At 45.9% G+C, this 285468-nt stretch overlaps 4 protein-coding genes, 2 long non-coding RNA genes, 1 other non-coding gene and 1 pseudogene across 23 annotated transcripts; 4 read left to right on the forward strand and 4 right to left on the reverse strand.

Moving 5' to 3' along the window:
* Positions 1 to 12140: 12140 nt before the first annotated feature.
* On the reverse strand, positions 12141 to 14146 carry LOC146397898 (uncharacterized). The gene is made up of 2 exons (XR_014825213.1): positions 13890 to 14146; positions 12141 to 13282 (listed from the first exon to the last, which is right to left on the reverse strand). It is a non-coding gene; the product is annotated as an uncharacterized LOC146397898 (long non-coding RNA).
* Positions 14147 to 39491: 25345 nt separating this feature from the next.
* Positions 39492 to 46534, reverse strand: HMGN1 (high mobility group nucleosome binding domain 1). 4 transcript variants are annotated; one of them, XR_014825210.1, is made up of 7 exons: positions 46379 to 46534; positions 46029 to 46061; positions 45914 to 45943; positions 45781 to 45831; positions 42472 to 42961; positions 41504 to 41787; positions 39492 to 41302 (listed from the first exon to the last, which is right to left on the reverse strand). XR_014825210.1 is itself a non-coding variant. In XM_021070990.2 (6 exons), exons 1-6 carry the CDS (start codon positions 46391 to 46393, stop codon positions 40295 to 40297), a joined length of 306 nt encoding a protein of 101 aa, XP_020926649.1. In that variant the 5' UTR covers positions 46394 to 46534; the 3' UTR covers positions 39492 to 40294. The 4 variants fall into 4 exon arrangements, 1 of the variants encoding a protein (XP_020926649.1); XR_014825211.1 differs by lacking the exon at positions 41504 to 41787 and having other exon boundaries at positions 39492 to 41307; XR_014825209.1 differs by having other exon boundaries at positions 39492 to 41787.
* A 337-nt stretch (positions 46535 to 46871) lies between these two features.
* LOC146397899 (uncharacterized) lies at positions 46872 to 52175 on the forward strand. The gene is made up of 3 exons (XR_014825212.1): positions 46872 to 47061; positions 48312 to 48531; positions 49091 to 52175. It is a non-coding gene; the product is annotated as an uncharacterized LOC146397899 (long non-coding RNA).
* Positions 49220 to 49353, forward strand: LOC146397900 (small nucleolar RNA SNORA70). The gene has a single exon (XR_014825388.1). It is a non-coding gene; the product is annotated as a small nucleolar RNA SNORA70 (small nucleolar RNA).
* A 13715-nt stretch (positions 52176 to 65890) lies between the features above and the next one.
* GET1 (guided entry of tail-anchored proteins factor 1) lies at positions 65891 to 81589 on the forward strand. Of its 3 annotated transcripts, none has more exons than XM_084986895.1 (5): positions 65891 to 67764; positions 73712 to 76085; positions 77378 to 77445; positions 79323 to 79437; positions 80657 to 81589. In XM_084986895.1, the coding sequence occupies exons 2-5, from the start codon at positions 75854 to 75856 to the stop codon at positions 80728 to 80730; spliced, it is 489 nt and encodes a 162-aa protein (XP_084843021.1). In that variant the 5' UTR covers positions 65891 to 67764; positions 73712 to 75853; the 3' UTR covers positions 80731 to 81589.
* Positions 81590 to 91935: 10346 nt separating this feature from the next.
* On the reverse strand, positions 91936 to 146800 carry LCA5L (lebercilin LCA5 like). Of its 8 annotated transcripts, none has more exons than XM_084992151.1 (10): positions 146730 to 146800; positions 133242 to 133354; positions 118883 to 119193; positions 118482 to 118628; positions 112636 to 113150; positions 108816 to 108953; positions 97133 to 97217; positions 96129 to 96235; positions 95843 to 95960; positions 91936 to 92679 (listed from the first exon to the last, which is right to left on the reverse strand). In XM_084992151.1, the coding sequence occupies exons 3-10, from the start codon at positions 119181 to 119183 to the stop codon at positions 91958 to 91960; spliced, it is 2133 nt and encodes a 710-aa protein (XP_084848277.1). In that variant the 5' UTR covers positions 119184 to 119193; positions 133242 to 133354; positions 146730 to 146800; the 3' UTR covers positions 91936 to 91957. The 8 variants fall into 8 exon arrangements, with proteins under 8 accessions (XP_084848277.1, XP_005670410.3, XP_084848278.1 ...); XM_005670353.3 differs by having other exon boundaries at positions 133199 to 133354; XM_084992152.1 differs by having other exon boundaries at positions 146273 to 146800.
* Positions 146801 to 146939: 139 nt separating this feature from the next.
* On the forward strand, positions 146940 to 210531 carry SH3BGR (SH3 domain binding glutamate rich protein). 5 transcript variants are annotated; one of them, XM_084986921.1, is made up of 8 exons: positions 146940 to 147114; positions 159345 to 159530; positions 172985 to 173065; positions 188829 to 188903; positions 189835 to 189927; positions 201540 to 201569; positions 206272 to 206412; positions 210139 to 210531. In XM_084986921.1, the coding sequence occupies exons 2-7, from the start codon at positions 159444 to 159446 to the stop codon at positions 206377 to 206379; spliced, it is 474 nt and encodes a 157-aa protein (XP_084843047.1). In that variant the 5' UTR covers positions 146940 to 147114; positions 159345 to 159443; the 3' UTR covers positions 206380 to 206412; positions 210139 to 210531.
* Positions 196823 to 197257, reverse strand: LOC100626086 (large ribosomal subunit protein uL24 pseudogene; annotated as a pseudogene).
* Positions 210532 to 285468: the final 74937 nt, after the last annotated feature.

A 285468-nucleotide genomic window follows, 5' to 3' on the forward strand; every position in this document is an offset into this window, starting at 1 on the left:
TGCCACCCAGATGAGAACGCCGGGCCGAGAAGCTTTCCGCCGGGAGGGGAGGAGGAGTGAGGAACGCCGCGGGATGGGGAGGCCAGGGGTCCGCGGACGCTGACTCTCTGGCTCGGAGGGCAGAGCCGGGTTGCCGCATGCGGGGGAAGGAGAGCCGTGGGACAGAGCCGCAGTCCTGCCGGAGCCCGCAGCCCCCGAGAAAGGGTCAAAGAAAACGCAGTGCATCGCAGAGGATGTAAACCTGGCTAGGAGGGAGCAGCCCAGGGCCGGCGACGACCTAGCCGGGCGAGGAGGGTGGGAGGAAGCGGGCAGTGCAGACACGCAGCGGCCACCTCTCTTGGGGGACGCCCGCGGGGAGCCGTGGGCAAGTGGGATTCTCTTGGGAAACAGTCGTAGGACTTGAGGTTGGAGCAGTGGACCAGGGTCCCCCAAAATTCCCTTAATGCCCGTGGCGGGCTTCTAATCTAACCACATTCCTTCGGCCAACGTACCCGGTTTGCCCTATTCTGAGCCCTAAAGCACAGCAGGGAGCAAAACCGGGCCCTCATGGAGCAGACGTTGTAATTCCAGTTCCTAGGCAGTCTAATAACCTCCAGAGCTTCAAGAGATGAAACATTTGGGTTCAGATCAGACTCTGGGTTGGGACTAACCCTGGGCCTTTACCCGCTGAAAGTGTGACTTTGAGCACGTCACAACCTCTGAGCTTCTATTTTCCTCACCTGTAAGCTGTAGATAGTATGTGTGCCCACTTCATAGGGGGACCATAATGGGTTAATAAGTGTTCTTAGGGTACATAAGCGCCATATACCTGCCAGTTTTTAATTATTTACACCACATAGCCAAAGTTTTTCTGTATATTTATGAAGGAACAATTCAAACATGTTGGAACAAGTGCCTCAGTCGTCTGTTCTTGTATCTGTTGATTCAGCAAACACCATCAAGTGATGGGGATAAAGGATGAAGGCATAGGCTGCAGCTTTGCCATCCAAGACTTCATTGTCTTTTAGGAGGTGTAAGCAAAGAAGGACAAGGTTTAGGGCAGAAACAGAAGGGAGATTCCACCTGCCTGTGGGGAGGGGAGATGTTAGAATTTCTGAGTATTCGATGTGTGGAAAGGGATTCCAGGCACATGAATAACAAAGGGCCAAGACATGAACAACATTCCAAGTTGAAGGAACTCAAGTTTAATAAGTCCAAGTTAAAATTGGGGGAGGGGGAGTTAAAATTGGGAGCAAGTAAAGGGTTCTAAGCCAGAAAGGCTTCTTTTTCCATTTCAGGATAGATTTGGAAGGGTTAAGACCAAGAGGCAGGAAAACCACTTAGTAGACCCCTAAAATAGGAAACAGGTGAAGGTGTATTAGGGCCATCATTTATAAGGATGGAGAGGAGACGGGTCCAGAAACGTGTAGGAGGTTAAATCATTAAGATGAGGTTGAAGGAGAGGAAGAGTGCCCAAAATCTCAAGTTCGGGCTTAGTACGTCACGGTTGTGTCACCTAGTGAGATAGGCCATGCAGACTGTAGCTAGATTGCTAAGATGGATAACTGCTTGGAACGACTTGATTACTTGAAGGTACAGCCCGTATATTCCTGTGGGACAGTTTGATCTGATAATACAAGATTACCAGAGTTAGCAAATAGCAAAGACCTAAAGAGAGAATTTGACCTTTCAAAGATTGACCCAGGAATTGCGTATTTCATTTTGTAGCAATATCATAAAAGCAATACCATTTTGTAGCCCCAAGTGCTGGTAACCATTGCAAGAGGTCAGAAAAGATGATGGGAGTTTTCCTTTGCACAAGCCCTAGTTCCTTCACGATTTACTCAGTCGTCCAGGACAAACACGTTCTGAGATTTGGAATAGAGACACAAGGATCTCTGACAAGAGGCAGAGTGCCATCCCCCTTCAGCTCTCAAGTGGCGGAGACCTAGATTTGACTCCCACTCAGGCCAGTGAAGAGGAAGAAAGGGGGAAATACTGTCCAGCAGCAGCTCCCAAGTTGGGACCTGCCCAAAGGGGTCTCCCAACAAGGCAAGAACCCTGCCCTCACACAGCTGAATCCGAGCCATTCCAGATGCACACACTAAAGTGTTGCTTGGGGCCATTGGAAAGAACCACCGTGGCGCCCTAAATTATCAAAAAGTTTCTTAGTAAGCAAGGTTGGAAATCTTAAGGGCTGGTAACCAGCTGTAATGCTGTCACCCACCTCCGCTAAAAGAGAACTTTAGCGTTTTTGTTCTTGGCAAGCAGCCCCTCTCCTGGATAAATGTCACCGACTGTCCCGACAGTCAGGTGCTATCAGCACGCTCACTTCACAGCTGGAAACCTGAGGCCCAGATTGAGAAGGGCCCAAGGGCACAGGGCCAGGCTTCCAGCCCACTTGGGACAGTACGACCTGAGGCTGAGCCCGCACCCTGCAAACTTCTGAGGCCCTCCCTCATTTTATGGAGGAGGAAATCAGGGCCCGGAAACCAGGGGATTCGACACGATCACACAAACAGCATGTGAGAAGGTCAAACTTTGAAAATGAATTTCCCGTCGTGGCTCAGCAGAAACAAATCTGCCTAGTAAACATGGGGACGCAGATTCAACCCCTGGCCTCCCTCAGTGGGTTAAGGATCTGGCGTTGCCATGAGCTGTGGTGTAGGTCACAGACGTGGCTTGGATCCCGAACAGCTGTAGCTCTGATTCGACCCCTAGGCTGGGAACTTCCATGTGCCACGGGTGCAGCCCTAAAAAGGATAAAAAAAAGAAAAAGAAAATGCATGATTTGCATAATCTTTTCCTACCACCAGCAAGCCTGAACTATTTATTTATTCTCTTTAAGGGTGAGGAAACTGAGGCTTAGAAAGTTAAAAATTTGACTACTGATGAAACATCTTTAAAAAAGAATTCAGGAGTTCCCATTGTGGTGCAGCGGAAACAAATTCTTGACTAGGAACCATGAGGTTGCGGGTTCAATCCCTGGCCTCACTCAGTGGGTTAAGGATCCAGCATTGCTGTGCCTCTGGCATAGGCCATCGGCTACAGCTCCAATTCAGCCTCTCTCCTGGGGACCTCCATATGCCACAGGTGCGGCCTTAAAAACACAAAAAGACCAAAAAAAAAAAAATAAGAAGAATTCAGTGGAACCTTTCAAGTCACTATTTAGGAGTCGCTAGGCATTAAGTGTGAAGAGTATATCTGGAAAATGGTGAGGAAACCAACCTGTTCCCAACAATTCTCATAGGAGAGAGATCCAAGACGAGGATTAAAGATTAGGGTTAGTTTTGAAAGAGTGAAAAATGAAGTCAGTGGTTAGCAGTGGAGATGATGCAAAGAAAATTATATACATCATTCAAATTCCGCTTTTTTTTTTTTGGCGGGGGGCGGGGTGGAAGCAAGGTGTAGAGCGGCTTGACGTGGGACATTTCCCACGCCAGGGACTGAACCTGGGCCACCGTGGTCCTAAGCGCTGGGCCACCACGGCATTCCCACATCATTCCGATTCTAATACCGATACAATAATGCAAACATCCATTGTGAACTGAATTTAGTTTCAGCTGCAGGCACTCTTGATGCAGGCACAGTGTCAGTCTTGTCCTGAGCGACTTAGGAAAGTAGTCGGTGTTGGACCTACGGAAAACAGGAGAAACTATGAAAAATCTGCATCAGTACGTGGAAGTGAATTCACGTGCGCCCAAAACCCTGCATCATTTCATTCAACAAAAATTGCCTTTCTCAGAGTTCCCGCTGTGGAGCAGTGGGCTAAGGATCTGGCTGCAGCAGCTCAGGTCACTGCCGAGGTTCGGGTTGGATCCCAGGCCTGGCGCAGTGGGTTGAAGGACCCGGTGTTGCCCCAGCTGCGGAGTGGGTCAAAGCTGTGGCTCAGATTCAGTCCCTGGCACGGAACTTCTTTATGCTGCGGGTTTGGCCATGAAGGGTTTTTAAAAAATTGAATTTCTCTAGAGCGGCCACTGTGTGGTAAACCCTGGGCTTCTATGAGATAAGTGCCCTCGAAATAGAAGACCTATCATCTTGATAGCTTTCCAGAGGACTTTGAAGGTACCTAACGTTTTGATCAGCACCTAGTCACTAGCAGACCTTGCATCTAATTCCCAAGGCCCCTCCTCCACCTCCTGGCAGTGTCCTCTTTCCCTCGGTGTCCTCACCCCTCTAAGGCTCACCCAGCCAGCTGTCCCCTTAATGCAACGTGGCCCTGCCTCCCTCAGCAAATTGTTTCCACATTTATCGCTTCCTCTCCCTCGACGTTGGCGTCTGTCCCTGCGTGTTCCCACATTGCAGACACTGGCCCATGTCTGTCTCCAAGACTTACCAGTTCTTCCTTTGAAATGTTTCTCAGGGCGTTGCAGAAAACACAGTGAGGTTGGACATGACCTTGGGGACGTGGGAGCCAGAATCAGGAGGTACCTATGTTTGAACACCACTTACTAGTTGAGCAACCTCTCTGTGGCTCAGTGTTTGGTTTTGGTTTTTTTATCATCTTTAAAATGAGGATAAGAACTAATAGATAACACATGTCGAACGCTTCGCTGTGCCAGGCACTCTGCTAAGGCAATGACGAGCGCTGAGTATTCTTTCACGCTCATGCGGTAGCTGACACGTCCAGAGTGATGCCTGTAAAGCACTTTGAACAAAGCTAGCTCCCAAAGTGATGCGATCTCCTAAAAATGGTTACTTTTCTCTTCATTCCCTCATCTCTGAAGAGCCTCCTTGACTCCATACCCAGGAAGTCCTGCCGTTACTTTTCTCTTTTTTTTTTTTTTTTTTTTTTTTTTTGTCTTTTTGCCTTTTTCCAGGGCCACTTGCACAGCATATGGAGGCTCCCAGGCTAGGGGTCAAATTGGAGCTGCAGCCCCGGCCTCCGCCAGAGCCACAGCAACGCGGGATCCGAGCCGCGTCTGCAACCTACACCACAGCTCACGGCATCGCCGGATCCTTAACCCACTGAGCAAGGCCAGGGATTGAACCTGCAACCTCATGGTTCCTAGTCAGGTTCGCTAACCACTGCGCCACCACGGGAACTCCCTGCCATTACTTTTCAGTGTCCCGAAGCACAACTTTGCCTGTTGTCTATTCAAGCCCTTTCGTTTCCCCGTCACCTAAACGTCCTGCTTGTTTCTACAGCCCATGGGATATTCTGTCCCCCACCCGCCTCCTCCCACTGCACCAACTGGAAAGGGCTCTCTTGCCCTCTGGCCCCCACTAGGAGGCCCCAGCAGGAGAGGGAAGGGGTGGATGTCTATTTTCCCAGCCACCTTCCTGGGTTGGTGGTGGCTGGGGTTCCTCTGCTGAAGGCCACAGTTCTCGAGGGACAGCCTCTCTCCCCACAGCGACCCTCTCTGGGTCTGGATGGCCCACCTCCCCTGGCCCTTCAGGTCTTGGCTTGTCTTCCACTAAGGTGGGGGCCATTGGAGGGGGGCCCAGGGAGCCTCACTGTCCCTTGTTGATCTTCGTCAACCACCCACACCCTTGTAAATAACAGCAATAATAATGATCCTCGACTATCCCAAAGGATTACGCCTTCTGTTTTCTTCCAGAAGTCCCATGGCCACAAAAACTCTGTAGTGACTCCAACCCTAGCTCTTATCCCCTGTGGCAATCCAGCACGTCCCCTCTCTGGGCCTCTCTCTCCTCTGCCCCCATATTTCTTCCAGGTCTGTGTACATCTGCCCTCCAGCTTGGAAAGTGACCCACCTCCATCCCTAAACTCCTTCCTTCACAAAATCTTTCCTAAGTCATTTTGGGCCAGATTAATTTCTTTTCAAATTCTTAGAATCAGAAATTCCCGGGAGTTCCCATCATGGCATAGTGGAAATGAATCCAACGAGGAACCATGAGGTTGCAGGTTCAATCCCTGCCCTTGCTCAGTGGGTTAAAGATCCGGCGTTGCCGTGAGCTGTGGTGTAGGTTGCAGAGGTGGCTCGGATCCCGTGTTGCTGTGGCTCTGGGGTAGGCTGGTGGCTACAGTTCCGATTCGACCCCTAGCCTGGGAACCTTCATATGCCGGGCAAGCGGTCCTGGAAAAGGCAAAAAGACAAAAAAAAAAAAAAAAAAAAAAAAAAAAAAAAGACCTGGCACTGCCGCAGATGCAGCTTGGGTTTGATTCCTGGCCGGGAGCTTCCACATGCTGTGGGTATAGCCAAAAAAGGGGAAAAAAGAGTCTTAGCATCACCTACTTTTTTATTTGTTTTGGCCAATCCTAAGGCATGCACAAGAACCTGGCTAAGGATCGAACCCACGCCACAGCAGTGAGAACACCAAATCCTTAACCCCTACGCCACCAGGGAACCGTCTGTCTTGTCTATCGCACGTGCAGTCCATTGCAAGCCCTGAGGAGCGCATCTTCAGAGTCTGTCTCCAGTCAAAGCACTTCTCGCCCGGAAGAGCAGAGTAGCCTTCTAACTGTCTTCCTCCTGTATTCATCCTGTTATCGCCCATTCTCAGCAGCAGCTGAAGGATCCTTCAAACCTGTCAGGCCCACCCTCCTCTCCAAAAGCTCCGATGGCTCCCATCTGACCCAGAGGAGAAGCCCAAGTCCCACGAGGTCCCGAGGCCCTGGCCCCGCCCCTGGTCCTTCTCTGACCTCTTGCCCCACTCTTCTCCCCTCCTCCCACTCTGCTCTGGCCACACCAGCTGCTTTAAAGTGCCAGGCACGCTGCTGCCCCAGGACCTTTGCACTTGCCGTTCCTTCTCCCAGGAACCCTCTTCCCCAGGGAACAGCAGGGCTCAGTCCCTCCCTTCCTTTGCGTCTTGCCTCAAATGTTTCATTTTCAGTGAGACCTTCCCTGACGCCCGGAAATAAAAGTAAACATTACCCTTGCTCTGCACCCCCAATTCCCTTTTCCCCTTCGTGCTTTTTTTGGCTTCTCAGTACTTTTGACCTTCTAACCTACCATGCAATGTGCTCATGTCTTTTGTTTATTGCCTGTCCCATCCCACTCTACGAAGGCAGCCAGAGAGTTATGTGTTTTCCTCTCTAAACTCTCCCTAGAGCTACGGTGAAGCATGACGCATGGGAAGGACACAGCAAATGTTTGTGGATGTTTAATGAAAAATCTCCTCGATGAGATAGTTCCGCTCATATGAGAGAGTTCTGCTTTCATCATTCACTTATAAATCTTTTGAATGGTACAGTGGTTAGACCCAGGGACAGCCCACGAGAACACATACCTGGGGACTGACCCCTCAGCCCGCCCCCCGCACAAGTGACAGTGCTGCCCCAAAGTCAAGGCCAGCAGATGTAGAGCTGGGAGGGACTTGTCCCTGTCCACAGCCTCCCGCCACAGTGACCCCACGGGGGAAGGGCCTCCCAGCTTCTCCCAAAGGCAAGAGGAAAGTAGAGTTTTGAAAGAAGAAGTTGTCTTTTTAGGGCCATACCCGCGGCATAGGGAGGTTCCCAGGCTAGGGGTCCCATCGGAGCTACAGGTGCCCGCCTACACCACAGCCACAGCAACACAGAATCCGAGCAGCATCTGCAACCTACACACAGCTCACAGCAAGGCCAGATCCTTAACCCACTGGCGAAGCCAGGGATTGAACCTGTAACCTCATGGTTCCCAGCTGGATTCGTTTCCGCTGCACCACGACGGGAACTCCTGGGAGACGATGTTGAATGGAGAAGCACTTTCAGGGCAGGGATGGGGGCTGCTCTAGGGAGAAGACCGGAGAGCTCGGGACAAGATGTTCTGTCCTGTCCTTCCCACGGGCGCGGTGTGGCCTCCGCCTCCCACCCAGCCACACAGGGCCCTGTGCCCTTGGAGCCCAGCAGGCCTCTCCCCGACTAACTGCCAGCAGCCTCCAGCCTGAGCTGCAGCAGAAGGAGGCACACGCCTGGGTCCCCAGCCTCTCTCTCGAGCAGGTGCAGCCTGCTGGGCTCTCCTCTGGCTTCTCTCATCCGGAGCTGCTGGGAGGAAAGGGAACCACCCCCGGGCCCAAGAGGCAGTCTGTAAAGCAGAAAGGACAAAGGGTGATGAGAAAAGCTAGGTGGGAGGCTGGGGACGAAGCGCTCCAAAGTCCCTGAGTCACCTCGCTGGGGAAGTCTCCCCGCTTGAAACCGCAGGCAGTGGTGAAGGGTAAGCTGCACCTGCAGCAAGACGTCCCATTTTCTGTGACAATGGCCGCGATAACTCCCCTGTTTACAACCTGGAGAAAGCCTCCTGGTCCCTCCTGTTCACTTCGGGGCAAGTCTGGCCTAGAAAAGGGTAGAAAAACCCACCGTTTAACATAAAGTCTTTTTTTTTTTTTCTTTTTTTTTTTTTTCTTTTTTGGCAACACCTACAGCATGCAGAAGTTCCAAGACAAGGGGTGGAACCCGAGCTGCCACAACGACCCAAGCCTCTGCCTTGACAATGCTGGATCCTTAACCTGCTGAACCACAAGAATGCTCCCTTTTTTCTTCTTTTTTGGTTGCGGCATTCAGTGGCTTGATGTGGGACCTCAATTCCCAGACCAGGAATTAAACCAGGGCTACAATGGTGAAAGTGCTGAATCCTGACCATTTGACCACCAGGGAACTCCTTAACACAAAATCATCTTAATTAAAAAAAAAAAAAAAAAAAGCCACCATGATTTTGTGTTCCTGTTGTGGCTCAGCATTAACGAACCCAACTAACATCCATGAGGATGTGGGTTCAATCCCTGGCCTTGCTCAGTGAGTTAAGGATCTGGATTTGCCCTGAGCTGTGGCACAGGTCACAGATGTGGCTGGGATCCTGCATTGCCGTGACTATGGTGTAGGCTGGCAGCTGCAGCTCTGATTCGACCCTTAGCCTGGGAACTTCCATATGCCTCATGCGTAGCCCTGAAAAAAAAAAGCCAAAAAACCCCCCAGAATCTTAAATCTTGTCTTTTACCAGCCACTTCCCCCCTCAAGAAAAGTGCATGCATGGAGGACCTTGCCATGAGGCGAACTTTATCAACCCTGAGCCCATCCCCTGGGGATCCAGGCTAGATGGCATAAGGAATTATTTGTTCAGGCCAAGCAGTCTCGGGAGGCTAAGACAGAGAAGCCCAGAAGTGCCCGGGCAGGGGAGAGGGGGTTCTCGACAGTTAGAATGGGCACCCTGGGCTCAGGCCAATCCTTGTCAAGGCGAGGACTCGTGGATGTGGTTCCTGCGCCCAGCAGATCTTTCCGGCTCCATGAGAGGGAAAGACTTGATCAACCTCCTCCCCACAGGCCCCAGCCTGACCTCGGAAGAACTGGGCTTTGTGTGGGGTTAGACAGGGGTTGGTTTGGTTCCCAGGCCTTTAAGAGAGCAGAGACCAGCATACTGATCACTCAGTGCATTTGTGCTACTCGCACAGGAGACAACAAAACAAAATCAATGCGATCATAGGCAGTACAAGAATTTTCACCAAGTGGCGTTCCCGACTAGCATCCATGAGGATGCAGGTTCAATCCCTGGCCTCAATCAGTGGGCCAAGGATCCAGCGTTGCCATGAGCTGTGGTGTAGGTCGAAGATGTGGCTCGGATTCTACGAAGATGTGGCTCGGATTTTTTCTAACACCTGCAGCTCCGATTCGACAACGTCCAAATGCCGTGGGTGTGGCCCTAAAAAAAAACAAAAAAAAAAATGATCACCAAGTATATTCATATCCGTTTTCCATAACATATTCATATTCATATTCATATCTGTTTTCCATAACAACAATTAAAAGATGCAATTTCCAACAACAAACGTATTAGACATGATTTGCAAAAATAGGACCTCATGAAGCTTACACATTCCACAAAATTTCATTACAAAATCTTTGTAGAGAGCAGAATATGACAAGATTGCTCTTTGCAGTAAATAACTCAAAAGCTCAGTTTCATGGTGACATGATCTACCATAAAATATACATGTACTTTGAACCGGATCTTGGTCCCACATGGCTCATGCTTTCTAATTGGTAACTTTGGAATTACTAGGCTATAAGTTCTTCAGCTTTCTCTTTTTTCTTTATAAAAAAATGTGATGACCAGCCCAGTACTCATTTTCTGTTTTTTGGGTTTTTTTTAGGGCCATACCTGTGGCATATGGAAGTTACCAGGCTAGGAGCCGAATCAGAGCTGCAGCTGCTGGCCACAGCCACAGCCACAGCAACTTGGGGTCCGAAGTGAGTCTGCGACCTACATAACAGCTCACTACAACACGGGATCCTTAACCCACGAAGCAGGGTCAGGGATCGAACCCGAGTCCTCAAGGATACTAGCAGGGTCCATTATCACTGAGCCACAACAGGAATTCCTCCAGCGCAGTACTTTGAATTCTCAACAATTTTAGAACTTCTCAAGGATTCTAATTGCATGGTGTCTCATTAACATAGCGATGGATTGCCTTATAGGTATAAAGTTTCCCCAGCAGCAAAGAACACAGATCTAAACTTTAACGGTTACAGAAAGCAGGAGACACAACCTGCCTGCTTGCTCCCAGCCAAGCGTAGCTTTCTACTCGCCCACAAGGACCCACAGCAGCAAAGATTCCATTAGGTAGAAGCAGCTCTGCTTTTTTTTTTTTTTAACCATTGTCCTGTTTTGTTTTGTTTTGTTTGAACCTCCGGACCCTCTTTTCCACCTGACACTTCTTGCGGTTTTAATGTCCCGCCACCAAGGACAAAACACCCCAATATTTTCCTGAGTGCACCTGATGCACTTAATGTTTTTACCCAGGGGACCTTATGCCACCGCCTAAAATAAATAGACCGTTAAAATGGCATCATTTAAAAAAATCAACTAAGGCATGCATGAAGTAGATACATGCATCGCTCGGCTTCATTCCAGTGCTGAACTTTACCCCGTTGCCTGTTCCCGGGGCCGCATAGGGTGTGGGGAGGAGGGGGGCGGGGGGCAGAATCACAGGGAGGTCAGGGACAGGGCTAAGGGGCAGGCTCGGGGTGGGAGAGATGCAGAGGGACAGGACTGTGGTTCCCGCAGTACCTGGGAAAGCTGAGTGTATGCATGCTCTGTGACCCCGAAGTCCCACTGCGCAGATTACACAGAGATCCGAGTTTGTCAGAAAGCAGGTGCAAACAATGCTCACGGCAGAATGACTCTTAGCCCCAACCAGAAACATCCAAATGGCCATCAGTGGTTAGAATGGACAAAGAAACTGAATTTTAGGAGTTCCTGTCGTGGCACAGTGGAAGTGAAACCAACTAGGAACCATGAGGTTGCAGGTTCGACCCCTGGCCTCGCTCAGTGGGTTAAGGATCTGGCGTGGCCGTGAGCTGTGGGGTAGGTGGCAGACACGGCTAGGATCTGGGGTTGCTGTGGCTGTGGTATAGGCCGGCGGCAACAGCTCCAATTCGACCCCTAGCCTGGGAACCCCCATATGCCGAGGGTGCAGCCCTAAAAACCAAAACAAACAACAACAAGAACAAATAAACAAACAAAAAGAAACTGAATTTTATAGTATGGGTAAACTATATAGACATGAGTGGAAGTTCCCATGAGGCGCAGTAGGTTAAGGATCCAGTGTTGTCACAGGTGTGGCTCTGGTTACTGCCGTGGCCTGGGTTCAATCCCTGGCTGGGGAAATTCCACAAACCGGCAGCTTGGCCAAAAAAAAAAAAAAAACAAAACAAAACCCTATACAGATGTGAAAATGAATATTCAACATAAATGACTCATAAACATAAGGACTGGAACAAAAGAAATCAGACACAAGGGTGTTTGTACTGCATAATTCCATCAATGTGAAGTTCAAAACCAGGCAAAACCAGCCTGTGGCATCAGAAGTTAGGACAGTGCTTACTTTGGGGTGAGGATGGTCATGGGAGGGACACTTCTGGATTTCTTTTTTTTCTTTTTAGGGCCTCACCTGCCGCATATGGAGGTTCCCAGGCTAGGGGTCTAATCAGAGCTACAGTTGCCGGCCTACACCACAACCACAGGAACACCAGATCCGAGCTGTGTCTGGGGCCTACACTGCAGCTTGTGGCAACACTGAATCCTTAACCCACTGAGCAAGGCCAGGGATCAAACCTGCATCCTCATGGATACTAGTCAGGTTCTTAACCCACTGAGCCACAATGGGAACTCCAGAGTCTGGAATTTTTGAATGATGAATTAAATAGTTTCGTGTAACTTGGCAAATGATTAATTATATTACTGGAGTTGACCTGCTGCTGCGGAAACAAGTGATCACAAACTCAATAGCTTAACACAGGTTTATTATTTCCCAGTCATGTAGGTCAGAAGTCAAAAATGAGATTCAGTGGGTCCAAACCCAGGGTGGCTGTGCTCTCTCTGGAGGCCCTGGGAGAATGTGTTTCCTTGCCTTTTCCAGCTTCTGGGGTCACCCGCATTCCTTGGCCTTCAAATCCTGCTTCCGACTTCAAAGCCCATCTTTATCTTCTGCTTCCCTCCTCTTGGACTCTGCCTCTTGCTTTCTTTTTTTCTTTTTTTTTTTTTTTTTTTTTTTTTGTCTTTTTGCCTTTTCTTGGGCCGCCCCACAGCATATGGAGGTTCCCAGGCTAGGGGTTGAATCGGAGCTGTAGCCACCGGCCTGTGCCACAGCAATGCAGGATTCAAGCCGTGTCTGCAACCTACACCACAGCTCACGGCAACGCCAGATCGTTAACCCACTGAGCAAGGCCAGGGATGGAACCTGCAACCTCATGGTTCCTAGTCGGATTCGTTAACCACTGAGCCACGATGGGAACTCCCCTTTCTTTCTTTTTTTATAGGGCTGCACTTGTGACGTATGGAAGTTTCCAGGCTAGGGGTCAAATCGAAGCTGCAGCTGCAGCTGCAGGCCACAGCCACAGCAACACCAGATCCAAGACCCATCTGCAACCTACACTACAGCTCACAGCGACACCGGATCCCAGACCCATTGAACAGGGCCAGTGATCGAACCCACATCCTCATGGATACTAGTCGGATTCGTTTCCACAGTGGCACAACGAGAACTCCCTTTCGCTTTCTTTTTGTAAGGACCCTTATGATTGCATTGGTCCACCTGGATAATCCGAGACAGGCTCCCCATCTCAATATCCTTAACTAATCACAACTGCAAAATCCCTTTCACCATGTAACCTGATATATTCACGAATTCTGGGGATTAGAATATGGACATTTTAGGGGAGCCATTAATCTGACTACCCCAGGCACCATGGAATCTTGTTTCCTTGTTTATTTTCTTCTACTGTAAACTTTATCAAAGTGTAACATATATTTAGAAAAGTGGGGGAGTTCCCTGGTGGCCTAGTGGTTAGGGCTTGGTGCTTTCACTGCTGTGGCCTGGGTTCAATCCATGGTCTGGAAACTGAGATCTCACATCAAGCTGATGCCTCCTGTGGAAAAAAGAAGGAAGGAAGGAAAGAAAATAAGAAAGAAGGAAAGAAAGAAAGGAAGAAAGAAAAAGAAAGGAAGAAAGAAAGAAATGAAAGTGGGTAAGCCATACGCATACAGCTAAATGAATTTTTCACCAACTGAATTATACATCCCAGATTAAGAAACAGGAGTTCCCGTTGAGGCTCAGTGGAAATAAATCTGATAGCATTCATGAGGATGCAGGTCCAATCCCTGGCCTCACTCAGTGGGTTAAGGATCCAGCGTTGCCATGAGCTGTGGTGTAGGTTGCAGACACAGCTCGGATCTGGCATGGCTGTGGCTGTGGTGTAGGCTGGCGGCTACAGCTCCAATTGGACCCCTGGCCTGGGAACCTCCACATGCTGCAGGTGCGGTCCTAAAAAAAAAAAAAAAAAAAAAAAAAAATTCAGGGTTGGACCACACCACTGGAAATACGAAAAGGGTACAGACTTCTGCCAGTGTGGAAACTGGTTAAATGTTCTCTGTAAAACTATCATCTTCCTTTCTGACATAGGAGCCTGAGGTCCACAGAGCACCAAGTCTGGAACAAAGATGGACGTAAAGGGGGTAGAATGAAGAGAGACAAACCTGCAGAGGCAGAAGGGACTCCGTGCAGTTCACTGCCAGACTCCAACTTTCGGGATGGAGTGACCTGCGAGAGACGGTAGCATCCTTTGTCCAAGAGCAAAGTCACACCTGGAGAACCTGGGGAGAGAAAAGAGCAGCTCCACAGAGGCTGGGCCACCAGGTAACCCCTGTACAAGAATTCCAACACCTGGATGCCCAGCAACACCTGGATGCCTGCGGAGTGTACAACACCTTAGGACTCTGACTTCACTTCTCCCTGCCAGTCAGATGCAAAATGTCTTTTGTAGCCCCGCCCCACAACTAAAACGCACAGAGCGGAGAATCCTGGGAAATGCAGTCCAGCTCACCCCATAAGCCCCTTCCGAAGGCAACATGGCTCTCCTCTTGGTAGCTGGCATCTCCTGGGGAAAATTCCTTCACCTCATCTGAAAAAGGTAAACCGTAATAATTTTGCAGGGATTCTCATAAGAATTAAGTGAAACAATACCATCCCTAGCATATAAGACCCTTAGATTTTTGTGAAATGAGTTCACTAACTATTACTAACTTAGATGCTCAAAGCATCTAACTTATGAAATGAGTTCACTATTACTAACTTAGATGCTCAAAGCATGCACATTTTGGCCAACGGGTCACTCATAAAGATAAGCTGCTCTTTGAAATGGTAAAAGAGAGTTATTACATGCAAACTGAAGATGCGTGACGACATCATAAATCTTTTATCCATTTCTGTAGGACAAAAGGCCTGAAGCCGTAAAAATGGTTGTGGGGTCGGAGGCCATGGCTTTGACTCTGGGCTCTATGTCATACCCTATGTCGTGTGAGGAAGTTAGGTGACTAACCAAGCTGTGAGCAAAAGAGGACAGTGAGCATTCTTACCTCACGGAGGCATTGCATTAACTTAGAAAAGGAGGGTACCAGCTTAATACAGCACCTGCCTCGTGGCAAGTGTAAAATAAACTCTTTTGGGAGTTCCCGTCGTGGCTCAGTGGTTAGCAAATCCGACTAGGAACCGTGAGGTTGCAGGTTCGATCCCTGCCCTTGCTCAGTGGGTTAAGGATCTGGCGTTGCCATGAGCTGTGGTGTGGGTCACAGGTGCGGTTCGGATCCCTCGTTGCTGTGGCTGTGGTGTAGGCTGGTGGCTACAGCTCTGGTTTGACCCCTAGCCTGGGAACCTCCATATGCCGCGGGAGCGGCCCAAGAAATGGCAAAAAGACAAAAATTTAAAAATAAATAAATAAATAAATAAATAAACTATTTTCTTCCCCTGAGAAATGAAAAACTATTTTTATAGGGTTGAATGCAATATGATGTGAAAGCATTATTTGATCTTAGTATTTTGCTGATTTTTAAAATTTTTTTAAATCAAAGTATAATTTTTTTTTTTTTGGTCTTTTTTGGGCTGCACCCATGGCATATGGAGGTTTCCAGGCTAGGGGTCAAATCAGAGCTGTAGCTGCCATCCTACACCACAGCCACAGTAATGCCAGATCTGAGCCACATCTGCTCACGGCAACGCTGGATCCTCAACCCACCAAGCGAGGCCAGGGATCAAACCCACATCCTCTTCAATACTAGTTGGATTTGTTTCTGCTGCACCACAAAGTGGCATTCCACAACATAGTGATTTGATATTTTAATTTAATTTCATTTAATTTTATCTTATTTATTTTATTTTATTTTTTGGCCTTAACCAGTGGCATGTGGAAGTTCTGGGGCCAGGGATTGAACCCGAATCACAGCTGTAGCCCGAGTGCACAGATGTAGCCTGAGCTGCAGTAGTGACAGTGCTAGATCCTTAAACTGCTGTGTTTCTAGGGAACTACGATTTGATTTTTTAATTTTTTTTTTTTTTTTTTTGGGCTTTTTAGGGACACACCTGCAGCATATGGAGGTTCCCAGGCTAGGAGTCTAATTTGAGCTGCAGTCGCCGGCCTACGCCAGAGCCACAGCAACATGAGATCCAAGCCACATCTGTGACCCACACCACAGCTCATGGCAACGCCGGATCCTTAACCCACTGAGCAAGGCCAGGGATCGAACCCGCAACCTCATGGTTCCTAGTCAGATTCGTTTCCACTGAGCCATGACAGGAACTCCTGATTTGATTTTTTTATACATCGCAAAATGTTCACCATGATAAGTCTAGTTACTATCTGTCACCATACAAAGATATTATGATATTACTGAACATTACTGACTACATTCCCTATGTTGTACATTTATTTTGTTGTTTGTTTGTTTGTTGTCTTTTTAGGGCCAAACCCACGGCCTGCGGAAGTTCCAGGCTAGGGGTCGAATTGGAATTACAGCGGCTGGCTTACGACACAGCCATAGCGATGCGGGATCCAAGCTGCATCTGCAACCTACATCGTAGCTCATGGCAATGCTGGCTCCTTAACCCACTGAGCAAGGCCAGGGATCGAACTCGCGTCCTCATGGGTCCTAGCTGGTTCATTACCATGGAGCGACCATGGAGCAATGGGAACTCCATGTACATTTCTTTTGTAACTTGAAGCTTGTAACCCCTAATCTCTTCACCTATTTCACTCAGCCTTTCCCAGCTCCCAGCCCTCTCCCCTCTGGCACCAACATGTTTCTTCCCTGTATCTGTGAGTCTGTTTCTATTTTGCGCCTTCGTTTTTTTTTGGTCTTTTCTAGGGCCGCACCTGAGGCATGTGGAGGTTCCCAGGCTAGGAGTCTAATTGGAGCTGCAGCCACTGGCTGGACCACAGCCACAGCAACCCGGGATCCGACCCGCGTCTGTGACCTACACCACAGCTCACGGCAACGCCGGATCCTTAACCCACTGAGCAAGGCCAGGAATCGAACCTGCAACCTCATGGTTCTTAGTCAGATTTGTTTCCACTGCACCACAATGGGAACTCCTAAAACCTTTGTCTTTTTTTGCACAAGTCCTTTATTGGACTCTATTCACACAGGCTCCATTCTACCTTCTGCTCCTTCACAAGTGAGTACATACTTGGAATTAGATCTTTTCTCTGCTCTCAAGACCAAGCATGCATCTCACCCTCTCTATACAGTTTTCTATCATTACCCCATCTTTTGGGGGTTTTGTTTGATTGTTTGTTTGCTCGTGGCTGCACCCGTGGTATGCGAAAATTCCCAGGTCAGGGACTGAACCTGAGCCACAGCAGTGACAATGCCCAATCCATAACCCACTAGGCCACCAGGGAACTCCTACCTATCTTTTAGATTCCTTTTGCTCCTCCCTTCCAGAAGAGGGATACTTTCTGTCCCAACTCCAAACTTTTAGGTTAACAGTAAATGTATCTTCTTTTTTTTTTTTTTTGTCTTTTTGCTATTTCTTGGGCGGCTCCCGCGGCATATGGAGGTTCCCAGGCTAGGGGTCCAATCGGAGCTGTAGCCGCCGGCCTACACCAGATCCACAGCAACGCAGGATCCGAGCCGCGCCTGCAACCTACACCACAGCTCACTGCAACGCCGGATCGTTAACCCACTGAGCAAGGGCAGGGACCGAACCTGCAACCTCATGGTTCCTAGTCGGATTCGTTAACCACTGCGCCACGACGGGAACTCCTAAATGTATCTTCTGAATAGTTGTACTGCAAAATTCAAATATGATTAGCATGGGGAGAACATTTTCTCCTGGCCAGTAGGCAAGGCATACCATGCCAACATCAACTCTGCCTTTTCAACGTCTGATTCAAAGCGCAAATATTTCTCCATGGCTACCCTGTAATCTAAATTTAGATGCCTCAGTAAGAGTATCCACATTTAAAAAATATTTATTTCAAGATTCCAAATAAATCCAACGCACAAGGTAACAGTGTATTATTAACCAAGTGATGCTTTTCTTTTATTATTGTTTTGCATATCCCCCTTTTCAAAAATTTGTTTTTTGCCCCAAGCCCCCAAGGCACATGGAGCTCCTGGGTCAGGGATCAGACCTGAGCCACAGTTGCGGCACCACCAGATCCTTAACCCACAGTGTGCCTGCCTGGGGATTGAACCTACGTCCCAGCACTCTAAGGAGGCCATTGATCCCCTTGCATCACAACTACCCCCCTCTCAAATTTTCATCTTGGAAGTTCTCTTTGTGGCTCAGTGGTTAATGAACCCGACTAGGATCCATGAGGCTGCGGGTTTGATCCCTGGCCTCGCTCAGTGGGATAAGGATCGGGCGTTGCCATGAGCTGTGGTGTAGGTTGCAGATTTGGATCTGATCCCGTGTGGCTGTGGCTGTGGCTGTTGTTGTGGCTGTTGCATAGGTCAGCAGCCGTAGCTCCCATTCTCCCCCTAGCCTGGGAACTTCCACATGCCTTGGGTGCCATCCTAAAAAGCAAAAAAAAAAAAAAAAACAAAAAAACTATCTTGGCATACTCAAGCTCTATAGAAAAGTTGAAAGAATGGTACCAAAAAACCTTATATATCCTTCATGCAGTTCATCAGTTGTTAACTTTTTGCCACATTTGTGTGTATTTGTTTATTTATCTGACCCACTGGAAACAAGTTACACGCATCATGACTTTTCACCTCAAACAATGTAATATGTACCTACTATGAATAAGAACATTGTCCTGCATGATCGCAGAACCATGACGACACCTAAGAAAATGAATAGAAATCTTTCAAGCTTATCTACTATGCAGGGTATATTCAAATTTTCCAACCGTCTAAAATTGTCTTGTATAACAATTTTTTATCCAGGATCCAGTCAAGGTTTATGTATTTTACTTGGTTTTATTTCTTTGTTCTTTAGAATTGTTCCTTCCCGGAGTTCCTGTCCTGGCGCAGTGATTAACGAATCTGACTAGGAACCAAGAGGTTGTGGGTTCGATCCCTGGCCTCACTCAGTGGGTTAAGGATCCGGCGTTGCCATGAGCTGTGGTGTAGGTTGCAGACGCGGCTCAGGTCCTGCGTTGCTGTGGCTCTGGCGTAGGCCGGTGGCTACAGCTCCGATTCAACCCCTAGCCTGGGAACCTCCATATGCCACGGGAGCGGCCCAAGAAATGGCAAAAAGACAAAAAAAAAGAAAGAAAGCTAAAAAAAAAAAAAAAAGAATTGTTCCTTCCCCACCTCTCTCCTTCACTTTATTTGTTTGTTTCTCCCCATCTTTTTTTTTTCTCCTTTTTTAGGGCCACACCCACGGCATATGGAGGTTCCCAGGCTAGGGGTCCAATGAGAGCTAGAGCAGCCGGCCTGCACCACAGCCACAGCAACGCAGGAACCGAGTTGCCTCTGCGACCTACACAACAGCTCATGGCAACACCGGATCCTTAACCCGCTGAGCGAGGCCAGGGATTGAACCTGTGTTGTCATGAACACTAGTCAGATGAGTTTCCACTGAGCCACAGCAGGAACACCCCTATTTTTTTTTTCAGAAATTGACTTTCCTAAGAGTCAAGGCCATTTGTCTTGCCAACTGTTTTATATTCTGAATTTGTCCTGTTATTCCCTGTGATTAGATAAACGTTTTGGACAAGAATCTCTCATACGTAATACCATGTAGTTTTCTTTTACTTTACTTTTCTTTTTTTTTGTTTGTTTTTTAGGGCCACGCCTGTGGCATATGGAGGTTCCCAGGCTAGGAGTCAAATCGGAGCTACAACTGCCAGGCTACCCCACAGCCGCATCAACGCCAGATCCAAGCTACATCTGTGATCTTTGCTGCAGCTTGCTGCAACGCCAAATCCTTAACCCCCTGAGCACAGCCAGGGATTGAACCCGTGTCCTCACAGACGCAACATCGCATCCTTAACCTGCTGAGCAACAACGGGAACTTGATACCATGTAGGTTTCATTGTTCCATATTAGAAGTTTATAATATCAGATTTTTGTTTTTTTTAGGGCCAAACCCGTGGCATATGGAAGTTCCCAGGCTGTGGGTTTTTTTGTAGTTGCAGCTGCTGGCCTACGTCACAGCCACAGCCACACCAGATCTGAGCCTCATCTGTGACCTACATACACCACAGCTCACAGCAATGCTGCCGGATCCTTAACCCACTGGGCAAGGCCAGGGATGGAACCTGTGTCCTCATGGAGGCTCCTTAGATTCTTTTCTGCTGAGCCACGACAGGTGCTCTCACAATATCAGTTGGGACAATGTGAGGCAATGCCAAGTTTGATTACTTGGTTTTTTCACAGAAACTAAATCTTGAAATGATTAATTTGCTTGAGATTAAATGGGACTTAATGATTGAATTGATTGGCTTCTCTCTAACAATATTTTGAAAATCTTTGTTTTTGTAGCTCCACTGTGTTTCTCACTTCCTAATCTGTCTCACTACTCCACAGGGTGATATAGTAAACACTTGACAAAATCTGGGATGCCTGCTTATATCGACCGAGTTCGTGCCCCCACTGCTCAATATTCCTGTGCTGAAACCTAACCCCAACTGTGATGGTTTTAGGAAGTGGGGCCTTAGTAGTTGATTAGGTCATGAGGGCGGACCCCTCACAAATGGGGTTAGTGTCCTTACAAGAGAGATCCCAGAGGGCTCCATTGCCCCTTCTGTCACCTGAGAGGACATCGAAAAGACAGCTGTCTAAGAAGCAGGAAACATGCTCTCACTAGACCGGCATTTTGATCTGGACTTTCCACTGCCAGAACTGTGAGAAGCAAGCATTTGCTGTGTAAGCCATCTTGGCATTTTTTAAATATTTTATTTTATTTTTTGTCTTTGGTCCTTTTAGGGCCTAACCTGCGGCATATGGAGGTTCCCAGGCTAGGGGTCTAATTGAAGCTGTTGCTACCAGCCTACACCAGAGCCACAGCAACGCCAGATCCAAGTGGAGTCTGCGACCTACACCACAGCTCACTGCAATGCCGGATCCTTAACCCACTGAGGGAGGCCAGGGATCGAACCCGCAACCACATACTCTAGTCGGATTCATTTCCGCTGCGCCATGACGGGAACTCCTTGGCATTTTTTTAAATAGCAGCCCAAATGGATTAAGGCAACCACTTCTTCCCGACTTAGCCCAAATGTTTCTTAATCAAAATTCCATGGGGATTGAGTTCCTATCGTGGTGCATTGGAAGCGAATCTGACTAGGAACCCTGAGGTTAAAAGTTCGATCCCTGCCTTTGCTCAATGGGTTAAGGATCTGGCATTGCTGTGGCTGTGGTATAGGCCAGCAGCTGTAGCTCCAGTTCGACCCCTGGCCTGGGAACCTCCATATGCTGTGGTGCACCCCTAAAAAAATAAATAAAAACAAAAATCCCATGGGGAGTGCCCATAGTGGCTCAGCAGTAATGAACCCAAACAGTATCCATGAGCATGGGGGTTTGATCCCCGGCGTCACTCACTGGGTTAAGGATCCAGCGTTGGCCGAGAGCTGTGACATACGCTGGCAGCTGCAGCTCTGATTCGAACCCTACCCTGGGAACTTCCATATGCTGCGGGTGCGGCCCTAATAAGATCCCACAAAAAAAAAAAAAAAAAAAAAACTTCATGAAGGAATGGGGAAAACATTTACAAATCATATATCTGATGAATATGTAGAGAACTCCTAAAACTTAACAACAAAAACCACCAGATTCAAAAATGGGCAAAGGACTTGAATAGACATTTCTCCAAAGAAGATGTTCAGATAGTCAATAAGCACATGAAAAATATGTTCGTGTGGGGAGTTCCCGTCGTGGCGCAGTGGTTAACGAATCCGACTGGGAACCATGAGGTTGCGGGTTCAATCCCTAGCCTTGCTCAGTGGGTTAAGGATCCGGCGTTGCCGTGAGCTGTGGTGTAGGTTGCAGACGCGGCTCAGATCCTGTGCGTTGCTGTGGCTCTGGCGTAGGCTGGCAGCTACAGCTCCGATTCAACCCCTAGCCTGGGAACCTCCATATGCCGCAGGAGCGGCCCAAAGAAATAGCAAAAAAGACAAAAACAAACAAACAAACAAACAAAAAACTACGAGATATTACCTCACACACACTAGGGTGGCTACTATCAAAAGACAAACAAGGGTTACCAAGGATTTCAAGCAACTGGAACCACGGTGCTCTGTTGTGAAATGGTAGAGCCACCCTGGAAAATAATATGGCAGCTCCTCCAAAAATTACAAATAGAGCTATCACATGATCCAGCAATTCCACTTCTGAGTAAATGCTCAAAAGAATTGAAGTCAGAGATGCGACTAGATATTTTAATACGTATTTTCATGGCAGAATTATTCATAAGAGTCAAAAGAGAAAAGCAACTAAACTGTCCATCAACAGATGAATGGATTTAAAAAAGTGATACATACAAACAGTGGAATATTATTCAGCCTTAAAAAGGAAGGATATTCTGGAGTTCCCATCGTGGCTCAGTGGTTAATGAACCCGCCTAGTATCCATAAGGATGCGGGTTCCATCCCTGGCCTCCATCAGTGGATTAAGGATCCAGTGTTGCCATGAATTGTGGTGTCGGTTGCAGACACGGCTCGGATCCTGTGTTTCTGTGGCTGTGGTGTAGGCCGGCGGCCACAGCTCCGATTCAACCAGTAGCCTGGGAACCTCCATATGCCTTGGGTGAGGCCCTAAAAAGACAAAAGACAAAAAAATAAAAGGAATAAAAGGAAGGATATTCTTACATCTGCTAAAACAGGGATGAAACTTAAGGACATTGTGATAAATGAAAGAAGACAGATACAAAAAGACCAATACAGCACGAGTCCACTGCACGAGGTAACGAACAGTCAAAATCATAGAGACAGAGAGTTGAATGGTGGTTGCCAGGGGCTGGGGTGAGGGGGAAAGAGAAGCTATTATTTAATGGGGACAGCAGTTTTCCAAGATGAAAAGAGCTTAATAGATGCATTGTGCTGGTGGTTGCACATCATACATGTATTTAATACCACTGAACTGTAATCTTTTGTTTTGTTTTGTTTTTAGGGCCGCACCTGCAGGATATGGAGGTTCCCAGGCTAGGGGTCGAATCCGAGCTGCAGCTGCCAGCCTACACCACAGCCACAGCAACTCAGGATCCAAGCAGTGTCTGCGACCTACACCACAGCTCAGGGCAACGCTGGATCCTTAGCCCACTGAGCGAGGCCAGGGCTCAAACCTGTATCCTCATGGATGCTAGGCAGATTCGTTTCTGCTGAGCCACGCACGACAGAACTCCTGAGCTGTAATCTTTAAAATAGTTAACGTGGTAAAATTTATGTTACGTAACGTATTGCACCACAATTTTTTAAAAAACCAGTAGGATTTTTTGCAGAGATTGACAAATTGATTCTAAGATGTATATGTAAAAGCAAAGGAAATAAAATAACTAAAACATTTTGTTCTAGTATACAAGGGTGACCCAGGCTGATGGGTTAACAAGTACTTACTAGCAACAGTGAATCACACTCTCTCTGAACTCATCTTACTATACAATTAGAACAGTACCTTTCCTGTAACCTTAGAATATAACATAAATCAAAAGAGGTAACATACAGGAAAATTCCTTATGTAACTTTAAACATAAAAAAATTTTTAATGCTTTTTTTTCTGTTTTAAAAAAAATTTTTGGAAAATGAAAGAAACAAAATTGGGAGTGCAGTCTTTAGGGCATGAGCCTGCTGTAGCCTCCGTTGCCTGGCAAAGCAGTAAAGCTATTTTTTTTCTTCTTCACCACGCCCTCCCTCCCCCCCCCCCCGCCCCCGCCCCTGGCCATAATAAAGAAAGAAGCAAAGTTGGAGGATTTCTATGCCCTAATCTCAACACGTTAAATAGTAAATTGTAGAAATTGAGCTAGTGTTGCATTGGCAAAAGGAGAGACACCTAGGTTAATGAAACAGAATAGAGAGCCCAGAAACAGATTCTTACAAATGCATCCCATTGATTTTTCTTCTTCTTCTCCCTCTTCTTCTTCTTCTTTTTTTTTTTTTTAAGCTGCACCCAAGGCATGCGGAATTTCCCGAGGCAAGGGCAGAACCCGCGCCTCAGCAATGACTACCCTGGAGCCTCAGCCCGTAGAGCCACAAGAGAACGCCAACATGATTTTTTAAAACTAGCAATGAATTGGAAATTTCAGGAAATCAAATAACCTGGAGATGAGTCCAAGTGTTTTTTCCCGCCTCTGGGCTCTACCAAATAGCTTACTGCCTAACATTACGTTATACCGTTTACTTCAGTCCCCTGTGACATTTGTTTCCTTATGTTTTAGCAGACCTGTCCCTTCCCCATAACAATATAAGCTACAAGCGCTTAAATGTGATTTATGTAAAAGAATTTGTGTACTGCAGCGGTAAGTTACCAAGCCCAGTATTAAAATGACCTTGCTAGGAGTTCCCGTTGTGGCGCAGTGGTTAACGAATCTGACTAGGAACCATGAGGTTGCGGGTTCAATCCCTAGCCTTGCTCAGTGGGTTAAGGATCTGGCGTTGCTGTGAGCTGTGGTGTAGGTTGCAGACGCGGCTCCGAACCCACATTGCTGTGGCTCTGGTGTAGGCTGGCAGCTACAGCTCCGATTAGACCCCTAGCCTGGGAACCTCCATATGCCGCGGGTGTGGCCCAAGAAATGGCAAAAAGACAAAAAAATAAATAAATAAAAATAAAAAGATAAAAAAAATAAAATGACCCTGCTTGAACACACCATCCAAGTAGAGAATTAGAACCTGATCAACACTGTTGAAGTTACCCTCCCAATTTTATTCCCCACTTGGTCCCCAGAGGCTCCCACTGGGCTGAACTCTATGGTTTTTGCTTTTGGTTTGGTTTTGTCTTTTTAGGGCTGCACCCGAGGCACATGGAAGTTCCCAGGCGAGGGGTCAAATCAGAGCTGTAGCTGTTGGCGTACATCACAGCCACAACAGCTGGGGATCTGAGTCATGTCTGCGACCTACACCCCAGCTCATGGCAACGCTAAATCACTTAACCCACTGAGCGAGGCCAGGGATCGAACCTGTGTCCTCATGGATGCTAGTCAGGTTCATTTCCGCCAAGCCACGACAGAAACCCCCTGAACCATATGTTTATTGAACACTTGCTTTTTTTTTTTTTTTGTCATTTTAAGGCCACATCCCCGGCATTTGGAAATTCCCAGGCTAGGGGTCTAATGGGAGCCACAGCTGCCGGCCTACACCACAGCCACAGCAATGCCAGATTCAAGCCACTTCTGCGAACTACACCACAGCTCATGGCAACGCCGGATCCTTAACCCACTGAGCAAGGCTAGGGATCGAACCTGAAACCTCATGGTTCCTAAGTCGGATTCGTTTCAACTGCATCTCAACAGGAACTCCTTTGCTTTTTATTTATAGTTCTACTAGGTAGGTAGGATTCCTTCAATAACATAGTGTTTAGTTTCCTTGGTTCTGAGCTTTGTAAAAATGAGATCAGGAGTTCCCATCATGGCTCAGCGGAAACGAATCTGACTAGCATCCATGAGGACGCAGGTTTGATCCCTGGCCTCGCTCAGTGGGTTGAGGATCTGGTGTTGCCATGAGTTGTGGCATAGGTCGCAGACTCAGCTTGGATCTGGTGTGGCTGTGCCTGTGGGGTAGGCCGGCAGCTATAACTTTGCCAATTAGACCCCTAGCCTGGGAAACTCCATATGCCATGGAAAAAAAAGAAAAAAGAAAGACAAAATGAGATCATACCATATGTGGTTGTATCAGCTGAGATCCCTCCAAAAAACAAGCGTCCACTCTTATGATTCAAATGAAAAGATTGTATTGAAGGAATTGCAAGCTATGCTTGAGTTGAGGGAAACAAGAAAGGACAATGGGGTTCCCAGAGACACACAGCAGTGAAAAGCCATTGTCCCCTAGGTCCCATGGAGCGAGGGGGAAGGTCCACCCGATCCAGTGAGAGCCAGGCCAAGGGACGAGGAACCGGGCTGTCGAGGGTCCCACGGCCACTATCAGAATTCCGCCCAGAGGAGTTCCTGCCGTGGCTCAGCGGAAAGGAATCCAACTTGTATCCATGAAGATGCAGGTTCGATCCCTGGCCTCGCTCAGGACATTGAAAGATCTGGCGTTGCCGTGAGCTGTGGTGTAAGTCTCAGACGTGGCTCGGATCCCCAGTTCTTGTGGCTGTGGTGCAGGCTGGCAGCTACGGCTCTGATTCGACCCCTCGCCTGAGAACCTCCATGTGCCACAGGTGCAGCCCTAAAAAGACAAACAAAACAAAACAAAACAAAAAATTCTGCCCAAAGAAACACTCTGGCTTCTCCCTTCTACTGTCCTGCTGGAGGAATCCAAACTCGGCTGCAAAAAAAAAAAAAGCCCCAGTGTGGGAGTTCCCTGGTGGTGTCGTGGTTAGCACTCTGCACTTTCGCTGCTAGAGCCCAGGTTCAACCCCTGATCTGGGGACAGAAATCCCTCATCAAGCTGCCGCGTGCCCACGGGCATCACATTCAGCGTCTAAGGACAAAGAACAGAGCAAAGAAGGATGGCGGGTGGGTAGATGGAAGAAAATAGATAGAAACCTGTGTTTTATCAAGATTTTTTTCATGCCACTCCATCTACTATCGTTTCTTAGATTCCTCCTTGTTGTACGTGGCTGGCTGGGGTTCCTTTATTTTTTTTTTAATTTTTAAAGCTATTTTATTAAAAATTTGTGTTTCTTTCCTTTTTTGGCTGCCCTTCGGCATATGGAGTTCCTGGGCCAGAGTTCAGATCCCAGCTGTATTTGTAGCCTAAGCCGCAGCTTCATCAACGCTGGATCCTTAACCGACTGCCAGGCTGGGATCACACTTGCTTCCCAACGCTCCCAAGATGCTGATGATCCTGTTGCACCACACAGGGAACTCCTACATTATTTTTTCAAAACAATTTTTATTAGGAGTTCCTGTCATGGCTCAGCAGAAACGAATCTGACTAGTATCCATGAGGATGCAGGTTTGACTCCTGGCCTCGCTCACTCAGTAGGTTAAGAATTTGGAGTTGCCATGAGCTGTGGTGTAGGTCAAAGACACAGCTCACATCTTGTGTTGCTGTGGCTGCAGCTCTGATTCGACCCCTAGCCTGGGAACCTCCATATGGCATGGGTGTAGCCCTAAAAAGACAGAAATTTTTTTTTTTTTTTTGTCTTTTTGCTATTTTTTGGGCTGCTCCCACGGCATATGGAGTTTCCCAGGCTAGGGGTCTAATCGGAGCTGTAGCCACCGGCCTACGCCAGAGCCACAGCAACGCGGGATCCGAGCCGCGTCTGCAACCTACACCACAGCTCACGGCAACGCCGAATCGTTAACCCACTGAGCAAGGGCAGGGTTCGAACCCGCAACCGAATGGTTCCTAGTCGGATTCGTTAACCACTGCGCCACAACGGGAACTCCAGAAAAATTTTTTTATTGAAGTATAGTTGATTTAGGAGTTCCTGTCATGGCTGAGTGGTTAACACATCCGGCTAGGAGCCATGAGGTTTCGGGTTCGATCCCTGGCCTTACTCAGTGGGTAGGAACTGGTGTTGCCATGAGCGGCGGTGTGGATCGCAGACGCGGCTCAGATCTGGTGTTGCTGTGGCTGTGGTGTAGGCCAGCAGCTACAGCTCCGATTGGACCCCTAGCCTAGGAACCTCCATATGCCGAGGGTATGGTCCTAGAAAAGACAAAAAACAAACAAACAAAAGTATAGTTGATTTACAATGTTGTGCCTCGTTCATTTTTTTGTTGTCTTTTTGCCATTTCTAAGGCCGCACCGGCAGCATATGGAGGTTCCCAGGCTAGGGGTCTAATAGGAGCTGTAGCCACTGGCCTACACCACAGCCACAGCAACGCCAGCTCTGAGCCGCGTCTGCAACCTACACCACAGCTCGCACCAACGCCGGATCCTTAACCCACTGAGTGAGGCCAGGGATCAAACCAGCGACCTCGTGGTTCCTAGTTGGATTTGTAACCACTACGCCACGACAGGAAGTCCCCCTTTTTATTTTATTTTATTTTATTTTATTTTATTTATTTTATTTTATTTTATTTTATTTTATTTTAATTTTATTCTGTACCTGGGGCATATGGAAGTTCCTGGGCCAGGGGTTGAATCAGAGCTGCAGCTTCAGCCTACACCTCAGTCAGGTAACACTGGATCTGAGCCACCAGATCTCCCACCAATTTGTGGGAGAAATCTTGGCTTAAAAATTACGTCAGCTAGGAGTTCCTGACATGGCGCAGCGGAAACGAATCCGACTAGGAAGCATGAGATTGCGGGTTTGATCCCTAGCCTTGCCCAGTGGATTAAGGATCTAGCGTTGCCATGAGCTGTAGTGTAGGTCGCAGATGAGGCTCAGATCTGGTATTGCTGTGGCTGTGGTGTAGGCTGGGGATTAGACCCTTAACCTGGAAACTTCCTTATGTCACAGGCGCGGCCCTAAAAAGAAAAAAAAAACTGTAATATTAAAAAAAAAAAAACAAAAAAAAACCAAAACTCTTTGAATAGGTTTTTTTGGTTTTTTTTTTTGTCTTTTTGTTGTTGTTGCTATTTCCTGGGCCGCTCCCGCGGCATATGGAGGTTCCCAGGCTAGGGGTTGACTCGGAGCTGTAGCCACCGGCCTACGCCAGAGCCACAGCAACGCGGGATCCGAGCCGCGTCTGCAACCTACACCACAGCTCACGGCAACGCCGGATCGTTAACCCACGGAGCAAGGGCAGGGACCAAACCCGCAACCTCCTGGTTCCTAGTCGGATTCGTTAACCACTGCGCCACGACGGGAACTCCTGAATAGGTTTTTATTTCAGAGCAGTTTTAGGTTCACCGCAAAACTGAGTGGAAGTTATGTAGGTCTCCCATCTATCTTTGCCCCCTCATGAATCAACATCCCCCACCAGATGGTATGTTTGTTACAGCAGGTGGCTCTCCCTGAAGCATCATCACCACCCAAGGACCACTGTGTGCCTAGCATATATTAGGGTTCACCTGAGGTGCTGTACAATCCAGGGGTTTAGACGAACACATAAGGCCGTGCATCCATCAGCCCGTGTCATACAGAGCAGGTTCAGGCCCCAAAGATCTTCTGTGCTTCAACTCTTCGTCCCTTCCCCCCCATTCAGAGCACGTGCTTTTATTTTCATGGTTTTTTTTTTCTCCTAAGGAGACCCCCAGACATTATAGGTGCGCTGAATGCGAGGGTCTCAGACCTATGAAGCAGGATTTGAAGACTTTATTTGTTTATTTTGTCTTTTTAGGGCCGCACCCACAGCCTATGGAAGTTCCCAAGTTAGGGGTCGAATCAGAGCTGTAGCTGCCAGCCTACACCACAGCCACAGCAACACCAGATCTAAGCCATGTCTGTGACCTACAGCACAGCTTAGGGCAATGCTGGATCCTTTAGCCCACTGAGCAAGGCCAAGGATGGAACCTGTGTCCTCATGGATACTAGTCAGGTTACTTTCAGCTGAGCCACAATGGGAACTCCTTGGAAATAGCTTATAGGGACTGCTGAATCTCTTAGTCAATTTTTAAAACTTTTGAATGATTTTTTTTTTTTTTTTTTGCTTTTACTTGTTAAGGGCTGTACCCAGTCACGTGGGATCCAAGCTGCATCTTGGACCTAAACCACAACTCATGGCAACACCAGATCCTTAACCCACTGATGGAGGCCAGGGATCGAACCTGCATCCTCATGGATCCTAGTCAGATTCATTTCCACTGTGCCACAATGGGAGCTCCCTAAAATGATTTTATAGATATGTAAAATTCTTACTGGTCAGCTTGGGAGAGAAGTGACCTATATTACATACTTTTAAAATACCTGCCCAAACATGTTTTCAGCTCTTCGAGGCTCTGGAAAACAACACTAATTATGTAAATATACATACACACATATATACACATATGTATATGTAATATATAGAATGGAAGTTATTTATTTATTTATTTGCCTTTTTCTAGGGCTGCACCCGCGGCATATGGAGGTTCCCAGGCTAGGGGTCGAATTGGAGCTGTAGCCACCGGCCTACACCACAGCCACAGTGACATAGGATCCAAGCCATGTCTGTGACCTACACCACAGCTCACGGCAATGCCAGATCCTTAACCCAATGAGCAAGGCCAGGGATTGAACCCACAACCTCATGGTTCCTAGTCAGATTCATTAACCACTGAGCCACGACGGGAACTTCAGAATGGAGATTTTATATAGATGTGTAATTTAAGCCATGTCTCTCCCAAGCCTTTTTGAGTACAAATCTCTCATTTACTTCACTCAGTAAGCATTTATTGAGCATCTATTATGTTCTGGTGCTGGTCTAAGCTTGGAGGATGAGCTGTGTAGAAAACAGTCCGGCTTCCCACCTTGGAAGTCAGGAGCCTGTGTTCTTACTGTCCTGAGCTCAGGATGCTCTGAGCTGCACCTGATCCACACCAGGAACTGAACATGTGTGTCTCGGTGGTGTTCCTTTGAGCGTGATAACCTTTCCTGGTTTCCTGGTGAAAACAATTTTCCTAGTAATAAGAGCCATGGTTTTACCTTTCTAAAAATTTACCATCTCCAGTATAGTCCATAACTGTAGAAACTCAGGAACTCAAAATTGTGTCATGTTTATCCGAGAGAAATAAAAACATCTGCACAAAATACCCTTTGTATCAGAATGGTCCCTGCAGCTTTATTCATAATAGTCAAGAAATGGAAACAGCGCAGCTGTCCATCAGCAGGAAAATGGGTGACCAAATTGCGGTGTATTCATACATTGGATTTCTACTCAGTGACACAAAGGAAAGAACAACTGCATAGGAAGTAACATGGGTGCATCTCAACAACATTCCTGAGTGAAAGAAGCCTGTTGCGAGAGTGCCTAGCACATGGTACCACTCATATGCGGTTCTCAACTAGGTACCACTCATCTCGGGTGGGTGAGGTATGGGTGGGGAGGGGAGAAAGGATGGGCTGGGAAGGGTCATGCCCTTCTGGGGTGATGCTCATTTTCTCTCTCTTAATGGGATTTCGGTCACCCAGGTGTGTCTCCTCAACAGCACACGGGAGACGCGTACGTTTCAGCAGATGCAAATTTAACCTCAAAAGAAAAAAAAATAGAATCGTAAACAAATATTGAACTCGAATGAATGATGAAATGTTAGGGGGAGGTGCTCTGATGTCTGCAACGTACCTTGAACGAAAACGGGAAAAAAAAAAACCATGACGGGCTGTTGGATGATGGGTGGAAAACAGAAAGATACGGAATAGAGCCAGTAGAGTGAAAACCCTTAACTGTAGAATCTCAGTGTACATGGGTCCTCTCTCTACAATTTTCAAATATCCTCTATTCTGAAACTTTTCATAATAAAATGTTGGGACAAAATCTCTACCACAAGTCGGGGAAATTCATAATTTTATTGGGAGGTTAATTGTTTAGCCAAATAAAACTGAGTTCAAATTCTAGCCGGGCAGTTTTCTCGCCAGTTTCTTAATATGTCTGCAGTAATTTTCTCATATAGTATGTGAATATCATTCCTCTTCCGTAGGTTTTGGTGAGAATCAAATTAGTTGTAATAGTGGAGTTCCCGTCGTGCCACAGTGGAAACGAATCCGACTAGGAACCATGAGGTTGCGGGTTCAATCCCTGACCTTGCTCAGTGGGCTAAGGATCCGGTGTTGCCATGAGCTGCAGTGTGGGTTGCAGATGCGGCTCAGATCTTGCGTTGCTGTGGCTCTGGCGTAGGCTGGCAGCTGCAGCTCTGATTCATCCCCTAGCCTGGGAACCTCCATATGCCACAGGTGCAGCCCTAAGAAGACAAAAGACAAAAAAAAAAAAAAAACCCCAAAACCAAATTGGGTAATAGTCTTCAAGTTCATTAAAGACAGAGCAGGTAAATAATGAACGGGCAGTTTTAATTATTCTTGGTGAGTATTATGTGAAAGTTCAGAGAAGACAGCCCTGGATGTAGACTAGGAAAAATATATGGACGCTTCTCAGGAGGTGTGATTTAAAGTTTTTTTCTTTTTCTTTTTGGGGCCACATCCACGGCACATGGAAGTTTCCCGGCTAGGGGGTGAGTTGGAGCTACAGCTGCCAGCCTACGCCACAGGCAGCGCAACACACCAGATCCAAGCCGCATCTGTGACCTACACTGACTGCAGCAACGCCCCATCCTTAACCCAATGAGTGAGACCAGCAATCAAACCCGAAACCTCATGGAGACTATGTCGGATTCTTAACCCGCCGAGCCGCAATGGGAACTCCATTAACTACATAGCAAACAATGATGTTTTTAATTTAGGATGGGTTTATTAGGATGGAACTCTCCATAAGTCAGGAAAGACTCAAGTGTCCATCCACAAAGGATTATTTTTTAAAAATGTGTTACATACATAAAATGGAGTATTATTCAGCCTCAAAAGGAAGGAAATTCTGACACAGGCCACAGCATGGATGAACTTGGAAGATACACGGAGTGAAATAAACCAATTACAAAACGACAAATACTGTCTGATTCCACTTAGGTGAAGTCTGACACACCAGTCAAATTCAGAGAGGCAGGAAGTCGAATAGGGGTGGCCAGGGGCTGAGGGGAGCAGAGAATGGGGAATTAGTGTTTAGTGGGGACAGAGTTTTAGTTGGGGAAGATGAAGTTGTTCTGGAGATGGATGGTGCTGGTGGTTGCACAGTATGAATGTACTAACCACACCTAAAAAAATGCTTGAAACAGGAGTCCTTTTGTGGCGCAGCAGGTTAAGGGTCTGGCATTGTCACCACAGTGGCTTGGGTCACTGCTGCGGTGGGGGTTCCTGGCCCGGGAATTTCCACATGCCCAGAACGCATCAAAAAAAAAAAAAAAAAAAAAAGACTGAAATAGTAAATGTTATGTATATTTTGCCACGGTTTAAAAAATAGCTATTTTTAAAATGTATATTTCTTCTGTGAATTGTCTTTCCTTGTCCTTTGTTCTTAATTCTACTGAATTTTTCTTTTTCTTGTCTTTCTTTTTTTGCTTTTTAGGACCCCATCAGCGGCACATGGAATTTCCCAACCAGAGCTGCAGCTGGCAGCCTACATCACAGCGCACGGCAACACCGGACCCTTAACCTACTGACCCAGGCCAGGGACCCAACCCGAGCCCTCATGGATGCTAGTTGGGTTCGTTACGGCTGAGCCACCACAGCAGCTCCGAAGACGTATTCTCTTGATTCCGGTGGGATTCTGATTGGAACGGCATTGCATTTCTGGAAAGGACTGACATTAAACATTGCCTCTTCTTAGGAATACCCTGATCCTCATTCCATCAGACCTTTCATGTTCTTCAATCAAGTCTTTTCTTTGTAGATAAAAATGCTCATTTTTGATGCTGGCCATAGACCCATTTTGAGTGAAGTTCAGAAAAGCAGGGTGCTCCCTTGCCAAATATCTGTGGGTTCTGTTCTCCCCCCTCGCCCCGTTTTAGGACCACACGTGCGGCATATGGAGGTTCCCAGGCTAGGGCTGCCAGCCTACACCACAGCCACAGCAATGCAGGATTCAAGCCGTGTCTGTGACCTACACCACATCTCACAGCAACAGCGGATCCTTAAGCCACTGAGCGAGGCCAGGGATCGAACGTGCCTTCTCATAGATACTAGTCAGATTCGTTTCCCCTGAGCCACAACAGGAACTCCCTGGGCTCTGTTTATCTCAAGATGTAAATAACCAGAGTTTCTGTTGCGGATCAGCGGTAACAAACCCGACTAGTATCCATCAGGACTCCAGTTCCAGCCCTGGCCTTGCTCAGCGGGTTAAAGGATCTGCCGTTGCCCTGAGCTGTGGTATAGGGTGAAGATGCAGCTCCCATCTGGTGTGGCTGTGGCTGTGGCTGTGGTGTAGGCCAGCAGCTGTAGCTCTGATTCGACCCCTAGCCTGGGAACCTCCATATGCCTCAGGTGTGACCATAAAAGACAAAAAATTAAATAGAAAATTAAAAAATCTCTTTATTCATATTAGCTCAATATTAATATAATATTAGGTTCACCTTGGAGTCAAAGATAAATGAAATAATTGGCGAAATTTGAGAATAATTAAAAAGTGAGAAACCATGCTACAACAGCTACGACCATCTTGAAATACATTTCTTGTGAAAACCCAAATCTGCTCTGGCGGCGGTTATAATCTTGCACATTTTAATCCTCAGCCACATCCTTATACAGACACAGCCAAGCATGCAAGACTCAGCTTTTTCTCTCTGTGAATCATGCTTAACAGATTAGCGTATTTAAAGTTTTGCATACATAACCTGAATATGTCATTAATTTTCATACATTTTCAACTTGCATTTTCTGAGTAACAAAATGCTTCCAGAGATTAAATGTAAATATTGACATCCTTTACAGTTATGAATTAAACCTAAAATGTAACAGTAATCCTTACAGTGAACCCTGGAAGGAAACACCGCAGGACTTCGCCAAAGCCATATGCTGGTGAGACGTCACAGCCAGATCTCCTGAGCACGAGCCCTCCTTTATAATGCTCAACTTGGAGGTGGTCAAATCAAATGTATTTTCGTGGGATGGACTGGGATTTGGGAGCTAGTGGATGCAAACTCTTCTGTTGAAAATGGATAAGCCATGAGGTCCTGCTGTACAGCACAGGGAACCCTATCCAGTCTCTTGGGATAGACCATGATGGAAGATAAGATGAGAAAAAGAATGTATATGTATGTATACTGGGTCACGTTGCTGTACAGCAGAAATGGACAGAACACTGTAAATCAACTACAAGGAAAAAACCTTCGAATGATCAAATATATCTTCTAGGGTTTTCCTCAACAACACGTGTCTTTGTCAAGGGGGATAAATCCACCAGGAAATTCATTACCCTCAGCTCGGAACATCACTAAGGAATAGCATCATTTTATCGGGCGCTGAGTGCAGGCACTTGCTTTAGCTCCTTGGACCCCTGAGAAAGGCATTATTGTCATTCCATTTAAGTCCTCTCACCCATCTTTCACCCCTTCCACCACTGTGGGGTCACCTTCAGCTGCAACCACGAAGGCGGTGACGCTGCTGTAACCATCGTGAACTCAGACTTGAATCTGTGCCAGGTTGCGACTCTCTCTGGCCTCCCTGCGCTGTGGCTTTCCTGCTTCCTGGTAACTTTCCCATCTCATCATTTTACATTTCCAGTCCTCAGAGAACTTCAAAACATCTACTGACTTTAAAAAAAAATCAACATGGAAGCATCTGGAAGGCAATGTGTTGATTCTAAAAGTGGAATTAGCCACACTGGAATTTTTTTTTTTTTTTAAACAGCGGCTTCTCATCTGATTTGATCTGCATGTAACCCCGACAAAATGTCTAACATTTCAAAGATAAATTATGGAGTTCCTGTCATGGCTCAGTGGTTAGCAAACCCGACTGGCATCCATGAGGACACGGGTTGGATCCCTGGCCTTGCTCAGTGGGTTAAGGATACGGTGTTGCTGTGGCTGTGGTGTAGGGTGGCAGCTGCAGCTCTGATTTGATCCCTAGCCTGGGAACCTGCCTGTGCTGCGGGTGCAGCCCTATAAAGACAAAAGAAAAAGACAAAAACAGCAACAGCAAAATGATAAATTAACAATTTTTACTACCAAGGTAAATATTTGCTTCTCATGCATTCTGTTCACTTTTAATTTCCTATTTACAGATATTATTTTAAAAACATCCATCCTAATTTCCTTCAAAATAAGAAGGATGGGCTGGACTGGCAATGGCTGGATGGCTCTGGGGACTGCTGACAGGAATGCGGTGGTTTGGGATCCTGTACTGCTTCTGAGTATGGGGTAAAATGTCCCTGACTTAAAAAATAGAAAAGGAGTTCCCGTCGTGGCAGTGGTTAATGAATCCGACTGGGAACCATGAGGTTGCGGGTTCGGTCCCTGCCCTTGCTCAGTGGGTTAACGATCCGGCGTTGCCGTGAGCTGTGGTGTAGGTTGCAGACGCAGCTCGAATCCTGCGTTGCTGTGGCTCTGGCGTAGGCCAGTGGCTACAGCTCCGATTTGACCCCTAGCCTGGGAACCTCCATATGCCGCGGGAGCGGCCCAAAGAAATAGAAAAAAGACAAAAAAAAAAAAAATAAAAAAAACTGTAATGCCCAAGTGATGGCACTGCTGTACAATGAGCTATTTAAGCAAACACTGAAACATCTTTACCAATAAAGAAAAACCCAAATATATATGAAAAAAATTCAACATGTTTAAAATAATTCATTTTAGCTTTGGGGATTAATTTTACTTTTTTTAAGAAAACAATTCTAAACATTCATGACCTGAAAAACCAGTTTGTTACTGAGCTGCTGCCCATCATCTACTTATGACTCCGTCATCAGAGTTCCCGTCGTGGCTCAGCAGTAACGAACACGACTAGTATCCCAAGGGGTTTTTAGGTGCGGCCCTAAAACAAACAAACAAAATCCTAGGGGAAAGTTCATGTTTGAGAAAGACGTGGTGCAGTAGGTCAAGAATCCAACCGCAGTGGCTTGAGTCTCCGCAGAGATGTGGGTTTGATCCCTGCCTGGCACAGTGTGTTAAAGGATCTGGCATTGCTACAGCCCTGGCACAGGTCACAGCTGCAGCTGGGATTCAGGCCCTGGTCTGGGGAGCTTCCATATGCTATGGGTACAGCGATTAAGGAAAAAAAAGTATAAAATGACACCAATTTCGTAAATTCATGTGAGCTCAGAAAAGGATCTGAGAAAAATCCAACTTTAAAGTTGCCTAGGAGTAAATTATAACTTCGGGTATTTTTAGCTTGTCTGTCTGAGGGCTTTTCCCCAGTGAGCATGGACTGGTCCTGTCTACACGCACACACTTCTCTTCCCTGTGCCCACCTAATCTCTCAACTCCTGTCCCCGTGCCCACAAACACTTTTCTCACACTTCCCAAACACCCCACGGCAAACTCTTTTCTGAGCTCTGTTTATGCCGCTCTGTATCAGACAGCAGGCTCTGTGCCGAAAGCCCTAAGATTAATTCATATTTCAAAGGTCAAATTCAACCTCTGATAAGCCAAGGAAATGCAAGGTTCTTCCTAGCTGCTTGTTCTAGTTAACAAATGAGACTGGTTTGTTAGCATCATTGCTGAAGTTGTACCTGCCTTGTCCTTCTAGGACATCTGAACTGATGTCCACTCGACCATTCTGAGCACTCGTTCTCATTGTTCAGAACTAGTTGTTGAGTGGGCAAGAGATTAACTTTTTCTAAATACTGATCCTAGAAAAGATACCCCAACATGGTTTTTTTTTTGAAAAGCAGTCGTTCTTTTGACAGCTGAAAAGAATACCCACTTGAGGGTTCAATTTTATTATTTTTTTTTGTTGAGCCGCACCCGAGGCATATGGAGGTTCCCAGGCTAGGGGTCTAATTGGAGCTGTAGCTGCCAGCCTACGCCACAGCCACAGCAACTTGTGTTCCGAGCCGCATCTGCCACCTACACCATAGGTCACAGCAACGTCGGATCTTCAACCCACTGAGTGAGGACAGGGATCGAACCCGCAACCTCATGGTTCCTAGTCGGATTCGTTAACCACTGAGCCACAACAGAACTCCGAGGGTTCATTTTAGAAGTTAAGCTTAAGGTGAGGAACTAGAAGCACTTCATTCCACTTCTCCAGACAGAAAATTTAGATGTCATCCTACAAGGAGTCAGACACTCTGTTGTGCTATTTCTAAAAAAATTTTTTTTATAAATCTCTTTATTACTAGAAAAGAGTTCAGAGCAAGGAGTTCCCACCATGGCTCAGTGGAAACAAATCTGACTAGTATCCATGAGGATGCATGTTCGATCCCTGGCGTCGCTCAGTGGGTTAAGTGATTTAGCATTGCCATGAGCTGGGGTGGTGGCAGGCAGCTACAGCTCCAATTCGACCCCCCTCGCCTGGGAACTTCCATATGCCAAGGGTACCGCCCTAAAAAGACCAAAAAAAAAAAAAAAAAAAAAAAAAAAAAAAAAATCAGAGTAAGCAGCTCTTCGTGAGTATAAACATTTATCACATTCCAGGGGTGGGATGCCTGGATAGTACAAAAGAACACTGCCAGGTGGATTATAGGGGTAAAATTCCATTTTTTGGTTTTTTTTTTTTTTTCATAGCTATACTTGTGGCATATGGAAGTTTCTGGGCTAGGAGCTGAATGGGAGCTACAGCTGCTGACCTACACCACAACCACAGAAGCAATGCTGGATCCAAGCCACACCTGCGACCTATGCCACGACTTGGGGCAACTTGCTCTGGCCACTGAGCTAGGCCAGAGATGGAACTCACATGCTCACAGAGACTACGTTGGGTTCTTAACCTGCTGAGCCACAGTGGGAACTCCTGAATATCCCTTCACTACTACTAATGGTTGCTAGACATTCTGATACCCAAAAACTGCACAAGGTATCCATACACAGGGCAAAAGTCAGTGTTTCAGCTCCATGTTAATTTACACATCCAAACTCCGACCTGTTCCACTGGAACTCAGAAACTGAAGGCCAATCAACCTTTATCACTGTTTCAGGCCCTCCAGTGTCACAACCACCGCTCATCTCCCAAGGGTTGTCAGCCCTCCTTAGGGCGTCACTTCAGCCCAAGCCAATATCCTCTGCATCTTCTGTAGCCTCACTTTTTACACCACACCTCTCCACTCCCTATGAACTCTGCTAACGGGTTATTCCAGGAGCATACAGCCCTTACAGAACTCACTGACTCCCTTAGAATCCTTTATTTACTTATTTCGGTCTTTTGTCTTTTTTAGGGCCGCACTCACGGCATATGGAGGTTCCCAGGCTAGGGGTCCAGTTGGAGCTATAGCTGCCGGCCTACACCACAGCCACACTTGACCCGAGCCATGTCTGCAACCTACACCACAGCTCACAGCAACGCCAGATCCTTGACCCAATGAGTGAGGCCAAGGATCGAACCCACAACCTCATGGTTCCTAGTCAGATTCATTTCCACTGCGCCATGAAGGGAACTCCCTGCAGGACTCATTTTTAAAGTTTATTTGCCTCCTACTAATTAAGTCTACAGGTGAAATAATATTCAGTGTATAAAAGTTCTAAACTTTGTTCCAAGGTTTCCCCCTCTGCAGTGGTAACCCTGGCAAGGTACCACCTCTGGCCCCACTTGTGCATTTGCCAAAGCAGTGCAGCAGATGTCTGCCACCTCTAAAGACATTTCAGAGAGCAAGCTGGAAGTACAATCCAAATGAAAGCAAATCCCCAAAACATGCAAATACAAACCTACCAGACCTTGTTCAATATATTCGGTATTCATAAGCTTACTTTATATGAAGAGTAGATAATTATGTGTTTCTTTTGCTTCAGAGGACATTGCATGGAGTTCCCATTCCCATTAAACCAATATTATCACACAAGTATCTTCAAAATATACCCTGAAAGTGTTACAGAAAAATGAAACATTTCACTCTTCCAAAATTTCGTCTTTTTGCCTTTTCTAAGGCCACACCTGCAGCATGTGGAGGTTCCCAGGCTAGGGGTCTAATCGGAGCTGTAGCCGCTGGCCTACACCAGAGCCACAGCAATGTGGGATCCGAGCCGCGTCTGCGACCTACACCACAGCTCACGGCAACGCCGGATCCTTAACCCACTGAGCAAGGGCAGGGACCGAACCCGCAACCTCATGGCTCCTAGTCGGATTCGTTAACCACTGCGCCACGACGGGAACTCCTCTTCCAAAATTTTAATAAAAACCTCGGCAAGAACAAATGCAGAAATTATTTAACAATATAAAATTTAAACCAGAACTGGATATAAGTGCCTCAAGAAGTTCTTTCGTAACTGAGATTTTATTGGTTGTTTTGAGGATCAGTACACAGATATTTCAACTTGTACACAATTCTTAACATACGTACCAAAAATCTAAAAAAATCATATAGTTGTGATTCTTTTCTCAACAGTTATTCCAGTGACTTTACAGCTTAAAATTTGGAGGCAAATTTTCCTTAACAGGATATCAAGTGCCAATATCTTCGAATGATGATATGCTGTTATATCATAAGTCCCACTAATTCACAATTTTAATATCATATATACTACGTACTCAAATGTTCAGTCTTTCACAGCACATGAACAAAATTACTAGGAAAACTGGACTACCACGACCAAAGGTGTTACAGAGTGCACACAATTCTGACAAGGAGAGCCAAGGTCAAGGTTGGTCTGCTTTAGAAACAGTTCTACCAAAAACAACATGGGAAGAGAAGTAATTTCGAGTGTTCAAGACGTTAAATGCACAACTGACTCCAAATCACCATTTAGTACGCTTTGTATTACAGGATATAAAAGCTCCCCATCTATGGAATGTTAAGCTGACACCCAAGACATTCAAAGCCTCCCACATTCAATATCCCACTATTTTCTGGTTGTACCAAAAAATAAACAACCAGCAAATGATTTCACCTCTTAAAAAAAAGCATTTACACTTAAAAAATGGGATGAGGTGGGATTCCCTCCTTCTTAAAAATGTTTCTAGAGCTACTAAAAAACTTGCATTTACAAAATAGTTGATAAAAATATTCCTCTGGATTGTACAAGAAGGGACACAGGGACCACTGCAGGACTGGGCGTGTGCTGTTAATCAGACTTGGCTTCTTTCTCTCCTGCTTCATCGGAGGCCGGGCTCTGCAAATCAAGGGATAAAAAGTGATTAAACCCGGACCCCGTGTCACTGCCGTGTCAGAGATACTTAGCATTTAACACAATCTAAGTTTTACTTATTTTAGCTATGGTCTTAAAAATACATTAAATGTTCATTATTTGTAGCTGCTGTATCTGTGAATTCACCTAACTCACTAAAATTTACTTGTAACCCCAAAATCAACATTCAGGCACGTCCATGGTCACGTGCAGATGGAAAAAAGCAAAAAAAAATCTCAGTCGCCCAACACTCACACTCCCAGCTGAAGTTGTTCTGCCTCTTGTTAGAGCTGTAACACTATTAACGAGTGTCTCTCTCAGTTTATTCAACGCCACACATCTCGCATCTGTTCATGCTTTTGGTCAACCACGCTGACTAGACAGGTGCCGTGCTGTCTAGCACTGACTGCTATGTGCAAGGAGGCTGTGATGGACTGCAGGGAGGAAACACACGCTGCACACCTTCACCGAGGCACGAGTCAGAGCGCCCTTTCTGTTGGCCCCGAGTTCAATGTCACTTATAAAAGAAGGTTACGATTTGATCAGTCCTAACTGATGAGAACATTTCAACAATCTACTCCTATCATTTCCACCACGAAAACTGTCCAGTATTCAGAGTAACCTTACAGATGTAACATAGCTTGATTAAAAAGTATCAGAAGGCCACCACTCCCCCATAACTGGACTAATGTCATCTTAATATCACAATGTTGATGTGTGGTTAGAACTAGGAATTAAAAGTAAACAGTGAGGAGTTGCCGTCGTGGAGCAGTGGTTAACGAATCCGACTAGGAACCAGGAGGTCTCGGGTTCGATCCCTGTCCTTTCTCAGTGGGTTAACGATCTGGCGTTGACGTGAGCTGTGGTGTAGGTTGCAGACTCGGCTCAACTCCTGTGTTGCTGTGGCTCTGGCGTAGGCTGGTGGCTACAGCTCCAATTCGACCCCTAGCCTGGGAACCTCCATATGCCATGGGAACGGCTCAAGAAAAGACAAAAAGACCAAAAAAAAAAATTAAAAAAAATAAATAGTGACTAAATCATAGGAACAGTCAATAAGTTTAAAATCTGATCCATAAATAACAGAGTTTAAAAATTAAAAACCTAAATTATCAACATTTTCTGGTTAGCCAATGTTAAAAAAAGGGCCTAGCTTAAAAAGTGATTTATCAAAACCTTGCAACCCACTTAATTTTTAAGATAAAACCTCTCACAGATTAAAAGGATAAAGATTGGAGTTCCCGTCGTGGCGCAGTGGTTAACGAATCCGACTAGAAACCATGAGGTTGCGGGTTCGGTCCCTGCCCTTGCTCAGTGGGTTAACGATCCGGCGTTGCCGTGAGCTGTGGTGTAGGTTGCAGACGTGGCTCGGATCCTGCGTTGCTGTGGCTCTGGCATAGGCCGGTGGCTGCAGCTCCGATTAGACCCCTAGCCTGGGAACCTCCATATGCCGCGGGAGCGGCCCAAGAAATAGCAACAACAACAACAAAAGACAAAAAGGCAAAAAAAAAAAAAAAAAAAAAAAAAAAAAAGGATAAAGATTGAAGACACCAATCTTTCTAACTGCTTAATATTAAGTTACTACTTAATCTTAGAAAAATGGTTATTTTCAAGAAATATAAATGTTCTTCATTAGAAATGAAAGTGGGGAATGTTCCCTTGTGGCACAGCAGGTTAGAGACCTGGTGCAGCTGCAGCACAGGTTTGACCCCTGGTCTAAGAACTTCCACAGGCAGCAGGTGTGGACAGAATGAGAAAAAAAAAATGAAAGTGAGGGAAAAAAAATATGGCAAGTGAAGGCAATGGAGAAAATAAAAAAATTTTTTACCATAAAATAAAAACCAAAAAAAACTAACGGTTCTACAGATAGCAATTTGAGAAGAGTTTTATATTTGTTTAAACATGAGGTCATGTGAAAAAAAATGCGTTATGCAGCACAGTGGAAACCAATCCGACTGGTACCCTTGAGGATGCGGGTTTGATCCCTGGCCTTGTTTAGTGGGTTAGGGATCCGGTGTTGCTGTGAGCTGTGGTGTAGGTTGCAGGTGCAGCTCGGATCCTGCGTGGCTGTGGCTGTGGTGTAGGCCTGCAGCTGTAGCTCTGATTTGACCCCTAGCCTGGGAACCTCTGTATGCCTCCAGTGCAGCCCTAAAAACCACAAGATAAAATAAAATAAAATAAATAAAATAAAACCACCAGCAATTAAATCAACGAACCCTATACTATATACAATACAGATGGTGGATCTGAGTGTCAAATTCCGAGTACATCACGATTTCTTGGTCAAAGTCATCGACGTGTATTTTCAAACGTGACCTAATTCGCAAAAATCATCTATTCATTCACTTGGAGTCTCTCTACAAAGCTTTGTTAATGTCATGGTAAAGATGTCTTATCCGCTACATGAAAACATACAATCTGCCATTTACTCTTCAGTCGAAATTCACACACACACACACACACACACACACTCCTGACCTCCTCGCTTTTAGTTTCTCCGTTTTCCGCAGGCAGATCTTCTTTCATCTCTTGCTTGGTCACTTCGGCCTGTTTTCCCTTTGCTCCCCTTTTCCCTTTAGTTTGTACTTTTTTGTCTGAAGCTTTATCCTGTGATGGAATGAGAGCATATTTTAAGTCTCCCTGCGACTGCTGTGCCGGGGCAGCCCGAGTTGGGTGACACACCTCTTCAACGACACACCCTCGGGCCCACCCAGCCGCCAGGACAACGCTAGGGGGAACTTCGGCAGTACCTGCACACCGGCCTCAGCCTGACACCTAAAGCTGAGTGACGCGACCTCCGCCACCTTCTCAACCAGCCCCTGATCTCGCCAGCGCCGCAGGACAGAACGGAGCTGAAGCCGCTGCTGCCGCCCCGCCCGCCCCCACGCCGCTTTCAAGCACCAACAATCATCAAACTGTCAACGAACCACTGTCCCGAAGGACGGTCCCCCTCACAGTAAGACCATCTGCCTGAAAGCAGCAACATGTTGGGAGGTCAGGCTGACGGTCCCGCCACAGGTAAGCCCTGGATCTCACATAATGAAGAGCCCAGAGTATCATTTGAGAGTGTATCGCTTTTGTTTAGGTGTTTGAAGAACACGAAAAGCACAGGTGTTAGTACAATGGTGAAAGTCCAAAATTAAGCCACTTTATAAAACAATATTTTTGGATGCCACCCACTGATAGCGAAGGAGAAAATGTAACAAACATCTCATATTCATTTCTGTAAACAGAACGGAGACAAGTGCCAAGCCAAGTAAGCAACGTCCCTGGAAAGTTGTGTGTTACCTGAGGGGAAACACCAGTGCGATACTCTCTGTAGCAGAAGTGGCAAATCACACAGAAGGACGGCAGGACACTGACTAGCAACGCAGTGTCTTAGGGATAAATAATCTCATAAACAGCACCGTCAAGTGTCATAATCCCTTTGTATTTAAAAAATGGTTCTTTTGGAGTTCCCATCGTGGCTCACAGGAAATGAATCCAACTAGGAACCACGAGGTTGCAGGTTCGATCCCTGGCCTTGCTCAGTGGGTTAAGGATCCAGCGTTGCTGTGAGCTGTGGTGTAGGTCACAGACAAGGCTTGGATCTGATATGGTTGTGGCTGCAGCGTAGGCCAGCAGCTGTACTCTGATTTGACCCTTAGCCTGGGAACCTCCACATGCCTCGAGTGTGGCCGTAAAAAGCACCCCCCCCAAAACTAATGGTTCTTTTATAAGTGATTTCAGATTTCTCATTGATTTCATAACCACTGTAACAGTAATATAAAAAAGTAAAAACAGAACATGCAATAGCCTGGACTGAAAACCACTTCTAACTGTTAATAGCTGGAGAATGAGATGAAACAAAACAAGGTGTCTGTAGAAAGGTAATCAACACATCAAAAGACTTACGCCCCGTCTAAGGTCTGCAAACCCATCAATTACGCAAAGCCACACTACAGAAACTCGAGGGGAAAATGCTCCTCCCTGTTCCCATCATTTTTCCTTTGAGAAAAGTGAACTGACAATTTTATTCCTCAAGGAACATCAAGGTGAAAACTTACCTGTTTGCCTCTGACTGAGAGGAAGATGCTGATTACCTCTGTGGTCCCCAAACCAAACGGAGGTAAAATTTGAACAAAGTTTTCACTTAAAATTTTAAGGGGAGATCAAAATATAGACAGAGATAAATAAGGAGAAAAAAAACCAAAAAACCCCCACTATGCAACAAGAGCCACTATTTTTTCTTGGCTTCATAAAGTTTCTCGGGTACTCTTATTTTTTGTACAAATGTATTCCCTACTTTTTGGTGTGAGAAAGCTGATGTACTACACACATACCTTCTTTGAACCCTTAAAGTCACAAAACAGAGCTTTCTACTGGAAAAATGACTTTCACCACTGACCTCTATACAATGATTAAAGAAAAAAAATGTGGGGGGGGGGACGGATGGCCACGGGACAGGGGGCAGGACACCCTTTGATTAAGCAGTGCTGAGCTTCCACCCACAAGTTTAGGAACCGGGTGATGGCAAGAAAGACTTATAAGGGGAGAGTTTTCTACTAGCAAACTCTCAGGAAAGTTTTGAGTAAATAGAAATTAATCACACCAGTGAATTTCCCCTGAATAACAAGGAGAGCTTCCCAGAGCTCCAAAAACAAAGTTACAAATGACATAAACACATTTTGCTTTCCCAAGTTATTTTCAAACCAACACATACCCAAGAACAACTTCGGCCCCCAAGCCCGCAACGTGAATAAAGCAATGGTGAATCTCTTCCAAGCAATGGTCATGCTGTTTACCGTTAACTCGGTCTGATACAATAAAATAATTCAGGGAACTCCTAAGCATACAACTGCAGGTTAAACTCTGAGACTCCTCTTAGCCATGTTTTCAAGGAACACAACTCTTGCTCTCTCTCTCCATGTAAAATAGGACCCCCTACCTTGCCTTGCAAACCTTACACGCAGACACATACACATTCCCTTCTGCTGGCCTCAGGCCTAGCTTTGCTGTTATGGTCGCAAGAGGAAGTACAGGCGTGCAACGAACAGAGAAGCGCTAGCCATAAGGAGCACAACACAAAGAATGGATTTCCCTGGAAAGCCAAAGTTAGTCTCCCAGTATTTGCGGCCGTCTTAAGTTTCCCAAATTCTGCAGCAGCATTACTGTGATACATTCTATCTCCATTAACCGGGATAATCACTACATCCACCATATCTTACCCAGGCCGGAAAAATGTTCTTTACTCATATTATAAAAACCTTAAATCACAGTGCTAAACGTGGTCAAATCCCGACTTTCCAGGAGATTATGACGTCAAACTGTAGACAATTTTGATACTCAAAGTCAAGGTCTTGGCCGCCGCCGGCAACGTGCGTTAAGGTAGCACCGCGGCATTTCGAAGACACCACGGTCTCTTAGGGTTGAAGTTGGAAACCTACCTTTCCTGCCGCCTTTTTTGGCTTCGCTTCCACTTTTGCAGGAGCAGGTTTCTGAAAGGCAAAGGTAGCACTGAGTTTCTTCCCGCGCTAGGATCCCACGGAAAAGGAAGGTTAGGGGGCTCACTTTACTTACAGCTGACAACCTCGCCGATCTCCTCTTGGGCTTCGGGAAAGAAAAGCAGAATGAGTAAGACGCACGGGACGCGGGGCGAACCGAACCCACCCCGGGACAGGCGGGGGGCTCTTACCTCCTCCTTTGCCGCCCCCTCGGCGGAGCTGACCTGCGGGAGGAAGCAGACAGCGAGTGGGCGCAGCCCGCAAACAAAAGTGCCCGCGCGCCCTGCGCCCGCGAGAACAATACCCGGCCGCGTGACGTCAGCGGCTTCCCGCCGCCGCGTTCGAATCTCCCACCCGGCTCCGCGGGCCGCCGAACGTTCCGGAACCGCGCGCCCCATGCCGGTGCGCGCCCGCCCTCCGCCGGCCCGCGGCGCCTCCCGGGCCCAGCGCCGCCGAGGGCGCGGCGGGGCCTGGGCCTGCCTGGCTGGGCGCCGCGGCCGGGCGGCGGAGGGGGCGTGTGCGGGCCGCGGCCGCCGCTCACCTTCCTCTTGGGCATCGTGGCGAGGGCGCGGGCGCGTGCCGGGTGCCTGCGGTCCGCGGCGCGCCGAGAGCCTTCGCGAATCTGGGCTGCCTGGCCGCTGCCGCTCCTCCCGCCGCCGGAGCTGCTGGGACCCGCGGCGGGGGCGGTGGGAGAACCGGATGGAACCGGATTGGGAGCCCGCCCCCTCCTCCCCCCGCATCCCCCGGCCGCAGGCTCCCCCTCCCCTCCAGCCGGGCCGCCCCCCGCCCCCACCCACGCCCATTGGCTGCGGGGCCCACCGTGCCGCGGCCAGCGCCCGGAATAGGTGAGGCCGGCCGTCACTCGACCACTGCGCCCCGCCCCCGCTCTCGGCGCCCCCACCCCGCCCGCCGTCTCGCGGGGCCCCAGACCCAGGCGAGGGGGCGGGGCCCCACGGGCCGCCCTCGCCTCACGGTAGTTTGTTTGAAGCCGAGCCGCAAAGTGCGGTCTGAGCGCCGATTGGCTGAGGCCCGCCACGTGGTCTCCGGGTGAGCCCGCCCACAACCCCCCTGGCTACCTGGGCGCCAGCCAGAGCCAAGAAAGCCCGGGGATCAAGTCCCTTTCCTGTAGGGTGAATTGGGTTGGAAGGGTTTTAGTTAGTCTCACAGACTGGGAAGGAAGAGATAACACGTTCAAATATGAACCAACTTCTTCCACCTCAGTTGGTAAGAAAGGCTAATAGGTCTTCAGCCTCGCTGGCCTGCAGGAGGCGGATTCTAGTGCGCAGGCGCGGAAGGGGAGGTCGTGGGAAGGAAAGTCGGCGCGGGGCTGCACTGCGCAGGCGCGGGTTTTTGCGACGTCCCTGGAGTCGCGGCCCTGCTACCCTGCTGGGTTGCTCGTGGTCAGCTGTTTCTGTGCAGTTTCTTTTAGGTTATCCGTTCCCTTAGGGGCTGGGGGTGCTGGCGGTTCGTCTCAGGAGGCTAGTGGGCTCCTGAGTCCCGGAGGCTGCCGGCCCCAGGACTCGAAACCGCTCTCTGGGCCGGCCGGTCCCTCCTGCACAGAAGTGAAGTGCGGAGTAGGGCCATCCAGCTCGTGCCCGTTTTAACCAGTTGCTCACCTAAGCATCTTTCTGAGATAGAAAAAGAGCTTCTGGCTGGGGATCTGAGCTGGAAACCTCGGAACCAGTGAGATCACAAGTAACCAAAAGAAAATTATGTTTAAAAGGGCAGATTGATTACTGTAAAAAAAGCTCTTAATCGGAAAATTGTCAGCTGGAATTAATTCTTGGGGAGGAAGAAACACTGGAGTACTTTTGAGTCAGAAAGATTGGAAACAGACCAAATGTCCATCATTTGAGACGCCCGGATAAGCTATGACGCTTTCGCCTAGTGGAATAATGAGCCACTGCGGAAAAGAATGAGGCCGCTCTTTACCCAAGAAGTGGATTTTGAAAGTCCCTAGTCAGTCTCTTAACTCCTGATCAATAACTAATGCCTTCCCTTCTCACCGAAGAAAGTCTAAAGTTCTTAAGGGTGGTTTATAAAGATCTCTGCACTCTGGCCCGCTTCAAACGACTTTCACCACTGCTTACCCCGTGTCACCTCCCAGCCTCAAATAGGCTGGGCAGCTCCTGCTTCAGGCCTAATCACCTGCTGTCCCTCTGCTCCATGCTCTGCCTCAGACCAGTGCTCTCCTCCTCTGGGTCCATGCACAAATGTCACCCTCTTGTTGAGGCCTTTCCTGACCTTTCAATTTACAATTGCAACTCCCCATTTCCAGTTCTCGCCTTATTTTCTCGGTAGCAGCTATTGAATATAAAGTTATACATTCATTGTGTATCTCAGGAAGATGACCAAGAACATGAGGCTAGTGGTTGCCTCTGGAGAAAACTATTGGGGGGAAGCAGAGTAAGATGAAAAAGTTATCCTTTTTCTTTTTTTCCTCTCCTATTTGCATTAAAAATGAATAACATCAGGAGTTCCCGTCGTGGTGCAGCGGAGACGAATCTGACAAGGATCCATGAGGTTACGGGTTGGATCCCTGGCCTCGCTCAGTGGGTTGAGGATCCAGCGTTGACGTGAGCTGTGGTGTATGTCACAGACGCGGCTCGGATTTGGTGTTGCTGTGGCTCTGGCATAGGCTGGCAGCAACAGCTCCGATTGGACCCTTAGCCCGGGAACCTCCATATGCTGCAGGTGCGGCCCTAAAAAGACAAAAGACAAAAAAAATAACATCAGAGAGTCTGCAAGTTTGTGGCGCAAACGTGTACTGAGCACCTGTCCCATGCCAGTCGGTGATGGTCCTTGACTGCAGATAGGACACTTACCCAAGGACTCCAGGTGGTAGTTTAGTAGAGAGAGAAACTACGCAAATTGGCCTGACCTGGTAAAAGCAGAGGGGAAGCCTCAGGCAGGGGGACAGCACATCCCAAGACATGCAGACTTGGCAGAACCCTGCAGGGCCCTCAGAGTGCCAGGGATGGGCATGTGGACAGTGGGCAGTGAAGATTAGAGAAAAGAGGCAGAAAAATAAGGCAGCCTGCAGAAAGCATCTGATGCTGGGCTAAGGACTTTGGCCATTAGCCAAGGAGTGGGAGGCATTGCAAGGTCCTCATTCAAGAAATGATGAGCTGAAATCCGAAATGACCCCTTGAAGATCCTTTTCCTGTAAGAATCAGGGATGCGCTAGGCCAGAGGTAACAAACTGGTGACCTGCAGATATTTGCTTTGCTTGAGATTTTTTTTTTTTTTACAGTTGCCAGCACAAGCCAGTTGGAGCAACCAGAACGCAGCAGGAAAACCGGTAGTATGTTTTAATGCTAAACAGACACTCTGTGACTCAGTAATTCCGCTCCTAGAAACATACCCAACAAAAATACATCTGTTGCAGCCAGTGAAGCTGGCTGTGCCCTTTTCCCCGTGGGGGCCCCGTGTGGATGGCTGCAAACAGCAGCCTCCTTCGTAGCATGTGTACCCTGTTGCCTCTGTGGGTTGCCCTAGGGGATCTTGGAGAAAGTCCTTTCTAGTGGACGTTCCTGTCTGGCATGCTGTCCCCAGTCCGGGTTCCAGATGGGTATGCCGGTGCCTTTGAAAAGCCCCGGGGCCCAGTGGCCAGGGAACACTCGGGCCCAGTCATCATGGCCATCTGCACCCAGCAGCAGAACAAGGAGCATGTGACCGAGGCCCAGCGCAGAGCCAGGTTCAAGTTCCCTGGCTGCCAGAAGATCTGTACCTCCAAGAAGTGGCGATTATGTAATGTGGATGAATTTGAAAACACAGTGGCAGAAAAGCAGCGCATCCCCGGTGGCTGTGGGGTCAAATACATCCCTGATTGTGGCCCTCTGGACAAATGACAGGCCCTCACTCATGAGAGCCTTGGCACTGTCCCCTCTTGACTCAGGCACAACAATAAATCCTACTTTCCTGTCAAAAAAAAGAGCTCACCCCTGTTCACCAGAAGACGTGAAGTAGAATATTCACAGCTGAACTATTTAACAGGCCCAGATGGGCAGCAACTGAAATGCCCACCATCAGGAGAATGGGTAAATGGAACGCTATCAGCAGTGAGAAATAGCTGTTGGGAGTTCCCGTCACGGCTCAGTGGAAAAGAACCTGACCAGGCTCCGTGAGGATGCATGTCTGATCCCTGGCCTCACTCAGTGGATTAAGGATCCGGCGTTGCCGTGAGCTGTGGTGTAGGTCGAAGGCATGGCTTGGATCCCGTGTTGCTGTGGCTCTGGCGTAGGCCGGCAGCTGCAGCCCCGATTTGACCCCTAGCCTGGGAACCCCCATATGCCGTGGGTGCAGGCCTATAAGAAGACAAAAAGAGAAAAAAGAAAGACCTGTCTGAAATTCCACATAAGATGTGCCCTCACCAGCACAATGTTGCAAGAAAGATGTCAGTACCCAATGCTGTGTGATCTCATTTGTACATTCCATTTTTTATTTTTATTTTATTTATTTATTTTTTTGTCTTTTTGCCTTTCCTAGGGCCGCACCCACGGCATATGGAGGGTCCCAGGCTAGGGGTCTAATCGGAGCTGTAGCCGCCGGCCTACACCACAGCCACAGCAATGCGGGATCCAAGTCATGTCTGCCACCTACACCACAACTCAGGGCAATGCCGGACCCTTAACCCACTGAGCAAGGCAGGGAATCGAGCCCACAACCTCATGGTTCCTAGTCGGATTAGATGACCACTGAACCACAACGGGAACTCCTCATTTGATCTCTCTAGAGAGCAGGTGAATGGAAGCTAGTGTGTCAGATGTCAGTATGGTAGTGGGCGATGGGGGGGGCTCGTGATTGGAAGAGAGCAGTAGCGGACTTTAGGGAGCTGGCCGTCTTCTATTTCAGTTTTTTTCCTATTAAAACAATTATATTGGGGGAGTTCCTGTTCTTTTTAAACTGCTGTTCTTCTCAGTAGTTTAAGAGCCCGACTAGAATCCATGAAGATGCGGGTTCAATCCCTGGCTTCCCTCAGTGGGTTAAGGATCAGGTGTTGCCACAAGCTGCGGTGTTGGTCACAGATGCGGCTTGGATGCAGCGTTGCCATGGCTGCGCTGTAGGCCGGCAGCTGCTGTCCAACTTGACCCCTTGCTTGGGACTTAAATAAGCTGCATGTGTGGCCCTGAAAAAAAACAAAAAAAGTTATATTGAAGTATAGTTGATTTGCAATATTGTGCACGTTTCAAGTACAGCAAAGTGAATCTGTCATACATATATCCATTCTTTTTTCAGATTCGTTTACTATACAGGTTATTACAGAGTACTGACTAGATTTCCCTGTGCTACAGGGTAGGTCTTTGTTATTTATTTTATATATAGTAGTGTGTATATGTTAATCCTAACCTCCTAATTTAGTCACCGCCCCCATGTTTCCCCTTTGGTAACCATAAGTTTTATTTATTTATTTATTTGTCTTTTTGCCTTTTCTAGGGCTGCTACCTCGGCATATGGAGATTGCCAGACTAGGGGTTGAATCGGAGCTGTAGCCACCGGCCTACGCCAGAGCCACAGCAATGCAGGTTCCGAGCCGAGTCTGCAACCTACACGACAGCTCACAGCAACGCCAGATCCTTAACCCACTGAGCAAGGCCAGGGATCAAACCTGCAACCTCATGGTTCCTAGTCGGATTTGTTAACCACTGAGCCACGACGGGAACTCCTAACCATAAGTTTTAATCTCTTTCTTTTCTTTCTTGATATCTTTTTTTTTAATTTTTTTTTTTTTTTTTTTTTGCTTTTTAGGGCCACACTCACAGGAGGGTGGAGGTTCCCAGGCTAGGGGTCAAATCAGAGCTGTAGGCATTGGCCTACACCACGGCCACAGCAACTCCAGATCTGAGCTGCATCTGCGACCTGCACCATAGCTCACGGCAACACCGGATCCTTAACCCACTGATCGAGGCCAGGGATCGAACCCACATCCTTACAGATACTAGTCAGATTCATTTCTGTTGAACCACGATGGTAACTCCAAGTTGCACTTATTTTTGCAAGAAATGTTTATGTTGATGTAAATTCCAAAACTACAGGAGTTGCCTGGTAGTGCAGAGGCTTGAGGACTCGGCATTGTCACTGGCTTGGGTTCCGTCCCTGGCCTGGGAACTTCTGCATGCTGAGATTTTTAAAAATGCATGGATTTAAAAAAAAATGTTTTGGCAAGCCCCAGTACTGACTTAAATTATTTCTACTATAAAATTCACTTACACTTTTGAAAACTTAAAATAAGGTTAAAATGTTTAATGCTTAGAGGTTTTCAACGATGGTAAAGTTGAAATTAACTATAAAAGTTAAAATATCTACAGAAGCAATAAAATTTAAACCAACATTACAATGAAGAATGAGTTTTTTTGTTTTATTTTTTCTTGGTTTTTTTTTTTTTTTTTTTTTTTTTTTTTTGTCTTTTTGCCTTTTCTAGGGCCGCTCCCGTGGCATGTGGAGGTTCCCAGGCTAGGGGTCCAATCGGAGCTGTAGCCACCAGCCTACGCCAGAGCCACAGCAACGCGGGATCTGAGCCATATCTGCAATCTATACCACAGCTCATGGCAACGCCAGATCCTTAACCCACTGAGCAAGGCCAGGGATCGAACCCGCAACCTCATGGTTCCTAGTCGGATTGATTAACCACTGAGCCACGACAGGAACTCCAGGAATGAGTTTTGCTAAAAGCAAATTGCTGCGTGCATGTGGTGTATGGTGCATATGATCTCTGTAGAGATTGTTCTGGTGCTTTATGGGTGCAGTTAACAAGCCATTATTCATTTGGCCCTTGGCGGTGTGACAGGTTCCTTGTGATATAGATCCATTATTAATTAAAAATCATCTCTGTGCTTTTATGATTACCTGTAAGACCGTGGAAAGCTGGCCCCACGTGGTATCAAACTTAAATACACACCATCATAGGCACAAAAAATAGGCAGGGCATGTTCCAAAGTGGGAATCTTGGCGCTCCCCTGTGGTGCAAGGGAATTGGCGGCATATCGCGAGCCCTGGGATGCAGGTTCAATCCCTGGAAGGGCACAGTGGTTAAGGCTCTGGGGTTTCTGCAAGCCGTGGCATAGGCTGCAGATGTGGCTCAGATCCCGGTGCTGTCGTGGCTGTGGTGTAGACCTCAGCTGCAGCTCTGATTGGACCGCTGGCCCAGGAACTTCCATGTGCCTCAGGTGCAGCTGTAAAAAGAAGAAAAATAAAAGGTAACCAGATGCCTTGACAAGGTGACAGAGTCTTGAGGGAAAAGGGTCATAACATAGAACATGCTAGAAGCACGCTGAATGGGGCTGCTGTAGATGGGCTAGTCGGAGGGGGCCGCAGGGAAGGGAAGGGTGAGTTGACCTTCGCCTTTCGGGAGATCTGGGGAGAAGCCCCTGGACAGAGGGCACAGCTCCTACCAACACTGGTGTACTGGAGGGAGGGAGGTCCGTTGTTAGAGAGGAATGCAGTGGCCAGGATTTTGAGGGCACTGCTAAGCGGCTGGCATGGGACTGATGTCATCGATGGGAACTCCCAGCGGAGGTCTGGCTGGGACGTTGGGATGTGAGGCCTGATCGCCGGTAGGGGGCGCAGGAGAGCGGGGGAGGCGTTTTCGAGCTGTCGAGGCAGCAACCGACTAGGGTGTTGGCTGTGGGGGTGGAGGTCAGTGGCGGGATGATGCATCAGGTGCAGAGGCGGTGGTATATAGTTTGATGGGGAGAACTGACAGGAGGCCTCAGTGAACTGGATGCGAAGGAGAGAAGAGAGACTTTTTGGCTGGGAGTAGCAGAAACCCCATCGATGTAAATATTAAGCAAATGGCTTCTCTCCCAGCACCGAATGTTCCCGACTGGACGTGTTCGGCCGCGTCCTGTGTTATCACAGTCTCCGGTTCTTCCCTGCCTGTTTTTGTTCCTCCTTCTGAGTTGGTGTCATCCTCAGTCTGGAAGTGCAGTTCCAGATGTCACATCAGATTTCCAGCGTCCGGGAAAGGAAAAGTCTCTTCCCAGAAGCCCTCGCTGGACTGCGTGTATTATTGGTCAGACTTGGGTCACGGGCAAGGGAGGGGTGGGACCCCCTTGGACCAAATCAAGCGCAGCCCTGGAGTTGGGGGGAGGGCCAGGATCGGAGGGAGTGGGGGGCCTGAACAAAATCGTGGCTCTGAGGAAAGACAAAGAGGGGGCCGGGCTGGCTGTGTGGATGGGGGACATAGGGGTGTGAGGGGAAGCAGGTGGGTGTGGTATTGACACGCTGAGTTTCAAGGGCTTGGGGAAGGTCCAGTGTCCCGCAGGCTGTTGAAGCTGCAGGTCTGGCATTCGCAGAAGGATGTAGCTGAGAGAAGAGCTGTGCTGTGAGGGCTGGAACCACGGGATGGGGACCCTCAGACAGGAATTGGAAAGTGCCTCCCACGCTGACAACCGAGGATGTCACCGGTTGTACAGATGGAGCAGTTTCAGTGAGCAGAAGGGAGGAAAGCAGACGCAGGCTATCAATTAGGAGGGAAGGCGAGAGTGGAAAAAACAGCTCCTGACCCCACTGTGCTGTGCTGTCCTGTGTCCTGAGAAGCCCAGTCTCTGGGCCAGTTTGTCCACGTGGTGAAGATGGAAATAAACCAGGGCGGGTGTGAGGCAAGCCTGTGAGCAAGAGAAGGCACGAGGGAAGGTGATGGTCAGAATACTTGAGTGCCCGCTGTTCACCACGTTGCTGGATTTCCAAGCTGCTCTGGAAGGATGAGATGCTGGAGATACAGGCAAGGGCAGAGATACAGGCCCTGGGAACAGGAGCCCTCGAGGACCACGCTGCTGAAAGAGCTGGCAGGAAAGGCCCGAACACAAAGAGCCCAAGGGTGACCACCAGGCAGAGACCTAGCCGTGCAGTGTATGTTTCTGGCTTGCCTGCAGACTTTGTGCATACGTGACACTAGAAATACTTGTTACTAGGTAAGATCATCTGGATTATTTTGGAACGAGCTTTCCTTTCTAGTAGTCCTATGGTACTGACGGTTATTTTATTTTTATTTATTTATTTACTTATTTATTTATTTATTTATTTATTTATTTATTTATTTATTTATTTATTTATTGTGTTTTTGCCTTTTCTAGGGCTGCTTCTCACGGCATATGGAGATTCCCAGGCTAGGGGTCCAGTCGGAGCTGTAGCCACCGGCCTACACCACAGCCACAGCAACATGGGATCCGAGCCACGTCTGCGACCTACACCACAGCTCACGGCAACGCTGCATCCTTAACCCGCTGAGCGAGGCCAGGGATCGAACCCGCAATCTCATGGTTCCTAGTCGGATTTGTTAACCACTGAGCCACGATGGGAACTCCCTGACTGTTATTTTAGAAGAACACAAAGCCAGCTGGAAATTGGTCACATTAATCTTTCCTACTCCCCAGTGAAGTCTGGCTTTCCAAATATGGAAAGGAAGTGTCTTAATCTCTTCCAGCTGCTATAACAAAAATGCCATAGACTGGTGGCTTTTAAACAACAGAAATTTATTTCTCAGCATTCTGGAGGTTTTTTAAAGCCCAAGATCAAGGTGCTGGCAGAGTCACTGTCAGGTGAGAACCTGCTTCTTAGTTCATAGAGAGTGTCTTCCAGCTGTGTCCTCAGGTGGTAGAAGGAGGAAGACAGCTCCCTGGGTTTTTTTTGTTTTTTTGTTTTTTGCTTTTTAAGACCACACTCATGATATATGGAGGTTCCCAGGCTGGGAGTCGAATCAGAGCTACAGCTGGCGGCCTACACCACAGCCACAGCAACATAGGATCTGAGCTGTGTCTCCGACCTATACCACAGCTCAAGGCAACACCAGATCCTTAACTCGCTGAGCGAGGCCAGGTATCGAACTGCATCCTTGTGGACACTAGTCAGATTTTTTAACCACTGAGCTATGACTGGAACTCCTCGCTGGGGTCTTCTTCACAAGAGCACTCATTCCAATCACGAGGGCCCCACGCCTGATGGCCTGATGACCTAATCACCTCTCAAGAGGCCTCACCTCCTAACACCATCACCCTGAGGACTGGGTTTCAACTTTTGGATTTTTGAGGTGCACAAATATCCCACCTACAGCAGGAACACTCCGTGCATCTCTTCCAGGTTGCTTGGCTCCTGTGGCTTCGAATAGGCAGCCACTTTGTCATGTTGAGGCTTGAGCAGAAAACCCTCTACTCCCTTGTGAAGGAGCACATGTTCCACCTGACTCTTGAAATCACATGGAAGTGTTCAGTTTTACTCAGCTTGTTGTGAACTGTAAAAGCAGAGGCAATGGTGTAGATGTGTTCAGCTGACACGGTTTGAGGGTTGCCCCAGTCATAAACCTACATGAGGAAGCTGTCTCAGGTTTGGTGAGATGTTGCCTCATATCTGTGATTTGGAGGGTTGGCCAGAATAACCATTAACAGAAAAAAATGGGTTAAGGATCCTGTGTTTCCACTGCTGTAGCTCAGGTTCCACCCCTGGCCCTGGGAACTTCTGCATGCTGCAGGTGCAGCCTAACTAAATAAATAAATAAAAGGGGAGGGGGAAGAAACAAATGGGTTTTTTTGTTTGTTTGTCTTTTTAGGGCCACACCCATGGCATTATAGAGGTTCCCAGGCTAGAAGTCGAATCAGAGCTGCAGCTGCTGGCCTATACCACAGCCATAGCAACTCGGGATCTGAGCCACATCTGCAGCCTACACCTCAGCTCATGGCCACACTGGATCCTTAACCCACTGAGCGAGGCCAGGGGTTGAACCCACATCCTCATGGGTACCCGTCGGATTCGTTTCCACTGCGCCACAATGGGAACTCCTCAAATGTTTTCTTTCTTTTTTTTTCTTTTTTCCTTGGGCCACTCCCTCGGCATATGGAGGTTCCCAGGCTAGGGGTCTAATCGGAGCTGTAGCCACTGGCCTACTCCAGAGTCACAGCAACGCTGGATCCAAGCTGCGTCTGCAACCTACACCACAGCTCATGGCAACGCCGGATCGTTAACCCACTGAGCAAGGGCAGGGACCGAACCCGCAACCTCATGGTTCCTAGTTGGATTCGTTAACCACTGCGCCACGACGGGAACTCCTCAAATGTTTTCTTAATGCTACTTTAAAATTTTCAAATAGAAAAAGGTTTCTTTCTGAATCCTTTCTTAGATTGTAACTGATGCTTTGTATTGTATGAAGGGTCCCTTTGGTGTAATTTTCATTGAGGAAAAAATGGGAAGAGAGAGACCATAATGTGACATTTCATTATAGTTAAGTGACACAGAATACAGTTCTCATCTGAATAGCTTCTCAGCTTCCTTTCCATTCAGAAAAATCAGATCCAGTATAGCTGGAAAAAAAAAAAAGATGTCTTAGATATTGCCTCCTGCTCTTTGAGCCTAACTATAATCCAGTTTTATTTTGTGACTTATGATCTTTATGGTCACATCATTTGGCATCATCTTCCTGTCGCCTGTATTGACCATGTGCGCATGTCACACAATGCTCTTTGCTCCTTTCAGTGGCACTCGGCTATGTGATCAGCTCAGCCTATCACTCTGTGTATGAAATACCGTAAATTTAGGTTTGATCTAAACAGAGATTTGCTATCACCAAAAGGTACCTATCCTGTCAGCTGGGCCAGCAAAGTTATTGTTGCCATTAACAGTCCTAAGTGGAGTGAGTCATCTCAGACTTACAGGCTCGTCGAGGTTGCTTGTGTGCTTGTCTTGTAAACCCTCAAAGTCTTGGTGAAACTTGATGTGGGACATTCCACCTCGCACCTCGGAGCCAACCTAAGGGAAAAGAGAATTATCACTATTTTTTTTTTTCTTAATGCCTGCATCCATGGCAAATGGAAGTTCCCAGGCTAGGGACTGAATCCCAGCTGCAGCTTAGCCCTATGCTGCACCTGTGACAAAACCAGATCTTTAACCCACTGTGCCAGGCTGGGGATTGAACCTCCACATCTGCAGTAACCTGAGCCACTGTAGTCCTGTTCTTTTTTTTTTTAATTTTTTTATTTTTTATCTTTTGTCTTTTTGTTGTTGTTGTTGTTGTTGCTATTTCTTGGGCCGCTCCTGCGGCATATGGAGGTTCCCAGGCTAGGGGTTGAATCGGAGCTGTAGCCACCGGCCTACGCCAGAGCTACAGCAACGCGGGATCCGAGCCGGGTCTGCGGCCTACACCACAGCTCACGGCAACGCCGGATCGTTAACCCACTGAGCAAGGGCAGGGACCAAACCCGCAACCTCATGGTTCCTAGTCGGATTCGTTAACCACTGCGCCACGACGGGAACTCCCCTTTTTCTTTTTCTTTTCTTTCTTTCTTTCTTTCTTTTTTTTTTTTTTTTTTGTCTTTTTGTCTTTTGAATGCGGCACCCACGGCGTATGGAGGTTCCCAGGCTAGGGGTCTAATTGGAGCTGTTGCTGCCAGCCTACACCAAAGCCACAGCAACACCAGATCCATGCTGCATCTGTGACCTACACCACAGTTCACGGCAATGCCGGATCCTTAGCCCACTGAGCGAGGCCAGGGATGGAACCTGCAACTTCGTGGTTCCTAGTTGGACTTGTTTCCACTGCGCCATGATGGGAACTCGGACTGGGGACTTTTGTTTCATCATTATATTATACCCTGCAGTTAGTAAAGTGTCCGACACACAGAAGCCTTTAATAACTTTAACATTTAAAAATTTTTTGAATTGTAGTTTAAAAAATTGCATAAAACTCACTTTAAGTGTAAAATTCAATGACTCAGTGAATCTATGCAGTTGTGCAATTATCACTATAATCCCATTTTGTTTTCTTGGCTTTTTTCCCCTTTTTTGGCTGCACCACAGCATATGGAGTTATCAGGCCAGGGATCAGATCTAATCTGCATCCCAGTGCTTCAGAGATGCCTCTGATCCCTTTATGCCACAGCAGGAACTCCCACAATCCAGTTTTACAACCTGTAAACCACCTGGAAAAAAAAAAACCCTCCTGTCCATTTTCAGCCAGTCTTTTTTATCTATTTATTTATTTTTTTTTGTCTTTTGTCTTTTTAGGGCCGTGCTTGCGGCATATGGAGTTTCCCAGATTAGGGGTCCAATCGGAGCTGTTGCTGCTCGTCTACACCAGAGCCACAGCAACACCAGATTGGAGCCATGTCTTCGACCTACACCACAGCTCATGGCAATGCCGGATCCTTAACCCACTGAGCAAGGCCAGGGATCGAACTTGCAACCTCATGGTTCCTAGTCAGATTTGTTTCCACTGCAGCAAGACGGGAACTCCTCAGCCAGTCTTGAACACATCCTCAGCTCCAGGGAGATCAACTTTCTGATACTATAGTTTAAAATCATCTGTTCCTTAAGAGAATGAAAAGCTAAGCCACAGATTGGGGAAAAATATTTGCAAAGGATATAGCAGATAAATGACTTCTATCCAGAATGAACTCAAAACTTTAAACCAAGAAAATAACCCAGTAAAAAAAGAGGACAAAAAATTTGAACAGATATTTCATCAAGGAAGATACAGGAATGACAAATAAGCACATGAAAACCTGCTCAATATCAGTAGTTATTAGGGAAATGCAAATATAGCCCAAAAAACTATTATGTGGTACAACTATACACCTATTAGAATGACTACAATTGAAAAGATTTACCATGCCAGCAGTGGAATACTACTCAGCCATAAAAAAGAACAAAATAATGCCATTTGCAGCAATGTGGATGCAACTAGAGATTCTCATCCGAAGTGAAGTCAGAAAGAGAAAGACAAATACCGTGTGATATCACCTATATGTGGAATCTGAACTATGGCACAGATGAATCTATCTGTAGAACAGAAACAGACTCTCAGACAGAGAGAGCAGACTTGTGATTGCTGGGAGGGGAGAGGACGTGGGATGGATGGGGAGTTTGGGGTTAATAGATGCAAACTATTGCATTTAGAATGGCTAAGCAAAGAGGCCCCACTGCATAGCACAGGGAACTATATCCAATCTCTTGGAATAGACCATGAAAGATGATAGTATGAGAAAAAAAAAAAAAGTGACTGGGTCACTTTGCTGTACTGCAGAAACTGACAAAACATTGTATATCAACTATTATAAAATTTTTTACAAAAAGGAAAACAAATTAGGAGTTAAAAAATAAGTGTTTCTTCTGTAAAGAAGTAATTATAAGTGAATAAATAATAGTGACACAGTGATTAAAAAAAAAAGTCTGACCATGCCAAGTATTGGTGAGGATGTAGGGGAACTGGACTTAAATTCTTCTGAACTGTCAATGTAATAAAAGACAAAGCGAGGCTATGGAAATGTTCCAGCTTGCAGGAAGCCAAGGAGACATGGTAATGAAATGCAATGCCTAACCTTGGACTAGATCTTGTACTGGTGGGAAAATGTTAACAGAGGACATTATTTGGTCAACAGACAAAACTGGAACACAAATGGCAGAGTAGAGAAAAGTGTTGGATCAATGTTAACTTCACTGAAATTAATAAATGGTACTGTGATTATGTAAAAGAATATTTTTCCTGCAGTTCCCTTCATGGCACAGCGGAAACGAATCTGACTGGGAACCATGTGGTTGCGCGTTTGATCCCTGGCCTCGCTCAGTGGGTTAAGGGTCTGGTGTTGCCGTGAGCTGTGGTGTTGGTTGCAGATGTGGCTCAGATCTGATGTGGCTGTGGCTGTGGCTGTGGCCGGCAGCTGCAGCTCTGATTAGACCCCTAGCCTGGGAACCTCCATAAGGTGTGGGTGCAGCCCTAAAAAGCAATGACACTAACGAAAAGAATATTCCTCATGATATATTGAAAGAGATAAAGCAAATGGGCTAGAATGTTAAAGTAGGTGAATATAAATAAAGGGTATTGGGTATTCTTGACACCATTTTTATTTTTTGTAACCTTTCTCAGTTTGAAATTATTTTACTTTTATTTTTATTTTTTAAGGCCACACCTTCCATTGTGGCATATGGAAGCTCCCAGGTGAGGGGTTGAATCAGAGCTGCAGCTGCCAGCCTACACCACAGCCACAGCAATGCCAGATCCAAACCATGTCTGCAAGCTACATCACAGATCACAGCAAGGCCGGATCCTTAACCCACTGAGTGACCCCAGGGATAGAACCTGCATCCTCATGGACACTATGTCGAGTTCTTAACCTGCTGAGCCACAACAGGAACTCCTAAAATATTTTTTCAAAAAGAAAATCTAACAATAGCTTTATTTAGAAACAGATTTCTGGACATAGGAAAAGCCTGTGAAAATTTGAGGTCTGAATGAAATGTATTGCACTAATAACAGTGAGAAGATTGGACAATGGAGTTCTCATCCTACAATGGAGTTCCCGTCATGGCTCAGTGGCAACGAATCTGACTAGCATCCATGAGGATGCAGGTTCAGTCCCTGGCCTCACTCAGTGGGTTAAGGATCCAGGGTTGCCATGAGCTATGATATGGGTCTCAGACACAACTTGGGTCCCACGTTGCTGTGGCTGTGGTGTAGACCAGTGGCTACAGCTCCGATTGGACCCCTAGCCTGGGAACCTCCATATGCCTTGGGTGTGGCCCTAAAAATACAAAACAAAACAAAACAAAAACAATGAGAAGATTGATTTTTAACCTACCAAATTTTTCGAAAATTGAGGTGAAATTCACATGACATGCAACGAACCAAGTTAAAGCATACAGTCCAGTGGCATTTTGTACGTTCACAATGTTCTTGATCACCATCTAGCAACATTAACTTCCCTGCCTTTAAAGATAATTCCACATTTGCATTAAAAATTGTGTGTAAATGCTTTTCTTTTTTTTAAAAAAAAGTTAAACAAGTTTAACAAGCAAAACAGAAAAACAGCTCATATTACAATCTGTTGTATTTTTCTTTCGGATTGGTTACACACACACACACACACACACACACACACACACACACACTCACACAAGAATGCTTGCCCTGGAGCTCCCTTGTGGCACAGTGGGTTAAAGATCCAGTGTTATCACTGTAGCGGCTGAGGTTGCTGTTGTGGAGAGAATTCGATCCCTAGTCCAGGAACTTGCTTGTGCCAAGGGTCCACCACCCCCACCCCTGCAAAAAAAAAGAGTGCTTGAGGTGCTTGAGTATTCATCTATCCTGAACTGCAATTTTCCAAGAGAGAATTGGATCATTAGCTGTTTTGGATTCTAACCTAAAAACAGGCTGCCAACGTATAGGCAAGACCAGGTCTCTGACAGCCACTAAACAATACGACGGCTATAAAATTTGTGCAAGCAATGTGACTGTCTTCACGTAGCTCGTGCCAGTCAGTTACGCTAACAAACACTGCAAATTTTACTAGATTTACTGTGACTATTGACGAATTTCTAGTTCCCGGTGGAAAGACTGTTCATCTGCTCTTTGATTCGACATCCTGTGTGATTATCGTTCTCATTTTCATTTCGCAAAACCAAGTGGTCAAAGCCAAGAAAAGAAAAATTCATCTCCCACTAAACTGTTTCTTCTCTTGGTCCCCTCTGTTTTCCCTGTTTGGGGAACAGTTGGGGCAATCGAATCTCGTTTTCTTTCTTTTAGGGCTGCACTTGTAGCATCAGGAAGTTCCCAGGCTCGGGGTCGAATCAGAGCTACAGCTGCTGGCCTGCACCACAGCCACAACAACACAGGATCCGAGCTGCAGCTGCGACCTACACCACAGCTCGTGGCAACGCCGGATCCTTAACCCACTGAGCAAGGCCAGGAATGGAACCCAGGTCCTCATGGATACCAGTTGGGTTCACTACCACTGAGCCACAATGGAATTCTGGGGCAATCTCGCTTTCACCTTGCATTTCAGTATCGCCTTCTGGGTGTGTGTCCAGAGAAGACTCTGCCTCCTGTGGGTGACCCACTCAGTTCTGCACTTGTCTCTGACCCCTGCTGACATTCCTTTGAGTCTCTGCAGAGATTTGGTCTCTATCAGAGAACTCATTTCTCCAGCCTCAGTTGGGATTGATTTACATTTAGCACAAGAGCCACTGATATACAGATTGCTAAACCCATTCTCTGAAGTCCTATGAAGAGGAATTTTTATGTTATGTCAGAGGTTTGCCTGTTCTGAACAAGAAATTAGATGACATACCCCCAATGGTGTTTTTATTTTCTTCCAGTCTTTCTCTGGACTAGAATCCAGTTGTAACACTATTGAATATTTATTTTCTATGGGATAGATTTTTTTTTTGACCACGCCTATGGCATGCACAGATTTCCAGGCCAGGGATGGAACCCGTGCCACAGCAGTGACAACACTGGGTCCTTAACTGCTAGCCCACCAGGGAACGCTGCTTTTTTTTTTTTTTTTTTTTTTTTTTTTTCCTCTTCTTAGCCTTGACAATCCAGCATGATGCTTGGATGGTGTTGGAAGCAGCTTCGTCTTGCTAGATTTTTTTTTTTTTCTGCTGATGTACTTCACTCAAGTCTTGAGTTAAAGATTGGGGTACTCTCTCTGCCTCTAAAAAGTCAGAGTTATACCTCTTCTCCTAACAGACCGTTAAAGTTTGTATAAAGATTTACTTTCCCTTTGTGGATTTATATCCCTCAGAATAAACACTGCCGCCCTGTTGGTGAATTTGTGAACAGCTTTGGTTATTGAAGGTGGACCATAACCTTATTGGTTCCAGTCTTTAGACTGTCTTTCTCACCATAATATTAATTCTATCACTATTTTTTCCAAACACACCCTACTCTACTCTAAGTGGCTGTCCTTCCTTGCACCTGAATTCACTATTACCTGATCAGTGTGCCTGACCCACTCGCATTAGCCATGTGGGAGTTCTGGGAACTGCTTACTCATCCACCCCCTATTCCATTTTTAATCTTGCTGATTCTGGGAGACATTCTTCTATCGAAATCTAGCCTTTGGAATGTCGTACCTATTGCCATTGAGACTCCCCAAGGTTTGGTTTCTTGGTTGCCTAGCCCCAGGACGATCTGGTTTTGATGCCTATTTTCAGTATTATCTCTGCTGGCATCTGACAGTGGAACGACTGTATTTTGACCTGAATTTCAAATCCAGTTATTTTCATGATTTATGATGACTTCCAGATGAAATCAATATTTCAGTTGGGTTTGTTCAACTCACATTAAAATCTCCCTTTGAATTTCTTTAGAGACTTCTCTGTCCCTGGTACGCACACCACGTTCCTAGATGAGGCATGTACCTTGACTCTTCTCACAGCTATTGTAGTGCTTTTGATTATTTATTCAGTGGTGCCTGGTTGCTTAATGTCTTTCTCTGATATTGCAACATCCAGTTCATGAATAAACAGGCACCTTTTTTTTTTTTTTTTCAGGACCGCACTCGCGGCATATGGAGGTTCCCAGGGTAGGGGTCAAATCGGAGCTACAGCTGCTGACCTACCCCACAGCCACAGCAGTGCAGAATCTAAGCCGAGTCTGTAACCTACACCCCAGCTCATGGCAATGCCAGATCTTTAACCCACTGAGCGAGGTCAGGGATCGAACCCACAACCTCATGGTTCCTAGTCAGATTCGTTTCCGCTGTGCCACAAGGGGAATTCCCAGATATATATTGATTCATACTGAGATGTTCTGATTTTGACACTTTCCTTCCATGTATTAATAGACAAATTCAGCTGCCAATTGTTAGTGCCCTTTTTGAGAGCTGCCCAAAGGGTGCAATAGGAGAGAGCTGAGTGTTCTGAGTTGCCTTTGCAGGCCCCTTGCTGCTGGTCATCTCCCCCACTGCTGCGCAGTCAAGGCGAATACCCAGGGTTTTTGTCAAATTTTTGCCTCACTAGGAATCCATGCTCCTTCTCCTGGGGGATGTGTACTGTGGTGGGGTGAGGCAGGGGTGGGGAGCTGGCTGTACTTTCCCCCCAGGCCTGAAGGCAGAGTCGGGGTGGGGGAGTGGAGTCAGGAGGGTCTGCCATCGCTTTTCACCAGGTGGTTTTACTTTCAAGTCTTCTAAACCTCTAGCAAGCACAGGAGCCAGGAGTTTGGCTACAGCTTTGGTTAGCCCAGCGGGACGAAGGAGGCTATGGAAGAGGAGCAGGCTCCAAGACTGTCTTCTGTTTCAGTCGGTTCCACATCACCTACTGGCCAAGAAACCTTTCCATGGAAATGATTCAGTCTACTGTCATTGAGTAGTTTTGCTTCACGTGTTTTCTTTAATCAGAAATTTGGGAGTTCTCCTGGTGGCACAGTGGAAGTGAATCTGACTAGGAACTATGAAGTTGCAGGTTCGATCCCTGGCCTCACTCAACGGGTTAAGGATCTGGCATTGCTGTGAGCTGTGGTGTAGGTCACAGACGTGGCTGGGATCCCACATTGCTGTGGCTGTGGGGTAGGCCGGCAGCTGTAGATCTGATTGGACTCCCAGCCTGGGAACCTCCATATGCTGCTGGTGCAACCCTAAAAAGCAAAAAAAAAAAAAAAAAAAAAAAAAAAATCGTAGACTCCCAGGTCCTCAATTCATTTTGATTGGGATTTAGTTCTCAGACGCCAGCCATGGTAGAAGAGAGAGCCAACCACCTTTTGCTTTATCTACTACACATAAGCGTGAATTGTGATTCTTTTACTGTAAAGTAAAAGTTACTTTATTTCAGGCTAAATGTAAACGGTGCCTTTAAAATTAATACTTATTTTTCAGGTATGCAGTTTTGTAATTGCTTTGTTAGTGTTGGGTTTGGAAATGTAAACATTAACAACTCACTAATAACCGCTTACAAAACCTTTTTCTTTTCGTGGTTACTTGCCTCTATAATTACAGTAGTTTTCTATTTATGAAAAGATTTGTTTAAAAATAAATTTATTTAGGAATAAAGATGATGCAATTTAAAGAAAGTATTAATTACATAATAACACAGCTGGTGTGCAGATATAACAAAACTAGAAAGACGTTGGCGTCGCAACCGCGAGAATTTGGAAAACAGGTTCCACGGGGTTGGGGGGAGAGAGGGTGAGAGCAGCTACGGAAGCCGGGAAGGCCAAGGCCAAGGCGAAGGCGGACGCGAACCAGGACCCGGAGGAAGAGGCGGCCCCGCCCCCTCGAGTGCGGCGCAGTGCGCAGGTGCGGCGTCGCGCCTGGGGGCGCGTGGGGCTCACTGCGCAGGCGCGGCGGTCGGCGTGGTCCCCATGGAGCCGCAGTAGCGGGGCTGGCGCCGCCGCGAGCGAAGGACATGAGCGCGGCGGAGGCCGACCGCTGGGCGTGGCTGCTGGTGCTCAGCTTCGTGTTTGGGTGCAATGTACTCAGGATCCTCCTCCCGTCCTTCTCCTCCTTCGTAAGTGGCCTGGCCCTCCAGGGGCCGGTGGGGTCGCCGCCCAAGCCCTCGGCGAGCCCGGTGTAGACACAGGGGTCTCGAGCTGGCCGCCGGAGGGCTGGTTTCGGCCTGCAGAGGCTTCTTGGGCGGGCGGTTCTGTTTTGAGATATTTTCGAGTTGGCTGCTCTCCTCTGAAAGCTGTAAAGCTTTCCCCCCAGATCCGGATTTCTGGATTCTTGGGGCGGAAAAGAAGACACACCTGGCAGATCTTGGTCAGTTTTCACGTGGCGGCGGTCCTCAGTGCCTTTCTGCCAGCCGCGCGCATTTCCGTTATCCCCCGGGCCCTGGAGGCATCCGGCAGCCTTGGCTGCTGGGGGCCCAGTGCCTGCAAGCAGGGCGTCTAGGGCTTTCGGGAAGTCTCGCCTTCTCGCGTGCAGGGCCAGCTGTGCCAGGTCCTGGGGGATGGACCTCAGGGTGCAGGAGCCCCGCATTCTTGGGGCGGGTAGGGTGGGAGACGGTGTAGACAGAGAATCTCAGTGTTCTGTGATGTTTTGTGTACCCAGAGGAATGGCAGGCACGTGGGAGCGCTCTCTCTGCGGGGCGTTTCGCGCATCGCGAGTACGTTACCTCGTGTGTAGGTGCCACAGCTGCTGTGATTGTCACCCCGTCCTGCTGTATGTTCCAGAGGAGGAGTCTGACTCCGTCTAGTTTTTTTCTTTTCTTTTTTTTTTTTTTTTTAAATGAGAGTTGCAACGTTTATTTTAGGTGCTCTCGTGGATTTTTCTTTTCTTTTCTTTTTTGCCACACAGGCAGTATGTGGGAATTCCTGGGTCAGGGATCGAACCGAAGCCACACAGCAGCCACCGGAGCCACAGGTGAGAACGCAGGCACCTCAATCCGCCAGTCCATCAGAGAACTCCCTGAATCTGTTTAATTGTGTTAAGTCTTGCAGCTAGTGACTGCTGGAGGGGGCGGATTTCATCCCTGATTTGTGATTCTCCTAGGTCTGCTCCTCTGCCTTTTGGAAAAAGAATGGGGGGGGCGTTTGGTGGCACATTTGATGGAGGTGTAGGGGTGTGTGTGTGTGTGTGTGTGTAGGTGGGGAGCTGTCCTCTGGGGAAGGGCACAATCTTTATGCCCACAATGGGAGCGGGGACAGTCTGAGGAGACTTCAAAGATGGGGTGCACACATTATAGCCATGTCCTGGGAGCTGTTCTCCCTGCTTTTCTCTTCTGATATAAATTGGTGGTGGTGGAGGGCTATTGGTGGTGGTGGAGTTTCTTTTTTGTTTTACTCTACTGGTGTCTGTTGAGTGCCTTTTTTTTTTGTTTTTGTTTTTGTTTTTTTTTCTTCTTTATTTCTCATTCTCTCCATACTTGCGTCATATGGAAGTTCCGGCCTAGGGGTGGAATTGGAGCTACAGCTGCTGGCCTACACCACAGCTACAGCAACGCCAGATCTGAGCTTTGTTGGCGACCTACACCACAGCTCACTGCAACTCCAGATCCCCAACCCACCGAGCGAGGCCAGGGTTCGAACTCTCCTCCTCATGGATGCTAGTCGGACTCGTTTCTGTTGTGCCAGGGAATCTCCTGTGTGCCTGTTTTGGGTAAAACTATTTTAGGTTTACCTTACCACCCAAGTTGTCCTGAAGCATAGGGAACACTCTCTTAATCCCATCCCCCCTTCAGAATCTTCTCTCATGCTTCCTGTTTTTAAGATGATGTCCCAGGTACCTAGCATTGCATAAGAGACCCTTGAAGAGCAGGCCCCTGCCCACTTTCTTCTTTTTTGGCTGCCCTGAGGGGTATGGGGGTCCCAGGCCAGGGATCAGATCCAAGCTTCAGTTGCCGCCTAAACCACAGCCCCGACAACTCCAGATCCTTAACCCACTGTGCTGGTCCAGGGATCGAACCTGTGTCCCACCACTCTCAAGACCCTTGGATCCCTACAGCAGGGACCCTTTTTTCTTTTTCTTTTCACAGCTACACCCGCGGCATATGAAGGTTCCCAGGTTAGGCATTGAATCAGAGCTGTAGCCACTAGCCTACACCACAGGCACAGTAACGCCAGATCCAAGCCGAGTCTGCCCCCTACCCCTCAGCTCATGGCAATGCGGGAGCCTTAACCCACTGAGCAAGGCCATGCATCCTCATTGATGCTAGTCAGATTCGTTTCATTTCCACTGAGCCATGATGGGAACTCCTTTTCTTCCCCTTTTTAAAAATTGTAAAATATTTGCACCGTGCAATTTACCGTCTTAACTGCTTTCGGGTCTGTGGTTCAGTGGCATTCAGTACATGCACATTGGTGTGCCGCTGTCACCACCACCATCTCCAGAACTATTTCATCTTCCCAAACTGAAACCCTGCCCCCAGTAAACACTAAGACCCCATGCCCCTGACAACCACCATCTTACTTTCTGTCTGTGAATCTGACTACTCTAGGCACCGCAGATAAGTGAAATCATACACGATTTGTCCTTTTATGTCTGGAGTTTTTCACTCAGCATATTGTCTTTAAGTTTCTCCCCCCCGCCCTCCCCCGAGTTCCCGTTGTGGCTCAGTGGTTAACGAATCCAACTAGGAACCACAAGATTGCGGGTTCGATCCCTGGCCTTGCTCAGTGGGTTAAGGATCCGGCGTTGCCGGGGGCTGTGTAGGTCACAGATGCAGGTCGGATCCTGCGTTGCTGTGGTGTAGGCCGGTGGCTACAGCTCCGATTTGATTCCACCCCTAGCCTGGCTGGGAACCTCCATATGCCGCGGGAGCGGCCCAAGAAAATGGCAAAAGGACAAAAAAAAAAAAAAAAAAAAAAAAGGTTCTTCCCTGTTGTAGCCTGTGTTAGAATTTCCTTCCTTTTTAAGGCTGAATGATGTTCTATTGTATGCATATACCACATTTTGTTCATTCTTTTTTGTTGGGGCTGCACCAGTGGCAGGGGGATGTCCCCAGGCCAGGGATTGGACTCCAGCCACAGCAGTGACAGTGCTGAATCCTTAACTGCTAGGCCACCAGGGAATTCCTGTTCGGTCATCTTTTGATGGACATTTGGGTTGTTTCCACTTTTTGACTATTGTGAATAATGCTACCAGACCATTGGTGCACAAGTGTTTATTCAAATCTCTGCTTTCACTTCTTTTGAGCGAATACCCAGAAGTGGAATTGCTGGATCACATGGTAATTCTAGTCTTCACTTTTTTGAGAAACCGCCATAGTGTTTTCCACAGTGGCTGCATCATTGTATATTCTCAATAGCGATGCACAAGAGGCCCAGATTTTTTGCATATTCTCTACTTGTTATTTTTAGTTTCTTTTCGGTAATAACTATCCTGATGGATGCAAAGTCGCTTCTCTTTGTGGTTTTAATTTGCATTTTCCTGATAATTAGTGATTTTGAACATCATTTCATGTGCTTATTGGTCATCTCTCTATCTTTGAAAAATATCTATTCAGGTCAGTGATGTGGTTTGTTTGTTTGTTTGTTTGTTTGTTTTGGTAATGAGCCTTCCTTCAGAAGCCGTCCTTAGGGGGAAGGGCGCCCTCTGGAGGCCCAAGTTGAGAGTGCGGGGCTGTGTTTTGTGGTCTAGCTGGGTTCGTTATACAGTCTGGATATTTACTCCTTGTCCGACATGAGATTTGCAAATTTTTTTTCCCATTCTGTAAGTGGCCTGCCTACCTTTTTTTGCAGTACCTCCTCACTTTTCCCCTGTGTACCCCCATCATTTCACCTCAGTTGCTCAAAGAGGCTGTGTTGGTTTTGTGTTCCTCTATGAATTGTTCCTAGTTTCTCATAAACTGAGGGGGAAGGAGGAGTGTGTTTGGCATATGGCAGCGGCTGTAAATAAGACCTGTCATCACTTCCAGTCCTTCACTAACCAAACCTGTGCCCTGCAGCTGGCACACTTTTTTTTTTTTTTTAAGGGCCAAGCCTATAGCATATGGAAGTTCCCAAGCTAGGGGTCGAGTCAGAGCTGCAGCTGCCATCCTACACCGTAGCAACACCAGATCTGAGCCGCACCTGTGACCTACACTGCAGCTCACAGAAATGCCAGATCCTTAACCTACGGAGTGAGGCCAGGGCCAGGGATTGAACCCCCACCGTCATGGACCCTGGTCGGGTTCATTTCTGCTGAGCCACAGCGGGAACTCCAGCTACATGTGCATGAGGCTTGTGCCTTACCAGGGTGCCTGTTTGTTATTTACGTGAAAAAGCACTGGCTTTGTCCTTTGCCCTCTGTCACTTGTCCTTTGCTGCATTCCCCCAGGCAGTGTAACCTCTCACCTCAAGCCAGTTAGCCCTTTTTTTTTTCATCTTTTTTTTGCTATTTCTTGGGCCGCTCCTGCGGCATGTGGAGGTTTCCCAGGCTAGGGGTCGAATCGGAGCTGTAGCCACCGGCCTACGCCAGAACCACAGCAATGCGGGATCCGAGCCGCGTCTGCAACCTACACCACAGCTCATGGCAACGCCGGATCGTTAACCCACTGAGCAAGGGCAGGAATCGAACCCGCAACCTCATGGTTCCTAGTCGGATTCGTTAACCACTGCGCCACAAACGGGAGCTCCCAGAAACTGATTCTTTTAGAGTGAGATCCAGGACTTTTCTTCAACCAAAGGTGGAGAAGGCGGGGCGAAGACCATGAAGCTGGCGGGGTCGGGGGGGGGGGGGGGGCACTGCGCCTGCGCCCCAGGACTGGCGTGGCAGAAGGGTCCTAGCGAGCCGCAGGCATTGCGCAGGCGTGCAGGAATTGATGCCTCGGAGGGTCGGGGCGAGCCACGTGCTCTGCGCAGGCGCCGCAGGCCCAAAGCGCCGGAGGGCGGCCTGAGGGTCCGGGTGGGCGCCAGCGGCCCCTCCCTCACGGGCCGTGGCTTTACAGACCTTGCACGTGGGCACAGCTCCCAACCTGGGCTTGGTTCGTGGGGCTCAGCGCTGCTGCTAGGTATGACAACCTCAAAGTTACCCTTAATTTTCTGCTCTGAAAAGTGACCAGTTCCCTTTCCCTCTGGGGACCTGAGCCACTGAGGGGAGGAGTGGACACTGCAGGCAGCACCTGCCACGTCGGGTCTTCCTGAGACCCTCCCCGTTTCCAGGGGGCTTGGTCGCGTAGTGAGTTCTTGCTATGGACCAGGCATGAGGGTGGGTCCCAGGTGTTAAGGAGGTGACAGGGTGGGCGATGGGCGTTGAGTGGCAGTTGTGGTCTTCCCCGTGCCGGGGACCAGTGTCGCGAGGTTGGGCCATGACTTGGTGGCTCTGACCGAGTGGCATGTGGGGCTGTTCTGGGGCTGCAGCCTCGCAGGGGCCTTGGCCCCTTCCCAAGTTGAGGAGTTAGGGGCAAACCTGAGTGCCTCATCCCAGTGGTGCCTGCTGCCTTCCACCTGTAAAGGTCATAGGGCAGGATTTCCAGATGGGTCTGGTCCAGCGAGTTGCCAGACTGAGAGTTTGAACCTCCGGAGTGTCACCCGCAGCCCTGGCATCTTGTTGTCAAGGAGAGTGTTGAACGTAGGATCAGAGGGTAACTGAGGAGGACACTGTGGGCTCCTGCAGGCAGACAGCCAGCGTTTAGGAACAAGAGGGACGAAAGGATTGGTCCTGCCCTTGTTTGCTGAACAGATTCTCCCTCTCCCAATGCCCTTGTCCTCCTGATAAGATTTTTTTAAATAAGATTAGTTATTTTATTTTATTTTTGCTTTTTTAGGGCCACACTCATGGCATATGGAGGTTCCCAGGCTAGGGGTTGAATAGGAGCTACAACTGCCAGCGTACGCCAGAGCCACAGCCATGCAGGATCCGAGCTGTGTCTGCAGCCTACACCACAGCTCATGGCAACGCCAGATCCTTAGCCACTGAGCGAAGCCACGGATCGAACCTGCAACTTCATGGTTCCTAGTTGGATTCATTTCTGCTGCACCACGATGGGAACTCTGATAAGAATCTTTAAAAACTTATTTTCTGCTGTAGAATTCTTTGTGGACCCATCTCCAGGCCCTTGAAAAGCCACCTCTCACACAGCTTATCTGTTTCTGTCAAGTGGGAGATTTAATAGGCTTTTGAGTACAACCTTCAGAGGTTTATTTTTGTTTTAAAAGTTAATATTAAGAACATTGTACTTAAATTCAAATATCATTTAATCTTAAAATTCAGTTCTTAATTCTAATATGTTTTAACAGTCATTTATAAGGAGGCCTCAGATTAATGTTGGTACCTATTTGCAAACTTGAACACTTCCAAATTTTTCTCTTTGTACTTCCAGATGTAATTTGTTGTTGTTGTTGTTGTTGTTGTTGTTGTTGCTATTTCTTGGGCCGCTCCCCCGGCATATGGAGGTTCCCAGGCCAGGGGTTGAATCGGAGCTGTAGCCACCGGCCTACGCCAGAGCCACAGCAACGCGGGATCCGAGCCGCGTCTGCAACCTACACCACAGCTCACGGCAACACCGGATTGTTAACCCACTGAGCAAGGGCAGGGACCGAACCCGCAACCTCATGGTTCCTAGTCGGATTCGTTAACCACTGCACCACGACAGGAACTCCCAGATGTAATTTTTTTTTAAAAGCAGTGTAGCTGCCTTATTTTAACCACACATCTCTTCATTTCCCCTCAAGTTTATTCTTCCACCCTCACTGTTCACTCCAGAGTAACCATTTTTGGTCTTTATAGCTTTTGTTTTCCGTACAGACTACCTTGAAGATACTGTGGTTCTGGCCCAGAACGCTGCAGTAGGGTGAATATCGCAGTAAAGGCAGTCACATGCGCTTTTTTTGGTTCCCAGTGTGTGTAAAAGTTATGTGTGCACTGTGCTCTAGTCTGTTAAGTGTGAGTAGCATTATGTTTAAGAAAAAGTGTACATACTTTCGGAAGTTCCCTTTGTGGCTCAGTGGTAATGAGCCCGACCAGGATCCATGAGGATGCAGGTTTGATCCCTGGCCTCGCTCAGTGGGTTAAGGATCTCATGTTGCTGTGAGCTGTGGTATAGGTTGTGGACCTGGCTCAGATGCTGAGTTGCTGTGGTGTAGGCTGGCAGCTGCAGCTCTGATTCGACCCCTAGCCTGGGAACTTCTTTATCTCGCAGGTGCGGCCCACAAAAGCGAAAAAAAAAAGTACATACTTTAATTAAAAAATAATTTATTGCTGAAAAATGGTAACCATCATTTGAGTCTCCAGTATGTCTTTCAGTTACTTCAGTCAGTAGTAGCGTCATAGATAACTAATCACAGTTCACCGTATCAATTATAATAATGAAGTTTGAAGTCTTATGAGAATTACCAAAATGTAATAAAGACATGAAATGAGCAGGTACTGTTGGAAAAATGGTGCCAATAAACTTGGTTGATGGTGGGGTTACCACAAGTCCTCCTTTTGTTTAAAAAAAAAAAAAGAAAAGAAAATATCTCGAGAGGCATAGCTTGTATTCTCTATAATGTGAGGTATGTAATGTGTTTGCCCCTTTCATTTCTTTTTAAATCCTAGGTTTAAAAGTCAGGTTTATTGGGAGTTCACATCGTGGCGCAGCAGAAATGAATCTGACTGGGAACCATGAGGTTGTGGGTTTGATCCCTTGCCTTGCTCAGTGGGTTAAGGATCCGGCGTTGCCGTGAGCTGTGGTGTAGGTTGCAGATGCGGCTCGGATCCCACGTTGCTGTGGCTGTGGCATAGGCCGGTGGCTACAGCTCCGATTCGACCCCTAGCCTGGGAACGTCCGTATGCCTTGGGAGCAGCCCTAAAAAGACAAAGAGTCAGGTTTATTGATGTGTAATTTGCGTTCAGCAAAATTCACTTCTTGTAGGTGGGCAGTTTGATGAGTTTTGTTGGCACACTGAATCCGAGGGTAACCGCCAAAAGCAATCGGAGTACATGCTTTTTCTCTCACCTCTAAAAGCCTTTCCCCACCTGGCGCCTGTTTGATTTACAAAGTTTAAGCAGCATCTATGAACTCCTTGCCTTTTAAGATGATTCTGTGAGTTTTAGATTACTGTTTTCTTCTGTAGGCTGGATCTGGTTAGAGTGGGTGGCCTTTAGTGAGAGAGGGTATAGCAGTTAGTCCAGGGTGGAGGGAACAAGACCCCTCTGGGTTTGAAGAGCCCCTTCTCCAGGCTTGAGGCCCCCTGGAGGCTGTGCGGTGCAGGAAACAAGCTGTGCTCCTGTGCAGGCGCCCTCTGGAGACCGGAGGGCCTCAGTGAGCAAGCGCCGGAAAGGGGCCTTGGCAGGTGTCCTGGGAAGCTGTGCTGGGCCTCCCTGCCAGACCCGCAGAGGGGGCAAGGCTCCCCAGTTGAACCCGAAGAGTTGCCCTCCTGTGCGCCAGGTAGAGCGAACCACGGGCTAGAGGGGCAGACTCGTTTATTATGCACTTGGCCCTGTGCCACTACACTTAAATATCCTCTTCCATCATTTCTATTAACGTATTTTTAAATTTTTGAACACAAACGTGCAGAAAAGTTATGCCTACAATACAAAGAACTGGTTTTGTTTCCTGAACCATTTTAAAGGAAGTCGTCACCCGGACCCCTCCCCTCCATCCCTTGGAAACGGAGGCCTCATCTGCAGCACAGCGGGCAGGCCAGTCCTTCCCCTTCAGGCTTTCCTCTTGGCTCCACCGTGCCCTTGCCAGCAGGGCCGTGTCAGCACCAGGCATGGCACATCGCCGATGCCGCCTCAGTCTAGAAGGAGCCTCGGTCTTTGCTTGACGTGCATGGCTGTCATTTCCTAACGTCGCAAAGCACTGATTTTGCAGGTTGGCCTTCTGTGGACATCTTTGTCCCATGTTTGCTGAGGATGTCACAGAAAGGTGGCTGTGTTCTCTCTGCATCTCATCAGGTACCATGGGCGTCGATTCGGGGATGTGCTGTCATCACTCAGGGCCAGTCCCTGAGGAATTCTTCGTCCCCTCTGAGGGCACTGGTGTACCTCCCCGGTCCCCTTGCTCTCCCCGGGCCCACACCTGTTCCAGTGGGTTGTGGAGTGCCACCTGGTGGCCACTGCCATCTGGAGCCTGGGCTCCTGGCGGTGTCTCAGCAGGTGTGTGTGTTGTGGGGGTCGCATTCCCATGCAGGTCCCTCTACCATCCTGGCAGCTAGGAAGGCCTGGGGGAGGATGCCTGGGCCGGCCTCAGCCCGTGCTGGGGACCGAATTCCTGGCTGTTGAGGTGGCTCTTTACAGACATTTATTATTTCCTGTCTGTGTGTCTAAGGAGAACTCTGAGCTCACAGCTCCAGTGCTAATCCAGCACCACAGGACTCAGTCTAGTTCCCTCCCCACCCGTATTTCTCACTCTCTTTTCTGAGTGGGAAAACTGGCTCCCACTATCCTTAGTATGTGCACTGGACTTGCTCACGCCTTTGTAACTGACCCGTCCCTCCCCAGTGTGGATGCCCACCTGCTGCCCGGCCAGGGCTCTGACCCTGAGTTTGGCAGATGTCCCCCTCACCCTGCGCGACCCTGGCCCTGATGCCAGGGAACGCCCTCCTCAGCACCCCCACCGCATCCCCGATACCGGCAGCTGCCTTGCTCCGCCCGTCTCATTTGGGACTGAAATCTTCGGGAAGGAAGGAGACTGCTCGGTCTTTGTCACCTGAATGCAGCTCTGGGGATGGAATCAGTTTTTGCTTTATAATCACAATTTTACAGTTAAAGCGAAGGATGCATACTGTTATCCTATAGCAAACGACGGCCGTATCTGCAGACGGAAAAATGTAGTTGAATAGAGACGCGCTCTGGAGAGAGTTTTTGTTTTTGGGGTGGTTTTCGGACCAGGACCAGGACAGGCAGCAGAGCCTGGCTGTGGAGGGCAAGGGCAGCTTGCCCAGCTGCAAGAGGCGCCAGCGGATGGGCTCATGGGGGAGGCGGGGGCGTCGGCGAACGCTGCGTGGAAGGCACTCACCCAGCTGTGTCCTCGGCAGATGTCCCGGGTGCTGCAGAAGGATGCAGAGCAGGAGTCCCAGATGCGCGCAGAGATCCAGGATATGAAGCAGGAGCTCTCCACCGTCAACATGATGGACGAGTTCGCCAGATACGCCAGGCTGGAGCGCAAGATCAACAAGATGACGGATAAGCTCAAAACTCACGGTACTGGGCGCAGTGCGGGTGAAACGCTTCGCGAGAGCGGGTGAACAGGGAGGTCTGTATGTGAAGATGCATAGCGTGTGTGCCTCCATCCTTTGATGTTCCGAAAGTTGGGAGAGTCAGACGTTGTCTAGAAGAAATGTTGGTGGAGTTAAGAAATCATCCAGAAGAAACCCAATAATGATTCTTATTTTCTCCTTAGAGCTGATGAGCCTTTGCTTTCTAAGCACAGAAACATCTAATGATCCTCTTAGGTTATCTTCATTCTCTGAAGGTTGACCTTTTCAAATTCAGCACTTCTTTGAGGGAAGCCTAGAAAAATCTCCTAGTGGACTTACAGGGGCTTTTGTGGACACTCAAAAAAAATGCCCAGCAGTGCCGCTACCCAAGCTTAGGCTTCAGGTGGAGCCAAGGTCTCACTCGGCTTTATGTTCCCCCAGTTTTTAAAGGCCCCTTATGATGAGCAGGAGGACAGCCTGTGCGCTGGGAGTGTGCGTGGCTATAAAACACGCAGAGGGACCTGCCCGGGCCCCAGGCAAAGTAGACTCCCACTTAGGGATTAGGGCGCTGTGTGGACCTGAAACCCAGGAAGAAAATGTAGTCCTATTGCGTAGTGCATTGTGAAAAGAAGCTCTCATTGGCATGAATAATTGTAAGCGCTTTTTGTTGTTCTTGTTTTGGTTGTACTCATGGCATGTGAAGTTTATGGGGCAAGGATGGAACCCGGGCCACAGCAGTGACAGCACTGGATCCTTAACCTACAGAGCCATCATGGAACTCCAGTTTTAAGATTTTTTAAAACTAAAGCTTCGGAGTTCCCATCGTGGCACAGTGGTTAACGAATCCGACTAGGAACCGTGAGGTTGTGGGTTCGATCCCTGCCCTTGCTCAGTGGGTTAAGGATATGGCGTTGCCATGAGCTGTGGTGTAGGTTGCAGACACGGCTTGGATCCTGCATTGCTGTGGCTCTGGTGTAGGCTGGCAGCTACAGCTCTGATTCGACCCCTAGCCTGGGAACCTCCATATGCCGCAGGAGGGGCCCAAGAAATGGCAAAAAGACAAAAAAAAAATTAAAAAAAAAAACAACTAAAGCTTCAAATCTCTGTAAGATTCTGTTTTCAATAACGGCAAAGCAGGGGACTTCTAAGACATTCTATTTTATGTTTTCTAAGTACATTTGAGCACATGTTATGTATGTGGCAAATATTTTGTGAGAGGAAATAACATTTCCATGTAGTTGAATATTTTCATTTTCTTGGACTGATAGAAGCATTTTATCCCATTTTTCCTTTCAGTGAAAGCACGGACAGCGCAGCTGGCCAAGATAAAGTGGGTGATAAGTGTGGCTTTCTACATTTTGCAAGTGAGTGTCTTGTCGTGTCACCTGGGGTCATTGAAGTTGATCATGAACTGTCCTCCAGAATCGCGTGGCCCCAGAAACCAGGCCTGGGGATTCAGAATTCTCTGCTCAGCTGCTGTGCTGTGTGGTCCTGCTGGCATGTGACTCTGGACACTTTGTGAATTTATTAATTAGACTAAAAAAGCCTTTCTTCCTCTTAGTTTCTTTTAGTCTTTCTGTTCTCGAGTTGTTAAATATTGGGATTTTTTTTGTTTTGTTTCTTTTTTTTTTTTTTTGAGGTCTGCACCCATGGCATGTAGAGGTTCCCAGGCATCAGATTGCATCAGAGCTGTAGCCACCGGCCTACACCACAGCCACAGCAACATAGGATCCAAGCCATGTCTGTGACCTACACCACAGCTCATGGCAACGCCATATCCTTAACCCACTGAGCAAGGCCAGGGATCGAACCCGTATCCTCATGGATAGTAGTCGGGTTCATTAACCATTGAGCCATGATGAGAACCTGTTTCTTTCTTTTTAAAATCTGTAATACTTTTTTTTTCTTTCCAATTTTGGCCACCCTGAGGCATATAGAGTTCCTGGGCTAGAGATCAGATCCAAGCCCACAGTTTTGACCTAAACTGTAGCTTCGGCAATGCTGGATCCTTAACCCACTAGGTGGGGCCAGGGATTGAACTTGCATCCTAGTACTCCCAAGATACCACCAATCCTGCTGCGCCAGAGTAGGAACTCCTCTTTCTTTCTTTTTTGGCTGCCCTGCAGCATATGGGGTTCCCAGGACAGGGATCAGATCCATGCCGAAGTTGGGACCTATGTCATAGCTGCGGCAGCACTGGATCCTTTAGTTTGAGGATGGAACATGTGTCCTGGCACTGCAGAGATGCCACTGATACCTTTGCGCCACAGTGGAAACTCCTGGGTTTTTTTTGTTTGTTTGTTTGTTTTTAAGCAAATGACCTTCTTGGAGTTCTTTGTCAGTGCCTTTGTTTTAGTGCAGTGTCCCGAGCCTGGGGTGATGGAGTGAGGTCTTATTTAGACACTGTGTTTTCTCAGGTGGCCAGTGGCTGTGGCCGTTGCTTGTCACACGGTGTGCAGATGTGTAGATGAGTGTCAGTTCTCCAGGCAAGGGGCATGTCCTCTCGCTGAAGTCCAGTACCGCCGATGCCCAGCTTTCTTATCTGGGGGATTTTACATTTGCTGCGGAATGCTTACCGCATCGTCCTGCTGCCGCTTCGCCCAGAGGTTGTGGCTGTGCTGTGCGTGCGCTTCGGGGCTGCTTCCAGTGACCGCTGAGCTTCAGCTCTCCGTGCGCCCTCTCCTGGGCGAAGGGTTTGAGCCCAGCCCCCCGAAGCCCCCACGTTCGGGGGACTTGATGAGTGTGTTGATCCCAAGGCCCGGCCACTTTGACACGAGATGGGTTGCACAGGGACAGGGCTTAAGCGAGCCGCCCGCTCTCAGCTCTGCCCGCTTGAGCGGCTCGTTCACGGCCCCGAAGGGGACAGCAGAGCCCTGAAGGAATGCGCTGGGGCAGGAGGAGGGGGAGGACGGTGCTTCTCCTGCCATTTCACCTCCCAGAGGGCTCAGCCCTGGACTCGGGCGCTGACACCTAGGGGTGGAGGAGAACGACCTCGTTTTCAAGGGTCTTAGAGGCCTACGATCCTCTTTGTGGCGACCGAGGTGTGTCCGGCACGAGCCGTCTGCTGCGCGGAGACCCCCTCCGCGCGCGGAGACCCCGCTGCGTGGAGCCGCTCCTTTGCCGCAGGGCGCGCGCCGGTGCCTGTGCGCTGCCTGTGCGCGCGGGGCGGACAGGCCGTCAGGCCGCCCACTCGGCGGCTCTGCTGGCGGCAGGCGCCGCTCACCCGCCGTGTCCCTTGCAGGCGGCGCTGATGGTCTCGCTCATCTGGAAGTATTACTCTGTGCCGGTGGCGGTGGTGCCCAGGAAGTGGATAACGCCGCTCGACCGCCTGGTGGCATTTCCGACTAGAGTAGCAGGTGAGAGGGTTCTGGAAAGCCCGGAGGAAGCGCGCGGGTGGGCTGGTGGGGAGCTGGGCGGTGGGCGGTCCCGTCCGCGGACAGCACCTGCTCTGTGTGTCTCGCCCCGCACGAGGCCTGCGGAGAAGTTAGGGCGACTGAAACGCGAAGGTGGCAGAGCCGGGGTCTGAACTCCCGCCTCTGACTCCCACTTTCTGGGGCTCCTTTCAGGTCACATCACAGCGTTTCCTGCTGTCGGCTGTTCTTTCGTTTTCGAAAGATCATTTCTTTTGAATGTTAAAATTAGCTCATGTCCTCAGAGAAGGATGAGAAGTGTAAGAACAGTTGGGAAAACAAACTCTCATTAGCTGCAGATAATCCCTCTTAACAGTGTAGTGTAACTTTTTCCGTCCATTTTTTCTGTTTTTTTTTTCATGTCATTAAGATCATCTACACATAGCCTTTTTTATCCCTTTTACTTGATAATATGGAAGGCTTTTCCCATATCAGTGAATTTCTTCAGACTAGGAGACTGACGCACTGCCTTCTGTGCCAAGAGGGCTGCTTAGCGTATTTCTTCATGGAGGACCTTTGCCGCGCTGTTCTTCACTGGATGTCATGATTTGCCCATCTCCCTGTTACAGGGTATTTATTGAGGCCCTGGTTTTTGCTGTAGCGAGTGATGCTGCGGTAGCATCCTCGTCAGTCAGGCTTCGGTTGTGATTTGTGACAAGGCAGGAGGTGTCTTACGCATGACCGGCTCAGGGATTCCCAGTTGAGCCCACCTCCCTCCACCCCAGACCCAACCAGGAGGGCACCGCTGGTGCTTCTCGGGGGCCCTCAGCCCAGAAGCAAGAGGCCACCCTTCCAGGCATCTGGGGGCCTGCCTTCCTGTCTCTGAGCCATCACTGGGGCAGGTCAGGTGTGGGTAAACCCTGCTGCGTGTTTATAATGCTTTCGAGAAGAGGGAAAAAGGAATTGTCTGCCAGGGTGGTCTTATCATCTAGGCAGGAAAGCGAAGTTGAAAGCAGGGTCCGTTGCTCTCAGTGATTCCTGCTTAGTGAAGACGGCGGCTCTGTGAGTCAGTAGAAAGTCTGATCAGTTCGAACCCAGGCAATGGCGTTTAGTCTTCGCCCACCCCGCTCGAAAAGATGGAAGGGCTCTCCTTTCCTAGAAGGCAAAGCAGGAAACGTGGGCGCGGTGCTTGGTGTGCTCTTACATTGAATTTCTTTATTTTTAGGTGGTGTTGGAATTACCTGTTGGATTTTAGTCTGTAACAAAGTTGTGGCCATTGTGCTTCACCCTTTCAGCTGAAGGAAGATGAATGCAGCTACAGCACTTTAAAAAAGGAATTGTCACGTAGGAGGTTGAAAATGTGATTTATGCTGTTTTATGGTGTATTGTGTGTGTTTTTTTTTTAAAGAAACACAGGAAACAGGTTAGTTTTTATTGTTGAATGTGTTTATTTTTGGACTTTATGTGGAGATTCTTACAAGAGGCACAATTTTATACAATTTGTCATGAGCCATAAAGGTCAGTCTCACACCTACGTCCCGGCCAGCATGGCACCAGATTCGTAATAAGAACTGTGTGATGTTATGTGGTGTCCACGTGTTGTTACTTGTGATTTGTATTCTTGTCGTATTTTAAAGGTCGCGTTGCCAAGGGGAAAGTCGAGATTTTCTTTTTTCTTTTTCTGGCCTTGTCCACTGGATGCTTAAGCTGCTGAGCTACCAGGAAACTCCCCTCACAATTTGCTAATGATTTAAGGACTTTAAAGACTTTATGCTATTTTTAACCCAGACTAGAAGGTAACTTGATGTTAAGACCACTACTAGAATTGGAAAATTTGCTTTGTAATCTCATGCAGTACTCTTGAGAGGTAACACTAATTGACGTGCTGATGCTTTTTTCTTCCTCTGTTTAAAGTGTCATTTGTTGGGTTAAGACTCTGGGTGTATTATCTACTTATTTGAAGCTGGTAATTTTTCATCACTGTGTTTTATAAATGTATTCATGAGCCCACAATGCATTGTTTTGTGTTTGAGCTGTGTGTTTTATATTTAAAGTATTTCAAATGAAGGACATTTTTAAAGCCTTTAATATTTGTGTTCTGTAGAATGGAACAAAGTTAAAAAAACAAAGGAAACCTTATTAAATTAATTGGAGCAGATACATGTTTGGCTTATACTGTATAATTCTGCTGAATATTTTTATTTTATTTTTTTATTTTTATTTTTTTTGTCATTTTGCCATTTCTTGGGCCGCTCCCGCGGCGTATGGGAGGTTCCCAGGCTAGGGGTCTAATCAGAGCTGTAGCTGCCAGCCTACGCCAGAGCCACAGCAACGCAGGATTTGAGCCGCACCTGCGACCTACACCACAACTCACGGCAACGCCGGATCCTTAACCCACTGAGCAAGGGCAGGGATCGAACCCGCAACCTCATGGTTCCTCGTCGGATTCGTTAACTGCTGCACCACGACGGGAACTCCCCTGAATATTTTTGAAAACACTTTTTTTCTAATTCAAATTTTTAAAAGTACTCATGTGACTTCCTTATGGCCGCTTATTTTCTATGACCCGTCTGTGGCAGAAGGCTTTAACTGTTCAGTACAACAGTGTAAAGCTAAAATAAGCATTATAAGTCCTTTTTTTTTCCCTTTTTTTCTTCCCTGGCCACACCCATGGGATGCACAAGTTCCTGGGCCAGGGATTGAACCTCTGCCACAGCAGTGACTCGAGCCACAGCAGTGACAACGCCAGATCCTTAACCACTGGGCCATCACAGAACTCCATCTAGCATGAGTTTTTAAAAGATCGTTTTTGGGAGTTCCCTTTGTGGCTCAGCAGATTAAGAACCTGATATAGTCTCTGTGAGGATGCAGGATTGATCCCTGGCCTTGATCAGTGGGTTAAGGATCCGGCGTTGCTGCAACCTGTGGTGTAGGTTGCAGATGTGGCTTGGGTCTGGTGTTGCTGTGGCTGTGGCAGGTCAGCAGCTGCAGCTCCAGTTCGACTTCTGGCTCTGGGACTTCCACGTGCCTCAGATGCGGCCATAAAAAGAAAAAAGATCATTTTTGTATCTTTGTGTTCCTCAGTGGTGTGACAAGTAAAAGTTTGTTATTATTTCTGCTAATTGTGCTGTGCAGAGACAAAGTGATGCTGTGGTCCTTTAGTTTATCACCACCGAGTGGGTTTCAGCCTCTGCCGTCACTCGGCCCCAGGCTGACTTAGCTTCGGGAAAGGAGGCAGAATAAGGAATGAGCCGTGTTTAGCAGATACCGACGTCCAGCAGCCAGTCACCACACAGTGGACATTTTACCCACAGAGGATGAGTGGCCGACCTGCAGAGGAGTGCTCAGCAGCTCGAGGAAGCTGCACCGTCCTGGGCTCCTTTGAGGCTACACATCTAACGCCGACTTTGCATGAATTGCCAGCATAAGTGGCAGGTCACACAGTGCATGATTGGGGGGTCAAGTCCACATGCCCAGGGACGTCCTGGCCTCTAATGGGTGTGAAGTCTCCCTGACAAGACCCTAATTTATCTCCTAAGATACATTCTTTCCGTTACTACTGCAAAGATTTTGACAGATTGCACTGAGGCTCGAGGAAAAGATTTACAACTCACAGCTGTCCCGTCTTTCCACATACATCAATGATAGTGAAGATTAAAAGGGAAATTTAAATGTCTGTCATGTTTCACATCTTTGTGGTTTTTGAAAAATGCCTGTGGCACTGCATTCAGAAGACACAGCAAGGGGTGTGACGAAGGTACATCTTCTGACCGTCTACTGTCGTGTCACCCAGTTTTCCAGAGTTTTCCGCTGTTACCAGTTTCTTGTGATTCTTCCAGTTTTATTCCATGCATTTATGAATATTGATATATGTGCTTCTAAAATAACTTTCAGGAGTTCCCATCGTGGTGCAGCAGAAATGAATCCTTCCAGGAACCATGAGGTTGCAGATTCAATCCCTGGCTTCGCTCTTTGGATTAAGAATCTAGTGTTACTGTGAGCTTTAGTGTAGGTTGCAGATGTGGCTCGGATCTGGCGTTGCTGTGGTTGTGGCGTAGGCCGGCAGCTGTGGCTCTAAAAACACACACACAAAAAAACTTAAAAATTATAGGGAGTTCCCACTGTGGCACAGTGGGTTAATGATCCAGCTTGTTTCTGTGGCATTGCCAGTTTGATTCCTGGCCTGGGAACTTCCATATACCTTGGGTTAAGGAAGAAATAACTTATGACCTCACATCAAAAAAAAAAATTAGGAAAGTAACACCTAAAAATACCCCCACAAAAACCGTTTGCTTATTTTTCTCTTAATCCTGTTTGGAAAGTGAGAGAAGAGCGAGGAGGCAGTCTCCCGTGATTCCGCAGAACTGGGACTGTGGGTATTAACATTTGTGCTTTTCTCTCTTTTCCAAAATGACGGCTAGCTCTGGGTTTTGTATTTCTATGAAAAAATACTAAATATAGTTTATAGTATGAAAGTAGACATCTCTTTGATTTCAGGTACATCTAATGTTCTCTTCGTGCCCATTTTGTTTGCTTTATATTTATGGTAAATCAAGCGGGGGAATCTTACATACAAATCCACAGTCATTTTTGTGTGGGGTTAATATAGTTCTTCTGTTGCCTGTGCAAGTGGGTGGAATGCCAGCTCAACTAGTTTATTCTTCCCTAACCTGGCCAGACCTTGGCCTCATGTGGTTTTTCTCACATATATATAGTTCTCTACAGGGACTGTGTGTGTGTGCGTGTGTGTGTGTGTGTGTGTACCTGCCTGCTCACCCTCCTGTCCAATCTATATTTTATTGGACCTTTAGGATGGTTTATAAAGCGTTCTTTTCTTTTTTTTTTTGTCTTTTTAGGGCCGCACCTGTGGCATATGGAGGTTCCCAGTCGAGGGGTCTAATTGGAGCTGTATCTGCTGGCCTACACCACAGCCACAGCAATGCGGGATCCGAGCGGCGTCTGCAACTTAAACCACGGCTCACGGCAACGCCGGATCCTTAACACACTGAGCAAGGCCAGGGGTTGAACCCGCAACCTCATGATTCCTGTTCTGATTTGTTTCCGATGTGTCACGACGGGAACTCCTGTAAAGTGTTCTTTTTTTAGGGCTGCACCTGCGGCATATGGAAGTTCCCAGGCTAGGGGTCGAATTGGAGCTCCAGCTGCTGGCTTATACCACAGCCACAGCAATGTTGATCCAAGCCGCTTCTGGGACCTACACCACAGCTCATAGCTATGCCAGATCGTTAACCCACTGAGCGAGGTCAGGGATTGAACCTGAAACCTCACGGATCTTTAGTTGGGTTCATTACCTCTGAACCATGATGGGAACTCCTGTAAAGCCTTCTGACCACTTCAGATGATGGCAATTTCTTTGTTCTTCCTCTTCTCATCTGAACATCTTCAGTCATATCAATACGACTGATCTGTCAACTAAACATGCTGCAAGTGCCTTTAGGCCCAGGACCTTACTTCACTTAGTATGAGAGTCTATGTTCCAACCATGTTGCTGCAGATGGCATTATTTTGTTCTTTTTTATGGCTGAGTAGTATTCCATTGTGTATATAAACAACATCTTTTTTTTTTTTTTTTTTTGTCTTTTTCCTGTTTCTTGGGCCACTCCCGTGGCATATGGAGGTTCCCATGCTAGGGGTCGAATCGGAGCTGCAGCTACCAGCCTGCGCCACAGCCACAGCAACGCTGGATCTGAGCTGCGTCTGCAACCTACACCACAGCTCATGGCAACGCCAGATCCTAACCCACTGAGCAAGGCCAGGGATGGAACCTGAAACCTCATGGTTCCCAGTCGGATGCGTTAACCACTGCGCCACGACGGGAACTCCATACCACATCTTCTTAATCCAGTCCTTTGTCAGTGGACATTTAGGTTGATTCCATGTCTTGGCTATTGTGAATAGTGCTGCACTGAATATAGGGGTGCATGTGTCTTTTTCAAAGAAAGTTTTGTCCGGATATATGCCCAAGAGTGGGATTGCTGGGTCAGATGGTAGTTCTATATATTTAGTTTTCTAAGGAACCTCTGTACTGTTTTCTGTAGTGGTTGTACCAATTTACATTCCCACCAACAGGGTAGGAGGGTTCCCTTTTCTCTGCACCCTCTCCAGCATTTATTATTTGTGGACTTGTTAATGATGGCCATTCTGACTGGTGTGAGGTGGTACCTCATAGCAGTTTTGATTTACATTTCTCTAATAATTAGTGATGTTGAGCATTTTTTCATGTGCCACTTGGCCATCTGTATACCTTCGTTGGAGAAATGTCTATTCAGTTCTTCTGCCCCTTTTTCAATTGGGTTGTTGGTTTTTTTTTTTTTTTTTTGCTGTTGAGTTGCATAAGTTGTTTGTATATTTTAGAGATTAAGCCCTTGTCAGTTGCATCATTTGAGATTATTTTCTCCCATTCCATAGGTTGTCTTTTTTTTTTTTTTTTTTTTTTTTTAACGGTTTCTTTTGCTGTTCAAAAGCTTGGGAGTTTGATTAGGTCCCACTGGTTTATTTTTGCTTTGGTTTCTGTTGCCTTGGGAGACTGACCTAAGAATACATTTGTGCAGTTGACGTCAGAGAATGTTTTGCCTGTGTTCTCTTCCAGGAGTGTGATGGGGTCTTGTCTTACGTTCAAGTTGAAGCCATTTTGAGTTTATTTTTGTGCATGGTGTGAAGGAGTTAGGGTGCCTTTCTCTTATGCGTCTTTGCTGACAGAGCCTTTTGGGATGTTGCCAGATTCACAGGTCCTTGGGTGGGTGGTTTGCCATGTGGCTCCCAGGTGGACTGTTCATTTTCTCTCTGGGTTCACTATTCTTGTTTTAGTGGGTCAGCTTTTCTGCCTGCATATTTGACATGTAAAGTGTATGCATCCCCCTTTCAGAGTCAAGAGTACTGGCTCTGGTCCTTAGGTTCAACCCAAAATGAATGTTGTGTCGCTTTTGCAGATATTTTTGTTGTTACTTGTGCTTTTGGTATCATATCTAAACATATCCATATGCTGCAAGTGTGTCCCTGAAAAGCAAAAAAAAAAAGTGAAGAGTGTGGACTTAACTGCCTTTTTCTTCATCTGATTTTGGTATCAGGGTCCTGCAAGCCTCCTAAGAATGAGTAGGAAGGGAGTTCCCGCTGCGATGCAGCAGAAGCGAATCCGACGAGGAACCATGAGGATGCAGGTTTCTATCCCTGACCTCGCTCAGGGTCAGGGTCTGGCATTGCCGTGAACTGTGGTGTAGGTCACAGACGTGGTTCAGATCTGTGTTGCTGTGGCTGTGGTGTAGGCTAGCAGCTGTAGCACTAATTTGACCCCTAGCCTGGAAATTTCCGTATGTGGCAGGTTCAGCCCTAAAGAGACAAAAAAAAAGAATGGGTAGGAGAGTGTCCCTCTCTTTTCCTATAGTCTGGACCAGATTGCTTAAGATCTAAATTTTTTTTTTTTTTTTTTTTTTTGTCTTTTGTCTTTATAGGGCCGAACCCGTGGCATATGGAGGTTCCCAGGCTAGGGGTCTAGTCAGAGCTGTAGCTGCCGGCCTACGCCAGAGCCACAGCAACACCAGATCTGAGCCGCATCTGTGACCTACATCACAGCTCACGGCAACACCGGATCCTTAACCCACTGAGCGAGGCCAGGGATCGAACCCGCGACCTCATGGTTCCTAGTCGGATTCGTTTCTGCTGTGCCACAACGGGAACTCCTAAATTATTTTTTTGCAAATATGATGAACTTGCTGGTAAAAATTGTCTAGGTTTTCTTTTATTTTTATTGGGAGGTTTTAAACCACTGATTTCAATTTATTTCGTGATTATAGTGTTTTTTCAGTTATATATCTTGAGTCAGACTAGGCATATTTGTACAGGGATTTCCCTGGTTATTCTTAACTTTCAAAGATACAGGGATCACGTTTTGTAAATACTGCACAGGTGATGGAAAGTAACAGATTTGACGTTGCTGGGTGGGGTCTTGTGTATGTGTCTCTTAGGTCAGGTTATCAGTCGTGTTACCACATCTTTATCTTTACTGCTGCTCCTGTACGTGCTGAGATGTGCATTACTGAGAAGGACACCTGAGAGCCTCCAACTGTGGTGTAAACCTGGAGTTTTGTCAGCTTTTGCTTTACGTTTTTAAGTTATTATTAGATGTTGGTGTGTTTAGAACGCATATGGCTTGCTGGTGAATTAAACTCTATTGTCTGTGTTATCTCTAGTAATAATTTTTGCCTTCAGGGTCTGGCTTTTTTTTTATACACCAACTTTCATTTGGATAGTCTTTGCCTGGCACATCATTTCTCACCCTTTAACCGTCTGTATCTCAGTGGCTTAGGTACATGTATAAAGAACACATGGCTGTATTTTATTTTATTTATTTATTTTTAAATTTTTTATTTTCTGCTTCTTTTTTCTTTCTTTTTTTTTTTTTCGGTCGTTTTGTCCTTTTAGGGCCACATCCTCGGCATATGGAGGTTCCCAGGTTAGGGGTTGAATTGGAGCTGTAGCCACTGGCCTACACCAGAGCCACAGCAACACCAGATCTGAGCCACGTCTGTGACCTACACCACAGCTCATGGCAACGCTGGATCCTGAACACGGAGTGAGGCCAGAGATCGAACCCGCAACCTCATGGTTCCTAGTCGGATTTGTTAACCACTGCACCACGACGGGAGCTCCTGATTTATTCTTTTGATTGCAGTCGCAGCATGCAGAATTTCCTGAGCCAGAGATTGAACCTGAGCCCCAGCAGTGACAAGAAGCCACAGCAGTGACAATGCTGAATCCTTAGCCAGGGAACTCCACATGGCTGTATTTTAAAAATTCAATCTATGTTGCCTTTTAATTGGAAATATAGCCCATTTACACTTATTGAAATTATTGATATCTTTAGATTTATGTCATGTTATTTTGTGCTGTTATTTTTGTTTTTATTCCTTCCAGTTTTGTTTGTTCTATTTTGTTTTCTCCTTTCTTGGTGTTTTAGGAGAACCTACAGTTCTTTCCTTCACCTGTGTCTCTCCTCTGTGTCTCCTTTACTACACAAACACAGCATTTCACTTGTGACACTGGGTTTTATTCTAAAACAAGTAGTTCTCTGGGACACCAGCTGGCAGTCCAGCAATTTAACCAAATTCTGACCCTGTCTACCCGGAGATCTGTCACATCCCACAGGTGAAGGGCCCTGCCTGTTTCTTGTCTTCCTCCGCCCCGAATTCCCCTCCTGGTGCACCCCTGGGGGCAGCTGCAGTGGCTGATGGCCACAGCACCCCTTGTTTCCTGAAATGGCAGGTGACTTTCTTGGTGCACAGTATAGTAATACTGTATGTGGGAGTCTTTGCAGATCTGACTGATACCTGTTCTTCCCGTTGGTTTGCATTCTTTCTTTCTTTTTAAAATGCCATACTCATGGCATGTGAAAGTTCCCAGGCTAGGGGTAGGATTGGAGCTGCAGCTGCCCGCCGACACCACAGCCACAGCCAGGCGGGATCTGACTCTCGTCTGTGACCTACACCACCGCTCACGGCAACGCCGGATCCTTAACCCACTGAGTGAGGCCAGGGATCGAACCCCCGTCCTCATGGATCCTCGTCGAGTTCTTAACCCGCTGCCGCAGTGGGAACCCCTCTTGTGTCTTTTTCTTACCTCTCTGGTGGAATCAGCAGTGACAGCACTGGGTGGCTAAACTCGGCTACCAGAGAACTCCACCGAGGGAATTTGTTGAGGCCTGGGTGAAAGGTAGCTTCCTCCAGGGAGGATTTGCGTTTCTGCTGCCCTGGGAGTACTGCAGCCTACATCTCTTAAAACTTGAGCTTTCGATTCTGGAGACCAGGTAACCCAGTCTCTGGCTCACAGGAGGCGGGCTGATGACGGCTGTGAACTGGAGACGGGCACTGCCCGCTGCCTCTACACGGACCAAATCATGAGCCACCACAGCTGCCGATCCTCGACACCCCTGAAAGGGGCTCAGGGGACCAGGAGGGAGGCCCTCTGTGCTCTGGAAAAACTGGCAGAACAGGTCTTCAGACAGATGCTTTCAGGAGATTTTATGAGCCCACTTCTGGCATCTCCTCGCATCTAGAGAAGCGCTAACATCCTTCCTGGTGACGTCTGCTCCTCGGGACTGGCAGTGACCTTCACGAGAGAAGCAGCAAACTTCCATAAAAATGTGTGCGTGTCTGCATGGACCTCCCCTTCCACCAGAGCCACAGACACACGGACACTCCCCGCTGCCTCCTGGGAGTGATTTTGCAGAGCTCTCCGAAAGGCCGCCTCCTGGGCTCTAGTCCTCATGTTGCCCCCAGTAAAACTTAACTCGCCGCCTCGAAGTTGTGCATGATTTTTAAGTGGATGTGGCTGTCGAGCTTCAGAGTGTAAGACAAGTTTGGTGGCTCGCTGAGGCTGGCATGCTAGTTTGTGGCAGGGACCTCCTCTTAGGTCCCTACCTGGGCTGAGTTAGTCCTCTGGGTTTTGTCCTGGAGGCTTTTTAGATGCTCAGCAAATGCTTGTTAGACAAACACTTTCAGAGCTTGCAGCTTGCTTACTTGCCTGAGGGCTCTAGTTACCAGCTGAACAACTGATTAAAAAAAACGTATTTGTGGAGTTCCTGTTGTGGCTCAGTGGTTCATGAATCTGACTAGGAACCATGAGGTTGCGGGTTCAATCCCTGGCCTTGCTCAGTGGGTTAAGGATCCGGCGTTGCCATGAGCTGTGGTGTAGGTTGCAGATGTGGGTTGCAGACACGGCTTGGATCTGGCGTTGCTGTGGCTCTGGCGTAGGCCAGTGGATATAGCTCCTATTAGACCCCTAGCCTGGGAATCTCCATGTGCTGCGGGAGTGGCCCTAGAAAAGACAAAAGAGACAAACAAATATGTATAGTTAATACAGCATTTTTAACTTTTTTACAACAGGAGTGCCAGTGTACCTGTCAGACTATAGGAAATGGATCTCTTGTTTTTTATTTTAAAACCTTTTTTCCTCATGATTATAAGCTTATGTTCATTGTAGAAAATCATAGTAAAAAAAAAAATCAAGAATAAATCTGCAAATTGGCCACAATCTCATTCCCCAGAGATAATAGCTTTTTAATTATCCTGTGACTGCCTATGCATATTTTTAAGCAATTAAGACAGCTAGAAAGTGAAGGGTTTCTATTGTAGTTAAGTAATTAACTATTACTTAGTAGTATAATAGTATTATCCTATTTAAAAGAAGTACTTTTAAATAGCCCTGATACAGTGTCATCGTTTGTACTTTTGCGGTGGGTAGGCATAAGAAAAGATCCCTTGAGAAACCCTCCATCTGCTATAAAGTGGGAGTAGGCATTGTAATCTCATAACCTTATGCTGTGCATTTCTAAGAGTCTTCTTTTCGTTAACTCTCCAGGATTTAGAGTGAGGCAGTTGTGTCATTTCACGTGCATTTGTGTAGCTGCCCCTGAAGCCTCTGAGGATTCTCACTCCGCTCCCGCCCCCCTTTCTTTCCTTCCTTCTCTTATTTTGACCACTAGGCTTTTCACAAAGAGCAAAGCTTTAGTATTTATCTTTGGATTTAAATACAATTCTTTTCCCACATAACTTTCACTCCCTTTTGAAAGTTTATTGTACTGGTCTCAGTTTTCAAGGGTGTTGATATTGATGAGATCAAATGCATGTTTTATGGCAAGACTTTAAACATAAAATTTTTCTCTTGCCAGTTTCTCCCTCCCCCTCAGTGTGAGTTGTGCACCAACCAGATGCCCTCAGGAGATAACATTCCTTCTTAGCCTCATAAGGGGTCGTGATGACCCATGACCCACTGCTCGCTTTGTACACGTAGACCTGGATTACGTAAACTCAATAGTACATCATTTGATGTATAGCTCTTTGCCTCAAAAACATATATAACTGCACTTTTGGAGTTCCTCTCCTGGCTCAGCAGTAACAAGGATGCTGCTTCGATCAGTGGGTTAAGGATCCGGTGTTGCTGTGAGCTGTGGTGTGGGTCACAGACGCGGCTCGGATCCTGCATTGCTGTGGCTCTGGCGTAGGCCGGCGGCTACAGCTCTCATTGGACCCCTAGCCTGGGAACCTCCATATGCCGTGAGTGCCACCCTAGAAAAGACAGAAAAAAATAAATAAATAAAATAGAGACTTCTTGTAGTGTTCCCTTTCAGAGCTGCTTCCATGTTTTTACGTTACCATGTAATTTGATTCTGATAAGGTTCTTAACGTATAGAGAAGTGCATGTCTTGGGTTGAGTACTTTAACTTAATAGCTATGGAATCCCATAGAATATTGAAGTTGTATAATCTTCCAAATTATAATGGACATATTTCAGTTGGAGGGAAAAAAAAAGATGTAGTTTTGTATTTGAAATGTCATTGACTAATAATATACAATGGAATTTAAAATTAGATTAGCAATAAAACAAAACCTTAATTATCCAGGTCATTTAAGTACTGAAAACACACACTCAACTCACTCACTCACATTTAAACAAGATTAAGGGACATAAAGGCAGAATATCAGACCAGAATGGATTAGGATATTGATTATATTTAAATAATTATTTTCCTCTTTCCTTCTGTAGGTGAAGATGACTTAATAGAATTTACCACAGTAACTTTAGAATCTCCAAAAGCATTGCTGGCGGAGACCTGACTAGGGGCTAGATGATGGGTCTTCTTACTCTGCAAAGTCTCCTCAGACCCTTTCATAGCAGCAGTACTTGTTCGGCTATTTTTAAAGACATAGCCTGATCCAAAGAGTTCTGCCATTAGATTGCTTTTCTTCTCTGTGAAAGTTGTGTCTGTTGCTTTTCTGGAAGATTTACCAAAAGAGGGTTCATAGGCTGTAGCAGGATGCTCCAGCCTCAGCTCTTCTGTGTGAGTACAGTGCTTGCTTGTGCTGTGAGTGTACCTCGTGGTGCCTGCATTGGCTGGCCCACCAGATGCAGGAAGCCCGTGATGCAAGTTTTCAGTTGCTTTCGTGAATGAATAATGCTTTCTTTGTCTGAAGGGTATTTTGATACTTGGAGGAGCATTTTTATCTGGCGTTTCGTCCATGTCACTTATTTCTGGACTTTTAAACTTTTCTTTTACTGTATCATCTTCCTGACCACCTTCCCCTTCAGGATGGACTACTTGAATTCTTTCTGGTGGTAGTTCCCGTTCTTCTTTCATTAAAATGATCTTCTCTGGGTCTTCTGTTCTCTCTCTCTGTCGTCCAGTATTCTCCAGAGGTGGCTGTATTTCTACATGTCCCTCTTCCTTGGATAAATCTATAGAAAAATCGTCAGCTTAGTGATCTTTAAAAGTAAGGGATTTCTATTTGAAGATGGCATGTTGAGCACACTTTTTTTGTGTGTGTGTCTTTTGCCTTTTCTAGGGCCGCTCCCGCGGCATATGGAGGTTCCCAGGCTAGGGGTCGAATCAGAGCTACAGCTGCCAGCCTACATCACAGCCACAGCAACGCAGGATCTGAGCCACGTCTACAACCTACACCATGGCTCACAGCAATGCCGGATCCTTAACCCACTGAGCAAGGCCAGGGATTGAACCCTCAACCTCATGGTTCCTAGTCAAATTTGTTAACTACTGCACCACGACAGGAACTCCTTGAGCACACTTCTTGACACCTCCTAACAAGCACATTAAAATGACAAAAAGGGAGTTCCCATCATGGTGCAGCGGAAACAAATCCAACTAGGAACCATAAGGTTACGGGTTCGATCCCTGGCCTCACTCAGTGGGTTGAGGATCTGGTGTTGCCGTGAGCTGTGATGTAGGTTGCAGACATGACTTGGATCTGGTGTTGCTGTGGCTGTGGTGTAGGCTGGCAGCTACAGCTCTGATGAGATCCCTAGCCTGGGAACCTCCATATGCCAAGAGTGTGGCCCTAAAAGGACAAAAGACCAAAAAAAATGACAGGAAAGAAAGTAAATCCATTCAACCTCCAGAATATAGGGAAGGATGCTAGTAAGCTTGAAGCGTCATACTTTCCTAGAACATACTGAATAAATGAGAATCATGAAACCAAAAGAAAAATAATAAAATTTGCCACCGTGTCATTAATAGATGTAGTTAGATGTAATGCCAGTTAAAGCAATGAGAATATTTTTCACCCATCCAACTGGCAAATAATTACCAGAGTTGGAGAAACTGGAACTTTTGTTCCCCATTGGTGGATGTGTAAAATTAGCACACTTTTTTTTTTTTTTTTTTTTTTTTTTGGTCTTTTTAAGGCTGTGTCTTCGGCATATGGAAGCTCCCAGGCTAGGGGTCGAATCAGAGCCACAGCTGCCGGCCTACAGCACAGCCACCACAATGCAGGATCCATGCTGCGTCTGCGACCTACACCACAGTTCATGGCAACACCGGATCCTTAAGCCACTGAGGTGAGCCCAGGGGTTGAAACCGCATCCTCGTGGCTACTAGTCGGGTTCTTAACCCGCTGAGCCACGGTGGACCTCCCAGCACACCTTATTTTGAAGGGCAATTCAGTTGTATCTGTCAGAATTTTAAGTGAACCTGCTCTTATATACAACTTCATTTCTCAAACCAGACCCTACAAAAACACACAAAGATGCCTCTAAGGATGTTTACTGTGCCCTGTTTTGGTCAGAGCGAGACATCCTGGATGTCTGTCGAAGGAGTGCTGGTTAAAAATGACATAGAACCCGGCAGTCTCTGGAATCTAGGCAGTTACTGTGAAGAATGAGGTGGGTAAGCGAACTGGCGGCAAGAGAGACAGCAGAACACTGGTCAGCGGGGAAGCCGTCGAAGATGCCCTTCCCGCTCCCTCCCAGGCCCGCAGGAAGCCCGGCGCAGCCCTGGCCGCAGAGGACAGGCCTGTCGCAGGTACAGACCCTCGCAGGACCTCTGAACCCGCTCAGCAAGGCTGTCATTTGCAAATCTGGGGGCCCGTCCCAGGGAGGGAGTGGACAACGTTGGGTGTACGGAGTTGGAAAATGATCTCAGCGTGAATACATCCTGAAATAAAATTATTCACTTACACTCCAGAAAAAGGAAAAATGCATACTAGCAAGGAGAAGACGTTTTGAGAATTAGTGGTGAGCCCAGAAGCCAGCAAAATGTAGAATTCTAAAGACTGTCAGCACGAGGCCCTGTGGTACCTGATGCGAATGTGAGCATTTGCTAACGTGGGCGGGAGGGCTTATTCCCCCCCCACCCCCCCAGCTGCTGCCTGGCCTCCTTTTCTGGGCTCCCATCACCCTCAGAGAAAAAGGTTGGGTCCTTATTGCGGCCGCAGAGCCCCCACCCCCCAACATCCCACCTCCTCCAAGCTGGGGCCTCTGTTCCCTGCCTGGAGTGTTCTTTGAGGGGGGGGGTCCCCTCAGATCACTTCTTCCCTCCTTGCAAGTCCTACTGAGGCGCATGGATGCAGCCTAATCTCAGCCCCCCGCCCCCATCTCTGCATCTTCTTTCTTTCTTTTTTTTTTTTTTTTTTTTTTTTTTTTTTTTTTTTTTAATTTTTCGTCCTCAGTGGCCTATGGAAGTTCCTGGGCTCCCTGGAATGAATCCAGCAGGTGCGACCTACGCCACAGCTACACCCACTGCACCGAGCAGAGGATCAAACCAGCACCTCCACAGACAAGCTGGATCCTTAACCCCCTGCGCTGCAGCGGGAACTCCCCACCTGGATCTCCTGTACAGTGCTCCTGCTCCCTCACCCCATGACACACCCTGCAGATCCTCTGAGAGGGGGACATGCACATGGGTGGCAAGGCATTTCATCTTCACTGTTACTCCTCAGTGCCTGGAACAGCACCTGACACAGCCTGGAAGAGCACCAGACACAGCCTATGGACTAAAATATAGGTGAAAAATGTAAATAGACCAGTGACCAGAGAAAGAGCTGCCCCAGACAGGGTGGACTTCCGGCTGGGTTCTGCCTGACCTCGGGGTTATTTCAACCTTATTCTAAGGTGCTTGGCCCCACAGCGAAGGTGTGGCCCCTCAGGGCCTGTCCTGAAGTCCTCTCCCTGCTGCCTGTGGCCGGGGGGTGGGGGGGGACCTGGGGAAGTGTCTCGACTGCTCTTGCCGGGAGCCCTGGGCAGTGCCACCCTTTGCTCAGATGGGGTTGGGTTTGCCACTCGGGTTTTCCAACTGAACGTGTGGTCGAAAGGCACACAGGACGCGGAGCTGTGCGGAAAAGCAACGGGACAGCAGCCTACAGCTGAAGATGGCAGAGGCTTCTGGTGGGCGACGGGCGAGGCTTAGGGGTGTCAAGGGCCCACAGGGTGACCTGGGGACCCCCACCGATGTTCGGCTTCTCACCTAGTAGTGGCTGCACAGCTCTTCATTTTATGACAGTTATTTAAATCGTCCGGATCTGGTTGAAGTCCACTTTGTGTACAAACACACCCACACGCGCGCGGTCATTCACAACTTTAAAGGAGCCTTGACAATTGTTAAAATTACCTGCATATTTTTGCTTGGAATCCTCTTGGTTTGGAAGTTTACTGATACCTTGAGGAATTGCCTGGATCATTTCCACTGACCTTTCTTGATGACCAACGCTGCCTGCTGTCTTTTTACCCTGTAATTTAGAAAAACCGCAAAACCACATTTGGGGGGTTACGGATAATTTTAGACTGTGTCTTCTGTTCAGTGAATACCAACACTTTGTGTATAGAACAAGTGACGCTAGCCTGTGTTTGTAAAGGTAGGTTTAATGAGACACTGCACGAATTCAAATTGGCCGTACCTTAGTCATCCAAGACGGAACATCTTCCGATTTTTGGCTTCCCTGGTGTCTCACACTTGGGAATGAAAAACTCTTCCTGTCTGCTTGGACCGACTTTGTTGAAGAAACTGCAGAACAGGTACATTATGTGGAAGACACATATTTTACATGTGGAAGCAATACTGATTTTAAAGGTAACAACTGAAGTTCGTAACATAATAATTAAGTATCCTAGATATACTCTGAAGATCCTCCGCAAATGTATTACATAGGCCGGTCTCACTTTTTCCCCTACCGTTTCGTCTGATTTGGTTATGGGTCTCACAGTGGTAAAGTACCAGGCAGCAGGCATTAGGTGAGGCTGGTGTTGCTCTGGGGGACACAGCTGTCCCTGCTTGCAGAAGGGGTTCAAAACCATAGACACGCAACTGCGAGGGGTGAGCTGCGGGCATCTCCTGGGGCAGAGCTCTTGGTTGTCAAAGGTGGGATTGCCCTTGCCCAAGTGCAGGGCCGCCAAACCTAGTGGTCACTTTCCTTGAAGTGTTAGCCCATTTAAGTGACCCCAAGTTTGGTTTCATCATCTCTGCTGGCTGTTCTTCTGGCTTATAAACCAGAAGCAAACAATGGAAGGCCAGGCAACCTGAGGATGTTGTCCTGACAGGTAAACATGTAGTCACCTCTTAAGAGGTGAGTGTTCTGAGCAGTCTTTTAGGGCCACACCCTCAGCATATGGAAGTTCCCAGGCTAGGAGTCTAATTGGAGCTGCAGCCACCAGCCTACGCCACAGCCGCAGCAACGTGGGATCCGAGCCGCATCTATAAACTACACCACAGCTCACAGCAACGCTGGATCCTTAACCTACTGAGCGAGGCCAGGGATTGAACCCACAACCTCATGGTTCCTAGTCGGATTCGTTTCCCCTGCGCCAGGATGGGAACTCCTGCAGTCAGGTTCTTAACCCACTGCACCATGGCAGGAACCCCCCACAATAGATTTTGAGCAAAAATAATGAAAACCTACCATACCTTTTGGATAATCTTCTTTGTCATGTAAGTTTTTAAATATCCGATTAGTATAGATGTTTTTAATGTCAAGCTCTCGATCCTTCTCCTAAAGAGAACCACAATACCAATGTTTTTATAAATGTTTGCTCTTATCAACCTCGATTCCTGGTAAAACTCAATTGAAAGTGAGCTCAGTGTCCTTTGAATGAAATCTGTAGTTTCTGGCAGAAGCAGAAACGGGCCACATCATGCTATAGCCTTCCTGACATCAAAAGGAAGTAGCTTCTTCACAGCGGCTAATCATTGTGATGCACACAATATTTTTGAAGAGTTTGCAAGCCAGCTTCTTTTGCGGCGTCTTTTTCTGGCTGCTGGGCCTGTGCCGTGAGGTTCATTGTTCTGCACGGTCTAATTACAGTGGCTGCTGGCCTTGTTGTGACTTTGCATCGAGAAGAATTTAACAAGGCCGTCCTCAGCCGTGCCACCCGGATTCCAGGAGCGCAGTAGCTGATGCGAGTGGCGACCACAGGGTTAGACAGTGAGACAGAATGTTCATCTCCCCCAGAAAGTTCCGTTTGCACGGAAAGTGCAGGGGGAGAGCAGAGCCCAAAACAAAGACCTCATTCTTTGGCTTTACGTCTCAACACTGACTTTTTAAAGTCTTGGCAAAAACAAAAAATTTGAAATCTTGGTTAGTTGAGAAAAAAGTTTTTTTTAAAAATTTTTTGCTTTTAGTATAATTGATGTATATAGTATTCTGTGTTACAGGTGTACACTAGAGTGATTCATGAGTTCTAAAGGTAATACTTCATATTCAGTGACAAAATACTGTTGTAAAATGTAGCTTATTCTACATATAATAGCTCATACCTCTGTCCCCTCTCCCTCTCCTGCCCCTCCCCCCCCTCCTCTCCCCACTGGGAAGCACTGGATTGTTCGCTGTATCTGTGAGTCTGCTTCCTTTTTGTTACATTCACTAGTTTGTTGTATTTAAAAAATTTATTTATTTATGGCTATGTCCTTGGCAGCCAAAAATTCCCAAGCCAGGGGTTGAACTCATGCCACAGCAGTAACCCGAGCCACAGAAGTGACAATGCCAGGTCCTTACCCTGCTAAGCTGCCAGGGAACTCCCTATATATTTTGGATTCCACATATGAGGGCTATCATACATATCTTTCTCTGTCTGACTTAGTTCCCTTAGCATAACGCCCTCCAGGTCCACCCTTGTTGCTGCCGATGGCAAAATCTCATTCTGAGAACTTTTTTTTTTGTCTTTTGAGGGCTGCACCCGAGGCATATGGAGGTTCCCAGGCTAGGAGTCCAATTGGAGCTACAGCTGCCAGCCTCCACCCCAGCCACAGCAACTGGGGATCCAAGCCACATCTGTGACTTACACCACAGCTCACGGCGACGCCGGATCCTTAACCCACTGGGTGTGGTGAAGGATCAAACCCGCAACCTCATGGTTCCTAGTCGAATTCGTTAACCACTGAGCCACGACACGGGAACGCCAGTATATTCTGGATGTTATGTTTAAGAAGAATATTGTGTAGGAGTTCCCGTTCTGGCTCAATGGTAATGAACTTGGCTAGTACCTGTGAGGACGTGGGTTTGATCCCTGGCCTCACTCAGCGGGTTAAGGATCCCTCCCACATTGCTGTGAGCTGTGGCGTGGGTCGCAGATGGGGCTGGGATCCAGCGTTCCTGTGGCTGTGGTGTAGGCCTCAACTGCAGCTCCGATTTGACTCCTAGCCTGGGAACTTCCATATGCTGCGGATGAAGCCCTAAAAAGGAAAAAAAAGAAGAAGAAGAAGAATATTGTGGAGAACATTTTAGAAAGATTTTTTCACCCACACTGGTTAGGACAAGAAAGATTTTGATGTTTAGAGGGGTAGGTTTTGATGGTCTGGACAACTCAGTTATATCTTTTGATTTGGTTTAAATAAACCTCAGAGAGGCAGTATGGACTTGAGCTCCGGGGAGCAGGAAGGAGGCAGATCAGGACGTCCTGACTGAGAGGGGGCTGGTGGGGGGCTGACTGGGGTCAAAAGGATGTCAGGTGGAGAACAGTCCTCCTCCAGGCCTGGGCCAAAGGTTCAGGTCTGGGTATGCACCACAGAGCTGGACCGCAAATCGAAGACGGCAGGTTCAGGACACAATCCAGGACACGTGCGTGATTGAATTCAAGCATATAACCAAGAGAGACAACGAGAAGGAAAACCTACAGCTAGGAAAGCTCCTGGAACGCTTGTGGAGCACTTGGAACGGACTATTCGCAAGCTCCCTGGTGTCAAGTCAGAGTTAAGTGGGAAGGAGGGTCATGGTGGAACCGTACTAAGGTCAGGATAGATGGCTTCCAGAAACTAGATAGGAAAAAATGCCTTAATGGACACCCTCCCTTTGGTAGGGGTAGGCTGGGGTTGCAGGACCCCATCTGGGGCCGTGCAAGGTTGACAGTCATCTCCTTAGCTGGCCCCTGCAGGAGAAATGCAGGGGGGCCTAGACTTGGTGTTGGGTGACTTTGAAAATGAGTTTGAAGGTACAGAAGAAATAGAGATTTGGACGTTGGGGACCAGACCCTTCCCAGCTCAAATAGTACTGATTTACGGTAATGTAATAGAATAGTTTTTCCTAAAATTGCTAGAGCACTATTTCTGGTCCCATACGCTCTTGGGACTCCCCATCAAGAGGTGGAGTCTACTGCTGCTCCTCTTGACAAAGGGAGTGAGGCGGAAGTGACCAGTTCTCCCTCTGTCTCTGTCTTTGTCTCTCTCTCTCTCTCCCTCGGCTCTTCTCCTTGGAACCCAGCCGTCATGTTGTGAGGAAGCCCACACCACATGCAGTGGCTGCACGCAAGGTGGCTCCAGCCAACACGACAGCTAGGATTTTGGCTGTCAGTTGGCACCAACTACAGACATAGAGGTGAGACTTCAGATACTTCCAGCCCCCAGACTTTGAACCACCTCAGCTGAGCAAGCCCTTCCCAAACTGTCGATTCCAGGCAAGAACTAAAGTCCTTTTTCAAGCCACTAAGTTGTGAAGTAATGTGTTATGCAGTCTTAGTAACTGGAACAGTCAAGATTTTAAAATATCCTTAAAGTTTCTACTCTTTGCCTTGGGTCAGTGCTGGGGGTGACCACGAAGCATAAAAGGCAATCTCATTTTTCCAGATCAAACAGTGGTGGGAGGCAGGACTCTGTCCTGAATGCAAGAAGAAACTACAGGTGACAGGCAGTGGGCTCAGTGACTGAGTTCTGGGAAATGACCACAAAACAATGGGTCGCTGAAAATAGCATACTCTCTGTGTGTCTATTTTTCTATCATGGATTTTTTATCTTTTTTTTTTTTTTTCTGGCTCTTTGTTTTTGGGAGATTTCCTCACTATTCCTGGATTTTCTTTATCTTCTAGCTCTTCTATTGCATCTTGCATGTTGACAATCACCATTTAATTTTCAATTATTGTTTTCTAACTCTCCCCCCCGCCCATTTCCACAACATTCTTATTATCTGGATGCAGTATCTTCTCTCCTGGAATATAAACTAAACCTGTAGGGTTAGCAGTCTTGCCTGTAATTTTTGTGCTTTTTTCACGCTGCTGGTTCTCAGATTTGGTTGCTTGAACATACTTTAGAATGAGGGGCTGGATTACTTTATTGACCCGCTGATTTGTGCGCAAATTCATTTCTTTGGTAGCTTCTGTCCTGAAAGGGAAGGCAGGCCGGCTCTAGGCAAACTGGGATTTGCTGACTGGCCGGCTTCGCTCTGAGGTGAGTCTCCCAAATCCAGAATTTACTCCTTAAAGGGCTTTACCCTGGGATACCAGCGGGTACACCTGTTGCCCCATTTCTTCGCAAGCAAGTCAGCGACGTCTTGGAGGAGGAACCACAGACGGTTTGCCAGGCGGACGGGCTGGCTTCGCTGATGAGACGCGTTCCTTGGGGGCGGGGCGGGCAGGTGAGCCCAATCCCGGTGCTTCTCACTTCCGTCCCTGCGGACCCACCAGTCCCGGTGCTTCTCACTTCCGTCTCTGCGGACCCACAAGTCCCGGTGCTTTTCACTTCCGTCTCTGCGGACCCACCAATCCCTGTGCTTCTCACGTCCGTCCCTGCGGACCCACCAATCCCTGTGCTTCTCACTTCCGCCCTCCACACCTTCCGCCTTCCGGACGAACACCTCTCCCAGCACCTCTGGCTGAGTCCTCGGGGACGCGCTTGCACCTGCTTGGTCTTCAGTAAACGGACCTCAGTCTCTACCGTTTGCGGCTGACTCGCCTCCAGCTCTCTTTGCTGTTGTGTGTCTATTTTCTTTCGAGGTCCTTTACCGATGACTTCCTGGGGGGTTCCCAAGGGAGGGAAGTTAGACACCGTCTGCCATTGCCTGCAGTGAGTCCAGAGTACAGTGTCTTTCTCCGCCCAGACCAGAATCCCTATTCATCCGCTGGTGGATGTGGTTTAAGGTGCCCGCATCTCACAGCTGCAGTAAATCTGCTGACGTCTGGTGCCAGCCCCGGGGGCTCTGACTTCCTGGGTGTGGGCGTGGCCGGGGCAAGGGCGTTTTCAGAGCTCCCTTCGCAGGAGGAGTGCGCTGCCAAGAAGACGAGGATCGCTGCTTCAGTCAGCCGTGAGGATGGCTGTCCCCAGGCTCTGCTCCTGCTGGTCACCCGCCCCCGGGTCTCAGCAGGGGATTTCCCTCCCCATTCCTTTCACATCCGTGGAATTTTTTCCTGTGCTGTGATTTAGATTGTGACTCTGTCTAGTTACTCCATCCATCCAAGAAAACTTTAAACCTTTTATCTTCCAGAGATTCTTTGGCAGTTCTGGTACAATTATAGTATCTTTGGGGGGAAGGGGGTAGAGGATTATTTAAAAAATATATTTTCTGTCATTTCCATAGGGTTTTGGCAGGAAAGGATGAAAAATATATTTAGCTCATCTTCTTGAGTTATTGCAACTTTTTAAAATGCGTAAAATATGTAGTTTTTATTTTTTACTTTGAAAAACTTTTATTATAAAAACGTTAAAGTAAGTTCCATTGTGGCTCAGTGGTAAGGAGCCCAACTAGTATCCATGAGGATGCAGGTTCCATCCCTGGCCTCGCTCAGCGGATTAAGGATCCTGCACAGGCAGCTGTAGCTCCCATTCACCCCCAGCCTGGGCAAGTACTTCCATATGCTGCAAAGGCGGCCCTAAAAAGCAAAACCCAAAACATTAAAAATACATAGAAGTAGGAGTTCCCACTATGGTGCAGCAGAAACGAATCCGACTAGGAGCCATGAGGTTGTGGGTTCGATCCCTGGCCTTGCTCTGTGGGTTAAGGATCCGGCATTGCGGTGAGCTGTGTGTAGGTCGCAGAAGCGCCTCGGATCTGGCGTTGCTGTGGCTGTGGCACAGGCCGGTGGCTACAGCTCCAATTCGACCCCTAGCCTGGGAACCTCCATATGCCTCAGGTGTGGCCCTAAAAAAAAGAAAAAAAAAATGCAGGGAAGTAGAGGGAATAGTACAGAGAAGGCCCATGAATTAATGAACTTGCTTCACTAATGAACAACTGATGCTCTGTATGCTTCCCTCCGTACACCCTACCCCCATCTGGACCCACTCCCCGGCCATGGAATATTTCAAGGCAAACCCTAGATGTTATATAATTTAATTATAGTAAATATTTCAGTATGTATAAGACAAGGGCATCTCTTATTTTGTTTTTGTTTTTTTTTTGGCTGCACCCATGGCATGTGGAAGTTTCTGGGGCAGGGAATGAACCTGTGCCACAGCAGCCACCTGAGCCACTGCAGTGACAACGCTGGACACTTAACCTGCTGACTTGCTGTGCCACGAGAGGAACTCCAGGGCATCCCTTTTAAAACCTCACCACAGTGTCAACATTCCATTTACCAAATAAAGAAATAAATAATCCCTTGACATGATTAAATATCCATTTTTTTTTCACATTTCCCCAACTGTCCTACGATTTTAAAAAATTTATTTGAATCAGGATTCAAACCAGGTTCAAAGCATTGAGACTGATTAATATGCCTCTTAGTCTTTTTTTTTTTTTTTGGCTTTTTAGAGCTGCGCCTGTGGCATATGAAGGTTCCCAGGCCTGGGGTCTAATCGGAGCTGTAGCCATCAGCCTATGCCAGGGCCACAGCAGCGCCAGATCTGAGCCGCGTCTGTGACCTACACCACGGCTCACAGCAACGCCAGATCCTTAACCCAGTGAGCGAGGCCAGGGATTGAACCCGAAACCTCATGGTTCTTAGTCGGATTGGTTTCCACTGCGCCACGACGGGAACTCCTCTTAGTCTTTTTGTTAAATACAACTTTATTGCTAGAATTCATACACCACACAATTCATCCTCCCAAAGGGTACGACCCAGTGGGCTTGGGGCTTTTTCTTTTTTATTGTGGTAAAAATACATATACCAAAACATTTGCCCTTTTAACCAGTTTCAGTGCACAGTTCAGCTGTATTAAACACATTCATATTGTTGTGCACCTGTCACCACCGTCCTACCCCCATGGCTCTCTTCGTCGTGTAAAACTGCAACTTTGCCCCGTTACACAGTAACTCCCCATTCTGCCCTCCCCTCCCCTGGGGAGGGCAGCCACCGCCATACTCTCTATTTTGATGATTTCTGACTACTCCAAGTATCTCACATCGGAGGAATAATACAGTATTTGTCTTTTGGTGATTGGCTTATTTCACTGAGCATAATGTCCTGAAGGTCCATCCATGGTGTAGCATGTGACCGAATTTCCTTCCTTTCTAAAAATTTTTACTATTATTTTTACTATTATTATTATTTTGTCTTTTGTCTTTCTAGGGTTGCACCTGTGGCATATGGAGGTCCCCAGCCTAGGGGCCTAATCAGAGCTGTAGCTGCCGGCCTACACCACAGCTACAGCAACGCCAGATCTGAGCCACATCTTCGACCTACACCACAGCTCACGGCAATGCCAGATCCCCAACCCACTGAGCGAGACCAGGGATCGAACCCGCAACCTCATGGTTCCTAGTCGGATTTGTTTCTGCTGTGGGAACTCCCATTTTATTATTTTTTAAATACAATATAGTTGGCTTACAATGTTGTGCCATCCTTCCTTTTTTTTTTTTTTTTTTTTGCTTTTTAGGGCCGCACTTGAGGCATCGGGAACTCCCGCCATCCTTCCTTTTTAAGGCGGGTTCTGTTGCACTTGCTGATGGACACGTTCACGTTGGGCGCTTGTGAATAATGCTGCAGTGAATATGGGGGTGCAATAGCTCTTTGACGCCTTGCTTTCTCTTTGGGGTGTACCCGGAAGTGGAACTGCTGGGTCAGAGGCAGTTTTAGTTTTTTGAGGACCTGCCATACTGTTTCCCACCCTGGCCGCAGCGTCTTACATTCCCACCAACGGTGCGTGAGGATTCCACTTTCTCCACATCCTCGCCAACACTTGTGCTTTTTTGTTTTTGTTTTTCCTTGACGGCTGTACTCTCGGCAAACGGAAGTTCCCAGGTAAGGGGCTGAATCAGAGCTGCAGCCGCTGGTCTACACCACAGCCACAGCAACGCCAGATCCAAGCTGCATTTGAGATCTACACCACAGCTCACGGCAACGTCGGATCCTTAATGCACTGATCGGGGCCAGGGATTGAACCCAAATCCTTACAGACACTAGGTCAGGTTCTTAACCTGACGAGCCACCAGGGGAACTCCACTCCTGTTTTTTTTTTTTTTTTTTTAAGGATGTTTATTTTTTTCCTTTAGGGCTGGTTTACAGTACTCCTGGGTGTTTTTGGGTAGTAGCTATATCTTCATGGTGGCTTTGATTTTTATTCCCCACTTGATCGTCGCTTCCTGTGCTTATTGGCCATGTGCATATCTTCTTTGGAGAAATGTTTCCTGAGGTCCTTCGTCCGCTTTTGAATGGGGTTGTTTTTCAGCTGCGGAGTTCTTCCTCATAGTCTCCTTGAACCATACAAGTTCCCATCCTCATCTCTTTTGTTTGTTTCACCTTCACTTTATTTGTTGTGGCAACGGGGTCGTTGCTGCTGTAGAGTTCGCCACAGTCTGATGTCGCTGAGGACATCCCTGAGGTGTTGCTTGTCAGGCCCCCCTGCCCCCATGTGTATTTTGAATTGGCCTAAATGTTTGGTCTGATCTAGGTCTGGTTTGGGGCAGCAGCCCTCCTTGGTGGAGGTGTGCAGGCCGGTCGGGTGTCACGAGGCGTCAGGTGGCTTCCCTTTTGTGATGATCGTCGCTCGAACCCACGAATCCATCAGGGGATCCAAAATCGTGAGAGCCGCACCCTATCATCGCCTCGTCCTTATTGACAGGAATGCCTTTACCAAGGGCGTCTTCCCTTCTCACAAACTATTCTGTTACACTGAGCATAGGAAAGATAAACGGAACTGTTTCTGTTCCTTTGTTTACTAGTTTTGGTTGGCTGGTTGGTTTTTTTGGCCGTGTGTGCAGTATGCGGAAGTTCCGGGGCCAGGGAGTGAACGCTCACCAAAGCAGCGGCTGGAGCCACGGCAGTGACCACACTGGATCTTTAACCCATTGAGCTATCAGGGAACTCCCAGTTTTTGAAATAGTGTGCTGATTCCCCAGCATCCTCTACAGGCGACTGACTCCTCACTGAGTTGTTTTGTTTTTTAGGTATTCTTATGCACTTTCTGATGTCTGTATATTTGCTAAGTTTTGAGTTACAAACTTTTATTGCTAACTTTTATTGATCCTCAAATTGCCCCAGCTTTGGCCAGTAAGAACCACTTTTGTTTCCTGAGTCTCTGATATTCATTCTTTATAGTTTGCTTGCTTTTCTTCTTTTCTTTCTTTCTTTCTTTTTTGTCTTTTAGGGCCATACCCACAGCATATAGAGGTTTCCAGGCTAGGGGTCGAGTTGGAGCTGGAGCTGCCTGCCTCCGCCACAGCCACAGCAATGCAGGATCTGAGCCGCATCTGTGACCTATACCACAGGTCATGGCAACGCCGCATCCTTGACTCATTGGGTAAGGCCAAGGATCGAATTCGAGTCCTCACAGATACTAGTCAGGTTTGTTAACCACTGAGCCATGACGTGAACTCTTGCCTTTCCTTGTCTTTCTATGACAGTATATTCCAGGTTCATGTAGTATATTTCATGCTCAAGACTTAGAATTTTTTTTTTTTTTTGGTCTTTTTGCCATTTCTTTGGGCCGCTCCCGCGGCATATGGAGGTTCCCAGGCTAGGGGTCGAATCCGAGCTGTAGCTGCCAGCCTATGCCAGAGCCACAGCAACACGGGATCTGAGCCGCATCTGCAACCTATACCACAGCTCATGGCAACGCTGGATCGTCAACCCACTGAGCAAGGGCAGGGACCGAACCCGCAACCTCATGGTTCCTAGTTGGATTCGTTAACCACTGCGCCATGGCGGGAACTCCAAGACTTAGAATTTTTTAAGGTGCTTTGGTTCGTTTCAGTGGGTTATGGATTTTGAGGGCCATATATGGCACTAGGGATATTCATTGCTAGTGAGGCGGTCAGGAAATGTGTATTTATTTTAAAAGATAAAAGAATCATAAATTCGTACTTTCACTTCGATTCGAAATCAGGACTCCAGGATTTTTATTTAACCTTACCTTATTATTATTATTTTTCTTCTTTTTTGCCTATCCTGAGGCAGTTGGAGTTCCTGGGCCAGGGAACAGATCTGAGCAGCAACACAGGATCCTTAACCCACTATGCAGAGCTAGGGATCAAACTTTTGTCCCAGCATTCCAGAGACACTGCTGATCCCATTGCACCACAGTAGGAACTCCTAACCTTATCTTACTTCTGGAATGTTCTTCCATCCTCCAGATCCCAGTTCTCAATAGTTCATCATGGGCTTTATCCCATAAGATACATACAATAGTCTCAAAATAACCACACAAATACCACCAGCAAGAGTGTTATTTCACTTGGCATATGTGGTGAAATCAATGTGTATTAAGCTGCCTGGAGTGGCATCTCTCTGTGAAGTGCCAACACCCGAAGTACAGAGTGGGCATATATTTTTTTTTTTTTTCTATTTTACTCTGGAGTTTTAGAGAAGGCTTTTCATTTTTTTTTTTTTTTCTTTTTAGAGCTGCACCTGCAGCATATGGAAGTTCCCAGGCTAGGGGCTGAATTGGAGCTGTGGCGGCCAGCCTACGCCTCGGCTCATGGCAATACCAGAGCCTTAACCCACCGAGCGAGGCCAAGGATTGAAATCACATCTTCATGGATGCTAATGAGATTCATTTCTACTGAGCCGCAGTGGGAACTCCCTGATGCACAACTTTTAAAGCTTCTCCTCCATTTATAGTTATCGTAAGATATGGGCTATATTCTCAGTGGTGTACAACATATCCTTACAGCTTATTTTATACCTAATAGTTTGAATCTCTTATTTCCCCACCCCTGTATTTCGTGCTCCTCGCCCCATTGGTAACCACTAGGTTGTCTTCTGTGAGGCTGCTTCTTTTTTGTCACATTCACTGCTTTGCTGTATTTTTCAGATTCCACATATAAGTGATATTACACAGTATCTGACTTATTTCATTTAGCATATAATACCCTCCAAGTGAGGGCACACTTTAAGACAGTTTCGTAAGTACTTCTGCAGGGGCGACTTTAAAACGAATTTATGTATATGTATAAAGTAGATGATCCACAAAGATTTGCTATAAACACAGCGAACAATATTCAACCTCTTGCAATAATTATAATGGAAAATAGCCTGAAAAAATATAACTGAGTCACTTTGCTGTACACCTGAAACTAATACAATACTCTAAATCAACTATACTTCATTAAAAAAAATTTGAAAAGGAAATTTCTGTTGTGACTCAGCGGTAACAAGTCCAACCATGAGGTTGAGGGTTCGGTCCCTGCCCTTGCTCATTGGGTTAAAGGATCCGGCATTGCCATGAGCTGTGGTGTAGGTCGCAGACACAGCTCAGATCCTGAGTCGCTGTGGCTGCGGTGTAGGCTGGCAGCTGTAGCTCTGATTGGGCTCCTAGCCTGGGAACTTCCATATGCCACAGGTGGAGCCCTAAAAAGAAAAAAAAAAAAAAAAGAATTTGTGGGCTACTGAAATTACTCTAAATATTTTTTAAAAGTTAGTTTTTTAATTAAAAACTTATTTTGGGTTGCAGTAAAGTGTTAACAGAATACAATAATATTACTTCATGCGATGAGGTAAAAAAATCACAAGAAGTCTTGTGAACGAATAGACTAGAGTTTTAATTTTTCTGTTTATAGTACCTATTCACCAGGCTATTAACTCATTCTAATAATTTCAGATCCTCTATCTGTTCATATGGTGGTAGGGAGAAAATGTGAGAAAGATACTCTTTTTTCTTTTTTTTCTTTTTGGGTCTGCACCTGTGGCATATAGAAGGTCTCAGGCTAGGGCTCCAATAGAAGCTGCAGCTTCAGGCCGACACCACAGCCACAGCAGCACAGGATCTGAGCGGCATCTGCAACCTGCGCTGAAGCTTGTGGCAATGCTGGATCCTTAACCCACTGAGCGAGGCCAGGGATCGAACCTGTGTCCTCACAGACACTATGTTGGGTTCTTAACTGGCTGAGCCACAATGGGAACTCCAAAAAAGATAGCCTTGAAGGTAAGTAAAGATTGATTAGGCATAAAGAGCTCTGATATTTTGGGAAGCAGAATTTGACAGATTTTGTAACATTTTGCTTTAAAAGACATACCTTAAGTTTTTGTAGAAGGTGCTTTACTTCTGTTTGCAGAGTCTTTGTAGCTGCTTGAGCTTCTAAAGTCTTCTGGTTCTCAGAGGCCAACTGCCGAGTAAAGGCTTTATTTTTCAGTTTCAGTTGTTTCTCCAAGCTCTGAAAATAATATATATTTCAACTCTTTGTAACTGATGTAGTATTATAAAAAAAATTCAACTGTAATGGAATTAATTACATTTATGAAAAGTGCAAAATTTTAATACCATTTTAGTGGATGGCTTGTCTACAGGTCACATAATAGAACTAAATATTACTGCACATACACAAAAAGCCAAAAAAAATCCCAGATCCCAACTCTAGAGAATAAGCATAATGTTTCCAGCCTACTGCTTTTCATATTCTGGAATTTTTTTTTCCCTCTTCTTGTCTTTTTAGGGCCGAATCTGCGGCATATGGAGGTTTCCAGGCTAGGGGTTGAATCAGAGCTGCAGCTGCTGACTTATACCACAGCCACAGCAATGCCAGATCTGAGCTGCGTTTGCAAACTACGCCACAGCTCATGGCAACACCAGATCCTTAACCCACTGAGCAAAGCCAGGGATTGAACTAGAGTCCCCATGGATAGTAATCAGATTTGTTTGCGCTGAGCCACGACGGGCACTCCACACTCTGGAATTTGATACAGATTTTTTTTTAACAGATTCTGAAAATCAATAAATATAATCAATGTTATATTTTAAAAACTAAACCTAAGCAGTTCTGGTGAAACGAAGTATTCTGCTAACTTGGCATGGTATACTTTTAAAAGTCAGCGTTCTCATTTTGGCTCAGCAGGTTAAGAACCTGACATGGTGTCCGTGAGGATGTGGATTCGATCCCTGGCCTCACTCAGTGGGTTAAGGATCTGGTGTTGCTGTGGCTGTGGTGTAGGCTGGCAGCTGCAGCTCCCATTCAACCCCTAGCCCAGGAACTTCCATACGCCGCAGGTGAGGCCCTAAAAATGTTAAGCAGCATCAGTGCAGACCACGGTGGACTGTGATTCTTGGGTAACTGGTCGGAAAGTGATGGCAGGGGCTCAGAGGTGCACATCCACGTGGATGGATTATAAGACAGTGAAACGAGGGATTCAGCACAGTAAGCAGTCCCAAATACAGAGGACTCACTGTTGCATATTCACCTTCTCTCTGAAATGGGAACTTTTTTTATTGAGACCTGTTCGATGCGGACTTTGACAGGAGCTTGGCCAAAAGCCTTTTCTTTCCTTTTCTTCCCATAAAGTGTGGTTTCCCCCACTGCAATATTAATACTTTCTCATTAAGGAAAAGTGGGGAATATGGTAAGCTCATAGGATGGAAATATGCTAAAAGTCCCCCTTCCTAAAAAACTAATATTAAAAGGAATACCTGGAGTTCCTGTCGTGGCTCAGTGGTTAACGAAGCCAACTAGGAACCATGAGGTTGCGGGTTCGATCCCTGGCCTTGCTCAGTGGGTTAAGGATCCGGCATTGCTGTGAGCTGTGGTGTAGGTCACAGACGCGGCTCGGATCCAGTATTGCTGTGGCTGTGGTGTAGGCTGGCAGCTGTAGCTCCGATTAGACCCCTAGCCTGGGAACCTCCACATGCTTTGGGTTCGGCCCTAGAGAAGACAAAACAAAACAAAACAACACCCCATGAACTACTTAAACATGTATATGTAGAATTATGTAGATGAGATGCAAATACACTTTCACAGGACAGACATGTGCTAAAATGGGTCCATTTTCTCCTGAAAGACCAAGCAAGAGAATTTGGTGCACTCTTCACAGGAAGGAGAAACCGGGTTGCTCATTGTTGTCTGCAGCTCACCTTGCCATTTTACACAAGAAAATTCTCCTTGAAAACAGAGGAGGATTTTACCAAGGAAGAAATAACTGAGATAAAAAAAGTGGATGAAATGAACTTGATATTTTCTTTTCATTTCAAATTCATAGAGGACACCACTTGCCTCTCACCATTAAGGAATTAAAGAGTAAATTAATTCCATTTCTGTTTCTGTCCACAGAGACCAAAAACCATCTCATATAAAATAGAATTCTCAGTCTAGAAATCTTCCCCTGTAACCTAATCCCCAAAGCTTTGACACCCATGAGCCCTTGAAGGTATCAACCTATTCTTCAGTTTTTTTAAATTCCTTTCCCCTGTCTGTTCCCAGGACTATGATCTGGGAAAAATTTCTATTTCCAAAACACCAGGAATTCCCATCGTGGCTCAGCGGAAACAAATCTGACTAGTCTCCATGAGGACACAGGTTTGATCCCTGGCCTTGCTCAGTAGGTTAAGGATCTGGTGTTGCCGTGAGCTGTGGTGTAGGTACAGATGTGGCTCGGATCCAGCATGGCTGTGGCTGTGGCGTAGGCTGGCGGCTACAGCTCCAAGATTCCTCCCCTAGTCTGGGAACCTCCATATGTGCGGGTGCGGCCCTGAAAAGACAAAAACAAATAAACAAAACACCCAAAATGCCTCTGTGGTAATGACTGGACAGACAGGCAAGGGAGGGGACAGGAGAGGGGCTGTGGAGCTGCACCTTGCAGTTCAGGGAAGCGGCCTTTTCATAGCATTTTGGAGCAGAGTTTGGTGGGTTCTCAGAGCTTCCCACAGCCTCAGCACAGACAACCCCCTTCAGCAGGTGAACGTACACCTCTTGACCCCATAGCTGCACTGGCTTAGAAAAGTCATTTCCAGATAAATGGGCCCAGCTGTAACTGGGCAAGACAGTATGGGGCCTTCCTGGCACAGACCCCCACTCCCCGACCCCCAACTCCATGCCCTCTGCCTGCCTCTGGTCTGTAGAAAAGCTTCCGCTTCCTAGGCCTTCCTTGAATTTCAAAGAGGACATTGAATCTGAGACATGAGACAGTGGAGCCAGAAAGGAAAACAGCCAGGCAAGACAAAATAATACTAGTTTAGCCATTACGCAAAGTCAAGGACCTTGAGTTCCTCCTCCAAGGCTGTCTGTGGGACTCTGAGCCGTGTCCGCTGAGCTGTTGGGCAGATGCTGAAGCCCCACCAGGTGGGAGACGTGCAGGGCCTGCTGCCCACACACCTGTAGGCCGGACAGGTTGCCGCCAGAAAGCTGATGCTGCTGACGCCCCATGACCTCACCAACAACCAATCAGAAAAACGTCCACGAGCTGATTACGCGCCCTGCAACGCCCCTCCCTCCCTTGGTCTTTAAAAACCTTTCCTTGAAGGCCGTGGGGGACTTCGGGCTTCTGGAGCGCCAACTACCGGGCTCCCTGCTCGGCACCTGCAAAACGCTCTCCTTCCCTTCACCGTGACCCCTGTCAGGACTGGCTTTCCTGGGCGAGGACAAGTGGACCCCAGGTTGGTTGGGGAACAGCCACAGCAGGGCTCTAGCTGACCCCACAAGAACACGCTGCTTCTGTGTCTCTCCGCACACCGCCCTCCGCATCAGGCCTCACGGCTCCTGCGCTCCGCCCTTTACTTCACAGCCAGCGATGCTGCGTTTCCTCTCCCTATCAATTTTGGAAACATAGGGAGTTCCCGTCAAGGCTCAGCGGAAACGACTCCAACTAGGAACCATGAGGACGCAGGTTCGATCCCTGGCCTTGCTTGGTGGGTTAAGGATCTAGTGTTGCTGCGAGCTGTGCGAGTTGTGGTGTAGGCCGCAGACGCAGCTTGGATCCTGTGTTGCTGTGGCTGTGGTGTAGGCTGGCAGCTGTAGTTCCCATTTGACCCTTGGGAACCAACATATGCTGTGGGTGGGGCCCTAAAAAAACAAAAAATTAAAAAAAATTAATTTTGGAAACTTAACATTTCTAGGCCTCTGAAATACAGACCTGTATTTTTTTGTCATTTGCCTCCATTTTTGCTGTGACAACAGACAATCTTTGAGTAAGTTCTCCCCTCTCTGCAAGATTTTTGTCTTCAGAAAGCTTCTGCAGGAACTGCAAGGCATCTTTAGTCTTCAGCAGCTCAATGTCTGTTTCTCGAAGTTTCCTAGACACAGTTCTTTCCTTTCCCTGGGATTTTCTAAGGAGCTGCTTTAAATTTTTTACTTCGTTCTGATGTTTAATCATAATTTGAGGTAGGTTATTTTGTGAATGCTCATATTTTCCTATAGCTTTCAAGTGCTTAAGCTGAAGTTGTTTCAGAAATTGGTTTTCTAGGACGGTGGCTTCCAGCTTGCGATGTATATCAGCTAATTCATTTTTCAGCTCCTTAATTTTATGCAGCCTCGCTGAGAGCAGGCGGTGAGCCATGGTGCCTCTTCTGAGGGCAGCCACACTGAGTTGAGAATTTGAAAAGGGTCCATTCCAGTGGTGCTTTTTTTCAGCTGAGATTTCCTTCTGGCCTGTGTGAGCAGATAACCCAGGTTGTCACTTGTGATGTGTACATAGATATGTAAACACGTAAACAACGCCCGTATGTGTAATACCTGTGCCAGCCCTCCCACCCTCTGTGCACGTACACGTGCACACGTGCAAGCTAGAGGCGGAAGGAACTAAGGTTTATTGAAGAGCCACGTGTGAGGTGAGGTCCTTTATATGTGGGTGTCTCATTTAATACAGCCCTTTTAAGGGCAGGATCCGCCTCTTTCACAGCTGGAGATTTTAAGTCATTTGTCTAAGGTCATATAACCAGAGTGACATAGGATGAACTGAAAATCAGGTCTTCTCTGACTTAAAACCTGTACATCTTTCTATTATAAAAATTATATTAAAAACCGTAATAATAGGAGTTCCCATCATGGCGCAGTGGTTAACAAATCCGACTAGGAGCCATGAGGTTGCAGGTTTGATCCCTGGCCTCGCTCAGTGGGTTAAGGATCCAGCGTTGCCATGAGCTGTGGTGTAGGTCACAGATGCAGCTTGGATCCCGAGTTGCTATGGCTCTGGCATAGGACGGTGGCTACAGCTCGGATTAGACCCCTAGCCTGGGAACCTCCATATGCTGAGGGAAATGGCCCTAGAAAAGGCAAAAAGACAAAACAAAAAACAAAAAACAAACTGTAATAATAGATAACATTTACTAAGAGTTTGCCATACGTTAAGCATTGAACAAAATGCTTTGTGTAGATTATCAGATGCAGTCCTTTCATCACAGTGTTATGAGGCATTTAGAGCATAAAATTAGAGCCCAATTATATATATAAGATCTCATATGTTTATTTATTTATTGGCTGGGCCTGCAGCATATGGAAGTTCCTGGGCCAGGGATGGAACTCACACCTGCTGCAGGTGCCCTGAGCTGCTGCAGTGACAGTGCCAGGTCCTTAACCAGCTGTGCCACAAGAAAACTCCAAGAGCTCTTATATTTAAAAAAACCAAAAAACCCTTGAAAAGCCATTACACTGCTTAGAGGATTCATAGGAGTATTTCATCTTTCAATAAATTCAGCACAGCCAATTTTTCCTCTGTTACTTGTGGCTGGGCCCTAAATTAACTAATTTATGTTCTAAACTAGATAGTTTTGTTCAGGAGTCAAAATAGACTCCTGAACAAAAAGCATCTAAAAAATATTACACCAAGCTTTTATAACTGAATTTGGGTATGTCAAATTATGGGTAACTTCATTGTATTATTATCCCATTTTAAAGATGAACCAACTGATGCTTAGTGATGTCACTTGTCAGTGGGCTCAGAGCTAGTAAGTGGTGAGACGGAGCCCAGGTCTGTGTGCCCTGCCACTGCCGCACATGTGTGTGCACCTGTATGGTATGTATGTATGTGCATCTGTGCATGTAAATATATGTGTGTGTATGTGTTTATGTATTAGTATACCTATATTCTGAGAAAGAGAGATTGAAACTGGATTCTAGAGTCTAAAAAAATATGGACCCTAGTCGGGTTCATTAACCGCTGAGCCACGATGGGAATTCATGAGGTTGTGGGTTCAATCCCTGGCCTCGCTCAGTGGGTTAAGGCTCTGGCATTGCCATGAGCTGTGGTGTGGGTCAGCAGCTGTAGCTCTGATCAGACCCCTAGCCTGGGAACCTCCATATGCTGTGGGTGCGGCCCTCAAAAGACAAAAAGAAAAAAAAAAATATATATATATGGTCCTCGTCCTGGAGCGAGAAAGGCACTTAATGGCCAATGTCATGGAGTCCTAACCCCAAGCTTTTGGCGCAAGTGTGGGCACATCATCTGAGACGTGGGCTAGTGTGTTGGGTCTAGGGGGTGGGACAGGCAGTTCTGCCTGTGATGGAAACAGCTGGCCAGAGGCCGCTTTCTGGGGATGAAGCAAGTGCATTTTGAGTTTGACCATGACCAGTGTAGACCTGACCATGTTCACGGTATCTGTCAAATCATAACGGATGAGCTGCTTTACAGCAAAGGTTTGAATGTTCCCACTGGGAACAGTTTAGGAGGCGCTATGGTTACATATTTGAGGGTCTCGGAGTGGGCTTTTGAGCACACGGCAAAGGGGAAAGCAGAGGTCAGGCTCTAGGCCGCCGCCGAGAAGGCCAGTGACGAGGTCTGTGGTTGTGTCAAGGCCAGACCTTGAGTACCCTGGGCCCTGGCTGGGAGAGCCCTCGACCCAGGAAGTACGGATCAGGCTGGATGAAAACAGGGTGGGTGGGGGCCGTCATGCTCTACAGCATGTCCAGCATGACTGAACTTGACCCCCAACTTGTAATGTCTTCCAGCTCTTGGGTGGTGTGACCCTGGAGGAGAGAGGCTGCCCTGAGACTGGAGGAGGGAGGGGTGTGGGTCACGTGGTCACGGGGGCCTATGTCCCCATCTCATGCTGTACTCAAGTGATGGGGGGGGGGAGATTCAGCATGAATGGATACCTGGGGACTGAACCCCTTGTCCATGGAGCACTGGCCAAGGCCCCGGTGGAGACGGCAAGACTGTTTCAAAAACAGGAGGTGTTAAGTTTTTGCAAAGATCACATGCCTTAGCTCTGCCACCTCCCCCCACTAAAAACTACAGGGCAAAAGCTGCCCCCAGCAAGCAAAGGCAGTGAAATCACTTTTTTGGGAAACCAATTTTTTTTTTTTTGGTCCTTTTTGTCTTTTCTAGGGCCGCACCTGTGGCATATGGGACTTCCCAGGCTAGGGATCCAATCCGAGCTGTAGCTGCCGGCCTACACAACAGCCACGGCAACGTCAGATCCGGGCTGCATCTGCAACCCACACTGCAGCTCACGGCAATTAACCACTGAGCTACAACGGGAACTCCGGGAACCAATTTTTTGAATGGCTGTCACACATCTTGGCATTGTATCAATAAAACACATCAAGGAAGGATACAAAATTGAAGGCATTCTGAAAGTGCATTTTTCTACAAAGGAAAGAAATAACCACTTTTTGAAAATCAAATGATAGAATGTTGCTTGCGATTTACATTGATTTAAGTAAATCTCCAATATCTGACCAAAATGGTAATCCTATCAAATTGAAGTCCTCATTTTAGCCTTAAAATTTTTCTCTATGAAAGGTTTTTCTGCCATAAAATTTGCTTTTCTGGAGTTCCCGTCGTGGCACAGCAGAAATGAATCTGACTAGCATCCATGAGGACGCAGGTTTGATCCCTGGCCTCGCTCAGTGGGTTAAGGATCTGGCGTGGCTGTGGCTGTGGTTGTGGTGTAGGCTGGCAGCTGTAGCTCCCATTCAACCCCTAGCCTGGGAACCTATGTATGCCGAGGGCGGGGCCCTAAAAAAAAGAGAGACAGAAAAAATTTTGCTTTTCTAAGATGGGGATGGAAATTAATCTCTGACGTTATTATTTGTCAGTGGATTCTAGGTCCATGCCGGTGGCTCCTAGTCCAGTGTTACTAGCCCCTGAGGGTCAGAGGTCTACTTTTATTTATCTGTGTATGATTTTGGGCTGCACTCATGGCTCTTTGCTTGGGTTTGAATTACATCATCCCAGCATTAATTATGTAATTAATTAATTGCTGATGAAATTTCTTTGGCAAGCCCTTGCAAAACATGGGCTGTGAGCACAAAGAATAAAAGGATAAACCAAGAAATATTTGGGTCACTCTGGGACAAAGCTTGATGTCACAGTGAGTGTTTTAAGTTCATCAGAGAGTGGCACAGGGATTTTCAGGGGTGTGAAATTCGGGTTAAAGATGTGTCCACGATTTACTTAAAATAATTTGAGTACTCATACCCGAAAGAGTCCTCAACGGAGAGCAGTGCTTTACAAGGATTGTGGAATTTAGGTTCTGACCCACTGTGAAGGGTCTCAGTGCATTTAGGCTGTTCCTAATTTATGAACAGTATCTTGCATAAAGGACACGGTAAATATTTGTGAAATAAATAAATGAGGAATCAGTTCTGTTTTTTTTTTTGTTGTTGTTGTTTTCCGTTTTTCTTTTAGGGCCACACCTGTGGCATATGGACATTCCCAGGCTAGGGGTCAACTTGGAGCCACATCACAGCCGGCCTACATCACAGCCACAGCAACATGGGATCAACATAAGCCAAGTCTGTGACCTACACCACAGCTCAGGGCAACGCTGGATCTGGAACCCACTGAGCAGGGCCAGGGATCGAACCTGCATCCTCACGGATACTAGTTGGGTTCATTTCCACTGAACCATAGTGGGAACTCCAATGAGGAATCAGTTTTTCAAAATTATTTACAAGGCAGTTGGGACTCAAAATGCAGTTTGCTTCTTGCAGAAATAGTTTTGTAAATGCTAAGGGCTGTTTCACGCAGTTGCAGGCAAGCCTAGACTCAGTGTAAAATGTATATTACCCATCATCCCTCATCTCAAACCCTTGGGGCCAGACTGTTTCTTTACTTTGGGGGTTTGTTCTTTGTGACGCATAGATAGTATTTTCCATAGTACTCCCAGTGGGGTAGGAGGCAGCACCCTTTGATCAAAGAATATTTTTCTAGTGAAATATATGATTATATACGTTTATACATAAAATGTATAAATACACTTTTTTATATCGTGAACGCAATATCATTCTCATGTCAGTTCAAATCAGGTTTTGGCTGCCAAATCAGTATTGGGGCCAAAGATATGAAAGACCTTTGGTTTTCAGAGCTTTGTTCATTTTGCACGTGGCTGAGGGTTATAGAATCTAACCTGAACCGTGTCCATCCTGTTGTGACCTCTCTGCAAGAACAGACCTCTGCCCTGGGCCTCGCCAGGGGGTGAGGACTCACACCTCCCGAGAGAAAGAGCTGTTAGCCTTTCGAGAACCTGGATGAAAACTATGGGTCCTTCTCCCTAGAAAAGTTCACACACACAAATAGACACGAAACACGCAAAGGATCCCCTGGGGTTCACAGACTCGGCTCTTAGAGGAAGAAGCCCTGCTCCATGGCTGAGACAAAGGGGAACTGAAGATTCCAGATGACGCAGCCCGAGCTCAGGGGGTGCCAGACCCCGCGGTCATGGCTGGGGGAGCCGGGCAGGACCTGGGTCCGCGGCGCCCAGAGAGCAGGCTCTTAGTTATTCTCCAGCTGTTGACGGGCAGCAGCTCTCAAGGTCACAGCGGGATTCAAGTTCCAGCTGTGTCTATACTGGGAATGCTTACAAGCCCAGGGTGGTCTGCACGGAATCATCACAGTCTGGGCGGGGGGCGGGAGGGTTAGGGTCTCGGATAGTTAGGGGCCCGTGGCGCGGAGCCTTGTGAAATCTACAAGGAATCGGCGTTATTTACAGCTTTCTGAACGATCTGTGTCTAAAGCGCGTCTTTGCCACTATGCCTCACCGGACTCGAAGGCCATCTTCTTGGGGTGCCGAGACAGAGAGTTAGGCTTCATGGGCGCCTCAAACCTTGATTCGTCAGCTGAGATGAAAGGCAAGAAGCCCGGGAAATCCCAGTACTGTGGTGCTCTGTAATAAGGCCACCTGTCAACTAAAAACGGAAGGACCCTCACTAGCCGGTTCCAGGAGGGTATGCCAGGCTAGGCTTCATCTTTGTCATTTTTGTCATTATTCTTAGTTTCTCTACTTCCTAGTGCTGTCCATAAAAGTTCACTGATAATACTTATCGTTTACGATCAGAAAAAAATAGTGAAACAGTATGGACCACTTCAAACACTAGTGCGTGCGGTCGTAATGTTATTAGAACCAGAAGTTTGCTCTGGGTTGGAAAGGTTTGCCTCTTACCTTTAGAAACAGGATACTTTTTCTTTTCCTTTTTCCCTTTTACGACAGCCTTCTCTAAGTCATTTCTGTTAACTGCAGTGTCTGAACATTCATACAGAAAGTCTTCTGAGTAATCGTAGTGAGAACTCGAGCTTCTGCAGGAGCAGGATCTGCTGTAATCAACGCTCTTATCCGAGGCGTTCCCGTTCCCGGGGAAACCTGGGCTGTGGTCCTCATATTTCGAAGACCTCCTGCTGCTCTCTAGGGCCACGCTGGGGAGGTGTCCATCTAGAGTCCTTTCTGTGGGATCAGCCAGTGACATGGTGAACAACCTAATAGAAAGGAAGTGTTTTTAGACATATAGCTGTTGACATTAAAATGAACCTATGCTTTATTGTATTAACTATGAATGCATAATTAGGAATGCAGAACAAAACATATTATTTTGATGTATTTTATTTTCTTTCTTTTGGTGTGGGGGGGCTGCATCTGGGGCATATGGAAGTTTCCAGGCTAGGGGTCCAATTGGAGTTGCAGCTGCTGGCCTACGCTACAGCCACAGCGAGGTAGGATGGAGTCGCATCTGTGACCTACGCTGCAGCTCATGGCAATGCCTGATGCTTAACCCACTGAGCGGAGTCAGGGATTGAACCTACATCCTTATGGATACTAGTCGGATTCTCAACCCACCGAGCCACAGTGAGAGCTCCTAAGGCTTTTTTATTTTAAAAATTTAAAAAAAAATATATTTTTTTGCCACATCCACAGCATGTGGAAGTTCCTGGGACAGAGACTGAACCCATGCCACAGCAGTGCCAACGCTGAATCCTTAACTGCTAGGCCATCAGCAAACTCTGAGTTTTTTTTTAATTGAAGTATGTTGATTAATAATGTTGTGTTAGTGTTAGGTGTTCAGCAGAGTGATTCAGTTATACATAATATATGCACATCCTTTTCCAGTTTCTTTTCCCTTATAGGCGATAAGATACTGAATATAGTTCCCTGTGCTATACAGTAGGTCCCTGTTGTTTATTTTACATATAGTAGTTTTGTGTCTGTTAATCCTAAACCCCTAATTTATCCCCCACCCCCTGCCAGGATTTTTTGCTTTGATCAGAACTGAAGAAAATGATGGTACTTGCTAAGTTTGGATGGCTGGCAGGAAATGCAACACGTACAAAATTCAGATATATTTGTAGAGATGTACAGACTTTTATTTACTAGTGATGAAATCACATCTTTTAGAGATTAAATATATAGCGTAGAAACATTAATATACTAGCTTTCTAGAGCTAATATTTGTTCTGAAATTGAGTAACAGTGTGTTGAAATACATTTTTGATGATAACAAAATGAAAATCCTTTTAAAGGACACACACAAAAAAGAGTAATAGTGGATTCCAGTGATATAAACCTGACCCATGATTATAAAGTCATTTATACTTTTTTTTTTTCTGATGGCAACTAGATGATTTTTATTTGGTAATAACATGCATTTTTTAAAAAACTTTTTAAACAGTGTATACTCTTTGGTAATTAAAGGAAAATTCTGAGTAGAGTTTATTTTGGCTGACTTGGCCAGAAGTTTTCCAAAATGTAGATTTCTTTAAACATATTTTATTAATTTACTTATATAATGATTTTTATTTTTTTCCATTATTCCTGGTTTACAGTGTTCTGTCAATTTTCCACTGTACAGCATGGTGACCCAATTACGTATACATTCTTTTTTCCCACACGATCAGGCTCCATCACGAGTGAGCAGACATAGTTCCCAGGGCTACACAGCAGGATCTCATCGCTAATCCATTCCAAAGGCAATAGTCTGCATCTATCAATCCCAAGCACCCCATCCATCCCACTCCCTCCCCCCATTTATACTTTAATTCAGGAGATTTGCATTCCTTTCCATGCTTCTTCTAGACTCTGATAACATGAATATGACTTCCCTGACTATATGCTACTTGGAATACGTAGACATGTGATGACAGAAGAAGCAATTCAGAACATGCTGATTTGCATGGGAAAATCACATAGGGCCTGGATTTTTTTTTTTTTTTTTTGCTTTTTATGGTTGCACCTACAGCATATGGAAATTCCTAGGCTGGGGGTTGAATTGTAGCTGCAGCTGCTGGCCTACACCACAGCCACAGCAATGTGGGATCTGAGCCGAGTCTTCGACTTACGCCACAGCTCATAGCAACGCCAGACCCTAAACCTACTGAGTGAGGCCAGGGATCAAACCCACATCCTCATGGATACTAGTCAGGGTTCTTAACCCACTGAGCCACAGCAGGAACTCCAGGGATTGGAACATTTTGAAGAAAATCCACCAAATGGAAAATTTACATTTGTTTAATAAAGACCTGATAATATTTATAGCTTAACAAAAACTGAACTTTTATAAGTAACAGATTTGGGAAGTTCAAAAATAAATTTGTCTAATTATTATAAATTCAACCATTCAATGTGAAAAATCAAAATCCTATTTGGGAACAAAACAATAGTAAGGTAGACTTCAAAGAAACATGTTTAACACTAAAAATGAAGGTGAAATTTGATGATATGATCCTAATTTCTTTTTTTGTGTGTGTGTATGTGTATATCTTTCTAGGGCCACACCCATGGGACATGGAAGCTCCCAGCCAGAGGTCCAATTAGAGCTGCAGCCGCTGGCCTGTGCCATAGCCACAGCAACACCACATCTGAGCCGCATCTGCGACCGACACCACAGCCCACAGCCAAGTCAGATCCCCAACCCACTGAGTAAGGCCAGGGATGGAACCTGCGTCCTCATGGACACCATTGGGTCTGTTAACGGCTGAGCCAAGACAGGAAGTCCTTTTTTCTTTTTTTCTTTTTTTTTAGGGCCACACCCACAACATATGGAGGTTCCCGTGCTATGGGGTCAAATTGGAGCCACAGCTGCCAGCCTATGTCATAGCCACAGCAACACAGGATCTGAGCCACATCTTCGACCTACACCACAGCTCAGGGCAACGCTGGATCCTTAACCCACTGAGTGAGGCCAGGGATCGAACCTGTAACCTCATGGTTCCTAGTCGGATTTGTTTCCGCTGCGCCAAGACGAGAACTCCCAGGAACTCCTTTTTTCTTAAAAATTTTTAAAATTACAATTGATTTACAATGTTTTGTCAATTTCTGCTGTATAGCAAAGTGACACAGCCATATATATATATACACACACACACATATATGTAAATTCTTTTCCTCACATTCTCCTCCATCATGTTCCATCACAAGTAACTAGATATAGTTCCCTGTGCTACACAGCAGGATCTCATTGCTCATCCACTCCAAATGCAATAGTTTGCATCTACTAGCCCCAGATTCCCCATCCATCCTACTCCCTCCCCCTTCGCAACCACAAGTCTGTTCTCCATGTCCATGAGTTTGTTTCTTTTTGTAGACAGGTTCATTTGCGCCATGTATTGAAGTCCAGACACAAGTGATATATGGTGTTTGTCTTTCTCTTTCTGACTTACTTCACTCCGCATGAGAGTCTCTAGTTGCATCCACGTTGCTGCAAATGGCATTCTTTTGTTCTTTTTTTATGTTTGAGTAGTATTCTGTTGTGTATACATACCACATCTTCTTAATCCATTCATCTGTTGATGGACATTTAGGTTGTTTCCTTGTCTTGCTATGGTGAATAGTGCTGCAGCAAACATAGGGGTTCATGTATCTTTTTCAAGGTAATTTTTGTCTGGATATGTGCCCAAGACTGGGATTGCGGGGTCAGATGATAGTTCTATATTTAGTTTTCTGAGGTACCGCCATACTGTTTTCCATAGTGGTTGTGCCAATTTACATTCCCACCAACAGTGCAGGAGGGTTCCCTTTTCTCCATACCATCTCCAGCATTTGTTATTTGTTGACTTGTTAATGATGGCCATTCTGACTGGTGTGAGGCGGTACCTCAAAGTAGTTTTGATTTACATTTCTCTAATAATCAGGGATGTTGAGCATTTTGTCATGTGTTTGTTGGCCATCTGTATACCTTCTTTGGAGAAATATCTATTCAGGTCTTTTGCCCATTTTTCAATTGTTTTTTTTTTTTTTTTTGCTGTTGAGTTGTATGAGGTGTGTGTATGTTTTGGTTTAATTAATTAATTATGACATATGGAGGTTCCCAGGCTAGGGGTCTAATCGGAGCTGTAGCTGCTGGCCTATGCCACAGCCACAGCAACACCAGATCAAGCCGTGTCTGCGACCTCCACCACAGCTCACAGCAACGCTGGATTCTTAATCCACTGAGTGAGGCCAGGGATTGAACCTGTGTCCTCATGGATACTAGTCAGATTCGTTTCTGCTAAGCCATGATGGGAATTCCTGTTTGTATATTTTAGAAATTAAGCCCTTTTCGGTTGCACTGTTTGAAACTATTTTCTCCCATTCTGTAGGTTGTCTTTTTTTTTTTTTTTGTCTTTTTTTTTTTTTTATGGTTTCCTTTGCTGTGCAAAAGCTTGTAAGTTTGATTCAGTCCCAGTGGTTTATTTTTGTTTTTATTTCTGTTGCTGGGGATATGATCCTAATTTCTAATCGGGGCAAGTGATGCCACACAGTTGAAAGTCCTTGCAACCAAAGGGCTGTGACTGATTTCATTGGGCATACATGGAGGCCACCCTGCTTTTAATTAGAGTGAACTTGATTATAATTAAGTACATTTACGGTAATTTAGCATCGTAATCCTTTATTTATGGATCAGGGATGTTTTTCTTTAGAATGTTCTCTTCAAGCAGCTTCTATGTGAGGGTTCCACGTAGCCAAAATAACACAGCTTTTGCTCCTAGCATCTCGCTTAACATTCAGTGAAAAAAGAATTATGGTATTTTATGTTCATTTTATTTTTAAATTCTTGGTACAGGGCAGAGGCAGTAGTATTAAACTCGACAGAGCAGACTCATCTGTGTGACGAGCAAGGCCAGAGGACAATGTGCCTACTATTCGCTCCACTCTGCAGTCCTACGCGAGCTTCTTGTCTTGCTCTAGGGACTCTGGGAGCGGGCATGGCCCACTGTTAAATGCACACGAACTCCAAAATTTCCTGCAAAAGCTATCTCTCTGAAGAACACTGAGTCCAGCTCAGAGACAGCTCGGGATGGTTCCAGGCAGCCCTTCACATAGCGCTCATCCTCGCTCCTTGAGAAAGGGTGGATGCCAGCGTACACAGACTTTTGATACTGTGGGTAAGCCCTCTTAGTTGTCCATGGGGAGAACTTAAAATGGAGAGACTAGGAAACCAAACACCAAGGACCCGCAAAAGTACACCCTCCATAAATACATAAGATGCCCTGGTTTAGGTACAGACCCGCCAGTTCTGCATTTCTCTGTAATGCTGCTGCGTTATGGCACAAGGATGTCGCTGGAATTTCTCAGTGACGTCTACCCCAACAGCCATTTGAAACAAAGGAATCCAGCTCCTAGGAGTCTTTCTTTCACAGCTATTTCTTCATTTAGTACTCTCAATTCTCCTGTTTTATCAAAAGAGTGAAAAAGGGGTTCCTGTCGTGGCTCAGCGGTAATGAACCCAACTTGTATCCATGAGGACATGGGTTTGAACCCTGGCCTCAATCAGTGGGTTAAGGATCCCACGTTGCCGTGAGCTGTGGTGTAGGTCACAGATGTGGCTCGGATTCCATGTTGATGTGGCTGTGGCTGTGGCTGTGGTGTAGTCTGGTAGGTGCAGCTCTGATTTGACCCTTAGCCTGGGAACTTCCATATGCTGAAGGTGCGGCCCTAAAAAGAAAAAAATAAACGAATGAGGTGGAAGAAACGGCATGACAGTTGTCAGTAAGAGCTGAATAACTGCAAAAAATAAACTCAGAAAAAAGAAAAAAAAGAGTTGGGAAAACAAACAAACAAACCGGTATCAGATCCTTCCTAAGAGGGACCTATGTCACTCACTTTACCAAAAGGTTTTCCCCCAATCAGTTTCTGCCTCTTTCTGCATCTGCTTGACCCTCAAGTGTTTGCCTCTTCTGATGAAATACATTTGGTAGTTCATTATCTCTTTACTATAGGAAACTTAGCCCCCAAACTCTTTTTTTTTATTTTATGGTTTTAATTTTTTCCGTTATAGTTGATTTACCATGTTCTGTTAATTTCTACTGTACAGCAAAGTGACCCAGTCATACATATATCTATGCATATATATGTGTGTATATATATATATTTATATATACTTTTTCTCACATTATCTTCCATCGTGTTCCGTCACAAGTGACTAGATATAGTTCCCTGTGCTATACAGCAGGATCTCATTGCTTATCCACTCCAAATGCAATAGTTCGCATCTATTAACCCCAGACTCCCAGTCTATCCCACTCCCTCCCCTTCCCCCTTGGCAACCCCAAGTCTGTTCTCCAAGTCCATGAGTTTCTTTTCTGTGGAAAGGTTCATTTGTGCCATATATTAGATTCCAGATGTAAGTGATATCATATGGTTTTTGTCTTTCTCTTTCTGACTTACTTCACTTAGTATGAGGGTCTCTAGTTCCATCCATGTTGCTGCAAATGGCATTGTTTCGTTCTTTTTTATGGCTGAGTAGTATTTCATTGTATATACATATATATATATATATATATATATATATATATATATATATACTACATCTTTTTTTTTTTTTTTTGGTCTTTTTATCTTTTTAGGGCTGCACCTGTGGCATATGGAGGTTCTCAGGCTAGGAGTCCAATTGGAGCTGTAGCTGCTCACCTACACTACAGTCACAGCAATGCCAGATCCTTAACCCACTGAGCGAGGCCAGGGATCAAACCCAGGCCCTCATGGATGCTAGTCGGGTTCATTAACTGCTGAGCCATGACAGGAACTCCTATACCACATCTTCTTAATCCATTCATCTGTTGATGGGCATTCAAGTTGTTTCCATGTCTTGGCTGTTGTGAATAGTGCTGCAATGAACATAGGGGTGCATGCATCTTTTTCAATGAAAATTTTGTCCAGCTATATGCCCAAGAGTGGGATTGCTGGGTCAAATGGTAGTTCTATATTTAGTTTTTTGAGGTACCTCCACACTGTTCTCCATAGTGGTTGTATTAGCCCCAAAATTCTTACTGGCAATATTAGCAATATATGTAATGATTAACTAGTGCTTTTACTTTCTACCAACTGAGTTCACGTCATCTAATCCTAGCCACATAAAGAGAACAGGTTCAGACAGGTGACATAATCGTCCGTGTTTCCAGCTTCGAGGTCAGGGCTTTCTTCCTTAACTGTCATGACTGCAAACAACACATTTGTGTTAACATCACACAATCCTAAATCAACGACTCCTTCTTTCCAGACACATTCTGCCACGTAGCAGTGGGCGGAGGCACAGGCAATGATCTGGATTTTGAAGCTTTGCTTCTGCATGAAGAAAAGCTCCTGGCATTGGTGTAAGAGATCCGGAAGGGCCAAAAATGTTCTGCTGGTGCCCTCATGCCTCGCCTCTTCTTGTTCCGGGGAGCTGTTCCTCCTCACTCCTCTTGCTCAGAACCTTGGCCCTGATTTCTCCCCACTCATCTGCAGAAATCCAAATTGCCCAAACTATGGCTGTCAATCCACAAGGAGACTCTGTTGTGACCATTTGCTCCTAACACAAGCTGGACGATCCAGCTGACCTCTCCTGCTGAAGCCCTGCAGCAATCCTTCCTCCCACCTTAGACACGCCTTTGAGGGGGTCTTCTCATGCCGGCATTGTAGGATAAAGGCTTAATTCAGGACAGTTTTTTTGTGTTACAGTCTCAAGTTGTCCAACAGCTACAGCAATGGGAGGGTCATGGTGACAGACACTTGAAGGCAGGCTGACTTGGGTTTGAACCTGGGTCTGTCACTTACCTAGTTACCTGAGTTACCTTGGTCACCTGTAAAGTGTGAATAACAACAGGGATTTCATCGCGTTATTTTAGGGGGAAATGAGACCGTGTTTATATCACAGTACTTGTCCCATGAGAAGCAATCAACAAATACCAGGTTCCTCTCCTGCCAGAGTAACTCTGGGACAAACAGCAGGACTGTTAAGGGCCCTGCTGATGTCGTCAGGTGAGAGGTGCAGCCAAGAGTCAGTCTGTCTCCCCAGGTACGATTTCACCGAGAACAACGGCTTGACCAGTCCCATCCATCCAAGACTATGGCTTCTTACTGCTGTAACTTCAGCCCAAGCAGAGTGCTGTCACACCACCAATATTTGTCAATGCTTGACTAATGACCACACCCCCGCCACCATCACCCGTTTGCCAAGCACGGAGGTAGGAGCTTACTTACACTGCCTACTTAATCATGACAACAGTCCTAGGAAATAGGTATTATTGACCCTGTTTTATAGATGAGAAAATAAAGGCTCAGAATGATTAAGTAACTTGTCCAAGGTCACAACGCTAGTGAGGGGGAGAACTGAGTTTTGAATCCAGGTCTGTTGCAAGACATGTTTCTACACTCTTTTCTCAGCTTTGCTGGAAACGCTGTCTTGTCCTGCTTTCCTTTACCCCATCTTCCTGCTTGGAAAACAGTTGCAGTGCTGGTGAAGGACTTAAGCTTAAGCACAAAGACCTAAAGGCATAAGTTAGTCATGGGGTCAGCTGAATGAGACATAATGCGTTGGTCTAGACACACCAGACCTGTGCAGATGGGCACGCCGTTTGCACAGCATGATATGTCCTCTTAAGAATAAGAGAAAGAGCAATCTCATGGCCCCAAGGGGTTGTTGAGGGGTCGTTAGCAGGATATGCATTAGCAAGGAGAACAGAGGTGTAAACCTAGGCACGCTGCCGAGTTGCTGCAGATAGGCACGCCACCATCTGCAGAAGCACAGTGGTGATTCTCCAGATGCTCTGCATAGAGAGCTGACGCCAAGCTTCCTCAATGCTAATGATTGTTAAATGCCTAAAGGTCAGAGTAAAAGCTTCATCGGCAACTAGCTATGTGACTTTTAAAATAACTTAAAAAAACCCTCTATCCTGCACCTACAGCCCCCTCCTCACTTGACATCATCCTAAAAAAGACAATAAAAGCAGTGTGATTTCTTGAGATGGCCTCTGGGTCCCTGAGACCTTGAGTCCCCCGGTTCCCACCTTTACTTAAGAAAATGTCTCTGTGTCTTGTTTTATGTTAACTTTTTTCCGTAAGTTTCACAGCCCCCGTTCTTCAGCTCCAACCTGCTGAGCTGGTGTCGGCACAGGTCTGTCTGTCTTTAACGTTCTTTTCACTACACCATATTTCTCGACCCCAAACAGATAAAATTTGACCCAACTCATTTATCACTGCGCTGTTAAATTGTGTCAAAACCAGGATTCCTGTCATGGCTCAGTGGAGACACATCTGACCAGTATCCGTGAGGATGCAGGTTGGATCCTTGGCCTCACTCAGTGGGTTAAGGATCTTGTGTGGCTGTGGCTGTGGCTGTGGCTGCAGGCCAGCAGGTACAGCTCTGATTCAGCCCCTAGCCTGGGAACCTCTATATGCCAAGAGTGTGGCCCTAAAAAGAAAAAAAAATGTGTGTCAAAACCTGTGATAAGGTGATAAGTCTATGAGAATTACTTGCCACTTGGCTTTACATTGCTTCAAGATCCCAGACTGGGAGTTCCTGTTGTGGCTCAGTGGTTAACGAATCCGACTAAGAACCATGAGGTTGCGGGTTCGATCCCTGGCCTTGCTCTGTGGGTTAAGGATCCGGCGTTGCCGTGAGCTGTGGTGTAGGTCACAGACGTGGCTCGGATCCTGAGTTGCTGTGGCTCTGGTGTAGGCTGGTGGCTACAGCTCTGATTAGACCCCAGCCTGGGAACCTCTATATGTTGCGGGAGCAGCCCTAGGAAAGGCAAAAAGACAAAAAAAAAAAAAAAAAAAAAAAAAAGTTCCCAGACTGTATGAAAATAACCACTTATTCCTGAATCTTTCATGTCAATGGCTATAACTCACTCTCACTCTGGACCTGACTGGTAGGAGCAGTGAGATGAGAGGGGTAAGGAGGTGAGGGTGGGGCAGTGTTCTCTTCACTCCTAGATTGGAATAGTGACGCTTGAGGATGTAGTGGAAACCCACCTATAATAAAAAAGAAAGATTCCCTCTGCTTACATGCTCACAGGGGGCTAAAACCAGCTCTGACTCTTCCTAGTGACATAGTAGAAAACTAGCCCTCCTGATCGCTTACTGTAATTAACACTGATACTAACAAGAAAAAAGGAAAAAAAATGCTAATGGAAACCCACCGGGGCCACATAAGCCTTAAGGTTGTTAAACAACCTCACTCCTAAAACAGTTCTACCAGGTTAAAATGTAGCCCAGATGGGAGGCTTTCTAGGCTTAGCTGTAGTAGGAAGGTGCCTTCGAAGCATCTTCACCCGCTCCAGGAGACCCTGCAGGAGCCGAGGCCTCTGTTGATTGCTAATGGCCCCACAGTGCACTGTCTCTGGTGGCTCTGTTTTGCAGGATCTCTAGAGCAACGAGGCAGTAACTATAGTTCCTTTATTATTATTATTATTTTTTGGCCACACCAGGGGCATGCAGAAATTTCCAGGCCAGACATTGAACCCATGTGACAGCAGTGACAACACTGAATCCTCCATTGCTAGGCCACTAGGAAACTATGCTAGCTACTTTTTTAAATTTTTTTTTCTTTTTTTTAAAGACAGCATATGGAAGTTCCCAGGCTAGGGGTTGAATGGGAGCTGCAGCTGCTGGCCTACGCCACAGCGACAGCAACAGCAACGTGGGATCTGAGCCGTGTCTGCCACCTACACTGCAGTTTATGGCAACACCGGACCCTTAACCCACTGAGCGAGGCCAGGAATCGAACCAACATCGTCATGGATACTAGTCGGGTTCGTTACCGTTGAGCCACGACGGGAACTCCTGTAGTTCCTTTAAATTGCTTGAAAAATCACAATAAAAAATGTCCCAGTCAGAAGAAACCTTAGTAGCAAAATTGACCATAATCTTTCCTGCTCAACAATTCATTTAGGCTACCTGGTGCAACAGGCATGGTCAAAGTGTAGTCTTACTATAAAGACAATTTTCAAGTGGATGTACTGTCAGCCTGCGTTCCATAAATTTCTAAAACACGTGGTATGAGGCACAGTTGCTCTATTGTTGATCACTATTATAACCTGGTCCATCTCATGACAAATTTGAGCAACTTCAGACTTATTACTGCGTTCACTGATCTATCACTGTCCTATAATTAAAGAGGCACAAATATTTAATAATTAAAAATGATTTTCCAGGAGTTCCTGTTGTGGCACAGTGGAACCAAATCCAACTAGGAACCATGAGGCTGCGGGTTTGATCCCTGGCCTCGCTCAGTGGATTAAGGATCTGGCATTGCCATGAGCTGTGGTGCAGGTCGAAGACGCGGCTCAGATCCTGTGTTGCTGTGGCTGTGATGTAGGCCGGCAGCTACTGCTCCGATTCAACCCCTGGTCTGGGAATCTCCATATGCTGCAGGTACAGCCCTAAAAAGCAATGAAAAGAAACAACAACAACAACAAAACAAACAAAAAAACCCAAAACGTATTCTATTTCCATTTGTATTCTAAGACGTTGCCTGTTTTGGAACTTACTAAACTTAAAAGGTTTCATAAATGCTTTATGTAATGCTATAGTTTTCTGAAACAATATGTTTACAACTTGGTAAGGCCAGTATATGAACTGGTTGGCCCCGTGATTTATCAGAACTTATTAATATCAGCTTTTAAGAATGCCCACTTTCTGGAGGGTTTTTCTCATAAATGGATGCTGAATTTTGTCAAAAGCTTTTTCTGCCTCTATTGAGATAATTACGTGGATTTTATTCCTCACTTTGTTAGTGTGACATATCACATCGATTGATAGCCAGTGCTGAACCATCCTTGCAGCCCAGGGATTAATCCCTCTTGATCGTGATGTATGATCTTTTGAATGTATTGTTGGATTCGGTTTACCAATATTTTGTTGAGGATTTTTACATCTATATTCATCAGTGATAACGGTCTGTAATTGTGTGTGTGTGTGAGAGAGAAAGAGAGGGAGAGAGAGATGTTTGATTTTTGTTATCAGGATGATGCTGGCTTTGTAGAAGAAGTTCAGAAGCGTTCCTTTCCCTGCAGTTTTTTGAAGCACAAGAAGGATAGGTATTTCCTCTTCTCTGAATGTTTGATAGAATTCACCTGTGAAGCCATCTGGTCCTGGACTTTTGTTTATTCAAGAGTTTCAAAAATGACTGATTCAGCTTCATTACTGGTAATTGGTCTGTGCATATTTTCTGCTTCTTCCTGGTTCAGTCTTGGGGGATTGTACATTTCTAAAAAATTGGTCCGTTTTTCCCTAGATGGTCCCATTTATTGGCATATAGTTGTTCATAGCATATGATCCTTTGTATTTCTGTGGTGTGGGTTATAACTTCTCCTTTTTCATTTCTGATTTTATTTATTTGGGCCTGGAAGCTTGAAACTCCCCCTCCCCCCAACCATGAGTCATAACTGCAGTCCCAAGTGACATGTTGACTTCACCCTTGAGAGACATCTGGCGTCAAAGGACTCAGCTGTGCCCAGATTACTGACCCATAGAACAATAAATGTTTGTTGTTGTTTTTCCAGCCAGTAAATGTTCATTTGAAAACTGGAGAGAGATTTATAGAACAGAAAACTTCTGTGTGACTCTACTGTAGGATGTTATAAAATTAATAGTGATCTTGCAGAAAAATGGAAGAACAGGATGTTATGCTAAACAACGTAGTTTATTTAGGTTAATAGATGCTTTCTAGAATGTTTAATTTTGAAAAAATCTCTATAATGCCAACATCTTCTCCATCTCTGATCCATTAATTTTAATCAAATTGTGATCCTATCAAAGTAGTTTTTTGTTTCGAGCTATTAAGTTTTGGGGTAATTTGTTACATAGGCATAGCTAACTAATACACTCGGATGTATCTTCCCAAGGTAGTTCAGTTTCCAAAAGAATTACTTGGACTTGATGTAAATTATACCCAGCAGAGATACAGAACACTTTTATAATTGTGAAAGTTCTAACAGAACTCTTCTAAACTTTCTACATATTATGACCTGAATATGGTTCTATTTGGTTCATATGTGAGAATTCCATTCTAATTCATGAAAATGAATCTGAGAATCATCAGCAATGAAAAGCCAAGTTTGATTTTTGGCTGTTACTGTCAGCAATGAGATGTACTTAGAAAGCATACAACCAGAAGCTCTCTGGAATAGTCAGTCTCTTAAGTGGTATATTTCTCTTTGATCTGTTAAAAATTCATTGATGACTAGAATCAGGCTTGTAACTACACTTCCAAGGTGATTCAGTTGTTCTAGAGTGTCTTTATATTAATATAAATAGGTTACATGACATTGTTGTCCATAAAAAAATGTGGGCAGTCTCCACATATACAGATTTCTGATTATGTGTATTATTGAAAAATATAGGTTTAAAGCCAACCGCCTTTTTTCCTTAATTAATTAATTAATCAATTTAAAATGTTCAAAGATCATTTATTGTCTGCCAGGCACTGGGAAGTGGCAAACTCTGTCTTCAAGGATTTGAAAATAAAGTTAGTAATTGTGTGATTAATGCTTACTATTTAGTTAGCATATTAGTTTTATTTTTTAAAATTTATTTATTTTTGTCTTTTAGGGCCACTCCTACAACATATGGAGGTTCCCAGGGTAGGGGTAGAATCAGAGCTGCAGCTGCTGGCCTACACCACAGCACAGCAATGGTGGGATCCAAGCTGTGTCTGCAACCTATACCTCAGCTCACAGCAACACCAGATCCTTAACCCACTGAGCGAGGCCAGGGATCAAACCTGCGTCCTCATGGATACTAGTTGGATTCATTTCCACCGAGCCATGATGGGAACTAGTTTTCGATATATCAAATTTATGACAGCATATAGTGCAGACTTTTGGCAATATTTGTATTTTGAACATTCAGTGTTTATAGTATAATGGTGCCCGTTTTATTGCACTTGAAGTGGGATTTAACTGTGTTTCTCTCATTATAGGGTTTATGGGAGTTTCCTTACTATTACGTATGACTCAGGCATACAACGCATGATTCAAAACATTAATGGGAAAATATGATCCTGTCATATGCTTTTTTTCTGGGTGGCACCATGGTGAAAAGGGGTGACTGCCTGTAACGACACTATGTTTGTGTGTCCTGTTCATGTAATTATAGAATGAGAACTAAGAATGTTCAAGGGGAAGGGAAAGATCTAAGTAACTCTGAACACTACAGTGCTGTGTAGTCACCTTCGACTCTGTTTTTACGAGAAGGTAGACCGAAAAAATAAACCCATGCAAACCTGTTTTAGGATGAGTGAATGCATACCTGTTGTTCCTTCCCAGACGTTCCTAAGATGTGCGGAGCTCACCTGTGTGCTCTGGGCGGAGGGTTCGCCACACTGCAGTATTTATGAGCTCGCCAGGGGAGTGGTTTTTGACATGTTTTGGTCTCTTTTTAAGAAAAGAATATATTTCAAAAAACCTAGAATGATATTATAAAAGGAAAATGTTAGGAGCTCACAAAGAAGAATATATGAATTAACCAGTATTAATTAAAAATTTTTTTAAATTACTCAATGAATGTATTACATTTATAGTTGTGCAATGATCATCACAATCCAATTTTATAGGATTTCCATCCCACACCCCCAGCGTGTCCCCCCACCCCTTGAACAGTATTAATTAATATATATTCATTTTCATATGGATTGCTTTGTACTTCACAGATTATAAGGCTTTTTCTCTGTCCAAGTGAACCAGCCCTTGGCAACTGATTGGGAAATTCTTGTGGTTATCAAACATTCCTGCTAAAATAAGATTTGAAGGAGCCCCCAGTGAGCCATGCCTCTCAAAATTGGGGGCACAAAAATTGTGTGGCCCACCTGGCTGTTCTTCCAGGAAAAAGTTGAGCATGAGGAATGAAAGCTTTAGGTTGTATGTTACTTGCCTGTAAACAACAAAAATAGTAGAAGGAAGACCCTCCAGGTCCACTGGTGGGCCCTGGATCTTATTTTAGAAGCACTGATGATGATAAGCTTAGGGTTCTGTATTGAAGTGTATCCTTCTGACTCCACAATCAGCCTCACAAATTGTCAGCTTCTTGGCTTTTATTACAACCAGAAAAATCCTACTCCTTAAAGATAAACATTCTGTAGTGAAGTTATAATTGGTTCCTAGGGACCATTTAGTTTTCAAATGCTTACATCTGTGTTTCCCAACGCAAATTATTTGGTGGGTAGGAAACTGTATTCTTAACCAGTTTTGCTTTTTTGTTTTGTTTTTTGTTTTTCGACATACAACTTTTTCCCTCTTTTCTCATCCATTCTCAACATTTCCTATTCTCTTTCCCACTTTATTTTCCCTCCGAGCACATATCATTAATCTAACATCATGCATATTTTACTTATTTAGCTGATTTGTTGCCTGACTTCCCATTAAACTGTATGTTTCACAAGGGCAGTATTTTTTTTTAGGGCCACACCTGCAACATTTGGAAGTTCCTGGGCTACGGCTCAAATCGGAGCTGCATCTGCAACCTATACCGCAGCTGGCAGCAACCCTGGATCCTTAACCAACTGAGCAAGGCCAGAGATTGAATCTGCACTCTCACGGCCGCTATGTTCTCAACCCACTGAACCACATCGGGAACTCCACAGCAACATTTTTGACTATTTTATCTACTGCTGTACCCCCTGTGCCTAGAAGAGTTCCTAGGAAGTGGTGTTTATTTATTTAAATATTGATTAAATACATAATTTTTTACTATAGTTGGTTTACAATGTTCTGTCAATTTCTGCTGTACAGCAAAGTGACCCAGTTTTATATATATATATATTTTCACATTACCTCCCATCATGTTCCATCACAAGTGATTGCATATAGTTCCTTGGGCTATACAGCAGAATCTCATTGCGTTAAATATTGATTAAATATATTAATGTCGAGGTGCCTCTAAGGTTCTTAATTCCTGTCTCCCTAATATGCATTACTCCTGACAGACTTCTCACTGCTGCTGATTCTACTCAGAATACCCTAAATGAATGCTTTCTCCATATGATACATAAATATCTCAAACCAAAAGCTAACCTCATGCTCATAGTGAAATGTTAATTTACAGCGCTGTAAGGATTAAGATAAAGATGCCCGTTATTGTTTTCATAAATTAATACTGTTCTGTCGGTACTATTCAATGAAATTAGACCTGAGAAAGAAATAACAGGTTAAAAGATATTGGAAAACAAAAGGCAAATTATTTATTTTGGGCAGATGACATGATTGTATACTTAGAAGACCCTGTACAACACTATAAAATAAATTCAATAAAACTATAGGTTATTAAATGGATATAAAATCAATCTTTTCTATGTCAATTAAAAGACTTAGAAAAGAGATGAAAAGATCCCACTTACGCTATTGCCTAAAAAATTAAAAGATCTAATATAGATTGAATACAAATAATACGAATAAAATGTTAAAATTACTGAAAGAGGTAAAGGTGTGTGTGAGTGGGAGGACATACGGTGTGCTTATAACAAGAAGGACCAAGGCGATAAAGATGCATATTCACCCTAATTTAACCGACATAATTAAAGCATTCCTAATAAAAATGCTGAGTGATTTTTTAGAAATTTGAAACGTTACTAAACATATAATTATGAATATGAAAAATCATTATGAGAGAACACATAGGATTTTGAAAAAAATGATGAGAAAGGACTACCTCTATCAGATATTGAGCTATAAAGTTACAGTCATTAGAGTCTGCCACTAGTGCTTGAATAGACAGAGCAATATAATGAGATAAAAAGCTCAGAAACAAATACATGTGGAAACCTAGTATAAGATAAAGGTGGGGGAAAAGTGGACATTCAAGAAATGACAGGATGGGAAGCATCAGGCTAGACATCAGTCTGGAAATCAAATCAAAACTGAATTATTAGGAGTTCCCGTTGTGGCTCAGCAGAAAGGAACCTGACTAGTATCCATGAGGACACAGGTTCGATCCCTGGCCTCGCTCAGTGGGTTAAGGATCCGGTGTTGCCGTGAGCTGTGGTTTAGGTCACAGATGTGGCTCAGATCCCGTGTTGCTGTGGCTGTGGTGTAGACTGGCAGCTGTAGCTCCGATTCAACCTCTAGCCTGGGAACTTCCATATGCCATGGGTGCAGCCCTAAAAAAAAAAAAAAAAGAAAAAAGAAAAAAAAAGTAGATTATTACATTTTTTACACTTAAAGAAATATTAGATAAAATAAAAATGTAAATGTTAACAAATCTTAAAAGAAAACATGGGAGTTCCCATTGTGGCTCAGTGGAAATGAATCCGAAACTGACTAGTATCCATGAGGATGTAGGTTCGATCCCTGGCCTTGCTCAGTGGGTTAAGGATCCAGCAATGTTGTGGCTGTGGGGCAGGCCGGCAGCTGCTGATCTGACCCCTAGCTTGGGGACTTCCATATGCTGCAGGTGCAGCCCTAAAAAGTAAAAAAAGAAAAAAAAAAGAGAGAAGAAGAGGAAGAAAAAAGAAAACATGTAGTGTGGCAAGAAATAAAGCTCACAAAGCACAAAGCGATCAGTGAGTAAAAATGGCTGCATAAAATTAAAAAAATTTTATTGAGGTCTAATTTATTTATAGTATTATACTGTTATAGTGTTAAGTTTTATGTGTACAACATAATGAATCTCACGATTTTTGCTTTATACTCCTTTTATGTTTATTTTAAAATTTTGGCTATATTTCCTGTGCCGTACAAGGTATCCTTGCAGCTTATTTATTTTCTACGTTGCTATTTGTACCTCTCAAACCCTTACCCCAAGCCTTCCCCTCTCCTCTCCCCCTCCCCACTGAAAACTCCTTCTTTATATCTGTGATGGTTTCTTTTTTGTTATATTCACTAGTTTGTTTGTTTATTTATGTCTTTTTGCCATTTCTTGGGCTGCTTCCCGTGGCATATGGAGGTTCCCAGGCTAGGGGTCTAATCAGAGCTGTAGCTGCCAGCCTACACCAGAGCCACAGCAACGCGGGATCCGAGCCGCGTCTGCAACCTACACCACAGCTCACGGCAACGCCAGATCGTTAACCCACTGAGCAAGGGCAGGGATTGAACCCGCAACCTCATGGTTCCTAGTTGGATTTGTTAACCACTGAGCCACGACAGGAACTCCTCACTAGTTTATTTTTATAGATTCTCCATATAAATGATATCATAGAGTATTTGTCTTTCTCTGACTTACTTTATTTGGCATAATACCCTCTAAGCCCATCCAGATTGTTGCAAAAATGCAAAATTTCCTTTTTTATTTTTTTGTCTTTTGTCTTTTTAGGGCTGCACCTGCGGCATATGGAGGTTCCCAGGCTAGGAGTTAAATGGGAGCTGTAGCTGCTGGTATATACCACAGCCACAGCAACACCAGATCTGAGCCGTGTCTGCAACCTATACCACAGCTCACTGCAATGCCAGATCCTTAAGCCACTGAGTGAGGCCAAGAATCGAACCTGCAACCTCATGGTTCCTAGTTGGATTTGTCAGCCACTGAGCCACAACAGGAACTCCCAACATTTCCTTTTTTATTGTTGAGTAGTAGTTCATATATAAATACACCACATCTTTGTCTGTTCATCCGGTGATGGACACAGGTTGCTTCCAAATCTTGGCTATTGTAAATAATGCTGCAATGAACATTGGGATCCATATATGTTTTTTAATGAAAATGTTCATTTTCTTTGAATGTATACCCAGGAATGGAATTGCTAGGTCACATGGTAGTTCTATTTTTTGTTTTTTGGGGGGAATCTCCATACCGTTTTCCATAGTGGCTGCACCAATGTACATTCCAACCCACAGCATACAAAGTTCCCTTTTCCCTACATCTTCACCAGAATGTGTTATTTACAGTCTTCTTGATGATAGCCATTCTTACAGGTGTGAGGTGATATCTCATTGTGGTTTTGATTTGTATTTCTCTGATGATTAATGATGTTGAGCATCTTTTCATGGGCCTGTTGGCCATCTGTATGTCTTCCTTGAAAAAAATGCCTATTCAGATTTTCTGCCCATTTTTTATGCTTTTTTTTTTGATGTTGTATGAGCTACTTATATATTTTCTGCCATTCAAGAGGTTGTCTTTTTGTTTTATCCTCGGCTTCCTTTGTTGTGCATAAGCTTTTAATTTTAGTGAGGTCCCATTTGTTTATTCTTGTTTTTGTTTGCTTTGCCTTAGGAGATAGGTCCAGAAAAATAGATGGAATGTTATGTGTATATCTATTAAGTCTATCTGGTCCAATGTATCATTTAAAGCCAGTGTTTCCTTATTGATTTTCTGTCTGGATGATGTGTTTGTCAGTGTAAGTGGGGTGTTAAAGTCCCCCATCATTATTGTGTTGCTGTTCATTTCTCCCTTTGTATCTGTTAATATTTCTGTATTTCGGTACTCCTATGTTGGGTGCATACATAAAAATTTTAAAACTTCTCTATAACAACAAAAAAAATCATAAAGTTAAAAGGCATATTAGAAACTGGGAAAGCTATTTTCAACACACAACCAAGAGCTAATTCCTTAATTTACAAAGAATGCTTATGATCATCCATAAAAAAATGGGTAAAGGATATGAACATATTAGACAAAAAGCATGTTACAGCCGCACAAACAACTAAAAATTATACGAAAAGATTTTCAAACTTGCTCATAATTAATGAAATGCAAATGAAAACAACCAGCTTCTAGTTTCACCTATCAGCATGACAAAAATTTAAAAACTGGATGAAACATTATTATAACTGTAACTATGATTAATAGGACTACTGATACTGCATAGCTGTTTAAAAAACGAATGACCGAGTGAGGCACATCTCTGTGTGCGTGGCTTTGTAAAGATCTCCAAGCATGTTCATTTCCCAGTTAATGTCTACAGGGTGCTCATCGCCTGCCATAATGAAAGGAGTTAAAATCTAATTTTTAAGAATTAACAACTTCTACGTAGTGTTGTGATAGGCTGAATAATGTCTCCCTGCTCCCAAGGATGTCCGCGTCCCAATCCCTAGAACCTGCGAATCCCCAGAACCTGGGAGCAGAACCTGTTACTGCACAGAGCACAAGGAACTTGGCAGATGACCGCGTGAAAGATCTTGACTGAGCTGGGGAGTTTATCCTGAATTGTCCTGGTTTATCTGCGGGCCTGATGCAATCACAAGAGGGACACAGGAGGAGTCAAGAGGACACAAGAGGGACACAGGAAGAGTCCTCTAGAATACAGCAGAGTGGTGAGGGAGGCAGAGTCAGAGAGAGATGTTTTGCTGCTGGCTTTGAAGGCAGAGGAAAGGGTCACAGGCCAAACACAGGCTTTTCCAGAAGCTATGAAGCAAGGGGATGGATTCTCTTCTGGAAGGAAACAGCCCTGCCGATACCTTTTTGGCCTCATGAGACTCACTTCAGACTTCTAACCTCTGGAACTATAAGAGAATGAATTTGTGTTGTTGTAAGCCACTGAGTTTGTGGTATTTGTTACAGCAGCAATAGCAAACTAATAGAGACTATCTCGAAAAACATCATGAGTCAAAATGAGACTAAAAGCAGGCTATTAAATCGGAAATGAGGGAGTTCCTGTTGTGGCTCAGTAGTTAACGAATCCGACTAGGAACCATGAGGTTGTGGGTTCCATCCCTGGCCTTTCTCATCAGTGGGTTAAGGATCCGGCGTTGCCGTGAGCATGGTGTAGGTCACGGAGGTAGCTTGGATCCCACGTGGCTGTGGCTGTGGTGTAGGCTGGTGGCTACAGCTCCAATTCGACCCCTAGCCTGGGAACCTCCATATGCCGCGGGTGAGGCCCTGGAAAAGACAAAAAGACAAAAAGACAAAAAAAATCAGAAATGAAATGTACTATTATAAATTTCAAGAAGTCAAAGAAAAGAGACTTCAAGTGCCTTGGGGAAATAACTTAATACTTCCTAAACTATCTTGCTATACCTTGTCTGGACTATAACTTAGAAAAAGATCACCAACTCTGGGAGCTGGTGGGATTGTTTGCTCTGGAAAAACTAGCTGGAGAAACTAGCAAGCTCTCCCATCAAGCACTCAGGGTGGAGATTTAAAAAAGCAAGAAGGCTGGCCTGGGTGTGGAGGCGTTGGTGGAGGCCTGCCAGGAGGCTGAGAAGCTTGGGTGGGGAGGAGAAGATTGCGGGGGAGGGGGTGACAAAAGGTGACAGGGAGCTGGCAAGATCAGGAAATTAATTACACAGAGCAAATAAGATAATGGAGGCAAGAAATGTATTTAGAATCATGGAAGACAAGTTTCTTTCTGCCTGAAAGGGTTTTAGTTACATAACTAACCCTGAGGTATTCGATTAGAATAGGAAATACTGGCTGGAGTTCCCACTGTGGTTCAATGGGACTGGCAGCGTCTTGGGAGTGCTGGGATGCAGGTTTGATCCCTGGCCTGGCACACTGGGTGAAGGATTTGGTGTGGCCACAGATCTGATCCCTGGCCCAGGAACTCCACATGCCAAGGTGTGGCCAGAAAAGAAAAAAGAATAGGAAATAGTGGTTTAAAATATACAGCTGTGTATATACATTAGGATAAATAGCTACAGATCTACGTATATGTAGGTGTGTGTGTGTATGTACATATATATATATACATATTTTTTTTTTTTCTAACTCTTTTCCTAGAAGCAGTGACATCCCAGTAACAATAGCCACATGAGTACCATTCCCTAAAAGGAATCAGGGTTCCTCAGAGAACTGGATGATTCCAGGCCTGGGGCAGGCAGAGCACAAGGTAAGGCTGGTGTGTGTCAAGGGATACCGAAGCCAACTTGAAGACGTTTCCACTGGTCAAATCTACGACAATTTGAGCATCAAAATAAATGAGGAAATAAGATTGTCATTGAATAAAATAGGAATCCAGGTGTCCATACTAATATAAATGAATACATAAATGAGAAAGGAAGAGAAAATTCTTCCTTATGGCAGAGTGACGGCTAATGAACACACAAGGAGTGGTGGAAGTGGATAATGACGGCTGGATGGCTCTCGCAGAGGTAGTTGAAGCAGGCAGTTGTCAATGGTTGTTAAGGGCCAATAAATAGAATTGAATAGGAATAACAGTGATAATAATAAATAATAATAAAGCACAATGCTAAGAAAGTACTAACGGAAAGAGGGTGACTTTGTGGAGGAGCCTGGCAGACCCCTTGACTATGACCAGGTCATCAAGGCTTGCACCACCAGCGGGACCGGTGACACTCACGTGCCTCCCTGTGACTGAGAAGGGCGCAGGGTCACTCCTGGGCTCTCCCTGCCAGGAGCAAGCCCGAGTCAGGTCATGGGGAGACACCGGCCGGACCCAGACTGAGGGTCTTTCTACCGAATGAAAAGGCCTGAGCGCTTTAAAATAAACTCTTTGACACCAAGTTCAGCAGGATTTTTAAAAAATTTTTATTTATTTTTATAATTTGCAATGAATTTTGTTACACTTATGTCGATCATCACAACCCAATTTTACAGTATTTCCATCCCAGACCCCCAGTGCATCCCCCCAACCCCAAACTGTCTCATTTACAAAACAGAAAATTTTCAGTCTGTGAGTCAGTGTCTGTTCTGCAGAGAAGTTCATTGTGTCCTTTTTTAAAAAGATTTCACACGATAGAATATGATGTTGGTGTCTGTCTGACTTAGCATGATAATTTCTAGGTCCATCCATGTTGCTGCAAATGCCATTATTTCGTTCCTTTTAATGGCTGAGTAATATTCCATTGTGTATATGTACCACATCTTCTTGATCCACTCCTCTGTTGATGGACAGTTAGGTTGTTTCCCTGTCTTGGCTGTTGTATACAGTGCTGCAATAAACATTGTAATACATGTATCTTTTCAAGTCATGGTTTTCTCTGGATAGAAGCCCAGGAGTGGGATTGCTGGATCAAATGGTAATTCTGTTTTTAGTTTTCTGAGGACGCTCCATACTGTTTTCCACAGTGGTAGCACATTCCTACCAACAGTGTAATAGGGTTCCCTTTTCTCCACGCCCTCTCCAGCATTTATTGTTTGTAGGCTTTTTGTAGATGGCAGTTCTGGCTGGTGTAAGGTGGTACCTCATCATGGTTTTGACTTGCATTTCTCTAATAATGAGTGATGTTGAACATCTTTTCATGTGTTTTTTGGCCATCTGTATGTCTTCTTTGGAGAATCATCTATTTAGATCTTCTGCCCATTTTTTGATGGGGTTGTTTGTTTTTTTTTTGGTATTGAGCTGCAGGAGGTGTTCCTAAATTTTGGAGATAAATCCCTTGTCAGTTGATTCATTTGCAAATATTTTCTCCCATTCTGTGGTTTGTCTTTTCATTTTATTTAGGGTTTCCTTTGCTGTGCAGATACTTTTAAGTTTAATTAAGTCCCATTTGATTTTGTTTTTATTGTCATGACTCTAGGAGGTGGATCTGAGAAGATATTGCAGTGGTTTATGTCAGAGAGTGTTTGGCCTATGTTTTCCTCTAAGAGTTTTATAGTGTCTGGTCTTATATCTAGGTCTTTAATCCATTTTGAGTTTATTTTTGTGTATGGTGTTAGGAAGTGTTTTGATTTCATTCTTTTCCATGTGGCTGTCCAGTTTTCCCAGCACCACTTATTGAAGGGACTGCTGTCTTTTCTCCACTGTATATTCTTGCCTCCTTTGTCGTAGTTGAGTTGACTGTAGGTGTCAGCAGGATGTTAAATGAGTTAGAAGCTCTTCCCTTAGCTAATGGTATTATATACAAAAGATGATCACATATCCAGGACTTTCAAGAACGCTACTTCAAACGTTTTTTCTTTTTTAAAGATGATGTGTCCCACTTTTTGGCTTTAGAAATTTGGTCACGCTGAAAATGAAGAAAGGAAGTTTAAGAATGGACCCTGGGGAGTTCCCGTTGTGGTGCAGTGGAAACGAATCCGACTAGTGTCATGAGGATGAAGGTTTGATTCTTGGTCTTGCTCAGCGGGTCGGGGATCCGGCGTTGCCGTGAGCTGTGGTGTAGGTCACAAACGTGACTCAGATCCCGAGCTGCTGTGGCTGTGGCTGAGGCCAGCAGCTGTAGCTCCGATTTCACCTCTAGCCTGGGAACCTCCATATGCCACAGGAGCAAATGAAAAAAAAAAAAAAATGAACACTGGATTGAGAAGGGAGGGAGTTTCCTATCGAAGGAGAAAAGCTCATATGACAAGATGTCTGAGTTATAGCACCAGCTCTGCCAGTACAACTAACTGTCTGGCCTCTATGGTTTAACGTATGACATTTCGCTGACTTTTCTCAATGACCGCAAGGTCCAGCCCAGCAGCAAAATCCATAAATTAAACGTACCTATAAATACATCTGAACTGTGAAGCTCTACTGGATACATGGACCTGCGCCACAGTCAAGGTTTGGATGGTGATAGACAAGTCATGTAGGTTTGGATTATTTAACTGTGTTATATGTTTTATTTATTTTTGACAAAAAGCTCAAATTCACTACCAGACTCAGCCTCCCAAAGAAGCGCCTTGAGACTTGGCAGCTGTGCCTCTCTACTCCCACCAAGTGGTGGAAAATGGAACTCCTTTGGGGCCGCAGGGAAGTTCCACATTCTCGGGCTCCTTTATAGACCCGTACACTTCCAGCTCTCCCTCCTGGCCACTGCCACATGTTTTCTTTTCTTTTTACAGCCGCACTTGTGGCATATGGATGTTCCCAGGCGGAGCGTCATGTCACAGCCGCAGCTGCCAGCCTAGGCCACAGCCACAGCCAGATCCTTAACCCACTGAGGCCACAGGGACAGAACCCGCATCCTCATGGACACTATGCCAGGTTCTTAACCCGCTGAGCCACAACAGGAACTCTGCAATTCTTTTTTCATTTTCAGTGTTGACCAGATTCTTTTTCACGAGAATTTTCATTCCTTCTATTTCAATAAAACTGTATTAAAATGTCCCTCGTTTGATCTGTCTCACACACACCGATGTTCATTTCATTCATTCTTTCAAGGCGCATTTGAGTGCTTATCACGTGCCTGGAGCTGTGTGGGCTGCGGGGTGCGAGGGAAATAATGAACGCAGAGGACTAATGTGTGGGTAATAGAATAATCACAATAGTGACTGTTCTAGGTATTTTCAAAGAATGAGCTACAATCTTGTGGGGACACAGGACAAAGAAATCTGCTCGAGAGAGTGACCGGGGAAGTTTCCCCGTAGCGGTGCAGACTTGAGAGGTGCACGGTCAGTGGGACGGGCCTGGGCAGGAAGGAAGAAGAAGGCAGACGAGGGGGCAGGGCGAGGCTGGTGGCTAAAGGAGGCCCTTGTCCCCCCAGAAGCCATGCTGATGAGCCGGAGCCCTCATCAGAGGGCACAGGGCAGCTAGCTTTTAAGCGAGACAGACAGAGGCTGGGGAAGGGGTGACCCTGGCTGCAGGGTGGGGAACAGAATCGGGACAAGTCAGAGAGCAGCGGACGGCACGAGGCTGGATGGAGGACAGCGGGAACTGGGACTAAGGTGCCGTGACGATGAAGGGGTGTGGAAGATGCACAGGGGACAGTGTCACCAGGGCTTGGTGACCCACTGGAAGCCAGGGGAAAAGGTCTGGGGGGAATCCTTGTTTCCAGGTGTGTGTGCTGAGCTGTAGGGGTCTGAGAGGTCCTAAGAGGCGCTAGGGCTCAGCTAGCTGGATCCACGGCTCTAGCTCAAAAAAGGTAGCCAAGCTGGAGAGACAAGGCTGGGGCGGGCGGTGGGGGGTCACGGGCAGAGATGGTGGGCACGGATTTGTGCCCAATGTCAGAATGCAGGGGGCCTGGGCAAAGGACACGATGAGGACAGACACTAGGCTTTGCGGAACTGCGGTGCGAGGGAGCCCAGATGAGGGGAGGGGGCCAGCACAGGAGCAGAAGGGGCGAGGGCGCAGGAGCCAAGGGGAGACAGCAAGGTAAATGCTGCCAAGAGGGAGTCTAGGGTGAGTAGATGCAAACGACTCCATTCAGAATGGATAAGCAGGGCGGTCCTGCTGTACAGCACAGGGAACTCTATCCAGTCTCTTGGGAGAGACCAGGATGGAAGATGAGATGAGAAAAAGCATGTGTGCATCTATATATGATGGGGTCATCTTGCTGTACAGCAGAAATTGGTACAATATTGTAAATCAACTATAATTTAAAAGATAGGGCCAAGAGATTGCGAAGGATGAGGTGTGGGAAGGCCCGATTCGGGTTCCTGCTGCAGGGCAGAGGTGGTGGCAGCCGGCAGCCTGGAACGGGCTGGAGAGGGAGGCGGGGAATGCGGACACACTGACCATGGCCATTCTTTACAAAATTCTTTACAAAAGTTTGCCGGTCGAGGGGGATGAGAAATTGGGCAATCATGGGAAAAGGAAGGGGACCTGCGGTCGAGGGAGTTTGTTTTTTCTCTTTCTTTTGGGATGGGAGCCTTGAGCATGTTTAAAAGCCAACAGAACGAGCAGTCGAGGAGGAAGAGGTGATTACACAGGCAAGAGAATGGAGAGTCCTAGGAGGTGGCTTTAGAAGTCGCTATGAAGGGACAGCACAGGGGGAGGCGGGCGAGCGGGATGCCCCATTAGTCCCTCTGCCAACTGCAGCTGCCCTACTGTAACTTCGGTCAGTCGGGGTTTCATTCAAGGGAAAAAGAGAAAACAGAGGCTGGGGCTTTGCGGGTGGCAAGGGGACAGGTGTCCCGGGGCGGGGGGGGGGGGGGGGAATGAACTCCCCAAGGGCAGGGACCGTCTTCTCTGTTGCTGCATCACTGTGACTGGAGCATCAGCGCCCAGGTCCTTATTGTCAAAGTCATCAGCACAGTGATGCTCATTTGTCTCCATTTCAACTTACCTCTTTGGGTGCTTCTCTAAAAAGCCAAAAAAGAGAGTACAGAACAAACAGAAGGTAAATGACTATGTGACTTTTTTTCCTCACTTGGAAGAAGTCTGTGGATTCTTTTATTCTTCCGTAAAGTCAGTTTTAAAGTTCTAGCCATAGTTCTATCCAGAGTCACTGTCATATACCTTGGAAAGCTAAAGGGCATCTTTCACTTTTTAGCTTAATTGTAGGGTGCTTATGTAGCTCTGTCCACTTGGCTTAAAAGTCACAATTCTTGGAGTTCCCGTTGTGGTGCGGTGGAAACGAATCTGACTAGGAACCATGAGGTTGTGGGTTTGATCCCTGGCCTTGCTCAGTGGGTTAAGGATCTGGCATTGCCGTGAGCTGTGGTGCAGGTCGCAGATGCGGCTCAGATCCTGTGTTGCTGTGGCTGCAGCACAGGCCGACAGCTGTGGCTCCAATTTGACTCCTGGTCCGGGAACCTCCATATGCTGCAGGTGTGGCCCTAAAAAGCAAAATAAAATAAAAAAAAATAAAGTCACAATTCTCGAAATACATACTAAAAACGGTGCTAGTTTACCTATGGAAAAGCCTGAGAGTCGGGTGGGCGGGTGACATCGACCCCAGCGTGACCGGGGTACACGGTCGGGTGGGGTGACTGGAGCCTGGCCGCTCCCCTGGCCGCACCCGCGCCGGCTCCCAGCCGGCCCCTGCCCCAGTTCCTCCAGCAGCCAGACCGCGTGCGGGCGGGTCGGGGTCCCAGGGCCAGCGTGGGCTTGTGTGCTGCGTGGGCTCGGTCACTGGCCGAGCAGGGAAGAAGGACGCCGACAGTGGCTCTTCAGGCTGCGCTTTGCAGGAGGAAGCGGCCTGACGACCTGGCTACATTACCAACTCGAGTACAGCCAGGCAGCGAGGCCCGAGCTGGGCAGGGGCTACAGCTGAGTGACCAGGCGACACTGTAAGGTTCGGAAAGTTTAGCAGGAGGCTCGGCTGGGGCTGGGCGGAGGCCTCGGGCTGCAGGGCGCGGCGGCGGTTACCTGTTGCGCGCGGCTCCGGCTGCAGCGCTAACCCAGCGGCCTCCAGGCGCTGACGCGTTGCCCTGGAAACTGGCACGCTGGGCCTTCTGGGACCTGCCGGGAGGGGCGGAGCCAGGGGGCGGAGCCGCGAGTCTGCGCGCACGCGCACTGGGACCCCGTCTGGTGGTGCGTGGCCCCGGCGGTCTAGGGCGGGGGCGAGTCCTGCTCCACGTGATTCCTCCTTGAGGGAGAAGTGAGCTGGCGGCGTAGGCGTTTGCAAAGGAGCCTCAGGTTGCACCTCCTCAGGGCCCGGGACCTCGGTGGCGCCCTGGCCGCGCCGGGGTGAGAGAGCCGGCCCCGCGACGTCCCCGTAGGCTCGGAGATCCCGCGGTTCTTTCGCGCGCCGGTTAGCCCTCGCCCTTGCACCGGGTGTTTTGAATCCGAGTCCGTTGCGCGTGTCTGGTTCCTAGCTTGGGAGGGGCGTGGATGGAGACCTGAGCGCTCCTGTTAACCTCTCTGTGTAAAGATAGATTTCTTGGGTGAAAGGAGAAAACCATGACAATGAAGCAATGCATGCTTGGTGTAGAAAATTGACAATGTACAGGAAAGTACAAGAAGATGTAAAAATCACCAAGATCATGGAATTACAAGTGCTAAAAAGTGATTGCGTAAGAATTTTTAGTGATACATTGGCATCATTAACGAACCTTAGCATTATTTCTCCTCCTCTTCCTCCTCACTCCTCCCATTGTATCAACGCCCTGTTGAATGTCCTTGTAGATTAATTTTAGGGGTCACTCCTGACTATTAGAATGCATTCTTCCAGGTTGCCACAGCCGCCTCCTCGAGCAGCAAGGGACTTAAAAAAGAGACTCATTTCTCTAAAAAGGGCTAAATATCCTCCCTTCGTTTGCCCCTAACACCCTTGATCTTGGTTTTGGAACCCATCGAAGAGTTGGGTGGCTAGCTTTTGGGCGTCTTACTAGATTTTTAATAACAACAACAACAACAGCAGCAAAATCTAACTTTGAACACAATTCAAACATCTATACAAATAAGATGAGGGAGCCTGCTACCAACAGACCATTAATTCCCCGCCCCGCCACTCCGCCCCAAGGTCTCTAAAACAGCGGAGACAATTTGTTTGTTGAAGTCATGGGTGCTGACAAGCCAGCCGCCACCTCCCTGCCGGGTCTGGGATGTCAGTGAAACCTTACACGGTCCCTCGGCTTGTCAGCTCCGGTTCTTTAAAAGGAACAGGTGGCAAAGGGAGAAAACTGGCCACAGGCCACTCTTAACGGAATCTATTGTATGACGATTCATTTGATTTGTAAACAGATGTGTCAGAAAAATTAAAAGGAAGGAACGCGCTCTATATTTGTTTAAAGGCTTCGGTGCCTGTTCTGACCCTTCCGGTTCGTTTGGCAGAAGCCCTGTAAACAAAGCCTCCTCCGGGACCGAGCCGGTGTTTTCTGGGCTTTTCCGGCTCCCGAGAGCCCTTCCCTCCTCCTCCCTCCTCCTCCTCCTCCGGTACCCGGGCCCCACCTCCCTCCGGTCCGAGACACCTCCCCGCCGGTCTCTGATTGGTGCAGAGCGCAGCCTTGCCTTTTAGGGACTGTTGTCGGGCTGTTAAAGTGATAAGGGAAAGCGTCCAGTGGCTGCTTTTACCAACCAATCAACTATTTTCCTGACAGATCCCCAAATATTCCCGAGCCAATGGAGGGGAGAGCCCGAGATGCCTGGGCCTCTCCTGGGAGAGGCAGGAGCTCAGACAGCCCTGGGCCCCCGCCAGCCCCCACCTGGCATTTGTCTGTGTCACTGTCAGGATTTGTCTAGCGCCGCGTCCCCTAGCAAGGGTGTGTTGGGGGGAGCCCTCTTTCCAGACTCTCAAAATGGTTATCAAAGTGTTTGTTGCCACATCTTCTGGGTCCATAGCGGTAGGTGTCTGATGGAATGGGGGGGCTTGTCTTCCTGTCCTACTTTCTGAGTATCTTAGACTTGGAATAGAAGGAGCCGGTATGACCCAGCGCTGGCCTTAAATTTCTTTTTTCAGGCGTAAGTAAACGCGGCTCGGCAGTCAGTCTGTGAGCCCTTTGCTTTCGGCCTTGGTTCGAATGGTGTTTAGCGTGTGAAATGTGTGATCCGGGGTAGCTGGGTGTGGAAGGGGAGTCCAGGAAGGGGGCGTGTTGCTGCTAGAACTTTGAACATGTGATTTCAGTCCTGTTGTATCGCATATGTATCTATGATCGAATCAGAGGGACTTTTTTGGTGTGTGGAGTGTTTCTGCCGTTCCTTCTGTCAGATTTATTTAAAATTGCACATAATGTAAAAATATTTGGAGCGTATGATGGACCAGATTATTAAAATGACTCCTGGGTGCAATGACTTGTGTATATCATGTAACTGTAACAAAAAGTGTAAAGTTAGAGTGCGTAATGCTATTATTTGAGGAAAATGATGTCGCAGTGACCAGAACAAACATTTCTAAGGCCCCAGATTTAGATATGCCAGGAATTCAAACGGACCAAAAATAGGCGTGAAAAGTCGACCCTCCCATAACATCGCTTGGTCAGATTTCTCATAAAGGAAGGGCTTTTCTCCTTGGAAATAGTTCAGGCTTTGATTTTAGGCTTGAACCTGCAGGGTCTGCCTGGGACTGAGATTTCAGCCAGCATTTTAGCATCTCAGAGGCTGTGGAGAGAAAACAGTTTTATTAGTCCTGAAAGCGGGAGACCTGCAGCGGGGCTGTTTCCTTTTATATCTGGTCCCTGGACCTTCTCAGGTTGCAGCCTGGGCTTCAGTGGTCACTCAGCTCAGGCGGGTGGGTGGCCCAGGGAACAGTCCTAAGGGCAGCTCCTGAATGCCACCTCCCCCCCGCAAAGTTCACGCGGTTTCCAGACGGGATAAGAGGAAAACACAGGAAAGAGCCTGGTTGTCCCTGGTGAGCAGAGCTGATGGCAACTGTATAGTGATCTCTTGAAGGTCTTTGAACAGAAAACAATGAGGCAAAATTCCAAGCGTAAAACTGCAGAATACTTTGTGGCTGCTGCAGACCACAGACACTTTTAGTTGATCTACAAAAAGGATGTTTTGGGGGAGTTCCCATGGTGGCTCAGCGGTTAAGTACTGGACATTGTGTCCATGTGGATGCAGGTTCGGTTCCTGGCCCCATTCAGTGGGTACAGGATCCCGAGTTGCCGAAAGCTGCAGAGTAGGTCGCAGATGCGCCTTGGATCTGGTGTTGCAGTGACTGTGGGGTAGGCAGGCACCTGCAGCTCTGATTTGACCCTTGGCCCAGGAACTTCCATATGCTGCAGGTGTGGCTGTTAAAAAAAAAAGAAAAAGAATATTTTTGGATTCATTAGGTGAAACAATTTTTTTGTGTGTGTGTGTGAAGAAAATGGCTTTAGTGGGCTTCAGATATGCTGTTGATGCTCATTGCTGGAAACTTCTGCTACTCACCTGCCAATCCTCCCCCTATCCTGTAGACCAGGTCTGAGTGGCTTTATGTATCCTTCTGGAGACATGCACAAATGTGTGGATTTCTTAGGAATATCTCATGTCCTACCTTTTTGAAGTTGGGAGCATGGTTTCGTTAACCTGGGAGGACCCGGGGATGTACTGATCATTCCAGGATCTTGGAAAATCCAAGTCCAGTCTGCTGCCCTAAGCACATGTCTCGGTGCCACTTGGCACTGTGTGACCTTGGAAAAATTATTTCACTTTGCTAAGCCTCAATTTCCTTATCTGTAAAATGAGGACAAAAATAGTATTTCTCTCATCGCATTGTCATGAGGACTTAGGCAATAGGCATGGAGTCCCCAGTGTGGTGTCAAGTGCTTAATAAAAACTATCATCAGTAGTTAGTGTTATAATTGTTAGCTATGGTTCGCTAAGTTTATAATTGTTGTAACTTGGTTATTATACATATGAATGTTAGTTAATATTACCGAAGTTGTTTTAATTATTATGAGTGCTCGCAGATCTGCATCGGTGATGGGGTTTCAGAAGAATTGTCTCAAGCACATCCATGGAAGCATTTCTGTCTTACCCTAAAGAGGGAGAACTGATTATTCCCATGCTGTCAGTGCTAATGATTTTTCCTGGCTGGGGCAGTTCCAGAAGCTTCTTTGCAGGCCAAGCCAGAGCAGCTGCCAGGACTTAGGCTGTGTCTGTATGGTGTTGGGTCTACAAAACCTTTACTGCGTACTTCTTCCGTCTGTGTACTTTAAAAATGGGTCCTAGCCTGTAACCTTATCAGAGGGAGAGCATTATGGCATCTGTTGGATGCATGAAATAGATGAAGAAGGAAAACACCAGTCGTAATCTCTTGATGAGGATTACACGTGCAGCTGTGTGTCATATCACTGTTTTAACCATTGATGCCAAAGCGTGGTTACGTGTGTCCCACTTTACAGGGAATTTGAGCGCAGAAGTCTGTGGCTCCGTGTCTGACCCTCCTCTCTTCCTGAAGGTCATTGCCACAGCGGGCAGTGGGGGGGACAAAGGGAGAGAGGCCAGTCCTCACCGTTTTCAGCATACACAGCCCCTGAACTGTCATCCTTAAGGCTGACTCTGGGCTTTCGCAACCCTTTTTCCAGCCTTGATGGAATGTAACTATAGTGGAAAAACACGGCTCTCGAATTTGATGGATCTGGATGTGCATCTTGGAAGCTTCTTTAATTCCCTGGTACCCTGGCTCTGTTATCTTAAAATGGTGATCCGAATTCTTGCTTGGCAGGGCCCTCAGGACGAGTAAAGGAGATAACAGCCTGCCAGGTGCCTGAGGGCACAGCTTCTTGACTTGTGGTGCAGACGGTTTTTCCACGCATTTCTCGGTTCTCACCAACATGTGTGTGTGTGGGGGAAGGCAGCCTCCTCTCCATTTTGCAGATGAGACCGTGGAGGAACAGAGCCCCTGCCCCGACAGCAGGCTTCCCAGCCCGGATGGAAAGGCACGTCACCTCTCCCTCCAGGGCAGCCTGCTTTTTACTGCAGTACAGTGACCTCGTTTGGAGAGCTTCCTGACTGTCTGTACAGGACAATAAACGAGAGGTGCCAAGTGAGTGACCCAGAGATCACGCTGACGCATCGCGGTAACCAACAGTGGCCTGTGACTTCAGGACAGAGCATGAGACTTTATTTTTTTAACTTTATTTATTTATTTATTTTTAAGGGCTGCACCCGAGGCATGTGGAGGTTCCCAGGCCAGGGGGCAAATCTGAGCTGCAGCTGCCGGCTTACGCCACAGCCACAGCCACGCCAGATCCGAACCACATCTGCAACCTACCCCACAGCTCACAGCAACGCCGGATCTTTAACCCACTGAGCAAGGCCACGGATTGAACCTGTGTCCTCATGGATGCTAGCTGGGTTCATTAACCACTGAGCCACGACGGGAACTTCAAGAATAATCTTTGTCTTGAAGTACCGTTGATTTATAATGCTGTGATAGTTCCAGGTGCACAGCCAAGTGATTCATTCATCCGTATGTATGCATTCATTTTCAGATTCATTTCTGTTAGGTTGAGCACAGGATTTTGAATATAGTTCCCTGCGCTGTAAGTAGGACCTGGTTTATCCATTCTCTGTGGTTTGCTTCTGCCCACCCCAAACTCTCAATCCTCCCTTCCCCCTCTCTGCTGTCTAAGAGAATGACGCTCTCTTATGAGTCTCTGTAACAGGATAGGAAAACAGCCATCTGAGCCTCCGCTGAGGTCCCAAAGGCTCCAAGTGACACAGTCACCCAGGACCCCAGAGGGGCTGCCCAGATGGATGGTGCAGCCTGTGCAGCATTGGCCATGGTGCCCTGGAGAGGGAGAGGGGAGAAGGGCTGGGAGGGGCGGGGGGAGGGTATCTGTGCCGAAGGCTATTGGGGTGCTGTGCACGCCCCTCCCCTTGGAACCAGAGAGGGGAGGTGCCTTCTGGGGGCTGATGCCGTGTCCCTGGGGTCAGCTTAGGAGGCCGCGTGGAGAAAAGCTGCACTTTGACTGTGGGGGTTAGGGAGCATCTAGTGGGGCTGCTTGAACCAGGAGCCACCAAGGTGGGGGGACTGCAGGGGAGGGCGCCCCCACTCAAGTGGGCAAAAGGGTGGGCAGAGGCCACGTGACAGCCAGGTGACCTCACATGCTCCCCGCTCCCCTCTCCCTCCTCTGGGCTCGTCCTAAGACCGTTCTCCAGCACAGGCAGAAGTCAAGACAATACTGAATCCTTCCTTGACCTGCTGTACCACAAGGGAATTCTGGGGGAGCCGTGCTTTTGACTCGGTTTATAATGATTGGTGTTGGAGGAAGATGGAGGAGCAGATTTTATTTTTCCTCTCTTTTTTTGAGTGGGGTGCTGAGACATATATATATATGTCTTTTTAGGGCCGCACCCACGGCAGATGGAGGTTCCCAGGCTAGGGGTTGAATCAGAGTGGAGCTGTAGCCACTGGCCTACACCACAGCCACAGCCACACCAGATCTGAGCTTCATCTGCCACCTATACCACAGCTCACAGCAACGCTGGATCCTTAACCCACTCAGTGAGGTCACGGATCGCACCTGCGTCCTTCTGGATACTGGTTGGGTTCGTTTCTGCTGAGCCAGGACGGGAACTCCAAGAGGTGAAATTTAACACAGTATCATGCACCCATCAGTAGGGTAACTTCCTGTGGGTGTGATGGCTTTCCCTGGATGTGATGGCTTGTCTCGAGAGGACTAATAGTGGACAGATTTTCCTCTTATGTTTTTCTCTGTCTTTCTTTGACTTTCCAGCAGAAAAATCTTAAGACAGGATTTGGGGAAATGGTCCTGATTTCTTCAGAAATTGTGAAATAAAATCCTCTTCCATCCCACCTTCAGTCCTGATGGTACTGACCAGGGTTCTTGGCCTCTTTAACCAATAGAAATAGATAAGAGGCCAGACCAGAAAATGCAGCCAAGGCTTTATAGGGGGCCCTGCTGCACAGGGGGAGGTGAAAACAAGGAAGAGTTTCCCTGGCTCACTCCCTGAGAGGGGACGGCAAGCTGGTTCCTTACATGGGGTACGGGTAGGGCTGGGCCGGAGGGGTAGCTTAGATTGTCTGCCCACCCCCTTGGTGGTGCTGTGTGCGGGGATCATGCCCAGTAGCCTGCTTCTGCTCCTGGCTCTTCAGAAGCGGCAGTGGGGGGAGGGCGGGGGCGGGGTGGTCTTTCTGTATCTTGTTTGCCCCAACTGCATCTGCACCCAGTTCTTTTTCAATCCCTTTTAGTTTCTTTGTATTTCATCGCTGGAAGAGGTGTTTGTCCAGGTGCATCTGGACCTGGTTTATAACGATTGGTGTTTGAGGAGGACGGAGGGGCAGATTTTATTTTTCTGCTCTTTTTTGGGCTGGGGTGCTGAGAAATACATATATATGTTTTGTCTTTTTAGGGCTGCACCCATGGCATATGGAGGTTCCCAGGCGAGGGGTCGAATGGGAGCAGCAAAGGGTCCCAGGTCCCAGGTTCCAGCCTGTCTCCCTGAGGCATGACTAATCGAGATGGAAATAGGAGTTCCTGCACCACAGCAGGGAGTCAGGACCCAGCATTGTCTCTGTGGCAGCATGGGTTCGATCCCCAGTCCAGTGCTGTGGGGTTAAAGATCTGGCAGAGGTCACAGCTCTGGCTCAGATTTGATCCCTGGCCCAGGGCCTTCCATATGCTGCGGGTGCAGCCATTAAGAAAAAAAAAAAAAGGAGTTCCCGTCGTGGCGCAGTGGTTAATGAATTCGACTAGGAACCATGAGGTTGCGGGTTCGATCCCTGCCCTTGCTCAGTGGGTTAATGATCCGGCGTTGCCGTGATCTGTGGTGTAGGTCGCAGATGCAGCTCAGATCCTGCGTTGCTGTGGCTCTGGCGTAGGCTGGCGGCTACAGCTCCGATTCAACCCCTAGCCTGGGAACCTCCATATGCCGCGGGAGCGGCCCAAAGAAATAGCAAAAAAAGACAAGAAAAAAAAAAATAGGTGGAAATGATGCTGGTGAGGTGGCAGGGGACCTCAGCCAGGCTGGGCCCCCCGGGAGGGTGTTTGAGAAGAGAGGAAGACAGGGGATTGGCCGGAATGAAGAATATTGCCTTCTGACTACTTAGTTAAAAGTAAGCCCATCTGCAGTGAAGACTACTCTTTCGCACAGCAACATTGTCTCTGAAGATACCTAAAGGAGTAAGTAATTTCGAAAGTGGCATGAATAATGATGGACAAGGTGGAAAGTGTGTAGAGAAAACATGATTAATTAAAACAGTAATTTAGTCCAACCACCTGTCGTCAGGCCTGGTGGGATTTTGGTAATATTCAGACATTCCGCTGCGAAGCTCTGGAATTTAGAGCACAGTTTCTGAGAGGAGGAGCAGGTGGTCCGGGGTTGGCTTACATCAGCCTGCCCTTGCGGGAGGGCACATTGGTGGAGCGATCGTGGTGCCCATCCTTTGGTTCTGAGAGATGTGACACTCAGGGGTGTGCCAGAGTGCTTCTGCCAGAGGCTTATGGGCAAGTCCATCATTGCCTACCTTTCTGTATGTGTTTTAATGTTTTTGTCTCTGCTTGCCCTAAACTGTGACATATGCATCTAGGCCTGAGTCTTACTGATTTAAGTATCGTGTTGTCGCTGAGAGCAGCCTTTAATTTATTGATCTCCTGCTTTTCGTTGTAATCTCAGGGAGATAGCAGTGAGGGATGGCTTGAAGCGAGATCTTCATTCTCTGCTCAGGAACTGAACCTGGGCAGCCTGGGTGAAAACCAGGACGCCTGGCCCCTGGACTAACCAGAGGCTAAAACAGAATTGCGCCAAATCTTGCCCCCTGTGGAAAGCAAGAATGTCTCAAGGAGGCAAAGACTGCAAAAATAGGTGTACAGTTTATTGTTAGAGACACAGGACAACACGTGGGGGAGCGCCCAGAGGAGAGGTTTACTTAAGTCCGAAGCAAAGCAGGAACACACACCCTAAAGAGGAGTGTGGGTGCCGGCGACCCCCTGAGTGAGGAGCGGGCCAGAGAGGGGATTTAAATCCCTCACGTAGGACAGCTCTTCCGGGTCTTTGTTTTCCTTTGGCCAATTGCCTTGTTTTGTTTCTCCCACCTGACTGGACCCAGGCCCCTCCCTGATGTGCGTGTGCATCCTTTGGCCAAGATGCATTCCAGAGCAAAGGGTGCTGGGACGGTATCAGGACTTAGTATGGCCTGGGCCCCCTCCCTTTCTGACCCCTAGCAGTCCTACTGATCATGTGTAATTGGGAAGCGCTCCTTGACCCCCGGAGTGATGGATGCGGTCGTCTTATCTCTCTACTCCAGCAGAGCTCAGCTCCTGCCATTAACTTTCTCCCTGACCCATCAAAGAGAAGCCAGGCCTGGTTTACTCAGCCTAACACGCCCCAGCTGTTTGCAGCCCATCTACCTTCTGCCTCAGTTGCATTATCTTTATTATGTGGATTGTACAAATGTTAATTAAAAGTAAAGAAGGAGGAGTTCCCGTCGTGGCGCAGTGGTTAACGAATCCGACTAGGAACCATGAGGTTGCGGGTTCGGTCCCTGCCCTTGCTCAGTGGGTTAACGATCCGGCGTTGCCGTGAGCTGTGGTGTAGGTTGCAGATGCGGCTCGGATCCCGAGTTGCTGTGGCTCTGGCGTAGGCCGGTGGCTACAGCTCCGATTGGACCCCTAGCCTGGGAACCTCCATATGCCGCGGGAGCGGCCCAAGAAATAGCAACAACAACAACAACAAAAGACAAAAAAAAAAAAAAAAAAAAAAAGTAAAGAAGGAGTTACCCTTTATACATATGTGTATATGTAACTGATATACAAAATGTTGTATCTAATCGGTATTTACTCTATATTAATTAAAAAATTTAAATTGTGCTAATTTATATTATATTTATAATTAATATATATACAATCAGGTCGCCATTCAAACCAAATTGTATGTGGTTTATAAAATTTGGTTTTGGCGATGATTTGTTTCTAGGGATTTTCCTTATATTAATAATAATATGCTTTTCCTTATATTAAGAGACACTGTATACAAGTCATTGATGGAATCGTTCATTTTGGCAAAAATGAATGAAATGAAAATTTTTTGTGTACGAATCTCTACAAAGTTAGTTGGGTTTCACGAAAAGAGGGTTTGAATCTAGACTTTAAGTCTCGGATGGGCTTGCACCTTTTACAGCATTTGTTTGGAATCCTCAAGGTCTAGTTAGTCCCTTTGTTGATAACAAACTTATGTGAAAATTACAAGGGGCCTAAAACATTTTGGGGGGGGGGGAACACACCTGCAGAAGTTCCCTGGCCAGGGATCGAACCAGAGCCACAGCAGTGAGAACATCGAATCATTAACCACTAGGCCACTGGGAAACTCCCTAAAACATTTTCAATGACTGTTTTCATTATGAGACAATATTCTATTCAGAGGATTTAAAATATTAGATATTTTCGTGTCAAAGAAAATACTAACTTAAAATTTTAAGGAGTTCCCATGTGGCTCAGCAAAAACGAATCCAACTAGGAACCATGAGGTTGCGGGTTCAATCCCTGGCCTTGCTCAGTGAGTTGAGGATCTGGCAAAGTTGCCATGAACTGTGGTTCAGGTCACGGCGCGGCTCAGATCTGGTGTTGCTGTGGCTGTGGCTGTGGTGTAGGCCGGCAGCCGTAGCTCCGATTAGACCCCTAGCCTGGGAACCTCCATATGCTGCCAGTGCAGCCCTAAAAAGACAAAAGACAAAATAAATAAATAAAAAATAAAAATAAAATTTTAATCTTACTTTTAAGATGTGACCCTATTTTACCTCTTTATCATCTGCGGCATGTTCTATACCTAGATGGTACAAGTGTAAATTCTTGATTTCTTTTTCACTCAGATAAGCCGCTCATGAATCTATTCACGTGAAAGAGCTTGGCCCCATGTCTTGTGCAGAGTAGAGAACCAATAAATCAGTATTGATTGGTTTATTCAGGAGTTCCTGTTATGGTTTAGTGGTAAGGACCCTGACCAGCACCCATGAGGATGCGGGTTTGATCCCTGGCCCTGCTCCGTGGGTTAAGGATCCAGCGTTGCTGTGAGCTGTGGTGTAGGTCGCAGATGTGGCTCAGATCCCACATTGCTGTGGCTGTGGTGGAGGCCGGCAGCTGTAGCTCCCGATTCAACCCCTAGCCTAGGAACTTCCCTGTGGCGTGTGGGTGTGGCCCTAAAACGATTAAAAAGAAAAAGTTTTGATTGGTTCATTCAGTTGATCACTGTGAAGTCTCTCCCAGGGCGCTTACAGTGGGGTCCACAGAGGCTGCTGAAGCTTGTTTACCAGTTTGTGCGAGGGCGTCATGCATTCTGGGAGTGAATTCAGTGACCGGAGACACTCACTGTTTCTGGGGAAGGAGGGCCAAGCTTTGCCGATGGCTGCTTTCCCCAGATGTGGAGTCTGGTGGGCACAGGCCTTGTGTACGAAACCATAGACCAAAGGGGCCTTGGATGTTCTGTCTTAGGTGCTCCTGCTGCTCGGATCTCAGTTAAAGAGTTGAGTGTGAGCAGAAAGGGAGAAATCTGTGGGGGGAACAGGGTTATTTTTACTGCACTTCTCGTCCATGTAGGAGACATAGCCACCAGATTTTCTAGCTTTTTTTCTGTCCTTTGCCTTCCAGTCATCTCCATGTGGGCTTTTCAGTATCCTGTATTATTTCTAAAGCTACTTTATTCCTATTTATTTTTTGGCATTAAAGCTTGGTAGAGAATTAGTAGTATTTTGAAGACTTCAAATAAAAGCTCTGGTGAGAGCCCCTCTATTTGTAATGGGCTGATTCTGCCTTTTTTTTTTTTTTTGCTGCACCCATGGCATGTGGACGTTCCCAGGTCAGGGATCGAACCTGAGCCATAGCAACAATCCAAGCCACCCCAGTGACAGTGCCAAATCCTTAGCCCGCTGAACCACCAGGGAACTCTGATTATGCCCTGATTTAAACATTGATGATATTAAATATTCAGAATTTAAATGATTCCTCTGTTGATCCTATAAAATGAAGAGGTGTGAGGAGTTCCCATCATGGCGCAGTGGTTAACGGGTCCGACTAGGGAACCATGAGGTTGCGGTGTTCGATCCCTGGCCTTGCTCAGTGGGTTAAAGATCCGGCGTTGCTGTGAGCTGTGGTGTAGGTTGCAGACGGATTCCATGTTGCTGTGGCTCTGGTGTAGGCCGGTGGCTGCAGCTCCGATTTGACCCCTAGCCTGGGAACTTCCATATGCCTGGGGAGCGGCTCAAGAAAAGGCAAAAAGACAAAAAAAAAAAAAAAAAGGGTGTGATTTTGTTGTTTTCTTTGTTGGAATACTTAGCAAAATTATTTGTGGTGCATGGTATAGAGAAAGGATTTAATGAATGTCAATATAAGCAAAATAGTTTTTAGAAACAATCTCATTGTGGAGTTCCCACCATGGCAAGGTGGGTTAAGAGTATGACTGCAGCAGCTCCAGTCACTGGGGAGGTGTGGGTTCAATCCCCAGGCCAGGGCAGTGGGTTAAAGGATCCGACTTAGGTTGCAGCTGCGGCCTGGATTCCATTCCGGGCCCAGGAACTTCCTTATGCCGTGGGGGGCAGCCCCAAAAAACAAACAAGCCAACCCCAAACCAACCTAATAATAATCTTTCTCTATTGTTGACCAGATTAGGAAGAAACAGCAAGAAGTAGTGGGCTTTTTGGAAGCGAATAAAATCGACTTTAAGGAATTCGATATTGCTGGAGATGAAGACAATAGGAGATGGATGAGGGAGAATGTTCCTGGAGAGAAGAAACCTCAAAATGGGATCCCTCTGCCTCCCCAGATCTTCAACGAAGAACAGTATTGTGGGGTGAGATTTGGTCTCTTGGAAAATTCTTCTGCATGTGTGTTTATCAGAAACTGTTGAAAGCAGATCCGTTCTGAGGCAGCGTGCGAGTCTGTTGACGTTTTTCAGGTCCTGATCTAGTTCTGCCCTCCCACACCTGGGTGGTAGATCCATCGAGAAGAGTCAATCGTTGAGATTTACACAATGATGGCAACGATAAAATGGCAGTGCAGACGTTCTTGGGAACCTTTTGGGTTCCTTATTTTATTTTGAAGAATTGAGGTCATTTGTTCAAACAGAACACACATGTAGTTGGAAAGACATTCTCATCAACCTTGCGGGGTACACCTACTTGCACCCCCCAGACACAGGGTAAGTTTTCACTTTGGTGAAGGATGATTTGCGGAAGTGAAGTCCTACTACAGATGCAAGAAAACAGTGTCCATGTGTCTAATAGTTGAAAAGCTGTTCTGGACACACTTCCTCCTTTTGAGGACACAGGAAAGAAGGCCACTTAGGAACCTGGAAGTGAGCTCTCCACAGACACTGAATCTGAATCTGCTGGTGCCTTGATTTTGGACTTCTAGCCTCTAGAACTGGGAGAAATAAATGTCACAACCTCCCCCCCCCAAACAAAAACAAAAACAAAAACCCTAAACTGTTCTGGACATTTTGATTATAACAGCAATTTGATTTTATACATGTGATAGATCAATTTGCCATAAAAATCACATTTTTCTTACAGTTCACAGATTCTACTTCATACATCAAATCATGACAAAAAAGCATTTCAAAGTACATAGGCCTTTAGAGCATGAGCTGAAGTTACGTTAGGGGTGGTCTAAGTCTTCTGGGCCATGTTCCAGATGCAGCAGGCAGGTTCTGGAAGGTGGAGGGAACTGCTCAGGGCTGTGAGGTTTCTGAAGGCTGGAGCCTCGTGATGGAACCTCCACTCACCTCTTCTCTTCTTGCTGCACAAAACGGAGGGTCCTTTAGCTTAGCTTCTCTTTATTATTGCCTTTCTCGCCTGCAGCAGGTGTTATCAAACCCGAGGGCCAAGGCCGGCAGCTGCCTGCTTTGGCAAATCAAGTTTTAAGGACACATCTGCACGAATTCACTCACCTAGTGCCTAGGATTTTGCACGATGGCAGAGCTGAGCAATTGCAACAGAGACTCTTTGACCCACAAAACCAAAAATATTTACTCTCTGCCTATTTATAGAAAAGTGTTCAGGCCTCTTCTTTGAAGCAGGAATGGTTTTGCTGTCTGGGGTTTGTATCAGTTTCCTAGCGCTGATATGACAAAACATTGCAAACCTGGTGGTTCTTCTGGACGGTGTGTTTGTGTCCTCCCCCCCCCCCCCAATTCGTCTGTTGAAGTCCTAATTCCCAGTGCTATGGTATTTGGAGATGACGCCTTTGGAAGGCGATTAAGGTTAGATGAGGTCAGGAGGGTGGGGTGGGGCCCCCATCATGGGGTTCGTGCCCTAATAGGAAGAAGAGAAAGATTCTTTTCACCTCACCCTGTGAGCGCACAGCCAGAGACAACGGTCTGCAAGCCAGGAGGAGAGCAGAACCCAACTTTGCTGCACCCACAAAATATTTCTGTTATTTACGGCACCCGATCTGTGGTACTTTGTCATGACCACTGACCATCACAGTGCCGTAAAATAACAGAAATGTATTCTCTCACAGTGCTGGAGGTCAGACGTTTGAAATCAGGTGTCAAGAGGGTTGGTTTCTTCTGGAGGCTCCGAGGGAACATCTCTTCCATGGTTTCCTCTGGCACCTGGGGGCTGCCAGCAACCTTTGGCATTCCCTGGCTTGTTGACGGGGCCTGCCCATCTCTGCCTCCATCTTCACACGGCCTTCTTAGAAGGACAGTGGCCACTGCAGTAGGGTCCACTCCAGTCCAGTATGGCCTCATAACTAACTCCAGTGTGCCTACATCCTTATGTCCAAATAAGGTCACTTCCAGAGGTTCTGGGTGGACATGGCTCTCGGGGGCACAGTACAGGGCCGTATGAATTTACAGGGCCATGTTGGCATTCTTCAGAGGCTCGGCGCAAGGTCCTGTGGGTGTGCTTTCAAACAGTTTTTTTTTTAATTTTTATTTAAAAATTTTCGTTAAAGTACAGTTGATTTACAGTGTTGTGCCAATTTCTGCTGTACAGCAACGTGACCCAATCATATATATATAATATACACACAGCCCTTTCCTTATATTATCTTCCATCATGGTCTATCAGTTTTTGTTTTTGTTTTTGTTTTTTTGCTTTTTAGGGGTGCACCTGCAGCATAGGGAAGTTCCCAGGCTAGGGGTCTCATCGGAGCTACAGATGCGTCCCGACACCATAGCCACAGCCACTTGTGATTCAAGCTGAGTCTGCGACCTATACCACAGCTCAAGGCAACGCCAGATCCTTAATCCACTCACCGAGGCCAGGGATGGAACCTGCGTCCTCATGGATACTAGTTGGGTTCTTTTCCACTGAGCCACAGCGGGAACTCCCATCTAGCAGTGTTAATGGTGTGGGCATGTATTTAGGGGAACATATGCTAATCCAGGTCAGCTCTCCTGTGGATTTAAGCTGGGGCCTCCGACCACGTAGAGTGCATTTCCTCTGTGAGGAAGAGGCCTCTCCAGACCCCTGACCTCCATCCACCCTGACCTGAATTTCTAAGAATTGTGGCTCTTGTTGGATAGGGAAAGGGAGAATCAGGGTGTTTTTTCTGGGGGGGGGGGTAGTGTTGCTGAAACTCTATCCACTGGTGCCAGATAGAAACGTGGAGACAGAGGTTTGGGCCGAAGGAGAAGAGAAGCGCTTTATTGCTTTGCCAGGCAAAGGAGGCCATGGCAGGCTCATGCCCTAAAGACTGTGCCCTCCTTTGAGAGAGAATAGGAAGTGGCTTTATCGTTTGGGAGTGGACAGTAGGGCCACAGGTAAGGATCAAGGGGAGAGGCAAGCTTGCATTCTTCTTTTAAGTTGGTGTTGAGTGGCTCCAGGACCGGTTCTGCTGGTCCTCCTCTGTGGGGGTCATTTGTTGGGGGTTTTAGTTCTGCAGAAGCCGCTCAGAGGTGTGGTTGTGGACATGCCTTGAGGGGGAACCGGGCACCTGCCCCAAGGCTGCACTATGGTCTCTCGACTTTTCCTCTCTTATCAATGCATCCCCTCCCTTCCCTGATCCGCAGCTCTTTGAACCTGCCCTTTGGGACTCAGGGAAGGTCATGGAGGCTGAAGCTTATTCCCTAAAAGCAAGAAATGGGGGGCACAGAAAGACTTGTGCCCCGGAGCCCCACTGGGCCCTGCTCAGTTTCAGTGGTGGCAATTTTTATTTTATTTTTTATACATTTTGTTTTGTTTTGTCTTTTCAGGGCCGCACCCGCGGCATATGGAGGTTCCCAGGCTAGGGGTCCAATCAGAGCTGTGGCCACCGGCCTACAGCACAGCCCACAGCAACACCGGATCCTTAACCCACTGAGTGAGGCCAGGGATCGAACCTGCGACCACATGGCTCCTAGTCGGATTCGTTTCTGCTGCACCACGACAGAACTCCATTTTTTTTAATAATTGAAAAATCAATAAAATTAATATGTGTACACACAGAAAAATTAAAATGGTTCCAACGCTGCCTGCCGGGAAGACTATTCTCTGTCTCATTTCAGAGTCCTCTAGCTCCTTCCTCTGAGACGGGCTGGCTGCAGGGGCCTGCCTTTTGGGAAGTCACAGTGGCCCCTCTCCACAGAGCTCCCAACCATTGCTGTCTTGAAATTCATAATGATTTTTGAACAAAGGATGCCTTGCTTTTAGTTTGCACCAAGCCCTGCAAATTATGTAGACAATCCTGCTGTGACCAACCAATGTTGGCAGTTTCTTGCTTGGCCTTCCAGAAATTTTCTGTATGTTTAACAATTCTGTATTACTTAAATACGAGGGTGGGAGTTCCCATTGTGACTCACTGGGTTAAGAACCTGACTAGTGTCCATGAGGATGCAGCTTCGATCCCCGGCCTCACTCAGTGGGTTAAGGATCTGGCGTGGTTGCAGGCTGCAGTGTGGGTAGCCGATGAGGCTCGGATCTGGCATTGCTGAGGCTGTGACGTAGGCCAGCAGCTGCAGCTCCAATTCATCCTCTAGGCTGGAAACCTCCATATGCTGTAGAGGATGCCCTAAAAAGACAAAAAGGAAAAAAACCCCAACAAACAAAACAAAAAATGAGGGTGTATGCCATACACTTTTTTTTGGTTTGTTTTTAAATGGCTGCACTTGCAGCATATGGAAGTTCCTAAGCCAGGGATTGAATCCGAGCTGCGTCTGCAGCACAGCAGGATCCTTAAACCACTATGCCAGGCTGGGGATTGAACCGGCAACACCACAGAGACAAGCTGGATCTTTAACCCATTAGGCTACTCACTTCTGCCCCGACTTTGTTCTTCTCACTTAATAACCGTATCTCAGAGCTCATGGCGTGGTTGTACATACACACCTTACTGCACGATGTCCCGTTAGAGGTACCACCATGTACTGGCACGGTCTTGTGATGGGGAACAGTCAGGTTGTTTTCAGGCTTTTTCTCAGCTACAAACCGTGCTGCAGGGAACCTCCTGATCACACAGAGCTCTGTACTCAGTTTGAGCCTCTGTGTGGGATAAACTCGGAGAAGGTGAGCTGAGCTGGAGCATCTACGCGTCTTAGATTTCAGTAGACATGGAACCCACCCTGTAGTTGCATCTGTTTACATCTTCAAACGTGATTCGAGAGTGGCTGGCTCCCTGTGACGGTGACAACAGCCTATGCCAACGTTTGGATCTTTGCCAACCGGTTAGATGAAAAATGCATCCTCACAGCTCGGACTTGGATTTCTGTTTTAATGAATCAGGCTGAACATCCTTTTGTCTTTGATATGCAATCAGTGGTTTGTTTTTTTCTTTTTCTATGACTTGTTATTTTTTCTATTTGGTTCCAGGTATTGTTTACTGGTTTTTAAGTCTTTTTTTCTCTTTCTTTCTTTCTTTTTTACCTTTTCTTTTTTTTTTTTCAGCTGTACAGCACGGTGACCCAGGTACACATACATGGGTACATTCTTATTTCTCACATTACGTGTTCCATCCTAAGTGACTAGACTGAGTTCCCAGTGCTTCACAGCAGGATCTCATTGCTAATCCATTCCAAAGGCAATAGTTTGCATCTATTAACCCCAAGCTCCCAGTCCATCCCACTCCCTCCTCCTCCGCCTAGGCAACCCCAAGTCTATTCTCCAAGTCCATGATTTTCTTTTCTGTGGAAAGGTTCCTTTGTTTTGTATATTAGATTCCAGATATAAGTGCTATCATATGGTATTTGTCTTTCTCTTTCTGACTTACTTCACTCTGCTTGAAAGTCTCTAAGTCTTTACTTTAAAAATTAAAAAAAAATTTTTTTTAGGGCTATACCTTCGGCATATGGAGGTTCCTAGGCTAGGGGTTGAATCGGAGCTATAGCCCCTGGCCTCCACCACAGCCACAGCAATGTGGGATCCCAGCCGGGTCTGCCACCTACATCACAGCTCACGGCAACGCCGGATCGTTAACCCACTGAGCGAGGCCAGGGATTGAACCTGTGTCCTCATGGATGCCAGTCAGGATCGTAAACCGCTGAGCCAGGACGGGAACTCCTTTAAGTCTTTACTTATGAAGGAAAGTAGCCTTTTCACGACCATGGGTGTTGCAAATATTTCTCCATGTTTCTTTTGACTTTTCAAAGTGATTTTTTTTTTTTTTTTTTTTTTTGGAGTGCAGGACTTAAACATTGTTTTTGGATAGACAGATTTATTAATCTTTTTTAAGATGGTTCCTACACTCCTAGTTTAGAAACTTGTTCTGCACTCTAAAATCATTAAAAGAATCATCTCATGTTTTCTTTTTTTTTTAAACAGTATTTTATTTTATTATTATTATTATTTTTTGTCTTTTTGCCATTTCTTGGGGCGTTCCCATGGCATATGGAGGTTCCCAGGCTAGGGGTTGAATCGGAGCTGTAGCCACCAGCCTACGCCAGAGCCACAGCAACGTGGGATCCGAGCTGCGTCTGCAACCTACACCACAGCTCATGGCAACGCCGGATCATTAACCCACTGAGCAAGGGCAGGGACCGAACCCACAACCTCATGGTTCCTAGTCGGATTTGTTAACCATTGCACCACGACGGGAACTCCAATCTCATGTTTTCTTAATCTTTTTTTTTAAACAGCCGCACCTGCGGCACATGGAAGTTCCTAGGCCAAGGGTCAAATCAGAGCTGCAGCTGCCGGCCTACCCCACAGCCGCATCAACGCGGGATCCAAGTTGCATCTGTGAACTATGTTGCACCTGGCAGCAAGGCAGGTCGTTAGCCCACCGAGCGAGGCTGGAGGTCAAACCCGCTTGGCAGTTGGGTTCCTAACCTGCTGAGCCCCAACGAGAACGCCTCATCTTCTCTTCTCGTACTTTTCCAGTGAAAGTCGGATTTTCAGTCTCTTGCTTTGCTTATTTTCACCGTCCTTTTCAATCAAGCCTGGTTACAGTAGAGATAATATTGAAGTATTTTTCTTTCAACCTATGTTAACGCCCAAGGTAAAAGTTTTGCAGTTATTTTCTGCTATAAAAATAAAACCTCAGAGGCACTTCTTACTCTATTTTGCTGTGATCTAACAATGCTTTTCATTTTAATTGGGAAAGAAAAAGAGAAGGCTTCCCGAGTAAGAAAAAAGACTTGTATTTGAAAGATGTATTTTCCTATTACAAGTACGGCGCTAATGCGATAAGCATACAAATTATTTTATATTTAACTGTCATTAATTCTTTTCAGTTCTGCCTGCAGAGGGGTATGGGTAGTCTTCCTCACTAGCAGCTCTGCTAACTTGGCTTTTCTGCGGTCTGTGGATACTCTTAGTGAGGCAGAGGGCTCAGAACGTAGGTAAGGATTGGTATTGTAGGTTAAAAAGGAAACTCAGAACGTAGGTAAGGATTGGTATTGTAGGTTAAAAAGGAAACTCAACAGTTCTGAAAGATAGGTCAGGTTGAAAATGGCATCAATCTGGGACTTCCCATTGTGGCTCGGTGGAAATGAACCCGACTAGCATCCAGGAGGGTGTGGGTTCGATCCCTGGCCCTGCTCAGTGGGTTAAGGATCCGGCGTTGCTCTGAGCTGCGGTGTAGGCCAGCAGCTGCAGCTGTGATTCAACCCCTAGCCTGGGAACCTCCATATGCCACACCTTATTCTTCGCCCTTAAAAAAAAAAAAAATGACATCAATCTGAGAGGCAGTGTATCTTCCCACTTGATTGAGTTGGGAACTATCAGAATAACGCTGCTATTTAAGTTGAGTCCCTGGACTCTGCGGATTCTTAACTGGTCACCCGTGTGTCCTAGCGGTGACGGCAGAGGAGACTCAAGGACAGCAGTGGACTTCTCTGCACCAGGGCAGCGAGGGGACTGGGTGTCAGGTAGTTCAGTGCCTGCCAGCCGGTACTCCTGCTGCTCCGGGCAGAACAGATGAAGATGTTATGCCCAGGGCATGGCAGACAGCTGTGAGATGGAGAAAGGAGACACCGGATGGGAAGCCAGGCACAGTGGAGGCCAGGTTACCCGCCTGGCAGGGGAATACTCACTGCAAGCAGCAGTGCCAAGTTGGCGTCTGTGCATCTTAGCCCAGGTGAGGGCGGGGGCACCTACCCGGCCCTGGATACCAAGGGGACCTTGACCATTCAGCAGAGGGGCCAGGACCTCTGGGGACTCAGGGCTGCAAGGGGGTCAGGATGCTCGGCCAGTTAAGGCCGTTCTCAGCACACTGGTGTTACCGAACAAGCTATGTTATTTTTCATTTTTTTCTACTTAAGGCCACATATACCTGCGGCATATGGAAGTTCCCTGGTTAGGGGTGGAATCAGAGTTGCAGCTGAGGGCTACACCACAGCCACAGCAACGCCGGATCGGAGAGCCATCTGTGACCTACATACACCATAGCCATAGCCACATTGGATCTGAGCTGCATCCACAGCCTTCACCACAGGGGGGAATCCTTCACCCACCGAGTGAGGCCAGGGATTGAACGGGCATCCTCATGGTACTATATTGCCTTCTTAACCCGCTGAGCCACCGTGGGAACTCCTAACAAGCTGTTTTATGTTGTTAACGTTTTATTACGAGATGTGCTGTAGAGGATAAAAACATGTAGCTTAAAGGGGTATAATAGAAATGAGCCAGCACGTGCACACCATTGGTTTGAAAAGTGTCACATCCCCAGAAATGGCTCCCAGCTCCCTCCTCCTTTTTCTTCTATTTCCCATGTGTACATACCTAAGCGGTATATTGTTTTGTTTTGCCTGTTTTTGAGCTTTCTGTGTATTCTTTGACTTGCTTCTTTCACCAGCATATTTTAAAGATATAACCAGGTCAGTACGTAGTGGTCACAATTTATTCATTCTCATTGCTCCAGAATGGACAGTGGTGGGTGTCTTATCCTGTCTGGGCTACTATAACAAATCACAGACCGAGTGGCTGATAAGCAACAGAGATTTACTTCTCTTAGTTCTGGAGGCTGGGAAGTCCAAGGTCGAGGGGTCAGTGTGGTTGAGTTCTGATGAGGGCCCCCTGGTTCACAGCCAGCACCTTCCTGCTGTGTCCTCACGGGGTGGAAGGGCTGCCCGAGCTCTGGAGGTCTCTGCTTGTCAGGGCACTAATCCCACTCACGAGGGCCCCACCCTTCTGACCTAACACTTCCTGGAGGCCCCACCTCCTGATAGCATCATCTTGGAGGGTTAGGACTTCAGCGTAAGAATTTTAAGGGGACACACACATCCAGACCATAGCAGTGTGACTTCTGGCTTTTGGCTGTTACAGAACAGTGCTGCTAAATTATTCCCCACAGGTCTCATGACATGTGGGTTTCTCTCGGTTCTGTGAGTAGAAGTGGAATTGCTAGGTCCTCACGCTCAGTATGTTTAGCCTTAATAGATAATACTAAGTGTTTTTTTTTAAACCTGAGCTAAGGGACGGTCATACTTCAAAACTAATGATAGCAACTGGGTTGCTCTTGCTGTACAGCAGAAATGGACAGAGCATTGTCAATCAACTATAATAAAGAAATTAAAAAAATAAATGAAACTAATGTTGGCAGTGATTCCAGGAGAAGGAAGACCTCAACATTGGTGTTTGAGGCTCTGGGTGAGGTCACCGCCACATTTTCAGTTGCTCTAAGAAGTTTTTTGTTAGAGTTCCTATTGTGGCTCAGCAGGTTAAGAACCCAACTATTATCCATGAGGATGTGGGTTTGATCCCCGGCCTCGATCAGGGGGTTAAGGGATCCGATGTTGCCACAAGCTGCGGCATAGGTGACAGATGCAGCTTGGATCTAGTGGTGCTGTGGCTGTGGTGTTGGCTGGTGGCTGCAGCTCAGATTTGACCCCTAGCCTGGGAACTTCCATATGCAGCGGATGTGGCCCTAAAAAGAAAAAGGAAAAAAAAAAAAAGGAAGTTTTTTCTTGTTTACTTTTATTTGGCCGTCAGAACTGAGGTTGAGTGGAGTGGAACTTTTCTGAGCTGCACATTTTTGCCACTTTTTTTTTATAAAATAAATTTTTCAGTTTCATGAAAAAAATGGTGATGGTGGCTGACAATTTTACAAAATTCTCCTACTTAACAAAATAAACCATCATCTCTCTTCCTCCCTCTTTCTTTCTTTCTTTCTTTCTTTCTTTCTTTCTTTCTTTTCTTTTCTTTTCTTTTCTTTTCTTTTCTTTTCTTTTCTTTCTTTTTCTTTTTTCTTTCTTGTCTTCTTAGGGCTGCACCTGTGGCATATGGAGGTTCCCAGGCTAGGAGTTGAATTGAGCTGCAGCTGCCGGTCTACACCACAGCCACAGCCACATAGGATCCGAGCCACATCTGGGACCCACACCACAGCTCCCTGGTGGCCTAATGATTAGGGTTCAGTGCTTTTACTGCTGTGGCCCTGGTTCAATCCCTTGGAACACCATTTTGAAAAAAAAAATTTAAATATCAGCTTAGCAAGGCATTTATGCTTTTTTTTTCTTAATTTGGCTTCAATCCCTGGTCTGGGAACTGAGATCGCACATTAAGCCACTGCCTGCCATGGCAGGAAAAAAAAAAGAGAGAGAGAAAAAAAATTATGTTATTTGTGAATACTTTTCGAGGCCTGGAATTTGTTTCTGGTAGTTTCCTGGGAGTTCTCGAAAAGATAGATAGCATCTTTTACATTGATTTCCTTGGAAGATTTTCTGTTTTGCACCTGTCATGAGAATTTGGATCCCAAACTCTCATAAGTTCTGGCTCATGGTTATAAATTCTCAGAGAAGAATGTTTTCTCTGTCACTGAGCATCAGAGTTGAATCAGACAAATGTTCTTCCATTCTGTTTTTCACAGTAGGGTTATTTCTTGTTTATGTTTACGCCAAAGGTGGAGCCCTCACTGGAGTTCTGGCGGGGGTGTGTGTATGTGTGTATATATTATATATGTGCAGGTATGTGTGTCTTTGTATCAATACGTGTGTGTGTGCATATATATATATATATATATATATATATAAGTACACGTATGCACATGTGTGTATGTACACGTGCCTCTCTGGATCTCTATAAACGTGTGTCTGTGCACATGTATATATGTGTATGCATGTATATGTCTATTATGTGCGTGTGTATGTGTGTATTTTATTGGCTTTACCATTTCCCTCTTTCTCTCTGTGGCATCAGGGTGGAAGATAGGGATCTCCTGGTTTGGTAGGAAACGTTCAGCCTGGATGGGGGCCTTGGCGTGTGCTTATTCCTAGGATTCTTGATCTCACTTGAATATACTCTTTTTTTTTTTTTTTTTTTTTTTTGGTACCAGCTTAGCAAGGCATTTATGCTTTTTTTCCCCCTTAATCTGGCTTAACTTTTTTCTTTTCAGCACAGTGTTCCAAGGCATCTAATCTGCCACACTCATGTAACCGGAAGTTGAAAAACCATTTCATACTTGTTATTTTTCTATATCTATTTGATAACAGCAAGTAACAAATACTGACAGACTCTTCTTCAGTCCTCTGAAATTATTTTTTAAAATTTTTATTATTTTATTTTTAAATTTATATATATATATATATTTTTCCTACTGTACAGCATGGTGACCCAATTACACATACATGTATATATTCTTTTTTCTCACATCACGTGTTCCATCCTAAGTGACTAGACAGAGTTCCCAGTGCTACACAGCAGGATCCCATTGCTAATCTATCCCGAAGGCAACATTCTGCATCTATTGACCCCAAGCTCCCAGTCCCTCCCACACCCTTGGGAACCCCAAGTCTACTCTCCATGTCCATGATTTTCTTTTCTGCGGAAAGGTTCCTTTGTACCATATATTAGATTCCAGATATAAGTGATATCATATGGTATTTGTCTTTCTTTTTCTGACTTATTTCACTCAGGATGAGAGTCTCTAGTTCCATCCATGTTGCTGCAAATGGCATTATTTTGTTCTTTCTTATGGCAGAGTAGTATTCCACTGTGTACATATACCACATTTTTCTAATGCAGTCATCTATCAGTGGACACTTGGGTTGATTCCATGTCTTGGCCATTGTGAATAGTGCTGCAATGAACACACGGGTGCATGTGTCTTTTTCAAGTAGAGTTTTGTCCGGATATATGCCCAAGAGTGGGGTTGCTGGGTCATGTGGAAGTTCTATGGATAGATTTCTAAGGTATCTCCAAACTGTTCTCCATAGTGGCTGTACCAGTTTACATTCCCACCAACAGTGCAGGAGGGTTAACTTTTCTCCACACCCCCTCCAGCATTTGTTATTTGTAGTCCTCTGAAATTCTGAAGCTCTGTGGACTTAAGTGGAAGCAAAACACAATCTATTCAATTATAAGGAATCCTGTCTTGACTTGAAAGTTTCTAGAGTTGGCAACTAGAGATTATCAGATATTTGTCTATTGAGTTTTTAGAAAGTAGCATATATTTATTACATTTTACCTCCTTACTCCTACTGCTGTTAAGACCTTCTTTCACGTAATCCTTTAACAACCCCAGTTAGTGTGTCTTCCAGGAATCAATCCGAATTTCTGATACTGAAGAATCACTTACTTAGTAAATGATGCTGTATTTCCTTCAAATATGATTTGAGGCTGCTTATAAAAATACAGTCAGTACAAAAGAATAAAGTTAATCACTGAGAGAATCAGGGTGACAAGAAGGAGAATAACAAAGTTTGGATAAGATGACACAGGAATCACATAACATTTTCTTCCCAGTATAAGTGGCCTGTCTTCTTTTTTTTGCCTGGGCCCATAGCATGCAGAAGTTCCCAGGTCAAGGATCTAACCCAACACCACAGCAGTAACCAGAGCCACTGCAGTAACAGTGCCAGGTCCTTAAACCACTGAACCACCAGGGAACTCCTAGGTAGCCTATCTTTGGTTTTAAGCTCTTTTTTTTGGGGGGGAGAGTTAAGTTTTATTTGGGGTGAAATTAGGACTTAAGCTTGGGAGACAGCATCTCAGGGAGCCCTGTGAAACTGCTCCCAGGAGGTGGTTTTATGCTCTCAACACACACAAGTGTAGAGGAGACAACAGCATGATCATGTTGGTTTGCCTGTCCTGTTCGGTTCAGACCAGACTAAGCCTGTACCTGCTGAGCCTTTGGTGATACGGTTGACATTGCATCACAGCCCTATGACAAAAGATGGGAAGTAAGAAAGTGGCCAGGGGAGTATCTTTTATGTTTTAATGATAAAAAGAGAAACTTGCCAGGGCTCTTGGCAACTACACTCCTGGAGAGGTGGTTCAGGGCTGGATCCACCTGGTCCAGGACTGACCTGGGTGTGGCCGGGCGTGGGGGGCGGAGCTTCACGGAGCTTCCGGTTTCCATCTGCGGCCAGCTTTCCCGTCAGTCTACAGTTTTTCCCACTTTGGCAGAAGGAGCACCTTTCTAAACCCTTCGTAATCATGTGGCCCCAGCTGTCAGAAGGCCTGAGACAGGTCTGGGTCCTTAGAAGTTACTGTAATAAGAGCAGAGAAATCCTGTGTTGGTTTAATTGTTCTCATCCTGTGTTGTTTGGATCCTGATCAGGGACCAAAGCCATAGGGATAAATTATAAGGAAACTAGCTAAAGATGTGCAACGTTGGGGGAAGCCTTTTATTGTGTATTTCTGAGTCTCGTCAGCAGTTCCTGAGCAGGAACAATGCGTGTGTGTGTGTGTGTGTGTGTGTGTGTGTGTGCGCGTGCGTGTGTTCTCACTGCACTGTAATAGGCAAAATGAAAGTGTCTAGAAACAAGTGTAAACTCCCTGGTTCGAGTTCCTCACTTTTGGGGTTGGTCGTCTTTGGCAAAGCCAGTAGGGACCAGCTTTTGTGTCAGCTCCTACCTTAATGGCTAATAAATAGAAAAGGTCAATTTAGGTCAATATACTAGCTCACAAGGGTGCATTGGGTTTAATCATTGTTCTTCGTTGCTTCCAGGATTTCGACTCTTTCTTCTCTGCAAAAGAAGAGAATATTATTTATTCGTTCCTTGGCTTGGCTCCCCCTCCAGGCTCAAAGGTAAGCTCGAACACCCCCTTGGGTCCCAATACAGGTCTTAGGACGTGAGGATAAAATCCATGCCTGAGACTGTTTAATAAGTGATGGTCTTTAAATTAACATGGTTTTAATACACTTATTCTGATGAAGTCATGCATAGAAATAATGCATGGTTTCTACTAAAACTTGTGTCTGAATTATGCATTTGCTGGTTTTTTCTCTGTTTACACCTTGTCGGATGATACCTAGGTTAAGAAATATCATTGCAGGGGGTGGGGAGGATGGGCTGGGAGTTTGGGATGGAAATGCTATAAAACCGAGTTGTGATGATCGTGGTACAACTACAAATGTAATAAAATTCATTGAATTAAAAAAAGAAAATTGCATTCAGTAAACTTAAGTGCCTTGATTAAATATGTAAAAATATAAATTTTCAAGCTATGTCTGTGAAATTATTTTGTTATGAATTTCTCTTGACAGCTCATGTTAATTTTTTGATAGGCACTCCTATATTAATTATTTCAACTTTAAATGAATTGAATTTGGCGTTTTTTCATCTGATAAGGAGGGAAGAAGTAAGATTTAGACTTAAGAACAAGACAAATTTCATTAGGTGTTCTCCTTCTGGTGTTGTTTCATCTTTGATTATGTGTAATTATATCAATAAATAGGGAATTATGCTAATAAAGTGGGTACCGTGAAATGAATGTCTGAGGGAGATCACTTGGCTTTACTCTTCCTTAACCTTCACTGCATCAAGCATCTTAGACATAACTCTCCGCAGATGTAAGATAAGCACATATTTGTCCAATTCAATTCATCTACTGCTCTTTTTTTTTTTTTTTTGGTCTTTTTAGGGCCACACCGGTGGCATATGGAGGTTCCCAGGCTAGGTATTCAATTGGAGCTGCACCTGCCTGCCCATAACACAGCCAGAGCAACTTGGGATCCGAGCCACGTCTATGACCTACACCACAGCTCACCGCAATGTCAGATCCTTAACCCACTGATCGAAGGCAGGGATTGAACCCAAATCCTCATGGATCCATTTGGGTTTGTTACTGCTTATCTACCATGGGAATTCCCATTTACTTCCTAATTATTTTGTGTCCAATTTCATTTCAAAAGAGATTTGTTTTTTCTACTGGAATGGACTTTATAAAACAAATTTGAATTTGTCTTCTGTTCCTTTGTTCCAGACAGTTATAGGCATCGGCATTTGGATATATCAATGGATGAACAAGGCAGAAATCTCTGCTAGTCCTAAATAGTCCCCTAAGATCACCAATCAGTAAATAAGTTCCATGGAGACAGTGATTCTACCTCCTTCTATTTAAGAGATTTGTGATGACTGAATCCAGTATAATGCCCATTATAAGAGAAATAACTCAAAATCTGACTCTATAGGAGTTCCCTGGTGGCTCAGTGGGTTGAGTATCTGTCATTGTCACTACATTGGCTTGGGTCGTGGCTGTGGCGTGGGTTCCATCCCTGGCCTGGGAACTTCCACATGCCTTGGGCACAGCCAAAAAAAAAAAAAAAAAAAAAATTCCTACCTTGTAGAGATGGGTTTGTCTCAGAGGCATGTGGATGTGTCTTTCACATGTCTTTATTCTTCAGGTAATGACATCTGAGGTCTTTTAGTGCCTAGGTTAACACCTACATGAGCAGCAGGGGTTCCTTCTCTGAACTGCAGCATGTGGATTTCACAGTTGGTTAGTGGTTCTATAGCAAGATAAAACCTTCCCTTTTAATGAAATACTTCTCTGGCTTTGGTCAACTTAAATGCAGCATATTTAACACAGTTTATTAACAGTTTAAAAGAAGGGCTAAAGGCTGTTACATGCAATTTAATCTTTTTGGTTTGGTATGGGAGTTCCTTAACTGGGTCACATTAGTTGAGCTGCTGTGTTTAAGAGATGATGCCTTAGTGTCTGGAGGAAAGAAGGGAAGGGCGGAGGGAGGAGTGTTTCAGGAAAAGGTGAGAGCAGGTGCAGAGGCCCTGAGGCAGCAAAGAGCTTGGCGATTCCTAAGACCTGCCTTGAGGCTGAAGTTGCTGGAGGGATGAGGGGAAGGGGCACCGTGGGAGGTGGGGGCTGCAAGTGGGTGGCCCTTGGGCCATGGCAGTGCTGTGGAGTCTATCCGAGGGGCAGTGAAGACATTCTAAGGGTTTTAAGCAGAGGAGTAAAGCAATCTTACAGCCTTCTCTAAAACTCTTTTTGGCTATAATGGCGTGAATGGATTACCATAGTAACATGGATTAGATGTCGTGGCAGCTTGGGTGGTGGGTGGGGATAGGACCTTGTAGAACTGGGGACTTTAGTGTCTGTTTGGGAGGAAGAATTGGGAAGAGTTGTTGACGGATTGGATGTGCGGCGGGGGGATGGAGTGACTGATTACTTCTAGCCGCTGGGTGTAGATATTCATTCTGGTGGAGGACCGTATTTACGGGAGATGTTCAGAGCTATTATTTTTTTAATGTTTTGGCCGCCAGGAGGCATACAGAGTGTTTGGCCCCAGATTAGGTCTGAGCCACAGCCGCAGCGCAGCGTTGGATCCTTAACCCACGGTGCTGGGCTGGAGATCGAACCTGCATCCCGACGCTCCACAAATGCTGCCGATCCCCAGGCAACATTTCCCCGAAGGGGGAACAACTAGGGATGTTCCATTCGAACGAGACATCCAAGTGCAGAAGTCATGTGGTCTCTGTCTCAGCGAGGTCCGGTTGGAGGTGCACGTGTGAGGCCACTGGCCCGGGGGGGTGGAGCTGCAGTGAGAGGGTGGCCAGGAAGGAGGCTGGCTTGGGGCTGGACAGAGGATGTGGAAAGGTAGAGGCTGAGATGGAGGAGGCCAGAGGAGAGCAGGAGCTCGTGGTGTTAGAGCAGCCGAGCAAGAGCATCTTTATGGAAGAGGGTGAGATCAGCTGTGTCCAGTGCTGCTGAGAGATTGAGTCAGATGAGGACAAAAAAGGGCTCTTGGCTTGGACACGTGGAGGTCATTGGTGGCCATGACAAGGGTACTTTCTGAGGAGTGGTGAAGCCAGAGCGAGGCTGGATGGGTCGAAGGAGAACCGGAGGTGAGAAGGAGGGATTATGCATCATCCGTTGTCGTTGGGGAGTTTCCCCATGAAGAGAAATGGCAGGGGTCAGGCAGCATCATTTTAAGAAGGGTCTCCGCCATTCCTGCTGCTGGAAATTTGGGCAGAGTCACCTCCGTCCCTGCTTGCTGCCACTTCCCTAGCTGTCTCATTCCTCCCCACCTTCTAGACAGTTCTCCTTCCTGAACCTAAGCTCTCCATCTCTCAGTAGACCTGTCCCATATGCCAGCTACGTCTCACTCCCCTCTGTCCAGACCCCAGACCTGTAGAGGGTGGGTGGCAGGGGAGAGTCTAATTTTGACAACTGAGGACTCAGTTGTGGTTTTCTAAACAAAAGGGATTTCTCTATCCCTGCCCCATAATAATCTGGCAGAGCTTTGGAATGAGTTTTCCTTTAACCTTTCATAGGTCGAAGTTCAGACAGAGCAAGCCTCTCCACCCAGAGTCACAAAAAAAACAGAGGCACAGAGAGGTAGTGGAAAAACGTATTCTCTCCCTGTTCACAGCACATCCCAGGCATCTTTCTTTATTTCTTCCCTTTATGATATTCTTCATTATTTTTTTCATTCTTTTTCTTGTCACTTTACACTCATTAAAATGTGGCTATCAGAGTTCCCGTTGTGGCTCAGCAGTTAACAAACCTGACTAATATCTATGAGGTTGCGGGTTTGATCCCTGGCCTCGATTAGTGGGTTAAGGATCCAGTGTTGCCATGACCTGTGATCTAGGTCACAGACGTGGCTCGGATCCTGTGTTGCTGTGGCTGTGGTGTAAGTTGGCAGCTGTAGCTCTGATTGGACCCCTAGCCTGGGAACCTCCACATGCTGTGGGTGTGGCCCTGAAAAGACAAAAAAAAATTATCATCTTCTTAGTGATAATTTAAAATATTTGTCTAATATTCTATTAAGTTGTATCATGATCAACTTATTTCTTTCTCTCTCTCTCTCTTTTTTTTCCCCTTTTGTTCTATCCAGTTATGTGGTGGGTTTCTTGCCCTTTTAGGAGGTTTAAGATCTTCTGCTGGTGTTCAGTAGATGTTCTGTGTGAATCTTTGTATGTGTAGATTTTTTTTTTTGATATATTTGTGGGCCAAGGTGAATTCCATGCCTTACTCCTCTGCCATCTCCATCCCACCCCCTCATTTCTTTATTTTTTATCTTTTTTTTTTTTTTTTTTTCTGTACCTGCTCCATGCGGAACTTCCTGGGCCAGGGCTCGAACCTGAGCTGTAGCAGTAACCAGAGCCATAGCAGTGACAACACTGGGTCCTTGACCCACTGAACCACCAGGGAGGTCCCTATTTTTTACCTTATTATTGTACCGTAAACTTGTAGATGCTGTGGCAGTTTCATAATTGTCATGTAAATAATTTAAGTAATAGTCTGTCTTGTTAATGTGCCATAATTTTCTCTGCTTATATTTTTGAACACTCGTTGCTTACAACTCTTTTTATGATAAATAACTCTTTAGTGATTGTAGCCATGACATTTCTAGTATGCTTATAGTGAGACAAAATCGCATATGTAATTTCTTTCTTTCTTTCTTCTTTTTTTTTTTCAGGGCCTCACCCACAGCATATGGAGGTTCCCAGGCTAGGGGTCAAATTGGAGCTATAGCTGCCAGCCTACGCCAGAGCCACAGCAACACCAGATCAGAGCTGCATCTTTGACCTACACTATAGCTCATGGCAACACTGGATCCTTAAGCCACTGAGCGAGGCCAGGGATCAAACCTGCGTCCTCATGGATGCTAGTCAGATTCGTTTCCGCTAAGCCTCAATGGGAACGCCTGCATAGGTATATTCATGGGCTTGAAATGTACCCGCCAATTGCTCTCTGGTGGGCTTTTAACTTTTATGGTGTGCCAGCGTCACTGAATCAGCGATGAGCATGTTAAATATTGTGGATTTTAGGACCATGGGATTCTTTTGTAAAATTTGGCTTCTGATTTCCTTGTGCCATGAAGAGGGACTGTGGTGTGATGAATTTCTATTTCTATTTTCTTTTTTGGCTTCCCCTCGGCATGTGGAGCTCCTGGGCCAGGGATCAGATCCAGGTCTCTGTTGTGACCCAAGCCACAGCTGTAGCAACGCTGGATCCTTAATCCACTGTGCCGGGCCAGGGGTCCAGCCGGCATCCCAGTGCTCCCAAGACACTGCCAATGCTGTTGCGCCACAGTGGGAACTCCTGATGAATTTCTATCTTAAGAGCCTCTTTGTAACCCAGTGTGTATCTTCATTTCTCTATGAAAAACCCGTGTTTTGAATACTAAAATTTAATCTTTAACCAGTTAATACGGTGGATATAATTTTGTGGAGGTCAAATCATGCTGGAAGGATTATTACGGAAAACGGTAGGTCCTGCCTCCCGCCCTCATGTGTGACATTAACGGTTGGCTGGTTGGCTCACGTGTGGAGTTCCAGGCTGGATGTTGTGTCTCCTGACAATTGGAAAGGTGCAGGCCCTGAGCATAGTAGCTTCCAGGGTTACTGTTGAGAAACCCGGGGCCCATCTGTGTCCTGATCCTTTGTTGGTGCCTGTTTTTGTCTTCTCATTTCTGGGAGCTCTTCGGAGCCTCTCTTCTGCCTTGAAGTTGAATGATGAGGTGGTTGGAAAAAGTCTTCTCCTCCTTGCTTGTGTTGGGCGCTTGCTGGAAAGTCACATCTCTCGGTTCTGAAAAATGTCGGGGGTACTATTTCTTGTCCCATTGCTTTTCATCTTCTTTTCTCGGCTCTTTTTGCAGTTCCTCTTGTTGGACTGCCGGACCTCCTGGACTAAATCATGTAATGTTTTGCCCTTTGTTCCCGGCTTCTTTCACGTAGCGTAATGTCCAGTTGCATCCATGTGGCAGAACGTGTTAGACTTCTTTCCCTTTTATGGCAGAATGATTAGTGTTCCGTTATAGGAATAGACTATTTACACATTTATCAGCCGATAGAATTTGAGTTGTTTCCACTCTGGGACTACTGTGAATTATGCATCTAAGACCCTTTGTATATCTTTAGTTTAATCTTATTTTAGAGATTACTATTTTTTATTATAGGCTGCTCTGCAAAAGAATCACTTGGACAGTCTTTAAAAAAAATTCAACTACTTGCGTTCTGTGTCGGCTCCACAGACCTGAATTACAAGGAGAAAGGGTCAGGGGTCTTTACTTAAAGAAAGTTCTTTGGTTGATTATGATACACTCTTCTGTTTAACCTCTCCTAAATTGGGGACTCATTTAGTAAATATTCATATGCATGCCTCTCCAAAATTAATGTGATGTTGTACTTGCTGTAGTTAAAGAACTCAGACATTACAGAGAGACTGTGAGGTCACTTTGTTTCTCTCCCCCTCCCTGTTTCCCTCCCTTTTTGGGGGCCACTAATATTGTGGATTTTTAAAAACTGTACGTGAAACTCTATATTTATCTCCATAAGCAATACACATGTTCTGTATTTTTATTTTTTGAGAAATTTTGGTGTATATTTATTTAAGTATAGTTGAATCACAGCCTTGTGCTAGTGTCTGCTGTCACAGCAAAGTGACCCTGTCACACACACATATACATTCCCTTTCTTATATGCTTGTCCATCTGGGTCTCTCCCAAGTGACCCAGTGTCGTTCCCTGTGGTGAGCAGTAGGATCTCACTGCTTATCCATTGTAAAAGTCACCGTTGGGAATTCCTGCTGTGGCTCAGCCGTAAAAAATCCAACTGGTATCCATGAGGATGCGGGTTCAATCCCTGGCCTCACTCAGTGGGTTGAGGATCTGGTGGTGGTGTGGTGTATGTCGCAGGCGCAGCTTGGATGTCGCTTTGCTGTGGCTGGTGTAGGCCAGCAGCTGCCGCTCTGATTAGACCTCTAGCCCAGGAACTTCCATGTGTGGCAGACATGGCCCTAAAAAGCAAAAAGCAAAAAAAAAAAAAAAAAAAAAGGCAGTAAAAGTAATACTTTGTATCTATCAACCCCAAACTCCCCCTCCATCCCACTCCCTCCCCTCCCCTTGGCTTTAGATTCCACATATGAGTGATCTCATATGGTATTTTCTTTCTCTTTCTGACTTTTTCACTTAGTATGAGACCTCTAGTTGCATCCATTCATTCTTTTTAAAAAATATTCCTTTCCATTTTGATTTATCCCAAGAGATTGGATATAGTACCTTGTTATCTATCTATTCTAAATGTAAGAGTTTGTATTTTTAATGCTTAATTGGTATCATACTCTTTGAATGCTCTGCAACTTGCTTTTTTCAAAAACAACATTATGTTTTGAGACATAGCCACACTAATATATGTAATTCTATCTCATCTTCTGCTGTGTTTCATCTTATCTCATTAAAAAAATGATCTCATCTCAGAGTTTAGTTCCTGCCCTGGCTTAGGTTCTGTCATATTGTGTGAAATGTTCTTTGACGAAGTAGAAGACAGGGACGGCCATGGAATGACAAAGCCCGGCCTGGAGGAACCTGAGAGGACATCCAGCCCAGAGCCTTCTCTTCCCAGAGGAGGAACTCAAAGCCCAAGGAGCTTAGGTGATTTGCACTAATTAGCAGTACAGTCTGATGCTAGAACCTTCTGTGTTGTCAGCATTGCTTGGGTTTATAGGTCTTTGTGCCTGTGCACTCCGGCAAAGTCCTTCAAGTATCCTCTGGGGAGACAGACACTTGATGATTTATGGAAATGATATTATTTGTCACAGTATCGTTTTGTGGTAAACAACATCGTGGAGAAGTGTCAGCAAGGAAATTAATCTTGCTCAAGCTAAAAATAGATACTCTTGACTATTATGGAGAAAATGTATGCTTATCAAATGATATTAAGCATCATAAGCAGCATTACTGCTTGTAGAACAATTTTCTTATTTTAAGCAGGATGTACCAGACCAGGTTTCCCAAGAGAGCTTTGTAAGCAAGCATTGTCTCCATAAAATCAACTGTGGTTCTTCACAAGTATCTGGTCATACCTGATTCAGTGAACATCATTCTTCATAACACACTCAAACAAGGCCTTGGTTGCATAACCAGTTTCCACTTATGCCCTGGTAACAAGGAACACAGATTTTTATTGAACCCAGGCAGATAACTATATTGCATACAAAATAAAAAGATTCAATATGAATTTTTGAATTCTGGAGGGGTCAGCAGAGAGAATATCATTTGCAAATGTTTCATTTCAAAATACAAAAGCAGAATCCACGACAATGTTAAGATTTGTAAAAAGCTTAAGAGGGAAAACAGGGCTTTCTTACATATCCAGAAAATAGGACATTAAAATAACACCAGTATTCCAAACAAAAACCAAACTTATCCCTTACCAATTCATTGTGTCCTATGTAATTCTTGTTCCACTGGATCTGGAATTAGTAGTCTCAGGAATCTATCTGCATCTCAACTTGAGCTTTGGAAATTCTGACTCAGTCCAGTTGTGTCATCTCAAAATTCTTTAACTGATGCCATTAGAAGCCTATACCCTAAAGTTCTTGGTATAGAATCCTTTTCTCTGGAGCTCCGAGCAGTCATTCCACATAGTAGGTTAAGCATTTTAGCCTGTAGTTGATTACAAAAGCTTTTAGGGAAGCTAAGAAAAATACCTGTGGATGACAAAAGACTTAAATTAACTGTGGGTAATTAATTACCAGTAATTTTGAAATGTGAAAGACTTGATGAGAATTATGACAAGAATAATGCACTTGAAAAGAAAATTTGGTTATATAGGCTAACTGGCAGAAATATTAGCTGGCAGAAAGTGAAATTAACAAAACAATTCCATTTATAATTGTAACAAAAATAATAAAATACCTAGGAATGAATTTAACCAAGGAAGTGAAAGACCTATGCACGGACAAGTTTAAGATGTTATTGAAAGAAATTGAAGATGATGCAAATAAGTGGAAGGATATTCCATGTTCATGGATTAGAAGAATTGATATTGTCAAAATGTCTATATTACCTCAAGCAATCTACAGAATCGATGCAATTCCTATTAAAATCTCAAGGACATATTTTCACAGAGACAGAACAAAATGTTCTAAAATGTATATCGAGCCACACAAGACCTTAACTAAGCAAAGCGATTCTGAGCAAAAGGGAAAAAGGGGGTTCTTGTACACTCTCTGCTTTCATGCTATGTAACAAAGCCGTAGTAATCAAAGCAACATGATATTGGAAGAAAAAAGATACTGATCAGTGGAACAGAATTGAGAGCTCAGAAATAAACTCATGCAGATGTGGACAATTAATTTATGGCAGAAGAGCAAAGAACATGCAGTGGAGAGAGGATAGTTTCTTCAATAAGTAATATTGGGAAAACTGGATAACCACATGTAAAAAAACTGAGATTAGATTACCATCTCATACCATACACAAAAATGAACTCACAACGGACTAAAGACTTGAATGTAAGATATGAAAACATAAAACTTCTAGAAGAAAATATAAGCAGTAGGCTCTTTGACATCAATCTTGGCAGTATATTTTTGGATCTGTCTCCTCAGGGGAGGGAAACAAAAGCAAAAATAAACAAATTGGGGAGTTCCCATTGTGGCTCAGTGGAAACAAATCCAGCTAGTATCCATCAGGATGCAGGTTTGATTCCTGGCCTCACACAGTGGGTCAGGGATCTGGTGTTGTTGTGAGCTGTGGTATAGGTTGCAGATGTGGTTTGGCTCCCGCATTGCTGTGGCTGTGGTGTAGGCCGGCAGCTGTGGCTCTGATTTGACCCCTAGCCTGGGAACTTCCATATGCTGCACATGTGGCCCTAAAATGCAAAAAAATAAAAGTTGAAAAATTAAAAACATAAACAAACTGGATTACATCAAACTAAAAAGCTTTTGGACAATAAAGGAACTGAATGAAACAAAAAGCCTACTTTTTCTCCCATCTACTGAATGGGAGAACATATTTGCAAAAGATGAACTGACAAGGGATGACTATCCAAAATATACAAAGAACTCATGTAACTTGACATCAAAAAGACAAACAACCCAATGAAATATGGGCAGAGAACCTGAATGGACATTTTTTTCCAAAGAAGATGTAAAGATGGCCAGCGGGCACATGAAAAGATACTCAGCATCACTAACTATCAAGGGAATGCAAATCCAAACCACAATGAGATATCACCTCACACCTGTCAGAATGGCTTCTCTCAAAAAGACAACAAGTGATAAGTGTTGGTGAGGTTATGGAGAAAAGGGAACACTTATACACTGTTGGTGAGAATGTCCATTGGTGCCGTTGCTGTCGAAGACATTGTGCAGAATCCCTAAAACATTAGGAATAGAACCACCATATGATCCAGCTATGCCCCTTCTGGGTCTTTATCCAGAGAAAAAGCCTACTGGTTTGAAAAGATGCTTGCACCCCAGTGTTCACTGTGGCGTTATTTATAACAGCCAAGATATGGAAGCAGCCAACCTAAGTGCCCTTCTGTGGATGCATGGATAAAGATGTCACACACACACCCAGAAATGATATTCAACTATAAAAATGATGAAATCTTGCCATTTGTGACCACACGGATGGACTTCAGAGGTGTTACGAGAAGTGAAATAAGTCAGATGGAAAAAGACAAGCACTTAGGATTTCACTCAATAGGTGGAATATAGAAAACTCATACACAAACGAAATAAGTGAACAAACCAAAACCTAACCAAAACAAACATATGGATACAGAGCACAGAGTAGCGGTTAGCAGACGGGGAGGGGGGGGTCATATGGGTAAAGGGGGGCAATGTCCAGTGAAGGATGGAAGCCACATTTTGGTGGAGAGTGCACTGTGGGTTATACGGAGGCAGAAGTGTAATGTTGTGTATGGGAAACATAAGGTTATAAATCAGTGTTACCTCAAAAGTGTAAAATAAATCAGTAGCAGATGAAAAAATCTGGTTGTTTCTGCAGCATGCAAGGTGAAAGAATAAAGTCAATCCAGGAGTTCTCGTCATGGTGAAGAGGAAATGAACCCAACTAAGAACCATGAGGTTGCGGGTTCGATCCCTGGCCTTGCTCAGTGGGTTGAGGATCTGGCGTTGCCGTGAGCTGTGGTGTTAAGTCGCAGATACAGCTTGGATCTGGTGTTGCTATGGCTCTGGCGTAGGCCGGTGCTGCAGCTCTGATTAGACCCCTAGCCTGGGAACCTCCATATGCCTCAAGTGCGGTCCTAAAAAGACAAAAAAAAAAAAAAAAGTCCATCCAAATAAGTTGTAGGCAAAATATAAATGCAATCACAGGCCTATTTTGAAAGGTGACTGTAATCATTCTATCTTATTTATAAAAATGGATGAATAGAGGAAAAACCTTGATATAACAAAAGTAACCGGAGAACTGTACTATGAATATATCAAGAACGTGGACCATGCAACATTCCATGAACGATAAGCGTAGTCTTAAAATATATGCTGGGAATATATCAGAAATCCCAAGTGACAAGATTCAGTAGGTCTGGAGTTGCTCTGAAACACCTATATGTTAAAAAAAATCGTATGAGGAGATGATAGGACTCCTTAATTGAAAACCGCTGTCCTAGAACATGCGAGATTGAAGTTAAAGAAGTAAAGATAGAACCAAGTTAACCTTTAAAGCAAAGAACTAAAGTTATGACTGACAACCCAGACCATCGTAATCAAGGATCAGGCAAGGAAGCGGGAGAGTCAGTGTCTTTCATGTATTATGTTAGCGGAGGGTGGTTCAGACACCAGGGAAAATGCCCAGTTGTCTCTACAGGGAATTCCACGTTCCCGTCACCGCTAGAGATAAGTAGAGTCGTCACGCGGTCACAGCATCACATCTGCAGAACGCTGCTGGCTGTGACCGTCCAGGGTCAGAACCCCAACATCCCAGCGGGAACTGTCCTCACGGCGGCCACCTCAGGAGGTTCCAACCTTCCCACAGCGACGCCGGCTTTGCTCAGAAGAGGGTTCAGTTCCCTCTGTTGGGGTCTTGGTTGCCTCCGCTAGTGAAAGAGGGAGTCTCTCTTAGGACACGTCCAAGTCTGGTGAAGAAGGCACGGATGGTATGTCTGGATAATGTAATTTGGGCCCCAAATGACGCGTGATTAAAAGTTTGGATATGGCCGCATCTGCTGCATATAAAGGTTCCCAGGCCAGGGGGCCAGTCGGACCTGGCGACCTGCACCACAGCTCACAGCAACGCCAGATCCTTAACCCGCGAGGCCAGAGATCGAACCTGCAGCCTCATGGTTCCTGGTCGGATTTGTTTCCACTGGGCCATGATGGGAATTCCCCATACAAACAAATGTAACCAGCAAACTGAATTTTTAAAAATTTAAAAGTTAATTTTTCCAGCTTTATTGAGGTCTAATTGAATATAGCACTGGAGTTTAAACCATACAGCATAATGATTTGACTTACATATATCATGACATGAATCACAGTAAGTTTAGTAAATATCTATCATCTCAGATAAGAAATTAATGACTTGGAAAACAACTTTTCCTTGTGTGAGAATTCTTAGGATTTACCCTCTTAATAACTTTCATGTATAATGTACAGTGTTGTTAATTTTATTTATCATGTTGAACAGTACGTCTGTCGTACCTATTTATCTTGTAAGTGGAAATTTGTATCTTTGTCTGCTGTCATCCCCTTCCCCTCTCCCCACCCCTGCCTCTGGTAACTGCAGATTTTTTTCCTGTGAGTTCATTTGTTTGTGTTCAGAGCATACTGACCAACAACACACTGTTAGTCTCTGGCATACACCTTCGTGATTCAGTGTTTCTGTGCAGTTGAAATGATCACTGTGCTGTTTAGTTACTGTCTGTTTTCATTCAGAGCTACTACATAATTATCGACTGTATTCCCCATATTGTACATTTTGTAACAGTGATTCATTTATTTTGTAACTGATAGTTTTCACCTCTTATCTCCTTTACCTGTTTTTCTCCTCCCTCCTTCCTTCTTCCTTCTGGCGATCTCCCGTTTGTTCTCTGCATCTATGCCTCTGTTTCTGTTTGGTTATGTTTGTCCTTTGTTTTTTAGATTCCACGTATAAGTGGTATCACATGGTATCTGTCTTTCTCTGTTTGACTTATTTCACTCAGCATAATACCCTCTAGGTCCATCCATGTTGTTGCACATGGCAAGATTCCATTCTTTTTTATGGCTGAGTCATATTCCATTACACACACACACACACACACACACACACACACACACACACACACCATTACATAGATATAATATACACACCACACCTGTGTCCATGCATCTATTGGTTGGCACATTGTCTGCTTCCATGTCTCGGCTATTGTAAAGAATGTGGCAGTGAACGTTGGGGTGCATGTCTTTTTTCAGATTAGTGTTTTCATTTTCTTCAGATAAATACCATTGAGTGCAAATGATGGATGGAGTGGTGGTTCTATCTTTAATTTTTTGAGGAATCTTCATACTGTTTTCCATAGTAGCCACTCCAGTTTACATTTTCATCAACAGTGCAGGAGATTCCCTTTTTTCTACACCCTCTCTAACACTTATTATTATTATTTTTTTTGGTCTTTTTCCAGGGCCACCCCTGCAGCATATGGAGGTTCCCAGGCTAGGGGTCGAATCTGAGCTGTAGCCGCTGGCCTGTGCCAGAGCCACAGCAACGCTGGATCCAAGCCACGTCTGCAACCTACACCACAGCTTACGGCAACACCGGATCCTTAACCCACTGAGCGAGGCCAGGGATTGAACCCGCAACCTCATGGTTCCTAGTCGGATTCGTTAACCACTGCGCCACCAAGGGAACTCTACCAACACTTGTTATTTGTCGTCTTTTTAATAATAGCCATTCTGACAGGTGTGAGGTGATATCTCGTGATGTTGGCTGGCATTTCCCTGATGATAAGTGATGCTGAGCATCTTTTCACGTGCCTCTTGGCCGTCTTTGTATCTTCTTTGGAAAAATGTCTCCTCAGGTGTTCTGCCCATTAAAAAAATTTTTTTAAGTTGAATTCTATGAGTTCTTTGTATGTTTCAGTTATCAATCTCTCATCAAATGTATTATTTGCAATATCCTCTCCCATTCGGTAGGCAGCCCTTTTCATTTATTTGTAGTTTCCTTCACTGTGGAAAAGCTTTTTAGTTTGATGGAGCTTAGTTTGTTTATTCTTGCTTTTGTTTCCCTTGTCTGAGGAGACATCCAAAAAATATTGCAAATATTGGTGTCAAAAGAGCCTCCTGCTTATGTTTTCTTCTAGAAGTTGTAGGGCTTCAGGTTTTACACTTCAATCTTTAATCAGTTTAGATTTGCTTTTTATATATGGGGTGAGAAAGTAGTCCAGTTTGGTTTTTTGGCGAGTAGCTGCCCAGTTTTCCTGATACCATCAATTGAAGAGACTGTCTTGTCCTCATCGTATAAACAGCTTCTGAACCTGCTATGTTCTTGGTCATAAAAAAATACCTTCATAGGGAGTTCCCTTCATGGTGCAGCAGAGACGAATCGAACTGGAATCCACGAGGATGCAGGTTTGATCCCTGGTCTCGCTCAGTGTGTTGGGGATCCAATGTTGCCATGAGCTGTGTTGTAGTTTGTACACTCGGCTCAGATCCTGCCATGGCTGTGGCTGTGGCTGTGTCGGCAGCTGTAGTTCCGATTCGAGCCCTCATCTGGAAACCTCCATATGCTGTGGGTACAACCCTAAAAAGCAAAGAAAAAAAAAAAAAAAAGAAAGAAAAGAGGGATACCTTCATAGGAGTTCCTGTCATGGTTCGGCAGAAACAAATCTGACTCAGTTTTGATCCCTGGCCTCGCTCAGTGGGTTAAGGATCCAGCATTGCCATGAGCTGTGGTGTAGGTCACAGATGCACCTTGGATCTGGCGTTGCTATGGCTGTGGTGTAGGCCGGTGGCTACAGTTCCAATTCGACCCCCAGCCTGGGAACCTCCATGTGCCACAGGTGCAGCCATAAAAAGACAAAAGAAATATACCTTCTTGAGTTTCAAAAAGGGAAGATTTTACAGCTACATTTTTATCCCACATCTAGAATTAGAACCTGAAAGGGGACTATTATAAAAACTTAAGAAATAAATATATACCATTTCATATAACTCCATATTCAAGTGAAAATAAAACTAATATTATAAATCATCAAATAATCAGCAAAAGAAATTATTTTATAGCCAAACCCCAATATATAGCCAAATTTCTATACAGAGGAAAATTGTTAACTTTAAATATTCTTAAAATTAAAAAAGAAAGGTTAAAACTTTGTAAAATAAATATTCAATTTAAATATTTCATGTATATATAACATATATGAAATATAAAAATTAGGGAGTTCCTGTTGTGGCTCAGTGGGTTATAAACCCGACTAGTATCCATGAGGTTGCGGGTTCAACCCCCAGCCTTGCTCAGTGGGTTAAAGATCTGGTGTTGCTGTGAGCCGTGGTGTAGGTTGCAGATGTGGTTTGGAACTTGCATTGCTGTGACTGTGGTGTAGGCTGGCAGCCGGCCCTAAAAAGCAAAAAAAAAAAAAAAAAAAAAAAAAATCCTAGCTCTGTCCTGACTTGCAATGTAATATTTTCTGCCTTTATCCTCTTGTCTCTGAGATGTGAGTGGCAGGGACGCCCTACGTTACCTTCTCCCCTCCTGTGGTGAAGGTTAAATGACGGTGAAGACAAACACAATTTGGATAGTTAAATGGTGCTGCAATGCCTGCCTTTATCCTTAGGAAAATGCTGAAACATTCTCAATTTATATGATGCAGGTGACAAAATCGCCCGAGGAAGCTTCATCCCTTCCCAATGGTGACGTGGCTGGAGAGGCGCAGAGCACCACCGAGGTAAGAGCTGGTGTCTTGAACCATCTTCCCAGAAATCTGTTTAATGTCTGGGTTCTAATCTTTCCATCTCTTTGTCTATCTGTTGACCTCATCTATCGTCTGTCCATCCATCTATCCATCTATCCATCCATCTATCTATCTATCTATCTATCTATCTATCTATCTATCTATCCATCCCATTAATCAATTATCTATCTATTCTATCATCTCTCTATCCTGTCAATCAGTTATCTGTCTACTCTGTCATCTGTCCATCCATCCATCCATCCATCCATCCATCCATCCATCCATCCATCCATCCACTTTATCAGTTGTCTGTCTGTCTGTCTATCTATCTATCCCATTAATCAATTATCTATCTATTCTATCATCTATCTATCCTGTCAATCAGTTATCTGTCTACTCTGTCATCTGTCCATCCATCCATCCATCCATCCATCCATCTACCTTATCTATCAATTATCTGTCTGTCATCGATCTACTTTATCAATCTCTCAATTGTCTGTTTATTATCTATCAATTATCTGTCTGTCATCTATCTACTTTATCCATCTATCAATTATCTATTTATCTATCAATTATCTGTCTCCTCTCTATCTGCCTATGTCTCTATATGTCTACCTATCATCCGTCTTTTTTAATCTCTAAAATCATAAAGCCTCTCTCCCCATGGAATCCTTTGGAATTCTCTTTACAATCCTCAAATGGGTGAACTAACTCCTTATTCGGGCCTTTATGCCCGTGGGTTGGTTGGCTGACTTGCACTGACACAGCAGATCAGCACGCCCAGGGCTCAGATATTACACTCTGCGGGTCTGTGTTTGCTCGTTTATATACGGTATCTAAATGAGGAAAGCACAGGAGGTGAGGTCTCTGTTTCCCTGGAAGCTCATCCGAGGTGAGTGACATTGCGGGTTTCCTGCCTGACCAGGGAGCAGAGAAGCCTGGAGAAGGTGGAGAACAGGAGGCTCAGAAGGAGGAGAGTGAAGAGGCGGGCGACCTCGGCGGATCCCAAGAGAAGCATGTGAGTGTTTGCTTTTTTCTGCCCTCGTTTCACTGGACTCGGTTCTGTTTAACAAGCGTTTATGAAGCTCCTGTCGGGTGCCAGGAATCTTTCTGGGCGCAGGACAGGGAGCTGGGCTTTTAGCCTGGAGGCGGCAGGGAACTTCACGTACTGTGTTAACTGCTGCACTGAGGTGGGTGGAGGACTCGAGGAGGCGGGAGGAAGGACCCTGAACCTACAGATGCCGTTAGCGATGTGTCCTGGTGTTGTCAGGGTTAGGTTGGGTTCATGGTCTTTCTCAAACAAGGGACGTTATGCCTGGTCATGAGCAGTGACGGACCCCCAGCATCCGTGCACTAGTGGGATTGGTGGGAAGGTGCCGAGGATAAGAGGGGCCGGGAGAGGGAAGCAGACACCTCTGCAAATCCAATCAGGGCAATTGCATGGCTGATGCGAGCCCTGTGATCTGATTCTTTTTTGTTGTTGTTGTTGCACCCGCTTTGGCTTATGGAGGTTCCCAGGCTAGGGTTTGAATCGGAGCTGTAGCTGCCAGCCTACACCACAGTCACAGCAACATGGGATTGGAGCCCTGTCTGTAACCTACACCTCATCTCAAGGCAACACCAGATCCTTAATCCACTGAGCGGGGCCGGGGATTGAACCCACATCCTCGTGGATACGAGTTGGGTTGTTAACCTCCTGAGCTGCAGCGGGAACTCCCTGTGATCCAATTCTAAATGGTTCCAGAGCAGAGGCCGCAGGGTAAAGGGCTGAGGGGAGACTGGTTCTAGCAGTAAAGGCAATAGGCATCAGATGGGCTGCTTACTCAAGGGATTCTGAAAATGTGGCTGGAAGCTGGGCAGGGGGAGACTCTGGCTCAGAGGGAGCCGGAACAAGTGGGGTTGAGGGCATCGAGCCGAGCCTCTCCTTGGGAGAACTGCAGTGTGGGCCATTTGTAGTGAAAATTGTCCACCAAACCCTGATGGTTTGCATCTGTACCTCTCTATTGATTCCAGGAGAAGTGCAGACAGCTTTTAGGGTACATGGGACCCTTGTTTCCAGCAGATGGAATGTGGCTGGGCAAGGGGCCTAGACCCACAACCATGCCATGGAAAGTGGGGGAGAGCAGGGGCATCAGCTTGTCTTTATTGTGACTAATTTAAATTTGGGAGGAGGAACCAAGACAGCAAATTCCCTCAACTTGGAACTCTGCTCTTTCAAAAGGTCCATCCTTTAAAGACTCATGGGCATTTCTGTTTTGAAGAAAGGTGACATCTTTTTTCTTTTGTGTGTGTTTTTAGGGCTTGCAGTTGCAGCATATGGAGATTTCCAGGCTAAGGGTTGGATCGGAGCTGTAGCTGCCGGTCTACAGCACAGCCACAGCAACCCTGGATCCGAGCCGCACCTGCGACCTACACCACAGCTCACGGCAAAGCCAAATCCTCAACCCACGGAGTGAGGCCAGGGATCGAACCCTTGTCCTCATGGATATTGGTCGGATTCATTACCACTGGGCCACGACAGGAACTCCCAGAAAGGTGACAACTTTCATCTCGACCTAGAGGTTAGGTGGGGTCTCATGGCAGCCTGTATAATTCAGAAATAATAAATTTCAAATGAAATAGGGTGACAGTTTAATTATCTTGCAGTTTATAAGAACCTATCTACAAAATGGAAACAGACTCACAGACACAGAGAACAGACTCGTGGTTGCCAAGGGGGTGGGGGAGGGAGCGGGATGGACGGGGGAGTTTGGGGTTAGTAGGTACAAACTATCACATTGAGAATGGATAAGCTGGGAGGTCCTGCTGTGCAACCTAGGAACTAATCCAGTCTCCCAGGATAGACCACGATGGAAGATAGTATCAGGAAAAGAGTGTGTGATATGTATGATGGGGTCACTTTGCTGAACAGTAGAAATTGACACAACAGACAGAGCCTCCTTGCCTGCCCGCTTGCATCTCTCACAGCATCCTATCTTAATAAATCTATTTCTCGCCTATCCAAAAAAAAAAAAATCGACACAACATTATAAATTAACTGTACTTTAATAAAAATACAAAATCGGGAGTTCCCGGTGTGGCTCAGAGGTAACTGACCCAACTAGTATCCATGAGGATGCAGGTTCCATCCCCGGCCTTGTTCAGTGGGTCGCCGATGTTGCCGTGAGCTGTGGTGTAGGTCGCAGATGTGGCTCGGATCCTGTGTTGCTGTGGCTGTGGTGGAGGCTGGCAGCTACAACTTTGATTTGACCCCTAGCCAGGAAACTTCCATATGCCGTGGGTGTGGCTCTCAAAAGTAAAAACAAACAAACCAAAATCTTTAAAAACATTTTATAATTTGGACTTGGCATGAATTGCTTAATGCATTTGAACAGCATTATTGGTTTATAATTCAGTTTGGTTGTTTTCAGACAGAGAGACCAAGGGAAAAACATTGCAGTGTTTCTCCCACGAGACCAAGAGGAGGGTTGCAATTGTAGAGCCAGACCTGCCCCATTTCACAGCAAGCGCAGAGGTGGCCTCCGCTTCTTAGCTGCGGGGCTGGTTATTAGTGAAGGGATAAGCCATCCACCCCGGGGATTCTCTGTTCATCTTTTTAAAAATTGTGAGCCCTTCTGCAAAGTAAATTCTAATCGCGCGACTCCTCAAAGGAATAAAAAACCCAATCATTTTGTTGTTTTTGCCTGGGCTGTGATGACGAAATGACGAACTAGGAGACATTTTTATTTTGGACAAAGATGGTATTAACATTAACAATCAATTCCTTCATAATATTTATTCTGCGTAAAGATGGATTTTGACTTTTGACACGCAGGTGCCCCTGGAACACCCACCTCCTTCTGCTCCCATCCCCCTTCAGTCTGGCTGCTTCCACTTCCTTGGCTCCAAGCCCTAAGCTCCAAGCTCTTTTTTCCAGGGATCATCTAGTTTCATCACCTCTCCCAGCCCAGGGTTTTGAAAAGCAAGGCCTGTAACTTCTTCCCTAGGGGCAGGGAACCAGGACAAGTATGTGGCTCTCTCTTTGAAGTGTCGGAGGGTCAGCCAGCCTGTTCTCTCCCTCTGACTTGGGAAGCGGGGTAAGAAAATGAGAGTTCTGTCCACGTGTACAGCCACGCTAGCCATGCCCAGGGCTGCAAATGTGTTTTAACCTTTCGTTCTGAAATAATTGCAGACCCACCAGGACATAGTACGAGTCCTGTGGCCCCTCCCCCTGGCTTCCCCCAGTGGTGACATCCCAGATGGTTATAGTAGGAGATGGGAATCAGGAACATGCCATTGGGGCATCTCTGTTAAGTAGACTTACACACCTTGTTCAGGGTTGGCCATTTTTTAAGAAAAATTTTATTGAAGATGAGTTGATTTGCAAGATTGTGATAATTTCTGCTGTACAACAAAGTGATTCAGTTATACATGTATATACACCCCTTCCTTCTCAGATTCTTTCCCCATATAGATGATCACAGAGTACTGGGTGGAGTTCCCTGTGCTGTACAGCCAGTCCCCGTGGACCGTCCACTCAGCATACAATAGTGTGCATATGCCAGTCCTAAACCCCCAGTCCGTCCCTCCCCCAAACCTGTCCCCTTTGATAACCACAAGTTTGTTTCCAACATCTGTGACTCTGTTTCTGTTCTGTTTTTTTTTTGTCTCTTTGCCATTTCTTAGGCCACTCTCGCGGCATATGGAGGTTCCCAGGCTAGGGGTCGAATCGGAGCTGTAGCCCCCGGCCTACGCCAGAGCCACAGCAACGCGGGATCCGAGCTGCGTCTGCAACCTACACCACAGCTCACGGCAACGCCGAATCATCAACCCACTGAGCAAGGCCAGGGATCGAACCTGCAACCCCATGGTTCCTAGTCGGATTCGTTAACCACTGCGCCATGACGGGAACTCCTGTTTCTGTTCTGCAGATAGGTTCATTAGTATCCTTTCTTTAGACTCCACATATGAGTGATATTATATGATGTTTGTCTTTACTGTCTAACTTCATTCAGCATGATGATTTCTAGGTCCATCCATGTTGCCGCAAATGGCATTATTTCGTTCTTTTTTATGGCTGAGTAATATTCCCTTGTATATACATACCAAATCTTCTCTAACCATTCCTCAGTTGATGGACATTTAGGTTGCTTCCATGTCTTGGCTATTGTAAATAGTGCTGCAGTGAACATACGGGTGCATGTACCTTTTCGAATTATGTTTTTCTCTGGATATATGCCCAAGAGTGGGATTCCTCGCTCGTACGGTAGTTCTATTTTTTGTTTTTTGAGGAACTGCCATACTGTTTTTTCTAGTGGTTATATTTTTTTCAAGCCTTTTATTTGTGTGTTAAAAACCATTCTTAGCCGTGTTGAGAACCATTTTCAAGTGTGCAGTGGGAACGGCTCCCTCCAGTGGTAGTGGTATTAAACCGAGCGATAAACCCACTAAGTGTGTCTGAGTCGTGTTCATCTGATCTCAGCTATTGCACACGGTCTCTCAGTAAACACTTGTAGATTCTCAGAGGATGCCATTTCAATGGGGCAAATATTCAAGAATATCACGTTACTTTAAAAAAATCAGAAGTAAGGACAGAAACCATCATGCCCACTAATGACGTGGACTCCCCGTGACCACCAAGCCAAACCTCGCGGTCTTCAGTACAAGGCACTGAGATGTCAATTACCTACCTGTTGACAGGTTGGGGCAGCATTTGGGAGGCAAGATGGTGAACACTGAAAAGTCCGTTCATTCCTGCCTAAGAAGATCATACCTGTAGCTTCAGACCCCCCTAGAGAGGGGACTTCATGTCCCCTTCTCTTATGCCCCCCCCTGGGGGGGGGTGGTAGTGAGGGGAACTTGTAAATGGTACTAGAGGTGTAAAGCAGGAAGGCAGAAGGTCACGTCAGCTTCTAGGCACCCTCTGAGAAAGGGACTGCAGACTGGGGACAGCACGAGAGCTTCAAGAAACGGGAGTTCCCGCTATGGCTCAGCAGGTTAAGAGCCCGACTACCATCCATGAGGATGCGGGTTCCATTCCTGGCCTTGCTCAGTGGATTAAGGATCTGGTGTTGATGGGAGCTGTGGTGTAGGCTGGCAGCTGCAGCTCTGATTCAACCCCTAGTCTGGGAACTTCCATGTGCTGCAAGCAAAACAAAACAACTTCATGAAACCTGGAGACATAAAAGATGCGGATGGTTCATCTTGGTGTTGGGTTTTCATCCAGGTCAAAGTATTGTAAGTTTCTCTGCCAGCTCGGTGGTCCCCCCCACAAGACCCTGGATGGTCTGACTGTGTGATGATGGTGTATAAATCGCCCCACTCTGCTTCCTCCAAAATCGGGAGGGTAGCTGCTCAATCAAGAGGCCAACGTTGGTTTAGGTCCTTGACAAGCCTGTGAGTCTAAAGCTGCCTCCCGGTACTGCCGCGGACATGAGAACCCAGCCCTTGCCCCCGATCTCCAGCCCCGCCGAGGCCAGCTGTTCTCCTGAGATCCCTCTGGGCTGGCCCCTGCTTCCCTCCACACCAGCCACTGCCTGACACTCACCACGGCCGACACCTGTCCTTAGTCCTGGCCATGTGCCACCTCAGCCGCCTGCCTCCCTGGCCAAGTTCTCCACAGAAATAGCTGCTGGTGAGGTTCTAAGACTTTCCACTCTGGAGGCTCCCTCTGACTGGCTTTTTTTAGAACAAGATAAAATGATTTTAAGTTGTAGTTCCATCAGGTGAATGGTTCACGTCCTGTCCTGAAATTGTACCAAAGCTTGGCTTAGTTGACCATGGGATGATAATTGTCTTAAAAATAACCTTTTGCCAAATGTAATTATTTGCCAACCTTAAAAATCAATCCAAGCATTGTGTCTAGATGACTTTTAAGGATCTGCCTAATTCTGATGCTTATAATTAATTCTGTGAGCTAAGGGTGGATGTTTACATTTTTATTTAATCCATATATCCCCACTCCTCCTAAGAAAGATTTGAGGCAGGAGTAACATAGAGAAATGCCTTCATTCAGCATTTTAGTGACAGACTGAGGGCTGCCCTGTGCCGGGCAGTCCAGGGACTGGGGATGGGGTGATGAAAATGACAACGTCTGGCTCCCAAGGAGCTTCCATTCTGGTAGAGCCAGTGAGAGTCAGAGCCAAGGTTCTTCAAAGCTTACTTGACCTTTTGAGGCTAAATAGTTCTAGAAATTCTCTGAGCAATTGCTTTCTCTATTTACTGTCTCTTTCAAGAAATTAAGACCAATTCAGATATTGATAAAAGTCCTAGGTTCCTCAGTAATTGCTGCTCGCTAACCTGTAAAAGTTGAGACTAGCCCTTGTTCCTCTGAGACCCTCAGCCCTCCACCCCAGTTCTGAGGATAACCCCATTTTTAATAGTGAGTTTCTTTTAAAATTTTTTTTGAAAATTTATTTTATTGAAGTATCACTGATTTATAATGTGTTAATTTCTGCTGCACAGCAAAGTGATTCATATCTATATCTCTATCTATCTATTTCTTTTTCTTTTCCAGGATGGTTTATTACAGGATGTTGAGTCTAGTTCCCTGTGCTATACAATAGGACCTTGTTGTTTATCCATTCTCTATCTGCGAAGCCCAACTCCCCAGTCCATCCCTTCCCCAACCCCCTCCCTCTTGGCAGCCACACAAGTCTGTTCTCTATGTCTGTGAATATGTTTCTGTTTCCTGGAGAAGCTCATTTGTGTCGTATTTTAGATTCCACATATAAGTGATACCACATGGTATTTGTTTTTCTCTGTTTCACTGACTTCACTTAGTAGGAGCATCTCTAGGTCCATCCATGTTGCTGCAAATGGCATTCTTTCATTCTTTTTTATGGCCGAGTAGTATTCCATTGTATATATGTACCACATCTTTTTTTTTTCATTTTAAGTTTTTAATGTATGTTTCATATGAGATTGTTTTATTCCTACATCTTCTCAATCGTTTCTTCCTTATCATCGCCCTTTTCCTTTCCTGCTTGGCGAGATTTGGCTTTACGTTTGAGGATCTTCTTGTGGTCTCTGTCTGGTTTTAGTGTCATGATAACCACCTCGCTGGGGTGAATGCCCACCTGGGTCGTCATGCCATTAACCTCATCCCACTGCACTCGTTCAGTGTAGATGACATATTTCTTCCTGTAAACCTGGACTCCTTTGCCAGTCTGCTCCCTTTTGAGGTTGCCTCATACAGCCTCCACTCCATCACCCTTTCAGACGGACCTGGATCAAACACTGCACGTCTGTCTCAGCTCTTTGGAAAGAGGGTTAGAAGACATAATCTTCCTGTGAATGTGGGAAGGTGCATTGAAATGCCTTTTGCTGTTCATGCTTCGGTCTGAAGTCACAAAGGGATTAAACTTCATTTTGGCTGCTGGGGCTTCAGTGCTGGCTGCAGAAGGGAGAGCTGTACCACATCTTTTCTAGCCACTCCTCTGTGGATGGACGTTTGCTTGGTGTCCATGTCTTGGCTGTGGTGAATAGTGCTGCTATGAACACATGTGTGTATGTATCTTGTCGAGTTATGGTTTTCTCTGGGTAGGTGCCCAGGTGTGGGATTGCTGGATGATATGGTAGTCCTATATTTAGTTTTTTTAAGGAACCTCCGTATGTCTACCATAGTGGCTGCACCGATTCGCATTCCCACCAGCAGTGTAGGAGGGTTTCCCTTTCTCCACACCTTCTCTAGCATTTGTTATTTGCAGCTTTTTAGTGATGGGCATTCTGCCCAGTGTGAGGTGGTAGTGCGTTTCTTATTAATTCACTTGTTTCAGCTGAGTATAATTAATAAAAATAATTGGACTTAGGCAAATGTAAAACCCTTTATAGTTGATAATTCTGTGTTGCATATTATGAATTCTTCTTTGATCTCATGTGGCTAAGAAAAAAATTAATGTTCTTTGCGATCCAAAGAGTTAATGAAAATCTTTATTCGTCTATTTAGCCAATCACGTAACACATGTATTGAGCTTATACTTTGGTTGCAGACAGTGGCTGAGTCCTGGAAGTCCGAAAATGAATGAAGACACAGGTTGTGCCCCAAGGAGTACATGAGCTAGTCAGGGAGACAGACAAATAAGTGATGATTATGGGAGCAAATAAGGGGTTCCCTAACTCAGCCTTAGGGGTCAGGAAAGTCTGTCTTGAAAATACCTTTTTTTTTTTTTCCAATGGGGCTGCACCTGCCAGCCTATACCACAGCCACAGCAATAACAGATCCTTAACTCACTGAGTGAGACCAGGGATTGAACCTGTGTCCTCATGCATACTAGTCAGATGTGTTTCTGCTGAGCCACGACGGGAATGTAAGAAAGTTGCCCGTGACCGTTGGCTGAAATACAGAAGGTGAGGCTAGAGAGGAGAGGGGCCAGATTATGACAGCCTTTTGGCCATTCTAAGGATTATGGATTCATCTTGAAAAGACGAAAAGTTTTAAACATGAGGGCAGGGTGGTAAGGTGGGTTGTCTTTCAGAATGATCTCTGGCTACAGTGTGGAGAGCAGGTTGGGATAAGGAAGACTAGAGGTGACATAACCCTTGTCAGAGAGGATGGCAACCATGGCTGCCAACTGGAGCCGGGCACCTGCCGTCTGCCTCCACAGGGATTGAATCATGACCTGCAGACCCTCAACACCACCTGCAAGAGCTCGGGGTGGAGCCCGGGAGTGAGGCCCCCTGTGCTCCGGGAAAACTGGCAGAACAGGTCTTCAGAGAGTTGGGTGTTTTCAGGAGAAGATTTTGGGAGATGCATATTCTTGCATCTCCTCGTATCTAGAAAAGCTGTAAAATCCTTCATGGTGACATCTGCTCCTCGTGACCAGCAGTGACCTTCATGAGACTAGCAGCAAACCAAAAGTGTGTAAAAATGTGAACATGTCTGCATGGACCTCCCCCTTCACCCAAACTGCGTATAAACAGACCCCCCCCCCCCCCACCTCTTTGGAGCAGTTTTTCAGAGCTCTCTGAAATGCTGCCTCCCGGGCTATAGTCCTCATGTTGTCCCAAATAAAATGTAACACAACTCTCACATTGTGCATATTTTTTCATGAAAAATGGACATGGCCATGGAGGGACAGGGTGTGGGCAGATTTAAGCAACATTAAAGAGGTGCATCAACACGTTGCTAAGAAACCAACACATGAGTTTTGCAACAAGGCAGGACTCTCTTTTTCTGGACCTTATTTTAGCATTAAAACGTGGTGTGTTGCCCGAATTAGTCTGGAGATGCCCAGTGCAGGGAACCCTCTTGGGCTACTTAGCCTGGGCTGCTGGATCAGATTTTCACATTTTGTATTTTCTTTGCCCCTCTCGGAAATCTGAGAGTATTGTTCTGAGCTGGCCAAGAACACGAGGCTGAGCCAGGGAAGGCAGCAGCATGGCGGGTCCTCCACACTTGCCTTCCCTGGCGATCTTGAGAAGCAACCTGCTGGGGTAGGAATTAGGACATTGAATTAGGAACCAGGAATCTCCAAGAGTGTGCCAATTGTGTTCCTTACTTGTCCTCAGATTTTTGGCACATGACTTGACTCTGTGTTCTCCTCTGTCCAAAGAAGGGTCTGGGCAAGAGCGAATAAGCAAATGCAAGACTGCTTCCTACTCCCCAGTCCAAAATTTCATGAGCTCGCTGCCTGCCTTGTAAACCATTAGGAATTTTTAGGAACCATTCTTTTTTTTTTTAAATTTTATTTATTTATTTATTTCCACCGTACAGCATGGGGACCAAGTTACACATACATGTATACATACTTTTTCCTCCCATTGTCGTGTTGCGATGTAAGTATCTAGACATAGTTCTCAATGCCACACAGCGGGATCTCATTGTAAATCCATTCCAAGAGCAATAGTTTGCATCCATTAACCCCAAGCTCCCAATCCCTCCTACTCCCTCCCTCTCGCCACGGGCAGCCACAAGTCTGGTCTCCAAGTCCATGATTTTCTTTTCTGTGGAAAGGCTCATTTGTGCTGTTTATTAGATTCCAGTTATAAGTGATATCATATGGTATTTGTCTTTCTCTTTCTGACTTCACTCAGTATGAGAGTCTCTAGTTCCATCCATATTGCTGCAAATGGCATTATGTCATTCTTTTTTATGGCTGAGTGGTATTCCATTGTGTATATATACCACATCTTCCTAATCCAATCGTCTGTCGATGGACATTTGGGTTGTTGTTTCCATGTCTTGGCTATTGTAAATAGTGCTGCAATGAACATGCGGGTGCATGTGTCTTTTTTAAGTAGAGTTTTGTCCGGATATATGCCCAAGAGTGGGATTGTTGGGTCATTTGGTAGTTCTATGTATAGATTTTTAAGATACCTCCATACTGTTCTCCATAGTGGTTGTACCAGCTTACATTCCCACCAACAGTACATGAGGGAAACCACTCTTGAGAACTGCATCTTTCCACTGAATTAAAGCATTTGTAATATTTTGATCTCAAGAAGGCTTATCAGGGCCATTTGGGGAAGGGGTGGGAAGGTTCTTATTTCTTTGCAATTTTAGGAGATGCCGCCTGATTCCACTCCTTTGATCAGAGGAAATGGGAATTCTAGTGGGTTGGCAGAGTGGGGACCTGTTTGAGCCTGGGATAGCCTTTCTTACCTTAAAGTTTCTTCAACCAGAAATCAATGTATAAATCACTACATGGGAGTTCCCGTCATGGCTTGGTGGAAACGAATCTGACTAGTATCCAAGAGGATGCAGGTTCAATCCCTGGCCTCACTTGGTGGTTTAAGGATTCAGTGTTGCCATGAACTGTGGTGTAGGTCACAGACATGGCTCAGCTCTGGTGTTGCTATGGTTGTGGTGCAGGCTGGCAGCTGTAGCTCTGATTCATCCCCTAGCCTGGGAACCTCCATAGCCACAGGTGTGGCCCTAAAAAGACAAAAAAACAAAACAAAACAAAACAAAAAAAACCCCTGCATGGTTCAGAAGTGTTATCGGGAGTTCCCTTGGTGGCGCAGTGGTTAATGAATCTGACTGGGAACCATGAGGTTGCGGGTTCGGTCCCTGCCCTTGCTCAGTGGGTTAATGATCCGGCGTTGCCTTGAGCTGTGGTGTAGGATGCAAACGCGGCTCGGATCCCTCGTTGCTGTGGCTCTGGCGTAGGCCAGCGGCTACAGCTCCGATTCGACCCCTAGCCTGGGAATCTCCACATGCCGCGGGAGCAGCCCAAGAAATGGCAAAAAGACAAAAATAAATAAATAAATAAATAAAATATGCTTTGGATATAGAGGCAGAATTAGACATATAACTAAGCAACATTACTAATTAGTTATATTTTCTCAAAAATAGGAATGATGAAAATACGTTTTTAATTTCATAATATTCCAGGCCTTGAAATGTAATGCATGAAATAAGCAGGCATTGCTCAGTTATCATATTTTTGATATCTAAATATTTTTTCAATAAATTGATGTCTTTCACTTTGATAAACATACATTTTATTATAGTTAAGTGAATTTGTGGTTTTTTTTACATTAAAAATTTTTATTTAAAAACTTAAAAATTTTGTGCCATTTTAAAGGTCACTTTCCATCCACAGTTCTTACAAAGTATTGGCTATAGAGTTTGCTTAATTTTGAGACTCAGCTTAAAACTTATGCGAATTTATATTTTTCCTTTCCTTTCTTTTTTTTTATGGACCTAAGGAAGAAGAGGGAGAGACAGCCCCAGAAGAGGTACAGGAGCTATTACGCAGTTGTCTTGTGCTTAACAAAAGCATCTTTTAGGTGAATTGCAGCTTTAGCCGCCTTCTCCTTGTCCGTCAAGATTTAGGGAAGCGAATGCACCCCATGCTCCCAAGAAGTCCTCCTTTGGCTGCTGAGAGGAGAAATAAGTTGAAGATGCATTTATCAAAGGGAGGTGGATGGAGAAGAAGGGTGTGACTCTGGATCCCTTTCTGAGGCTCCTGGGGTGAAGGGTCAGCTGAGACACAGGCCAGGCGGGGGCAAGTCCTTCAGTGGGATTTTCTTCTCCCTTCTTCCTTCCCACCGCCCTGAACAGCACAGTGTGTGCAGCTCGCATGGTGCTTAGCAGTGTCGTTTGAGCCCCTCTCTCTGGTTAGGGGCGTAAGTGACACACCACACCTGCCACAGGACAGGTGAGATGGACAGAAGCCCATTGATCACATGTTCTCAAAGCCCAAGGGATGAAGGGCCACATGAGGGTTCACGTGGGGCCAGTGTGAACAACGGGGGCTGTGGGACGCAGGCTTTGTAGTATCAAGAGGGTGGGGTGTCCCCTGGTTGACACAGAGGATGTGATCGACTTGTTTGAATAATTCTAAGGGATAAGCAAGCCCTGCGTCTGGTCCCCTTGATAAGGAGGGCTGCTTGGGCGGGAGACCTAATCGGTGGGAGCAGAGTGGGAGGGGAACCAGTGGTCAGGCCATCTTGAATCTCCCTAATTTTGTCAGATGTCCAGGTAGCAGGTAATATCGAGTCTTCATTTTAGGTTTAGCACCAATACGTCTACCTTAAACATGAAGTTTAAATATGTAACATTAGGTGGCCATATGGGTCCAGGATTTCCAGTGGGGACCTGTGCAGGGCGAGCCTTCTTTGTGTGTGTGTTTATTGAAGTGGAGTTGATTTAACCATGTTGTGTTTGTTTCACGTGTACATCAAAGTGACTCAGTTGTACATATATACGTACACATATATAATCTTTTGCAGATTCTCTTCTCTTAGAGGTTATTACGAAACATTGAGTAGCATTCCCTGTGCTATACGTTAGGTCCTAGTTGGGTTATCTACTTCCTATAGAGTCGTGTGTATCTGTTAACCCCAAGCTCCTAGTGTATCCCTCCCCCCAGGGGGAGCGTTATTGATTTGAGAAGAAGTTTGAACCTGCCTCCCCAACTTGAGGTTCTAGTAGAGCAGTGGTTCTCACCCACTGGTGTGCATTAGAATCACTCGTGTTGTTTTGAACCTTCAGAAGCCCGTCTCCCGTAGCCTCTCCAGGGCGTCACGTGCCTTCAGGGTGTCTGATAGAGCTGAGGTGGTGTCTCCATTTTGGGGAGCGAGGATGGAAGGGGCTGAGATCCTAGAGAAATACACGCAGTGATGATAAGCGTCTCCACTTCCCTGTTTGGGGCAGAGCCTTCCTCTGCGGTCCCTCCTGTGCCCAGAAGAGACAACACCAGCAACAGGAAAGAGAAGGATTATACTAAGAATTAAAGTTAGGGATGTGAAGGAAACACATACAGCTAAGAAGAGAAAGACTTCAAGAAGGCAGCGTCTAAATGAATCAAGGTAGATGAGCGGAACTAAAGTGTAAGGAAGTCAAGTTCACAAAGACAAGAGAGGAAGAATCGCATAAAATAGGAAGTATCAGCCCACGGAGGACTGCGGATGTAAGAGCGTTAAAAGAAAAGTTAGGAAACGCTGTTACTGCTAGTAAGGATAAAATGTGAAGGAACAGAATGTATCCTCTGTAATAGAACGTAAACTCTCAGGAGGTTGGCTGACAGGTTTGTTTCTAGGGTCTATGCGTAAATAATAATAACCTCCATTCCCAGGAAGACCTCATATCCCATGTTTGGAGCTGGAGGTTATTTGACCAGTTGAAGAATTCAATTTAAGTGGTGAATCATACAAGCGTAGAGGCCTTAAACATATATTTTAACTTGAAATATTTAAGTGTCTATTTACTGCAGGACAAAGACCTTTTCTTTAATTAATAGTCCAATGATTAGAGCCAGCTGTTGTCTTTCTGACGTAAACATACTTATTTGCCCATCTAGAAATTTCGTTTTTGGTTTCTTTAAACTAGAGCTGAAATGGAAGGCCACATGCAAAGCACTCCAGGACCATAAATCTCTTTGGATTTCGTGAGTCTTCCCTGCCACCCAAACCCTTTGACATTTCATTTGATGACAGATTTTTTTTTTTTAAATCTTTTTAAGGCTACACCTGTGGCATATGGAGGTTCCCAGGCAAGGGGTCCAATTGGAGCACTGGCCTACACCACAGCTCACAGCAATGCCAGATCCTTAACCCACTGAGAGAGGCCAGGGATTGAACCTGTGTCCTCATGGATGCTAGTGGGGTTTGTTAACCACTGAGCCATGATGGGAACTCTTGATGACAGATTTTTAAGGTGACTTCTATGCATTGGTCTTTTCAAAGTATTCCATTAATAGGACCAAAAATTCTTTTCATGCTTATATTTCGTTGATTTCTGTGATGCTTATTTAAATTGGGTAATTATGAGGTAAGTCAGAAAGAGAAAGACAAATACCGTATGATATCACTTATATCTGGAATCTAATATATGGCACAGATGAACCTTTTCACAGAAAAGAAATTCATGGACTTGGAGAACAGACTTGGGGTTGCTGAGGGGAAGGAGGAGGGAGTGGGATGGACTGGGAGTCTGGGGTTAATAGGCACAAACTCTTGCATTTGGAGTGGATAAGCAGTGAGATCTTGCTGTATAGCACAGGGAACTATATCTAGTCACTTGTGATGGAGCATGATGGAGGATAATGTGAGAAAAATAATGGATATATGTGTGTGTGACTGGGTCGCAGTAGAAAATTGACAGAACACTGTCAACCAACTCTAATGGAAAAAATAAAAATCATTAAAAAAAATAAATTGGATAATTAGCGTACAACCCTAATGTGCATACACAAGCATGGAGCCAGCATAACCCACCCAGGTAAAGGAAGACTTTGGTGGGCAGTAGTGCCTAACCCGCTAGTTGTGAGGACTCACCACACCCTGGTTACCAACCAGTGTGATTTAAGAAAGAGACTACAGACCAAAGTAGAGGTTCTCGAAGTGGGGTTCTCAGAGCAGCAGCAGTCGCCTCACCTGGGAACTCGTAGAACTACACGCTTTCAGACCTGGATCAAAAACCAAGGTGGAGCCCCCCTGACTGTTTTAAGAAATGCTGCAGTTGCTTCAAGGCTGAGAACCACTGGCTTAGAAGCCGGGTTCTAGGGGACTCGCATGCCACGTGGAGGTAAAGGACAGGAACTCCTACTGTTTTGATGCTCGTGGTAAAGAGTCCGTCTAATTTCCAACACAGTTGTATTTATTTTTTACTATGAACTTGTGTTTGGTTGCAAAAAAAAAAAAAAAGGGCTCTAATTTTCCTTCGGTGGCTGCAATGAGTCAAAGGTAGTGAATCAGGAGAAACGGAAGACGGCAAAGGCCAACGAAGGTCTTTAACTCAACTTAAGTTTCCACCAATGAGTCCTCTCCACGCCCGTTCTTTCCCTGCTTGTTGAAACGTTCAGATTCTACCAGTTTTATTTTGAAAGCTTCAAAGAAGGGCCTCTTTTTTTTGGTTTGAGAAATTCGGTTTTGCTTCCTGGCAGGCACTGGGGGAGGACTTCACCATCAGGAGCTTTAGGGTGATTGTCAGTAACTGAGCATGGCCAGGTCGGCAGGTGCTGTTCTCCTGCTGCGGACCAAGGGGAAGGGGTGCTGCGTGTCGCAGTGAAGCGGAATTGAGATGCTCGCCCGCCTGCGTGCTTGTTAAGTCTGCTGCGCTTTATCAGCTGGATGTTGGGGAGTTTCCACCTTCCACCCTCACGTGTCAGCGTGCAGATGATGCTCTTCTGAGAATGTTATGAATCCTGAGGACAGGTCCAAAGGGACGTCCTTAGATTCTCCCTGCTTTTCATTCCCAGCTCTCATGTTCCCACAATCTCAGTTACGTGAATTCTAATCAAGCGAGATTGTTTTGGAACATTTTTGGATTAACCAGTTCAAAATGCTAATCAGAGAGCTAAACTAAAATTGGGAACTCACAGTTAGAGAGGCTATTACCAGACGTCCCATGTATTATTGTCTGGGTCACCACCCAAATGTCAAAACAAACTCTCGTCCCAATTTTTGTTGATTTTTTGAAATTATAAGTAATTCGTGATCTTTATAGGAAATTTAGAAAATACACATAAAAGCAGAAAATAAAGATAGCTTATCACCCCATTATCCAGAGATAACCGCTAGCCACACACCCGCGTACACACATATTTATCAAACCTTGATGAATATTCTTTTGTGATCTACTTTTATGCATGTAATTAATCTATATATTTCAGGGAGGATGGTAAATATAGATCTGCTTCATTATTTTTATTAGTTATTTATTAGTTGTTTTATCAAACTAATCCCTATTCTTAGACCTAAAAGTTATTCTTAGCCTATTCTATACAGTGATTTTTCATTATCAATGTATCTTTTCAATAATAATCTTAATAGTCTCTCTTTGCTAGACAAGCTTCCATGTTTTTAAAATCCCGTTTTTATGTATGAAAATAAACATTATTAATTTGCACATAGTTTCAGATTATGTATGTAGGTTGCTGATAATTTTGGCTTCAAGAAATTAGCTCAGGAATGCTGTCATTTTTGTTAAAATAAGGCGGGCGACGTAACGGAGGAGGGAGCAGAAGGGGAAGCAGAGGACGAGGAAGCCGAAGCGGGAGAAGAGGAGCCAGGAGACGACGAAGAGGCCGAGGAAGATTCGTAGGCCGTTGCCTGCCTTGTTCTTCTACCTGTCCAGGTAGCCACGTGGTTCTGGGGTGAAGGCTTGTTTATTTCCATGTGCTGTGGAGACCGAGTTTCCCCTGGTGATTGAAGCGGGTGCCTCTTCCATCCATTTGTCTTTCTTCCAGAGGCTCTGGGGGCCCCTTCCTGGAGCAATGGAGCCACCAAAATCTTTGTCACCATTTCTCAGGAAGGCAGTGGTGGATATGGTTTCTAGGAAAAGGGGTAAGGTTGAGGCGAGGAAGAGTGTTTTGTACGGGGTCCTTCCTCTTCCTCCTTATAGCCGTCAAAGCACGGGACGTGTTCGGTTATCAGGCATGGAGACTATGGATGAACATTCTGCATATCCCTAGGGAGTGACAGTCCCGATGTGCATGTGATGGCAAATAAAACACAGCCGAACACCCCACAAGGCTGGCTGCTCGTGCAAAAAAATATCGCTGCTGGAGACTGGGTGATAAATGCTTGATAGGACATTTTCATGAGCCACTATTAGCTGAACACTCTTGTAGAAACACTTTGGAATAGGGTGAAGAATGCCTTGTAATTTTTTTTTTTTGGTCTTCTTAGGGCTGCACCTGCAGCATGTGGAGGTTCCCAGGCTAGGGGTCAAATGGGAGCTGCAGCTGCCGGCCTACACCACAGCCATATAGGATCTGAGCTGCATCTTTGACCTACACCACCGCTCACGGCAACCCCAGATCCTTAACCCATTGAGCGAGGCCAGGGATTGAACATGCATCCTCGTGGATGCTAGTCAGATTTATTTCTGCTGAGCCACGATGTGAACTCCAGCCTTGTAATTTTATTTTTACTTTTTACTTTTTTTACCATTTGAAATATCTCTTTTTTAGTATATCGTGCAGATAATACGGATTCTTTTTTTAAATTTTAAACTTATATTGACAGTGAACAAGAATTACATAAATTCTTACCAGGTTGGTGTCATATGAATGTATTAATAAGACAGTGATATAGTGGATATTGAACACATGGGGGAAATTCTTAAGTCTCGTGGGCCATACAGATTAGACTAGACAGTAAGTATGAAAATACCTAAGGATCTTTTTTTTTTTTTTTTTTTTTTTTTTTGCTTTTTAAGGCCACAGCCATGGCATATGGAAGTTTCCAGGCTAGGGGTTGAACTGGAACTACAGCTGCTGGCCTGCACCACAGCCACAGCAATGCCAAATCTGAGCTGTGTCTGCGACCTACACCACAGCTCATGGCAACGCCAGATCCTTCACCCACTGAGCAAGGCCAGGGATCGAACCCACATCCTTATGGATGCTTGTCGGATTTGTTTCTGATGCGCCACAACAGGAACTCCCTGAAGACACCTAAGGATCATTAAATGCTGTAAAAACATCTAGTTTTAGCAGACATTTAGCAAATACCCACATAAATTACGTTACTGTGGGCATTCTTTGATCTTGCCACCGGATTTGAGGGAGCTGTTTATTCTCTAGGGTGGTGAGGCTTATAGTTTGCTCTGGCATTGGAAGGGCTCTTTTTTTTTTTTTTTGGTCACACCCACAGCATGCGGATCTTCCTGGGCCAGGAATCAAACCCATGCCACAGCAGGGACAACGCTGGGTCCTTAATCGCTAGGCCGTCAGGGCACTCCCCATAAGGGTTCTTTTTAACGTTTAAATTAAAAAAAATTTTTTTTTAGCCTCCTTACTCTCATGTTGTGCCTCCACTGAAAAACCTAAGACAGATTTTCGGGTCTGTGGATATCAGCGGAGTGGGAAGAAGGAGAAAGTCCTGGGCGGACAGCAGGTCTGGAGTTAAAATCTGCAGTCAAGCTCAGAGCCTGTCTAGTGATGGGCGGACAAAAGAGTTCAGCTGGAGAAGGAAGAAGAAACCCCTGGTGCTTGTAAATCTCAGCTGGCAAACAGTACTGGTCTGTGTGCCCGAGACCAGTTTGGACAGTATGAAGCTCCCCTCTTAACATGCTTACACTGATCCATAAAATGCTAAAAGTGAAAAAGATGAATGTATTTTTAGGGAGTCGTGGATCTGGTGGGAGCGGCCATCATATTTTACTATTGGGTCATGGGCATTTCCTTACTCACTCACTCGATTTACGAAGCAAATCTAGCCCATCGTCTGATGTTTTCCTATGTCCTTTTTTTTTTTTTTTTTCTTTTTTTTTTCTTTTTACGGCTACCCCTGTGGCATGAGGAAGTTCTTGAGCTAGGGGTTGAATCGGAGCTGTAGCTGCAGGCCTATGCCACAGCCACAGCAACATGGGATCCAAGCTGCCTCTGCATCCTTAACCCACTGAGCAAGGCCGGGAATCGAACCTGTGTCTTACGGTCACTGTGTCAGGTCCACTGAGCCCCAATGGGAACTCCTCCTAGGTGGGTTCTTTCGTGTTGTGGACACACAGACCTCTACTTTAGGGCCAAATGATTGTCATTTGGGAAGCAATCCCATTTCTTTTCTTAATTTTTTGATTTTCTACTGTTGGTACTATTGAGAAACCTGTTGTCAGTTTTACTAGTGTCCCTAACCCCACTGCCAAGGGATGGATCGGGACCTAGTTTTGAAAAGAAGAAAACTGGCAAGTTTACTTTAAAAAATTTTTCCTATAGGGATGATGAGGAAGAAAGGTATGCGGATATTGACATATTTATTATTATTCTCCCCCAAAGTTGCCGCCCCCGGCAGTAAACACTCCTAAATACTGTTTATTTCTATTCACTCTGCATGTAAAGTTCTTTTAAAATTAGGCAACTTTAATATGGTAATTATAAAAAACTACTGAATGTGAAGGGACACAGCTGAAAGGGAATCCTTCCTGGAGCCAGACGGCTTTATAGGCTGATTTTTTTTTTTTTTTTTTTTTTAAAAAAGCAGCTCCAGCTGTGGCCAGCCCATTTTGCCAGTTCTCTGATGGCTTCGAGTTTGGAATTTAGTCCATCACCGTTTTGGGAGGTCAATGTGGTTGCCAGTGAAGGAGTGAATCCGACAGCTCCCAGAGAGGTCCAGTGTCCTTTCAGGGCAACTTGCGGAGTTCCCGTTGTGGTGCAGTGAGTTAAGGAATTGGTGTTGCTGCAGCTGTGGCGTAGGTCACAGCTGTGGCGCAGCTGGCCCTGACCCGGGAACTTCCACATGCCCTGGATGTGGCCAAAAAAGGAAAAAAACAAAAAACAAACAAATGCAGCATGGCAGGGCACTCATGCGTTTGACGGGACAAGCCATTCAGTGTCTAAAGACAAACTCATCTCCTCGCTCATGGGTGTGCCAGGCATTTTCTTTGAAAGGGTGGCTTTGGGGGGAAGGTGGCAAGCCGTGAGAGCTCTGAATTCTCCTTTCCTGTGTTTGAAATGGATGCTGAACGGACGCCCCAGAAGAAATAGTATATTGTAGGAGACCGAGGGAGTTCTGCCTCCTAAAAGCCCCCTGGCCTCTAGTCTAGGCGCGGTCCATTCCCCTTCCCTCCGCCAGGACCACGCTGCAAATCCAGCCCTTTCCATTTCCCATGAAAATCCAGTGGAGAAACTAATCGGAGCTGTCGCTGCCTTATGCAGTTTGATGGGTTAGTGCAGAGGAAGGAGGTGGTCTGGTTTTCCAAGAGAAAAGTTCAGTTTCCTTTCTTTGCCCGTGAGTAGTAATTTCTAGAATAAAAAGCCACGTTCCCCTGGCGATGGCCTGTGAAATAATTTAAGTGTGTGGGAAGCATTCCCCGTCTCTGTGGAACAGTCTTTCCCCTGATATTTCCTCTTTCTTTTAGGACACTCAAGTCACGAAGCAGCATTTCAACGGTCTCCCCCAAACCCCACTCAACAAGAGTGCTTTGGCCGGAAGCTGGCACACCCGGGCTTCCCTGCGGCATCGCGTATCTGACGTGACGAGGTGTCCTTGCGAATATCTGCTTAATCATGTCAACGCGAAGTCAGATGTGAAGTCCCACGCCTACCTTCATGAGCCTGACATTTGTGGCCTTGGCTTAATCTTTTTTTTCTCTGCATGAATAGACAGATCTTCTAATACCCTGAAAAAAAAATGCTTTCAAAATATAGAACTTCTCTTTGTGATATAAGAGTCTTTGTAGGTGCCTTAGGCTACATGTCTCAGAATTAGCTTTGCAGACACCAGTCTTACCAATAAAGGTGATTAGCAAATATCTCTCTTGTTCCTTTCTCGTCTCTGTCTCTCTGTTGCCGACTCCGGATTCTGGGCAGAACTTTTCTCTCTCTGTTGAGACGGATGCTTGAATGTTTGGTGCGTATTTGGTGCATGTTTTCAAATGACAGCGATTTGTCTCATTATGTCATATTTTGTGCTATTCCTACTGCCGGGTGCATGATCTCAGAAGCCTTTTTACTTTATTTTTTATTTTTTTGTGTTTGTAGGGCCATACCCGTGGCACGCAGAAATTCCTGGGCTAGGGGTCAAATGGGAGCTGCTGCTGCCAGCCTGTGCCACAGCCACAGTAATGCAGGATCTGAGCCACATCCGACCTACACCGCAACTCATGGCCACATCGGATCCTTTAACCCGGTGAGCGAGGCCAGGGATTGAACCCACATCCTTATGGACACCAGTCAGGTTCTTAACCCGCTAGGCACAACGGGAGCTCCCCAAAGCCTTTTTAAATGCCACTGCCATTCACCTGTGCAGGGATAAGGATGCCGATAAATTCGTTTGCCACCCGGCGCCCTCTGCGTGCTGCTGCACTGAGGGGAGTGGCTGCCTCTGCGGCGTCTCGGGCCTGTTGATGGATCTGCAGCCGTGGCTGCTCCGTGCCAAGCCTGTTACTGTAATTTTGCCTCCTGATGTTGGTGTCTGTTCACCGAGAGCTGGTCCAGCCCCATGACTTGGTCACCAGGTAGGATTGAAGCGTTTCTCTGTTCACCTGCCTCTTCCCCTCCCGCCCCAGCATGGTAGATACATTTTCTTCCCTGTAAGATTTTGCTGGCGTCTCTCCCCTCTGCGGGCTGCTCCGTGTCTGCCTCTTGCTGCTGACGTTGCTTCTGAGCTGTCAGAAGGGTCTTTGTCTGTGCTGTTTTCCTGTGTAAGGACAACAGTGGCCATCAGCTTGGAGGAGCCAGGAAGGCTTCTTCCACTTGGGTCTTTCTGTTGATTTTGCAGCTAAGTCTGTTTGGGTCACTGGGGCATGTAGTGGCGGGAGTCGTGTGGCTCATGGGAACTCTGGCAGACAGCTCTTTTCTTGTTACCTTAGTAACAAAAAGGCATTTTAGAGAGAATTAAGATTATTTTGTCCCAAATTGTTGAAGTAGACATTTCTCTCTTTGGGAAAAATAAGGCGAGAGGCTACAGTGAGATGGAAATTCATACAATTAAAAATTAGTTTCTAGGAGTTCCTGTCGTGGCTCAGTGGTTAATGAATCCGACTAGGAACTATGAGGTTTCAGGTTTGATCCCTGGCCTCACTCAGTGGGTTAAGGATCCGGCGTTGCCATGAGCTGTGGTGTAGGTTGCAGACACAGTTCGGATCCTGTGTTGCTGTGGCTGTGGTGTAGACTGGCAGCCACAGCTCCAATTCAACCCCTAGCCTGGGAACCTCCCTATGCCGTGGGTGCAGCCCTAGAAAAGACAAAAAAAAAAAAAAAAAAAAAAAAAAAGGAAAGAAATAGTTTCTCTTTTGTATTTCATGGCATTAAATTTCGTCCTATCCAAAATGCATGCACAATTTTATCGCAACTCCATATGCAAATAGGCTTTAAGTTTTTGTGTTACTTGGGTTGACTTTTAGCTCTTTCGTGGTAGACTAGGATGGGGATAGATTTATTTAGCTAGGTGCCACTTTTCCCCCTATTTCTCATATTTTATGGTTTTTTTTTTTTTTTTTTTTTTTTTTTTTTTTTTTTTTTTGGCTTTTCTAGAGCTGTACCTGCATGCAGCATATGGAGGTTCCCAGGTTAGGAGTCGAATGGGAGCTGCAAGCTGCCGGCCTACGCCACAGCCACAACAAAGCGGGATCCGAGCCAAGTCTGACCTACCCCACAGTTCACGGCAACGCCAGATCCTTAACCCAATGAGCGAGGCGGGGGATCGAACTTGCATCCTTATGGATACTAGTCGGGTTTGTTACCGCTGAGCCACGACGGGAACTCCTCCCATATTTTTAAATGAAGATAAATATTTGTGTTGATAATAAGCAGAGTAGACCACCTATTTAAATTGGACTGATTTATTTCCTTACATTGTCTCTCTGTAGTCAGAAAATTAGCATTCTAGGAGAGTAGCTTTACTCACATTTTGTTTTCTAGAAAGTACTATCCAGATGCAAAGCCCCCTTAGCTCAATAACACCCGTAACTAGAATCACTTTTCTTCCGGATTTGGTTTCAGCCATCACTCTCACCTCCAGTGGCTGGTGGGCCCAGTGGCACAGTGAGGTGTGGACCGTGTGATTTCAAAATATAGTTAAAAGAATCCGCAGGCTTTTTCAACATAGGAAGTTTCTAGAAACTAAACAGCATTATAAATATGTGAGAAAGAATAACTCAAAAGAAAAGCCCAAGTGGCTAAGCAAAATCCTGCAAAGAAAAAAAGAAAAAGAAAAAGACGAGTCATGGAGTAATTATATGATGTTCCGAAGGGAATGAAGGGCAGAGTTTGATTGATGAGTCTACAGCGGGCCTGAACATTCAGAGCAACTGTTTCTCTTTTCTTTTTTAATTTGAAAAGCAAGCACACACAAATTCAAGGGCATTTGTCTAACCACTGAACGGTAAATGCCTCCTTTCCCACTTTTCTGGGGTTTTCTTGTGTTTCTTTGGGTTGAAATCTTCGTCCCATGAGGGGGGCTTGTGATTGTCGTCGAGTTTTCTAAATGTGAGAGGCATAGAAAGGGAATGGAATGTATGGCCTCCCAAGCTCCTTGAGGAATATTTAAAAATGTTTTCTTTAAAAAACTGTGCAAGTGTCAAGCCTGTGCAGCCGTGGTGAGAGTTAAGGTGACCCTAGTGAGTTGTAATAATAGAGAATGACCACTAGGTGGTGACAAAAGATAAGCTTCTGGATACAGCCTTGCTGTCCCCGAGCCCCTCTGCCTAAGCTCTGGGTTAGGGGAGACCAGAAGGTGGGCATAGGTATTTGTCCCCCAGACAGAGGAAAAACAAAGACCCTCCACACCAATTGGCCAGGTAATTAGTGTGTCATTTATAATTAATCTTGGGCAAAATGAGGGGCACTCTTAAAGCTTTTAGCCAGTCATTGATTAAATTTCACACCCTTGCATTACGCTGGGGTCTAAACTCAGTCAACAGCTGATCGACAGTTTTGGGGAAGACACGGAATCTTCCTCCTGGTCGTCCTTCCCCGTGTCAAGCCTTTTAGTCCCAACACAACATTGTTCCGAAGGTTCAGAAACAGACTCATGAACCTTTCATGGGTGGTTGAGACCTTTGACTCTGTGTTTTGAAAGGATTTCCTTGTAGGTAGAAGAATTGAGTTGTGAAACCTTTCTTTTTTTTTTGGCTGCGTCCACAGTTGATGGAAGTTCCAGGGCCAGGGATTGAACCCATGCTTCCACAGCGACCTGAGCCACTGCAGTTGGGTCCTTAGCCCACTGCACCACAGTGGGAACTCCCGAGGTCTGAACCCTTTAAAACATATCAGTGGGTGGTGTAGGTCTTCTAGAATTAGAGCTCTGGAGATGGTTTAAAGACGAAGCCATGCTCTCAGGGTGGAAGATGCAGATTGACGGAGGATCTGCCCGGGTGTGTGAGTAGCATGCAGGGGGCGTGGGGGTCAAGGAGGAACGTGGGGGGACTCGGCCAAAGGCCAGCAGATGCATCTCAGCTCAGGAATGTGATGCCTTTTCTCACTGACCCACAGGGAGCAAACTCACTCTAGGATTAAAATCAAGTTGCTGGTTATTGTGTTTCAAAGTATTTTACCGGCTGGTATTTTTGGGGTGCCCGCTGAGAGTCAGGCTCTATGTTAAGGACCCCACATAATCCCTACAGTCACCTGGTGAGGGGGACACCACCACGCCCATTTCGCGGATGGGGAAACTGAGGTGAGGGGATGTGCAGTACTTGTGTGAGTCACATCACCTGGAAAGGGCCAGGCTGGGACGTGGGTCTCGCTCCAAGGCCAGGACCAGCCGCCTCAACAAACCCTTGCCTCTCTGCCCTTGACCGCAGTCACAGCCCTGGGGAGACTACCAGGGCAGGTAGTGGGCAGTGTGGACCTGTGGTCAGAGGGCCTCCTTCTCTGGCCTCCTCGGGTCCACATATTCTGTCTTTCGACGCGATGCCACGGTCAAGACGTGCTGGCCCCAGTTAAAGGGGATTTTTTGTTTGTTTGTCTTTTTTAGGGCTGCACCGCGGCATATGGAGGTTCGCAGGCTAGGGGTCTAATTGGAACTGTAACTGCTGGTCTACACCCCAGCCCCAGCAACGCCGGATCCGAGCCACATCTGCAAGCCACACTGCAGCTCACGGCAACATGGGATCCTTAACCCACTGAGTGGGGCCAGGGATCGAACCTGCATCCTCATGGATACTAGTGGAGTTCTTAACCCACTGAGCCACACGAGAACTCCTCAGGACATTGAATTTTAGTTTGCTTGTTGTGCAGTGGGTCACTTTTCTCTGTGATCCATTATAAAACAAGTTTGTTCTCTTTGGAAAGAAACAGAAGTTATCTAAGGAGGAAAATAAAGCTCCTACTAAAAAAAAATCACACCAGGAGTTCCCGTCGTGGCTCAGCAGTTAGAGAACCCGACTGGCATCAAACCTGAGGATGCAGGTTCGATCCCTGGCCTTGCTCAGTGAGTTAAGGATCTGGTGTTGAGCTGTGGTATAGGTCATAGACAAGTCTCTGATCCCGAGTTGCTGTGGCTGTGGTGTAGGCTGGTGGCTACAGATCCGACTGGACTCCTAGCCTGGGAACTTCCGTATGCCACAGGTGCAGCCCTAAAAGACAAAAAGACAAAAAAAAAAAAAGTCACACCAGCAGTTTAAGGATCTGGCATTGTCACTGCAGTAACTCGGATTGCTGCTGTGGTGCTGTGGGTTCGATCCCTGGCATGGGAACTTCCACATGCTTCTTGAGAGGCAGAGAAAACCAAACAACACAACAAAAGACCCCATTACATTCGTAGACTGATTTCCCCCCCCCCCCCAGATTCTTCAAAAATAAAGCAGAGAGATGCAGCCTAGTTTAATTTTTCCCTAAAGGACCACTCCTTAGGTAAATGATACCTTTCTCTAGCCTTTAACTAGATTCATTGAGATTTAACCATGAACTCCTGGTAGGTCAAATCCACTAAAAATGCACTTTGATGGTCTCTCAGATGATTCTCCTCCTGCCTTGAATTCCTGGCACTTTTTAGTCCAATGACGGCCTCTTCTTCCCACTGGGAAGATCCTTGGTGGGGCTCAGGCACCAAAGTATTTTTGGAAGCTCTGACGATTGGCATGTGAAGTGGGGTTTAAGAAATGCTGGCGGGGGGAATGTCCACCCAGGAAACACCTGATTCTTTCCCCCTCACCTGTATGGCACAGTGAAGTTATCATTCCTGATGGATTTTACAAAGGAACCAGTGGCTTTCAAATACCTTTTTGTAAGCCATGGAACTCTTTATTTTAACAGATCTGCATATAAAGATCAAACAGGAGGGGAGATGCTCTGAATATAGCTATGAGGGCCTTGACCCCCAAGGGGCACAATTCAGACGACAGTTTGAACCCTTTGCTTGGTTGCAGATTTTTCTTTTTAAATCAACATCATTGAGGTTCAGTTTATGCAGCCATATGCTCCGGGCTGGTTATCCAACACTAGCCACTTCTCTGATATTCTGACACTGGCTGGGTGACAATTCACTTCTGACACTAATTTCCTACAGGCGGACACTCAGATTCTACAGGCTGAGGGTTCAGTTCTGTAAGACTGGCTCAGCTTCAGACACCAGCGGAAAATGGGGTCCCCAGGCTTTCTGCACTCCCGTGGGGCGGATGACACATCTAGAGGTTCCCCTCCCCCCATGCCTGGGTTTGACAGTTTGCTAGAATGCCTCCTAGAACTCCAGGAAGCACTGCACCTGTAATCTATTATGTAAGATACAAAGGAACAGCCAGAAGAATGTATACAGGGCAGGGTCCAGAAGGACCCTGAGTGCCAGAGCCTCTGTACCTGTGGAGTAAGAATGCACCCCCCCCCTGCCCCCCCCCGCCATCTCCCCCCACTGCATCACCACCACGTTCAGCAACCAGGAAACTTCCTCAATTTTATCTGAATTGTTTTTTTTTTTTTGAATTTAATCTCCAATGCCGCTCCCTTTTTGGGAGGTGGGATGGGGTGGGGCTGAATGTTCTAAACTTCTAATCACCTGAAAGACTTTCTCAGCAATCTGCGCCCATCCTGAAGCCATCCACACACCCCCCCCCCCCCGCCCCGCCCCCGACTCCTCAAGAGCCAACTCAGGATCGGAAGGGGCTCCTTTCGAATAACGCAGACCCTCTGATCACTCAGGGAACCCCAAGGGTTTTAGGAGCTCTGTGTCAGGACTTGGAAACAAAGCCCAGATGTATTTCATATTTTACCCCAGCACCCATTGAAGTATCCAGTCTGATGAATTCTGACACATGCGGGTCTTCATGTAACCAACACCCTAGGAAGATTTGAAACATTTCCATCACCTGCTCAAGGTCGCTGGTGCCCCCTGGTGGCTCATTCTCTCCCTCCTTTCTGCCCCATCCCCAGGCAACCACTACTCTGCTTTCTGACACCATGGATTTCCCTTTCTAGAACTTCATTTAAATGCCTACAACAACTCTTTACTCTTTTCTTGGTCTGGCTTTTTTCTCTCCTCGCACTGCTTCGGACATTCATCCACGTGGGCGCTGGAATGACTAGTGTGTAACTTTCCATCGCTGAGTATGAGATTGCCAGAGTTTGTGCATACATCTGTTGATAGACGTTTGAGTCATTTCCAGTTTCTGGCTATCTAAAGTAAAGCTGCCACGAACATTTATGGACAAGTCTATCTGTACACAAATGTTTTTTCCTTGAGTAAATACCACGGAGGGGTGTTTCGATTGTAGGGTTTTAAGGACAGAATACACCTGTCATTCACCTTTGTGATGGTGCCTTGAGCCAAGCCGTTCCCCTTTCTTGGTCAGAAAGGGGAACTAATACTTAAGGAATGTTTGCTATGTGCCAGATACGCTTTAAAGGATTTTCCATTGACTGTCTTATTTAACCCTTCTAGTGACTGTAAAACTTAAGCGTTATTTTTATAGAATTTTATTCCCAGTGGGGGAAATAGAGGCTCAGAAAAGTTAGGTGGCCTGCCTAGGAGGCCACCGGCAGGAAGCTGTCGAAAGGATCCAAACTCTCTGTTTGACTTCAAAGGGCAGGTTTATTTGTTTCTGCTATTTTTGGTTCCTCCTCAAATAGCAAAGGCAGTTAAATTTGTGAGAGAATCCTGAAATTCTCCAGAAAGCCTCTGTGGGATCAGGAGAGACACTGGGGCCGCCAGAGCAGGTCAGATCCTGTTGTGAAGATGCCTAAAGGGGAGCCTGTAATCCTGGGACACAAACCATTTTGCTGTATCATTTACAGGTAAAATTAAGAGCGTCAGAATTCCTGCTGTGGTAGGTGGGTTAAGGATCTGGCATTGCCACAGCTGTGGCACAGGTCAAAGCTCAGATTCGATTCCGGGCCTGGAAACTCCCATGTGCCATGGGTGAGGTTGAAAAAGCAGAAAAAAAAAAAATCATCAACTGGGTTTAAAACATTTACCTGCATTGCCCATGTTATCAACATTTGGCTATGAAACTAATTCTCCATTGCCACCTTTTGGAAATTTAGACTAACTATCAGGCTTTTCATGCTGATTTACAAGGAACCACACTTCCACCATGTTCCTTGGCTACGCTGTATCCTGGAGCCTTTTTCTTGAGCTGGGGAAATCTCTGGGGGAAATAAAGAGAGCTTTGTGGAAGCCAGTGTTCAAGACTTTATATCCATTCATCTCCTTCAATTGAGCGTGAGATAGAGGAGAGTGGTCACTGCAGAGTCCGTGTGGCACATGGAGCCGTGATAAGGATGGAGTGGGCTGGAAGTGGTGAAACTGACAATATTAACGGCCTGAACCCAGCCAGACCCAGACTGGGACTTGAACCCGTGGTTTTAAATGAGAATCCCTCATCCCATGTCTGGACTCACTGAAGTTCAGTTCTTCAAGACTCTGCGCAGAAGCAATTCAGCGAGAGACAAGGTGATAGGCAAGAAGCAGATTTATTAGGATAGGACGCTTGTGAGACATGCAAGCGGGCAGGCACGGAAGCTCTGCCCCAAGGATCTGGTGGGCTACAGTTTTCTCCTCCAAGGGGAGCGGGAGTTGGAAAAGACCGCCTCTTCATTTCTGGGAGCAGTAGCTCCTCCTTGGTATCTGGTAAGGTGTGTATTCAAATCCGCAGAAGGGTAGTCCTCAAACTCCTGCCCTAGGTCTGAATATGAATGCAGGTCCCATCCCATCCCCACCCAATGACCTGAGGCAATTCTCAAGGCTCCATTAATGAAGCAAAACTGCCTTGTTCTGATGGCTTTTTTGAGCAATTTATTTACTTAGAGCGGTCTTTCCAATGTCTCCTAAGTTATCTGTGGTCCTTTATGGGGACTTCTAAAACGACCTGTGTCTACTCCATCTCTATCAGTGGGGCTGACCCCCCTGGAACACACTGGTCTGCTCATATTGATGAACAAAATGTTGAAATCCTTCTGTGGCAATAGGTAAACAGCATTGTGTCCTGACTCTTCTTCTGGTCCCACAGTCCAGCAACTAAAGGGTTAGCACCCATCTCTGCAGGGGGCCCCCAGGACCCCGTTCCAGTGCTTTGGCCACTGTCTGTTCCCACTGGGGGGCCCCCATGACATGAAACGGTAAAAGGGTTTGAACATAACTCCTGGCAAAAAGTTAGGCTTAAAATAGAAATGTTAAGGCCTTGGGTCAATCATATTCTTACCCTATTTTTCTTTTCTTTTTTTTCAGAATTCTTTTCTTTATTATCTCTCATTTACCATGTCCTCCACTCTGTCCTTCCTTCACTCCTGTCTTGTGTTGTGTATTTTTTCTGCAGGTTGGTCACACTGTGATCAGTTGAAATTTGTCTTCCCCCAGCAGCTTCTTTGAGCAAAAGGGGGAAATGAAGATGTGACTCTAGATCTTGGCTTGATTCACTTGATAAATCAACTTGTGAACTTGGGGCAAGTTTGCTTATGTCTCAGAGCCTCCTTTACCTCGGCTGGAAAATGGGAATCTTGTCTGTATCAGGTAGGGGTCCTTCTGTTGCAAATGTTAGCAAACTCATGCCAAACAGAATGTACTGGCTCCCATAAGTTGAAAGGCTGGGGGTTCCCATTTTAGGCATATTTCAATTCAGGACTCAAAGGCCATCCTAGGACTCAATTCCTCCCCCTCTCCTTTGATTCTTCAGGTTCTTTTTAGTTAGCGTAGAGTTGATTTACAGTTTTATGTCAATTTCTGCTGCACAGCCTAGTGATCTGGTCATATATTTATATACATTCTTTTTCTCATATTGTCTTCCATCATGTTCTATCCAAAGAGATTAGACACAATTCCATGTGCTGTACAGCAGGACCTCAATGCTTATCCATTCTACCTTTCTTTTTTTTTTCCTTATTTTTATTTTATTATTATTTTAAATTGTAATCAATTGTTATTTCCCCAATGCATTGTTTTTCTACTGGACAGCATGGTGACCCAGTTACACATACATGTATACATTCTTTTTTCTCACATTCTCATGCTCCATCATAAGTGACTAGACAGAGTTCCCAGTGCTACACAGCAGGATCTCATTGCTAATCCATTCCAAAGGCAATAGTCTGCATCAATTAACCCCAACTCCCAATCCATCCCACTCCCTTCCCCTCTCCCTTGGTAACCACAAGTCTATTCTCCAAGTCCATGATTGCTTATCCATTCTAAATGCAATAGTTTGCATCTACGAACCCAAAACTCCCCATTCATCCTACTTCCTTCCCCTCCCCTATCCTATTTTTTAGTATCAAAAAACCAACAGCCCATTATTTTATCCCTTCATGATTCATACATATATTTTAGGCATAAACAATCAGTTAAAGTCTATTCCCAAGTTTCTCTGGCTGTGCCAAAACACAGCAGACGTTATAATATAGCAGTTAGAAGCATGGATTTGAGGCTCACACAGCTTCACCTTTTAAAAATTTGCGGCCACGCCCATGGCATTCGGAAGTTCCCGGGCCAGGGATCAAACTAGCACCACAGCAGTAACAATACCAGATCCTTAACCCTTTGCACCACAAGGAAACTCCAGACAGCCTCACTTTTGATTCGAGGTTCTGCTACTTCCCAGCCTGTGTGATCTCTGGTGAGTTATGATGAGTCACACAACTCTCTGCAACAGGTAGGAAGTAGACATATCTGTCGAGTGGACATGGTGATGCCTACTTCCTAGCTGTTGCTAGGGCGAAATGAGATAATGGGTACAGAGACCTCACACCAAGTGCTCCCCGTGTATTTCTGCTGAATTCTCGTGGAGTCATTCAGCTTCTTTAAGACACCGAGGAGGCTGTAGCTGTGAATTCCAAAAGAGCATCTATTGATTCAGACTTGACTTTGTCGAGGTTGATTTCAGCTCCATGCTTTTTTTTTAAAGGGTATATGGAAGTTCCCAAGGTAGGGGTCAAATTCTAGCTACAGCTGCCAGCCTACACTGCCACAGCCACATCAATGTCAGATCCAAGCCACATCTGCAACCTACACTACAGTTCAGGGCAACGCTGGATCCTTGACCCACTGAGTGAGGCCAGAGATCCAACCTGCATCCTCATGGATACTAGTCAGATTCATTTCCACTGCACCACAACGGGAACTTCCCCATGCTTGTCTGTCTTTATTTTATGGTCAGAGATTCTTTCCCTGAGGATTAATTGATTTAAAATAGTAGAAGCTTGGAGTTCCCATTGTGTCTCAGCAGAAACGAATCAGACTAGCATCCATGAGGACACAGGTTCGATCCTTGGCCTTGCTCAGTGGGTTAAGGATCCGGCATTGCCGTGAGCTGTGGTGTAGGTTACAGATGTGGCTTGGATCTGGCATTGCTGTGGCTGTGGTGTAGGCCAGTGGCTATAGCTCTGATTCGACCCCTAGCCTGGGAACCTCCATATGCCAAGAGTGTGGCCCTAAAAAGCAAAATAAAATAAAATAAAATAGTAGAAGATAAAGAGAATATGAGAAAACAGGCCTTACAAATGAGAAACAACCTGAAGGCTTGGGTTTTGCACCTGGGTCTTTACTCTTTTTGGCTATTGAGCTGGGGGAAAGAGGTGATCTTTGTGGGCCTGGCACCTAAAATCAACAGAAGCCCAAGAACCGTGGTTTCTCTGGGAAGAAAGCCTGCACATTCCTTGGGGAATGACTCCTTGATGTTCAGTCATTAATGCTGAATATCAAGATTCCCATTCTTTTCCTCCATAAGGTTATGTTTCTGAATCGAAATGACAGGCACCGTCTTAAGGGCAAAAGCCAGAGCAGCTTTCATTCTAAAAATGTCGGGATATAAGATGGAAAGATAGGCTTTGGGGGGGGGGGTGTAGAAAATAACACCAAAGATGTGGAGACACTGATCGGGAAACCGAGAACCACAAGCTTCCAGATCCAATGCTGTGCTTTAGATGCTGTGCATTAAGCCTTCTTCCTTCATCCACCCGTAGCCCCAAGGAGAAGTAGCTGTAGGTGGCAGATCAGGTTTTCTGCAGGATCGTGACCATTTGCCCGTAAGAAGGCTTCCTTTGTGGTCACCTATTCTTGTCTTGGGGAAGACAGAGGAAGAAACTAGAAATACACCCAAGAAATGGAGGCGTTCCTATTGTGGCTCTACAGTAACAAACCTGACTAGTAACCATGAGGATGTGGGTTCAATCCCTGGCCTTGCTCAGTGGGTTAAGGATCCAACACCAAGTGATTCGACCTGAAGCCTGGGAACTTACATATGCCATAGGTGCAGCTCTAAAAAGAAAAAAAGAAAGAAAGAAATGGAAAGGTTTTATTTTTTGCTTTTGTCTTTTTAGGGCTGCGCCCACAGCACATGGAGGTTCCCAGGCTAGGAGTCTCATCAGAGCTGTAGCTGCCGGCCTACACCAGAGCCACAGCAATGCCAGATCCGAGCTGGGTCTTCGACCTACACCACAGCTTACAGCAATGCTGGATCCTTAACCCACTCAATAAGGACAGGGATTGAACTTGCAACCCCATGGTTCCTAGTTGGATTTGTTTCCACTGTGCCATGACAGAACTCCAGAAAGATTTCTTTATTTTTTGTCTTTTTAGGACTGCCCCCATGGCATATGGAGGTTCCCAGGCGAGGGGTCAAATCAGAGCTGTAGCCCCTGGCCTACACCACAGCCACAACCACATGGGATCCAAGCCATGTCTGCAACCTACACCACAGCTCACAGCAATTGGCGTTACAAGCTCACAGATCCTTAACCCACTGACTGAGGCCAGAGATTGAACCTACATCCTCATGGATACTAGTCTGATTCGTTTCCACTGAGCCACAGTGGGAACTTCATTTTTTATTTTTGGTGAATGATGATGACGGGAGATTCTTTTCAAAGATGTAATTGGAGATAAGGTTTTATGAGAAGGAGTAATACAATAGAGATCCCAGGGTCTCCTTCCTTTTACCATTATAATCTTGGTGTCAGCTACGTCAGCTATCCTTTAAGATTTACTTAAATTTGGCTCAATCTCCTGTCTCATTCATGGGAAAATAAACTCTTCCCCCACAGGGAATTTTCTGAAGCAAAAGCTTATCTTTTTTTTTTTCTTAAATTTTATGGCCACACCTGCAGCATATGGAAGTTCCTGGGCCAGAGCCGAAGCTGTGACCCACGCCAGATCCTTTAACCCACTGCATAGGGCTAGGGATCAAACTCGAACCTCTGCAGTGACATGAGCTGCTATAGTCACTATGGCACAGTGGGAACTCTGCAAGAGATTATCTTGATGAAACGATAATTTAAAGGAGAGAAGAGTTGCAACAATTGTACACATATACGTGTATACATGCGTATCTGTTACAGCTACTTTGACGTATAAGACAAGTGGAATAATATCATTTGATTGAATAATTTTTAAGTTAAGAAGAATGACTCAACAAGGACAGAAAGGCAAACAAATCCTCTTAATATGGATCTTTTTCAAAATAATTACAGCATTCATGTGGCTGAATTTGGAATGGCCCGATCTTGTCATCTTTGACTCGCTGGGGTGTATTTGTTGTGTCAGTTTGTGTTTACACTGCTCATATTAAACAGAATTGGTGGAAGAAGTGGGACTCATACCTGGATATTATCACAGCCCGCACTCAGTTGGTCCTGGATGTTTTCTCCAAGGTTGTGGAGAGAGCTGTGCATTTTATCTGAGTGACTTTCCTCTGGTTTGCCCATGTTCAACCTATTCCCATCAGCCACATCAAATCTTATGTGAAATCCTTCCTTTCCTGCCTATTTCTTTGAGTATGAAGTCCAGACTGTGTGTCTAACAAGCTCTACAACAGGGCTGTGCTTTCCAAGGCTGCTGTTCTCTCTGCATCTTCTGTTATACTTGGGCCACAGTTAATTGCTTTTTTTTTTTTTAAGAGTCTTATGTTCTCCCTTTCTTCTGAGCCATTGTCCCTGCTAATCTCTTTCCTGGACTGCTTTTGCTCATTTCATACCTAGAAAAACCTCTTCATTCAGACTTTGGCCAAGGCATCATTTCCTCAGTGCAGCCTCCCTTGACCACCACCCTCTGCCATGCCCCATCTATGTGCCCAGTAAAACTCTCTTGGCAATTCACACACTCTATTTAGAAGTCTTCTCACCCTGTTAAATTATAAACCAAGGCCATCCTGGGAGAAGTGGGTGATGACCGCAGCAGTTAAGACTCCCAGGAAGAGCAAGTGGGCAAGCCTGTCGGCTCACAGTTAGGTTCTCTTGTTTGACCAGAGCAGAAGAAGAGGTGATCCAGGGACTGTAGTGACCACCATCCCAGCCTCCTGGGGTCTGTGATCATGCAGCTCTTCCTTAGCTTTTTCTTAATTTGCTTCATTGGGTGGGGAAACTGTGGGCATTACTAGAACTTGGTGATGGGCTTTCCAGTGCACCTCCTTTACCTGACCTGGGCAGTGGGGCACCTGTACAGGTCTCCCCCCCCAACACAGGGACACCACTGTCGTGGAGTCTTTGTTCTGTAACCATTGTGCACTTAGACTCTGCTTATTCCTTTACAAAATGTGTTAAGACAGAATTGTGGATGAAACTGGACAAAATTGGAAGCAATCAGTTAAGGAAACTTATGAATTAACTGAGTCAAGAAGTTCAGGAGGCTGGACTACGTAGCCCCTTTTGCTCAAAAACACGTTAGCAGGTTGTACTTAAATGTGATGTTTCCAAGTTGGTGGTTGGTTCTGTAGGTCCCTGTGTGGTCTCCTCCTTGTTCTCTTTCAGCCACATAAGTGTACTGTGCTGTTGTCAGACACACCATGGATCCCTTGCCTTTGATCTTGCTATTTTCTGCCTGTCATGCCCTCTCTCCTTCTCTATGTATGGTTCATGTAGGTCACCACCTTCAGGTGTCCGCTCAAGGTCATCTTATCAGCAAGACCTTCCTTATATGTGAAGGTTTTGATTTCTCCTTCAAATCCGAATGAGAGCCTTGCTGGGTAGAGTAATCTTGGTTGGAGGTTTTTTCCTTTCATCACGTTAAGCATATCATGCCACTCCCTTCTGGCCTGCAGAGTTTCTACTGAAAAATCTGCTGATAACCTTATTGGGGTTCCCTTGTATGTTACTTGTTTCTTTTCCCTAGCTGCTTTCAAGATTTTCTCTTTGTCTTTAATTTTGGTTAGTTTGATTAATCTGTGTCTCAGTGTATTCCTCCTTGGGTTTATTTTATATGGTACTCGTTATGCTTCCCGGATTTGAGTGAGTGATTCCTTCCCCATGTTAGGGAAGTTTTTGGCTATTGTCTCTTGGAATATTTTTTCTGTCCCTTCTCTCTCTCTTCTCCTTCTGGCACCCCTATAATACGGATGTTGGTGCATTTAACATTGTCCTAAAGTTCTCTGAGACTCTAGCAAGACCTTCCTTGACCACTCAAAATGGAACTCTCTCCCCTCAAATAAACATAAGAGCTATCATATGACCCAGCAATTCCACTCCTAGGTCTGTCTCCAAGAGATAGGAGATCATACGTCCACACAGGAACTTGTACACAAAAGTTCATAGCAGCATTACCCACAACAACCACAAAGTGGAAACAGCTGAGATGTTCAATCAGCTGATGGATAGATAAACAGACTGTGGTCTCTCCATGCAATGGTGTGTTATTCACCTACAACAAAGAAGGAAGTGCTGGCACAGGTTACAACGCAGATGAACTTAAAGACATTATGTGATTGAAAGAAGCCAGACACAGAAGGCCACATATTGTAGGATTCCATTTATATGAAATGTTCAGAACAGACAAATCCAGAGACAGGAAGGCAATCTGTGCTGGCCAGGGGCTGGGGAGAGGGGTCAATGGGGATTGGCTGCTAATGGGGATTTTTTGGGGGTGAGTTCATGGGTTATGAAAATGTCCTAAAAGTGGATAGTGGGTTTGGTTGTACAACTCTGAGACTACACTAGAAACCACAGAATTGGGTGGTTTAAAAGGGTGAACTATATCCCAATAAAGGTGTTATAAAATATGTGAACTCCTCGTCCTCCTGGTACTCATTATCTTCCTTTCCTGCTTTATTTTCCTGCCAATCCCAACCTACATACCATTTATGCTGTTTACTGTCTGTCTTACCTCACTGGGTTATAACCTCCGTGTGATTAGAGATTTTTGTCTGTTTTGTTCACTGTTGTATTTCTTGAGCCTAGAAAAGTGCACACAGTAGGTGCTCAATAAATCCGTGTTGACTAATTGATTGCATAAATGTGTTAGTACAGTTGACTGCTGAACAATGCAGGGGTTAGGGGTGCTGAACCTCCACACAGTTGAAAATCATAAATTATATGGCTCTTGGTTCTTTGAACTCTGCATCTACATATTCAATCACCCCAGAATGTACAGTACTGTAGTTTTCACTATGGAAAAAAAATTCACATATAGGAGGACCCATGCAGTTCCAGCCCATGTTGGTCAATGGTCAACTACATAGACATTGAAGCTGGCACAGGATGTCCTTTCAAAAAGATAATGAAAAGATGGTTGCTCAGGTAATGAAAAGAGAACAAAAAGTACCATAAGAAAAAGACTTAGTGAAACTAGGTTTAGGTTGAAAAGCTTAGTACAGATTTATGACTTTGTTAGTGTAAGACTCTTCTCGCTCTTCAGTGAGTAACTGAAGGCTCCTTTGCCTATAATTGTGTGGTCCCAGCAACACTGTAAAATAACTGAACTCAATTATGGACTCTTTACTAAAATTTTGGCCAACACCCGGACTTTATTACTATCTATACCTTTATTTTATTTTACTTTATTTTATTTCATTGTTTTGCTTTTTAGGTGTGCACCTGCAGCATAGGAGGTTCCCAGGCTAGAGGTCCAATTTGGAGCTATACCATAGCTGCCAGCTTACAGCACAGCCACAGCCACATGGATCCGAGCTGTGTCTGTGACCTACACCATAGCTCACAGCAATGCTGGATTCTTAACCCACTGTGCGAGGCTAGGAATGGAACCTGCATCCTCATGGATACTAGTCAGATTCTTAACCCGCTGAGACACAACAGGATCTCCTACTATTTATATCTTTAGATTTGGTTAATTTGTTCTGTTAGAGGCAGTGAATGTATGCTGTTCTTTTTTTTTTTTTGGTCTTTTGAGGGGGCCACATCCACAGTATATGGAGGTTCCCAGGCTAGGGGTCAAATTGGAGCTGTGGCCTACACCACAGCCACAGCAACACCAGATCTGAGCTACGTCTGCGAACTACACCACAGCTCGTGGCAACGCCGGATCCTGAACCCACTGAGCGATGCCAGGGATTGAACCCACACCCTCATGGTTCCTAGTCAGATTTGTTAACCACTGAACCACGATGGGAACTCCTGTATGCTTTTCTTTATTATTCTGGCTAGCATGTATCTTTATTGAATAGTGTTTGATGCGTATGAAAAGTGAGAGTTGATATCAAACAATTTCTAACTGTTAATTGTAATTCAAATGCTTAGCTTACATGCAACGACCCTTGGATCTGCCAGTCAAAATTCCTAAAATGGCACAGCTACTTTACTCTTGAACTCAGGGATATAACCTTGGTTCTTAGCTTGAAATATGCTGCTCTGGGGAAATGCTGCAGCCAAAGATGAAAATCAAGGCAGAGTTGTTTCCCTAAGCCTTATTTCTTTGGTAATACTTACTCCCTGACCCCCAGGCTCAGCTCTGAAGCCAACAAGTGTTGCAAGAGGCAGCAGATGACCTCAAATATTTCCTGTTCCTTGACATCTAGCCAATATGTGCTTTTACTGTCCTTTGTTGTTTGGTGGCACTTGGCCAGGCCAGTTTTATGAGGATTGTGGTTAAATGGCCCCAATGAATTCTGAGTAACAACCTGGGTTGTCCTCTGCAGAATGGCCGTTGGAACAGAATGACTGTTCTGCACAGAAATTGGGCGAGACCAAGAGTTCCTAAAGAATTTCCTTCTTTTATCTTCTAAATAATGTTCCTAGGTAAGGAGGTGGCTGGGTGGATTCTTTTCTTTAGTTAAACTATAAGCCAAAGAGGGAATCTCTATGGCCTGAGGAAAGTGAAACTAACAGAGATGTTTCAGGGGTCATGAATACACACATGCCCTAAGCAATGAGGTCCTGCTGTACAGTGCAGGGCACCATATCTAATCACTTTGATGGAACGTGGTAGAGGATAATGTGAAAAGAAGAATGTATATGAATGTATAACCAGGTCACTTTGCTGTACAGCAGAAATTGACAGAACCTTGTCAATCAACTATAAGAAAAAATTAAAAAAAAAGAATACACACACGCCAGAGTCAGGATTTGAACCCAGGTCACTTTGCACCTCGAGGCCATGACTCACAGTTTCCACCCCGTTGGTACATGACAGATATTGTAAACAGCGTGAATCCTCCCACCACTGCTCCTTCTCGGAATCGTCCACCTCTCTCTGCCTTCTTCCTTCTGTTGGGGACACCGCCTTCCGCGGACCCTCCCCCTCCCCCACCCGCTTTCTTCTCATTGTTATACCGCTTATCCATCGTTTACCACGTTGTGTCTTGAGTGTTGCCTCCAGCATTTTACCCGCAGTATCTCATTACATTATCTCATACAATTGGTATCATCATTCCTGCTTTGCCACGAGGAAACTGACACTCAGAAACACTCCGTGGCTTACCTAAGTCCTCGGGGCTGGTGGGGGGCGAGGGGGGCTGGGAGTTGACTCCAGGCTTGCCTGACTTCCAAGCTGGTGCTTTTAATTCTCATCAGGCATTGTGCCTCCATAGCCACTTACCCAGAAGTCTTCATTGTGCAAAAGAAACTCAAAAACAGAACCCCCCCCCCCAAAACACACGTAATTTTCCTCTTGGCATGGATTCAGTGGTGCTCAGTCCTTGCGGGTTTTGCATTCCAAGGTCAATAATGATGCCCCTGGTGCGCTGTTGTACTTGTGTAGATTGGGTTGCCTGAGCATTGCAATGGCAGGTGCACACACGAGGCTCGTCCTGTCTCAGCCCGTGCTACCTTCCTATCCATGGTTGGTATGTGGGGCCGGCTTCCAGCAGGTTCTCTACGAGAGACCCCTCCTGGAGCGGGGATGCTGAAGCAATGCTGGTGCTCCCTCTGAGATCTTTGCTTTCCTTTAGGGCCCGGCACGGTCCATCTGTGCTTCACCTGGGCTAATTCTGATCACCGGCAAAGAATTTACGGTTTTTAGTTGATCATGATAATTTTTACTTATTTTTTTAAAATCCGTGTAACAGTAATAAGTCACTTCTTGCTTTATCCGTAATACATGTGTTTGAAGCGGAGCGGTTTTATTTTCTTATTGAAGTAACTAGCAGGAAGATGTGAGACAGACAGAATGTCAAGGCATTTATGTAAAAGCATAAATTCCATTTGCCAAACCACGGGGTGCGCACGATTGATGATAAATCCTCGCCATACTCACTGTGCTGGTGAATCCTGGCGCCAGGATGGGGCTACCTTCCCTGTCCGAGGGTCACCATGGTTTTTCCATCCAAGAATAAAACAACAGACACGGTGCGGATAGAGACGAAGAAGCTCGTTTGTTTTTCAAGCAGTATCTGTAATCTGGAAAGCACCCGAGGAGGGCCTCGTAACTATGGCAACAGCATTGCCACAAGGAAATGGCTCTTCCAGCTCCAGGCGTTCAGGCTGGGAGGTTAACTCCGACAACAAAGCCTTTTCTGTGTTGGAGTGGACCCAGGAAAGCCGAGGGCTCTGTGACGGCAGCCACGTGAAACCTTCAGGCCCAGGACCCGTGAGGGAAAAATGTGAGTCTTAATCGTTGCATCATTAATTATTTTATGGAAAGATGAATGAAAAATGCTAGTAAACCTGGTCAAAGTCCCCACGGAATTCGGGCTCCTCCCTTAAATGGTATCTTTGCTTCACTGAACGCGTGTCCACATAAGCGCCTCTGATGCTCATGAGCCTGAGTCTGGATGAGTTCTGGAACTGTTTCTCTCTCTCTCTCTCTCTTTTTTTTTTTTTTCCTTTTAGGGCCACACCCGCAGCATACAGAGGTTCCCAGGCTAGGGGTCGAATCGGAGCTGTAGGCACTGACCTTCGCTAGAGCCACAGCCATGCCAGATCCAAGCTGCCTCTGCGATGCAGCTCATGGCAATGCCAGATCCTTGACCCACTGATGGAGGCCAGGGATCAAACTTGCGTCCTCATGGATGCTAGTCAGATTCAGTTCCGCTGAGCCACTATGGGGACTCCCACTGTTTCTCATTTTAGGTACAAAGTGCACAGTAGCCAATGCTGTCTCGAAGGTCTAGGAGGGATCGAGAAGGCCAGCTTCTCTACTCGACATCTAGAATTTGTTTGAAAGTAACTCCCACTGTTAGGCTATTGTGCTTCCGCAAGGTGCTGCCTTAGTTGGTTTTGCCGTCCGTTCCCCACTCAGAAACGAGGAGGGTTGAAATGGCACATTTTCCACGACGGGTGATTCCCAAAGTTGTCTACCGTTAGTCGCATCATTTAGGAGGTCAACAAACAGACCATCGGTGTGTTACAAATTCAAGAGAAAATCCATCCCGAGGCACAGAATGCTTGGGATGGGAAGTATCGGGTTTGGAGAGAGGTTTTGAATTTTAAGTAAAGAGGGCTGCTAAGTTTGGAAGTTCCAAGGACAGGAAAAGTGTGTCTGAATCGCAGTTGACGTTGATCTATGACAATAGCTCTGTTGGGAGTTACAATGGTAAATTCTGGGCTTTGTGGTCTGATTTTGGTTTTGTGTTTTCCGCATGTAAGATTTTGAGTGAGTTACTTAACCACCATTTGTTTGTTTATTTATTTATTGCCACACCTGAAGCATATGGAAGTTCCTGGGCTAGGGATAGAATCCCAGCCGCAACTGTGACCTATGCCACAGCTGCGACAATGCTGGATCCTACCTTGCTGCACCATGGTGGGAACTCCATTAACCACTTTTTTTTTTTAACTTTTATTACTATTTTTTTCTTTTTATGGCCACACCTGCAGGATATGGAAGTGCCTGGGCTGGGGGTTGAATCAGAGCTGCAGCTGCAGGCCTATGCCATAGGCACCACAATACCAGATCTGAGCTGCATCTGTGCTCTAAGCCACAGCTTGCAGCAATGCTGGGTCCTTAACCCACTGAGTGAAGTCAGGGATTGAACCTGAATCCTCAGGGACATGATGGTGGGTTCCTGACCTACTAAGCCACAACAGGAACTCCCCCCAACCATTTTTAGATGATTCCTTTTTTAAAAAAAATTGAGGCAAACGTGGTATATATAACATTATATCTTTGGTATATATAACATTATATCTTTTAGGTATACAACACTATAATTGGACATCTGTATGCACTGCAGAGTGATCACAGCAATAAGTCTAGATACCAACTATCACCACACAATTAAGCCCCATTTTGCCCAGGCTCAGCCTCCTTCCCCTCTGTTTCATGTATCTATGAGTTTCTGTTCTGTTTTGTTTGTTCATATTTTTTTAGAGTCCACAGATGAGTAAAATCACTTCACTTATCGTGATACCCTCAAGGTCCACCTATGCTGTCACAAATGACAAGATTGCATTCTTTTTTATGGCTGAGTAATATTCCATTGCGTATGTATACCACATCTTTTTTATCCATTCATCTGCTGATGGACCTTTAGGTGGTTTCCATAGCTTGGTTATTGTAAATAATGCTGCAGTGAACATAGGGGTGCATGTATCTTTTCAAATTAGTGTTTTTGTTTTCATCAGATAGATACCCCAAAGTGGAATAGCTAGCTCTATTCTTAATTCATTGAAGAATCTCCATACTGTCTTCTGTAGTGACAGCACCAGTTTACATTCCCATCAACAGTGCAGGGTTCCCTTTTCTCCACATCCTCGCCAACATTTGGTATTTGTTGTTTTTTGGGTAATAGCCATCCTGACAGGTGTGAGGTGATAATTTCACTGTGTTTTCGATTTGCATTTCCCTAATAATTAGTGATGTTGAGGCTCATTTCATGTGCCTGTTGGCTATCTGTTTGTCTTCTTTGGAGAAATGTCTATTCAGATCCTTTGGCCATTTTTTACTTGGGTTGTTTGCTTTGTTGTTGTTGAGTTGTATGAGTTAAATATGTTTTGGATTCTTGAGTTCTAAAATGGGGATAAAAAATAATACCACCTTTCAGAATGCTGTGAGCATCAAGTGAGATAATCCATGGGATGTGCTTAGCGCTGTGACAGTAAGGGCTCAACACTGCTTCATAACATTGGCATATGCTTAATGGATCAGTTATAGCTAAGTGAACCAGATCCTGTGTGCAATTCTTTGGAAAGTATCATGCAGTATAGAGTGAAAGTGGTCTATCACTTGGCTCAGGTTTGAAGTTATTCAGGATGTTAGCTTCAACTTCTGGACTACACAGCTCACCATGGGATTCACTAAGGGACTGGAAAACCATTCTGCTCCTTACACAGCATCCTGCCCTGGTACTGGGAGGAAGTTCAATTTCCAAGGGGTGAATTAGAAATGCATGTCTTGAGGTGAATGGTGTTCCTTGGGCAGCTGTCTGCCTGATGTCAAGACCCAGGGAAAGGGGACCCTAAGGAGAATTCCAAGGACAGGGATTCATAGACCTGGGTCCAGGTGCATCTCCAACTCTGGAGGCTTGAATTGTGGGTACGAATCCCTGACAGCAGACTATCCTGTGGCTCTTAAATTCAAGCCTGGAAACAGTTGGAGGTCTAACTGTGTCTTCTTGTAGATGGCTTGGTTTTGGTTCTTCCATTCAGAGTGTCATAGGAATGGGGTCTTCCAGGAGCCCCTGTGTGAGGTCCTGTGTCCAGGTGTCTAGGGAAGGAAGGTGAGGCCTCCCAGCTCTTCTGCTCTGTGGCTGTGTGCCCTTGAGCAGCCTTGGTTCATCAGGTGAGCCGTGAAGAATTCTAGTACCTAATGCACAGAGGTGGTATGAGGATAATAGGAAAATGGACTCCAAGTGCCCAGCATGGCTTATGGTACTCCAAAGGCCTCGGCTCAAGTTAGGCATAAGTACTTCCTAATAGATATGGGGGCTTCTAACTACCTTATTGAAAGTACTTCCCCCAGTTACCCCCTGTAGCCCCAAATTAGGTGGATTCCCTATGGGGCTGGAAGGGGGCCATCAGGGAATTTGGGACTCTGGGCTGTAGACTCAAGGGTGCTGACTCCCTGACCCCCCATGGGCCACAGATATTGGGGGGAGGGTGGTTCCTGGGTGGCACATTTGGAGAAAGTAACCAGGATGCTAGGGGTTGTTAGGTTCCTAGTGCCTTCAGAGAGCCCTGTGAGAGGACCCAACACCTCTGCAAAGCTGGCTAGGATGCAGAGCTCTTGATGGTTCTCTCTGTCTCTGTCTCTCTCTCCACCCCTGCTTCCGTCTCTGATTCTCTCAGTCGTGCAGTGATAGAAGCTACAGGGCAAATCCTACCACACTCCAAAAGACCCAGTTCCTTTCACACGTGTGTAGTAACCACCCAAAGAAAGTCAAGAACTTTCTCGAAGTGGTAAATCCCCTCAAAGTGTGTATGCTCTATGTTGGAATATCAATCAATGGGGACTTACAGGGACAGAGCCTAGAAGTTTGCCCCAAGTGTCCTTGACCTACAGGAGAGCCCTTCACCATCAGGATCCCCTCACCATCAGCATCATTTAAAAAGTTATAATAATTATATATATAAAAATATATAAAATAATGCCATTTGCAGCAACATGTGTGGATCTAGAGACTCTCATACTGAGTAAAGTAAGTCAGAAAGTGAAAGACAAATACCATAAGATATCACTTATATCTGGACTCTAATATATGGCACAAGTGAACCTTTCCACAGAAAAGAAAATCATGGACTTGGAGAACAGACTTGTGTTGCCAAGGGAGAAGGGGAGGGAGTGGGGTGGTTGGGGAGCTTGGGGTTAATAGATGCAAACTATTGAAGTTCTCGTCGTGGCTCAGTGTTTAACAAATCTGACTGGGAACCATGAGGTTGCGGGTTTGATCCCTGGCCTTGCTCAGTGGGTTAAGGATCCGGCGTTGCCGTGAGCTGTGGTGTAGGTTGCAGACACGGCTTGGATCCCGCGTTGCTGTGGCTGTGGTATAGGCCAGTGGCTACAGCTGTGATTCGACCCCTAGCCTGGGAACTTCCATATGCCGCAGGAGCGGCCCAAGAAATGGCAAAAAAAAAAAAAAAAAAAAAAAAAAAGCAAACTATTGCCTTTGGACTGGATTAGCAATGAGATCCTGCTGTGTAGCACTGGGAACTATGTCTACTCACTTATGATGGAGCATGATATGTGCGGAAAAAGAATGGACACATGTATGTGTAACTGGGTCACCACGCCATACAGTAGAAAAAAAATTGTATTGGGGAAATAACAACAAAAAAAAATTAAAAAATCTTATAAATATAGGAGTTCTCTTATGGCACAGCCACTCTAGTGGCTTAGGTTGCTGCTGTGGCTTGTGTTCAGTCTCTAGCCTGGGAACTTCCATATGCCATGGGCGTGGCCAAAAAAATTATAAATGAATACATGTTCATGTTTAAAAAGAAATTCAAACAGAAGAGAAGGTCAGAATTCCCTTTCTCAGGAGTTCCCTTCGTGGCTCAGTGGTTAACAAGTCCGACTAGGATCCGCAAGAGGATGCGGGTTCGATCCCTGGCTTCACTCAGTGGGTTAAGGATCCTGTGCTGCCGTGAGCTGTGGTGTAGGTTGCAGATGTGGCTCGGATCCCGCGTTGCTATGGCTGTGGTATAGGTCGACAGCTTAGCTCCGATTCGACCCCTAACCTGGGAATTTCCATATGCTGCAGGTATGGCCCTAAAAAGCAAAAAAAAAAAAAAAGATTCCCTTTCTCTTGCTGAACTTTTTCCTAGTCTGTAGAAGTAACGATTTGATAATAGCTAATGTTAGTACTTTATTCATAATTAATAAAAGCTATTAGAATACTTTTTGCATATTTTTCTAGAATTCAAATATATATTTTCTACAAGTGAAAAACCAAATTGTAGAATGGTAAGAAGACTGTGTTTAGTATAGTAAATACAGTGTAGCATGGGTTTTACAGTCGGTTTTGACTTTTTTCTTTCTACTTAAAATATCCAGGCAATCGTTCCCTATCAGCACATATACATTTTTCTTATTCTTTTGAAAAACCACGTAGTATTACTATACTTGCTTAACTAGGCTTATATTGTAGATTTTGGGGGTAGTTTCTACTTATTAGCTGTAATAAATAATGCCACTACAAATATTTTTGAGCAGTCATTGTTGTATAGGTATGCAAATATCCATATGCTGATTATTTTTTAATTAAATTTTTAAAATTAAAAATATTTTAAAATTGGGAATTCCCATTGTGGCACAGCAGAAATGAATCCAACTAGTATCCATGAAGATGTGGGTTCAATCCCTGGCCTTGCTCAGCGGGTCGGGGATCTGGTGTTGCCATGAGCTGTGGTGCAGGCTGCTGATGCAGCTCAGATCCTGCATTGCTGTAGTTGTGGAGTAGGCCTGCAGCTGTAGCTCGTTTTCGGTGCCTAGCCTGGGAAGTTCCGTATTTCCATATGCTGTGGGTATGACCCTAAAAAAGGCAAAAATAAAAAAAAAGTTTTAATTGAGGTATAGTTGATTTACAATAAGGGGTTAATTTCTGGTGTATTGCAAAGTGATTTGGTTCTATATACCTATATATATTCTTTTCCACTATAGCTTATTATAAGATATTGTATATAGCTCCCTATATTGTACTTACTGCTATACAGTAAGACCTTGCTGTTTATCTATTTTCTATATAGTAGTTTGTATCTGCCAATCCCCTACTCCTATTTCATCCATCCCCCGTTCTACTTTGGTAACCACAAGTCTGTTCTCAAAGACTGTGAGTCAATTTCTATTTTGTAAGTAAGTTCATTTGTATCAGGTTTTAGACTCCACATATAAGTGATACCATATAGTATTTCTCTTTCTCTTTCTCACTTACTTTGCTTAGTAGGATAATCTCTAGGTTCATTCATATTGCTGCATGGCATTATTTCATTCTTTTTTTTTGGACCAGTAATATTCCATTGTGTATATTTATGGCCGAGTAATATTCCATTGTGTATATTTATCACATCTTTATTCATTCATCTGTTGATGGACATTTAGGTTGTTTCCATGTCTTGGGTATTGTGAATAGTGCTGCAGTAAACTTAGGGGTATATATATCTTTTCAAAGTATGGTTTACTCTGGCTTTATGCCCAGGAGTGGGATTGCTGGATCATATGGCAACTCTATTTTTAGGTTTTTAAGGAACCTCCATACAGTTTTCCCTAGTGGCTGCACCGATTTACATTCCCACCAACAGTGTAGGAGGGTTCCCTTTTCTGCACATCTTTTACAGGATTTGTTATTTGTAGATTTTTAATGATGGCCATTCTCACCAGTGTGAGGTGGTACCTTATTGTAGTTTTGATTTGCATTTCTCCGATAATTAGCCATGTTGAACATCTTTTCATGTGCCTTTGGCCATCTGTATGTCTTCTTTGCATAGGCTAAATTTTTAAACAATATTTTAAGAATTTAAACTGCTTCAGTTTGTACATTTTAAATATATGTTGCCAAATTCCTCCCAGATATTTTACTTACACTCCAGCCCACACTGCATGAGAATGCCTGTTTCCTACACCTAAACTTTAAATTTTCACCAACATTGAAAGTAAATCATTTTTTGTTGTTTTTGTCTTAGTTTTCATAATTAGGAGCCAGTTTTGTTTTCCTTTGCTTTCATGTGAACTACCTATTTAATCCTGTTTTTTTTTCCCTATATTTAAGAGCTCCTTGTATAGTGAAGAAACCGACTCTTGTGTACACAGGCTGTGCTTATCAAGACCAGTGTAACCATTTATCATTTATCTTCTGACTTTTGTTAGGATGTGGTTTTTTTCCCCTTGCACAGAAATCGGAAAGGCTCATGGAGTTAAATTGCCAGTCTCCTTTATGGTTGCTTGTATTAGCAGCCTATAACCAGGGAGGACCCTTTCCTGAGACTGACATTTAGTGGTGGGTGTAGACATTCTCATGGTTGGAAAAGCAGCTGGGTCAATGCAGAACTAGTTCTGCTTTCTCACTTTATGACCCTGAGGAAATCTCGGAAAGTCTAACTAAAATGTCTGCACCCTACTGCTCCCAGGAATGCTTCTGGCTCTGGGGTTATCAGCTCACTGCAGGGGCATACCTCTGTAGGCATCTCCTATAGGAGCGGCATCTTACTCTGCTTCATTTATTGAATGTCGTGGGACGTGGGCCTTTGGTCCAAGTTAATAAGGTGAGCTCATACAGATGGCCAAAAAACACATGAAAAGATGTTCAACATCACTCATTATTAGAAAAATGCAAGTCAAAACCACAATGAGGTACCACCTTACACCAGCCAGAACTGCCATCAAAAAAGTCCTTGAGTGCTGGAGAGGGTGTGGGGAAAAGGGAACACTATTACACTGTTGGTGGGAATGTAAATTGGCGAACCACTGTGGAAAACAGTATGGAGATTCCTCAGAAAACTAAAAATAGAATTACTATTTGATCCAGCAATCCCACTCCTGGGCATCTATCCAGAGAAAATCATGACTCGAAAAGACACATGTACCCCAATGTTCATTGCAGCACCATATACAGTAGCCAAGACATGGAAACAACCTAAATGTCCATTGACAGAGGAGTGGATCAAGAAGATGTGGTACATATACACAATGGAATATTACTCAGCCATTAAAAGGAAAGAAATAATGGCATTTGCAGCAACATGGACGGACCTAGAAATTATCATGCTAAATGAAGTCGGCCATACAATGAGACACCAACATCAGATGCTATCACTTACATGTGGAATCTGAAAAAAGGACACAATGAACTTCTTTGCAGAATAGGTACTGACTCACAGATTTTGAAAAACTTATGGTTTCCAAATGAGACAGGTTGCGGGGGTAGGGGATGTACTGAGGGTTTGGGATGGAAATGCTATAAAATTGGGTTGTGATGATTGAAGTACAACTATAAATGTAATAAAATTCATTGAGTAATAATAACAACAACAACAAAAAAGATGAGCTCTGTTTGACAGCTCTTGAGTCTTCTGCTGAAGCAACTGCTTGGGTGAAAATCCCAGAGAATAGATGCAGAGGGAGTTAGCATCCCAAATACCCTCCTTTTCCCCTAAGCTCCTGGGTCGGGAGTGGGAACCCAATGGACACTAATTAAGACAAATCCAGAGACTTTGGGCCTGTTAGTGACTTGCCAGACATGGAAGGATGAACAAACCATAATCTCCAAAGTTTTCCTACTTTCTGTTATTTTGTGCGATTCTTTCAGATTGTTTGCTTAAGAAGTATTTCCATGATGGTTCAATAAATTTTGTGTCCTCATGTTTAACTGTATTAGTTTCCTAGGTAGCAAATGACCACAAACTTGATGATTTAAAGCCACAAAAATTTTATTCTCTCATAGATCTGGAGGCCAGAAATCCAAAACCAAGGTGTCAGCAGGGCTGGGCCCTCTCTGAAGGCTCTGGGAGGACCCTTCTCTGCTTTCTCCAGCTTCTGGCATCTGCCAACACTGCTTGGCTTGTGGCCCCATCACCCTAATCTTTGTCTCCATTTTCACGTGTCTTTTTATCTACTGGGTGATCTTGGCAAAGGCCTCAGAGTCTTCATTTTCAAAATGAAGATGGCAACGTGCTTTACTGGAGGCATGTGAATTAAATAAGAAAAACACGTTTGGAATGTTTTAGTGCATTACTTGGAGTATCATAAATGTTCAATAAAAGACAGCTTTAGAACTCTTAAGAACTGAGAAAAGGCATTCCCATTGTGTTGCAGTAGAAACGAATCCGACTAGTATCCATGAGGATGCAGGTTTGATCTCTGCAAGCTTTGGCAAAGGAAGAAGGAATGTTGTGGGAAGTATCCTAGTCTGTGGCATTTTCAGGGATGGCTACAGACACTTCTACAACCCAAGGCGGCTCCTCTTGAGTCCTCCAGAAAGATAGAACTCTGGGCTCACTGGCCTGTGAATCAAAATCGCCTGTTGCCAGGCATATGACAGACCTATGGTGACTCTTCCTGGAGTGCAGCAGTCTGGGGACTGAAGGGTTAGTTCCTGACTCCTCCAGAAGCATCGATCTCACTGGGTGGCACCTATAGTGGTTCCTTTCAGCTTCTTGCGCCCCTCCGCCAGCTCCACCCCTATTTACTTTCAGTGTGGGTTGATCTGGGACTGGATTCAATGTCACTTGATTCTCTTCTCTGTAAGTTTAGTTCCCACATTCCCACCCATTTGTTTATCCAAGGGTTTCTAGAAGATGTGGTGACTAAGCAGGAACTCTCAGTGCAGGAGGGCTGGGGCATGATTCAAGTGCCAAGTCCCATGCTTGGGACATGTGGGGTGCACCGCTGAGCATGTCTTAGCCCAAGCGCCCCAGTGTGAGCTCTTCCTAGGTCCATCCTTTTGAAGGTAGATTGCACTCCCTGTGTGTCCACCTTAGACAGAAGGGGGGCTGGAAGCCTGCTGGGACCCCGGGGGCTGGTAAGGGACAGAGCTACAGGAGAAGGGAAAGGGTGCCTGGTGTCCCACTTGCTCCCTTGATCTGGTCGTCCACAATGTCAGGGGCCATCTGCTTTGATGGCGTCTTGTTCCTTCCAGCACCCCTTACCACTTCTGCCAATACCCTATACTGTATGGCTCCAAAACCTTACTGGGCTGGCACTCAGAGATCAAGTTCAAGCTCTTGGTCTAGCCCCAATCTGTGTCCCCTGATTTATCTCCCACTAGGGACCAACACAGACTTTCTACTTGAGCCCAAATGTTCAAGTGTACCCCTGCCCCCATCACAAGCACACCTGCTCATATGCACACACCCACATTGCACATGCTTACTCACCACCGTCTACCTCCCGGACCTTCTTGCCTTTCCCAAGAGAAACTGTGCACCCATTAAACGCTAAGTGTCCTCCCACCCCAGCCCCCGGCAGCTGCCATTCTATTTCCCCTCTTGATGAATCTGACCATTCCAGGTATCACATTTAAGTGGGATCAGGCAGTATTTATCCTTTGTGTCCTGCTTATTGCAACAAATATTCTAAAACACATTTCCACCATGGGCTATGTAAGAACGTCTAAACCTGGGATCAGAATTGCTTGGTAATAGCAGTGATTTGGCTTCATTTGGGTAAGCTGGGCCAGACTGTGCTCCAGAATGTGCCCCCCTGCCTTTGTGCCCACCAGCAGAGCTGGCACAAGGGTGCCAGGAAGCCCCACCTCCCTGCCAGCTCTTGGCATCCATCAGCTTTTGAATTTGTGCTGGGTTAATAGGTGTAAAGTGATTTTCCATGGTATTAATTTGCATTTCTCTGACTACTAAGGACTTTGAGCCCCCGTTCCAACGCAGGTCAGCTTTCGCAGCCTGCTCCCTGTGCATTGCTTTTAACCATTTTTCTATCAGGGCTGTTGACGCTGTCTTGTTGCTGGCGGACATGTCTTGTTCCACATTTTGATACCTTGTTGGTTTTATTTGCTGCAATATCTTCTCCCACTCTGTCATTCATCATCTTACCTGGTGGTGAGCTTTGTTGAGCAAAACTCCTTCATCTTCATGGAATCAAACTCGCTCCTTTTTTCTATGTACTGGAAGTTGTGTTGAAGAGGTCCCACCCTCCTTGTAAATCATAGCAATATTCTCTTACATCTAACAACTCCATGGTTTTGCCTTGTGAGGTATTAAATCCACCTGGAGCTCACTATTATTTTCGTCTTAGGTAGAGATTCAGTTTTATTTTGCTTGATTTACTTACAATTTCCTCAATACTATCTACCAAACCATCTGCTCTTTCCTGACTGGCTTTGGCTACGACCATCACCGTATATTAAGTTCGCATACAGACCCACATTTTACTCTGCACTCTTCTCTGCGCCCTTGACACGTTTTCAGCGCCCACTTTTTGTTGCTGTCCCGTGGAGGTGTGTCTTGGTATCTACCTGGACAAGCCCTCTGCTTCATTTGCCTTTTTTAAAAGCCGACTTAGCATGTACGACTTTTTCTTCGTCCATAGCAGGCTCAACGTGGTTGAGCTCCTCGAAATACCCAGAGGAAATTTTCATGGCCTTTGCATTGCATTGCATTTATAGGTTAATGTAGGGGGCATGACACCTCTTTTTTCGGTCTGGTGTTTTCCCAAGAGTCATTTTCATGGCCTCTTGACTCCTTCACACCCAGAGGCAAGGATGAAGCTTGAGGGCTTGAAGTCGGGGTATTCCCGCCCCGGAAGTGGAGCAGGCTTCTCTCCATAATCCATCAGAAAGCGTTTCCACCTGCCCAATAGGGAGCATCAGACGCGGCGCTCTTCTGGGATGGCTGCCTCCTTCCTTGGGGCAGGGGAGGAACCGGATCTTCTCCCTCTTTCACCTCCAACACCCACAGCCTCCACACGCACTGGCCCCTGTCGCCCGTTTAGTGTCAGTCCCTCCCAGGACCCCAGGTCTTTCCTGCTCCCCTCATTTCAAGCCCCCGACAGATGCTAAATAAAACTCTGGATCCCAAACACAAAAGCGAACAGAGAGCACCTCCAGGCACAGGAAGGAGGAAAAAACGCGAGATTCAGCGTTGACTCCTGAAGGATGAGAGCAGGATGGGTTACAGGTTTGCATGGCGTTTATCCTGGAGGCAGGCGGAGCCTTGGGGAGAAGACAAAACCCCAATAAAAAGTGTTCTTTGTTTCCTGAAGGATCAGAGGGCAGAGTTTGCTGAAACCACAGGCACTGGAGAGTGAGGGTTGATTCTGGGAAAGAGAGAGGGCGTCCGCGGTTCGGGGCGGAAGCTTCACCCTCCTGCCTGATCCTGGAACCAGGCGGAGCCCCGCTAGAAGATGAAGGGTGTCCGCTGAGAGGTGAAGCACCGCTGGAGAGACAGAGTTTGCACTTGTGAGTCCAAAGAAATGAACTGTTTCCTCAACAAACAAATGTCCACATCCTTCAGAGACGCAGCCTCCAAAACAGGACTCAGGGTCCGGGTTGGAGACCCATCTCTTTGGAGGATGTGCAGTTCCATCTCTGTGCACACACACGCTGCCCAGTAACACCTGAGTTTTTCTGAGGTTATTTAAAATTCTTGACGTCACTATTTCCACAAGGTTTTCCTTTAAAAAGTGCTTTCCAGCATTAGGAGCACATCAAGGTCACCTGGGAACCTCTCTCCCCCTCGCCGATTTCGATTCGGGGGATTTGGGGTGTGGCACCTGCATCTCAAGGCATTAACAGCTCCGCCCCCAGCACCCCCTTTCCTGGGGGGCTACCCAGCACACGCTCAGACTACCTCGGGGGGACTGAGAACAGGATGGAGGTGGAGAGAGAGGGGTCCAGCTGCCAGGGGGTCCAAATCACCGCCCAGGGCCCCGCTTCCTGCCGGAACGCCCCGCCCCCTCCCCGGGCTTGGAGGGCCCTGAGAGCCACTTTCCCACATGGGTTTGGGTCCGGGTGCGTCTGCAAAGCAGCCCCTTCTGTTTTCCATCTTCTCAGGATTCTTCTTCTCAGGATTCTTCCCTCTTCCTGGTCCTCAGACGGCAGCCTCTGGTTTTCCGGCCGGTCCTGAGACCAGGGGCTGGAGGAGAGGCTCCAGTGTCACCCTCAGCTGCAGGGCCCTCGGCTCACCCTCGGCCATGATTCTCCTTCATCTGCTCTTTGCTCTTTCGGGGAGTTTTTTTGGGGGGCTGCACGTGCAGCATATGGAAGTTCCCCGGCTAGGGGTCCAATTGGAGCTGCAGCTGCCCAGCCTACACCACAGCCGCAGCAACGCCAGATCCGTAACCCACTGAGCGAGGCCAGGGATGGAACCTGTGTCCTCCTGGATACTAGTCAGCGCTAACGACTAGCCATGACAGGAACTCCTAGTTCGTTGTTTGACTTTGTGTTTGAGGTATTTCCTTCAGCTGATCTTGAACCACAATGTGGGTCTCAGCGGGGTCTACTCTCTCTGCTGCTCATTTTGCAGTTTTTTTGTTTGTTTTGCTTTTTTGTTTTTGGCCCCTCCATGGGCCTACACAGTTTCCAGGCCAGGGATCAGATCTGAGCCACAGTCTGAACTAAGCTGGGGCTGTGGCAAGGCCAGATCCACTATGCCGGCTGGGGATCGAACCTGCATCCCAGTGCTCCCAAGACACCCTGTGAGCCACAGCGGGAACTCTTGTGGTTTTAAATTAGGAAAATTTTGAGTTTCCGCTGTAGCACAACGGGACTGGGGCAGTGTCTTGGGAGCACATTGGAACTCAGGTTTGATCCCCTGCCCAGCACGGTGGGTGAAAGACCCTGTGTTGCCACAGCTGTGGCTTACTTGAAACTGCTGCGGGATCTGGTCCTTGGCCTCCACATGTCTCTGGGTGGCCAAAAAAGGAACAAGAAAAACAAAAATTAGGAACCTTCAGCGTGGCTGTTTCTGCCCCAGGTTCATTTCTGCTGCTGCCTTTCCTGCACCCGGATCATCTCTTCAGCCTGGCCGTCCTCGTCACATCACCGGAAGCACTGGGCTCATGTACACATTTTTGCCATTACTCGGAATCGCTTTCAACGGAGCCCACTAATCACATCAGAAAATGAATAGCCACACTTTTTTTTGGCCACACCCCCAGCATGTGGAAGTTCCCAGGCCAGGGACTGATCCTGGGCCACAGCACAGCAGCTGCAGTGACAACGCTGTATCCTTCACCCTCTGAACCATAGACGAAGTCTTCAAAACTTTTTTTTTTTTTGATTTTTAGAGCCACACCCATGGCATATGGAGGTTCTCAGGCTAGGGGTCCATTTGGAGCTACAGCCGCTGGCTTCCACCCCAGCCACAGCAATGCAGGATCCGAGCAGCGTCTGCAATTACACCATGGCTCACGGCAACGCCGGATCCTTAACCCACTGAGCAAGGCCAGGGATCGAACCCGCAACCTCATGGTTCCTAGTCGGATTCGTTTCTGCTAAGCCATGACAGGAACTCCATCTTCAAAACTTTTAATCATGCATCATTTGGGGCCCAAATTACATTACCCAGACATACCATCCGTGCCTTCTTCACCAGACTTGGATGTGTCCTAAGAGAGACTCCCTCTTTCACTAGCGGAGGCAACCAAGACCCCAACAGAGGGAACTGAACCCTCTTCTGAGCAAAGCCGGCGTCGCTGTGGGAAGGTTGGAACCTCCTGAGGTAGCCGCCGTGAGGACAGTTCCCGCTGGGATGTTGGGGTTCTGACCCTGGACGGTCACAGCCAGCAGCGTTCTGCAGATGTGATGCTGTGACCTCGTGACGACTCTACTTATCTCTAGCGGTGACGGGAACATGGAATTCCCTGTAGAGACAACTGGGCATTTTCCCTGGTGCCCGAACCACCCTCCGCTAACATAATCCATGAAAGACACTGACTCTCCCGCTTCCTTGCCTGATCCTTGATTACGATGGTCTGGGTTGTCAGTCATAACTTTAGTTCTTTGCTTTAAAGATGATTTAAACTGGACATTTTCCATTAGTATCTTACAGTTTCCACAAATAAAGACCTATAAAAAAAATTGGAGGCAGCTCCTTAGCGTTCTTCCCCTAAGAATATTATACAATCATGTAAACACAGTCTGTTACTTACATTAAAAGGACTCTAATCCAGTCTCTCCATTCATAGCTGAGTTCTCCTTACAGAATTTCATATGCCTTAAAAGAATTCTCTTTAGGAGTTCCGTCATGGCTCAGCAGAAATGAATCTGACTAGCATCCATGAGGACACAGGTTCGATCCCTGGCTTTGCTCAGTGGATTAAGGATCCGGTGTGGCTGTGAGCTACGGTCTAGGTCGCAGACACAGCTCGGATCCCACGTTGCTGGGGCTGTGACATAGGCCAGCAGCAACTACAGCTCTGATTTGACCCCTAGCCTGGGACCCTCCATATGTTGTGGGTGTGGCCCTAAAAAAACAAACAAAAAAAGTAAAAAAAAAAAAATTATCTTGAGAGCCTAGCCATTTGTCAGGATTTCTGGCACGTTCCTCCTACATGTATCCACCAAGCAAGGCAGCACATGGGCAAAAAGTGATGCTCCTTTCTCAGTAAAAGGAAGTGGCATAGCCACGTTACTCACTTTGTTTGCCCCATCCCAGCCCTTGCAGAGAGATTCTTCTGCCCCGTGATTCTCACCATCAGGAAGGAAAGGTGATGTCTGCCAAGCCGCTGACGCCCAGCATCCAATGGGAGCCTCTCCTGAGACCATTTGAATGAAGGGGTGCGCCTGGCCAGACAGAGATGAGACAGGTCTGTAAGGTGGGCCAGTGCAGGGGCTGCTGATCCCTGGGAGTCCTGTGCATGCTGATAAACCAGCACTGACGCTGAAAAGTGAAAGAGGCAGACATGCGGAAAGGAGCTCAGATAAAAATCCCCGGGGCCGCAGAAAGGGAGTGGCACCTGACAACTCCTTAGCTCCCTGGAGGCAATTATCTCCCTCCCTCCCTCCCTCCCTTTCTTTCATTTATAGCCGTGGCTGCAGCATATGGACGTTCCCAGGCTAGGGGTCACGCTGGATCCTGAACCCACTGACCAAGGCTGGGATTGGAACCCTCATCTTCATGGAGAGTATGTCAGGTTCTTAACCTGCTGAGCCACAATGGGAACTCCCGCAGTCCTATTTCTTTTTCTTTTTTCTTTTTTTGTCTTTTTTGCCATTTTCTTGGGCCGCTCTCACGGCATATGGAGGTTCCCAGGCTAGGGGTCAAATCGGAGCTGTAGCCACCAGCCTACGCCAGAGCCACAGCAACACTGGATCCGAGCCGTGTCTGCAACCTACACCACAGCTCACGGCAACGCCGAATCGTTAACCCACTGAGCAAGGCCAGGGGTCGAACCCACAACCTCATGGTTCCTAGTCGGGTTCGTTAACCACTGCGCCACAACGGGAACTCCCCGCAGTCCTATTTCTAAGCCACCTTTTTACTGGATCTGATGTTCCTTCCCACCAAATCAGCCCCTGCCTAAGATGAGAAAAAAAATTCTAAAAATAGTAGTGCTGCTTACAATGCTTAGGGATCATATCATAAATGTAAACTTTCTATTCCTTAAAAAAAGGACTTCTGTTATGTTAAATACATCTTTTTAAACATATTAAATGTCCTGTTGATTTAAAAAAATTGTACCTCCTTTGAGTTTTTCTCTTGGTGTTTTGAACTAGGGGTACTTAGGTAATTAGCACCCTTATAAAAAGAGGCCAGAGAGCTAGCTTGCTCTTTTTCTGCCAGGTGAGGATGCAAAGGGAAGTTGTATTTCACCAGAACCCAACTACCTGGCACCCTGATTTGAATGCCATTCTTCAGAACTGTGAGAAATAAATGCTTATGTTGAAGTTACCCAGTCTATGGTAATTGCTTTAGCAGACAGAACTAAGATGGCTGATCAATGCTTTTTCATAAATTTTGGCAAGATTTGGCCATCATTCTTTCATTTTTTTCCCTGCTTCTTTTTCTCTCTTCTCCCTTTATGGGACTCTCAGTGCATGCAGATATTAGACTTGATGGTCTCGCATAGGTCTCTGAGGCTCTGTTCATTTTTATTCAATCTTTTTTCTCGCTATTCATCAGATGGGATTTTTTTTTTTTTTTTATGGCTGCACCCGGGGCATATGGAAGTGCCTGGGCTTCCGCCTCGTAGGATCTGAGCTGCATCTGTGACCTACACCACAGCTCACAGCTACGCCGGATCCTTCACCCACTGAGGAGGCCAGGGATTGAACTTGCAAGTTCAGGAAGACTATGCCAAATTCTCAACCTGCTGAGCCACAACAGGAACTCCCAGATTGGAAATTTCCATTGATCTATCTTTTAGTGCACAGATTTTTTCTTCTGCTACCTCAAATATGTTTTTGAGTCCTTCTGGTGAAAGTTCTATTTCAGTGATTCCTCCAGATTTTTTTTTTTAATGTATAGTCTCCATCTCCTTATTGAAAGTCTCCATTTGTTGATTCATTGTTGTCATAATTTCCTTTAAATTTTTCACACATGTTTTTCTTTTCTTTTCTTTTTTTGTCTTTTTGCCATTTCTAGGGCCGCTTCTGCGGCATATGGAGATTCCCAGGCGAAGGGTCTAATCGGAGCTGCAGCTGCCGGCCTACGCCAGAGCCACAGCAATGTGGGAGCCAAACCACATCTGCAACCTACACCACAGCTCACGGCAATGCCAGATCCTTAACCCACTGAGCAAGGGCAGGGATCGAACCCGCAACCTCACGGTTCCTAGTTGGATTCGTTAACCACTACGCCACGATGGGAACTCCCAGTTTTCTTTAGTTCCTTGAATGTATTTCTAACAGCTACTTTGGAGTCTTTGTCAGCTAAACCCAACATTTGCAGACACGTGGTGACTGTGTTTATTGAATTTTTTCCCTGGAGTATGGGTCACTGTTTTATTTACGTCTTGTAATTTTTCATTGGAAACTTGCTATCTTAGAGTGTACATTGTATTAGCTCTGAATTCTATTTTTCCCTTCTATGTTTTTTTTTTGGTCCTTTTTCCTTATTCCTTTGTTAGGGACTTCTTCGGGCCAAATCTGTGAGTCATTTTTTTCCCTCCCTGTGGTATTCATCTGCTGTGGAATATGCTTTCTTTAAAATTGTTTGCTTGTTCGTTTTTTTTTTTTTTTTGACAAAGCAGTTTTTTGTTATTTTATTTCATTTATATGTCAGTTAGGGTTATTTATTTATGTATTTTGCTTTTTTTTTTTTTGCTTTTTTTTTGCTTTTTTTTTGGTTGTTCGTTTTAAAGCCTGGCTTCTTCGGGCTCACCTCTCTATCTGTGTAGCTTAGGCATCCGTCAGTGGGTCTGCTCGACTCTTGAACTCTGTGCACGGCAGAATGGGTCTTGTCTAAACACAAGGATTCTGTCTCTGAAACTTTCTATGTTGGAAGTAACTGTTGAGGAAAAAAAGGGAGGGTCAGAAGAGGAAATAGACCAACAAAAGGACCCACTTAAACTTATTGATGGCGTTCTTGCTGTGGTCAGTGGGAGGAGAATCAGACAGAGAAGGGCAAATACGATATGATTTCACTTATATGTGGACGCTCATAACCAAAATAAAACCGAAACAGAGTCATAGATACAGTCGTAGACACAGAACAAATAGGAGGGGTGGGGCGAGGAGAGAAATACCTGAGGGAGATTAAGAGGCTCAAAATTCCTGAAGCAAAAGAAATGAGTCACATATGAAATGTACAGTGCGGAGAATGTAATTGATCACCACGCCGTATCTTTGTATGGCGATATACTGTAACTCGACTTATCGAGGGATCCTTTTAAGTACATTGAAATATCAAAACACAATTTGTGTAACAGGAGCTAACACAGGGCTTAAGTCAATTATACTTTAAAAACAAATGCATAGTAAAATGGACCACATCTGTGGTTATTGGAGGGAGGGGGGGTTGAGGAAGGGGGAATTGGTTGAAGGTGGTGAAAAGGTACGTATTTTGAGTTTGAAGATAAGTGAGTACTAGGGCTATAATGTATAACATGATAAATATAATAGACACTGCTCTATGCTTTATAGGAAAGTGGTTAAGAGAGTGAATCCTTAGGGTTCTGACTTAAGGAAAAAAGGTACGTTTTTCTGTTTCTTTCATTTTGCATCTATGTGGGATGACGGATGATCGCTAAATTTATGGTGATAATTATTTTATGATTCATGCAAGTCAAATCATTATGCTCTACGCCTTAAACTCGTGCAGGGCTGTGTGTCCGTTACATCTCCGTAAAATTGGAAGGAAGAAAAAGGCAACGAGGCAAGCCACAGAAGGAATAAGTGCATTCTCCTCGGGAGCATCTCCCAGCTGTAATCAGGGATTTGGAGAAAAGCGTGCTCAGACTTAGACAAAAGACGAAGATGAGAGTGAGAAATGCTTCCTCAGCGCTTTGCTCTGATTTCCCTTTCAAGTAATTTGGTTCCTTCAAAGCCCTCAGAAGCGGGTGCACATTTTGTAGGGAGAGGAAGCAAGGACGATAATTTGTCTCTCCTCCGTCACTGCTTTGCGCTCCGCTTCTCTCCAGGAAATGCTACAGACCAGGTGGAGAGCACAGAGCCTTGCGGGGCAGGTAGGATGGGGTGAAAAAAATCTAAATATTGGTGAGAAACGAAGGAATGATGATTCTGGCTGAATCTAGAAAGTTTTGAAGCATGGTTTCTATTTGGTGTAAATAAATACACCCTGGAAAAAAAATATGTACAGGCTTGCAAACCAGCGGCGGGTCAAGTTTACTTTAGTTGTAGGTGAAAGGTCAGAAGAAGGACTCTTCCAGGGAAGAGCTGAAAACCCATAGAGCGCGTGGCTGGTGCATCCGTAGGTGGCTCAGGGCATCCGTCCGCTAACAAAGAAAGCCTTGAGCTGAGACGGCGGGAAATTGCATTATGCACTCTTCTGGAACCCAATCAATGCATCATAAAATGGCTGTTTTATGCCCTGAGCCAACCTTCTCTGTATTTGGGCAGCTCCTCGGCCCTGAGGCAGGAGGGTGTTGAGTTTCCTTCACACTCAGGCAGGTTTCTACATACGCGTGATAACACACACACTATGCGCATTGATTGAGTGCACTTGGCAAGTTTGTACACATCAGAACGGCAGCTCTTAGAGAACCACAAACTTCTGCTTGAGGAATTATATTTTAGGAAACAGCCTTTTCCTTAGAGAAAAAAAGCGAAATTAATGATGTAGTAAACTTGCTGGGATAATGCACAGATGAAATACAGTGTTTCTCTTTTTTTCCTTTTTGGGGCCGCACCTGCAGCCTATGGAAGTTCCTGGGCTAGGGGTCAAGTTGGAGCTGCAGCTGTCGGTCTACACCACAGCCGCAGCAGCGAGGGATCAGTTATGTCCGTGACCTACACCGCAGCTCGCAGCAACGCCAGATCCATAACCCACTGAGCGAGGCCAGGGATTGAACCCGCATCCTCATGGATACTAGTTGGGTTCTTAATCCTCTGCGCCACATGGGAATTCCAACAATTGAGTGTTCTTAAGCCTGAAATACCCTCGCAGGCCGCAAGCCCAGAGTGCATCACGGCTATTTAAGCGCATCATTTAAGTGGGATAGCAGGGGATTTTTAAAAGGTGCAGAAACCAATTCTGAGACATTATCGTGACTATTAATACAAAGCCAAGCATTTAATATGCTTTCTTTTAGGAGTTCCTGTCGTGGCTCAGTGGAAATGAATCTGACTGGTATCCATGAGGACGCAGATTCGATCCCTGGCCTCACGCAGTGGGTTAAGGATCTGGTGTTGCTATGAGCTGTGGTGTAGGTTGTAGATGCAGCTCAGATCTGGCGTGGCTGTGGCTGTGGCTACAGCTCTGATTCCACCCCTAGCCTTGGAACTTCCATATGCCACTAGTGTGGCCCTAAAAAGACTAATATATACTACACACACACACACACACATGCTTTCTTATAGAATGTACCGCTCCTTCCTAAAAAGGTGTGCCTATGTGCTCCCGAAGGGCATTGTTGAGAAACACCCGCAGTGGCCAGACTCCGAGTGGAGATGCTTATCCTGCTACATAAGTAATTTTGGAAAAGATATGGTTCCATGATTCACACTTGGTTAAATCAAAACATTTGCACGTTTACAAGTTTCCGAACTTTGTTGTCAGAAACAAAATACTTTGAGGGAAAAAAAATTGGTTCAGAAAATTCCTGCAAGGTATTCCTGCTGTGGCACAGTGGGTTAAGAATCTGCAGTGGCTTGGGTTGCTGTGGGGGTGCAGGTTTGATCCCTGGCCCAGCCCGGTGGGTTAAAAAATCTGGCATTGCTGCAGCTGCAACATAAGTCCCAGCTGTGGCTCCGATTCAGTCCCTGGCCCAGGTACTTCTATATGCTGTGGGTGCAGCTATAAATATTTAAAAAAAAAAACCCTGCAAAATAAATTGACCTAGGTCTGGGAAAGTTTGCAGTTTTATAAGATAGGAAGGGAAGAATAGGGCTGCTCTACTGACCTTCTCAAGCCCCCACTGGATGGGCTGCAGTGTCCATAGAGGAGCAGGGAGACACTTGCTTCTGAGCCCCGAGGTTCCCAGGCTAGGGGTCTAATCGGAGCTGTAGCCACCGGCCTACACCAGAGCCACAGCAACGCGGGATCCAAGCTGCGTCTGCAACCTACACCACAGCTCATGGCAATGCTGGATCCTTCACCCACTGAGCAAGGCCAGGGATGGAACCCGCAACCTCATGGTTCCTAGTCGGATTCGTTAACCACTGCGCCATGACGGGAACTCCCCCAACGTCACAGTCTTAATCAAAACATCATCCCTGTCGCCTTTGACTTACAACCCTGCTTTCTGCAGGCTGCCCCGGGGAGGGCTGGGTCCCCACGTCTTCCTGTACTGTTCTGCCCCTTCTTTCCAAGCATCTTCCCAAGGCTCCGAGCAGTATCTCCTCCAACCTCCAATCCCCTCTCCCTCCCCAATCAACTTGTGAAAACGGAGGCCTGAGCAGGTTGGAAGAAACCTCAGTCTACACCCCATCTGCACTCAGGCTCCACTGAGACTCCCAGCTGCGCTGAGGAGCAGTGTTTAGCACAGTGCCCCGCGCAGAGTGGACCAAGGCTTGGGTTCCTTGCAGATTCACCCCCGGATCCTGCCACACCCGCCCCCATGTCTACGGTGTGGAGGGGATTGCAGTGGCAGAGAATGGTCTACACCACAAGCTGGCTGGCTGCTTAGGTCTATGACCTTGCAGATGAGAAAGAGCGGATGGCCCCAGGTGCCTGCACAGATCCGGACGGCCTGCACGTGGTGTTATTCTTGTTGGCTGTCAGGGCCCTGGGCTTCCAGGCATGGGACCTGCTGACTTTGCTTCTCAGAGCTGAATGGCATGGATGGGCTGGACAGACAGACAGACACTCCGATGCTCCATATGCGACTCTCACTCTCCTTGAGGGGACTTTTCTCCACTGTGCTTTTCTTCCCTTTTCTATTTTTTTTTTTTTTTTTTTTTGGTCTTTTGTCTTTTTAGGGCTGTACCCGCGGCACATGGAGGTTCCCAGGCTAGGGGTCGAATCGGAGCTGTGGCTGCCAGTCTACACCACAGCCACAGCAACGTGGGATCTGAGCCGCACCTGCGACCTACACCACAGCTCACAGCAACGCCGGATCCCTAACCCACTGAGCAAGGCCAGGGATTGAACCCACGTCCTCATGGATACTAGTTAGGTTTGTTAACCACTGAGCCATCACGGGAACTCCTCTTTTCTATTTTTTTTTTTTTTTTCCCATTATACCTCCTGTGTTTTTCACTCTCCTGGGAAAGGTGGTTTTCCACAGATACTCAGCCAGTTGGAATGCGGATTTCTATAAGAACTGGGCACCGTCTTGGGAATCTTGTTTCTTCTCAGCTGATTCTGTCTTTTGATGCTGAAGAGTGGCCCCTTCCAGATTAAGTGACCTGCGGGACAGAGGCTGGGGTGGGGGTGTGTTTTGGGTCGAGCCCTGTAGCCCTCCAATTCATATGTTGCAATCCTGACCCCTAGTGCCTCAGAGAGGGGCTATTTTTGGAGACTTGTTTTTACCCAGTTAAAATGAGGCCACTGCAGTGGACTTTAATCCCATATGACTGGAGTCCTTATGAAAAAGGGAAAATTGGGGAGTTCCTCTTGTGGTTCAGTGGGTTAAGAACTTGATGTAGTCTCCACAAGGATGAGGGCTGGATCCTTAGCATCGTTCAGTGGGTTAAGGATCCAGCATTGCCGCAAGCTGGCATATGCTGCAGCTGCAGCTCGGATCTGGTGGTGGCTGGGGCTGTGGTGTCAGCCGGCAGCTGCAGCTCCAATTTGACCCCTAGCCCGGGAATGTCCATATGCTGCAGGTGGGGCTGTAAAAGGGAAAAAGAATTAGAAAAGGGGGGGAATTTGGAGCCAGAGTTACAGTGGGGATAGAGCCATGGGAGGAGGAAGGGAGCTGCCTGCGAGCCTCAGAGAGAGGCCTGCCTGGCACAGAGCTTTTCTTCACAGTCCTCAAAGGAACCAGCCCCACCAACGCCTTGATGTCAGGCCACTAGTCTCCAGAAAGGTGAGACAACGCAATCCTGTTGGTTAAGCCACCCCATCTGGGCCACTTTATTATGGCAGCCGGAGAACATTAAGACAGGGTGAGTGACAGACTCAGAGCTGTGCAGGAAACCTCATGTCCGAGGTAAGAACGAGGGCAAGAGGAGTCCCCATGGTGGCTCAGCAGGTTAAGAACCCGACTGGTATCCATGAGTTCAATCCCTGGCCTCGCTCAGTGGGTTAAGAATCTGGTGTTGCTGTGAGCGGCAGTGTAGGTCGCAGACATGGCTTGGATCCAGTGTGCCTGTGGTTGTGGCTGTGGCTGTGGCGCAGGCCTGCAACTGCAGCTCTGATTCGACCCCTGGTCTGGGAGCTTTCGTATGCTGCAGAGGGGAGAAAAAAGAATCATGGCAAGAAAGAGGGACACATTTTTGCATACATGAATATGCGCATATGCGTGTGTATATATATACACAAATAGACATTTGTCTAGGCTCATTTTACTAATGAGGAATGGGGCATCCTTTTAAATAGGAAAATATGCAACCCGCTCAGTAGGTGTATTTGGCTGGAGCTGGGCTGCCAGCCTTGTCCTCCAGGGAGGGTAGATTCTATAGCAATTTTATGAGCAGCTGCTTTAGAATTTCACCTGGGAGAGGTGCCCTGAAGACTCAATGACTTATTTAGAAATGATTTTGCCAGTTTCGGTTTAATACATCCTGTTTGCCGTACATTACTGCGTCGGCTGCTTCTGATCTCTCTGCCATGAAACCTCATCTGAATTTGCAGATTCACTAGAGACCTTGGCAAACAAGTCCTCACGTCTTTGGAAGAGACACACAGACTTGTTTGCTGTGGTTGATTTCTGGGTGGTGGGCATGGCATTTTCGGGACTTGGTGCAGCTCTGGAATGTTTGGCTTCTTCCACAGCAAGTCTGTACTTCTGATGTTTTTAGTGCAAGTATGGGTAAAACCATGGAACTTGAAAAGAACCATCTTTCGCGTTCAGTCCCAAATGCCCCTTTTATGTTCCAAAAATAACGGAAGTGCCTTCCTACCTTTGATGTTCCCGTATTGGGAATTTCGCACACGATCTCTTTTTACCAACCACCAGCTTCTCAAATTCTTGTCTTGGCATTCCTTTGATCTTATTGCTTGCTGGTAGACAGCTTTTCCTACTTTCTGAATTTCTCTATTCCCTTTATTTGAAAAAGAGGTTGACACGAGCCGGTGTCCTGTGGTAATCTAGGTGGGAAAAGAATCTGAGAGAGAATGTGTGTGTGTGGGTGTATGACTCCGGTCACTTTGCTGTGCAGCAGAAACAATCACAGCCTTTAAAACCGCTGTACTTTAATAAAACTTAAAGATGCTCCAATTCAGAGATCTGATGACAGGCTCTTAAAATAGACACGTAGGAGTTTCCTGCTGGCTCAGTGGGTAAGGATCTGGTATTGTCACTGCAGCAGCTTGGGTCACTACTGTGGTGTGGGTTCGATCTCTGGCCCTGGGACTTTCTCAGGCTGCAGGTGTGGCCAAAAAAAAAAAAAAAGAAAAGAAAAAAAAAGTGAGAGAGAGAGAGAGAGAGAGCGCTCATTCCATATGGAATGGAAGCTTGGGGAAAAAAGTAAAATGATGATACAGAATTCCCAAATACTGCTAAAGAGAAAGGCACGTAGAAATCTGCATAAGAAGGTCCTCGAGCTCAGCTTTATGAAATAGTGTACAAAGGATGGAGGGGGCGTGCTCCATCTAAACGGAATAAGGCTCTTTGGCAGGGACCTATAAGAAGAGGGTAGGTAATGGGGAAGCGTGAGACCTTCCCTTGAGGACGATGCTTTTGGGTCCTACACGGAGGGACGCCAACAGAATCACTCCATCTGTGATCTTCCAAGGACGTCTTCTGGTTGGACAGAGTAGAACAATATCAGAGGCACAGGAGAGGTGAGAGGACCGTCAGAAGACTGGTTGAGCATTTACATGGCAAATGGATGCTTTGGCTTTAGAGCAGCCGCAGCCCAGTGTATTTCTCAGAGCTCCCACAAGGGACCTTTGAGGAGCCGCAGTCCTGGGAAGGGACTCCACACACTGGGAATTGACAGAAAAAGGGGAAAAATAAAGACTCTCTGGACTGGTGACCTTCAAGTCAATCCTTGGGTCTCTTTGAGAATGGCACGTGAAACAGATGGCGTCTGAACATTTACAAGAGGAAATTAGGAACCCTGGCACCGGCTTAGCTCCCGATGAAACATCATAACCAATTAACCTTCTTTTCTTCTTGTTTTTAATGAGCGAATTTAGGCATGTTTTCATCTCATGAAAATACTTGGTGAAGTTTCTCATGGAAATATTCTTCAATAAGGTGGAGAAATGAGTCCAGGATGGGGGTGGGGGTGGGGGTGGGGGGGGGACTCTGACCAGATGAGTTACTGTCTGCAAATAACGTTGATTAAGGCCAGGGTCTAGAGGTAAAGAACTGTAACCCTGGGGAGGTTTCTGTTGGTCACGCAAATGAAGACTGAGTAGATAATGCTTGTCAGGACGCAGGCGCCTGCAAACAGTCCCCGTGTCTTGCAGAAACTCCTGTCCCACGTGAAGCCTTAGCTAAGGACTTGCACACAGTGGGTTAAGAGTAAGCTATCTGTTGAGTGAAGAAATGAAGAAATGGAATGCCTGTGCCTTAAAGTTGCAAATCACAAAAAGCCAAGTGGAAATTCCCATTGCTTACTCAAGATAAAAACGCTTCTCCAAATCCTGGAACATCAACCAAAAGCCAATATAAGATTTAAAAAGAATGACTATAAATTTCTGCATTGAGTTTATTGTTTTTTTTCCCCCCTCTTCCCAACTGCAGGTGCTAGGGGGAAAAGACCGGACAGTGAATTAGCTGACCATGAATTAAAAATGGGCCAAAACTTGGGGGCTATGGAAAAGCTGTCCACACCGATAGACAAGCTGTGTTCATTCAGTCTCCTTATGGGCTGTGGCAGGCAGATCATATCAGAGCATTGTATCCATTTATACAGATGACATATTTTTGGAAGGAATGTCCAGATTAGATCAAACACAGAAGCAAACAACTGGAGGACATCATTTTAAAGTCCCAGTTAAAAAGAGGAGGACTGTTCCACTGAAGAGAGGAGAAATTTGGAGGTGAACTTGCTGCCAGAATCATGAACGTGACCAGATAAGTGCTGGCCCATGAACCAACTACATCCAAATCCACTGGGGAAATTCTAAAAAAGGAGGAGTTCTAGGGTCCCACCTCCAATCCTGTCCAGCTCTAAGAATCAACTACGAGATAAGGGAGAGGTTTTTAAGATAGATTATCATGCAGAATCAGGTGTGATCCTAGGAAGCACAGCTGCAGGAGAATTCACTGGGACCAGGTTAGAAGAGGTGTAGGAAGTTGAATGACATAAACAAAGAAATCCACGACAACCGAACAGCTGGGTCTAGGGGTTGCCAGGCCGAGGGCTTGAGTGGAAGAGATTTCTGTGTGCTGTTGAGTGCTCTCTGCCACTGGAGAGGTTAAGCAGAGTTTGGATTACTCCAATGCTACTGAAAAGGATTCCAGCTCTGGGAGGGAAGTTCATTCAGAAAAGCTGAACGTTTCTCTCATTTACTCAACAACACAACAAGGCTGAGGATACTGCGCTGAAGAAGAACAAGTCCCAGCCCTTTTGGAAATCGTGTTTTAGGATGTAATGATTTCAACAAAGTCCAGACTTAAAGAATGCCAACTCAGAGTAGACAATTGACAGAACACTGTAAACCAGCTATAATGGAAAAAATAAAAATCATTATTAAAAAAAAAAAGACCAACTCATGAGATGGAAAAAACCAAAGGCGCATAATTACACAGGGAAAAATTTAACTTAGAAATAGATACGTTCTCATTTTCTTAGCAAAGAGTTAATTTGAATGAAAAGAAATAGGGAAATTTAGAGTTCCTGTTGTGGCGCAGTGGGTTAAGGATCCAGCATTGTCTCTACAGCAGCTGGGGTCACTGCTGAGGCTTGAGTTCGATCCCTGGCCTGGTGCAGTGGGTTAAAGATCCAGGATTGCTGAAGCTGTGGAGCTGGTTGCAGCTGCAGCTCAGATTCGATCCCTGGCCTGGAAGCCTCCATATGCCGTGGGTGAGGCCAAAAAAAAAAAAAAAGGAAATATGATTTTGAGTATGCATTTAGGCTAAAAGGAAAAAAATCTGACAAGTATATAAAGTCCTATCGAGCATTTTGAAGCTATATATACATATTGATCTTTTATGTTACAAGTATTCGGAAGATACAAAGTTTTGTTTTTATTATACATAATTTTATTATATATATAGATGTATGTATATATTTAGTGTCGGTATATTTAATGGGTTGAAATCATGATGCTTAATTAGGCCACAGATAGAAGAGAGTAGCAACGGGCAGGTTGTGATCCTAAAAAAAGAATTGCATGGGTGTATCAATTTTTACTTGGCCTTGGTAAGAGGTTTCTGTACTTGCCTACAGAAGTTCTTGGGAAAAGAATGATAGCTCAGTAAGGGTTTTGAGCATCCTTTGAGCATCAGTCAAAGGAAATTTAAATGCAAACATTCTCTTGCTCTCAGTGATCAGCTTAGCACTATTATAAGAATGTCACTGCAGTATATTCCAAATTTTATGATTTAAATAAATAATTTGGGGCTCTAAAGAGTTATTTGGTACTATTTTTTTTTTAGGGCGGCACCCATGGCATATGGAGGTTCCCAGGCTAGGGGCCAAATCAGAGCTACAGCTGCCAGCCTACACCACAGCCACAGCCACTCAGCATCCGAGCCACATCTGTGACCTACACCACAGCTCATGGCAATGCTGGACCTTAACCCACTGAGTGAGGTCAGGGATCAAAGCTGTGTCCTCATGGACACTAGTTTTTGAATTGAATGTTAAATTGAAATAATTTTTTTGGGGGGTGTGTGTGTCTTTTTAGGGCCACACCTGTGACATATGGAGGTTCTCAGGCTAGGGGTCTAATCAGAGCTGTAGCTGCTGGTCTACACCACAGCCATAGCAACACCAGATCCTCAACCTACTGAGCGAGGCCAGGGATCAAACCTGCAATCTCATGGTTCCTAGTTGGATTTGTTTCCGCTGCGCCACAATGGGAACTCCTGAAATAATTTTTTGAATTAAATGTTAAATTGAAATAACTTAAAAGGTTCACAGAGTAGGACTTCAATTTCTGTCAGCGAGGTGATCCACATACACTGAGAACTTCCTGCTATTAAAGAAAACCCTAGAAATACTGGATGACATAAAAAAGACCCTTCTAAGTGCCAGGTTGAGCTTGCAAGAGATAGAGGCCATATTCAAAGAAATAATGGCTGAGAATTTCCCAATCTCAAGGAAGAGAACAAGTTCTTAGATTCAGGAAGTTCCTTGAGACCAAAAGCATGTAAAAAAAAAAGAAGCCATAGCTAGATACACAGGAAGGAGATTGTAAGATACCTAAAACAAAGATCCTACAGGGAAACAGGAAGCACATTCAGGTTACATTACAAAAAAGGCACAAAAATTAGACATCATCAGATTTCTCAAGAGCAGCAGTAAAAGAAGACAGTAAAGATTCAATAGAAATCATAGCTAATCTTACTGCATTATTGTGTGTTCAGTGCTTTTCATCTAGTACCCATTTGGTCTTTACAACAATCCTATCAGGTAGGACCTGTGTTGTCCAGGGCTGCTGATGAGGAAGCCAGCCCAGGAGTCTCTGAGTCATGGGCCAGGTTCCTAGATCTGGTAGTTGGGAAAGCTGGGACTGGATTCCGGAATTCTGAACACAGAGCTTGTGCTTAGAACTCTCACACCACACAAGAACATTTTCAAATAGCCGAGAGAAAATCATCTCCAACCCAGAATTCAATACCTGGCTAGGAACCACTGAAGAGTGCGTGCAAAACAAAGACATGTCCAAAGAGATAAAATGGAAACCAGTAGATCTTCACTGAAAAGGACAGGGAAAAAAAAGAAGAAGAAGAAGAAGAAGAAAAAAGTAGGGACTCAGAGTTCCCACTATGGCTGAGCAGGTTAAGAACCTAACATATTGTCTGTGAGGATGTGGGTTTGATCTCTGGCCTTGTTCAGTGGGTTAAGGATCTGGCATTGCTGCAAGCTGCAGGGCCGGTCACAGAAGCAGCATTGGTGTCGTTGCAGTGTAGGCTGGCAGCTGCAGCTCTGATTCAACCTCTAGCCTGGGAATCTCCATATGCTGCAAGTGCCTCCCCCCAAAAAGCATGGATTATATAAAATAACAAAAATATTGGTGACTGGTTTTGGACCCTTAACTAAAGAGAATGTGAAGTGCAGGATGACAAGGCTGTAAGACACAGGAGGAAGGGGGCTGGGCTCCACATTGCAAGGTCTGTCTGGCCCAGTGACAGGAGAGAGTGGATTAACTCTGGGTTTATGCCGCATGTCATTTTAAGGATAAACCAGCCAAAGAATACAAGGGGAGAGGACGATTTCCAAATGAATATCGAGAAACTTGATGTATCTAATAAATATTTTGATGCAAATATTTAAACTCCTATGGATCCTCTTCTCTCGGGATTTTATTAGATAGGAGTTTAAATGTGACCCCCAGACAGGAAGGACATGTGCCTTCATTGAGTGCCTGCTGTATGCCAGCTGTTTTGCTTCCTAGTCTGAGTCAATCATACAGTAAACTTACAAGGAAGACGCATTACCCCCAGTTTACAGACACAGGGAATTTTTATAACATGCTGCAATCATATGGTTTTTATGAGGCTATATGGACACTATTTTATACAGAGCTTTGTAAAGAGACTTTCAAACCGTGTTTGCCCCAGCATCACGCAGGTCCTGGTAAAAGAGTGTTGCCCTTAACGTGCCTTCTGTTGTTCAAATATGTGTAGGGGTTGTCACGAAATGGAAGGTACAAAATCATTCAAAATTTACGAGGCTTTTTCATTGGTGTTTACCTTCTCGGGCAACAGATGTTGAGGGTAGGGTGGGAAGAAGAATATCTTTTTTATGTAAAGACAACGACAACAACAACAACAAAAGCAAGTAGTCCTCTTACTAAATCTTTGGGATTCCCTGACCTTGGCTTTCCACCCAAGACCCTCAAAGACCTCCACGCACTTTACTGTAGGGGGCGCTCTTCTTACCTGCTTTGACCCTGTTCTCAGGGGTGTGGGGACCTCACTGCTTTTCTGCCAGAAAAACATATAAGCCTTTTGGTTTTAACTCTACATGCCATGGTCAATCTTCACATGATTCTGGTTAGCACTAAAAGATTTAAATATAATTTTATCTTTTTTTGCCCGTGCCCATGGCATATGGAAATTCCCAGGCCAGGGATCACACATGGGATCCTTCACCTGCTGTGCCACAAGAGAACTCCAATTTTGCCTCTTAAAAAAAGGGTTTTGTTTTCGTTTTTGCCTTTTTAGGGCCACACCTACGGCATATGGAAATTCCCAGGCTAAGGGTTGAATCAGAGCTGTAGCTTCGAGCCTATGCCACGGCCACAGCAATGCAGGATCCTAGCTGCCTCTGTGACCTACACCGCAGTTCATGGCAACACTGGATCCTTAACCCACTGTGCAAGGCCAGGGATTGAACCTACATCCTCGTGAAGACTAATTGGGTTCATTTCCACTGCGTCATAACGGGAATGCCACATTTTTTTTTTTAATTAAAGTATAGTTGATTTACAATGTTGTGTTGATTTCTGCTGTACAGCAAAGTGACCCAGTCATACATACATATATATATATACACACATTATTTTAAAAATTTTTTATTTTTATATTTTTTGTTTTTTAGGGCCACACCCATGGCATATGGAGGTTCCCAGGCTAGGGGTCAAATCAGAGCTATAGCTGTCGGCCTACACGACAGCCACAGCAACACCAGAGCCTTAACCCACTGAACGAGGCCAGGGATTGAGCTTGCATCCTTATGGATACTAGTCAGATTTGTTTCTGCGGACCACGATGGGACCTCCTCTTGGCCTATTTTTTTTTTATTCCATAATTATTTTTAATTACAACAATATTAAAAACTCCATTAATTAAGCAAATCTTTTTAGAAACTAATTGAGAAAACTTGGTAGAATTTAAATTGGAAACAGTTTGGATTGACAATTCTGAGCGAATAGTAGTAAGAAACTATCTATCATATAGTAATTAAAGAACATTTTAAATCTTACCCTTCAGCTGCATCTTCGTAGCTCTTATAATTGTAGGTAACTAGCTAGTTAACTAATTCCAAAGCAAATATATTCATCACTGTATACAATTTTCTTTTCATGTTCAATAATATCTAGTGATTGGTTTGCATGGTTTAGGAAGAATGCCTGTTCTTTAAATTTTTTTTTACAAAATAAAATACATATATTTAAGCACAATTACATTCACACAGGTTATTATATCATGGATCTTAAGAAACATATTAAGTGACTCCCTCTGGAGAAGTGGAATGGAAAATATGCTGAGACGAATAGGAAATTTATTCTATACTTTATCCCATTTTGTATGGTGTTCATCTTTACTATTTAGTATTATCTATTACATTTCAATTTTTCTTTAGCAATTAGCATTATATTAAAATTGTGCATATTATGAAACTAAAATTTATAAAGAAGAAAGCCTTATATACCATTAAATATTTTATACCATTAAATATTTTATACAACATAATAAAAAGAATAACTTAACTGGTAAGAATAACAAAAATAATACACCCTCTGAAAACAAGTAAGATATAAAATGCATAAATTGGTTAAAAATAGTGTAACTATATAAATATGTCCTCACAATTTGTTACATCTTATTGATTCTTCAGTATAGGCATTATACCATTCTAGGTGATGTGATAAACAAGACATTATAGACTGTACCTTGTACCATGGAGAGAAATGGTTATTAATAATACAATTGTAGAACTGTATTATTTAATTGTACAGTTGAGTTATTTAATTATAATTATCATAAATTCTTTGATGGAGAGGAAATCAGAATCAGTTCTAAGAAGACTTCAGCATTCCAAGAATGATGTCAAATGACCCCCTTCATGGTGGATTACACACTTATTTACTATGAGATACGTTTCTTCTCCAGGGTTTCATTGTTTGTGTATCAATTGTAGATTTTTGGTTTGCAGTTATTCTGAAGTTTTGATATGAGTTTATATGTATATGAGATTGTTTTAAGTTGTTGTTCTCTTAATTGCAAGTTCATCTCCAGTGTCCTGCATTTGTACCCACCTCTTCTCATGATTTCTTTTTTTGTGGTATAATTGTGCACGGATGATTTCGTATCTTTACTGTATAGATACCTTTACTGGTGATCCTTCTCATTTGTGGCATTTTTATTTCCTGTTGTGGGCTTTTCTTTTCTGCCTAGAGAAGTTCCTTTAGTATTTGCTGTAAGGCTGGTTTAGTGTTGCTGAATTCTCTCAGATTTGCTTATCTGTGAAGGTTTTGCTTTCTCCTTCAAATCTGAATGAGAGCCTTGCTGGGTAGAGTAATCTTGGTTGGAGGTTTTTTCCTTTCATCACGTGAAGTATATCATGCCACTCCCTTCTGGCCTGCAGAGTTTCTGCTGAAAAATCTGCTGATAACCTTATCAGGGTTCCCTTGTATGTTACTTGTTTCTTTTCCCTAGCTGCTTTCAAGATTTTCTCTTTGTCTTTAATTTTGGTCAGTTTGATTAATACGTGTCTCAGTGTATTCCCCCTTGGGTTTGTTTTATATGGTACTCGTTGTGCTTCCTGGATTTGAGTGAGTGATTCCTTTCCCATGTGAGGGATGTTTTGCTATTATCTCTTGGAATATTTTTTCTGTCCCTTCTCTCTCTCTTCTCCTTCTGGCACGGATGTTGGTACATTTAACATTGTCCCAGAGTTCTCTGAGACTCTCTTCATTTTGTTTTCAATCTTTTTTCTCTTTTCTGTTCTGCATCTGTAATTTCCACTAATCTGTCTTCCACCTCACTTATTCATTCTTCTGCCTCCTGTATTCTGCTGTTGGCTGCTTCTAGTGAATTTTTTACTTCAGTTATTGTATTTTGCATCTCTTCTTGTTTAAGTTTTATATCTTGTATCTCTTTGGTCAGTGTTTCCTGTAAGTTATCCATCTTTGCCTCCAGTTTATTTCCAATGTCTTGCATCATCTTCAGCATCAACAATCTAAAGTCTTTTTCCTGGAGGCTGAGAATCTCCTCATCACTTAGCTGATTTTCTGGGGTTTTTCCTTTCTCCCTTATCTGAGTTACAGTTCTCTGTCTTTTCATTTTTATAGGTTTTTGGTGTGGTGACCTTCTTACAGATAATAGAGTGGTAGCCTCTCTTACCTCTGGTGTCTGCCCCCCTTGTAGCTGAAGTCTATATGGGGGCTTGCTATAGGCTTCCTGATGGGAGGGGCTGATGCCTGCCCCCTGGTAGGTGGAGCTGATTCTAATCCCTCTGGTGGGTGGGGCTTCGTCTCTGGATGGGATTAGGGGTAGCTGTGTGCCTGAGGGGTCTTTAGGGAGCCTGTTTATTGAGGGGCGGGGGCTGTGATCCCACCTGTGTTGTTGTTTGCCCTGGGGCTTCTCAGCACTGACTGACTGACTGACAGGTGGGGCCAGATTTTCCCCAAATGGCCACCTCCAGAGAAAGGCAGCTGCTGAATATTCCCAAGTGTTTCGCCTTCAATGTCCCTCCCTCACAACAAGACACATTCACCCCTGTTTTCCCAAGATGTCCTCCAAGAACTGTAGTCAGGTTTGACCCAGATTCCTATGGAGACTTCGCTCTGCCCTGGGACCCAGTGCACGTGAAAGTCCGTGTGTGCCTTTTAAGAATGGGGTCTCTGTGGAGCTCCTGCACACAAACCCCACTGGCCTTCAATGCCAGATGCTCCAGGGGCTCTTTCTCCCAGTGCTGGATCCCCACACATGAGGGTTTGATGTGGGGCTCCGAACTCTCACTCTGGTAGGTGAGTCTCTCTCTGTGAACCAGTTAGTTTTTAGTCTGTGGAGCTTCCCACTCAGGAGGTATGGGGTTGTTTATGCAATCGCCCCTCCTACCTCTTGATGTGGCCTCCTCTTTTTCTTCTGGAGTAGGGTATCTTTTTTAAGGTTTCTGGTCCATTTGGGTTGAGATTGCTCAGCCTTTAGTTGTGAATTTTGTTGTTTTTAGGAGAGAAGTTGAGCTCCAGTCCTTTTATTCTGCCATCTTAATCTTCTCTCCCCTCTTGGCCTATTTTTAAAAACACTTTCTGGAGTTCCCGTCGTGGTGCAGTGGTTAATGAATCCGACTAGGAACCATGAGGTTGCGGGTTCCATCCCTGCCCTTGCTCAGTGGGTTAAGGATCCGGCATTGCCGTGAGCTGTGGTGCAGGTCGCAGACGCGGCTCGGATCCCGCGTTGCTGTGGCTCTGGCATGGGCTGGCAGCTATAGCTCCAATTTGACCCCTAGCCTGGGAACCTCCATATGCCGCGGGAGTGGCCCAAGAAATGGCAAAAAGACAAAAAAACAACAAAAAAAAACCCCCCCAAAAAACACTTTCTGCTCTGGATCTCGGCCCATTCTGCACAAATTCATTCACTCATTCAGGCATTCCTCTAGCCCTTGCTAAGGGCTACTGTGTGCCGGGCCCCATGCCAACCGACTCTGTGGACAGCCCTGAGGTCTGACAGTGTTTAAGCAGCTTGTCCAAGATTATGAGCTTGGACGTGGAGGGCCTTGCCTTCTGATTCCTTGTATAGGCTCTCCTATTTTATTTGTCTGTATTTCTATTTGGTCTCACTCTCTTCTTGATGAATCTTTATCTAAATGGTTGTTTGTTCAATAGTTCCCAGGCTGTGTCAGAGGAATGCTATACCTTGCCTTTCTGCAACCCCTTTTCTTCCCAGAGACAATTGGATCTGCGCTGTTTCTGGCCGAGGGCTGCATGCATGAAGCTAGTCCAGGGACGAGGCAGGTAGGGTTTCCAGACAATGGGGGAAGCCGCAGAGCCGACTAGCTGCTGCCCCTTCAGGGACACAGCCGTAGGGATGTCCTTGAGGTCAGAGGCCTCCTGCCAGACCTGGAAGGACAAGGAGGCTCGGCCACTGGGCAGCTGGAAGGCCTGTGTCTGACCAAAGCAATTGGATGTGTGCCCTTGAATTAGATCTTTTAGCCTTTGGTCCTGAAGGGCATGCAAGGGGTGACACAACCTCAGAGAAATGGGTCCAGACCTCCTAGTTTTGCCATCTCAGTCCTCGTTTGTGCCTTTTCAATGTCCTGCCTGATGAAGCACTTGTGCTCTCTGTAACGTGGTAGAATTTGAAAGATGACCAGCAATAAACTGTCCCTTTTTTTCTGACCTTTCTTTTCAACGACAGCATGAAAGCAGCCAGGCAGGTGGGCTGAGGGGCTGTGACCCACCGCTTGGGAGATGCTGGCAGAGACATTTAATGCTGCCGCCCCTGCTGGCCACTTAGTGTGTTAATCAGTTGGCCAAGGACCGTGCCAAGATCTATGAACAAGTCAATGGGGCCCCTTTGCCCAGAATGGCAGGGCCCTGGGAACATGGGATGCTCTAAGTTAGGTCTGCATGAGAGTAATATTTTCTCTAGTCATCAGTTTTTATGAGCGTTGAATGGGAAAATGTACATGTTGAGAATAAATAAATAACAAACCACCAAGCCCAACCATTACAAAACAGAGAGTGTTTTGTTTTTTGCAGGTGGGAAAAGGGAAGTTTTTTTTTTTTTTTTTTTTTTTTTTTTTTTATGGCCATGCCTGCAGCATATGGAAGTTCCCAGGCCAGGGACTGAATATTAGTCATAGCTGTGATCTATGTGGCAGTTTCAGCAATGCCCGATCCTTTTAGCCCACTGTGCTGGGTTGGGGACCAAACCCACACCTTGGCAGTGAGCCAAGCTGCTGCAGTAGGATTCTCAACCCACTGCCCCAGTGGGAACTCCCTTTGATTTTAAAGTCAGAGATTTTTAGTTGATTAAAAAGGGGGAGTTCATGTGGTTATGGTACTGAAGTACTGGAAGCTTCCCCCTGGATAGGATGGGATGTGTGTACCCAGGTGACCAAAAGAAGACCCACTGACCATGGGTCTTGATAACTCCTGGACGGGTGAGGCTGTAAGTGGGCTGGATCCTTTTTTACATCCCTCTTGGTCCTCCTCCCTTCTGAGACAATGGGATGGCCACATAAAGGGAGGGCAAATCATTACGCTTTCAGGGCTACACAAGCATCACCTTGCTTTCAGTTTGCCATGGACTGAGGATAGCCAGAAAGATTAGAAACCTCATCACTAAACAATGGTGAACAAACTAGATGTAAGTCATGTCTATTTGTATTTATTACAATCATATCAGAATGAAAGCTGATGTTCTTAAGGCATGATGGATACCCTTCGAAGGTCATTTTCAATAACTACCTTCAAGTCGGAACATGCTCTAGACAGCAAGGGTATCGACAGATTTCCAGCACTTTCTCATAAGACATGAAATGTATGATGGTGATTATCAACCGAGAAGGTACTTAAATGTAGAAACAAAAATCTTTCTTAAAATAAGTCAGCTGGGGGAGTTCCCATGGTGGTGCAGCGGTAACGAATCTGACTAGTATCCATGAAGGTGTGGGTTTGATCCCTGGCCTCTCTCAGTAGGTTAAGGATCTGGTGTTGCTGTGAGCTCTGGTGTAAGTTGCAGACACAGCTTGGATCTGGTGTTGCTGTGGCTGTGGTGTAGGCATTGGCTGGCAGCGGCAGCTCTGGTTCTACCCCTAGTCTGGGAACTTCCATTAGCCTTGGGTATGGCCCTAAAAAAGTTAAAAAAAAATCAATTGGGAGACAATTAACGTGTCAGTTTTTCTACAGGAACATGAGTATCCTTCTCAACCTGAAAAGTATGTAATCCCTAAATCATAGCTTACATTAGCAACAAATTACTTCTATAAAATTAAGATTAGGAAAACTAAAATTTTCTTTTAATTTGTTAGGTTTTCTTATAATCCTGGTTTGATAAACAAAAGAGCTCTCATAGTAGATTTGAATTAATTAAAATCTGGAGAATCCCAAACTAACTCAATTATTTTTATTATTTTTTCTTTTACAAGGTGAAGGTGAATATTCATGTTTATTTAGTGGCTGTCATGGAAACTCCAAAGATATTTTAGGTGTCCAAGACATCTTAACAGCTTCAGGATTCTAAAGTTGGGGGTTGAACTTGGAAAAACAATACTAAAATGACACGTTGGAGTTCCTGTCATGGCTCAGTGGTTAATGACTCCGACTAGGAACCATGAGGTTATGGGTTCCATCCCTGGCCTTGATCAGTGGGTTAAGGATCCGGTGTTGCCGTGAGCTGTGGTGTAGGTCACAGACATGGCTTGGATCTGGCGTTGCTGTGGCCGTGGCATAGGCCCGTGGCTGCAGCTCTGATTAGACCCTTAGCCTGGGAACCTCCATATGCCGCAGGAGCGGCCCTAGAAAAGGCAAAAACACAAAAAAAAAAAAAAAAAAAAAAAAAAGAAATGACATGTCAAAAGAGACTGGTCACAGAACAAGAAATAGTTTTCTTCTTGGCATCCTTATTAGTAAAAGTGAAAATACAGCATTTAAAGTGAACACAAAGAAAGCCAACAGTAATTAAGAACATTAATCCTGGAGTTCCCTGGTGGCTCAATGGATTAAGGATCTGGCATTATCGCTGCTGTGGCTCAAGTCGCTGCTGTGGCGCTGGTTCAGTCCCTGGCCCTGGAAATTCTTTGTAGGTGTGGCAAGAAAAAAAAGAATATTAATCCTTACTAAGTACGACTCTGTATTGCTTCACCTAAAATGGCCTAAGACGCCTACTCTGGAGCTGGAATATGGAGTGAGCTTTCCTCCTCTACAGTTCACTGCTAAAAACTCTGGACAGAACCCAAATTGCAGTTATCTGATGACTCCGATCAGTAAAAATAGCAGGCAGATTCAGGAGAGAGATCAAAGCTTAAAGAAATGACCCACATGGGATACGTTTTTTTCTTTTCTCTTTTCATTGGTCAGCTCTGACCTGTGTGTTGTCCTAGTCGTGGAATTACGCACTGAGTGTGGGTTGCAAAAACTTGAACAGAGCTCCCCCCCATTTTTTTTCCCCTGGCCAGAGTACCTGGAAAAGAGGCCCTGGCAAACCTGAGAGTGTGGTTTGTAGAGGGCTCCCTGTGTATTTTTTCCCCTTGACCTTGTCCCAAGTTGTGGCCCTAGTGTAGGACTGCCTGAAGATGATGCTGGCAGCTAAAACTATGAGAGAACCCCCACCTTTCTGGCAGGAGTAATTGGAGAAAAGGGCTCCTGTGTTCCAAAGAGTTTTCTCTTTTTCCTTTCTCTCACTGCTTTGCCTGGAGTAGAACTCCAAGTGCATAGAACAGCAATGGACGCAGCTAAAACTCTTACAGAAATTTATCTTCCTGGACGAAAGACCAGAAAAGAAGTCACTAGAAGCTGGAAAACGTAGAGATAATTTTGACTTGCAAAACTGAACGAACATTGAAACCACTGGCCCAGGAGGTGAGACAAAACTTGTGGTCTGAGCGTGACCAAGTTGATGGCTAAAATGATAATAATAAAACGTCAACTTTCTCCAGAAGGTTTTGACATAACTCAGAGTCTCCAAACAAACTACTCAAACTTTCCAGGATGTAATGCGTATTTACTCAACATTATAAAGAACCAGGAAAACGTGACTGCACAATCAGCAGATGCCAACATCAAGATCACCCAAATGTTGGAATTATCAAAGACGTTAAAGCAGCTTATTGTAATCATACTCCGTGAAGCAAAGCTAAACAATCTGGTAATGAGTGGAAAGTTAGAAATGCTTGTCAGGGAAAGAGAAAGCACAAAAGTAACATGAAAACTTGAGAATGAAAACGTGACTCTCTGAAATTTTCTTTTACTTTGTTTATTTATTTCTGCTGTTTTTTTAGGGCTGCACCTGTGGCGTATGGAAGTTCTCAGGCCAGGGGTTGAATCAGAGGTGCAGATGCTGGCCTATGCCACAGCCACAGCAATGCAGGATCCAAGCAATGTCTGTGACCTACACCACATCTCATGCGATGCTGGATCCTTAACCCACTGAGTGGGGCCAGGGAGCAAACCTGTATCCTCTTGGATACTAGTTGGGTTTGTAACCTCCTGAGCCACAACAGGAACTCCGACTCTCTGAAATTTTAGAAAATTACTGATGGACTCAATAGCAGAATGAAGAGGACATAAAAAAAGAGTGAGGGAAATTGAAGAGGGATATAAATAGTGGCTAAAAATGCTCTAAATTTGGTAAGATATAACAGCATAGACTCAAAAAACGTGTCCAACCTCAAATAGGATAAAATGAAGGAAAAGCATAAGCAGACATGGAATAACAAAATTGCTAAAAATCAAAGAAATAGAAAATATAATCTTTAAAGCAGCCACAGAACGATACTTTATATGTAAAATTTCCCCTATATATAGGGGACAACTATTCAAACGAAGGTAGATTTCTTGTCTGAAGGAACGGCGGCCAGAAGACCGTGGAATAACATCTTTAAGGTGCTGAAAGAGGTGTTCCCATCATGGTGCAGTGCAAACGAGTCCGACGAGGAACCATGAGGTTGTGGGTTCCATCCCTGGCCTTGCTCAGTGGGTTAAGGATCTGGCGTTGCTGTGAGCTGTGGTGTAGGTCACAGACGCTGCTCGGATCTGGTGTTGCTGTGGCTGGTGTAAGCCCACGGCTACTGCCCTGATTCGACCCCTAGCCTGGGGACCAGCATATGCAGCAGATGCAGCCCTAAAAAGACATAAGACAAAAAAAAAAAACAAAAAAAAAAACAAAAAAAAAAACCCCACAAAAGCCACAAAAACAAAATAAAGTGCTGAAAGAAAAGAACTGTCAACTCAGAGTTCTACATCCAGTGAAGACTGATGACAAACGGGACATTCTCAGACAATTGGAAACAGAGAGTTTGTCATCATCATGCCTACTCTGGAAGGAATGCTAAAGGAAGTTCTTCAGGCTAAGGGACAATGATACCCCAGGAATATTTAGAACAGAAGCAAAGGAAGAGGAAGTGGGAAATATCTAGATAACAAAATGGTACACGTGGTAAATATCCGGGTAAATATAGTAGACATTTCTTCTTTATTAGGTATTTAAAATATGCATGGCTATTGAAATAAAAGAGCAGCATTGATTATATGAAGATATAATCCGTATATCCATATGACAACTCTAACATAAAGTATGATTTATAATATTAGCTACATATAACTGAATGCTTATAAATCATCTTTGACATTTTACTTGAAGCAGTAAAATATTAACTATATGTAGACTATGAAATACATATATACACATTTATATTATATTATTATATATTACATTATTGCATACATATTTATATTATAATCCCCAGAGCAACTAAAAATAAAATATAGGCAAACACCTCTAGATAAAGTAAAATGGAAACTAAAAACTATTGGGATAATCCAAAAAAGACTAGAAGGGGGAAAACTGGAACAATATGAGAAAGAACAAAAATATTTAATAAAATGGCACCTTATCATATTAATAATAATATGAGATGTAAATGATCTTAAAATACCAGTTAAAAGTCAGAGATTGTCAGATTGGCTAGGGAAACAAAACCTAAGTGTATGCTGTCTACAAGAAACCAGTTTTTAAATATAATGACATAGGTTAAAATGATAAAAAAGATAAATCATAAAAATCCTAATCAATAGAAAGCTGATGTGGCTTCATTAACATCACACATAGTAGATTTTAGAGCAAAGAAAATTACTGGGGATTGAGAGGGGCATTGCATTGATAAATAGTCAATCATTAAGAAGTATAGCAATCCTAATGTGTATACATCTAAACTTGAAAATACATGAAGCAAAATTGCGTAGAATTAAAAGTAGAAGTAGATAAATCCATAGTTACACTTAGGCACCTCAACACTCCTTTCTCAGTAATTGACAGAACAAATAAATCAGCAAGAATATAGAGGACTGGAATAACACTATGAACCAATTTGCTGTAATTGACCTTTATGGAACATTCCACTCAAGTATACATTGTTTTCAAATGCACACAGAACTTTGACCAAGATAGACCACATTCTGGGTCACAGAACAAATCCTAACACAGTTGAAAAACTGAAATCATTAAAAGTATGTTCTCTAATCATAATAGAATTAAAGTAGAAATCAATAATAGAAAGATATCTGGAAGTCCCCAAATATTTGGAAATTATAAGCAATCCAAAGGAGTCACTGAAGTGACATGGGAAATTAGAATGCATTTTGAACTAAGGGAAAAGGAAAATATGACTATCAAAATTGGTGGAATTCAGCTACAGCTGTGCATAGAGGGAATTCTCATGGAATAATATCTATTAAGTGCTTTTAATAGAAAGAAAGAGCTCTCAAATGAATAAACTGTGTTCTCACTTTAAGAAACTAAACAAAGCTAAAAGTATATATAAAGGAAGAAAATCATATGGATTATTCTAAAATTTATATGAAAAGGCAAAAGAATAGCTAAGACAATTTTGAAAAAGAATAAAGTAGGAAGAGACTGTCTACTCAGTTTCAAGATTTATTATATAGGCGTTCCCATTATGGTGCAGTGAAAATGAATCTGACTAGGAGCCATACGATTGCACGTTTGATCCCTGGCCTCGCTCATTGGGTTGGGGATCTGGCATTGCCGTGAGCTGTGGAGTAGGTGGCAGACGTGGCTCAGATCCTGCGTGGCTGTGGCTGTGGTGTAGGCCGGCAGCTGTAGCTCCGATTTGACCCCTAGTCTGGGAACCTCCATTTGCCGTGGGTGCAGCCCTAAAAAGCAAAGAAAAAATAAAAACTATTTATTATATAGATACAGTAATCGAATGTGGTATTGGCAGAGGACCAATAGATCAGGGGAATAGAACAGAAACCTAGAAATAGACTCCCACGAGTAGGCCCACCTGGTTTTTGACAGGGATGGAGCCATTCGGTGGAAGAAAGATAGACCTTTTAGGAAATGGTTCTGGAATAACTGGACATTCATAGGCAGAGAAGTAATTCTTGGCATAAATCTCACATTTTACATAAAAATTAACTGAAAATGGATCACATACTTAAATGTAAAACTATACACCTTTTAGAAAGAAATGCAGGAAAAAACCTTTGGGACCTAGGACTAGGCAAAGAGTTCTTAGGTTTTACATCAAAATCAGAATCCATAAAAGGAGAAGTGGATAGACTGGATTGAAATGAGACTTTTGCTCCATGAAAGACCATGCTAAAATAGTGAAAAGATAAACTGCAGACCAGAAGAGAATATTTTCAAACCACACATCTAAAAGGACAGTGCATAGGAAGTAAAAATACTAGTAAATTTTATACATACACATATACATACCCACATATAAAGAATTGTCAAAATTCAGCTGAAACAGTGAATGTGTTTATTGACATGGTTAACATTTAAATCAGTAAATTTCGGGTAAAGCAGCATTCCCTCCATACCACAGGTGGGCCTCATCTAATCAGGTAACGGACTGCTAGCCTACCCTGCAGATTTTGGACTGCCAGCCTTCACAATGGCATGGACAGTCCTTAAAATCTCTGTTTCTTTCTCTTTCTCTCTCTGTCTACATCCTACTGGTTCTGTTTCTCTAAAGAACTCTGGCCAATATAAGTAGTTACTTAAGGGGAAAATTCGGGGTTTTTTAAATGTCAGAAAGGGGAAGTTTATGGTGATTATGCTAACGAGGCACTGAATCTTGTCTTCTGGATAAAATGAAATGGTTCCATTGTTTCTGTACACTTCAAAAGAAGTCCCATTGTTGGGGTTCCCATGGTGGCTCATTGGGTTAAGAACCCAACTAGTATCTATGAGGATGTGGGTTCCACCCCTGGCTTTGCTCCGTGGCTTCAAGGATCTGGCATGGCCACAAGCTACAGCATAGGTGGCAGGTGTGGCTCGGATCTGGCGTTGCTGTGGCTGTGGTGTAGGCCAGCGGCTGCAGCTCTGATTCGACCCCTGGACTGGGAACTTCCCCATGCTGCAGAAAGAAGTCCCATTGCTTATCGTTCAGGAAAGTGTCAGGTGTGTTGGCATCCCAGGTCCCTTCAGCTGGTTGGAGCCAGTTGTAATGAAATGCATCTATTTTGATAAGTGTTTGACAGGTGCTAGAACGTGGGAAGGTTTTCTTTTTATATGTTTGAAGCCCAGCATACGTTAGTTCTCAATACATATTTCATTCAACTTTTCCTTTAAGATTCAAGCCATAGGGAGTTCCTTTCATGGCTCAGTGGTAATGAACCTGACTAGCATCCATGAGGATGTGGGTTAGATTCCTGGCCTTGCTCAGTGGATTAAGGAAGGGTCTGGCACTGGCCGTGAGCGGTGGTGTAGGTCGCAGATGTGGCTAGGATCCCACACTGCTGTGTCTGTGGCATAGGGCAGCTGCAGCTCTGGTTAGACCCCTAGCCTGGGAACTTGCATATGCTGTACCTGCAGCCTTAAAAATAAATAAATAAACAAAATTAAAAAAAAAAGATTCAAGCCATAAAATTGCCACACTGGGAAAAGAAGTCTAGATCAAAAGGAAGGCAAGACATAAACCTCAAAGAAATCGAACGAGACTTTCCACTCCTTTCTCTTAGTAGGCTGACATTAACCTTGGTCAGAAAATGAAGTCCAAGGACTTCATTCCTATAATTCAATTCTGCCAACAGCCTCGAGTGAGCTGCAAAGTGGATTTTCCCTGAGACTCCCGTCTTGCCGAGGCCTTGGTTTTGGCCTTGAGAGACTCAGAGCAATGAAACCAGCAGAACCCACTGGACTTCTGACCCCCAGAAGGATGGGATTACATCTGCATTCTTTGAAACCACGAAGTTTAATAGTCGTTTGTTTTAGCCGCAATGGAAAAGCCGCACCCTGTCAATTTCCGCCTTGGTGGCCTTTACTTTACGGCTGCCAGGAACACCTCTTCTCTACGTCTTCACCTGGTACAACATCCCACTTGCCCTGGAGGTCCAACTGTCATGCTGGGTCCCCAGCAGGTGCTTTCCTCATTCCCGCAGCTGAGCAATCAGTCCCATCATCCTCTCTGCGCCTCAGAACCTGCTCCTGCCTTGGTCCGGGGCTCGCTGGCGCTTGTTGGCATCGTGGCCACTCCTTGCCCACTTTGACCCTTAATGGCTGGTGTCCCTGTCCCCAGCCTCGTGTCTGCTGGTCTGTCAGTCAGATATTTATCAAGGGACCTTGTTGTTTGGTGGGGGCGGGGAGGGCACTATGATGCCTAAATCAGGGCTGAGCCCTGTTCTTGTGGGGCTTACAGGCTATCCACGGTCAGTGCCCGGGAACATTTGCAGAGCTCACTGAACCAACGGGATCAAACATCCTGGGAACAAGGATGCCACAGTCACCAGGAAGCAGGCTTGGCCGGATCTCTGTCCGGGCCACCGCATACAGGCATGCGGGGGTGGGGGGGGTGGGGGGGCAACTGCGATTTGGCTGGGGTGTAGTAATCGGAGAGTGGCTTTTCTCTATCCTTTCTTTTTTCTTTCTTTCTTTTTTTTTTTAGGGCCACACCTGCAGCATATGGAGGTTCCCAGGCTAAGGGCTGAATCAGAGTAGCAGCCTCAGGTCCACGCCGCAGCCACAGCAACCCCAGATCTGAGCTGCATTCTCGATCCACGCCACAGCTTGTGCCAATGCAGATCCTTAACCCACTGAGCGAGGCCAGGGATTGAACCTGAATCTTCATGGAGACTAGTTGGGTTCTTAACCCACTGAGCCACAACGGGAACTCCTCCTTTTTCTTTTCAACTTTCTTTTTCAGAGGGTGACTGAAATGAGAATATATATGCCTATATGTTTTCATTTCCAAAAGGCTTTTTCACCCTCACCTTGACATGGAATCCTCAGGACAAACCTACGTGTCTATGAATCTCATGACACAGGTCAGAAATCTGATCTTCAGAGAGAATGTCTGGGTGGAGCTGGAAGGTATTATGCTTCGTGAAATAAGTCAGAGGAAGACAAACACTGCCTGTTATCACTTATATGTGGAATCTAGAATACAAAGCAAACAGATGAACATGGCAAACCAGAAGCAGACTCACGGATCCAGGGAACAAACGGGCGGCTTCCACTGGGGAGAGGGAAGGGGGGGAGGGGCAGGATAGGGGGCAGGGAATTAAGAGGTACCTATCACTATGTATAAAACAGAGATGCGACAAGGATATATTATCATACAGCACAGGGAATATAGCCAGTTTTTATAATCCTTTTAAATGGAGTACAACCTATAAAATTTTTGAATAACTATATTGTACCTTGAAACTAATCTATGTTGTGGATCAACTATACTTCAATAAAAAAATTAAAAAGAACATTTTGGAGTTCTCGCTGTGGTGCCAAAGTGTTTCTGCAGTGCTGGGACACGGGGGTTTGGCCCCCCAGTGGTTAAGATGCTGGTTAAGGTTGCTGCAGCTGCGGGCATAGGTTACAACTGGGACTTGGATCTGATCCCTGACCCGGGGAACTCCATATGCAGAGGGGTGGCTAAAAAAGAAAAAAAATATTGAAACATTTTCTAATAGAGAGTTGGGCCTTTCCTGCAGCCTTTTAAGAAGTCCCTTAACCCTAGAGTAAAACAAAGCAAAACAAACACATTAAAAAAAAAGTCCCATGATGGAGCCCGCCGGAGGCCTGGCCAAAGCCAAGGGAGTAACGGGCCAGGAAGGGTTATATTGGTGACCGAGAGAGGGGTGAGTTTTGGGGCGGTCGTGGGGAAGGATGGTAGAGTGGGCCCATGGTTAAAAATCACAGCTGGGAGTTCCTTTGTGGCTCTGATTAGCACATCAGATTAGCGAATCTGATTAGCATCCATGAGGACGCAGGTTCAATCCCTGGCCTTGCTCAGTGGGTTAAAGGATCTGGTGTTGCCGTGCGTTGTGGTGTAGGTTGCAGGCGTGGCTTGGATCCTGCGTGGCTGTGGCTGTGGTGTAGGCCAGCCGCTGTAGCATCGATCTGACCCCTAGCCTGGGAGCTTCCATACGCCGTGAGTGTGGCCCTAAAAAAAAAAAAAAAAAAACCATAGCTGATGCTGAGGATAAGGATGGACAACCACCAAATTCAGCCCAAATTGAGCAGGGCTTAAGCCCTCAGCAAGATTTCAGGTTGTGAGAAAGGAGGAGGTCCCTTACCTGGAGGCTGTTCTTTCTTGGGGGCTTCCCGTTCAGGCCTGTCCTGTCTCCTGGGGACAGGGTTCGAATGCCATCTTTCCCGCAAATGGAGGAAGGATGGCTGTAGGACAAGGCCCAAGGGCCTGGGCCTGAGCTGCAGACTTTCCAGGGTCCCTGGAGCAGGGGCATGACCCTGCCCTTCATGTCGTGTGTGCAGGTCGCCAAGGGTCTCTCTCACCAGCCAGGTCCCCTATTCCTTGATCAGCTGCGGGAAAGAGACCCACCAGCCAGCCTGGAGGCTGGGATCCACGTGCCCCGTCTGCCTGGGTGGCTATTTCACGGCCTGATGTCATCAGCCCACCTTGCTGGGGACTTAGAGACTTAGTTCAGACACCGGAACTATTTACTTCTTTGGCGTCTTTACCTTTTTCTTTTTTTTTCTGTCTTTTTCTAGGGCCACATCCGCGTCGTATGGAGGTTCCTAGGCTGATCAGAGCTGAAGCCGCCGGCCTACTCCACAGCCACAGCAACGCCGGATCCTTAACCCACTGAGCAAGGCCAGGGATCGAACCCGAAACCTCATGGTTCCTAGTCGGATTCGTTAACCACTGCGCCACGACGGGAACTCCCATCTTTACTTCTTAAAGGGCATTTCTGTTGGCTAGCGTTTTCACCCTTCACTTTGTTATTTTAACAGGCCCTGGTAGGGTTTTTTTTGTTTTGTTTTTTTTGTTTTTTGCTTTTTATACTTGCCCCTGAGGTATATGGAAGTTCCCAGGCTAGGGGTGGAATCAGAGCTGTAGTCTCTGGCTTACACCACGGCCACAGCCACAGCAGATCTGAATTGTGTCTATGACCTACACCATAGCTCACGGCAATGCTGGATCCTTAACCCACTGAGTGAGGCCAGGGATCAAACCTGCGTCCTCATGGATCCTAGATGGGTTTGAAATCACTGAGCCACAACAGGAATTCCTGGAAGCTTTGATATGAGTCCAGAGCTAAGGTGCTGCCCCAGACTCGGAATCCGCTGGCCTTGTATGTCCCCTGGAAGCTCAGCTCCTTTCTGGGTGCAGTGAAGCCCCAGCAGAGGTCGAGGGCTCCGGATGCAAGACCAAAGCTTCTGACAACTTGCTAGAGTAGCTGGGAAAGTTTTTCCCTTCAAAGAGCAGGAAACCAGCTCCCAAGATGGTTCAGGAGGGGGCTGCGACCCCTGAGCCCCTGGGCGGGGCTCACCTCTCCTGTGTCATTGTTACATTCCCAGGAGGAACGATATGGCCGTTTCTACCCGTGGAAGGGTCTTCTGAGGTTCTACTACACGGCCTGGTTGGTTGTGGGCGATGGCAGAGACTGTCCAAGAAGGACGTTCTTGCTGCCAATATTTTCAAGAGCCCTTGGGGAAGGTCAAGGGCAAAGACCGCGAGAATGACGGTTCCGCCCTTGCTTGCTCGGCGGAATCTACTGGGGCAACTGGGCTCTGTAAATTACCCAAGAGCAACTTCTTTCACCCAGGGGGAGCTTTTGCCCACTTCAGAACAGCTGTTGTTATCATTAAAACATAAATGTAGTGGGACATTTACAGTGCTTCATTTCGAGACGGGAAAAATCTAGGCATTAAACCCTTTAACTATTTTCTTATGCTATAAAATAAGATTCAAAATGCATTTATTTAATGATCTCCCTCCCTCCCCGAGATTAAAACCGTAGATATGGAAAAATACCGGTTACTCTCCCTTTTTGAGACCCAGCTGACTTACTTTAATCGCTCTGTCCCTGACAGACCATCCATGTCTAGTGCAAATTCTACCCTTCCTTTGTGTAAAGAAGTAAAACGGATTAGTCCACGTTCTAGATTTTCTAAATTTATTGATTGAACCCCAGCATTTCAATTCACGCCAGAATTTTATTCACTAATGGTTTGACACTGCACTTTCCTGCATGGCTCTTTTATAGTTAGCAATAATTCTATCAAAAGGAACACATGAAAATATTCTATTTATAGTCCTGTAGGCAGAACTTGGCTAACACAAGGCATCCTGATTTGCTTGTATGCAGCCTCCCATAGGAGGCAGACTTGCGATATTAACGGTGCAATTCCAATGCTTTGAGAAGATGAGAAAAAAAAGAATAGTTCATAGATCTATTGATTTCCAAAAGTCCCTTTACTGTGACCAGGGCTTGAAGTGCTTGGCAAAAGGAACACAAACATCGTTCCCCAAATAAGGACCAGGACCAGAGTCAAAGTGGTGGAGCACGCCACTCCCGTGGGGCCCTGCCCTTGCCATTCCCTTCCCAGCCCCTGGCCCCCCGGCACCCCAGGGACTTCCCGTGGCCCAGGCTGCTGTCCCTGGTAGTGCTGGGTGTGGGCTGAGCCACCGTCTCCTCGGAGACATACCTGTCTTGAGTCCCAGCACTACCTAATGCACTACCCCTTCTGCAAATAAGGCCCTATGTTTCAACAGAGCACGTCCATATTTCAGCCTGAGTGACTAACAGCTGGATGGATCTAGTGACGGGGACGAGGAACCAAGAACAAAAAGGAGAGCTCCCGCCTCTTCTTCCTCTTTGATCTGCATGATGCTGTGGGTGGGCTTCTGGGAGGGGTCGGGTCACAGCAAGGCAGGCGAGGCATTCCTCAGCATCTTCTAGTGCATGATTTAACACTTACATGGCAACACCATGTGAGGCTCAGGGGCTTAAAAACAAATGACATGAGGTCTGTGTTCCCTGGTGATGCAGTGACAAACATGTGAGCCAGCAGCTCCAGCAGGGCAGTGTGGCAAGTGCTGCCACGGAGGCCATGACAAATATGGCATGAGGCGGAAATCATTAAGTCTGAGCAGGGGAGCAAAGGAGGCATTTGATGTGGGTTCCAATGGCTGAATAGGAGTTTTCTAGAGATCTGGGGAAGGAAGAGTGGGCAGGAGAGTAATATTTAAGGCCAGAGTGTTATGTCACGAATGGCAGACCATCAGCATGCTTGGTAAAGGGGGCTGGGCAGTGGCCGGCTGGTTCTGAGGCTGGGTGAGCCGTCGGGGCCAAGTCACGAATGGTCTTCTGAGGTGGGCATGCAGCTGGCCAGAAGCAACCGCTGGTTTCGAGCAAGGGCCTGACTTAAGTAGGTCCGATTCTTCCGACAGTGGTGCTCAGGGGGAGGCCGAGCAGGGGATGGTTGCGAAGCACCAGCTAGGGATGTGGAGGCCTGGCCTGGGGCGGAGTCAAGAGACGTGCTTAGAGAGGACTGATTGGACTTGTGAGGGAGAGAGACGAGGGACCTCAAGCCTCCCACCTGGGGGGACGTTGACACGCTAGACCCAGAAAGGGGGGTCATAGGTCCGGCTGGCTGGTGGGGATCTCGTGAGCCCAGCAGTGATGGCCGCCTGGATGGGTCCTTCCCCTCAGATAGAAGGGCTCTGGCAGACACCTGTCTGCTCTTGCTGCCTTTTACCCCTTGCCCTGCCCACCGCACGGTCCTGTGAGCCTCGGCAATTGTTACAGAACAAAGAGGCTGAGCCAGGGTTCCAGCCCCTCCCCAGCATGCCTGGGACCTAGGGAGATGCAGCTGGAGAAGGTGTGACATGGCCAGGAGAAGCCTGCTCACGGACCTCTGTTCATGGCATGGTTTTGGTTGCTGTTGGTGTAGTCATACCCGGCCGTTCTATAATGGGAGCCAGTCCATTGACAAGGAACTGGGTCTTGTCTAGATGACAGGATCTAGGGCTTCCTGCCTCTCCATTTGCTTTTTCTAGGACAAAGCTCATAAATGAATTGCTTCCTTCCTTGGTTGCACTGGGAACATGGCAAGGCAGCGGTTGCTGGAAAAGCATGTTTTTTCTCTGCCTCTCTTTTTTTCTGTCTTTTTAGGGCTGCACCTGCAGCATATGGAAGTTCCCAGGCTAGGCGTCAAATCTGAGCTACGGCTGCTGGCCTACACCACAGGGACAGCAACACAGGATCCAAGCCTCGTCTGCAACCCACACCACAGTTCATGGCAACGCTAGATCCTTAACCCACTGAGCGAGGCCAGGAATTGAACCTGCGTCCTCACGGATACCAGTCAGATTCGTTTCCACTGAGCCACAATGGGAACTCCAAAAAGCGTGTTCTCTTGATTCCAGTGCTTGAAACAAATTTACACAGCTACTTGGCTTTTGTAACACTCAACTTTGTTTCCAGAAGTAGCCACTGTTTTCTGCCCTGTGGATTCTGGGGACAGAGTGGTCCAGCTTCGTGAAGGTCAGATTCCAACTTCGATTCTCAAAGTGCCTCAACAAGCTTCTTTTCTTCCGTGTTCATGAACTTAAATATCATGGTGCCAAATGGATATCCCACGATAGCAGCAGTAATAAATGTTACCACGTCATTATTTATTTCCCATTGATTTATTTTAGAACATCATTCTCCAATATGAGGCCCTTGGAACATGCATCCTACAAACTGCTACTTGAAAAAGGGGTTGATTATTAGATATGTTTGGAAAAGGCTGCATTTCTCATATCCCTCTTGAATATGTGCAACTCACAATAAAGGCTCTGAGAAGTCCTGCACTAAAAAGCTGTAAGGACTGGGTCTCCCAAAGTTTTAGTACATGAGAGTCTAGACCCTTTAAAAATGTTTTTTTGGGAGTTACTGTCATGGCTCAGGGGTTGAGAACCCGACATGGTATCTGGGAGGATGCCATTTCAACCACTGGCTTCGCTCAGTGGGTTAAGGACCAGGTGCTGCCATAAGCTGCAGTGTATGTTGCAGATATGGCTTGGATCCCGCATTGCTGTGGCTGTGGGCTAGGCCCGCAGCTACAGCTCTGATTCAATCCCTAGCCTGGGAATTTCCAAATGCTACACACGCATCCCACCCCCCAAAAAGAATTTTACTTCTAAAAAAGGTGCTTAGGTGAGGGAGTTGGTCAATCCTTATGTTGACTACAATGAATTCTTTCTGAATAATTAGGCTTGACTTTACTCAACAAAACCTATAATGAAAAATTCTGGGCGTTTCCTGGTGGCCTCATGTTCAGGGACTTGGCATTGTCACTCATATGGCTCAGGTTCGATCCCTGGCCTGGGAACTTCTGCATGCCATGGGTGTGGCCAAAAAGAAGTCTCTATAGTAGAGCGTTCATATCACTGTATTGCTTTTTTTTTTGCCATTTCTTGGGCCGCTCCTGCGGCATATGGAGGTTCCCAGGCTAGGGGCCGAATCGGAGCTGTAGCCGCCAGCCTATGCCAGAGCCATAGCAACGCGGGATCCGAGTGGCCTCTGCGACTTACACCACAGCTCATGGCAATGCCGAATCGTTAGCCCACTGAGCAAGGTCAGGGATCGAACCTGCAACCTCATGGTTCCTAGTCAGATTTGTTAACCACTGAGCCACTTCGGGAACTCCTCACTGTATTGTTCATTTATGCACCAGTACATAAATGTTAGCACTTTTTACTTTATTTCGGAGATCGGTTCCTCTGGGGGGGCCACAACCTCACAAAGGACCTTGGAGTAGCAGGACTAGGAAAAGCGATCAAGAAGGACCTTCAGAGCTGCCCTGTAGCAAGGGCTCATGAGGTGTCAGGCCCAGCTCAAAACACGTTTCCTGCATCTCCCTGATGGGCACAGAATAAGGAGGTGGCAGAAGGCCACAGGGCTGAGAAGCATCTTTGCAGCCCATGGTCTTAGTTACCACCGGGTCAGTTTCATCTGAAAAATAGTAACACCTCCCCTGCCCTCCGTTGAGGAGGGATTATAAGAAGCTTGAACCATCTCGGTTACAGATACGACGCTTTGAAAGTGGGGGTGTCTGGGGAGAGGAACAGGTCCTCCGTAGCTTTCACTCTTAGCAGGATTCCACCCCGGGGAAGGGAGCCGGCAAGAAGCACACTGCTGATTAATATTCGATTTCTGTGCCTCGCCCCCGCACGCCCACAGCGTGCTAAAGTGAAGGAAATGTCTGAAGGCCAGAAACCTGTTAGGTGGGATAGGACAGGCTCTCAGACCTGGGTGATTCAAAACAGGCTATTTGTCCATGACCAAAACCAGGAGGCCTGCGATCAAACAATGAGACACACGCAGGTACCAGAGGAACCGCTCTTCGCTCTTCTGAGCACCAGCCTATAATTGTTTCCCATGCAAATAAGGTGCCCCGCCTGGAACCAATCAGAGGAGCCAAACGCGCCCCCCCCCATACAGGCATCAAAACAACTCTCAGCCTTTCCTCCGGCGCAGGGGGGTTGGGACAGGAAATAAGTGTGCCTGGGTCAAGAGAACTGGGGTCCCCAAACAGGTCCGCGATCTAGGGATGTAAGGAAAGACCCAGTTGGGGCCAGAGCCAGTCCCTCCCCCTGGGCGGCCTGCTCTGAGGGAGTAAATAAAACTTGCTCTACACTGCTACCTGACTCTTGATTGCCATCAAGATTGAGATCTCCCAGGCAACCAGCAGGAGCGCTTTTCGCTCAGGGCAATGGACCCGGCTTGGCTCAGTAAAAGAGCCCAGGTAAGAGCTGTCACAGGAAGGTAGTGTCTGCCTGAGCTCTTCGCTCCCGCTTGGAGAGACCACCTGCCTCCATCCCTGCATGGCAAGACCACTGGGTCTATCCGGGCCACTATGGCGCTTCTCAGCCTGCACTTCCAAATCCCTGTTGTGTGGCGGCAAGGACTGAGAGAGAGAGAGAGAGAGAGAGAGAGAGAGAGAGAGAGAGAGAGAGAGAGAGGGAGAGAGGAGACCCTGACAAATAGAAAGGTCCCAGCACAGAGCTTCTGGAGCCGGTGCCCCGACTCCCCTTAGCCGCCTCCGTGTACTGTGCTTCGGTCCCTTCACCAACATGATGGTTAGAACTGGAAGGAAGCGCCCCCATCCTCAGGTCTAGAGATGTGAAGATCTAGATCATCTAGAGATGCTTGGGCATAGGCCTAGGGCCATAAGGTGGTACCTCTGGGACAATGGAAGGAAGAGGGGTGTTGAGTGCTCTTGGGGTTCCCCCTAACCTCTAACAGAACAACTCTGACCTAGCTTGCTTAGGGTATTGGAAGTCTACTCATAGTCCGTTTGAAAAAGGAGGTTCTAGGAGTTCCCATCGTGGCTCAGTGGTAACAAATCAGACTAGTATCCATGAGGCTGCGGGTTCGATCCCTGGCCTCATTCAGTGGGTTAAGTTAAGGATCTAGTGTTGCCGTGAACTGCCGTTTAATGGTATAGGTTGGCAGCGACAGCTCCGATTAGACCCTTAGTCTGGGAACTTCCATATGACACAGGTGCGGTCCTAAAAAAAAAAAAAAAAAAAAAAAGAAAGAAGGAAAGACAAAGAAAAAGAAAAAGGAGTTTCTAGTGCTAATAAAAGATGGAAATCGATGATGAAGTCTGAATGGGGGACGAGGAAGAGCCGCTTGGTTCCACCTGGTGAATGATGTTGGCTGAGTGTTAAGGCTCTTACCTGCTATCTGCATACCTTCCTTGGCGAAGCGACCATTCAAGTCTTTTGTATATATTTTGATTTAGTTGTTTGTTTTCTTACCATGGAGTTTGGGAAGTTCTTCCTATATTCATGTGGGAGTTCCCAGGCCAGGGCTCAAACCTGAACCACAGCAGGACAACGCTGAATCCTTAACCCACTGAGCCACCAGGAAATCCTAAAAAGGACAGTTATTCAAAAGCTGGTCTCTCCCCTGCCACTGGGCCGGGTAGGGGGGGTGGTCCCTGAAAGAGAAAGATGATGACTTTTATGTTTTTTTGGTGTCCTTCTCAAAGGATGACCAATGTATAAGCCAATGCTCCAGAAGTAACTAGTTAACTTTTTACACCCGCACCTGCAGCATGCAGACGTTCCCATGCCAGGGGTCCAATTGGAACTGCAGCTGCCAGCCTACACCACAGCCACGGCAACACTGGATCCGAGACGCATCTGTGACCTACACTGCAACTTGGGGCAATGCCGGATCCTTAACCCACTGAGTGAGGCCAGGGATCGAACCCACATCCTCATGGATACTAATTGGGTTCTTAACCCACTGAGCCACAATGAGAACTCCCGCTCCACAATTTACAGGCTTGAAGTGAGGGCCCTGTCTTGCAAATGGTCCCTGGAGCTCAACCCTTTCTTGAGCGCCTCTCTAGGATTGTGGAGCTCAGGGCACGTGAACATCGTCTCATCATAAGAGAGTCTCTGAGTGTGAAGTTGATTTCAACACCTCAAAAATCATTTCACACCAGGTGGACAGCATCTCTGATGAGGATGGGGCAAACCCTTTCAAGAACGGATTTTTTGAGAGGGTGGGAAATGCTTTGAAGGTAACGCCAAGGTGAGTATTGGCCACTCATCTCACCGAACCCTCCGTTCTGATGCCTGCTGTGCAGACGGGGGAGGTGGGGAGGCCAACCTCCAGAGCCAGAAGCTTGCAGAACCGGGACGGCCCCATCTCTGTGACCTCCCTGGCATGGAATGTCTATGCTTAAGATGCAAGGCAAACCCCTATTTCTAGTTTTTAGAATAGGTTTAGATGCCCCAGCAGTCACTGGATGGGTGATGGCACTTTATGCCAAGAATTTATGATAACCATCCCAACAGCTGAAAGTCAGTGGTCTTTTTCCAAGAGTCCTTGGATTTTTCATGTGCCATAAAGTCATGTTATTCTGGAATAATCCCCAAATAAAATACTTATATGAAAATACAAAATACAACACCTACTGTTGAAAATTTATATGCTCTTGGCTACACCTGGGCAGTGGCCTGAGGGCTGAAGGGCTTTCTTTTTTCAGAGGTGGCAGGGTCCTCCGAGCTCAGGCTTCCTCACTAACCTGACCCTTTTACCATCACTGTAGATGGATCTGTCTGGTCTCATTCCGAGTGTGGATCTTTTCATTGTCTGGGAAGGTGTGACCCCATTTACTTCTAGGAAGGAGAGGCCATGCTCCCCTCAACCCGGAGGGCGTGACTGGCCACCGCCTTGCATGTACAGTTGCAAGGGTCACCTTTGCTCCAGCCAGGACTTCCTTATTGAGGCTGCCACACAGCTGGCAAATACACTAGACTCTGAGCCGATCTCAGCCACTTCCTCCAAGCTGAGAACATCCAATCCCATAACCCTTCACC

This window comes from Sus scrofa, chromosome 13 (assembly GCF_054392235.1).
Source record: "Sus scrofa isolate SSC_HxYL_T2T_F1_AM1 chromosome 13, Sscrofa_HxYL_maternal_Yorkshire_Landrace_v2.0, whole genome shotgun sequence".
In the NCBI taxonomy this organism is placed as follows: Eukaryota; Metazoa; Chordata; class Mammalia; order Artiodactyla; family Suidae; genus Sus; species Sus scrofa.

Bases quoted from the DNA above. Each gene is read 5' to 3' on its own strand.
- HMGN1 (XM_021070990.2), bottom strand. The intron at 45,832-45,913 runs GTAAGTAAAGTG...TTTGCCTTTCAG, and splicing joins GATCGGCGAGGTTGTCAGCT to AAACCTGCTCCTGCAAAAGT. The intron at 40,343-42,832 runs GTCAGGAGTGTG...CTTGATTTGCAG, and splicing joins GAGAAACTAAAAGCGAGGAG to AGCCCGGCCTCCGATGAAGC.
- LCA5L (XM_084992151.1), bottom strand. From the start codon at position 119,183: ATGTCACTGGCTGATCCCACAGAAAGGACTCTAGATGGACACCTCCCC. The intron at 113,151-118,481 runs GTGAGGCATAGT...CTGCTCACACAG, and splicing joins GAAGATGGCCTTCGAGTCCG to GCCAGAAGGAAATCTCAGCT. The intron at 108,954-112,635 runs GTCTGTATTTCA...TATTATTTTCAG, and splicing joins CAAATGACAAAAAAATACAG to AGCTTGGAGAAACAACTGAA.
- SH3BGR (XM_084986919.1), top strand. From the start codon at position 148,601: ATGGTTATCAAAGTGTTTGTTGCCACATCTTCTGGGTCCATAGCG. The intron at 148,646-159,344 runs GTAGGTGTCTGA...ATTGTTGACCAG, and splicing joins CATCTTCTGGGTCCATAGCG to ATTAGGAAGAAACAGCAAGA. The intron at 159,531-172,984 runs GTGAGATTTGGT...CGTTGCTTCCAG, and splicing joins ACGAAGAACAGTATTGTGGG to GATTTCGACTCTTTCTTCTC.
- GET1 (XM_084986895.1), top strand. From the start codon at position 75,854: ATGGGGGAGGCGGGGGCGTCGGCGAACGCTGCGTGGAAGGCACTCACC. The intron at 77,446-79,322 runs GTGAGTGTCTTG...TGTCCCTTGCAG, and splicing joins TGGCTTTCTACATTTTGCAA to GCGGCGCTGATGGTCTCGCT. The intron at 79,438-80,656 runs GTGAGAGGGTTC...CTTTATTTTTAG, and splicing joins ATTTCCGACTAGAGTAGCAG to GTGGTGTTGGAATTACCTGT.